This window comes from Phaseolus vulgaris, chromosome 2 (assembly GCF_000499845.2).
Source record: "Phaseolus vulgaris cultivar G19833 chromosome 2, P. vulgaris v2.0, whole genome shotgun sequence".
NCBI classification, from domain to species: domain Eukaryota; kingdom Viridiplantae; phylum Streptophyta; class Magnoliopsida; order Fabales; family Fabaceae; genus Phaseolus; species Phaseolus vulgaris.
Window position 1 is genome coordinate 43565737 of NC_023758.2, and position 286861 is coordinate 43852597.

Sequence of the window (286861 nt, forward strand, 5' to 3'; positions counted from 1 at the left end):
GAAAAAAAATACTCATTATCATTGTAATAAATCGATATAAGTATTCATAAAAATAAGTTAAAGTCAAATTTTACAACATAATACAAATCATTAAAAAGTAAAATATCAATCAACTTAATTCATCAACTTCAACAAATTCTCAATCAACATATTTTCCACACATAATGCATCAACAACTTTGTCTAGTCTTATATCAAACATTTATCACAAGAGATTTTATTTTAATGCTTCATGAGGAAAAGGTACCACCAAATGGAACATATTGAGAAGTTTTTGGATTTTATGAGTCCATCCATAGTGGAAAAGACATAGTTTCAAGGATGCCCCTACAAATGCATTATCCACATGACTTTCTTAAAGTTAATCATTCAAGTTCATCCCTAAAATTTTATAGTTAATGATTTGATGGATCTAACTTGTTCTTTCAACCATATGTCTAGTGGCACAATTGACACGGTAATTCTTCTAATTAATCATACTGTAAAATTGGATGAATCTAAAATTATTAATGATTTTGCCTCATAAAAAATATCACTAATACATAAATATCATATTCATGTTGTATCGTCAAAAAAGTGTTAGAAATAGTTGCAATATCTCTATTAACTCATTCCAAACTTTGTTTTCTCCTTCAATCCATTTTGTAATATCATTCTATGTAATTCCACTTAGGCCATGTAAACAATCATGCATTTCACAACCATAACACTCTTTACCAATTCTTTACATTATTTTTTTTTTTTTGTTACTATCTTAAGGTTTCAACAACTTTTGTGTATTGGTTTCTCATCCTTGCCTCATCAACAATTATATATAGTCAAAAGATGTAAATTTATATCATCAATCCATTTCACAAACTCATGGAATCCCTCCCTAGGATTTGATGTCATTTCTCTTATTTATTCTCAATCTATTGCAACAAGTCAATGATAACTACATAATATAAAATAACAAAATAATGAACTAAATGGAATGTGTTGATAGGTAATAAAAGTTTACTACAGAAAATAAAATATTTTAAAATCATAATAGTTTATAATATATGCAAAAACTAACTAAAAAAAATCAACTACTCTGATAATCTCTCTCAGGATAGTTTAGAACTCTATAAAAATAATAATTTTTTTACATAATTCGTTTAGTGAATCCACCAACTGCATAACAAATTTGAGATAGAAAGAAAGTGAATTTTATTATGAAAAATATGTTTCACATATCTCCCAACCAACAAATAAATTAGAGGTTAAGAGGAAGAGTGAGTTTTATTATAAAAAAAATTGCTTAGTAGATAAAAAGTTCATTCAGCAAAATTTTAATCTAAAGGTAAGTGAAGAAGAATCTTTTATTAAATGTACTCAATATATTTGCAAACACTAATAGATTATTATTTTTCTAAATTAATATTTAAAAAAAAATTTAGTGTTAAAGCAATAGTGCAAATGTTAAAATATACACTAATATTATAATTGATGAAGCCTAAACATTAGGCGATTTTTTCTTTATTTTTTAATTTACACATATAATAAACAATATTAATATCAAAAATATGATATAGTTTTATTGACATAAAATTAAATTGATACTTTTAAATAAATAAATTTATAAAAGTATTCGTAATATGGTATCGAGCCGGTTTTATGGGGTTGAGTTAGGCTTAAAGTCCACTCTTTGTAATATGGTATCAGAGCCATTTCGAGCCTATCCTAGCGAGTATTTGTTGGGCCTATCGTGCCACTCGCTATCGGGCCGCTATCGGACCACCCAAAATATATAGTCCCACGCACGAGTTGGCAGTCTCGGCGTGAGGGGGGTGTGTTGGAGATCCCACATCGACTAGAGATTAGAGCCTTTCATTGTATATAAGTGGGAGCCGGTTTTATGGGGTTGAATTAGGCCTAAAGTTCACTTCGTAACAGTATTTGTCTGAGTTATAAATTTTAAAATATGAACAAATTATATTATATTCATTACTTATTATTATTATAATTGATGGCTTATGGATATAAATAATTTGCTAATTTTTGAAATATGACTACCAAGTGTTTGTGAAAATGGTTGAGTGGGTTGTGAGTTGTCATGTTAATAGTTTTTATCTAAGTTTTATTCTGCTTGTTGCTTCAAAGAGAATCTGTTTGGATAAGTATTGAGTTTTCCTTGATCTTGAAAGTTTGCTCTTTAACTGGTTTTATACGATCTTAAAGTAAATGATAATAATATATTGAAAATTTACCATATATAATCACATTATAACTTTTAATATTTTTTATATTATTTAATTCTTATTTTATTTTTTAAGACTTGCCATATCATATTTTTCTTATGATATTGAATGTTGATTCACAAAGTTGTGATCTTTACTATTCTGTAAAATTTGCACAAAGTTCTGCTACAGATATCTACAGAAATATTTTTTCAAGCACAATGCAGTATTTTAAAATATAGTTAAATTTAAATAAATCTATATTTTACAAATAAATATTTTAAAATTGACAAATTTACTATAAGTACTTATACAAAATGTTTTTTTACTAAACGAGAAAGTTTTATTCTTAATATAAAACAATTAAAAAATATATTTTAATTATGTGAGTTTCTTTGTGCATTTTTTAATTGAGATAATTTTATCTGATTTATATGATAATTTTTTTAAAATATTTAATATAATTATATATTTAAAAAACAAATTGGAAACTAAAGTAAGATAATTAGCTATAAGCACTTTTGCAGAACACAGCAGTCCAATTGATGAAATCGAATAAGCACAGTTGTGAAGCATCTATTGCGTTGAAGATGCCATGAGAGAAAATTCGCGTAACATTTTTCCGTTTATTTAAATTTAATGGCATGCAAATTCCAATAATATGGTCTATTTTAATCTCACGTACAGTAACTAGGTTAAAATATATTTCAACAATTTTCTCTATAAATAATTTTAGAGAATAAAATTAAAAAAATAAAATTCATTTACATATAAACTATATATAAGCTAATATGTAGAAATATAGTCATATAATTTCTTTAAATGATGAATTTTATCTTCTAAATAATCATTTTTATTTTTTTATATAATTTAATAACAAAATTAATGAAAATACTTGTAGAGAAATATGTTAAAAAACACTTACTACATTGTGAGTTAGGACTAAAGCAATGTAGAAAGGCTAGAAGGTGCTACCTACCACCACCCCATAGGTGCAATTTTTCACTTTAGCATCACCCTTTAATTAGAAAAACAAAATATATTCAACTACATTGGTACAATTTATATACACCAATTGTTTTCACTTATTTTTCAAATGTATATGATTAAATTTTTAATATGTCAGTATAATATGCATGATCTGAATGATAAACATACTTTCTAAATTGTGTTATCTTCTAATCTCTTAATAATTTATATTTATTCAGTTATAGGAGATAATATCATAAATAACCTAATAAAATTTTATTTACCATTATGATTATATTTTTTTAATGAAACTCTTAGTAATACAATGGGCATGGTAAAAAAAAAAAAATAGCTACATTGAAATTATTAAGAAAAATAAAATAAATATAAATAACTTATAAAAAATATTTTTTACATAGTTTTATATTATCATCAAATCACGAACCAAGTATGTATAAATTTGTCAATTTTTACATTAAATTATTATAGTTAATCACTTAATTCGGAGATTGTCCATTTTAAAATTTGGAGCTTTGGATATTGTCTATAGAAAACACCTCAAATGATTAAAATATGTAATTAAATTACTTTTAACATCTACTCCTAAATTATGTAAAACTATTGAGTGTACGGGAACAAGTCCTCAATCCACAGTTAAGGAAATGAGGATTCTTCTTTGAAATCTCATTTTGATTCTCATGAACAACGTTAATATCTCAAATGTGGTGATTGATCTTAATGTTGTTATAACAAACTTGAGGTCAAACCAATTTTATATTTAATATATTTTACTCTTTTATAAAAATATTACAATTTATATACAAAATAAAGGTATATTTTTATCTTAATATAAAAAATATGTAATCACTCCCATATACTCTATGTGAGATCTTAAATATAATTTCTATTTTTTCTTTTAAATTCTTAATTTATTTTTATGCTTAATTATCAGTTTATTTTGAAATTAACAGTTACATATTCACTCATTCTTTGTATTGTTGAGTCATCAAAAAATAACTTTTCCTTCTGTTAAAATTATTATTGTATTATTAACATCATTAAGTACAAAAACCACTCAAATAATTTAATTTATAGGGTATTTGTCAAATTTATTTTATTTGTTGCATTACTAATTAAGACTAATCAATTTAATTAGTTTTATCGGTGTCAATGAATTAACTATTTGTCACTATGTATATAATATCCAATGTAATATATTTTAATCTTTTAGTTTCCTTATTATTATTGCAACACACACACAACACATAGGAAGAGAATCTTATGAGTATTATATATGGCCTGCTCTGAGTGCTCATCGATATTACGTATACACTTTTCTTCTGCTTTCTCCTTCTTCACATTTCTTATCTGACTTTCTACCACTCTCTCAAAGCCGGCAAATACTACAATATATATAACTAAAATATACCATTGGACCAATATCTTCAAATTGTTTTATTTAGTTGTCAATAATCCTCAAGCTATCAGCATAAACACAAGCCAAGACTATTCCCACATATAATATCAATCATGATGTAATCTCACTTCACGTATGTAACCATCACCAAAACCAAACAAATATTTTCAATCTTTATTAAGATTTGTAATGTGCACAATTGACCAAACTCACTACAACTACTATTACTTTCTCACCAACAATGCCATAAACAAAATTTTGTATCTAAAAATAGCCAAAGGTTTTGGAGCTATCATTTTAACTTACCTGCATGCAAGAGTATTCCTATTGCATAAGTGGCTATTGGGTGGATGATGCAGAGCACTATACAGCCAACTTTACTTGTTCTTAGTGGGAGAAAAGGATCGAAACAGAAGTACAGCTAGCATACAAGTTTACCCAAGGAAACCAACATCAGATATTTGAAAACCAAAGAATAAGAAACCAGAAATTGATGATTGGTGAACAGCTAGAATAGAATCTGAAAATGAACTGTTGCAGAAAATTGCCCCATGAAAACGTACACTGGCATACAGTTGTTGTAACTAAACAGGAATTTACAAGAAGGGTGCATGAAAAGTTTCTCTTAATCTACTTCAGTTGGAGATAGACCACATTTAAGATAGGTTCATTTCAAATTGTTTTTAAGTTGTGTATTCTTGTGAGAGGGATTTAATAATTCGGATATAGACAAATTTTCTCTTTTTATGTATGTACCATATTTTATGCGTTTGATCACGTATCATCGTACGTTGTTAATATAATCCAATGTCTGACTTAAAAAACTTTCAACTTTGTCAAATTAAAATAAGCATTATTGTGATAGAACATATAATAGTGCATATAATCATTTTTCATGCTCATCCAGCCATTGCCAGAGTATTAAGAAGTGGATTGTGGATTATATATATATATATGACAGAGTGACATCATAAATAGACTCTAAATAGACTAAAATCTTCAAATGATTCTGATACCATATTAAGAAATAGATATTAAGGTTAACTCAATCTTATAAAATCGACTTATAAATAAGATTTGCATCCATTTATATACTATGAAATGAAATGTTATTATCTCTAGTCGACATACGATGATGTACAACACAGAGTTAGTCCAACAGGGGAAGAGAATAAAGATTATATATTTACATGAGTTTGAATTTCACTATTGATGTGAAAACTTTATTCACAGTGATCTATAAATATTTCTGTAGACATTCATAGAGTATTGAAACCTGACATGATGAGAATATCTATCCAAGACCCAGTTGATCTAAAGTTTTATTCAGAAAAGAAAAATCCATGCAATAATTGAATTATGTATGTGCAGGTTGCAGCTACCTCTTTTAAACAAGAAATGAATATAAAAAAGAATACGTAAGAGCCGGTCCAATATATATATTTTGAGAGCATGGTTGGTGGATGTAGCTTCCATGTGTCAGAAGGTGGTTTGATAGCTTTAATGTGTGAGGTTGTGATATTTTTGTTTCCTGAGAATGATGGAGGTGAGACTTGACAGGTTGGAACTGATGAAAGAACGAAGCCAGTTTAAGACATATTCGTGAAGGGGAAATAGAAAAGCAAAAGGGTCTCTTTTTGTGTATGCATATTTTATATTTGCACATTTGCATTGTTTGAAGAAATAGTGAGGTGGAAAAGGAGAAAATTGGGGACTGAGGGCTGAGATGCCTTGAGATGATACTGTGTTGCAATATGTAGTATGTGATGGAAGAATCTCAGTGAGACAAAGCAACACAAAAGCATGGCAAAGTGAAAGCATATATCCCATTGCTTCATCTTTTTCAGCCCCTTTTTCAAAAGCCGTACAAAAATAACATATGCACTTGTACGAATAATTCACGTTATGGGGTCTGATTAAGAATTCCAAACTTATTAAAACCCAACATCAATTAGCCAAGTGCACTGTCTTCTGCCAAACAATTTTCCATAATCATTCTCTCATCATTTACCTTCCAATTACTTCGTCTATCTGGAAAGCACTTTCTCTTTTTCCCAAGTACCTCAACAAACATGGGATATATACGAAATAACCAATGTCACAACTTTGAACATAATCCACTGCACTATACTCATGAATAAGTTCCATGTTACACTTTGAACCTTCCTGTCCCTTCTCTTCTCTGCTGCCCCTCAAAACTCTTTTAATCTATATAATATTTACCTCTCACATGACCAATTAAACAATTCCAGAATGATATATGTTTATTTAATCAACATTGCCGACCCTATCTATTTGATATTTTATTTCCAAAAAACTGGTCTAATTAATCACCCTTTGTATTCAGATGCTTGATTTAAATTTGAAAGTTGTTCATGGTGATTGAACAAGTATTCATTTATTTTATATGAGACCAAGGGGTCATTCTAATTGATATAAAGACCACCCTTTGTGATCTTCTTCATCAATCACCCTTTACTTTCTTCCAATATTCCACATGAAAGCAGCACCTTTCCACTTTTCCATTTTATATCCCCCAACTTTTGTTCCCTTATTAAAGGCCGCATGCAGCACCTAAGCTAAGCATAAGTTGTGCACACATAGGGAGAGAAGGGAGAAAAAAGTGTGAAGGTGAGAATCTAAATTGTTTAGCTTATTAAGTGACTCTATTCCAGTCTCTAGCTCTTCAACATGACAGGGAAGAGAAACCAAACAATAATCAGTCCTGTGGGAAGTCCAACATCTGGTAACATCTCAGACAGCTCCTCAAAAGAACAAGACAGGTTCCTCCCCATAGCCAATGTTAGCCGCATCATGAAAAGGGCACTCCCAGCCAATGCCAAAATCTCTAAGGAAGCCAAAGAAACAGTTCAAGAGTGTGTGTCTGAGTTCATTAGCTTCATCACTGGTGAGGCCTCAGACAAGTGCCAGAGAGAAAAGAGGAAGACCATCAATGGTGATGATCTTCTTTGGGCCATGACAACCCTAGGATTTGAGAACTATGTTGGACCCTTGAAGCTCTACCTCCACAACTACAGGGAAACTGAGGGAGAAAAGAGTTCCATGGCCAAACAAGAAGAACACTCTCCAACTGATCAAACTCATCAAACCAATGATGGGGTGTCTGAACTCAACAAGTTGCCTCATTCTGTTACAACCAAAGCAGACTTCAACACTTTCAGTGGTGGCTTCTATTCTGTGGGGTCTCGAGTAACAGCTCCAAAGACCTTCACAGATATTGGAGGGATCAACGGTTATAGAGATAGCTCCATGAACAGTATCATTGCTCAAAGTGCGGTCAGTGGTGACCAAGATGCAAGTGGTAATAGACTGATGCCACCCAACCTACGTTATAGGGTTGAATGGTAGATGTGACAACCATATCAACAAGTTCCTGTCCCTTCTCCATTACATATATTATATTATATATAATATGAATAATATTCTTATTACCATATATCATATGATATGACATGTTCATCGTCTAATGCTACATTTCACACGCTTTCTTGGAGAGTATATATATATATATATATATATATATAACGAATATATGTAACGCAGTGTACTGTAGTTTGGTGTTAGTATGTATCTTCTTGTGCATTGAGTCTTCCATAGTGTTGAAGAGAATATCGCTCTAAGATCGTATCTCGTACGGTTGAAGAATGTGATGCAAAAAGATAATGAACTTCACCTTCTTCATGCAGTTGAAGAGGTGACTTACTCTTTTACTTTGGACCCTTTATCAATTCAAAAGTAATGCAACTTTACAAAGTACTGATGAACAAGGGTCACATTTCCATCAATGAATCTCAAACTAGTTCAAATGTTTCACAGCTATGTATCATCATTTAACTCACATTATGAACATGCCCATTACACATACCATTAAGGGGACCATGTAACAGCCAATTCAGAAAGTGAAGAATTGCAATCAAAATAAGAATTGTTCATTAGTGTTTATTATTCAAGCGTCAAAATCCTCTTTAGACAATAAGAAATGTCTTCATTCTATGGTTTATTATTTCCAGTAGTTACTACGAAATTATATATTAAGCGAAGATCTTGTTGATTACGGTTTATTCTTTCTTGCTACTCATCTCATTTTAAATATTTTCTAATCTTATTTATGTTCTAACACTACAAGAAAATCATGAAATAAAAATTAATTTTATATAAATAAAAAATAATTAGTTGTTGACTAAATTAAATATCATTTTAGAGATTAAATAAATTTTTGGTTTCTAAATTTGTTTATATTATTGTTAAATGGTTTCTAAATTGGTATTTAGTTAGCAACCAAGGTTTTTGCTACCAAATTTAGAATATAAATAATTGGTAGTTAAAATATTACGAATTTAGTCTAACAATGACAAAAAATAATTTAGAAATCAGTTTTTTTTTTTAGTTTTTAAAATGGTCTCTAATTTAGTTACTATTGCAACTAATTATTTTGGTAGCTAAAGATTGGTTTCTATTTCATAATTTTATTATAGTGTAAACTTTTACTTATTTTAACTTTTTAAAGTTTTTTTTTCAGTGATATGGATTTAAATATGATTGTAATGATAAATTAAAACACAATATAAATAAAAAAAATAACTTGGTGGATGATATTGAAAAGGTACGACAATTCTCATATTATTATATTTATATATAGTTATCATCAATTCTGACTTTTTATTGATTTTTTTAGAGTGGTTGAAAATATTTTCGAATTTGTAAAATAAATTATAATAACACTAATTGAAAAACAATAATATTTTGGTTTAAAGTTTATATCAAAATTTTCTTAATTACGATTAGAAATATTTTATGAAATAAAATAATAAAGGTGACACAAAAACGAGAGAAATTAAAATTTAAAAAAAAAATCATCCAATTTTGTGATTATATGAAGGACTTTAGAGCTATAGTTATTGTTAATTTCATATTTAAAGTGATATTTAACATTCTTGCTGACTTGTTGGCATTTGTAGTAGGATCATCTCCCATAATCAAAATGGCTTTATCAAAGGAAGGAGTATTAAAGATTATATGTGTATTGCTCCATTAAGTATTGTTATCTAAAAAGGTCAAGGAAGAGGTAATATTGTTATTAAAATTCATATTACCAAAATCAATCTATCTTAATGTATGTCAGGTTCCTTAAATATAAGTATTTGAAGGTTTCCTTCTTATTATTTTTCTTCAATCGGTGTATATAAGTGATCAAGTTAATTTTATTATCGAATTTATTGTCTTACTAGAATAATATGTTGTTGATTAAATTTATTGTCTTACAACAAACAAAACATGACTATCTCTTACACTTAGTTGGTTTCAACATAAACTTCACTTTTTCTAACAATTTTTTTTTTCAAATTTCAAATTTTAAATTTAAAAATTTAAATAATAATAATTATAATTATTATTAGTACTATATTATATTTAATTAGTAACTTAAAGATTCATAACTATTATTAAATTTTATCTCATATCACATATAGATTTTATCTCATATCACATATAGATGTTATTAAAAATTGTGTGTATTAACAACATATGTTAACAAAAAATTTACTAAAATATGCATAGGAACATATTTATTTGGAAATTGTTTTATTTGATATTTTTTGAACAAAATTTATTGGAGATATTTTTTTAAGGTATCAGTAGTTCATCTTTGATCAAATCATCGACTTAACTTGGAGTAAAATATAATGGACTTATATATGGTTGGGTCATCACCCATTCAGTCTAAAATAAATTATTAGAAACTCATAAACTTAGTCTCAACCAAGACATTGGTGACTCAACCTGAATTGGAGATAGTGAATTGAGTCTTGACTAAGATGTTGTCAACTCTAACTTGGTAGCCAATTTTTCACCTTAACCTCAACTACCACATTATCAATTCAACCTCAACTTCATCAACCTAATTGAAACGTCATTAGTTCCACTAAAACATTAGATTAAGATTTATGATCAAATTAAAAATAAATTAAACCAAATTTAACAGACTATTTTTGGTTAACATAATTTATTTATTTTATAGAATTTAATAAGCAATAAATTTTTAAATATGCAAGATCTCACTATCCAGACATTAATAAAAAATAAATGGGACTATTATAAAGGAGTTTTTTAAATTTAAAGAGTAAAATATATTATACAAATATGGACATTATTAAATAATATAGAAATCACGTATCTTAAGAGAAATACAATATTAGTCAAAAAAGAAAAAAGAAAATATAATAAAGATTTTTAATTAAATTTTATTTCATTAAATAAAAAACAAATTATTAAAAGTGTGTAATGTATGTATTTATTAAGTTAACGAAGTGTGAGAACTTAATTCTAAAAAGAGTACAATAGACTAAATTTAAGAAATAATACAAGAATAAAAAATAAAAACGTAATATAAAATGTCGCAAAGCTCAAAGAGAAAAAAACATTAAAAATCATTATAATGGTTTAATCAAAATAAATTGTGGAGTTAAATTTTTGCTGGACCAAATGGTAGTTGGTTATAACTCCTTAATTTCTCAGCTTTCATTCCATTGTAATTATGTTTAGCTATTTATTTTCTCCCACCAAAAATATAAAATATCTATTATAGGATAAATGACTTTAAAGCTTTTAGTAACAGTGATTCCATCTGTTCACCCAACGTTTACAACTAGATAAAGTAAACAACCATGATTGTTGTTTACATGTATTGTAGTTAATACTAGCCATTTACAAGATGAAGTCAACTATATTTTAATAATTTTATAACATTATTCGCAACTTAAGCATATGGTTAGAAATTGCAATAGGAACTAAACAATCTAAATATCAATAATCACAAACAGCAAAATTAGACCAAACAATAATGAATTAATTTCTTCATTTACCTTAGAATAAAAACTGTCGTACATCTAATTTTGAAGGGAAAAAGAATTATCCGAGAGCCACGCAAATGGCAGCACCAGAAGCTCAGGAATTCTCTTCAACATTGAAGCGAGAAACATGTCTATATTCCTCCCAACACCTAGTTCACTTCTCTAGGATCTCTGATCTACAGTTTTACATTGTATGTCGCTTTAGACAACTACACTGGCAAAGGAATTTCGATGTTCATTCATAATAAACAAAACATCTGTTGTGTCAGGCTAAATAAGCCACGAAAATTGCCACTATTGTTTTGCTGCCAATCACAGAACCTCATGAGCCTTTCCATAATACCTGTTAATGAATGGAGACTGCAAACAGAGATAATGATATTCCGTAAAAAAATAGTACAAGGAGAACAAATTTAATCAAGAAATTCAACAACGTGCAGTATATTCATTGTCAGCTCCTATCCTGCCCAGAATCGTCTTCTCTTATTGACCATGATGAATATATCCAGACGTAGTTTTGTTCTTCACTAGGGAATAGACAGATTTTCCGGTGAACCATATCAGATTAATAGGGATATTTATTCAGTGAAGAAAATGGTTACAGCAATAAATAAGTTGTCATTTTCAATTTATTTACCCGCCAATAAATTGTAAGTATCAAATTCAATGTGAAACCAAGCTGATGAGAAGAGGAGAAAAAAGGCAAAGAGGAACTAACGATCCACAGAAGCAAAGCACCTGATAGTTCAATGATTTAATAACTCTAATATGGAATAGCTAGCTGATTTTTCAAAACATAGTATAGCCAGTCTCCTCATCAACTCCTTCAGTTTAACAATCCATCAAAGTTGAAAATGAGAATTTGAATATCTATTTCCATCAGTGCTTTCTAGTAGATACACGCCTGTATATAGGCACCCCTAAAATGCCCGCCACTCCCCCTCAATGTTGCACCATAGGAATTACCAGTTTTCAGAGAATAAGCTTAATACTAATAAGACGTTTGCATCATTAAAAGAAGTAATAGTAGTCACGCTGGAGCAATAGCAGCTGTAAATTTAAAACACGAAACAGTGAAAATTGCCATTGTCCTACAGTGCCACTCAGAACCGCAATAGTAGCCACTACAAGCACTATCCTCAACCTAGAGAGGCCCTACTTCAAAAAAAACATTAGGCGTATTCCCAAACTAATATACACACAATTATGTAGGCACCCCAAAAATGCCCACCTTTCACCACCAATGTACGCATTATTATTCGTCTTAAGTGTTCCTCAGTATATAGGGGTGTTCATGGGTAGAGTAAGGTTGAATAGGGTTCCACTAAACTCGTTATCAAACCAATTAAAATAATCTGGGTTGGATCTATTAATTTTCTACCAAATAGAAAAGAATGTAACAGTAGAGCTGCTACTTTAAAAAAGAATTTGGCAATTGGCCACTCGTTTGGCGTAAAGCAGACTTTTAAAGGGGTTTCCGTAACTGATACAAACATGTGTGCAGGCACCCCTCCCCCTCAATGTATTAGAAGTCTTAAATGTTCCACTATAGGAATTACCCGTTTTCAGAGAACAAGCTAATACCATAAGATCAAATAAGACATTTGCAGCAAAAATAGAAATAATGTAAAAGTAGAGCAGATGCTATGAATTAAGATTAGGAAATGTGCTTCTACGTTGGTGTAAAGCACACGGTTTTTTAAAGGGGTTTCCCTAAATGATAAGTTGAAGATTGAGTACCCTTAATTCATCAATGTTATTTTTTACTGTTTGTATATTTTTTTTATTAAAAGGAAGATGTTTTATGCCCCTAACCATCAGAAATCTATTCTTGATGAATATATGCTTTTAAGAAAAAGAGAAAAAATAACCATAATAGAATGCCTAAAGACCAACCTTAACATTTGATACATCTGGTGCATCTGGAGATTGAACAGGGTAGAACTTGTAAAATCTCATAGTCTCAAATGCAGATTTAGTTTCCTCGCTCATTTCTTCAATGGCTTTTTTCCGAGCCTCCCTTGCCTAAAAAGGTAAAATATAAAATAGGTAAAAAAGAAGAAAGCATAAAATAAAAAACATTATGTCCAGAACCAACATTACCTCTCTATTTGCTCTCTTTGCTTCACGAACCTTTTCCTTGACAAACTCCTAAAAAAAGGAAAATGTATTAACCTAACTTATTACTTAAAAAATCAAGAAATTATGAATTAACTAAATGCCTTCTATTATTTGATACCTTGAATGCATCCTTTTGATCTTCTGATAACTCCTCGTCCTCCACAAGTTTATCAGTAAACTCCTGTAAAATATAGAACAAATAAGTGTTAAGAGGCATTTTTCCATTGTCCTTTGGTTTTCCAGTTGCCCTTTACTTTTACCCTCTCCTATATTAGGAGGGAAACACAATGAAGAAACAGTGAAACGCATACAAAAATAATGGCAAAGAAATACTTTTTATATCCTTATCTGTCTCACAGTCCCCATACACATACTCCAATCCAGAGTCAAGATTGTAGAATTCAATAACTTAGCAACATCCAAAAGTCTAGAGTTTAACTAGAAACTGTTAAATGACAAACAAAACAAAACAATAGGAGTAATTTAAATCTGAAAAAAAAATTATCTACTTCCATTTTTTGTTATCACTTTTAACAATAAAACTGCTGCCACCTTACTTTCACCTATTTCTTGTTTTCAAATATTTGTATGTGAAATGATTACTATTCCCTACTTTCAAAGATTTGCATGAGAAACAATGAGTTGTTTTCACAATTTCTTACACAAATATTTGAAAACATGAAGCCAAAAACACCACAGTAGCATTTTCATAATTAACATTAAGAAACATGAAAACAAAATATTTTCTCATGCCAAATGGTCCCTTAAATTTCCAGCATAATAATATCAGGCTCAGTGAAACTCGGCTATTATAGGATTGTCAGTGGTAAAAGAATAAATAACTACGAAATTGATTATAAAAGTGCAACTGCTTGCTGGGGCTTAATCTGACAAGTTCTAAACAGCACATAACAAGTGAATTCCTTACCTCAAGTTCATCTAATTCCCAATCAAATTCACAGAAGACCTGCATAAAAGCAATACATAAGTAAATGCGAAACAGAAAATTAAATATAGCAACAACCAGTCTATCTTTTACTAAAAAATTATTTAGAAAGGCATATCATACAAATAATATCCCAAACAATCCAAACACTCCTGATTCACTAGGAAAAATTGTTTTCAATAAGTAATTACCGGCTTTGGCTCAGCAGGAAATATTATTGGAACTTCAGTGCTCTGTTCAAGTTCATCTTCCTTGAATGGCTGATAGAAATCTGCAGAAAGAAAACCAGTCAATAAAAAACTATCCTAATAGGAACATTAACACTATCTGTTGAAGAATCATTATGCCTTGAACAAAATGAAGCATCAATATGTGATCAGCAGAAAAATAGAATTCTCACTAATTTAATGAAATTTCAGCATCTTCCTCCTATTAAATAGAAGTAGAATTGGTATACATAATATACTCAGAAAAACAATTTTAATATTCTAAATCCGGTAGACTTACAAGGCAAGCAGTATTCATATTTTTTTAATCTATCCAACTTCAGGTGTTTTAAAGCAGACCTGCACAGCAGATAACAACATGGTTAAGATGACTCGTTCATATCAATATAAGCTACATCAAGGTCAACTATAACAGATTATATGAGGAAAAATCATTAAATGAAAATGACAACCACAACAGTAGATCACTTCGTCAAGTTGCATTAGGAGATAAACTGTCAAATATTCAGTTTTCACCAATTAAGCTTTTACAGATCCACAACTCATTTATTTTGTAAGACACAAACGTTCCAGATGTCACCCAGCAAAGATTAAGTAAAGGAAGCAGAGTAAACATTAATAAATTTTGAGAGGACTGTGAACTGAAGGCCTGAAACCAAAGTAATTGAAGAGATTATCCAAAATTTAGACAGTAAGGAATACTTAAGCAAGTCACCAACAGGAGGGTAAAAGAAGAAAAACATGCAGAAAGTTGAAGACTTCTTCACACTACATGAAAAAACTATAGATTGTATTTTGCAGCATGCAGATGCAGGAACGATAGACTTATAGCTTAAAAAATCTACCTTGAGAAGTGAATGGTGACTATAAAAATAACTAGATAAAAGTCAAAGCACAATAACAATATTAATTAAGCTGGATACCTATAAAAGTCAAAATCTATATTTGTCCAGAATAATAGTATTTACAATATCTGAAACAAGCAGTAGAATATAAAATTTTAAACAAGATAAAAAGAATGGGATGTACCTTCTTTGGTTGCAGCTCAAGATAAATATTTGGGATTTTAGCTTATCAACTTGGCTATCTCTGTTTAAGACAAAATCGTATGAAGGAGTTTAGAGATGACAAAGAAGAAATGTTTCATAAACAGATTCCAAAGAAACCACCAAAAACAAACTAATTTAGATTAATACCGATCCTCCAAGGGAATATATGGAACCCAATCCATTTTCATCTGCTTCATGGGAATTATCTCCTCAGACTCTCTCTGGACTGAGTTTATCCCAATTTTATCAGATGGTGGGAAAGGTGACACAACCTGCAGAAGGACGTTGAAATATTTTCAAAATTAAAATCAAAATGTAAACATCCAAATCATCAAAATTAATACAAGGTTGCTTCATCACATAACAACATCAAGAGTGTTCATGCCGAGATACAAGTAGACAGTGCACTTTAACAACTTACAGCTACTACAACAGGTATGCAGACAACTTTGCTTTCCCCCTTGAACATAACGAGTTGAGCTGCAGCCAGAAAATCATCAAATAATTAAGGGTAAATAGCACACCAAGCAAATCAGTCGCCTTTAAATCAACAAAAGGAATAAATTCCGGAAGCCACTTACGCTCAGTACAACCAAAGAGGTAAACCTTCTTCTCATACAACACGCCATCCTCTTCGAACGCTTTCTGAAAACACATCCAAAAAATCATAACACCATCAGTAATTAATCAAATAAATCAGTTTAACTTAACTCAAAAACATATCACTAACGAAAAACGTAATCAGCCCAATCCAACCATACTTCTAGATTTGAGAAATCCCACTTGAATTGATACACGGAATCCAATTGGTCCCACTGCCATTACAACGCGAAACAGTCACAACAAGAAGCACGGCACGGTCATAAACGAAGAAAAATCTACAAATTAATTGAACAAACAAACCTCAGTTCCAACTGGGAATGTTTCCTTCCACAAATCTTCCTACACAATCCAAATTAACAAAAACCGTTTTCCATCAGTAAAACCAACACAACAAATACAACGCAAAAAAAAAAAGCTACACAACTAGCATAGCCACTTACAAGCTAAACAGTTAACATAGCTGACTAAAACTGAAACGAAAACAGAAGAAAAACAAAGCAGCGATAAATCGTTTATTCCGAACAAATAAAACGGTTCGTTTCATTCCATTCTTGAGAATGTTGAGTTAAAGAAACGGTCGGAATCGAAATGAAAGTATTGAAAGGGTGATGAAGATGAAGTTGTTGACTAACCAAGTTGCGCTTATCTTCGAAGTACTCAGGCTCGGATTGAGGCTTGGAGGTCTTGGCTCGTTTAGCTCGAGGCTGTGGTTTGGTATTGTTTTCTTCGGCTGCGTCTTGTTTGGCTTCTTGCTGCTGCTTCGCCTTCCTCTTAGTCCCTTTCCTCATTGTGCAATGCGGAATCTATCGGTGACGCCAAACAAGGAAGAAAGATAACCGAAGAAAGAGAGTGAGAAAGAAAAAGAAAAATAGGGTTTGGGTTTGGTTCCTTCGTGCGTGCGCAAATAGAGACTGTAGAAGGCGCTGGATCCAGATTCAAATGAAGAGACACGCACAAAAATAATTTAAATATAAATCATAAATAAATTAATAAATATGAGAGATTTTATAGGGAGGCTGTGAGGCGTGAAAACAACGCACACGGCTATTCTTCCTACACCTTTTAATTATCGCATCATTTTTAATTTCCTATTGTCTTTTTATTTTTATTTCCTATTTTTAAAAATAAAAATTAATGTCCTAACTGGTCCCGTCTTCTAATATTTTAATTATTATAAACTTAATATATTTCTAACATTTCAATTCTATTACAAAAATTACAACACTGTTTGTCTATTTTTTATTTTTTTTAAGTTGTCTCAAATTTAGACCTAATGCAAGTTATGTGATGGGTTTTGTCGAATGACCTAACCTAGTTTTACTCTTCATATTTCTTAAAGAATAAAACAATTAATTTGAATAATTTATTAATTAACATTACGTGTATTTAATAAGTGGTGGATTTTTTAAATATAAATACTCAATTTTGTATAAACATTTGTTCTTGGAACATGTTTGAGTTTTATGTCTTCTTTCTTTTTTAATACAAACATACAAACATGTAATGCTTATTTATATTTTAAAAAACATAATTATAAAACAAAAATAATGACATAACTTATTTAAAACCTTTTTTTGTTTAAAATTTTAAATGCGCTTAAACTTTCTCAAACACGTGGTTAAACATCATCACATACTTTTATGAAGAATTTTCAGAGATGTTAGTTATTTCTTCATGGTTTTGTTCGTGATTTTTGCCGAATTTGTGTCGGTGCAACTATTACTTTCATCCTTGAGACAAATAAAGAGAAAAAAAATGAAATAAGATCAAGAACAGTAGAAATAGAACAAAAAAAAAACAGAATAGAAAAATTAGATTTTAGATGGGTAGAAGCAAGAAAAAAATATTTTTTATTAAAAAATGAGAGTGGAAATAAATAAATAAGTTATAACAAAATAATAATAGTTAAAAACCTTTTTTTAAAAAATAGTTATTTTTAACACAAAATTATTTATCATTATTTATTAAATATTAAGTTATAATTTTTTTAAACTAAAAAAAGAGAAATAACTTCCGTTCATTTTTAAAATAATACATATTTTTAGTGGATGTATCTTTTTTCCTATTTTTTTCTTCTCAAATAAAAAATATAAAGATAATATTTTATCCTTCTATTTTCTTCCACTCTATACTGCAATTGGTGGAGAATGCAGGAGCCGAAAAAAGATAATAAAAAAAAAAGGATAGTGTTGAAAATGGTGAGAAGCTTTATCCTCTGTCATAAATAAATGAGAACAGAATTTTAATAATAATAACAATAATGATAATCAGCTTTCTTTAGTTTTGGTATGTTTTTGGGTTGAAGGATCATCAGATGAAGAATCATGGCCTAGACATTTGAGGAATGCATTTTTGGCCAAGTTGAAATAATAACAAGGGTGGAGAAAATATAGTGATGAAGTTGAAGCTTCTCCCTCTGCAATCTCTTCTCTCACTATTCTTCTGCTTCCATTGCTCACTATCTCACCTTTAATACTTGTATTTCCCTGCAAAAAAAAACATCACTTTGTCATGTCAATTCAATTGTATAGAATCCTTCAGGTCCTTTGGTAAGGCTCATAATCATAATCATCTCAGACCTGGTGTCTTTATGCTCCATGTTATTCTTAAAACATATAGAAAGTCTTTTTTTGAAAATTTCAAACTCTAGAGTGAGCTTTATTAGGAGACAAGTTAAGTTGCTATCATAAGGGTCATGTTTTCCAAGAGAAATCAATTAGAAAAATCAAATTTAGGATTTGGAAAGATGTAGTAACACTGACTACATACATGTTCTTCTATAACAGAAAACCAGCCAAGTTTGACTGGTACAGTTTCTGAAGTAATAATAAAGCTTTTCAACACCAACCAATAATGAAATGTACACATTGGTTGCGGTCAAATTTAAGAGAACTAAGTAAATATTGTCGGTGGAATGAAATGAATGAATAGAACTTAGAAAGGGCAATTTTGAATTGAAGTAGGTGTAGGGATACTTTGGTTGGTGGACTCAAGCAAATGGCAAGGGAACCTTGTTTTGAAGCCAACAATTTTTATCTGCTGGGTAAAATATTGCCTATTTTCACTTTAAAAATATATGGTATACCCAGTTTTGAATATTTATTCTGAGATGAAAAAGTTAATCAGACAAGAAAAACTTGGTACAGTTTGTACAAGTGTTTTTGACACCGTTTCCCAGACAAAATTAGAATTTAATTTGATTATTTACATTGGCATTTCATAAAAACTTTCATTAAGTGGACTGTTAAGGTAAAATTCCAATTTTAATAAGAGAACAACATTAAAAACACTCAGAAAAGTACATCTAAATATTGTCTAAAATCATTGCATATAGAAGAAAGATAATCAAATTCGGCATAAACTTAAGGGGGACCAAGGAGAGGGCTGAAAGTTCTCTCTGGGATTTTGGTTATCATAATTCGAAATATCAGAACATTTTAGTCAAATCAGTTTATTGTTTCCTTTCCCTAACCAGAAACGGATGCTGCATACCAACCTAGAACATTCTTATCCATGAAACCCAGAATCATATTTGCAGACATGTCACTGATCCACATCAGAGTCCTCCATTTCCAAATTCAAAGAACAGTCCAAAGACTAAATCTAATTAAAATCCAATTGAAACAATAATGGGAGGAGTGTTGAAACAATAAACCCCCAATACTCCCAAAAGATCAACAACCTAGATTTATCAGAAGAAAAGACCAATAACAGAATCCTAACTTGAACTTCAACAAACGAACATGCAATTGTCAGAGGACATTAAACAACCTAAGAAAATAAAAAGCAAACAAAGCAGAAATCTTAGATTTGTTTCTTTGAGAAGATCTCTCAAGTTTCACCCTTGGCTTTTTTCGAAAGATTAAAACATATAAAAAAAAAAAAGAAGAGGTTAGATGAGCAAAATGACATCTTTATTTGTTGGGAAACATAAGAATCCAAAAGGGTACAAGAAAAAACAAAGAAATGGAAATGGGTTTACCCGGGTGGTCTGAAGACGGTTGGTGACAGCAGTGGAGTGGTTGTTGGAGGGTTGTTGTTGCTGTTGTTGAGTGGTGGAGGCAGTAGAAGCAGTAGAGTGATGGTGGGAAGGATCTAAAGCAATGATGGAGAAGCAAAAGAGAAGGGCAAGAAGAAGAAGCAAGACCAAAAGTTGAATCCAAATGAGCCCTGGAATACTCAAACTCTCTAAAGTCAGCTCCTCTCCAAAATCCAACATAATAGATTAGATATAAAAGATTATGAGAGAGTGTCTTTTTAGAATCACCAAAATGTTTTCATTTGTTGTTGTTTAAAAGCATTGTGAGAATGGACAAAGATGCTACAAACCAGCAAAGGTAGGGGTTTCGTTCCTCTACGACGACAGTTTCGCTCTTGCAGTGTACTGCAAAACTAATAGCGCCAGGATTAACTCAACGATCACGATTCAAAATCAAGCAAATGACTCTCTTTGTACACACCCAAGACAATTCAACCAACGGTCAAGATTCTTTTTCCTTTCAGATTATATCATGTTATTCTACATACTATACATACTAATTTAAAATGATATGTCATCATCAAATAATAATAATAATAATAAATAGAAAATTATAGATATGAATTGGCGTAGATGAAAATAAATCAACATTTAAATAAACTTAAACTCGATTACTTTGAATTTTAAATACAATATTTTTAAAAAAAAATTGTATATATAGTAAACTATGTTCATTCGTTTGTTTAGTAATTCTAATATCTTGTTCTAAAATTTACTATCGTTCGTTTTCTTTTATTACACTATTATTTTCTTCTATAAAGAATGTTTGGTGAAAGGAAATTTTTTTATACCTAATCATAAATCTTAGACATTATGATAGCTATAAATGATTAAATTTTATTTGGTAGGTGAACAATATTCCTATTTCTTTTTTACCAAAATCATTATTTTTTTATCGTGTTCATTGATTTGACAAACGTGATACATTGTATTTTCTGTAAAAAAATATTTAAGTCAATATTCCTGAGTTATCACTTTTAACAGTCAGTATTTATAAGTTTCAATCATCATTATTATATATGATTTTATAATCAATGAAAGTAATGTCTTTTCTTTCTAATTTAATTTTTATAAGTGATATTGTTCTATAATTTATTGAGTTTTTTAATATTTTTTTTAAATCATATCTTTAGAGTTATTAAAATAAGTTAACAGGGCCACTCTGGCTTGCACGTGTGTGACATTTTATTGATATATTAAGAACAATATTTTTTTAAAATAATGACTTTCTATTAAATATTATTTAAATTAAATGTTTACGTGTAATTTGTATTTTATATTTATACATTTTTCATTTTATACCTATAGAATGATTAGTGACAAGATATATTAATACAACATTAAAATTACTATTTATGTTAGATACACATTATGCAAAGTTAAGGCAAAATAGTTGTTTTTCATATTGCACCCAATTTTAATATATCATAACTAGTAATTATAAATATATTAACCATATTTAATATTTTTTATCTTTAAAGATAAAATACTTACTGCGATAAATTGAAAAAAAAAAAGCCTTCAAAATTATAATATCAAAATTAAAATACAAAAAATAAATTACAAGTGTATAAGTAAATTATATACTTTTAATTAAAATAAATTATTAAATGAAGAAAATAATAATTACTTTTAAAATTAAATAATAAATAATTGTTTAATTAAATAACATATTTATTTTAACTTAAATTGTCTGTCTTGCCTTAATTATATTAATTAATATTTGCAATGTTAAACCAACTACGTGATTAATGATAAGAACTATAGCTGGTTAGAAAATATTAAAGATTTTAAATTAAAAAATATTTTTAAAGGAACTAGAAAAGGTAAATATAATCATAATTATAAAAACTAAAAACATAATTTTTTATTAAACATTTAAAAAAAATATTATATCATAAATAAAACTATTTAATATAGATTATTAATATTATTTATCAAGTATATTTATTGGTTAATAATATTTGTATTTATGGAGTTAGATATCATGGTGAGAAATTACAAAAGTTAGATATCTTTCACATCGCAACACTATTTTTTATTTTAAATAGCCTAATAACTATATAACCTGTATTTGATTTGTAATTTACAATTATATTTTTATGATATTATGGTATTTTGTTACAACTTTACATTTTTTAAATAAACAAATTATTAAGTATATTTTGTTAGAAATTAACACTTAACTTTTGATAATCTAGTATGAGTATAGTAGATTAAGACCATTCATGGTATTTACTCCATAAATTTCAATGCAAAAATTTAATTTTATCTTTAACCATTTAATGTTTTAATCTATGTTTTTAATGCGATTAGATTATCATGTTGTCATATTTTTAAGTGAGCTATTTTATTTAATACTTAATGATAAATTGGCCATGATATCATCCAAAACATGAATATTTTCTAAATCCAATTAATTTAACTAATTTAATACATATCATATCACTTCCAAAATTGCATATGCACGTATATATCTAATCACATAAAACACTTATCACACTTAAAAAATATGTAATTAAATAAGGGATATGAGTGATACATCATCATTTGATTGACTTATCTTTAAAACAAAATATTTCTTATCAATTGAGGGATGATTTAAATGAGAGATAATTTGTTCAACCTCTTTCTTACTTAAACATTTAAACATCTAACTTTCAATTGAAATAATTGATATTAATTTTTTTCTCATATTGATTTTTCCTCACACAATTGTTACTCCATTACTTGACTAATTTACATCAAACTACTAATTTATAAAGTCTACCTCGTATTACTAACACTTTAAAACTTGAAGTCACTACTTGTCTTTTGAAGCATGAGAATCCAATAGAATAAATTATGTTAGAAACTTTTACTTTACTACTATAAATTGAAAAAAAAATATTTTTAAATCATTCAAAATTATAATATAAATTTTAAATATAAAAAAGTAAAATACAAGTGTATGAGTAAATTATATAGTTTTAATGAAAATACAATATTAAAAGTAAATTATTAAATGAAGTAAATAATAATTAATTTTACATTCAATAATAAATAATTGTCTAATTAAATAACATATTTTTTTAATTCCAATAGTCTTATTTACCTTAATTATATTAATTAAATTTTTTAATGTTAAACTAACTACGATGATCAATGACAAGGACTATAACTAGTTAGAAAATATTAAAGATTTTAAAATAACATATATTTCTAAAGGAACTAAGTAAGGTAAATATAATTATATTTACATAAACTAAAAACATATTTTTTGTATTAAACATTTAAAAAAATGATTATGTAAAAAATATAACTATTCAATATAGATCATTAATATTATTTATCATGTGTATTTATTTGATAAAAATATTTTTAATTGTGGAGTAAGTCATTTTGAGAAATTGCAAAAGTTAATTCTTTTATATATATATATATATATATTATTCATAATTTACAATTATAACAGCTTATACTTTTATGATATCATGATAATTTGACATCTTTCGAATATCTTTTTTATTAAATATATGTTGTTAGAAACTAATACTTAACTCACTAGAAACATTTTTTATTATCAATGAATTTAGTGTATTAGGACGATTCATTCCATTTACATTTACTTCATAATTTTCAATGTAAAAATTTATTTATTTTTATTTTCACCAATGTAATGTTTTAATAAATGTGATTAGACTATTATTAAAGTTATAATATCTCGTTTTTTAATTTAGCTATATTAGTTACCTTAATGATATATTGGTCATGATATTCAAAGTATAAACATTTTCTAAATCCAATTAACTCCATTAATTTCAGTCATATCACTTAGAATTGCATATATGTGTGCATGTGTATATTTAATCACATAACACGCGTCACACTTAAAAATATGTAATTAAAATAAGGGATACATCTTCATTTAAGTGACTTATCTTTACAAAAATAGAAAGTCATCGACTCTCATTTGTCGAAGTTATCTATCGCTTAAGAGACACCTCTTATCAATTGAGGGATGATTCAAATGAGAGAAAATTGACTCGAGCTCTTTCTTACTTAAACATTTGAACACCTAACTTTCAATTAAAAATAATCAATATTGATCACTCAAGTGTTACACCATTAGTTGACTAGTTTGCATCAAACTGCTAATTTATAAAGTGTACCTCAAATTACTAACACTTTAATACTTGAGTGACTACTTGTATTTTAAACAATGAGAGTTCAGGAGAATAAATTATTTAGAAAGTTATAACTTGAATAATCAAAAATAACTTTTGAGAGACAATGATATGCTTTAGTAATATTTGTCATAGTTTAAGCATCATCCTGCATCTAATCTAGAGTTCAAGGAATTCATGTAAAAATTAGAAAATCATATATTACAAAACTAACACATAATCCAATATCAATCCTTTTTAAGAGATTTTTAACATTGAAAATATTTTTTTTGTAACTATTAGATATACTAACTCAAATTAATTATAACTCAAAACTAACGAAATGAATATCAACATTTAAAATTTAAAGAATATAGTAATATCGATTTCACTTATCAATACCGAACAATTCTTCATTTTATTTCAACACACTTGTAAGTTATTTCCTCTAACTTAAAAGATATTTTGCTTACAAAAAGCAACTCTAACACATAAAAGGTAAAACAGAAAAACTTTGGATATTCTTAAAGAACTTCCAATAATATTTCCAAAACTTCAACATCTTAAATAAATACATCGACTTATTCATGTTACGAATAAATTATAGGTCAATTAATTTGGACGGACAAAGTATAAAATCGTTTTATATAAATGAAAAGAGAAACAAAAAGAAAACAATGGCAAGAAAACATGAAACATACCTAAATAAAATTTTTGATAAACCTATCTTTTCTCAATTGTAGTCTCAAATATATAATATGTTCATGAGATTCACATAATTTCACAAGCTACAGTCAATATAAATGGTTTATAATTTTAAAAATATATATTTTTTGCTAATAAATTAAGAACAAAATGTTTTAAATTATTATTTCTAATTTAATTTTAATTTTATTCTCTAAATTTAAATAATTCAGGTCTTAAGGAACTCTTTATTCAAATATTTAATACAACTGGACACATTGACCTTCAATATTTTTTTTATCGATTTAAGTTGAAACAGTTTCCTAATCCAAATTCTCTATAATATAGACAATATAATTTACTAGTAATTTAATACAATATAGGCCATACAAGTCGTTAGTTAGTTTATTAATTTACTATACTTTTAATAATTGCAACATAAACTATAGTATTTATAATTTTAATTATAATTATATTTTATACTTGTATTTTTCAAAAATTATATAAGATTTTTAATAATTCAATTTTCTTATTTTAATGAACCAAGGTTAATATATACATATATAGTGTAGAGATCTAAATCCCACGTGGAGGGAGGAATGGCTACCCGTGAATGTGAGGGAATGATTCCAACGGCTAAATCCACTCTTTACAAAATTTGTTTCACCTTTTTTCATCAATAATGTTTGTATTTTAACACTATGTGACTTCAAGTTATGGAAAAACTTTGATAACACTTTTATATTATAATAAAAATTGTAAAATAAATGTGAGCAATGTTATTAGATAACATTAATTCAATATCTTTTTACTCATTTAATTATTTTCATATCTTTTTAAATTTTTATTGACTTGAATGTCGAAGAATTTTTTACAAATAGATATCACTCCGTTTTCATTATCATTCTTGACAATCCTTCCTAGAACGTTATTCAACTTGTACAATTTAGACATCCATCTCAAACAATCCTAACTTATCTCCAATAAAGTTATCTCCAATAAAGTTGACAAAACAATTCTTACGTAAGCAAAATTAAAGTACAAATCATTCCAAAAAAAATTATTATTTGTTTCACAAAAATACCATAAAACTAAGCATCCTTGTAGTTAGACAAGGATTCAAAATTATACCATCTACCAGCATATTCTCAATTAATTTAATATCATCCGAAATCATAACAACATACCTATTTTTTCAAATCATCACATCCACCTAACATTTATAACTCAAAAAATACTTTTAGCTTCAATGACAACTTTCATACAAAAGCTGAACCAAAACATTATGTCATAAACATTTTTATCTAACATCTATTTTTTTCAATTTCAACATTAAACCAACCAGAAAATTCATCATTTTCCATCTACTAAAAGAAATCAACCCAATTATATAACCATTCACCATAACTTCATTATTCAAAACTAAGGTAACACAATGTACAATTATTATAATATATCTTTATCCATTTTCATTTACAACCACCCCGTTTAATATCAATTCCTAAACTCATTCAAATTGTCATTAAAACTGTACTAAATAGACAAATTAGTTTTCCTTACCTTAAATTTATTCCACTCCAAACAAAATTGCAATAAATTATGATTTAACGCATGAGGCTCGAATATATTCATAAGAAACTTTGACCACTAGAGTGAAGGTGCCATTATAACCCTAAATTAATATAGATTCATATTTATTCATAAAACTACACATGTAATACACATTCCTAAGCATGCAATCAGTCCAAAAGAAAGGGACTAAACAAGACACCTACAGTATATAATGTTTGGAAAAATGTGTTATTGGTTTCTCTAATTTTTGTCAAATTTTTCTTTAGTTAATGTATTTTTAAAACAATAAATTAGTCTTCAAATTATTAAAAAAAACATTAATATTAGTGACAGATTTGTATCATTACAAAATTGCACACTAGGTGTTTGCTTAAAGTTTCATAGATTAAAAATGGTCTACAGAGTAGTGAACTGGGTTTGTGAGAAACTTTTTTGACTCCCAAAATGAAGGAAGAAGAATAGAAAATTATGGTTGTGAAATTATGTAGAGAAGAGGAGAAAAAAGAGCTTACCAAGAATTTGTCTGATTTTCCAAGCAGCTACGTATTCCAATTGATTCCGCAACCAATCATTCATTTTCACGACCCCACCCTAATGTCTTGGTCTCATATTTGAAAACCACGTTAACGAACCAGACCAATCAACCCACACGTAACCGTCTAAATTTTTCGTTCCTCATCTCTCAAATCCTTCTCCTGTACTTTTTTTCCTTTCACACTCTTTTAATTCTTCAACTCTGCAAAACCCCTCTCTCTATGGCATCTGCTGCTGCGCGTGTGACGCACTGTGAACTGCGGCCGGCTAGAACGGCGGTTCGGGGAAGAGAACTGGGCGGTCCGGTTCAGGTGACGATCCCGAAACCGAAAGCGGTGGAGACAGAAGGCGCGAACACGAACATCGTGTTGCAGCCGCGGTTGTGTACTCTGAGATCCTACGGTTCAGATCGATTTGGCGTCATCAAGACTCGCAGGGAGGGTGGCGATGAGGTGTTACCATTCTTCGCTGCACTTTCCGACTACATCGAGAGCTCTAAGAAGAGTCAAGATTTTGAGATCATCTCTGGTCGTCTAGCAATGGTATATAGCAATTTTCCATTTTTCATGCCTCTAACTATTCTTGTCAGAAGAATTGCTGATTTATATAATATATAGATAAAAAAAATAAAAAATTCAACATTTTGTTGAGAGTGGGATTTGAACCCACGCCCTTTCGGACCAGAACCTTAATCTGGCGCCTTAGACCAACTCGGCCATCTCAACTGATATTTACTTACGTTTTAACAAATTTATATGACCTATAAAATATTTAGGAAATTGTGTGCATGCAGTTGAAACTCATTCATTTGTTTTTTGATAACATATTACTTAGGTTAATGTGATGTGTTGGGTTTGGAGCAGATGGTGTTTGCAGGAACAGTGGCAATGGAAGTGGTGACAGGGAACTCTGTGTTCAGAAAGATGGATATTGAAGGAATCACTGAAGCGGGTGGGGTGTGTTTGGGTGCTGTAACTTGTGCAGCTCTCTTTGCATGGTTCTCCAGTGCCCGAAACAGAGTTGGTCGAATCTTCTCTGTCGGCTGCAACGCATTCATCGACTCCGTAATTGACCAAATCGTCGATGGTCTCTTCTATGAAGGGGACCCTACTGATTGGCCTGATCAACCTTGATCAAATATTATAATTCTTACAGTTTTACACATTTAATGTGTTTCAAAATCATAGACACAGTTAGAGGAAGATGTAATTCTAGTATTTAGAATTATTATATATATATATATATATATATATATATATATATATACAGAGAGAGAGAGAGAGATAACGTAAGATCTGAAAATAAATGATGCTGAAATATGTAAACTAATATTTCTTAAGCATAGATAGACGATGAAATGAAATGTGGTTTTATTAGCATGGGGTATATCATTCAAAACCTCAAACCTCGGATTGTGTCTGCCACTGTTTCAACTATGTTAGTATCTCATTCTTGCAATTTACTAATACCTAAGACTCCCACGCCTCTAATTACATGTATGAAAGGGAATGCTAAGAGGATTTGTATGTCAAAAAGTAATGGGAAGTTGAATGCACATTAATTTGAATCATGAGTGATTATGAACAAAGAAACAGCTTAAAATTGTAATTTGCAATTCACAAACTTTGTTTATACTATAATTTGATGTATCCGCTCAGAAACCGTTTAACGTCGAACTATGCTGCATTTTCGATTGTCTGAATGCACTCTAATACGCTTGCCTTCTTTGCCATTGCTTCCATTAAGGCTTCATGAAGCACCTTGTTGTTTTTTAAGAGAGAAGCAGCAAACAGAACCTGCAAACATGAGCTTTTAAGCATAAAAGTGCACGAATTTGGGGGTACATGTACTCTTAAAAATTACCAAACTGTAAATATACATATCAGAAAACATACAGCCCATCTTGTGAGATTTTGTTGCTGATCTTTGCTGAGTGGTGGCTTGGTTCTGTTAAGAAATCTCTGCAAGGAAAATATTTCTTTTGAGTACTATTATTTGAAATGGTAGGGAGTTGTATAATAATATCACATCTTACAAAATGATAGAGGATTTCTAACCTGCAGAGTGAAAAGATCAGCAGATTGTCCAATCACCTTGTCATATGTTAAACCTTCTGCTGCCAATCCAGCCATTGACACAACAGCTAATCTGATATGAACAAAGGGAAGTTACAACTCTCTCAATTTCTTCATGTTAAGTCTTGTGTGTTAGAGCAATTAAAGGTGGCTGATAAGTACCTATCTAGCTCTTTAGCATCAAGCTGACCGCTATAGATAAGCTTTTCAAGCCTGTCATCAATGAGATTGACATGCTCTTTCCCAATATCCAGTGAGTAGCCCAAAATGGGTAAGCCAAGGAGATAAGCAACTAAATGAAACATAATGAGTTAGAGCAAAGTCACATTCTTATGCTATGTGCATGCATATCAGCCAAAAAAAGAGAAGGGCAGTACTCAAAAAGTGAGCTGCTTCATGTCTGGCAATCCTCTCTTGATAATCAGGAAAAAGTGATGAGAAGCTGCTAATAGCAGCTTGGAGAAGCCTACACTAGCAACTTAGAGCATTAATGTAAAGCAAATTAACACTAAAGATTGTTACCTATTGCTACTTGGTAAGCACAATTCGTAATTTATTTCTTACCCTGGGGATATGCTACCCACAGCCAAAACCACTAAGGAAATACTCCCAATCAAGTATGGAACAAAAAAACCCCAGTCCTACAAGAGTCAGCATACATGATCAGAGATAGAAACAAAAGTCAAAATTCTTTTAAGGTCTGCTTGGTTGAGTGAATGGAAAGTAGTAAGATGAAAATGATCAGGAAAGTATTTTCAACCAAATTTATTTCTGTTTTCTATATATTTTTTTAGCTATGTCAAGCAAGTGTAAAAGGATTTTCATTCCCACGTCTCAACCAAACACCACCATTAGCTTTTCTTTAATACACAAGGTCACAAACTAAATACATGAGTATGTCAACTTACAACAATAAAACAATTCTTATTTGAAAACCACCAGCATAAATAGAGTCTTAAGAATCACTAATGAAGTAGAATATATTTTCTTTGTCCTTATTACAAAGCACATTTTCAAAGAAATTGTTGATCTTTTTATAAAACATTTTATAACTTCTGCCTAATCTTAGATTTTCTTTCCTTATTTACTCATATTTTAATATGAGTATTTGTATTTTGTTGTATTAATGAATAATGAGAATATAATTAGTGTGATTGCTATCAATAAAATATTTTTTAGATAGTTTAAGTATTTTTAAAAAAAACTCAACGAAATTAATTGCTTGTGCTACTAATCTTTTACTGATTATGACTACAGTGTGTAGGAAAGGAAATAGTTGCTTAATCTTTCACTATGGTTTCTATAGCTTTATTATACTATATCATTAAACAGACATACAGAGCAAAACAGAAGTGTGTTATTGATACCCCGGGAAGCTGCCCAGCTAGAACAGCAAAAAATCCTGTTGTTCCAACCACAGTAAAAAGAAAAGCTGCCTGCATCATGAGAGATTTTTGTTTGGTTAAGAATGCTACAACTAACATGAAACATATGTTATGTTTTCAAGATTGAAAGAGTTTCCACATTTTAAAGTATGAGATATTTGCACATTACATATTGAAAAAACACTGCTCGTTGCATTTGATACTAAAAAACAAAGGACTTCTGAAAAACTCACATCGTTTCTAACACTAGGAATTGCAAGGTTCTCTGCGTTTTTTATTCCTAGAGTTGTCAGCTCTCGCAGTGATGTCTGGTACACAAAATTGGAATGGTGAAAAGTTGTAAAAGTGATGAACTAGCTTACATATGAATGAGCAGTGGAAGCACTGGACAGGTATACATATGGATGCTATGTCTATGTCCAGAATGGTTGATGAGAGCTTAATGTTTAGTTGTTGTCACTTTGCCACATTTGTAATTGGAGACTGACCGTACGACGTGAAACATATGGCTGAGAACTCCATTTCTTGGCCCAACCAACTTCACCTAGCTGATCTAGTGCCTCTTTAACAGCATCACTGTCTTTCTGCACAAAACAAGCCACAGATATCTCTTTGACTACCTTATTACTCAGATATGAATAATATTTTCTTGTGGCTTAAGAATTTAATTTGATCTCAATTGTTCTTAACTTGAGCTTGTTGCAGTGCTCAATTACATTGTTGAGATGGTATCGAACAATTGACAAACATAGCAACTATTATGTTACTTGTTGTGACCCTTTGGAATGACAATCATTATAGATATTTGGTGATAAACTAAGACCTTGGAAATGGCAGATTGGAGTGTGTTGAGGTCGATCCCAGGGGCAGCAGAGGAAGCTCTTGTTGTCCATTTTGGGTTGAAACATCTTTGATGTTGATAATGGTAGTAATAGGGTTTGGGAAGAAGAGGTGAGTAAGCCATGGTTGTCACCCACATTATCCCTTTGCTATCTACTCTGTTTGTTTATTGGAGGGTGTAGTTTGGTGCAGATAAGCACTTGATACTTGTTAGTTGGTAGGACCAAGCTACATATAAAACAAAAGAAAAAAAAAGATTTCATGTTGAGAGTGGGATTTGAACCCACGCCCTTTCGGACCAGAACCTTAATCTGGCGCCTTAGACCAACTCGGCCATCTCAACTTGGATGCTTATAACTCAATTACAATATATAAATAAATGAAAAGGTGTATTTGATTTTAATATGTTAATGGCTTGATTGATGTAGCTAATCAATGTGTGCATTTTCATATTTTCGTATGAAGAGCTACTCTTGCATTCGATCAGGGTCCTATTTGACAGAATAACTGTGTCTGTAAGTCTGTATGTACGAGATATATGACAACAATATTATTAGTACTACCGAGTTTCAGTTAAGTTAAATATCAAAGGATTCAAATAAACTAATTTGAATAAAACCTTATTCCGGTCAAAAGATATATAAGATAGACTCTTGTATCTTATGAATGATAAGGTTCCAATTCTCATTCATCTCTGACGTAAGATAAGCATATATTTGGTTTTGCAGCATAGTAAATGAACTCAATTTTTCTTGTTCACACTACTGAATTTCTCACATTTGTACTCCGTTTTTACCTCTACATCACACAATTTAAACGAGTGTTAATTGTATATCATGTGTCTTTAGAGTCTGAAGATTCTTCTTAACTTGCTTACTCCTAAATAGGATTACTCAGATTAAGATCAGAACCTCATAACCGAGGTTGTAAACTTTATTAGATTTGATCTTGGACATTATGGAATTTTATTTCGACAGGAGATATTGTGAAGAGTTGGATTCCTCAAAACTTCTTTTTAACATGATATTAACCTAATGATATGAAATAAGATTTTCTTAACAGCACAAATTACAAATCTGATGCTTTCATCAGTGCAATGGAATACGTAAGTTAAATACTGTGTTACAATTTCAACTGTGCAATGACTGCTTGAATAAGAAATAAGTTTTTTAGAATTGAAAAACAGAAAAAATAATAACTGACAAGTGCTTTAGAGATCTTTCGCACAAGAACAAGCATAAAACACAAAAACGCCAGTTGCACGCATGGGAGATACATGTAAGATAAAAGTATAGGAAACCTTGTTTTCCAGAAAACCTCGTTAGAGGATGACATACATATATTGATCAACTCAACTCAGATTACAGTACCTTGTTTTCCAGAAAATATATACATCAACAATAAAGGAAACATATAAATTAAATACCGTTGCTATTGACAATCATATTATGCTAAATTGCTAACACAGATTACGTAAACAAGTGCCATGTTGTATTACTTCTCTTTTTTTCCAAAGAGATTTCCCACAACATGTACATTAAGGTCAACAACTTGACCTTAATTGCAATTGTAAATTGCATAGAAAAAAAATATGAACAATTGAATGAAGTTTGTGACCAAAGCTGGCATTAACATTCTGCATAACTGCCACCTTCACCCTTCAAAAAGTTGTCAATTTGTTCCAGCGCCTGAAATATACAAAGGGATAACAGTAGATAAGGATCAAAATACAAAAGTTAGATTCAACTGTAGCTCCCAGGAATTTTTCAGTTTGCCTGGAGCCAACCAAATAGAGTTAGAAATTGCTCAAGACCTCAATTGCAATATCAGTTGGAGACAATTCGGACACATCTCTTTTGCCGAGTTTTATTGCTATATCTGGCCACAAACAGAACATCAGATATTGCAGTGAAATGTTATCATCTAGGAAGAATAAACAAAACAATAAATACAAAGCATGTTTGTTCTTTCCCAGATATTCTGGACAATTCCACACTTCGTATTTCAAAACATTAAAGAAAGATCAATTGACAAACTTTTTAACGAGACCCTGGCATTGGCGTTGGCGTATGCTTCACCCCTCTCTTCAAAAATAGCAGACAATCGCATAAAGGCCTGCATGTGAATTCCATATGGAAAAGTTATTTGAAGACAAATTAATTTTGATGCAAGTTTGTACGACGAAAAGTTGGTCCAGTTTGAAAGCTTGAATACCTAAATTAATATGCTGGGTTTAGAAAAGACAAAAAAAGTCATACTATGGAACATTAGTAATTACCCGTGAATAAGGATCCCCTGCTTCATAGTGTAGAAGGGGGCGAGAATTAGTTCCTACAGCTGCAATTCTCTGTGCCAGGGCTTCCAATGGTACGTCCAACCAAACACTAACCCCTTTATGCATATATTTCCTGGAAAGCCATTCACATGCAACTCCATGTAAACATGAGAAAATATTTATTTGGAAAGATTAAAGTTTAAACTTTTCTCAGTAGTGACTTAATTCTTATACCAATTTATGGGCCTTATAACAGCTCCTCCACCAGTAGAAATAACAAGTTGATGCAACAGGGATAGCTTCCGCAATACCTCAGTCTGAAATGGTAAAGCAAGGAAAGGGAATGGCGAATGAAATAACAGGACCACAAAAATAATCCTGAACAATTCATGATAGCAAAGTGCCTACGGAATTTAGAGAGGGATGAAGAGAGGACTAATGATAGGATAATGTAGAGAGAAAGATCTGGACAAAAAGCTTTCTTGTTTAGTACTTCGATCATGCAAAAGTCAAAACATCCATATATAAACACTCTAAGGGAGCATGTGGTACGTACAATAGAAGTTTCTTTATACTAAAATCATGATTTCTAAGAATCATGGGAATTATGATTGCTAAGAATAACTAAAATCTATTTAGTTTGTCACAAATATTCTTTGAAATATTTATACAAGTTTTTTCGGAATAGAAGAGTAATGTGATATTTTTACAAGCAATCTTAATTATATACCACTTAAATGATTTAATACGAGCAACAAGTAAATTTTATCATAATAAAACAGTTTTAAACCCAGGAAAGTTATCCCACCTCCTCCCATGGAAACAATTGTGTGGGAGACTTAGCCAAAAAGCATTCACCGGAAACATAGTTTCCTGAAAAAGTTATTTTTTAAAACATAAACGAAAAATACAAAATAAGCACTCCCAACCCAACTTCTGATTCTCATAAAACTAAAAGCCATATATACCAAACACCCGTAAGAGTAAGCGAGTGCAATTTCCTAAATGATAATGTCTACTAATACTAAATTCCTTTTAACATGGAATACGTAAACAACACAATTCTAACACTGCAGCTCAGGCTAATGCTTTCAGCTTTAAGCTTTTTACAAAAAAAAAAATCCTTAAGTGAAAGAAAAGTATTCCACTGAGCATAGTTGAAAAGGCAACACGGGGCTTCTGGAGATGGAGAAGTGAGAATTGCTGGAAAGACAAAACAGCAAGCCCTTGGAACTTCTCCAAATTCATCAAGAACTAAAACCACATCCAATCAAGTGAAGTGTGAGATAAAATAAACCAAACACATGTCCAAACACCAAACCACAGATGGAGGATGGTGAAGCTTTGTTGAGGTGACAGGTATTTACTCAGATGAAAATTGACTCAACTGTAGGCTGACACTGAAAGAAATTGAGATGGCTGGAAAATTGCTAGAAGGTCACCAGCTGTTGCATATCACTGGACAAGATTGCCAGAAGGGCTTGACGGCATAGAAAAGGCAAATGGGAAAAAGGTGGATCATGAGAATGTCTGGTCAACTATGACTTTTTTTCATGATATGGTCATATACTAAATGTGGGCCCCTTTTCTTAGTAGGGATTTGAACGGTGATTCGCTGCTTTGTGGATTACTAACCCCTTCCACAATATCTGATCTCTATTGGATTAAAATTAAGTGCTTTTAGTCTCTAATGAAGGACTACAAACACATAGCTAAATGTGAGAATTAAAAAAGAAAAATAGGGAACAAAATGAGAACCCATATTTTCATTTTTCAAGGACTAAAAGCATATGTAAGCCTATTTTTTATTACTCCAATTAAAACAGTTCAACACCACGACCGCATATAATATGAAGATAAGAGACAATGCAGATGCTGGATGAGATTAAGAAATAGGAAAATCTAAAAGTTAAAACCACTAAACTGAAGTCTGGACACTGAAGAATGACAAGTGAAAAATGGTGTTTTCAAACTGACCTCCTTATTACGAAAGAAAGGCTCACCATGGTGCTTGAAAATATCAGCCACAGAGTCTCCTCCTACCTCCTCCTCCACCAATGTATCACTACAAATAACAAACCCATAGGTGCAAGAAATAGAGAAAATATTCAGCAAGACCTCTAATGTGGGTCATGAAACAGGGTAATTGTATCGTGATAGAACATGTACATTGGATCTAACAGAAACATTGTACACAAGAGTAATAAATCACACTCCCCAGCTTAACCATGACCCACCCTGATTTCATCTATTGAATTCAATCAAACATTTATACATCTTTTACATGTCCTAAGTTCCCTCAGATATTAATTGAATATTGAAACTCGTATCAGATACTGAAATAAAATGAAATAATTGCACAAATAAAAATAACAGAGCTGCTATACAGACAAAGATCATTCTTCCTGTATTCTATAGGTCCTTTGGTATTACAATTACACATGATTTACTTATTATTAAATGCAATTTCTCTCTGTGGAGAAAAGATGAGGAATTAACACACTAACCTGTCACAAAATGAATAACCAAGTACTTCCGACATTATCTTCCCCACAGTTGTTTTCCCAGAGCCCATCATTCCTGCATGTCAAATTCAAAGGTTAAGTGACAAAATAATTTTCAAAGCACACCATGTAAGAACAAGAAGTCAAGCAAGAAACTGACCAACAAGATATATACAGCGTCCATTCAAATATGGCTGGATCTCTTGCGATCTATTCTGCAATTTTATTGATTCAAGTCATATAACAGCAAATAGATACTGAAAGAAGCAACAAAATTGACCAAATACTAATTATTATGTTTTTTCCTTACCTTTAGAATCAGCTTTTCGTCAAGAGGAGAACGAACGCGTCCAGATTCCAATATTGAAGCTAAGAGAACAACATGACAGCATAAGATGTAAACAATTAAAACAGATAGCACTTGCTTTATTCAGAAACAAACAAGATTCAATGCAGGCATATTACATATCTGGATACAGGTTAGAAGTGCTTTTAAGATATTCTCTATTTGGTGAGTTATTTCCAGTAGAGAAACTCTCAAAAGCTCTTCTAGCTTTGTATCCAAACAGGCTCTGCATCTAAGAAGATGTGATTCGATAATTTTCTCAACCAACCAACAGAAAAGGAAATGTAATTCAATCAGCAGATAATAAAAGCTAGCTCAAAACTGGGCAGGCGTAGTTAACGATGGATTGAAAAATCTGGGAATGCTAGTATTATCTTTTCATATTAATCATATAAAGTTTTCAATATAGATATTGCTGGAAAAACAAAATAAAACCTTAGGAAAATCTATGTTTATGTACATAATTGGAACGAGAAAGAGAATGGACTGGACAAAACATCTAGAATTTAATCAGAACATAGTTTCAATCTAAAAGTTTTTTACACTAATGCTTAATCATACATTGACATAAAATTAAAAACTTTTTTATAGTAGTTATTTTAAAATCATATCTAAAATTATTCTAATAAGTTTATAGTATCAACTCTTTTCTCTAACAACAACAAAAACAAAAGCAAAAGCCTCACCAGGTTAAGTCAAATTACATGGATCACACCATACAACACTATTCAGCAAGGTGAAAGAACAAATTTTCACATATATTATTTATCACGAGATCTCTCTCACCAACCGCCCTCAAAATCAAATTAAACTCAAGCAACTAATGGGAAGCTACTTCGGAGGCAGATTCACAATATTCCACACAACAAGGACAGATCGTTGTTTCCAATCCATTGACAATTCACAATCACGGTTCATTATTTCGCTGTACCTTCTTAACGCAATCACTAATCCATCATTTCAACATTCCTTTAAGCAAAAAATAAATAAAAAATAAAAAAGAGAGAGAGAAACGGCCCTTCAGCTCAAGAACAAAGGCGGGTAGAATGCAGCAAGAGCGCAATCCAAGAGAATTAAAAAAGAAAAATGGTGAAGAGGTCATCGGTTTGATAGTCAACCTGAAATTTTGTCGTAAGAAGAAGAAACCTCCACAGCGGTTGTTCTGCGGCGCGTCATGGTTGAAGACAACCTGGTGGAAACAAAAAGCCGAAGCCTCTGCGGTTCCCGAGACATGTCGAAACGACCAGCTCTGGGTCTTCTCCCAATCTTTTCATGCTGAACCACCGCTGAAAGTTGTAACCCGTGTGCAACTTTCACGTCCATTGTTGAAACGGCGCAGTTTTCCCCTCAATTACGACGGCAGAGAACCGAAACGACAGAACCTGAATCCAGAGGAAGTGAAGGAGAAGAAGAAGAAGAAGGTGCTGAGAGAGAGAGAGAGGGAGAATGGCACAATGGAGTCTAATTGGAATGAACGGTGAATGTAATACTATTAATATTAATTTATTAAATATTAATATTAATTTATTAACTATTAATATATGAATAATCTATAATTTTAATAAAATGGAGTGGTTTGAGTCAGTGGGAAAATGGATGATTGTGCAGTGAAAAGCTTTACTTTCACATTCTTTTTCTTTCTACATAATTCCGTCACATTCTCCTTCTTATCGGTAATAACTAACAAATTAATAATTTTATCATAAGTTTTAATTAATGATTATATAATACGAATTTAAAGATAATAACGAATATATAGTTAACATGCATATATTGTGGGTGGATATATAATCGTGTAACCTTATTATATATATATATATATATATTATTTATTCATTATTACAAAGCTTAATAAATTATGCGTACTATGGTTGAATGATTCAGAAAACTTATTCATTAGGAATTGGTTTGAGTATGCCGTATTCGTACTGTGTTTTTCTTTTTTTTTTCCTTGACTTTGCTGTGATTGATTTGATTTTTTCTTCCAATTTTATATTATAAGCTTATTTATTTAATGGAAAAAATAATTTATATGGATGTTATTTATTTTTAACGATAACTTATACATGGAATAAAAAAAACTTCAAACATATTAAACAATTTTTACACGAGCTATTTTATTTTATTTTATTTTTACTTTTTCGTAACGACATATGGGTTGGTGGATTCGTGGTAGGTTTGGTGCATGAATACACGCGCACGTGTCTTTTTCAGAGTCACGTATGACAAAAAAACATTTCGTTTTTTTCCCTTGGTTTAATTTTTTATTTAGTAATAATAGTTTAACATACTTTATTTTGTAGTTATTATATTTTAAAAAATTAATAATATATTTAAATTTTAGTCTCCAAAAATTAAAATAGCAAGAATCAAAAAATAAAAAATAGAACTAATCCAAAAATTACAATAGCAAGAATTAAAAAATAAAAAATAGAACTAAGAACATTACAACAATATTAAACAAACTAAAAGTGACAAGTTTTAAGTAGGATTATAAAATAAAATTGATAAACGTGGTTGCTTGTTAAGAAAGCTTTTTTAAGTTAAATATTATTTGAGTTAAGTTTAAAACGGTTTTGAAAAAATTTATGAGTAGAACACATTCAGTAAAGATTTGTGATATTTTAACATCCTTACTCTATCCTACGTCTACAATAAATCTTAATATTTGTAATAAAAAAATTAAAAAAAAACATACTTCTTAAATGAAAATACAAACAAATGCAAAATGTTTTAAAATATTTTAAAATTATAAATTTCTATAAATAATTAAAATATTAATATTTATTAGGTGTTGGTGGATTAGGAGTTATAAATAAACCATTTTTTTCTGTAAAACTGATCTAGAAATGTGATTGTTTAAGAAAAATTATGTTAAAAAAATATTTTATTATTATGAAAAAAAATGTAAATATGATGTGAGAGTAAGATGTAGTACAGTGTCCACCTACCATGTCGAGGTAGTTGGTCCATGGGAGTACGAAATAGAGTGGTGTGCCGAATCTGCAAAATTCTATTCCTTTCTTTAAAACAAATAAATAAATAATCATAAACTTATGGTTTAAATTCAGTTTTTTCTTATTGCTCAAAATTTTCATATGGTATTTAGTTTTTTTTTTATCATTTTCTTTTGATTCTTATTCGTGCTCATAAAGGATATAGTGATAAGTTATTCTTTAAATCATATCAACGGTTGATTTACATGTTTTTTTTTAAAAAAGTCCTATATTTTAGTTTTAGTTTTTAATAAAAAAAATATTTAATTTTTTTAGAATTTTTTTATTTTTAATAAATATATGCAGCTTCTAAAAATAAAAAAAATGTATTACGATAGTGTTAATTTATAATTCAAATTTTGGTAATAGTACTTTGAAGAATAAGAAATAAAATTATGTCAAAATAAATGTTTAAATTTGGGAAAATCTTAACAATTATTTTTAATCATGGTTATGGACGATAATTATTACTAACACCGTGCTAAAATGGTTTCATAATTGTAAAATTAATTATAGTTTCACTAACATGAAAGCTTTTATTTAAAAAATAATAATAATTATTATAGTTTGACTATAAGATGTTGGTTTATTAGGCAACAATTGTGCAGGAATTACTTGTTTCAATTTTATTAAATTGTTGTGTTGCTGAGAAAATGCATTATGTTTCAACCGTGATAGAGAACAAACTCCATCAATTGCTAATTGCAATGCCCATCACTATGATAAAAAAAAACGTTGATATCAACATCTATGCCAACACCAATAAAACACAAATCAAATAACTACTAAAATGTTTAAATAATAAAAAACGGATCAATAAAAAAGGACCAAGAAAAAAAAAGTCTGAAATGTCTATGAAAATTAGTATTAAAATTAATTTTAATTAAAATTTTATTAAATCCAAAAAATAATATCATTAAAGTTAATCAACAAAGATATTTTTCGCTTTTGAATTAAATAAGTTAAGGAAAAAAAATCTATAAATTATCTTTAAATTTAATTTTTAAACGATTAAAACTTCATCACGATTTTATCACTAAAAAATATTTTAATATACAAATATATATATATATATGGACGCATTATATTATGTTATCCAAAGGGAATATCCACACGCACATGAGGAGGAGAATAAAAAATTGTTTGGAGTGGAAAGAGTGGGTAGGTTCAGGTCAAAAGTTAGTTTATTTGTGAAGACTATGGACTTTTAAATTAGTATTATTTTTTTAAGGTGTGGCTAATTAATCAGGTTTAAGAGATTAATAGTGGGTGAAATATTTTATCAGAGCAAACGTCTTACCTACCATTTATGAACCCAAACCTACCTACCACTTCTCAGTTATTATAAATTTCTTTTTTTATTTCCAAATTTGGTTTGCTAAATTTTTTCTCAGCTTTATTTTGTGTGTGAAGCATAAAAAAGTTATAATGAAGAGTTTAAGTCTTCAGTTTTGTTAGTTAATTGTCTACTTCCTCCACCACTTATCTCATTTTCAAATGTTTATTTATTATTCATTGTACTTATGTGTTTCTATATTTTTATTGATAAACTTATTCAAGTAAAGTATTTGATTTATAGACCACACTCACATGAAAAATTCATAATTTTTACGAAATTAAAGGATACTCAATTTAAAGCACATTCATTTTAAATTGTTTTATCGTAATTAATGTGGAAAAATAAAGTTTAATTATTCATATTTTTTTATCAATAATAAAAAAAAGTGAATCACTCTAAGGATAGTTCAACCTTTATACAAAGAGATAAAAATCTTGATCTCCCAAAAAAAAAAACTGAATCTCCAAAAGAAAACTCCATCTAACAATACAAGAGCCCCTAACAAACCTTAGAAACCACCCACATAGTTACCCAACAAGGGAATTTAATTAAACTATCCTTATGCAAAACAAATGGTCAAGACACCAATCAAAATAACAAAGTGTGATTTGGAAGTTAGCCAAAACCATACCTTTAACTGAGCACAACAAACGTTTCCACATTATCGACCGTTCCCCCTTTGAAAATAACATTGTTCATATGTTTCCAAACCTCGCTAACTACTACAATCCAAGTCGTTTCCCAAACTTCATTCATTGTGTCAGAAGCGTTACATGGCCTAAACTAAAGAAAGGGAATACGTGTGTGGGTAAGCTGACTAACTTATGATTTATTCATAGAGATTCAGTTTGGTATAATAAGTTTCCAATTAATTTATTCTTAAAGATTTTTATAAATAGGTATAATCTACCTATGTATCATTTTTGTTAACATATGAGTTTTGGTCTAATCCTTTATGTTTTTTTGTGTAGTTTCTTTTTTTTTAATAATATATTTTTCATGGGATGAAAGATAATTGTTGTTATTTGAAGTATCAACCTAACTAAGATGTCAAGTTGAATAGTGATGTCTAACATAAAAGTTTTATATAATTTTTTTAAAATATTTTATTTAAATAAAACAATATAATTTTGTTGAATTTTAATTATCTTATTTAGACTGAGTGCATTAATTACCACAAAATACAAAAATAAAATATTTAACAATTAAAAATATCAGTCCATTATATATTTCAATCAATGTTGGTTGAGGTTACTTTTAGTCAAGGTTTACAAGATTTTTTGAGCCAATATTAATAAATAATTTTTCTTTATTACACTAGTAGATATTATTTTTAGTTGATATGAATAATTAGTATTTTAGTTAATATTAATTAGGGTTATTTTTTTGACATAATAAATTTTTTTTTTGGTCACATTTTACGAATGGTGTTGTTAACAAAAATTTCCAACTAAATTTGGTCAAAATAATTTTAATTAAGATTTGCGGAAAGTTTTTCCATTTGAGCAATCTCTATTAACATTGATTAAAAAACAATAACAAATCAAACAAAGTTTAACTATCATCCACCAAACAATAGTTTTGCTGCCAAACAATAGTTTTGTTGACATTGATTGATTTATGTTGACCAATAAATAACCTTAGTTTGCTTCAATGGAAAAATATTTTTAACAAAGTAACAAAAAAAACTCCTAAATTAATTGAAAACCATAACTTATGTTGGTTCATAAATAGTATCCTTCTTATCGATAATAAATGCTACAAATATATTGGTGGTCTCAATATCGATGGAGATAATCCTAATTAATGTAAAATAAATAAAAAATGGATTCGAGTTAATAAAAAATAACTTGGTCAATGTTAAAAAAAACAATTTACATAAACTAAAAATAACTCCAATGTCAACAAGAAAAAAAATGTTTAACATTCGTTTAAAACACCACTAATGTAAAAAAAGACCAATCAAATATTGATAGTGATAATTAAAAAATAACCATGATCAACTATACTATAAAAGAAACTTCCACCACAGGAGTTTAACATGATTTAAGATCATAACTTTTCAACTTTGTTTGAGTCAATAACATCTCAACCGAGTAAAATATCATAAATAAAAAAAAAAAAAATCGAATTGAAAAGAAAATTATAAAAAAATACATATATAAAAGATAAAAGAATATAAAAGTTAATTTTTTAAATTTTAGACAAAAATTAAAATTATTTTAAATAATCAAATTTCTTTCGCATAATTTTACAATTTTAATTTCTTTTAAAATTCACTACTAAACAACATAATTTTTTAATTAAACGTGATCTGAGGCTTTGCCACGTGTAGCTACATCCCATGACTCAATTCAATTTACAAGATTCAACACAACACGTGACACTGCAAATATTTAGAAAGTAATTAATTTTATAAAGACGTAATATATTTCATAATAAAATACCTGATTAGATAAAGATTTTTTTTCTCAAAACTAAAATTTTAGAAATTTATAACAATATTTTTTATTACTTAAAAATATATCATTTTAATTTTACCTAAAAATACTTTGAAATTCTTTCAATTTTGTCGTCTACACATTTTGTGTTTTTTTTGGTGCTCTTTTCAATTTTTGTGTTTTTTTTTTCGCGAACTAGTTAAGATTAGGGCATTGTTGACTTAATTTTTATATAATTTTTTTATTAATATTAATTGTAATTTCTTTTTGGTCAAAAGTTGATTGTGATTTTTTTGTCGACATGAGCAAAGTTATTTTTTTTTATTAATTTAAATTAGTGTTACTTTTTAATGGATGATAATGAGGGTTTTCCGACTCAAGATCAGTAATGTTTTACAATTGATGTCAAATGGATTTTTTTTATATGAACTAAATTTATTTTCATTGAATGTTAGTTAAAGATATTTTTCAACTAACTCGATTGAAGTTATTTTTTTTTTACTAATGAAAGTTGAGATTATTTATTTATTAATGTTAGTTAAGGTTTATCTGTTGTTAACTGAAGTTTTCTTTTATCAACATTGATGCAACTAATTTTTAGTTTATATAAGTTAAGATTTTTGGGTTAATATTGATAACAATTATTTTTTAGTTTATATTATTAATTTTTTTAAAGATACAAATAAAGAGTTTCCTTGATCAATAATAACGAAATTATTTTTTAATGCACGTCAATTATATCATTTTAATTGGTACTTGTTGTGATTATTTTTTAATATTTATTATTATTATTTTAATTTACGTTATTAATCATGTTTTTGGTCAAGCATCTGTGATTTTTTTAGTATTGACCGAAAAATCTTTTTTTGTAACTAATATCGATTAAGAACTCTTTTAATAAAAATAAGTCAAAAATTCAGTCAAAATAATTTGAACGATTAATCAAAATAACAGTGTCTGACTTGAACTAAATATAAAATCAACCAATTTGAAACGAAACTTAACTCATATTTGCTCAAAAAATCTGAACAGATGAAAAATAACTTCAATTTCAACTAAAAGCGCCATGAACTAATATTTAAATATTATTTAATATTAAAACACATTTTTATTTGATAATAATTGTAATAATTTATTTTAAAAAAATTGTTGGGTCACAATAAAATGTTTAAAAACAAAATAAGTTGAAACAGTAAAAAAATATTTTGGCACTTTATCCGATTATAAAAGTAGTTTGTAAAAGTGGTTTGTTTCTTGGGCAATTAAAGTTATGGCCTTAAACTAAAGTAACAAAAGTAGGTCTAAAGCTGAGAAGTCTTTTCATAATCTAAATCATTGTCTCAAAATCTTTTATTTTATTTGGATTAGGATGGTTTAGACCACCCTTAACAAAATTATACTCCAAATTAACTTTTTCTTTAATAAAAATCATATAAGACGATCATTGGCATTACATTAAAAAAAATATAAAAAAAAGGAACTAAACCAAACTAATGAAGAAAACTTCTCGATACTAGCATAAACAATTATATTGAGAATTTTAAAAAATAAAATAATCAGTAATAAAATTTTAGTAATAAAATTTTATGATTGAATAAGGTAATAAAATCTTATAATATTAATGTATGTCATTATCATTATTCTTACTTTGATTGATCTATTTTAGAGTTCATCTTATTAGCTTCTACTTCAATTTTATAAGAACGTTTCGATTTTTTAGAAGTTTAAACTAGTCCATCGTATTTACTTACTAATTTTTTTTAGTATTTTTTCAACTCATAATCTAAATACTAAATTGATTTGTTGTAAAAAAATATCAATCAATAGATTCAATTATATTCACCATCAAAACAATCTAAATACCAAATTGATTTTGTTCCTGATAGGGAGATGGGACCTAGAGAACTATTGAAGTCTTATTCTCCTTCCTTCGGTCGGGCAGGTGACTGTGTGATGAACTGTGATTCTTCTCGTCTTCTGGCTTATCCTTCGGCACTCGGCGCTCGGTCGTCGGGCGAATCACCGGATGGTGGGGGTACATGCGAAGGCACTCCGACGCTCAAGTCAGTAAAGCGGGTGGTCAGCTCTCAGGTAGGTGAACAGTAATAAATGACATACCTTACTCCTTGGGATGCGCGCTATTTATATTATTCTAATGGACCTACCTTGTTGGGCCCGTTTATCGAGGTGGATACCGCTTAGGGTTGCATTACCTAATTCTTGATGATGGATTAGCTTCACTGATCTCGGTTTGAGCGTTAATTGTGATAGGGTTCGGCCATCGGCCAAGTTCCCTTGATGCGGGTCGGCCATCGGCCAAATCCTTGTGGTCTCGGTCGTCTTAGTTAAGTCTTCTAAGGTCTCGGCCTCTCGGCACAAGTCTCCAAAGGTCTCGGCCTCTTGGCCTCCTGGCGCAAGTCTCCCAAGGTCTCGGCCAAGTCTTCTAAGGCCTCAGCCTCTCGGCCTCTCGGCCAAGTCTGCTAAGGTCTCGGTCAGGTTCCCCTGATCTCGGTCAGGTTGACTGGGCATCACTAAAAATATTTTAATATACATATATATATATATATATATATATATATATATATATATATATATATATATATATATGGACGCATTATATTATGTTATCCAAATGGAATATCCAGACGCACATGAGGAGGAGAATAAAAAATTGTTTGGAGTGGAAAGAGTAGGTAGGTTCAGGTCAAAAGTTAGTTTATTTGTGAAGACTATGGACTTTTAAATTAGTATTATCTTTTTAAGGTGTGGCTAATTAATCAGGTTTAAGAGATTAATAGTGGATGAAATATTTTATTAGAACAAACGTCTTACCTACCATTTATGAACCCAAACCTACCTACCACTTCTCAGTTATTATAAACTTCTTCTTTTTATTTCCAAATTTGGTTTTCTAAATTTTTTCTTAGCTTTTTTTGTGTGAAGCATAAAAAAGTTATAATGAAGAGTTTAAGTCTTCAATTTTGTTAGTTAATTGTCTACTTCCTCCACCACTTATCTCATTTTCAAGTGTTTATTTATTCTTCATTGTAGTTATGTGTTTCTATATTTTTATTTATAGGAAACCACTCTCCAACCTTATACAAATAAAAGTATGTGAACCTTTATGGACCACACTCACCTGAAAAATTCATAATTTTTACAAATATTTTCTACCAAGTTATACCTTATAGATGTAAAAGAGAAAATAAATTAATGTTAAATAAAATACTTGCCCCTGTATCACTAATTTGTATTCCTGAAACGCTCCAACAATACATATTTATAAAGGTATTGATACAAAATAATTAAGATAGGCTAAGATTTTAACAAAAAGTAAGCATTATAATATGTCTGGTGGAGAATATTAGAAAGTAATTAATTTTATAAAGACGTAATATATTTTATAATAAAATAATTAATTAGAATAAAGTTGGGTTTTACTAATGTCTTATTAGAATGTGACTCTGTCTTGGTTTGTGTTGCCTGCTATGACAAATGTTCCTTAGATGCTTCGTAATCGATGAAATACTTGTCTTAAATACTGTGTAAAAATCAGGTTTAGGGTTACTCATATTTTTCGTGAAGGGAATGCGTCTGCTAATAAGTTAACTAATTTAAAATTTATTCATAGATAATCATTTATTAATAGGTATATTTTACCTATGTATCGTTTTTGTTAACATATGGGTTTTGGTCTAATCTTCCATATTTTTGTATTTTTTTTTAATAATATTTTTTCATGTGATAACAAATTATTGTTGTTATTTGAGATGTGAGCTGAGATGTCAAGTAACATAGGGATGTCTAACATAAAAGTTTTTTTATAAAAAAAAATAAAAAAAATACCTGATTACATAAAGGTTTTTTTCTCAAAACTAAAATTTTATAAATTTATAACAATATTTTGATTAGTTAAAAATAGATCATTTTAATTTTGCCCAAAACTAATACTTTGAAATTCTTTCAATTTTGTCGTCCACACATTTTTTTTCGTGCTCTTTTCAAATTTTGTGTTTTTTTTTTCGTGAACTAGTTAAGATTAGGGCATTGTTGACTTAATTTTTATATAATTTTTTATTAATATTAATGATAATTTCTTTTTTGTCCAAAGTTGATTATGATTTTCTTTGTCGATATGATCAAAGTTATTTTTTTATTAATTTAAATTAGTGTTACTTTTTAATAGATGATAGTGAGGGTTTTCTGACTCAACTTCAATAATGTTTTACAATTGATGTCAAATGGATTTTTTTTTTTATATCAACTAAATTTATTTTCATTTAATGTTACTTAAATATATTTTTCAACTAACTCGATTGAAGTTATTTTTTTGACTAATGAAAGTTGAGATTATTTATTTATTAATGCTAGTTAAGGTTTATCTGTTGTTAAGTGAAGTTTTCTTTTATCAGCATTGATGCAACTAATTTTTAGTTTATATAAGTTAAGATTTTTGGGTTAATATTGATAACAATTATTTTTTAGTTGATATTATTAATTTTTTTAAAGATACAAATAAAGAGTTTCCTTGATCAATAATAACGAAATTATTTTTTAATTCACGTCAATTATATCATTTTAATTGGTACTTGTTGTGATGATTTTTTGATATTTATTATGATTATTATTATTTTAATTTACGTTATTAATCTTGTTTTCAGTCAAGCATCTGTGATTTTTTTTAGTATTGACCGAAAAAACTTTTTTTTATAACTAATATCGATTAAGAACTCTTTTAATAAAAATAAGTCAAAAATTCAGTCAAAATAATTTGAACGATTAATCAAAATAATAGTGACTGACTTTAACTAAATATAAAATCAACCAATTTGAAACGAATCTTAACTCATATTTGCTCAAAAAATCTGAACAGATGAAAAATAACTTAAATTTCAATTAAAAGCGCCATGAACTAATATTTCAATATTATTAATATTATTTAATATTTAAACACATCTTTATTTGATAATAATTGTAATAATTTATTTTAAAAAAATTGTTTGAACACAATAAAATGTTTAAAAACAAAAATAAGTTAAAACAGTAAAAAAAATATTTTGGCACTTTGTCGGATTATAAAAGTAGTTTGTAAAAGTAGTTTGTTTCTTGGGGCAATTAAAGTTATGGCCTTAAACAAAAGTAGCAAAAGTAGGTCTAAAGGTGAGAAGTCTTTTCATAATCTAAATCATTGTCTCAAAATCTTTTATTTTATTTGGATTAGGATGGTTTAGACCACCCTTAATAACAAAATTATACTCCAAAATTAACTTTATAAAAACATTCCGATTTAGAAATTTGAACTAGTCCACCATCTTTACTTACTAATATTTTTTAGTATTTTTTCAACTCATAATCTAAATACTAAATTGATTTGTTGTAAAAAAATATCAAGATAAATTCAATTATTTTCACTATCAAAACTATTAGAAATGATTTCTTCTTCTTAAAATATATTCACAACAATAACTTTAGTTATGAATTTATTTTGAATCTAGTTACATTTCCACCATTTTCAAATCCCCACGTTTATTTACTTTTATTGATTGTATTGATTTTAATTAAAAATTGATAATTTTTTAATGTGATACTTTGAAACAATTATCTGCACAATTCATTTTTTTCGAATAGCATTATTAGTATAAATTAATTATAACTGAAATAAATTGAAGAGAAACAGTGTTTGTATTTTGAAAGTAAAAGGAAACCTTAAGTGACAGAGAAATTGTATTCTGTATCCATCAGAAACAGAGAAATTGTATTAAGCTAATTGTTACAGCAAAACAGAGGAAACCCCTTTTAAAAAGGGAAATAAACGGATGTGATTGTTTTTGGTAATCGACAACCGCTAAGGGAATAAAAGCAATTAAATAATAATTACAATACCCTCCCCTCAAGCTAGATAATGAATACTCATTATTCCAAGCTTGGAAATGATGTTCTGAAAATTAGAATGATTCAACGATTTGGTGAAGATATCAGCTGGTTGATCACAAGATTGAATGGAAAGAAGATGAAAAAGTCCAGCATTTAACTTCTCTCGGACAACGTGGCAGTCGATGTCAATATGCTTGGTTCTTTCATGAAAAGTTGGATTCAAAGCTATGTGACGGGCAACTTGATTGTCACAGTATAAAACTGTGGTAGCATTAGGCTTGATATTAAAATCATTGAGGAGATGAGTGAGCCACTGAACCTCACAAGTAGTAGTGGCAAAAGCACGGTATTCAGCTTCAGAGGAAGAACGAGATACGGTGGTTTGCTTTTTGGACTTCCAAGAAATAAGAGAAGTGCCAAGAAAAATACAAAGACCAGTCGTCGATCGCCTTGTATTTGGACATGCAACCCAATCAGAATCACTAAAGGCCTTCAATTGAATGTTATTGTCAGCAGCAAAAAAAATGCCTTGTGCAGGATTGGCTTTTATGTACCGGAGAATATGTTGAGCAGCTTGATGATGATGAATGGTTGACTGTTGAACAAACTGACTAAGTAGATGTACAACAAAGGTGATGTCAGGACGTGTGTTGGTTAAGTAGAGAAGTCGCCCAATTAATCTGCGATAGGAATTGGCATTGTGAAGAAGAGGCTTGTCTTCAAAAAGAACTTTGGTATCATGAATCAAAGGAGTAGAAGATGGCTTGCTGGCAAGCATTCCGCATTCGTGGAGAATGTCAAGGGCATACTTGCGTTGACATATATGTATGCCTTTTTTTGTTCTAGCAATTTCCAATCCGAGAAAATACTTGAGGTGACCCAGATCTTTGATTCTGAAACTGGAATGCAAGGAGTTCTTTATACTGTTGATCTCATCAATGGAATTTCCAGCAAGGATGATGTCATCTACATAAACAAGTAAAGCAGTGAAAGTGCATGCAGTCTTTTTAATGAATAAGGTATAATCTGAACTAGATTGTATAAACCCAACAGAGATAAGAAATGAGGATAATTTGGCAAACCATTGTCTACTTTCCTGTTTCAGCCCATACAAAGATTTGGTTAATCTGCAAACTTGGTTAGGTTTAGATGTTATAAGTTCTGGAGGAGGAGTCATATAGACTTCTTCATCAAGATCTCCATGAAGGGAGGCATTGTCCACATCCAATTGATGTAGGTGCCAGTTATGTGCAGATGCAAGAGCAAGCAATAAACGGATAGTGGTCAGCTTAGCAACTGGAGAAAAAGTATCTAAAAAATCTATACCTTCTAACTGATTATACCCTTTAGCTACTAAACGTGCTTTATACCTTTCTATGGAACCATCTGATTTGTACTTTATCTTGTAAATCCATCTGCATCCAATAGAAGTCTTGTTAGGAGGTAATTCAGTGATATACCATGTCTTATTGGCTTGAAGAGCACGAACTTCTCTGTTCATAGCTTCCACCCAATTAGAGTTTCTTATGGCTTCCTCATAAGTGTGGGGTTCAACATGTGAAGAAATAGCCAAAGTAAAATTCAAATGCTTGTCAGATAGGAAATCATATGTCAAAACAGAAGATATAGGATATTTGATTTTGAAATTAGAATTAGAACCTTTGTGCAGATTTGCAATTTGATGTTGATAATCAGCAAGATAGGAAGGAATTTTCTTTACTCTTTTAGATCGTCTCAGATCACTACCAAGGCCATCTTGAATAACAATGTCAGGATCTATATTATTGAAGCTGTTACTTTCTATCAAATTGTCAATACAGTTCGGAATCTCCAAAACAAAATCAACATTGTGAGCAATTTCTGGTGTGTTATAAGAATTTTGAATATGAACAATATTACCTGAATCAGCCATGGCACTTTCAGTACAACTATTAAGATCAAGTAAGAGATTAGTGATGAGCATATATTTATTCACACTCATTAGCCTAATTCATAGATTATTGGACTATAATAATAAATAAATCCATTGTTTTAATTAATATTCTTATAATTGGGTTTATTTGGGCCTTAACTATTATTATTGTTAATTTTGTGTTTTTAGAGTAAATTATCCGGAGGAAGCATCTACCTTTGTGAATGGGCCAAATATGCAAAAGTCCAAGTTGCTTCTTGAACCAAAACAGGAAACAAATTCTGAGGAGAAGAAAGAGAAAATAAAATCTACAATATCTCAGAAACAAAATTGGAAGCAAATCTTCTGCAAAATACAAGAATTATGGAAAGATAGAAACTTGGAAACGGTTAACACAATATACACTACAATATTCTCTCAAGATCCTTGGAGCAGAAAAGCCTATAAAAGGACACAAGCATCAAGGAGAAAAGAGAGAGCTTCATAGGGTTTTCTTAGTTTATTTTCTTCTTAGTAATTCTTTTGTTTTGCCTCCGCATGGAAGGCTAAACCTTTTTGGTTGATTCTTTTGTAATTCCCCATTGAGTTCTGAGGTTTTGTTCCAATAAAAGTTTCGATTTTTAAGTCTCTATAGCAGTTGTTTTTATTGTCTAATCTCCTGGAAAACTGGTTTTTGTGAGAGGTTGTACTTGAACGCATGATTGAGAGTCTTCCTTATCTTAAACTTTGGTTTCTTAGTTAGTTCGCATTGTTCTAATTAATTTCTTGGGCGCATGATTCAAGGGAGAGGAGGTAAGCATTCCCATGGAGTATACGCATGGAACAAAGTGGGTATTGATTAAACTAGTAGACGCATGCTTTATTAGTGAGTTTCAGTTGAATCAGATCGGCGCATGTTCAATCTGGTTTAGCTCTGTTGGAGGATTGAGAAAAGATTAATCTTTAGAGAACCTGTGAAGAATTCAATGGTGGAAGAACTTGGGATCAACCGCTTTTTATTTGCTATTTTAGTCTCTTTTATATTTTCTGCACAACTATCTCAAACCCCTTTTTTATCTTTATTGTTATTGCTAACTTTTATTGCTTGCAGATAGATTTTAAACCCTGATCAACTGATTTTACTATTGGATTCGTTGGGAGACGACTTGGGGACATTTGTCCACAATTATACTATCATATCTCTAGTGTTAGACAAGTCTACGCTAGAATCATATTAATTTGACAGCAAAACGACAGCTATCAATTAGCATCATCATGAATCAAACTATCATTATTTTTATCGTGGTTATTGGTTAGATTGTAAGGAAAAATGTTTTCGTAAAAGATAACATTTCTACTGATAAAAATTTCTCTACTTTTAACATCAAGCAGTACATACCCTTTAATGCCAGTTTTATATCCTATGAAAACACTTTTTCTAGATCTTGGTTCAAGCTTACTGTGATTGTTTTCCAAAGTGGAGGCAAAACATAAGCAACCAAAGGTTTTAAGATTTAAATATGTAGGGGGTTGGCAGTATAACATCTCATAAGGAGACTTACCTTTCAAAATTTTTGAAGGAAGTCTATTTATTAAATGAGTAGCATGACTAACAGCATAAGACCAGTAGATTTTAGACAAACCTGATTGAAAAAGAAGGCTACATGTGACATTCATGATATGCTGGTGTTTTCTTTCGGCAACAACATTTTGTTGGGGAGTTTCAACACAAGTTCTTTGATGCAGAATGCCATATTTCTCATACAATTCATTACAATCAAATTCTTTTCCATTATCAGTTCTAATAGTTTTGATGTTTCGATTAAACTGGTTTTTAACAAGAATGATAAAATTGTGTAACAAGTTTCTAGTTTCTCCTTTAGTTTTCATAAGAAAAATCCAAGAGTGCCTGGAACAATCATCAACAATAGTAAGAAAGTATTTATGACCGTGAATAGAGCTAACAGCAATAGGTCCCTGTATATCTATATGTATGAGATCAAAAGTGTTTAAAGAAACAATATTACTTATTTGAAAAGGGAGTTTATGTTGTTTAGCAAGGTGACATATATCACACAACTTATCAGAACTAGAATTAACATAAGGAAAAGTTTTGCAAACTTGTTCAACAACATGTTTGGAAGGATGGCCTAATCTAAAATGCCATAGGTCAATATCATTCTCTTTAGAATTAAGGACATTACAATTCATCAAATATTTTTCTTCGTGTATGTTAACAGGATCATGAAGACAATATAAACCTCCATGCAAATCAGCTTGACCAATCGTCTTGAATGTAGTATTGTCCTGTATCTGACAGCTCTTATGAGAAAATATTAGTTTACAATTAGAATCATCAATCAACTTAGGCACAAAAATCAATTTAAACACAAAATCTGGTATGTACAGAACATTATAAATGGTAAGATTATTATCAAATTGTATTGTTCCAGCATATTCAGCAGTGACAGTTGAATTATCAGGCAGTTTTATGAAAACAGGTTTAATTCTAAAAAAAAATTTAAACTGGTTTTTATCGTAAGTAACATGATCTGTAGCACCTGTATCGAGAATCCAATGAAAATTTGATTTACCTGGTTTGGTATGATGTGTGGCCGAGACATCTTTGTTGACACTATGTATTTGGTTTACACTGTGGTTTGGTGATTCTTGCAATAACTTCAAAAGTTGTTGAACTTGTTCAGCAGTGAAAGAAGGATTATTCTGTCTTATGTCTTGATCACTATTGTTCCTATAAATTTGACTATCATCACTTCTTTGAACAATACTGCAAGATTGGTCATTGCCTTTTTCCCTTTCAAAATTCTCATTTCTTTGCTTGTACCATGGAGGGTACCCGTGCTTGGCATAACATTCATCAACTGTGTGATTCAGTCTGTGACAATATGAGCATTGTTTCCCTTGAGTATAGCTTCTACCTCTACCTCTTCCTCCTTTCCAGTTGTTATTTCTCCCTTGCGGTTTCCAATTCTCTTGATCTTGCAATTTCCAGTTATTCTGTTTGTTAGTGCCATTCCAATTTTGTTGTTTCTCAGCCAGATTAATCATAGCTCTATTATCCAAATTTCCATTTCCATTAAGTTGACGTTCCAGCTGAATCAACAAGGCAAACACACGACTAATGTTGGGAAGGGGTTCCATCATCAAGACTTGGGTTTTCACAGTACTGTAAACCTCATTAAGCCCTTTCAGAAAACATATAACGTACTCTAAGTCTCTGTAATTGTGAGAGATTCTTGACAGATCACATTGACAGGTGCCACCACATGTGCATCTTGGTATAGGTCTCAAATATTCTAATTCTTCCCAAAGAATTTTCAGATCAGTATAAAATTGGGTAACATTTCTCTCACCTTGTTTGATGGAGTGAATCTCTTGGAGTAAATCGGAGATCCGAAAATGGTTGCCTCTTGAAAAACGTTCCTTCAAATCATCCCAGAGATTCTTTGCAATGTAGATGTAGACCATGCTTTCGGAAATTTGTGTTGACAGGGTGCGATTGATCCAAGACAAGACCATCACATTACACCTCTCCCAAGCTTCAAACAGAGGATCATGGTGTTCTGGCATGTCAATACTGCCATCGACGAATTTCAATTTGTTCTTCGACAAGAGTGCTCTTCTCATATTCCTACTCCAAGAATGGTAATTTTGCTCACTGAGTTGAGGATGAACAAGAACAGCTCCAGGGTTCTCACCGGGATGAAGGTAATAAGCACTAGAAGGATCTCCAGATGGATCCTTGAAAACCTTAACTTCAGAAATCTTGGGCTCGGGATCATCTTTTTTGACAGGCGAGGAAGCCATGGAAAAGCAAGAACGAACCAAGACACACAAAGAAGAAATAGAAGGATTGACGGTGACGAACGCAGCGGAATCATAACAGGGTTCTGCAACCCGCTCTTGATACCATGAAGAGAAACAGTGTTTGTATTTTGAAAGTAAAAGGAAACCTTAAGTGGCAGAGAAATTGTATTCTGTATTCATCAGAAACAGAGAAATTGTATTAAGCTAATTGTTAGAGCAAAACAAAGGAAGCGGAAGCCCCTTTTAAAAAAAGAAATAAACGGATGTGATTGTTTTTATAACCGACAACCGCTAAGGGAATAAAAGCAATTAAATAATAATTACAATATAAATAATTAATATCGTCATGATCTCAAATTTATATAAGGTGAATCATTCTTTCCACATAATTTAATTTATGTCTAAATTGATATTAATTGAAGTATGTCTTTGAAACTTCGGATTAATTCAAACCACTATCACTTAAATAAAAAAATGTTGGTAGTTTCATGCCATTGATAATTGATGAAAAAAGGTTGGTAGTTTCATTTTATTTTTGGTTTATAGATTATCTTTAAGATGCTTTTTCCATTATACATTTATTTCATTTAACATTTAATTAATCTGCACTTATACATTTATTGTAAAGTAAAAATGAAAACGAGTAAAATAAAAAGTATTATAACTCCTTTTTTGTAATGTAAAAAATCATCACATTTCTTAATTTTAACCTATAAATATTAAACCACTTATAAGAAATACATTTTTTAATCCATTGCTCTAAGTTCAATACAATTTAAAATTCACGAATTTTATATTTATTGAAATCTTAAATTCATTGTAAGAACAAAAAATTTAAGTTAAATTATGTTTTTAAAGTTGGCAACAATATTGGTTTATCTTGTGCATGAAATACCGTATTTGATAGCTGTAAATATTTTCTAAAACAAAGAAACTATTAGAAAAAGAAATAAAGAAAAAAAATGCTTTTGAAACTCTTGAATGAGCCATGCAAAATTTTGAATCTTCTTCATAAAATGAATGGTGATACTTATGTAAGAGAATGCACCGAATCTTTATGAGGATTCATCCACTATGCGAAGCCATCACAGACTAGGATCCCATTTAAATTTCCTTAACAAAATCAAAGTGAGCAAAACTTTGAATTTGTCCACTCTGTCACCTCATTTTCTTCAACCACAAGGTTCTGCAATCCTTAAACAACGGAAAATTGGTCGTGAATTGGCCAACTTGTTGCAGTTTCCGTTCCCAAATGTTCCTACTTCTCATTACTTTAAGAAAATCCATGCCCACATTGTGGTATTAGGTTTTCACCAACATGATGTCTTCCTTGTTAACACTCTCTTGCATGCATATTCAAAACTGAACAATCTAAGTGATGCACAGAAGCTGTTCGATACTATGCCTAATAGGAATCTGGTTAGTTGGTCCTCCATGGTTTCTATGTACACTCGACATGGTTACAGTGTAGAAGCATTGGTATTGTTCTGCCGGTTCAGGAGAAGTTGCAGTGAGGACCCAAATGAGTACATTTTAGCCAGTGTTATTAAAGCTTGTACACAATTGGGTAGTCTCAGTCAGGCTCTGCTGGTGCATGGTTTTATTGTTAAGGGTGGGTTTGTTCAGGATGTGTATGTGGGTACATCTTTGATTGATTTTTACGCCAAGCATGGTTGTGTTGATGATGCAAGGTTGATTTTTGATGGCCTAAAAGTTAAAACCACTGTCACGTGGACTGCAATTATAGCAGGGTATGCAAAATTTGGAAGAAGTGAAGTATCCTTGAAGCTATTCTACCAAATGAGGGAGGGTGATGTTTATCCAGACAGATATGTGATTTCCAGCGTTTTAAGTGCTTGTTCGATGCTCGAGTTTCTTGAAGGCGGGAGGCAAATTCATGGGTATGTGTTACGGAGGGGCTTTGACATTGATGTTTCAGTGGTTAATGGAATTATAGATTTGTATTTGAAATGTCACAAAGTGAAGACAGGTCGGAAGTTATTCGATCAACTGGTGGATAAAGATGTTGTTTCATGGACCACAATGATTGCCGGGTGCATGCAAAATTCATTCCATGGGTATGCCATGGACCTGTTTGTTGAAATGATTAGAGAGGGTTTGAAGCCTGATGCATTTGCTTGCACTAGTGTTCTCAATTCATGTGGTACACTCCAGGCCCAAGAAAAGGGAAGACAAGTGCATGCCTATGCTATCAAGGTCAATATTGATAATGATGATTTTGTGAAAAATGGTGTGATTGACATGTATGCCAAATGTGATTCCTTGACTAATGCTAGAAAAGTCTTCGACCTTGTGGCTGCTATAAATGTAGTATCCTACAATGCAATGATTGAAGGATACTCGAGACACAACATGCTAGTTGAAGCATTGGATCTTTTTCACGAAATGAGGCTAAGTTTATCACCACCAACTCTCTTAACGTTTGTTAGCCTTCTTGGGCTATCTGCATCCTTATTTCTCCTGGAACTCAGTAGCCAAATCCATTGCCTGATTACTAAATATGGGGCTTCTTTAGACAATTTTGCTGGCAGTGCTCTAATTGATGTTTATTCAAAATGCTCATGTGTTGGGGATGCAAGACTAGTTTTTGAGGAGGTATATGACAAAGACATTGTAGTATGGAATGCAATGTTTTCTGGATACAGCCAACAATCTGAAAATGAAGAGTCTCTCAAACTGTACAAAGATCTACAGATTTCAAGGCTAAAACCCAATGAATTCACTTTTGCTGCAGTAATCACAGCAGCAAGTAACATGGCGAGTCTTCGACACGGCCAGCAATTTCACAACCAAGTGATAAAAATGGGTCTTTATGATGACTCCTTTGTCACAAATTCCCTGGTTGATATGTATGCCAAGTGTGGAAGCATTGAAGAGTCTCACAAAACTTTCATTTCCACAAATCAAAGAGACATTGCCTGTTGGAATTCCATGATTTCAACATATGCCCACCATGGAGAGGCGGCAAAAGCTCTTGAAGTGTTCGAAGACTTGATCATGGAGGGAGCAAAGCCAAATTATGTCACCTATGTAGGTGTACTATCAGCATGTAGCCATGCTGGACTTCTAGACCTTGGATTTCACCACTTTGAATCAATGTCCCAGTTTGGAATTGAACCAGGGATTGATCATTATGCTTGCATGGTTTCTCTCTTGGGCCGGGCTGGTAAAATATATGAAGCCAAGGAATTTATTGAGAAAATGCCTATAAAACCAGCAGCAGTAGTGTGGAGGAGCTTGCTCAGTGCATGTAGAGTTTCAGGTTATGTGGAACTGGGAACATATGCTGCTGAGATGGCAATTTCGTGTGATCCAACTGATAGTGGATCATATATATTACTTTCAAATATTTTTGCATCGAAAGGTATGTGGACAAATGTCAGAAGGGTGAGAGAGAAAATGGACATGTGCAGGGTAGTGAAAGAACCAGGTTGGAGTTGGATTGAAGTGAATAATGAAGTTCACAGATTCATTGCCAGAGACACAGCCCATCGTGACTCTACACTTATATCTTTAGTTTTAGACAATTTGATTCTTCAGATCAAAGGCTTTGGTCATGTGCCTAACACTGCCACATTTTTTATTGATAATTGAGATTAATCAAGCTGATAAAATTACAACTAAGCTAAGCCTTTTAAGTTGTTCATAAATTGAAAGTGTGAACATTGCTTGCTACTTCGTTAGCCAAGCTGTTTTCACCCTGAAGACATTTTTTAACAAGGTTAATTTTTTGATCCGTGTAAATTGGAAAATAAGGTTTTGGTTAATTGTGAGAGATTTGAGTAAACCTTTAAACTAAGACATCATCAATATGGAATGTCTCCTGTTCTTGTATCTCTACAAAAAAAAAAATACAAAAGTGGCTGAATAAAAGGACAAAAAAGGAATGAAGATAGAAAGGGTAAATGAAGACAAAAATTTAGAGGAATTAACAAAAGATGAACGCCGAGATAGGCATGTGAAAATGGCAGCCAAAGAGGATCCAAGTTTGACAAAATATAAAATCTCCAAGTTAAATTTAATGTATTTTTCTGATGTTGTCATGTTAATTACAAAAGATTATCTTTACTGTAATACTGTTAATGTTTTTTTTTTTACTGGACCAGACTTGGACTTACTAGAACTAGCAAACATGAAATAAGAGTTTTTTTTTGCACCCATAAATAAATAAATACGAAAATTTCTATTTTGACCATCAAGTTTAAAGCTTTTTTTTTTCTCTCTAGATTTTTCACTCTTAGAAACTTTCTGAATTTTGCAATCTGAAAATCGAGAGTGTTTTTCAAATTGCATAATTTTCTGGATTTTGTCTTTTACACACCCCATGGAGAAGAAGGAATAAAACATGGGGTGCAGAAAGAAATATTATTTCTTTAATGTTTGGGTCCAGTGAAAGCCCATTAGATAGTTTCAAGGAGAATATAAATACTTGATCTCTTCTGCGACATGAGGCGAAGTTAGGGTTTGTGTTGGTCGAAGGTAACAGCAATGGCGCCGAAGCAGATAACGCGTAAGGTTAGCAGAAACCCTGAATTGATAAGGGGCATTGGAAAGTACTCGAGATCACAAATGTACCACAAGAGGGGTATTTGGGCTATCAAGGCTAAAAACGGCGGCGTTTTCCCTCGCCACGATCCTACTCCCAAACCTGAAACTCCCGCTCAAAAACCTCCCAAATTTTACCCTGCTGATGATGTCAAGAAACCCCTTCTCAACAAGCACAAACCCAAAATCACCAAGCTCAGGTACATTAGGAGTAATCATTCATATACACATACATTTTGTGTTTTTTCATTAATTTAGTTTAGTTTTTATTGATTTCAATTTATTTTTCATCATTTTGTAATTAAATTCCTCTGTTTTACTATTATTTTTATGTGGATCTTATGGCGTGGATTTGTGTTGGAATCGTTTCAGGGCTAGCGTTACCCCTGGGACAGTGTTGATTCTTCTTGCCGGTAGATTTAAGGGAAAGAGGGTAGTGTTTTTGAAGCAGCTTCCTTCCGGGTTGCTTCTTGTAACTGGTGAGTTTTGTTATCAAATATCTTTGCTGGCTTTTTCCATGTCCGCGCTTTCTCCATGTTTGTGAAGTTGCAATTGTTGCAAACATCAATTGAATTTGTATTTTAGTTCATGATAATTGATTTGTAAATGTTACCACTTCGTTATTGCGTGAGGTGCTTACTTTTTCAACCTGGAAAGCTGTCTTCTATGATGTTGCTTTAGCTTTTCCTTCGATTCTTGTGTGTGCGGTTGTTAGGTATATGGTGTAGTGCTTAGTTTGACATTGGCTTTTGGCATTGATCTGAAATTTGAATAGCAATTGACTCGGGCTTTTTGGAATGTATTCTGTTCTTCACCCATTTCTGCTCTGGCTTATGTTTGTTACTTGCGTTTAGGTCCTTTCAAGATCAACGGAGTTCCATTGAGGCGTGTCAACCAGTCATATGTTATTGCCACATCAACCAAAGTAGATGTTTCTGCTGTTAATGTGGACAAATTTGATGACAAATACTTTTCAAAGGAGTCCCAACAAAAGAAGAAGAAGGGAGAGGGCGAGTTTTTTGAGGCAGAGAAGGAGGTGGGACTGTTAATTTTCTTATTTTGTTGCTTCCTATGTTGTTCTTACTTGCCTCTGTGGATTGATCACTTTTTACACTAATGCAGGAAAAGAGTGTGTTGCCCCAGCAGAAGAAAGATGACCAGAAAACTGTGGACTCTGCATTGGTAAAGGCAATCGAGAGTGTTCCGGACTTGAAATCTTATCTGGGTGCTAGGTTTTCCCTAAAGGCTGGTGTGAAACCTCACGAGCTGGTCTTTTAGAGGAAGAGAGGGGATGTTTTGTTTTTCGTACCTTTTTTGCATTGATGCTAGCGTACTAATTTGCATTCAACATATTTTGGTCAACAGACAATTTTTATATGAATTTTAGATATTATATTGTGGTTCTTCCGTCTTAGAATGTCAGATGAAGAATACTGGAATCAGATATAACACGCAGATATGTGCTTATAGATTGAGAACGAAGACGACTAGAGTTAAAATATTCAACTTTAATCATAGTCCTCTTGAGGTGGGTAATAGTTGGTAAAAGAATTGGGATCACAAGTTCAATTTTATTTTGCATTTTAGATACAAATTTAATTCATTTAATAAAATTTAGTTTTAATGTGAGTACAAATTTTTCACGGGTGGATAATCCATCTAAAAGTAATATTTTGGAAATATTGCAAATAATTTTTGGCAAAACAAATTTTAAAAATATTTTTGAAGATTTAATTTAAGAATTAGATGCAAAAAAGTGCTTAAATTAATTTTAATCTATTTCATATTTACAATTTTGAAAAACAATGAATGAATCACTCGACATCAATAAAATTAAAGGGACGAATTTGATTATTATTTTTTTTATAATTTTGTAATGTTAAATAAATTTCCTTGTAGACGGATAATAGATAAATGAATTATTGTGACTCGATCTCAATAAAAAACTTTTAAATTCGTATCTAATCCCATGTTGGAAAAACTTAGTTCATAGGGAAATTCTAGGTTTTTTTAACATGATGAATGAAGTCCGTTTAAAAAAAATTACAAATTTAGGGAAAAAAAATTACAAATTTAGGGAAGTCATGCCTAATTAGGACGATTTCATATGTAGGAGTCGTCCCAATTAGGCACGGTTTCTGTCATGTCATACTAAAGTCGTGCTAACTTGGTACAACTTTTGTCCTGTCATATTAAAGTCGTGCCAACTTGGCACGACTTCTGCCACGTCATAATTTTTTTTTATTTTATTTTTAATTTTATTGTTTATATATTGGGTAGTAAGTTATGTAATGTTACAAATTAATTTCTTCTCATCATTACGTGTTCTGTACAATCATTACTTCTCAAACTATTTATTTTACAAATTCACAACAATAATTCTCTATTTATTTTTCAAATATAATAATTTTTCATTTATCTATTTATTTCCAAATTCAATAACAATTTTCTTCATTTTTTAATTAATCAAATAATCAAGTTATTGTATTACATTACGATTATCCAATTTTTTGTTCCTTAAAACTAACATTCTTAGAAAATTATGTATCAAATTAATTTTTAATATTACATAACTTACTATCCAATATATAAACAATAAAATTTTAAAAAAAATGACGTGGCAGAAGTCGTGTCAAGCTGGCACGACTTCAATATGACGGGGCAGAAGTCGTGCCAAGTTGACACTCAGTATGACAGGGCAGAAGTCGTGTCTAATTGGAACGATTTCTACGTATGAAGTTGTGCCGCCTAAATTTGTAATTTTTTTTAAACGGATCCATTTTGGTAAAAACCAAAAAAAATAACCTCATCATGGTCAAAAAACCGAAATTCTACTTAAGGGTTAACGTGATTTTTTTTTACATAAATATTATCAGTGCATGATTAAAACAAAACTAGAAGCTAATCCCATACCGAATTGTAGAAAGAATATTGAGATATTGGTCTACACTTGCTTAATAATTAAATATATGCAAGTGTGTGTTTTTGAGGATAACATTAATTTGGAAGGAGACCACATAAGTGACCTAATTTGTATTTAATCAGCTACAGAATGAATAAAATCATCAGAGCTAGCTTACTGTTTTTTTGGTAACGAGTGCCGTTTAATTAATCCTTCTCTTAGTTGGAATTAACCAAATTTTGATCTACTATAGCATCTAGCAGAGTGCATAATCACGACAGGAAGATTAAGAACTGAGAAAGAAAGATTTGTTTTCAAAACAAGAGATCATGAAATGAACAAAGCATAACTGTTCCTATCCAGAATCTTCATAAAACAATTGCTCTCAAATAAATATTAGGCTTTCACACAACAATTGAAGTAGCTGAGGAAGCTCTTTCTGGCCTGTAAGGGAAAATAGATAAAATAAATAATGTGTGGCATACATATATGACATTGTTACACAAATCTATCTAGAGAATGAATCTGATCTGCAGTAAAGTTCTATTTAAAACTTCACAATGGACATTCTTTTGTTTTCTTTTCTTTTTTACCATATTCTTTTATAGATTTTTAATAAGATAGGCAAAGTAATAAAATTTAAAAAGAGATTATGAAATTGTGATGTACGAAAAATGAGTTGGAATAATATTACTTAAAATATATATGTTCATCAAAAAACTCTTCAATTATATTTTGAGTTATATTTTTTGTAATTTTTTCATAACAGCATTCTTTCATAAATTGATTGATGCATGTGCTAAGAATGTTATAGAAAACATTGATAAAAAGAATAAATGACATAGCTTTTACTTTTATAAAAAATAGCGGAAAACTTTCACTTAACGAAATGGAGCAATACAACTGTTATTATATTTATAAAGCAATATTTTTCTTTCCTATATCATATTAATTTTCCCATGGGACTTATCTCCTTTTTTCTTGACTTTTTTTTATAGAGACCTCATATTCTCGAAAAACCAAATTCTGATCATTTAAGAAAAATAAACTTTGAAAAAATATTTTCAAAATAATTAATATAATAAATTTGGTAGAAAACATAAGGATAATTTAACAAATGTGATTATAAATAAGATTATTAAAATAAAATATTTATTTTTGAAGAGTTATAGTGTTTTGAAAAATATAAAATTTTATGTAAACAAAATATTTAACTGTGAAAGAATAATTGTGACTTTAAAATTAAAAGTACTAAAGTGGTTCAGGGCCGGCAAATCGCCATCATTACACCAAATGCTTATTCCTGCACTTCTATATATTTATAAAAATATATTTCTTTAATATTTTACATAATACTTTTCTGCACTTCTATCTTTCTTTAATATTTTACATAATACTTTTCTAGAATAATAATTAGTTTAAAAATGATGTAATTTTAAAATATTTTATGATTAACTTCTGAATTACATAAGTTATATAAGTTATATGATATTATTCTTGATATGATATTAACTTTTTTAGATTATATAATACGAAATGTTTTTACGAATTTATAAATATAAAGAACACTTATGAATAAAAAACATTTTCTAAATTATGTATGAAAGTGCATGAAGAAGAAATTATTTGATGGACTAGAACAAAAATAACATTCTTTAGAAATCGGCCCAATTTCAGCGTGGGCTAGATAAAAAACACAACAGAAATCTGGTTCAGGACGCACCCCATCAAATGAGTAAAAAGACCAAAAAGACCCCATCTAATTCCTATTCCAGAACGTATTACATGTTCCAAAAATTTTATTATAAAAAATTTGTTCTGAACTTTTTCCTTCCAAAATACACTTATAAATTTCGGAAAAGAATGTAGGGAGAGATTCCAAAAAACTAACCTGATTTCTCATTTCTACAGAAAATTAGTCCATTTTTAAAATAAAATTATTTAGGTAAAAAAACTCTTCAAATACTATATTTTAGATTTATTTTAACAATTAAATTGATCCTTTTAAAAAAATAAAACAAATAACAGGGAAACTTGTGGGTAATCTTACAGTTGGAGGAACGGATTGATGGTATTGAGGTTGGGAGTGGTCACTGCTGTGCCCAGTGTTTACGCTGCTCGAGGTTGAATCCACAAACTCTTCTTCGTTACCAAGACTTGCCCTAGAAATATTTGTCTTGTTCTGCTTCCTAGTTTCCCTGATCTTTGAGAAATCAAGAGAGTAGTCTGGCACTTGCCCCTTCTGGTCCCAATCCCCAAATTGTGGCACTGATAGCCAAGCACCATTTTTCTATGTTCACAACATTTACAACAAAGTCAGCTAATAAGAATAACAATAAACCGATCATATTTGTAACCAACTTAATGCTTAATACCATTAACCATACTCAAAAACTGATAAAAAAAACAGAGTTGGATATGAAGGTACGTTATCACATATTGTAGTGAAGAATTTGACTATTTCTCAGCTTTAGAAAGGGGTTTGTTGTGTTTACTTATACGACTGTGAGACTCTCAATCATCGTTTCAAAGCAATCAAGGATCCTATAGGCTAATAAAGACAAATTTCTTTAAAAAAATTAACCGTAGAGAATCTTCGTCCTTTTAAAAAGAAAAAAGTTCACATGAAACAATAAAAAAAAGAAAATGCAACAGTAAAACCCAAAAAAGCAACCTGTAACAAACTAACCACAGGTGATCCGGATCCATTAGGATTAAAAATAAAACCGAAACGATTCGTTAGGCTGAGCTGGAAAGGGAAGCGAATGAGTCACAGTAGTCGTGTTTCCGTTTAAAAAAATCAGAGAAAACAAGAAAGAATCAAAGCGAAGAAATACAACAACAATCTCTGCAGATGCATGTTGAGTAGGAGCTATAACTTAATCACGAAAATTAAATACAAAACGAGAAGACAAAGAAAACAAGGATTTCGGAAACGGCGAAAACATGCAGTTCTGAGATTAAAATCAGAATAATTCCAGCAGCAACAGGTAAACAGGTGTATCTGTATTCAAGATCTTCGTCCTCTGTATGTTAAGCAGCGAGTTATCTAATCAAATCCTATCTCTAAGCTATTTAACCAGACAACAGTAAGTTTTCATACAATCACAATCTCTCGGTTTCTGCTTCTTGTGGTTCAACTCAACAAGCAGCATGCAATTGAATAGCCAGATTCGTGATTCAGTGAATATGACATTGACGCAAACAATAGAGAGAAACAATCCATTCGACTGAAGAAGGATTAGGTTATTTTAATGAAGCAAATAAATTAATAATATGAAGAAGAAGAAGAAGAGTTTGGAGAAAGAGAGAAAAGAAAAACCTCTTTACGACGGTCCATGAGTGTTGTTGAGATCTGGAAATGGGGTTTGGAAGTAATAGGTGGTGGTGTGTTAAGTCTTTTGGTGCATTGCTAATTGGTTAGATTTTGGTGCAATCTGTTCTCTCTACGTGTCTGACTTGGTCTCAATAAATTACTTTTCTCTTTATCGTAATTAATGTCACTTCAAACTCTTTAATTTTAAAAGAACAACACATTTCAAGGTGTGCTATCTTGTAACTCTACATTCCATAAATAAGATTAATAATCATCTCATTCCTTCATTTATATACATTAATGTTTAAAAAACTTGGATTAACATATTTATTAACACCACACTCTTTCATACTTTACAATTTATACCCTTCCATCTCAGATTAACTAGAATATTAGTCATATAAAAAGATTTCAAACTCACTAGTGTTCTCACCACCTTAGAGTACTATCATCTTTGTAACCATCCCCAATAAATATAAAAATGTTGAATAAACTTAATTAAAATGGTCAAAATTTATGATAACCAACTTGAAATTAGTTAAAAATTACAAAATCCTTAAATAAAATTATTAAATAAATTTAATGCACATCTTATCACTTAACTATTATTATTTTGCAAATTTTACCTTGTGATTTTATCATTAAAGTTTTTAATTTTCAAAAAATTGACAGGATTTGTCAATTATTTGTTAAATAAATTCTTTTGTCATCATTTTTTAAAATATTTTCTTGACATATTTTGTTTTATTTTTTATTTTTATCACAATTTAATATACCAATAAATTTAAAAAAAATAAAACCTGATGGTCAAATGATAATATAAAATTGATGATAAAATTCTTAAAAAAATAATAATATTTAATAGGAAGTAGTAAAACAAAGTAGTAAAATAATAATAGTTAATAGGAAGTAGTAATAATGATATATGTGTAATTGAGTCTTAAATAAATAAATTTACAAAAAGAAGTACAATTTTAAATTATTAGGAAGTAGTAAAAAACGTATTAAAATAGTATACCACATCAATTTATTTTATGCATTTTACTCTTTCTAGGTATTTTTAGTTCTTTAGTTATTTATTATATTTGTCCTGGAGAATGAATTTCAATATTTCAATTTTTCAACAACAGTTGAATATGATATCTGTTACTAAAAAAAATAATAAACAAGTTATCGGCCCATGACTTTGATTCAAATAATCATATTTGACTATTAAATAGGATTTAATCCTTTTGTTGAATAATTTTATTTTTTTTGATTCATTCTTTTGTTGAACAGTTAATACATAGAAAAGTCTCTATCATCCAATAATCAAAACTGAGAAAATAAATAAAAAATAAGTCAGCCTTCTATCGGGCTTTTGACTCCACTTATTTAAAATTTGAGCTTGATGTTGATATTAAAACTTCAATGGATTATATATTTTGGTTGAAAATAAAATAAAAAAGGCTAATTATATATTTTAATTTTAATTTTATTTTAGTCTTCATATTTTAGATCATTCATAATTTTAATTTAATAATCAATCTTGCATTATTTATTTATTTATTTTAATATAATTTAACTTTAAACTAACGTATTAGTTACTCCATGAATTATAACAAATAATGTAATTAATTTAAATATAAATATAAAAAATAAACGTATGCAAACTTTAATATTGAACCAACTTGCGAATTGTTTAGAATAGAACTAAGATCATGGAAGAAATAAAAAGCTAAAATGAAAATTAAGAATTATATGAAACTAAAATTATAATGATGTGATGAGAACGTAATAAAAGTATATAATAAAACTATGGATGATAAAAGAAATTATTTTTTAATTTTATAATTATTCATGTAATCATAATAATATTAATGATATTTGAATATAATTTATAAAAAAATTATTAAAATAAAAATTTATAAAATATTTATATTGAAATAAAACTAGTAAAATAATATCATAATGACACACTACTTCTGTATTGGACATGGTCTAACGACTCAAATAATTTTTTTTAATATTATTTGTGAGTTATACGTGATGGTAACAAGATTACAAATGAAAAAAACTTAATTATTTTTCTTTCTTAGTTTTATCTCTTACAAGTGTTAATAAAAAAATATCGAATATAATAAATGTGGTATTGTTGGTCTGATGAACAATGTGACAATTATATATATATATATATATATATATATATATATATATATATATATATATATATTTTTTTTTTTTTATTTTTTTTTTTGATTTTTTGATTTTTGATTTTTTTTTTTTTTGATTTTTGTTTTTTTTTGTTTGGTCTTTGTTATTACTTAAATTTAAAAATACCCGCACATTAACATGATAACTTTTTGGTGTTACTTACTAAAAATATCTGGATGAATTTATTATTTGAAAGATATTATTTTTATTTTATTTTTCGGGGATTTTTATTTTAAAAAAAGGTTAAATGAACTTTGAAATATGTTAATTTATTGAATATATATTTAGTGAACCTAAAAATAAGCTTTTTCTTAACAAAAAGTAATTATAAAATTACTTTGATTGAGCTTTTTCCCTCTATCGAAGAAAACTATTATAAATAATGAAGTACAAAAATACTTAAGCAAATTATAATTAAGTGTTACTTTTTTTTTATTCACTTCAAAAGTTTCATTTTATTAATTAAATAAGAAATTTTAATGCATACACTAGAAATCTAAATAGTTGTACACTATATTTCAATTACATCAATTTATTATGTATATGATAAGTTAATTAGTTTTTACAATAATTATCGTAAACCTAAAATCAAATATAATTTATAAATTTGTCTTAAAGCAATAAAAGTGCCATGGGAATAGAGGAATGGACCTTGTATGAAATTACCATCTATTGTTCATTCAGCATTTGACATGCTTTGCAATTAGTTTTCTTCTTCTTTTCTCATTGGACCAAAATGGGGAATAGTGCAAACAAAGAACATAGATTTTTGCCATATCCTAAACCAACAGCAATACAATTTCAACCCATAAAAGAAAAAAAGATTAAAGTTCTGTTTTAGATTCATGTTCAGAGTCATAAGCTGTGTCCTTATGCATCTTATTTTCTGCTGTCTTGTGAATTTTTGTTTCAACTGCTTTTGCTGCTGTTTCAGCACTTTCCTCAAATGTTTCTTTGCTTCTTTCTAAACTCTTCTGAACTGCTGCTTTTAAAGTTCCTTTCATATCTTCTCTTACCTCTCCCCCACTCCTGAAACTGGGAAGATACACAACATGGAAATATGAATCATAAATTAATAAATAAATAAATATTTAAATACAATTTTTTTTGTTTTTGGTCTGTGAAAGTTTTATTCATATTTATTCAATCTATATAAATAAAAGGATGTGCTTTTATTCTCCCATTTGATGATAATCAAGAATGCAGGAACTGTAAGAAAAAGGTTTGTTGTAAGAGTAAGAAGATCTTAACTTACTCCAAATTTGGGGGAGAAAAGTGCATTTGCAGATCATTTATGGCAGTTTTGATTTTGTTCCAGGAGTTTTTGTGGGACTTTCTGAGGAGAGAAACAGTATCCATGAAGACCTTGGAAAGAAGTGGCTTTTGAGCATCATTTTGGGCAGCAACTTCATCAAGTGTTGCAGGTTGAAATTGAAAGAAGGCGCAGAAAAGAAGAAAGAATAGAATGGTTATGGTGAAATGAACCATGGTAATGGAGCAGTAAGAGATTGTTGGAGAAGAATGAAAGGTATATTTGGTAGTTAGAAGCTTCAGATCTCTCTACGTTGAACACGTTCTATTCTTCTACGTGGTGCTTCTATCTTGCATGTAGCAACTGCTCCACCTTCATACTTGAATCTTTCAAAATTCAAAAAATTCTTAATATCAACACAAATAATTGCGGACAACTTTTGATATTCAATAATATTTTATTATATTTACTGATATTTTTTTTAACAATTTTTATCTTCTAAAAATTACTTGGTAAAATTCTTCATTAAAATAAAAATAAAAAATCTAACGACTAAAACCACGAAAAAGATATTAGTTGAAGACAAATTTATTTAGCCTGTTTATGTTTATCAGTCTTTGTTATTTAGTTTTTTAAAATAACAAAAGCCTGGGACGAAGGATATCATTTCATGGACCATATTTCTTACCAATTTTTAAATTCAAATTACTAATAGAAAAGTTACTAATAAAAGAATTCCATAAACAGACCAAAACATGATTAATCTAGACTGATCAAATTTTAGCAAAGTAGTAAAATAAAAAACATAAAATGTTTTTGTAATAAAAACGAAAATAATCAAGACCTGCTGATGTATACAAAGTGAAAATATTTCAAATAAATAATTATCATTTCGCTTTAATTATGTACTAGGTTGTTAATGGTCCAGTCAACGGAATTGGTTAACACTTTAAAAAAAAATCTACAGTATGAAAACCATTCAATTTTTCTGCTATTGTACTGATATGAAAATTTGTCAAGAACATTTATACGACAAACATATTTTACCCCAGAATCTCAATTTGACAATTATTCAATTTTTTTAATTTGGAATAATTACAATAACTTCACTGGGTATTGTTGAAATATAGTGAAGACTATTACTATCTATCTTCAACCATTTAATAAATTTCCTTGAAAAGTGTTCGGCTTGACTTTACCCTCACTCAAACTGTATTTTACGTCATAAGATCATTCAACGGTTATATTGAAGTGGAATACGTGGAATTTGGAGAGGTAATACTGTTGATATGAAAGAATGGAGCATATATAATTTAAATTCTCCGCAAACTTTGGACAATGAGCTCCTCTGTGGACTGAGAAAGCCTCTTAAAAACGAATGAATCAATTGAGAAGTTACAATGGGAACAAAGAATTTAAACATGTATATAACTTCGTTCCATGCAAGAATACATCATGTATTAGCAATGACTAATTACCAAAAATACACAAATAAATCTTCAGACATTAATATCTGATCGCTTTGTTCTGGCCACAGCACTGATTTCTGAGGTGCCTGACAAGGAATATCTAGGGAAACTATAGTTTTCCGACACCGAAACTGGCTGTTGAGGATAGAGTGTGGGGGGCGGTGTTAGATTGCGTTGTGCTGGAAGTGGGGGAAGCGTGTTGTACTTGAAAGGATCATTGCTTAGACTGCAATCAAACAATGAAATTTGTAAGGAGTGGCCCTAAACAAGCTAGGAAATGGGCAAACACACACATGTGCCTGTACTCAGTTATTGCTAATGAATAAACGTGTATTTGTATTATATAATTCCATCACCAAAAAACTACCTAGGATCTGTGCATAGTTTTCAACACAATGATCCGCAAATTTTCACCCCGAGGCAAACCCAAAATTGCACTATTAGTCGTCTTTCCATAGATGAAAAATATGATCAAGAAGACATCTTTCAGCCAAAAAACCTGCCGTCATGGTGGTGATGATAAAAGCACATCAGCATACCTTTTATTATAGGACTGATCATCTTCTATGAAATTTTCATCTATACGCTGAGCTGGTCTCTGAACAGAAGGAATGGACCATGCTGGTGAAGGTATTTCATCTGAGAAATATCTTCTCCTGATCAACTGAAAGGAGATGTACCAGAAAACTTAGATGGCAACCCATAAATTAAAATTTATAAAGACAGAGATCGAAGTCCGTACTGACCATGCGGAAAAATTTCACCACAGCCTCCTTGTCATACCTTGCTTCTTTTGCAGCCTGTAGACATCCAACATAAAATCCACAACCATTACAAGAAGAATGAATTGGATAGCAACTATTCAACAGAATGCAAAATCTGGGCAAGTCTATGCATCAATTGTTAGCAGATATAGACAGTATTTCGGTTTAGAATATCAAAATGAGAAATAAAGATTCTCAGAAAACATAGCATCTCCAGTCTAACATTTTCCTAACCCGGCACAGTAGGCAATGGCTGAGCTAAATTCATTATTCTTAGTGAGTGGCTCAAAAAATATACATTGATAACCTTTAAGATTAGTTAAAAAGATAAAATGTTTAATGATTAGCCTCTCAATTTGAAAACGGATGGAAACAGAAAAATCTATTTTTAATCCAGATGGTGGCACCAAAGTGAAATGTGCAGTTTCAATGCATCCATAAAGGATCCAGATGTAATATAAACTTGTTCTGAATTTTGAAAAGGATCAGTGAGGAGAAGCTTTTTTTGTGGTTCTCATAAATCCCATCCCACTCAATGCATATGCAGTGATATTGTCACAAAAAACAAGTATAAATTATTCATGTTTAAAACACATGTAATATGTTCGAAAAACAGCAGTGGCTAGCTTTAAAATACAAAACAACTAAAATTTTAAATTGCTACTTGCTAGTAGTTGAAATTCCGTTGTAATTAGCATTAACGTCAGATTTATTAAAATCTATCTGAATACAACATACTAGTTAACATAAGGGTAACATACTATCTCAAACATTGAAAGTGGCGAAAACCAACTTGTAAAACCGATAAATATTTTAGTTGAGACACCTACAGCAACAAGGCCCCCACTACCAGGAAAACTCTCAGTCAAAGGAAGCTCCTCACTGGACGGAAGCAAACCCTGCTTCTCAACCCATTGGCGTGCAACATCAACAAGATTCCCACTGCTTCCTCTTGTACCCTCTTGTGCAGCAATATCAGCTTTGTTACCAATAATAATATATGGAACAGGAAGGCCACTAGGGCCACCTGATCCCAAAGGAGCTGAAAATGTCCCAGTTTCAGCAATCTCAGCTGCCCACTTCTGCAAGCTAGTCTTTGTTCTTCTCTGTGAAAGATCGTGAACAAAAATTACACCTGCAAATGAAGTCCAAACAAAGTTTCAAATTCTAAATTATCAGAGAGCCAACTTTCAAATATTCACTAACTGTTACTAATTTTATTTGTCAAGACTTCCAGAATACCCAATTGTCATCAAGAGACTCATGCCATTATCCAGATAGTGGTAATTGGGCTATTTTGCAAATCAATGAAGTTTGGACTTTAGACAGCTAAATCTGTAAGATTTCTTGTAGAAGATTTAGAACATTATTGCTATGTGTTCTATATCAAAATTCTTTTATTTTTCAGCATGCAAGGCTTTAAAAAGAGAAGCCAAGGATACTTAATGACTGAAATAAAAATGGAAGTCCTCTTCCTTATTTCCTTTCCCCCTTGGTCACAAATATTGACCTGTCATTTTGTAGATTGACACATAATAAGATTGAACCTATACAACTACCTCTGTGCAATGTAAGGTACTATATATTTTAGAAAACTAAAATAATGGATTTTTTTTAACTCACCATTAACCTGTGAATAAAAAAGAGACCGACAATCTTTGTAGCGCTCATGTCCTGATACATCCCACAGTTCAACGAAGAAATCTCTCTCAGAGTCACCTTTTAGGCTACTAGAAGAGCTGCCTGAATTTCCATAAGTAGTATGCTGGAAAAAGAAATAAAAATTTGGTAAAGACTTCCCTTTGTGTACAGAAATAATGTATTACTCGTCTAAACCATAGAAGGATAGGGGGTAATTACTTTCACATCAACTGCACAACCAATTGTTTGAGGAGGGCGAGCAATTGGAGAACCTTTTATAATCAGGTTTACTAACGAAGTCTTCCCAACACCTGCAAGGAGGATGAGAAAATATGACAAATGTGCAACTATAATATCGACGAAACAGTACAGTAGGGAACCATATCAGGGGTGACTAAAGAGAGATTTTGATGTGCTTGCTGCTGTAATATTAACTAATGCAACCCATAGGTTTTCCAAAAAGCTTCAGAAAGGCATCATATGCTTGGATACTTTCCAAAGTATATGGCTACTATATGACAACATAAACAACAGCTTAACAGTAGAAATGATTTTTGTCAACAATATCACCATTAAGAAAGTCTATGTTAGGCTTGCTAGGTATAGCAATTAGGCATAACTACCTAACTGATCTAGTTACAGGGAGGGGGAATTGAATAATAGAATGACGAGGAGAAGGTAGGGGGAGAGGGCACATTTTGGGGAAGTTAGTTGATTAAAAGGGGAAAATCTGGACTCTCCTTCCGATTGTTTTCCACCGTACAATATAATCTTCTCCTTCAATAAAAATTTCCATTTCTACCTCTAGATTCTAAGTCTGAACCAGATCTAACAGAATACTAAGCCAGAATTATTTCCTCGACCTATTAAGCAATATTAGATTTTTATTTCCTTTTGCCCAGAGTTGACGTTAAGAACCCAATTCTCTTAAAGCAGCCCTACCTAAATGAATTCTCTAAACCACATACCAAAACGAAATATCAATCATCCAGCCCATTTCAAATTGAACATCTACAACCTAGACACCTGACTTAACAAGGTTTCAGAAAACTGTCGACAACTGCAATTTCGGTTGAAGCTTCAAGGTATTCAGGGTCTCCATGACCACGATTGCAACTACAACATCAAAGATCCAATGAAACAAGAACCCACAGCCACAACTTAAAACCTTGAAGCTAAAATCATTAACATCACTCTTGAAGCTCCCATTGAGTGTTATAATAACTATGCCACCATCACCATGATAACATTTCTCACTCCTTGTTTCAATGTTTCCACAGAAATATCACAAAATCACAACGGATCCTAACAGTGTACCCTCCCACACCGAATCAACTAACCACACAATCACAAAACTCCCCATCATAATTGTTTTTTCAAAAAAAGCAGCACTGATCCTAAAATCTTAAATGCCAGTGCAATAAGATTACCACATACAATTGTAAATGAAATCAACAACAGTGAACACAGCCTAGTAGTGTACTTTAGAGTATAAACAAGTTTTATTCTACAAAATTAGAAGAAAACAAAACTGGTATCAGAAACACGAACCCGAATCACCAACAACGAGCACTCTGACCTGGCCACATAGGACCCCACCGTTCAACTCTTTGTTCTCCCTCTCACGGTCCCTCCAGAACATGATTCCCTCTTCACCGACGATTATCTCAAAACACGTCTTCACCACCACACGCACGTGCGCTCATCAAGTTCCAAAACCCATGTCACGTGAGAATCACGCCGGGATCGGAGCGAGAAGTTTTCGCTCCGGCGTCGCGTATCTCGGAGGAAACGAAAAGAAAAGCAAGAAACGCGAATCGACGATGGATCTAAGGATTTTGGGAGACAGTGAAAGGGAAAGGGATTGGGGTGAGGATGATGGATTTGCGGTGTGTGTCTGTGGTGTGCAGTGTCTTCAAAATGGCTCTGTTTTTTTGGGACGCGATGGTGGCGGAAAGGTGAAAGAGACGAACGATTCATTGTAATCATACAATCTCGCTACTCATTCGTGTAAACCACGCGATGCAAGAGCACGTCATCTCGGTAATTAAAATGTTCTTTAATTTCTTCAACCCAAATTTTTTATTAAACTGTTTTTTTTTTTTTAATTTATAAACTTTAGGAAAAATAATATTGTTAAACTTCGTTTCTTAAGCAAGTATACATAAAAATATGTGAGTGTAATTGAATGGAATTAAATTATGATTTTTTTAAATAAAATAATTATGGGGACAAATGTTATTTGCGGATGAAAAAAAAATATCGTCCCTAAATATATAAAGTAACTTTTTTAATAGATGTTGAAAATATTACTTTCAATTAATAAAATAGCGAAATATATATGATATTTTAGTATCATCATTACCATTAAAAAAAATTATTCATCTTAGTAATGAGGAAAAAAAATTAGACAAAACGATAGTGAATGGTAAATTGCCAAAAATAATAGTTATTTTAATTATGTCCGTGAATAAGGAAATAACACAAAGGAAAAATAAATAAAAAATGGTATTGGAGGAAAAAAAAAATGTTAAGTTCTGTTATATTTGGTATGTATTTCTTAAAGGAAAGTAATTTGAACAAAAATATCATACATGACATTACACGTGGCATTTTGTTTATCTAACCTCATTTTTATTATAGAGTACCTTCGGGTGACTTGATTGAGTATATTAGACTGTAATAAATTTATTCATTTTTTATTCACACTTATATAAATTAAAAATATATATAAACATGAAGTTAGAATAAATCCAATTGTTTTTATTTTTATTAAATTTTTTAAGTCTAGTTTAGTCAGATGATCAACTTTTTTTAATTGAATTTCTGTTAAGATTAAGAGATAATTACTTTGTTTTAGTTATACAAATATTTTAATCTACTTTTTTTTTACTAACTTACCCACCAAATATTTTAACTAATTTAACATGCACATATACATACTTGGTTTATCTAAATATTACTTTAGAATTAAATAATTATTAATATTTTAATTAATTTAATTATAAGTATTGTATTAATAAAAAAAATGCATTGTCTAAACATTAATACTATAAAAATTAGAAAAGGTGGTAATTTCTTTTTTGCACAAGGGATGACAACAGCAAGAAAAGATAATAAGGCCAAGGTAAGCCCAAAACATATTTAGGGAAGCCCTTTTAGACTATTGCTATTGGGACTCCCCAGACCTCTATTAAACTCCTTTCTTCACTTTTAAAAAAAAATTGTATTTTGACGAAAATATCTATTATGTTTCAGTCCTCTCACAAAATAATTAATGACACACATTTAAAAATACCCCTATTTTATTGAATAAATAGGAAAGAGGAAAAATCAACTTTTATATTTGAAAAAAATCTCAAATATTGTAAAACTTGGTTTTAATCAATTTATTTAGACTCTTACTTAATTATAAGAAATTATAAGAGTTCATAATTAGTTAGGGTAATAATAAGTAGTTTTACTAAAAACTAATAAATGCATTCATATTATTAAGGATGAAACTTTAAGTCTAATTTAAGTATACAAAACTATATAATAAGGTAAGTTTTGCACTCACTTATATATTATGAGATGTTTTTATCTTTAATCGATGTGAAATCTTCAAAACACTCACATCATGTTGAAACCCCCAACTTGAGGATGAGAATATATATATATATATATTTATGGGTGATCCGATAGTGGATGATCCGTTAAGTCAAACACACTATTGTTATGATAGATTTTAAATAACTTTAATACCAAATAAGAAATGAATTTTAATACTAACTCAACTTTAAAAATCAACTGTAAGACTTTCACTCACTTATATACTATAAAATGTTCTGATTTTTAATTGATGTGTGATCTTAAACACTAATAATAATAATAATAATAACTTGTGAATCACAAAAAAAAAATCTTAAATATAATAAGTTTTAAAATTTTACATAAAAACTTCTCCAAAACACTTGTATTGTCACATCTTTTGTTACATAGTAAAGTTATTAGAGTGATAAAAACATATAAACAAAATGCAAGTGTGTAGTTTGAAAAATATAAGATTGCAAGAATAGAGTTTTTATGATCCCAACAAGAAGTTTCTCTTGTGTTGTGTCAAAGTCAAACCAGCAAAGCCACCCCCATTAGCTTGTGTTGTTACATCGCATTCACCTTCAACGTGCACTTTTCGACTACCTTAAACAATTCTTAATTTATTAGCTGTAACGAAATAAAGTATGAACTTGATTCATAGTTTTCCCACTACTTTCTTCCTTACCTCTTTATTTAAAGTTAATATGTTACGAAAATCATTTTTTAATGTAGATATCACATTAATATAATTACATTAACTTTTAGTTCAAAAGACTACTTTTTTTTCTCAAGCCAGTTTAAAAAGGCTTCTCAATAACCCTGTTAATTTAATAGGTTCCTATATTTCTAAAATTGATGTCAATTTTGAAAATTTAAAATCTCTTAAAACATATAGAATTCATTTACACATTTTTTTTTCAATTTTAGAAGAATATAATCTACATTATAAGAAAATCATGAAATAGAAACCAATTTTTAGATACCAAAATAATTAGTTGCAGTAGTAACTAAATTAGAGATCATTTTAAAAACTAAAAAAAAAATTGATTTCTAAATTAGTTTATATTATTGTTAAATAGTTTCTAAATTGGTATGTAATTAGCAACCAATGTTTTAATTACCAATTATTTAGTTTCTAAATTTGGTAGAAAAAACTTGATTGTTAATTAGATATCAATTTAGAAACTATTTAACAATAATAGAAACTAATTTAGAAACCATTTTTTTTTTAGTTTTTAAAATGTTCTTTAATTTAGTTACTATTGCAACTAATTATTTTGATATCTAAAAATTGGTTTTTATTTCATGATTTTCTTGTAGTGATAAAACATATTGAATAATCTACAAATTTTCTTCAATTCTAAAATATGTAGAATCATCAGCTTCTTATTAAAATGCAATCATAATATGATTTAATCATACCAAATACTATAAGTAATATGAGATTTTACATAATTTATTAAAGACTAGGCATGTCATTCTCAAAAAAAATATATCAACAAACTATTTTTGTAATACTAATGTTAAATTTGACTTCACAAAACTAATTTGTCATATTTGGTTTTCTCTAATAATTTATCATACTCTACTACAACTTTCATCCAACAAACATTTATGAGAGATTTTTTTTAAACATTTTATTGAGTATGAGTGACTCCTCACCTCAATTTATTGTCGAAAACCTTTATTTCTTTTTCATCACACAATGTATTTATCTATTTAACCCACTGTACAAGATTAAGAGGGCAAACATCCAAAATTTATGTCGAACCGCGCATTGGTGAACAAAAATTTTGGACTTTTTATAAAAAAATACATTTGATTTTGGCCTCAAACCAAAACCTAAAATATATAAAATTCTCAATACAATATATAATATTTAACTAAAATTTCACTAAAAAAAAAGTCTAATCTAACCTAAAATTAGCTAAACAAGAAAATAACCTAAACTACAATATATTTTATGGAGGAAAAATGTTGCCCATGTTCATTGTTTTCTTGTCCTCCTGCACCAATGGAGATTGATAATTGAAGATATAAAACATTTCATTTATGTTATTACGTAGTAGTCATAAAAGTAAAATACATTCATCCATGTTAGAAGGTGTTACCTCTTTAGGTAATACTAATATCTGTCAAAATGATGACTCTCATCCAATATTTGATGTACACTACAAAAAATCATTAAATAAAAATTATTTGTAGAGACAAAAAATAATTAGTTGTTATAGTGACTAAATTAAAGTTTATTTTAAAAACTAAAAAAATTATTGATTTCTAAATTAGTTTCTATTATTGATTTAAAACATTGGTAACTAATTAGATATCAATTTAAAAACTATTTATCAATATTATAAAGTATTTAAATTTTTTTATAAGAGAACCTTTAGTTTAGTAGTAGGATAATTATCTTCTTTAAAATATAATTTCTATATATAAAAAAAAGAAAGGGATGAGAGTATTACTAGACAAATAAAATTTCTTTGACACTTTAACGGTAAAAAACAACCATTTTATAACGTCTTTAAAATTAAATATTATAGTATAATAAAATAATATTGTTTTAGGTGTTCAGTGGATAAAACTGGTATCATTGTCTAAATTTACAAGTGTTTTAAAACAAAAACATTATACTTTATATATTAATTGCATTCATATTTTTAGGGACATTTTGTTTTCCTCCTAACACTCTTAAATTTCAATTCATTCAATTGATCCGGGTAAAACCATTTAAAGCACAAACTATTTAGTTTCTCATTTACAGAAATGATTAAATAAAAATTAATTTTACGTACTAATTAATTGTTATATTGACTAAATTAAATACTATTTTAGAGAATAAAATTTGTATGTGTCTAAAATAGTTTATATTATTGATAAATAGTTTATAAATTAGTATCTAATTAGTTATCACGATTTTTGCTACCAATTTTAGAATCTAAATAACTGGTAGTTAAACTCTTGATAGCTAATTAGATAATAATTTAAAACTATTTATCAATAATAAAAACTAATTTAAAAATCAAAATAATAAAAACTAATTTAAAAATTAATTTTTTTTAGTATCTAAAATAATATTTAATTTAATTAATATAACAATTAATTAAATTTAGTCTCTAAAATTAGTTTTTATTTCATAATAATTTATAATTTTGTAGTAGTGTTACCTTTTACGATTTATTTGAATAAGCAAAAAACTTTGTTATGAAGCATAAGAGATATTTTAATCCTAATACAAGATACTTGCTTGCTTTTAAGATTTGAACAAAGTTACACATTAATGTTCCTTGTCATATGAACTAACAAAGGTTGACTTTGAACTAAGTGAGAAACCAAACTCCTCTGAAACAAAGTGCAAAAAAAGGTGTAGAATTCAGAACAAAGTTCCAAGATCTGAGTACAAACTCTCTCCAACCTATTACACCATGGTATGATACATAGCTTCCCCTGCATGAAGGGATCTTGAAACCTCTTCTGGGCACATAAGCTAGAGTTGGTGATGGAAAGGAGCAAAAGGGGTTGCAGTTGGTGTCATTTAGAACTTGTAGAATCATCAGAATGTAAGAAGGAGATGGGGCTGTAGTATGTGGTAAAAGGGCTCTCATGATTGTGCACACCTTCATAAGTTGTTATCACATAGCTGGAATCCTCTCTGTCCCTTTCCACCCTTTTCTTCACACTGCATCCTCCACTTGAACATTTGTAGTAGTTCCTGCCATCATTAATCAAAGCAATTCCTTAGTACAAAAATTGTGCAACTGTCTTACACTGTTCAGTCCCATTTGGCATAATACATGAAACTCATGATTTAAATGATGCTCAGTGCTATGAAACAGAATAATTGGTTTAGATTTCAAACTTTCATTGAATCTGAATTTCTAATTCTACCTAAACTTGTTCTTTGTAATGGTTTTTTGTTTTGTCTCTGCTTATAAAAAGTACAAAGTGCAAAGGAGTAATTTAGTTTATGACACTATAAGTATTTGTTTTTACCTTAGATTGGGATTGCTCTTCACGGACTTCTTACCATACTTCCTCCACTTGTATCCATCATCCATGATCTCAAGCTCAGATTTAGTTCTAAACGCGATTCTTGGACCCAACCTTGCTTTGCTTTCACTGATCTCGTTCTTGCACTTTCTGCATAACATTATTCAGCACAATTAGTGTTGTGTTATGTTATTCACATATCAACCATTCTTCTCTCTTTCAAATGGTCCAAAAAAATATATATAATATTCATTGCACTATACACACACATGCAACTCTCTATATATAATAAAATATATGAAAGAGAAAGAGAGAGAGAAGGCACTTGCATGTTGTTGTTGTTGTTCTTAGAGGTTGCACCAGTGGTGAATCCATGAGTGGCATCAGTGAAAGTGGTTTTTTCCGATGATTCAGTGCTTTGTGATGATGGAGAGTGTCCATGATGATGATCAAGGAAATCATCGAGAAGGAGGTAATCAGAGAGTGCGATCTCAGGGGAAGATGGTGGCATGTTGTGAAGATGATCATGAGAAGGGTGAGGGTTTCCAAAGTAGAAGAAATCCATTCCTAAAAGTGTAGTAGCAGCAGTAGTAGTAGTTGAATGAAAAGAAAGAGCATTTTATAAGAGTGAGAGTTAAAATATGGTGTTTTTATATGATTAAAAAATGATATCTAGAAGGATGTAATCATGGTTTTCCTTATTATGCTTTTCTAGGAACCAACTTTCCCAACTCTTTCCTAGATGATGCAATGAAGGTTCCTCTTTCATTCATGTTACACCACTCTCATCTCATTCCATGACGTCATTGCCAAAAACCCACTATGCTTTATTCAATCCTATTATTTAGTTTTTTTAAATATTATTTTGAAAACTGTAAATTCAAATACATCAACTTAAATTTTTAAAGTTGTAATATATTATATGATTATTAAAATATCAACCCTCTAAATTTTTATTTTTTTTATCGTGATGATAAATTAATAAATAAAAGCCACCAAGAGACATGATGGATTTTACCCTAATTATTAATTAATTAATTAGCAGTTTGGTCTTGCGGTTTCATGGTCTTATCATAAAATCCAACGTTATTAGCTTAACCACGACAGCATATATATAGAAAGTTGTGGGCTTGTGGCGGCTGGAGAAAGATTCTTTGATATGTTTAGGTTCGCTAAAGAGAACAAAAATGATGATCTTGGATTAACCAAAAAGAAACTACAGTTATGTCACCGTGAGTGATGCTTACTTTATTAGATGGGATAACTCGTGTGATGAGATTTAAACCTTGATTTTGTGTGTACCTAAGACCATGGCATCAGTCTTCTTTTATTTTTCTTCTTTCCTTTTGTTTTTACTTATATGAAAGTCTCTCTAACACCTCCTTCCAATTTTCTTTTCGAATTTTATTTCTCGTCTTTTCTCAAAATAAATTCTATCATTAAGAACATAATAATATTGCTATTTCTGGAGGTATTTTTTGGGAGTATGAGAAAATTTATTGGATTTTTCTCTACGTTTTTTTGAAGTTCAGACTCCTCTGGTTGCTGAGTTTTATAGGGTTATACATGCTAGAAAGGAAGCTCAAAAGATGGTGCTTAATAATGTCTGACTGAAATGTGATTCTGTTTTGGTTTGTATTGTGTGCTAGGACCAATGTTTCTTGGATTATTCGAAATCGATTAAATAATTGTCTTAATTACTGTGGGAAAATTAGATTTAGGGTTACTCATATTTTTCGTGAAGAGAATGCGTGTGCTAATAAGTTTGCTAATTTAAGATTTATTCATAGAGAATCTTTTTTAGTATAATAAGCTACCATCTAGTCTCTTATTATAATTCTTTATGAACATGTATAATTTACCTATGTATCGTTTTTGTTAATATATGAGTTTTGGTATAATCTTCTCATATTTTTGTATTTTCTTTATTATTTTTCTTTTTCAATAATATTTTTTTCATGCGATGTCAAGTATCAGTATAGATGAGATGTCAAGTTACATAATAATGCATAATTTATTTAAAAAGAACGTAAATAACTATGAATCATTTCTGTTTAATTATAATTAAATTAATATTTTTCGATTTTGTGAGGTTCGTTGAATTTATATTTTTCAATCAACCAAAAATCATGACAAAGAAAATATATGACTTTTGTTTAAATGAGAGGTTACTCGCTCAAGCCACATATAAATAAATCGTAATGTATATTTAAGTTCATTAAGTTAAAACTAGTGATTTTATCTCGGTGATTGTTTCATATTTTATATATCGTATTTAATTGATATTTAGATCCTTCTAAATTGTTTTGAACTTGTTTTATTACATATTTGTAATCACGGTGACAGTATACACATAATATACAATTATACATGACACTTATTACTTGCGTCATATATTGATTAGGTGAATAAGTTATTGGTTATTAATGTCATATGTGATTGTTGTAATATCCTTACAATAACAAAAATAATTATAGTGTATTTTTCTTAAGGAAAGATCATGTTTAAAATAATAGGCAGAATTAACAAATTTATCAAAATAACAATAATGATATAAACACCCATCACTCAACCTCATAAAACCAGCTCATAAGATTGAGGTTTGCACTCACTTATATAATGAAAGACTCTAATCTCTAGTTGATGTGGGATCTCTAACAAAAATTTTAAAATAATAATAATTATTCTTATCAAAACAATTGTGAGACTAAAGTTCCATGTGCATATTTTCTTTTTCTCTTCTTTTATTCTTATTTGTTTCAATTTTTTCTCTATTTATTATTTCCTCACAAGACGACACACCATTAAAAGAGAGTTTTAAATGTGTGTAATATAAATAAATATTTTATAACATTAATAAAATTTCAAATGATTCAGTTATGTATGTAGTCAAAGGAGGAATTAATGTGACGGTAGCACTGTTCAATACACTTTCACACTGTAAGGAGCTCGTGTGCAGAACATTACTCTCACATTTTTGTCAGGTGTTAAAAAATATCTGATAAAAAAAAGTATTTTATATTTTTCATGATACGAATTTTACTTCAAAAATGAATAATATAAAATTTTAAAATCTTTATCCATTAACACATATTTCAAGGAACTTTCCTTCTTCTTTTAAATGTTATTTTAATTTAAAATATTATCCACTTTTTTTGTTATTTAAAGTGATTATTGTATTGGTTTTAGATTAAAGGGAAGGGAAAGTAGAAGGAAATAGGTGAGATGATAAGAAGATTGACTTGACATAGGAATTTTGTGGTCAATGTGATTCCCACCCAACACAACCAAGCCGTCATCATATTTCTATTCAATTTTTAGTCATAAAAACATATTCTCATCTGCTTCAAAATCCAACGTGGTGATTTAGAAGAAGGAACACACTTAGCAACAAAGGAAGAAATTACCTCGAATGGACTACACTTAATAAATTAATTAATTAATTAAAGCAAGTTAGTCAACAATAAATAAATAAATAAATATTTTTTAGGAATGATTGGTTCATATATTTGGTTCAAATTGAAAAATAGCACTTTGTTGGTGGGCGATTGGTGGAAGGTGAATGGATAGATGTTGGTCACGAGAATGATTGCACTTACTTGCTATTTGATTAATGAAAATATCATTTTTAAGTATATAATATATTTTTTAATATATACTGCATTTATGAATACTTAATATCTTACTCTAATCATTTTATTAGTGTTATTTATTCATACTTTAGCAAAATCATAAATCATACATTCTTTTATGTCACTACTGTGTTAGGGTACATTTGGTAGTAAATATAACATTATATAATATAAGAATATAATAAAAAGTTATAACATAAAATTGAAATTTTAATTAAGTTATTTAAAACTATTTTTATTGATGTATTGGTCCGGAGTTGTTGGTGCACTCCCAGTCAAGTTGTCATCAACATGACCTCATACTCAATTTTGATCAAGACGTCGTTGTGACTAAGATTAAGATTGTATTGATAGGTTCCATATGATTGATCATGCTGACCAACACCACAAATTCAATTACGCTTAAGCAAAGTTAGTGAGACTAATCAGCGGTCAAGAGCTAAGTAATACACTTCTAAACATGACTCAACTCTCTAATATGGCCTAATAAGAAAGGTCCACCAAAATAATATAAATAACACAGATTCCAAGAACCAGCTACGTCATTATACAGTACTGAGCATACCGAGTGTCGAACACTAAATCTGATTTGAGCGTCGGAGTGCCTTCTGAAGGTACCATCCGAGTTTAGACTACGTGAAGATCGAGGAGTGAAGCGAGCAGAGGAAAGGAAGGAGATTGTTTGGAGAGGAATGTAAGTGCAAACCGACTTACTGACCAAAGAAGGGAACAATTTCAATCGTTCTCTAAGCCCCAACCCTGTTCGAGAACAAAAATGTTTTCTATCTATCCTTGATCAATACTCCATCAAGTTGATTAAGGTTGGAGGTCTTATCAACTAAACATATTTTATTGATTGATGTTGTTAGGTTCCTTTTAGACTAAAATATCAGTTGAGATTTTTTTAGACAACATCAACAGTATTTTTTTATCAAGGTCAAACATGACTTGTTGTTACAAACGCACACTACTAAAAATTTCTAATTTACTTACGGATTATTACACATAGATATAAATTTTATATCGTACATAAATTTTATATCGTACATAAATTCAACATTACATACATACTATTAGTCATGGATTTATATATATTGATAAAATATAATTATCTACAAAATTTTACCCACAAATAGTACAAATTGTGAATTTTATAATTTTTATTGTTATCCATTAATAAATTTTCACATGTGTTTATTTATTGATAAAATCCGTCAAAAATAATAATAATATTATTATTAATACCATTATTATTATAAAAATTAAAATTATTAGTATTAATATTATTAATAATAAAAACAATATTAATAATAGTCATCATCATAATCAATTATGATAATAAAATTTATTTAGTGTAATAAATATATATATATATATATATAATTAATGTTGACATATGAAACACAAGTTCAATTGTCTCTGGGAGATTGTTAATAACATTAACAATAAAAATAATAATCATAATACAAATATCACGATAGTTACTTACATATGGTAGGAGAAATTCCTTCAAAATTAAGAAACTCCTTAAAAAAAAATTTAGACTTTACAACTTCCTTTAAAAAATATATCTTATAACAAACATGAGTAAAGAAAAACAAAGAACAATTAATGGGAAAAACTTAAATCAAAGTTAAGAATTAAGTAAATGAATTAAAATGATAAATCTAACTTATTTTTAAAAAATAAACTTATAAAGTGATATTATTATTTTTATATAGAGTAAGTTAATCTTATCTCTAATCCATATGAATATGAAATAAACATTATCATCCTTTCACATCCAATAAACATCCAATAAGAAGATTTATTAGCTTATTTTTTTTTTTATACTTTGAGTTGGAATTTCTTATTATTAGTTTTAAAACGCTTTGGTTTTCACCCCTCATTTGTCGGTTGAATTAGTACAATTCTCTGTTCAGCTATGCTTTCTATAAGAATAAGTGGTAGTTTGGTGGGTTTTTTTCCTTGCAGTCGAGGGGTAAGACAAGGTGATCCATTGTCTCCTTTACTTTTCTGTCTTGCAGAGGAAGTTCTTAGTAGAGGTCTCTCTAAGCTTGTGAATGATAAGAAGATTTTAAATATGGTCAGTCCGCAAGGTTATCTCACTCCCTCTCATATTTTGTATGCTGATGATATATTTATTTTTTGTAGGGGGGATATTAAGTCTCTTATAAATTTGAGTTCTTTTCTTAAAACATATGGTGATTTTTCTGGTCAATATATTAATAACTCTAAAAGTAGTTTCTTCACCATGGATAATTCTCCAATATTTGTCACCAAAATTCAAAATATTCTTTCCTGTAGTCATGGTTGTTTGCCTTTCAATTATTTAGGAGTACCTATCTTTGTTGGTGCTCCAAAGTGTCGGTTTCTTCAACCTTTGGCTGATAAAGTTAAATTGAAGCTAGCATCTTGGAAAGGTAAATCTCTTAGCATGATGGGTCGAATTCAGCTGGTCAATACAATGATTACTGGATTTCTAGCTTATAGTTTTAATATGTATAAGTGGCATGTTTCACTTATTAAGCAAGTTGAGCAGTGGTGTCAAAATTTTATTTGGACTGGTGATATTCTGAAAAAAGGTATTGCTATCGTTAATTGAGAGAAAATTTGTTCGCCTCTTGAGGATGGAGGCTTGAATATTATTAATCTTCATCATGAAAAAAATGCATATCTTCTTAAGCTTGCTTGGAACTTTGCTTATAGCGACAAACCTTAGTCTTTACTCTTGAAAGCCAGGGTTCTTAAATCAAAATATGAATTTAGAACGGTTTATAGATCTTCCTCTCTCTGGCCTGGAATTAAGCAATTTTATTCTACCATACTTGACTATACTTCTTGGACTGTTGGTACAGGTTCTTTTATTAATTTCTGGAATGATAAATGGTGCTCTACTACTTCTTTAGCAAATATTGCAAGGTTATCTAATGGTGTTAGCATTCCAGATACAATCTTTCAATTTTGGACAAGTTGTGATTGGAATATTCCCTTATCTCTACAGCAAATGCCTCATTTTTTTAATCATATCATGGTTAGAGAGGAACAGGATATTCCTAATTGGATTCTAAATGAGTCTGGTCGTTTCACTCTTAAATCGGCTAGGACTTTTTTCTTGGAACCAGGAGTTCCAGGTGGTTGGGGTAAATTCATTTGGTCTTCATCTATTCCGCGTTCCAAAACTCTAGTACTCTGGAAAAATTTTCATGGACGACTTCCTACAGATCAACATATTCAGAATAAGGGTTTGCATATATGTTCTATGTGTTCGCTTTGTGAAAAGCAAGAGGAATCTATTTAACATCTATTTTTTGAATGTTCTAACGCATTGCATATTTGGAATTGGGTTTGAAAAAATTTTCTTACTTCTCATTTCTCTAATAAGGATGATCTACTTTCTTTTATTAAGAGTGATGGTAGTCCTTTGGTTAAATTGATTAAGCTTGCGGTGATAACCTTTTCTATATGGATGATATGACGTATGAGGAATTATGCTAGATTTCAGGATAAGATTGGGGTTTCTAAGGCTATTTCGATAATTAAAGATTTAACTTGTCTAGTGGGAAATTCATCTAAAGCTTCAATGAAGAATGATATGTTGGACTTCAACGTGATTAAGTTTTTCGGTATTAAGACTCGTAGTGATAAAGTTTTTCGTCCTCTTCCTATTAGATGGGAATTTCCTTCACCAGGCTGGGTCAAAATTAATACTGATGGGGCTGCTAGGGGGTATCCTGGTCTTGCTACTTGTGGAGGTATTTTTCGTGGGAGTATGGGAGAATTTATTGGTGCTTTTTCAGCGTTTCTTGAAGTTCAAACTGCTTTGGTTGCTGAGTTTTATGGAGTTATACATGCTATGGAGGAAGCTCAAAAAATGGGACTTACTAATGTCTGGTTTGAATGTGATTCTGCCTTGGTTTGTGTCGCGTTTACTGCTAGGACTAATGTTCCGTGGATGCTTCAGAATCGATGAAATACTTGTCTTAATTTTTGTGGGACAATCATGTTTAGGGTAACTCATATTTTTCGTGAAGGGAATGCGTGTGCTGATAAGTTGGCTAATTTAGGATTTATTCATAGAGAATCATTTCATTGGTATAATAGACTCCCAGCTAATCTGTTCTTAGAATTCTTTATGAATAGATATAATCTACCTATGTATCGTTTGTGTTAACATATGGGTTTTGGTCTAGTCCCCCCATATTTTTGTATTTTTTTTTTCTTTTTTTTAATAATATTTTTTTTTTCATGTGATAGCAGATGATTGTTGTTACTTGAGGTGTCAGCTTAGCTGAGATGTCAAGTTGCATAGTGATGCCTAACACGAAAACTTTATAAAAAAAAAAGAAAAAGCACAACATACTATTTGTCCTACAGTGAAGTGATGTATCACATGTTATCTTATATAATATTGTTGGTATGTAATAAACAAAATTGCTTTGGATGATAATGTATTAATATAAATATCAATTTTAAATAATAATAATAATAATAATAATTTTATTATTATTATTATACTAAAAAAAGTGTGTTAACATTTTTTTTTATAGTTATGATCCTTAAAATATCATTTTTTTATGATTCTAAAATGCTAAAAATAAAGAAAAGTGAATGTTAGTAATAAATTCTTAACATTTTTTAACACATAAAATTTGTTTAAAATCAGAAAGCATGTGAGTCCATTCTTTTGTTAACAAAACTTATTCTTAATTTTGTATTCCCATTTTAAAATTATTAACATTCTTGATATTATTATAAATATTATTATATATATTATTGAGACTATCAATATTAATATTAATATTATTATTATTATTATTATTAATATTAACCCTAAACCCTAAACCCTAAAAATAACATTAATAATAATATTAACATTAATAAAAGTAATATTTATAATAAAAATATTTATAAAATTTACCTACACATACACATTCATGAAATTCTATTTCATTGGATAAAATTTCATCACATATTTACCAACACCCTCATTATCTACATATCTTTGCTGTAGGTAATTTTTTTTTAGTCAACTGAAATTATTTTCAATTAATGCTAATAACATTTGATTGGATCAATATTCTTCATAATTTATTGTAGGTTACAGGTATTTTAGTTAAAGTTTTCTACTAGGCTATGTTGGTAGATATTTTTCAATTAATGCTAGCCAAAATATTTGTGAAAGTAATTGTTTATTAATAACTTTTATAAGAGTTTTTTAATTAATGTCTTCTATGTTATTGTTTTATCCAAAATAAATTATAATTTTTTTTCTCTAATGTTGACTAAAGTAACTTGTGGAGCCCAATAGGGTATAGAAGACAGATCTTTCATATGTCACACCTCTTGTACTATCCTTTAATTTAAGGTAATGTTTAGGTAAATCAACCTAAATAATAATCTTACCATAAGATCAAAACTATCTAAAAAGGAACCATGAATTTAAAAGAATAAAAATGTGAGAATTGAAAGACACTTTAATAAAAAAAAGAAAAAAAAAATCTAAAATTTCACTCAATTAAGTAGTGTCTAATAAATTAATTCACTTTTAAGTATTGTTGTAGTAGATTTTTTTTTTTCAAAATTAAGAAACTCTTACAAAATTTCAAAGTTTACAATTTCCTTTAAAATCATAAAAATGTTTTTTCAAGATAATAATCATAAAAAAATGTTAGCACACATTTCATACTATATTATTTATTATGTAAATTTGATATCTACATTGATACATTATTGTCCAATACAATTTTCTCCATTATATTTTGACAAGATTATATAAAACACATGTGTCGCATTGATATCACTTTAATATAGGAAAAAACATAATGTTATGTTATATTTTGGTAAGATAAATTAAATTTAAAATTTATTTCCAAATAATAAACGTATTGGTGAGAAGAATAATGTTTAACAGGAATAAATTTGAAATATGTTATTAAAAATTAAAAGGAAAATTTTCAATCAAAATATTTTCTTTTTAAAGTTAAAAAGATAATAAATCAATTTGAAATAGAAAAGGTCTCCTTTAAATAAATGATTCATTTAACCTTGAAAAAGGAAAGAATGGAAAAAATGAAAAAAAAAAAACTGATGTTCAATTAAACATTCTGAGGAAATAAACAATGATGATAGAAATACAGGAAAAAATAAGTTAAAAAAAAAGTGAATGTTTAATTGTTTGTTAAAAAGTTAAAGTTTAGTGATAATGCACATTTAAATAAAATATGAAAAGCAAATATAATTTTATAAAAAATAGGTATTATTTATTAAATTATAGGTGAATGAATATTTACTTCAAAATGAAAAAAGAATGTTAATATTATTTTATTAGAAATATAATGAGGTGGGAACGTTGAGTTCTCTCTTTTCTTTAATTTTTGCTGATGTTGTTTTTGTCACAAATATTTGAAGTGTATTATTATATCATAAATTGAATACATTGGTGTTAATATTAGTGGCATTATGAGAGGAGTTTTGATAGAGTCACGGAGACATTGGAACCTCTTAAATGGTAGTTTTCAGAAAAGACAATAGCAGTGCTGTGAATTAAATGCAAACATCATCGGTTTCTTCAAAGTGTGTGTCAGATGAGACTTTGCAACATAACCGAACTGTCTCAACTGTCCAACGGTGAATCAGAGTAACACCACCTTTTGGTGTTGGATCCAACAATTAGAGGCAACCACGTATGTTTCAAAGTCAACTGAGGAAAAAGGAAAAACATTGGTGATTTGTGACAGAACACCCTTTTTATATGTTAAAAAACAATCATGCTCCGCTGTCACTAGAACGTTGGTTTTGGTTTGCAAATCACATGATACTCTCCTGCCTCCTTCAAATGCAGAAATGAGAAAAAAAGAGAGAGGAAAAAAGCAATTCCCCACAAAGAAGGTTAGCACCAACAACCTTTAAGAGGAATCCAGAACTTCCCTTTTCTCTCATAACACCATTTGTTTCCTTCTTTTCTGTTTTCATTTCGCATTCTTGAGAAAAAGAGAAACTTGTTCTTTCTGCCAACACCCTTTTGAGTCTCCCACATGGATATTTCACAGAGAAAGAGAACTTTGCTTAAGGTCATTGTTCTTGGTGATAGTGGGTATGTATGGCACCTAGTTTCAGCTTTTAATTGTTTTTTTTTTCTGCATTCCAAGTTTTCATTTCTTGCTTTTCTTTGCTTTAATGAGATTGTTATTATTACTTTATGCAAGCTTCTTTATTGATGAATGTGAATACTGATTATTAATTCCATTTTCTTAATCTTCTTTTCAGGGTGGGAAAGACTTCTTTGATGAACCAGTATCCATTTGGCATTTGCATTTACAGTTTGAGAGCAAAAAGTAAATAAATAAGTGAAAATTTGGTAGTTTTTCTGATGTCAATGATTCGCTGTATGTGCATTATTCATTCCAAAATCATGAATGCTGTTGAGCTTTTCACTGTTTGCCTTTTGTTTTGTTTCGTTTTCCCAACGAGTCTCTGTAAAGTCTCGACCCAGTATTGGTGCATGAGTTGGCACTCGCTTTTTGTTGCACACTAGGTGCATGTTCTGCTGTCACTATATTATTGCCTGCATAACACCAAAATTAGTAAAAAGCTGAATACATTTTGCATATTCAAAATACTTTTTCTCAACAATTAGTACCTTGATCTGAACTGACTTAAAACAAAGGCTCAAATCGGGTCTTTGAGTCTTTTTATTACTGAATTTGTGTTTGATACAAAGAATGCAACCAGAAAGTAATCTATATTATAACATTGTGGAACATTAACTTTCAATTCAGATACGTTTATAGAAAATTTAGCCAGCAGTATAAAGCCACAATTGGTGCTGATTTTGTCACAAAGGAGATACAAGTTGATGACAAACTGGTAACATTGCAGGTGAGCAGTTTAAAATGTGATAAAAGTTTTACCCCTTTGGAATTCACACTTGCTTCGTGTCCTAGTACACTAGAAAGGTATCAAAGTTTTCGGTTGATACAATGAAAATGAAATATAATGGCAGATTTGGGATACAGCAGGGCAAGAAAGGTTCCATAGTCTTGGGGCTGCATTTTACAGAGGGGCAGATTGCTGTGTGCTGGTGTATGATGTAAATATACACAAAACATTTGATACACTAAACAATTGGCATGATGAGTTTCTGAAGCAGGTATGTTGTTACTTCATCATATCATCTTTCAGTTGTTCCTAATACTCTCACTCTTATATCTACTCTTAATATTATATTAAAAAGTAAAATTTAAGTATAATTCAATCTTATAAAACTGATTTAAGAAGAAGTTTACACCAACTGTGAAATTTCAACATTATTAGTGATTTTTATCTTTTGTTTGAATTACTTTGTCCTTGAGTTGAAGTCTAACCGAACCAAACCAAGTTAGATAAAAGTCTTTCTTGTTATCCAAACTGAGCAAGCTCGGTTCAAGTTGCTGTTAAACCATGTGAAACCCCTCTAATCTATTCTACATGTTGGTGTTTGACCTCAGGCTGATATGAACGATCCTGAAGCATTTCCCTTTGTGTTACTTGGGAACAAGATTGATGTAGACGGTGGAAACAGTAGAAGGGTATGGAATAATATACACCCTAAATCATTTTTGCAGCAATTATATTTTCATACAGTGTAATCATTGCCTATGATTTTCTATATAAAAATATTTGAATCTCTTCATCTGAGGTGTTTGAAATGGTCACTAGTAGTAGCCCTGCAATTTGTTACAGGTCACTGAAAAAAAAGCTAGAGACTGGTGTGCTTCCAGGGGAAACATACCATACTTTGAGACCTCTGCAAAAGAAGGCTACAATGTTGAGGAGGCTTTTCTATGCGTTGCCAAAATTGCACTAGAAAATGAACACGATCAAGACATGTGAGAATCTTGTATCTGTTCTTATACTACTTAGTGATCTATTTAAATTCAACATTCACACCTTTTTTCTCTTGTTAAGATTACTAGGTTGTAGTGATTCTTAATAAATGCCATACACTTATGCAATCTAATGTTGTTATGTTCATTGCAGCTATTTTCGAGGAATCTCTGATGCAGTTTCAGAAGCAGAACATCGAAGTAGTTGTGCATGCTGAAGTAATGTATTTTACTCATGAAAATATTACTTTTTGACAAGAGCCACCAATTTACAACTATAATTGTTAAATACAATTTTAAAATTATTTCATTTTCAGTAAAATATTATTTATGATATGTTTCTCTTTTAAATTATAATCTAATGTTGATTGTTAACATATCACTACTCTTTTAATTAACATGTTTAATTTTGCACTTTGAAAGAGGATCATTCAATTTATTAAGGTGTATTTATTTTAAAATTTTAAAATTAGTCTCTCAATATGTGTTGAAACCCTTCTTTGTTATCACTAGATCAAAATTTTATTTTTTATTATCCAACCAATCTAAACTTTTGTTATTTATTTAATTCGTAACTAGGTATATTTAAATGATTTCCTTATCATAATTCTTACAAAAAGAAAACATGAAAAAAATATTAAAATTGTTTGTTTTTTAAGTTAATTTTTAGAAACTCTCGTGTATAATTTATCTGATTTTATTTTTAACTTATATAAACTAACTTTTGTTTACGAAAAAGTTTATTTCGTTTTTTTATTTTATAGATTTAAAAAAAAAATATTGAGCAATTAACAATTATGTCATTTCTTTTATTATAGAAGTTAAAAATTTCGTTTGAATGAGTAATTCCTTAAAAGAAAATTAATTTAATATATAGGTTTAGGACATGTATCATGGAAGTAACATGTGACGTAGTTTAAGGTAAAAAATATATATTATTTCGTTTTTAAGCATAATTATTTAAATCTATGACAGAGAATTGGGTTTTCTTTAAAATATAGAATGAATGAATTTCATAAATTATATACAGGCCAAAAAATGGATTTATGGCTTTTATAAAAAGTTATTTTACTTTTTGTTATATATTAAAATCATTAAGTTTCCCAAGGCATATTAAAATAATGAGCAATTTAACTGTAATTCATAGCAATGAAAGTAAAATATAACGTTATTCAACTATTTTTTTTATGTCAAAAAATTCAAGTGGTGGTACTGTTGCTTTGATTAACTTTTCTTTTATTCTTGACAAGATTCAAAAGCAGGTTAGAAAAATAAGTTCTAAATAGAACATGGGGCACTACTCTTGCCAATTTTGTTCACTTACTTATTCAAAATATTTAATTTAAGGAAGGTTTTCAAGAATATTGACAAGATTGTTAAAAAGTTCATATGGAAATCATAGGATATGGACATTACTTTAACCAACCAATAAAGATGAGAATATTGGTTATAGACTTACAAGATAAATTAGTATAACACTAATCCCTTGTAGAATTAAGGACAAATATTTGAAAAACACTTTTTTTTTTCAAGTGACTATTCACAAATGTTAGTCTTTCTCATGATCTTCTATTTTGAAAGTTATGCATTTTTTTAAGTATCTTATTCTTTGAATTAGTGAAAGAGATTATCATATGTGTTGTGTTAGATGACTTTAATCAACTATTTAACTGTTCCTGTGAATTATGCTCATCATTTGGAACCTTTTATGAGAGATGTTTATGTTGATGGTGGTAGTTGAAATTTTCAATCCTTGATAATATTTTTATATGAATCTTTCAACTAATATTTTTTCTTTTATAAACATGTTTCTTTTAATTCAATTTGTTGGTGAAGTAAATAACTTTTAAGAGTCTAAAGTTTCATAACAAATATTTTTAATTTTTTATTTAATAAAAAATAAGATTAGTTTAAAAGTTTAAAACAGAAACGTAAATATCTCAATGGCTAAAACGGTAAACTTCTAGAAACAAATATTAACAAATAATTTAATCTTTTATTTAATAGAAAAGAATATTTTTAAATAAAAAAAAATAAGTTAACCAATCTCTTGACTCTCTACTTAGATGATAACAAATAAAATAAATTTTAAAATTAAAAAATTACTTTATTAACTTCTGAAATTATAAAAATTTTAAATAACTAAAATAAATTAATAAAATAAAATATTAAGTAAGGATAAAATAATTTTTTTTTATAATATAATCTTTTTATATATAGGTATAGATAAAATAATGTGAATATGCTCTATTCTATAAGTGATAAGTTATTTAATATTGATAATAAATACGACTTAATTACAATATATAATTGGATTATAGAAAATAAAATAAAAAAAATCCTGAACTTATTTTGGATTTTTTGAAAAAATTGATCGGCTGAAAATGAAAACATGAATTACGTCGAAATATCAAATTCGGAAATCCCAACCAAACACGTCACACACACACACGATGGTTGAAGTTTGAAGCAAAGCGCAGCACGTGTGTGTGCAATTTCTCTCTCTCTCTCTCTCTCTCTCTCTCTCTCTCTCTCTCTCTCTCTCTCTCTCTCTCTCTCTCTCTCTCTCCAAACTCCAATGGCTTTCTCTGCAATCTCTGCAATGAACTCTCCTCAATTTGTTCGTATTCCTATTTCCTTCCCTCAATCTTCTTTACCCTCTGTTCGATTTTCTCCGCCAAATCTAAAACGCCCTAAACCACTCTCCATTCGATCAGTTTCGGTCCCCGGTACGCCTTACATCCTTATATTTCCTTGTTTGTTAATTTCCTGTTAATTAGCAACATCAATGACAAATATCATAATTGAGATTATAATTTTGTGGCATAGAAAAATTATATATCTTTCTAGGTTATAGGAAGAGGGCACTTTCTTCAATTTGAAGATTTTGTTCGGAAACCTTTGCGAATGATTTCGTTTCCATTTAATAAGAGATCGGATGTTTGCTAGAGTTTGTTGGCTTTGAATTCATGGTTGGTATTGGTATGCATAAATTGGGTTCTGCTTACCCATATTTATCGGAAGGTGTATTGACCAGGGTAGAGGATGAATGTTTACCAGTGGATGCATGCACCGGAACTCTTCTGTTATAACTTTTGCTTCCTTAGACAACTTTCTTACCCTTTCATTTAGGGCTTGTTTGGGTAAATAACTTGGGGCTTATTAGAAAAACTTCTTGATAAACACCTTTAGGAAGGGAAAATAAGAAGGAAGTATGAAATTAGTTTCTCCATTAACTAAATTTCATTTTTGTAGAAGTTATTTTCTATTAGGTTCTCCAAAATCTTAAGCTAATTTTAACTTGGATAAATTAAATTCATTTTTTTTCCCTAAAAGTGTTTATGGAGATATTTCCTCCAAACAGACCTTTAATTATGCACTTATTGAATTAGTGTCCAGTATAAGTTGCTTTTATAATCTAAGATAAAATAAAGCTAAACTGTGTTTGTAGAAGTTGTTAACTGTTTTCATTAGTTATTATTATCCTGTATTGCTTATTGAAATAAGTTGAAAAGCGCTTTTTGGACAATAGAATCTCACAAGTATTTACAAAAGTGTTTGTGTCATCAGATAAATTAAATAAAGCTCTTCCTACTGCGCCCTTAATACCTTTTCCTTCTCTATCAGTTTGCTTTATACTGTAATGAAGGGGAAATAAGTAAATAGTCAAATTAGCTTATGGACGATATGATGGCAGACATGTTTGTCTCTATAAATTGATTACACGTAAGGTTCTTGAATGACTATTCTTGGTCAATAAGTCCTTGGTTCAGGAACCTCGAAGACTAATATGACCGACTAATTGCATATTCAATGACCATAACAGTGTTTCCCATTAGGGATTAATATGAGCAACAGTTGTTTAGAGATTAATTTGACAATTTACAGCATCAGTCAAGTATTGTTCCACTAGATGGGTTCAGCTACATTGGTCAAACGATGACATGACGTTTTATTGAAAATCATGCTAACTTTACTTTTAAAGGGAAATAATAGGAGTTTAAATCTGATAATATTTTTGTGATTTTTTTACACTTTCATGTGATGAATTGGCACATCATTAGAAGAACTCGACTTCCTAGGTAGCTGAGGGGATGGTAAAATTTCAGAATCTTCAAATGATTTGGCATTACACAGTTCTATGACGGTGTAAAGAAATTTCACATTAATGCTTGCCAATGGATCTCAATTAGGCATTATATTAATATATTGAAAATTTAAATGATGTATTGTGGTAAATAGCGGATTATTAGGATAAAAATATCCTCAATATCTCCATAGTGATTAAGAGAAGATATCTTTAGAATCTCCTATTCATTTCAACATATTTTTTTATTTCCTTTATTTAAAGAGTTTGATGGTTACAAGAGGTGGTGAAAATGTAATAGGTGTAATTGTTATTTGTAAAATAGTTATTTATTTCCTTACATATCTTAAGTTAGTATTAGAGCTCCCAATCTTGGGAGTCATGTTTTCGCTGCCACATAAACAACTATCACTGTTGCTATCGTCAGTGGTAGGCCAAAAAGTTGTGTCCCATGCCATCGATAACAATGCCAACAGTTGCATTGTCAACAGAGTTGTCACAAATTGTCACACACCACCATCACTATTGGTATGTGTAGCCCACACGCCTAGCTCTGGCGGAGCCCACTCGTCTCTGCCGAAATAGACAGGGTCGTTGGGACCTCTTGATGAAACTAACTTTGATACTTGTTTTCTTGTACGATTGGCTCATGATCCATTTCCTGAATATGTCCCCATTTGTGGTTCCTGCACATTCACAGCAAACTGCTATCTGAGTTTGTGGTTCATCTTGGTGACTGACTCAGACGAGTATGATATGAAGTGGGTGATGGATCCTAAGTTTGTGCATCCAATCACCAGTAAGGTAGTTGTGTGCTTTCATGGGAGGGGAAACATATACCAATGTGGAAAAGGCTCACACTTAACGAAGAGATTGTTGGAGTCCAGTGTGAGTTGGAATCACACATTGGATAAAAATGGACAAGATGAACAATATATAAGGATAAAAGACTCACAAACTGTTGCCTTAAGATTTTGGTTTGAGAGGAGTGTCAAATTCTCTTATATGATTGACTCAAGACATGATCCATTTGCTAAATATCTCCCTATTTGTGGTTCCCCTTCGAGCACAACAAAGTGTTAAATATCATATTTCTCAATATGTAAGAAACAAAAGGGCTATAGGGTGCGAATAGGTATTTACAGTGAAATATAAGACAAATAGGACAATAGACAAATATAAAGGTAGATTGGTTGCAAAGTGATACACTAAAATTTGTGGAATTGATTATGAGGAGACATTTGCTTCAATAGTGAAGATAAATACAGTTTGATTTGTTCTTGCTCTAACATTTTGTTTGGGACTTACACCAATTGGATGTCAAGAATGTCTTTCTTCATGGAGTTTTAGAAGAAATGTACCATGTAGATTCCTCGAGGATTTGAAACTCATTTTGGAAGGAATAAAATGTTTCCCCTCAAGATGACTTTACATGGTCTTAAGTAATCTCCAAGAACATTGTTTGGGAGATTTACGAAAACAATGGTTTCTTTAGGATACGAGTAATGTTCAGGAGATTATACTTTATTCTTAAAGCACTTTGTTACAGGTAAATTCACTATATTGTTAGTCTATATGGATGATATGATTATTGTAGGAGATGATGAAACAAAAAAAATAACTTAAAAGAAAAAAAATATAAGAAACATGCAAGCTGGGTTTGGAACCTCTGAAAGTTTCTATAGAAAAAATTATGAAATTGGAAGGGAAGAGAGTTCTCTTATAAAAAAAATCCAATATTGGATATTAGTAGGAAAACTTATGTATCTATCACACACAAAACCAAACACTGTTTATTCAGTTAGTGTAGTAAATCGGTTTATGCATGATCCAAAAGAGAAGACACATGCAAGTAGTGGACAAAAGTTTTCAGGACTTGAAGTCAAGCTTAGGAAAGGGACTACTATTTAGGTAGACTTTAATCCTAAAAATATATATTGATGCAAACTATTTAGGTTTTGTTCCTGATAGAAAATCTACCTTTGGATATTATATATTTCATGGAGAAAGTATGGTAACTTGGAGAAACAAAAGGCAAGGTGTGTGTGAAGGACTCTGGATAAAAATCATACTAGAAGATATTGAAATAAAGATTGACATCCTTATATAATTGTACTGTGATAACAAGTTAGCCATGAGCATTGCCGATAATGTAGTAAATCATGATAAGACCAAACATATTAAAATTAACAGGTACTTCATCAAAGATAAATTTAAGAAAGGTATTGTGATTACAACCCATGTCCTTAGAGGACTTCAAATAGCATACATTTTCACTAAGAGGTTTCTTTTAAAATAGATTCCAAGACTTTTGTAGGCAAGTTCAATATTTATTACCAATTTGAGGGAAGTGTTGTAAATAATGAATTATTAGGATAAAAATATGTTCAATATCTCCATAGTGGTTATGGGAAAATATTTTTAGAATCTTTCCATTTATTTCAGCATATTTTTATTCTCTTATTTTGAAGAGTTTGATTGTTATAAATAGAGGTAATGAGAATAATTGGTCTAGTTGTTATCAATAAAATAATTATTTAATCCTGGATAACTATCTTAGAAAGTTATTTAGATTAGTGCTCTAAGTAAATCCAAGGAAAAACTAGAGTCATCTGTTATCAACATTCACTCCAGTTTTTAATATTATTAACTACAGTGCAACCGTATACTTTTGAATTTTGTTATATACTAGTGTTTGCTATGCGAAATGCTTTTTCCGCCTTATTCAGCACTTATTTAATCTCTGTTTTCACTCTTCTCGCCTATCTTTCAGCTGCACCAGCTTCTGGGTCTCTGGCACCTGCAGTTTCTCTTACGGATAATGCACTGAAGCACTTGAATAAGATGAGGTCTGAACGAAATGAAAATTTATGTTTAAGAATAGGTGTCAGACAAGGTGGGTGCTCTGGTATGTCATACACAATGGATTTTGAAGACAGGGCTAATGCAAGGCCAGATGACTCCATCATCGAGTATGAAGGATTTGAAATTGGTATGATTCATATATTGTTTCTTTAATTCACAAGGAACCATTAATCTCGTGGTTTATACAAAGAAGGGGTGGTTAAAATATTTGACATGCTTTAGCAACATTCCTTACAGATTTATTTGTGAACGTGCCAATGCACTTATCTTTACAAACTGTAACACCACAACTTCTGTATAAAATTATTCTCCTAATTAAGCTATTTGACCAAGACAAAGTGTGTACTGGTTGGCACTTTACAAATATGTGGAGGATACTAAGTGCGTTGCAGTACTGATGTTAATCTTAATTACATTTTTATGGGGTAGGAGGATTTGTTTCAATGTTTATATATGTGATGATTTTAGCTTTCTATCATGTAAAATATCTTCGCACAGCAAAAACATTATTCTTGGAGGGATTCTATGAAATAGAAATGCTTTGAAATTCAAAAAGAGTATTATTTGTTTCCTTATTCAATGACAATAGTGTCTGATTTAGAACATAACATTTTTTTTCCTGTACGGATTTCCTAATCTTCCTGGATTCAACTTCCAACTATCATTACTTATCACATCTATCACTTTCTCTCTATCTTTTCTTCTTTCTTCCTATTTTTCTTCTTTCCACTTCTATCCACCCCAAAATTGGGTGGACATTTATCATTCCTATTCAGGAAATGCAAGTTAATCCCCTACTAGTTCTATGGCGTTTCAAATGGAAAACAAAACAATTCCAAACTAAGTTGAATTGAAAGCTTGGTCCCCTCAACATGAACTCTTGTACTTCTTTTTCAGCTTGGATTGTCAAAATTTTGCATGGAGCAACAGTTAAAAATGTTGCTGTTATTATTGTTGTTTCTAAGACTGCATTTGGAGTGCTTCCAGTACTGAGCATACTGTAATGGGTAATAAAAGAAAAAACAGTGAGCAAACTGTCTCCCACCTTACGCAATAGCAAAAATGAAGCATGTATATGGTGATTATGGTATTGGAGACTTTCCTGCATATTTTTCTTTCTTTGGTCCACAGTCCATTATAATTTTCTATGATCAATGTAACGATTGCATCACTCCATGTTTAAAATTTTTGCTTAGGTCTTTATACCATAAGCCACTGTATGATATATTTTGACTTCTCTATTTATTTGTGCAGTTTGTGATCCTAAAAGCCTACTCTTCATATTTGGCATGCAATTAGATTACAGTGATGCTCTGATTGGGGGAGGCTTCTCTTTCAAGAATCCTAACGCGACACAGACTTGTGGATGTGGTAAATCCTTTGCCGCAGAAATGTAAAATCATGTTTATAGACAGTAGTTGCAACATTAAGGTGATTGTTTCTAGCAACACTCTGGACAAAACATAGATTTTTATCTCTAACATAAATGAATAAATGAATATGTGCATTGTCAAAAAAGAAGTACTTTACATTTGTTGTTTGAATTGTTGTTTATATTTTTTGTGCTGCATCTTCTATCATTCATCTTATCAATTGTTTAGGGAAGTCTGTTTGTTGAGACAGAAATTAGATAAAAACTGCTGTATTTTATACAACTTGTTGCAGCTGATTCATTAAAAATTAATTATGTCATTTTAGTTTCGGGAACATAGAAGGAGAACGCTAACTAGTTGTTTTCAGGGTACTAGTTAAGAACAAAAAGTAATTGAAAAATATTAATACTATATTCCCATCAATTTTTGTTCAATATAATTTAATGGTGACTTCTAAAAAGTTATCTATTAATCTCTTAGCTAATAATTTTCATAAGGTGCATGTTTGTAGGATCTGTAAACATTGGATGTTTTCTTACAATTATCTGAAGGCATGATTAAAGACAATATTAACATTTTTTTTACCACAAATGCATCAGTTAAATGAATTTATTCGTAAATTCTTGTTAGGGGTATTGGGGCTTCCCTAATTCTTTTAATAATATAAAAATAAATTTCATAACATGATCTAAAAGGCACTGTTTTTAACCAATCAAATTCTGAGTTATACAATGTTATGACATATGTTTTCCATGTTACAACATTAAGGGAGAAAGTTAAACAAATCCAAACTTACAAAATGTACTAGTTAATTTTTATATTGCTTAACATTTTTTATATGGAAAATCACCTTTTTAATTGACGTTTATTCAAAATTTAGGGTTGTCATGTGTTTTAGATTTAGGGTTTAGAAAAAAATGAATATAAAAAATTATCCTTATGTTGATACCCTTTGTATGACAAACGTCTCATTTATCAAAGTATTACATTAGCATATAACACCAAGAAGTATCATTATGTTGGAGAGGCATATGAAGCATAACTATCAGTATAACAAATGATAATGATAATGTATTCGCACACACATATCTAACAAAAAAGTTTACACAATTAAAGTATTTAAAAATATAGGTAAATGCAGAATTAATACACATTACGAAAAAGTTGTCTATGTCTATGGAGAGTGCCTTGACCTGCAATATTAACTATCTATAAAGGTAAGTTATCAAAGATTGTCATCAATAGATATATAAGTTAATTATGATTCTAAAAACATCAAACCAATCTAACAATTTTTATTTTAAGATATATTAGTCAATAAATTTGACTTTCAATATATTCAAGATAAAATTTTAACATTTTTAAAATTTTTGTATTAAACAATAAATACTTGTGGTAAGTACTTTAGTTACTTATAATGATATTATCTTCATAATTGAAAGTAAATGCATTGCTCAAATAATTATACAATAGAATAAATGTAAATTTGATATTGAGACGGTTATTCGATTTTTCATCATCTAATATTTTAATTATAAATCATCACTAAAACAATCATATCTTCTTTTAATAATAAGTTCATATATATAACATTATGAATTACATGATGATTAAGTATATATTATATAAGATATGATATGAATTAATTCAATCCAATCCAACATACCTTAATAATACATGCTTACCTAATTATTCTTAAGTTAAGATTTCTCGCTGAAGAAGATTAATGCATTTGTTGAAAAAAAAGAATTTCTTTATTCACTAAAAGAGATTTTGCTAAGTAAAACTTTATCCCGTGAGAGATCATGCAAAACTAACCATTATGCAAAATCTTACAAAATAGGTAATCTAAAATTGTCAATTCTGACCATAATATTCATTTTTAATAACCAAAATAATAATATTTTTCAATTCAACTTGTGCTTATACTTTCTTATTAAGAAAAATATGACTATTTAATACCCAAAGTCAAACAATGTATTCACCATATGAATGCATAATCCATGTTACTTTAAAAAAAATAACAATTTTGTACAATTTTTTAGTACATTTTCTTATTACTTGGACACAATTTATATATTTGAGCCAATATAACTAAACTTGAATATTTCAAACATATTTCCATAATTTATATATTAGAGTCAATATAACTAAAATTGACCATTTCAAACACAATTCCATATTTTTAGTCCACAAGAATATAATTGCCACTCATTCCAATTCAAGCACTTCAAAGGAGTTTAAAATAAGTCTAAAATCACTCAAGACTCGAAGATGAGTTCAATCTATTTAATAAGTGACATCAAATTTAAGATACTAAAAAAAATTGAGTTGAAAACATTTAACGTGTAAGATTGAGTTACAAATACTTAAACTCCAGTATTGAGCTATTTACCCTCGAGATATGTTCATGTATTTTTTCGAAAAATAATCTTATATCCTCTCTTTTTTTCTGATAAAACAATATGAAAAAAATATAAAAAGTATTGTTCAACTCTTACATTTCTAGATCAAAAGAGTTCGTACTTTAACTTAAAATATTTTTTCTATTCAATCCAACAATTAGATTATGGTATGTATATAAAAGTATTTAAAGAAACTTTTATGATATTCTAGAGATCATACATTTGTACTAATTTAATTGGAAATGTTTACATTAAAAAAATTTGAATATAAATCATCATGTATAATAAAATTAATGATTATAATAATAAGTTTAAAATTTGTTTCAAATAATAGTTTGTAGTCTTGTAAATATATATTCCTAGTCTTATTTTAATTTCATCCCCTTCAAATATATTGCCTTTTAATTATGTAAATATGTTAATTTTATTTTAGTGTCTACGAATATTATTCTTCATTTTAGTATTGAAGATAATAAATTTTGTCAAAACACTTATTATTATTATTAAATCAATAATAATAATAATAATAATGTTAATATTTTTTATTACATATTTTGTTAATTTAACATGTGATGATATTGTAATGATATCGTCAATGTTAAATTTAAGAAAAAAAAACATTCATAGGTGTTAGAAAATAGTAGGATAAAACTATAAGATCCGCGTTTTAAGCCTTACAAATAAAATTGAGTAAATTATAATAATATTTTTTTTTTCTCTCTACGAAATATAAGTGTAATATTTTAAAACTTATGTAAGGTAAAAAAAAGTGTATAAAATATTAAAAAATGTAATTTATTCAGGTGAAGAGCGAAGGCCAGGGGATTTTCCACGTGGCAGAGTATCCAACGGCTGAGAGTTAAGGAGATTCCCTGCATCGTAGATGAGACGTAGGGTGTAGTGTACCCTAGCAGTGTGATTCGCGGTTTCATTAGAAGAGAAAGAGAGGCATCGAAGTGAAGAAGAAAGAAAAGCCCTAACTAACGCATTTCAGAGAAAGCTGAACGAATAACATTCCTCACTCATGGCACTCTCTTCTCGTCTCTTTTCCAAATCCAAATTGGTATCTCTCATTTCCTCTCTGCAATTCCTTCTCCATCTATTATCCAATCAATTTTCTTCACCTTCTCATTTCTCGTTCAATCTCGGGATCTGCATTACTTTCAATTCATCTTGCGCTATCTGATTCTCTATCTCCATAATTTTAAATTCATGTTTCGCGGAAAAAGGGACAATTCACGCTATATTTCGAGGGTTAACATGTTGTTTATCCATTTCTTTTGGTCGATTAGGTTTTTCTTTCGTCGCTGATTCTATTGATTGGGGAAATAGCTTTCTTGCGCCCTAGGAGTTGTCGATGCATTGGGATTTTTTTTGTTTATCTGTCATATTGAGTTGCGTAATAGTGTGTGGAAATGAACGATATGAAACTCGTGTTTGAATGATGGTTAATACGCGTAAAGTCTGTTGGTTAATCTAAAAGTGACTGTGCTGGTGATTTATCTCATTGAGTTTCGGAATTGTAGGCCGGAAATGAATTGTATGAAACTGGTTTGCTTCCTGGATGTTTAATATGCATTAATTTTGTTTATTGATTTAAGAGGGATGATGTTTGTGAGTTATCTACTGATTTTTTTCAATTTGCCCATTTTTCACCGTTTCTTTTAGATCTATGGCAGTCAAATGCTTCTGCAAAAGGAGTATGCTTTTCCAGTTCGCCACTATGCTAAAGAATCTTCTCCTCCTGCCCTGAAGGGAGATCGTGAGTTCTCTTGTCAGTTGTATATTTTTTAATGTATATATTGATTTGATCTTTAAAAGAAATTTTATTCTTTTTACTAGTGAAAAAGAGGCACCATTTGGCTCTATATTAAAAATAAGTGATAATGGTGATTACATAATAAATAGTTTGTGATTGTGTTGTGCTGTTGGAGGATGTGTGTGATTTAGAAAGTATAAATAAGGTTGTGAGAGATAAATAATATTGATAGTTACAGGGGTAAAATAGGACATACAAAATGTGTGTAAGATAACTTGTCCCCTTCTTATATAGTTATAGATTATAGATGTTGCTTGCTAATAACATACTGTTTGCTTGAATGGAAACAGAAATGTTGAAGAACATTTTTGTGGATGTGAAGAGCAAATTTGAGACCGCCATTGGAATATTAAAGAATGAGAAGATCACCATTGATCCCGAAGATCCAGCTGCTGTTACTCATTATGCAAATGTCATGAAAACAGTTAGAGAGAAGTGAGCTTCTGCTTTTCCTTTGTTGTTCTTGTCATACTATTCTGCTCAATATTTGTTTGGTTTGTAACTTGTAATCTTTCAAGCATTCTATTATTTAAATGTTTTGATTATGTTATGCCTACAATCTCTTTTGCATTCTGCAGGGCAAACTTGTTGTCAGAGTCCCAGGATATCCTCTCCACCATTGAAACTGACACACAGGATATTCCAGATGCTCGGACCTATCTTTTGACTTTGAAGGATATAAGAATCAAGTGTGTGGTGATATCTATTTTACTCTCTTCATTTCTTCAGTAGATATGATCAGTGTATATATAGTGTGCCCTTCAACTTTTTTATTCATACTATTTATTTTTTTATATGTAAAGTGATTCTTTGAATTCCATGTACCTTTTTGAATTCATTATGAAATAGTTCTTTTTGTTTTCAGCATCTAGTTCTAAAAATTGCCTGTTGGCTTTATTTTTTTCTTCTGCAAATTAGGACGAGCCTAAATTATTATCCGGATTTACCTAATTATAAAATTGAAAATGAAAGCCAACTTATTGCACAAACATCACTTGCTTCAGGAAGCATTAGGTTATTGTTACAGAAGCTCATATTTACGCGTTCAATTTTTTTTACAGGAGAGGTCTCACAGATGATCTTGGTGCAGAGGCTCTGATGATAGATGCACTGGACAAAATTGAAAAGGAGTTAAAGAAACCTTTACTGAGAAATGATAAGAAAGGAATGGACCTTCTATTGGCGGAGTTTGATAAGATTAATAAGAAGTAAGTTCATAACGCAAGATATCTTTTTGATATGTTAAGGTTGGGTTCATATTAAGTGACATCTAAGTTCAAGCTTTGAAGTTTTCATCTGTGTTTATTTTATTTCACTTACTTTGCCATGGAATTGTTAACGATTTTATAAATATTTTTAGTTTGGTATTGTTGAGTGGGCATATGCACCCTCATTATGGGAAAATTCTCATTACATTAGATGGCAGAGGACAGGGATTTTTGCAATAAAATAGAGAGAGCAAGAAATTTTACTGAGTAGAAGCAAGATACCGGTTAACACATTCAATTTTCAAAGTTTTACATGTTTTTGTCCTTTTCGTAGACATTGGAACTTGCATCGCATTGTTTACTTGTAGGGAATTGTATAGTCCATTCTTTGTCAGTTGTCTATTGACCTACTTTTATTGGTTGGGCATTTCATTTCGTTGTTTAAATTCCTCATTTTATGGTGAGGATTCTTCGGCGTTTTGTTCCCTTCAGTTGAGTACCATAAATTAATGGGCTGTAACTGCTTTCTCTCTTTCTTTTCCGTTCCTCCTTTGATGGTGCCACCTTAGACTTGGAGTTCGACGGGAAGATCTACCAAAGTACGAAGCTGAGCTTGAACTTAAATTAGCCAAAGCACAGCTGGAGGAGCTGAAGAAGGATGCTCTTGAGGCAATGGACACCCAAAAGAAGAGGTATTTCTTAACGACTTCATTTCTTGCCCTTATATTTCCCCCCTTCTCCCTAGTTATCTTTAATTCTTTTGAACAAGGAACACGATTAATAAGTACATGATAATTACCTTTTATTTTCTGCTTAATTTTAACTCCCAAGTCCAGATAGCCACATGGAATGATGATGATTGGCCTTTCCCTAGTCTTGGTGTTTTATGGTTCACAACTTTGAACTTAAGAATATAGCACGATGAAAAGAATTGATGCGTTGGAAATTTGACTTTGTTTTCTCCTCCACTCTTAGAAATACTTTTTACTCATGTCTCTAGGTGCAGTAGGATGTTAGAAGTTGTAAACCATATGATTTATTTTGCTTTGTTTGTTTTCCATTTCAGGGAGGAGTTCAAGGATGAGCCTGAATCGGTCGATGTGAAAACTTTGGACATCAGAAACTTCCTTTAAAATGTCTTAAAGATGTTTGCATACATTAGAAATTATTGCATTTGGATAATGATGAAGCTGTGTTTCTTCAATAAGTAGACACCTCTGGTTTTGAAGTGCAACGTTGATGCCAGTTTGAAGATTTCGTTTCTTCAAGGTCTTTGTATTTAAATTCTATGTTAAACTGGAAGTTGAGGCGATCAATTTTTTCCTTGAATTTTGTTGTCACGTTTCGAGACTCTTTATTCTTATTGATATTATGCCTGTTCCCAATTTGGATTCCATCGGTTTCATTAATTGAAATTCCGTGACTAAGGAAGGCAACAATCTTGGAATATTTAAAATGAAGTGTTGCGCCATCAATTGTCAGATTTTGTTGCATGATATTTTATAGATAGAACATACAAATTGTGATTCTTAAAGCGAGTGCTGTGCTAAGTAAATTGTGATTCTTGGCGGAGTAATGTTGAAGGATACGTAAATTTAGAATTGCGTGTGCAGTGTCACAACTTACAAGAGATCACCTGTAGAATATAACATAAAATTACTGTTAAAACTTTATACATTTGTATTGTTTCATTGGAGAGATTACAAATACAGAATTGAATGTGATTTTTTACAACATTCTAAATACGAAATTGATAAAGATCTTCTGTTATTAGTATGGTGGGAGGCGTTGTACAATAACATTATGGAGATTAGTCAAAATGTAATATTTTGAAAGACAATCAGTAATATTTTGTCTTATAAAGTTTTCGCTCATAAATAAATTACTTATAAATTTTAATATTAACTTTAGTAATTAAAATTGTTTTATACATTTTCCTATTTATCCATTTTGTACTACTGTTCACTGTAGCTTCTTCAAAGCGAAAATCCATTAATATTCCTTACTTAATTCATATTTCAAAAGATATGACATTCGTTGAGGCCAACACGAGAGGAGAAAGAGGATTATGGACTAGAGGGCTTTATAGTAAAATTCACATTTTAAAAGAAAAAGAAAAATATTTATAAAGAAGAGTCTGAAATGATAATTTTCAGTGTTTTCGCAGGACAGAGAGAGAATCCCTTTCGTTAGTTTAAATGTCTCTGAATTTGCAACTAAAATTTGTTGAAGCATTCGGTTTTAAGTTTCTTCATAATGCTTTATCTATTAATGCTTTCACTTTTCCTTTTCACCTTCATACCCATTCCTCTCTCCCTTTCCCTTCACCGGCACGTACTCACACTGGCCCTCGCTTTCGCCCTCTCACAACCGTCTTCTCCGCCGTGAAGGCGGAGCAGTCATCCGCGCCGCCGGTGAGGGTGGTAGCTGTCGTTGGCCACGGAGCCGCCAGCCCTCTTCAGTCCGCATCATGGGAACAAGTCATGCTTCACACTGTTACGTACCTTCTCTCTCCCTCTTTCATTGATTTTGGATTGTTGAAAAGTGATTTTTAATGAATAATTCTAAATCCTCTTAGGTTCTATATTTTCAAGACTTTAAAAATATATTTATTTTTTATATTGCACTTTCTCTACAAAGAAAGAGTAGGATATCACATTATTCATTATTTATTGTACCTGCAATGCAACATCCTATATTGAAAAATGTTAGGTTACTCTTTTCTCTTGTTTTCTATTTTACATTTTAGTTTTTATAATTATGCACATAGCTATACTTAAAAGTAATATTGAAAAAAATGTATATTCTAAAGGGGTAATTCCTATTATATAGTGGTGTGTGTATATATCACTTAATCTCTTTTAGTTCTTATTGTTTAAACTTATTGAAAGAAAACAAAATTAAAATAATATCTCAGGGTTCAATGTTTTGGAGATTTGTTTGAGAGAATTGAGTAAGATATAGCTCTTTAAGTATTTAGCAAATGTGAGCCTATGCGGGGGACTATTTGTGGAAAAGGGGAGAAATTCTGTGCACTGAGTGAACATGTGGAGCAGAAATGACAATTTCTGAAATTTCAGAGTAATTTACTTTGGCCTCTCGTGGATCTTTTTGAATTGCATGGTTCTTTAGTAAAGAAAAGTAGCAAAGGACAAAGAATATGAATGAAGAAGCAAATCTGAGTGATCCCTCAACATATCTGTCAGGGAAATCCCTTTCAAGTACACGCCAAAATGAAGATAATGTCATTGTTGTCTGTTAAGTAAAGTCACTTGCTTTTGTTCTAATTTAAAATAAAGGTGTTTTAATTTAAGAAAAAACTAACGTTAATTGGGGGATTTTTAGATTGCGTAATATTTTGCTAGCTTTAGTAATGGGTTTAGGTACAGTGTATTTATTTAGAAATAAAAAGTGTGTTTTTGTGCTTGTTATATTATTCTTGAAGCTTGCTGCTTTAAAATTTGGCCGGATAACAAGCAGCTTTCGCCTTTAGTTAGAATGTTTTCAGATCAATGACAGAAATCTTTAATATTTTCAAGTGATGTGTTTTATTATACGTGTGGTATGTTTCTTTGTCATAATATTCTGGTATGAATAGTGTGGTTAATTTTTTGATTGGGTCCAGTACCATTAATATTCCCTTTTACCAGGCAAAGAGATTGAAATGGGTTGATGAAGGGTATGAGCTTCTTGTCTTTACTGATGAATGTATTGTATCTAGCGGACAAATGTCCGTGAGACTTCAGAAAGAATTACGGGATGCGGATATGTTGGTGATTATTGCTGTTACAAACGAGAAATCAGTCGGGTGGATTAATAACAACAGCAAAACTATTGAAAATGTAATATGCCTTGACTCTTCATCGGATTTGAAGAACAAATTAGGAGGCTATGATGTTCCCAGTGAAGTGAGAGGTAGTATATTTGGAAGTTTTTTTGGAACCTCTCAATCCGATAAAGCTAAAGAATCGTATGAAGTAGTGCAGACAGTATCTGAAGCATGGGATCGACATAATTCTGATGATATAAGGTTCTGTTTGCTGGTACTAATCAATGCATATATAAGGCCCGTTCCAGTATTGAATAATTTGAGAGCTAAAGGTTTTTCTACCCTAAACTGTATGTTGAGGAACTGTGGTCGTCAGGTACTTAATTGCTTATTGGATCCCAATTGTAGAAAAGCTCTTCAATGCTTGAATCAGTGTAGCCCTGTTGATCAAGTATGCAACTACCGATGTATTGCTTCATATGAAAGTGCAAATCTAGAAGCCTTTTCACTATGTGTATTACAAAAAAACAACTGTCTTGAGTTGGAAGCAGAAGTCCCTGACAAGCCTTGTGTGCCTCCAATGATCAAGTTTCGGGGGCAGAACTTAAGTTATGAAATGGCAGAAGATCTGTTTGTTGGATGGTTGGGGAGTTTGCAGTGGAGCTGGCGTGTGGTAGCAGGGCAGAATCCAGCATATGATCAATTTCCATGTCAATACCAACTATTCTATAGGGGAAAGGCAAAAGGGTCATTCTGGTATGAACCAGTATTCCAGGTAAAAACATTCGAAGGTCAAATGGTCTGGAGGAGGAGAAAATATAGGGTGAGAAGGGGCAAGGTACCTGGCACATTTTATTTCAGTGTATTAGACAATGGAGTTGTTTCAAATGAGTTTTGGACAATTGTGGATGTAGCTGAAAATCTTAGTTGGGGTTTGTTCCATTATCATGGGGCTGCTAGAGTTGCAGGGCAGTCTTATACTGGAGCGGTACTTGTTAGTCCAGATGGAGCATTTCCATCTGAAAGAGAGAGGACAGAGATTGTTGGTGCACTAGACAAATGTGAAATTAAAGAGTGGGAGCTATTTAATGTTGACAATTGTTCATGCATTGATCCTCCCCTGGGAATTCCAGAGGGTTCTAGTTTACACAGTATAGTCCAAATTGAAGATCCAAAGCAGAGGCCTGTCTGATTGATGTGTCAAATCAAGTCAATTGGTTCTGTTGTTTGTCAATATCATATCGAGTTACAGTATATGTATGCTTAAACAAATTTTATCTGGAAAAACGTTAAAAAGTAAAAGAAAAAAGGCCAGGTTAGTGGATCAATTGAATCCTCTTTACATTCCTGAAATGTCATTCGTCTTAACACTCCATACTATGCAATCTCAAGTGACCTCACCGTAGTTACGCATCATTTTGAACACAAGACCGTCATACCGTTGTGATCAATCCTCTTCAGCTACAAAAAAGGCTGGTAAAATTGTATCATAAATATATTTCTCTGTAGCCGTCGCATTTATAATAATGCAGTAGTACTACCCACTAATTACCATGAAAATATTTGAAAAAATAAATAAATTTAAGTGTAGCACCATAGATCTCCACAGCCAGCCATGCGCAGGCATTACATGAAATGAGCTTGTTGTCAGTGGATTCTCATCCCCTTGATTTGGAACCCTAAACTTTGACCTTGTATGCCGTTCTGACTCGAGAACCAACAATCCCTGAAATCATCAGTTTTTTCTTGGACGGTTCTTATCATCATCAGACTCAATTCATGATCTTCTCTTTTTGCTTGATTTATGGTTGTGATTATCTTTACTGCGCTTTTTGTCACTCTTGCCACTGTCCTTTACCTTTTCAGGTTTCCCTGCACTCCTACTGGATTTCACGCTGATAAGACCACCGGTGGGCATTTTTCCATCATTATTTTGTAAAACAGTCTGAAAGCCAGATTCTCCATCATCAATGGCATACTGCTGCAACAATTCAGGAGTAAAGAGCGACTCTGCTTTTGATTTCATGTCATCCTATCCAGTGACAAACACGTAACATGATTTGAGCCATGAAAACTGGAGTTGAAAAAGCAAAGATGGGATTTGGGGTAGGGATCTACAACAAAAGATGAACGCACATACCTCAACTTGTTTAGCTGCATTGTTGAGATCTTCGTCCACTGAGACACTATGAGGTTCCATGACAATCTATGGACAAAACAGAACATAACCCATAAAAGAAGTGGTGCAAGATTAGTGAATGTGAAAAGGGAGGCATCAACTACAATTTGTTTTCCTAAACACCACAACAGAATAGTAAATTCAGTAACCAAAATTTTCTGTGGATTCTAGAGGAAGCACATTGCCGAGGAATACAGAAGATAAATTGTCATCAAGAAACTTACTTCTTTCAGTCTTGGCAAGGTTGATTCAATCTCCTTGGATGCACGGCCATCTAGATATTTGTAGAACTTCTTCATAACCTTTATAAATAGAGACAATATTGTTTGCCGTTCCAAATTTGTTTGTCCCTGTTAAACGAAAGGGATATAAGAGAATGTGATTCCATCTTATTGAGAAGCGCACCAGTGAGGGTAGACATCAAACAGGAAAACTCAAACCTCAACAAAATCAAACAAAAAAATTTAGACTGACTCGTTGATTTGATAGAGAATGTGTATCATGATAAACTGACCAGTGACCAATATATGCTAAATTTCAAAAGATGGCTTAGCATACTTTAGAAAAATTCAACACAATGATCCATGTCCCTGACCTTTACCCGGTGAGATAAGGTTTTTGTTGTGTAAATCTCGTAATAGGATTTGAATTTAATTTATATGCACAATCATTGTTAAACTTTTTTGCATAGACATTCCTTAAGAATTCATCCAATTCATTTATATAATGTGACAGCAAAAGAAATCGTATTTGATGTCTATTAAAAAAATTCACATTAACACTGCATATAAATTAACTAAATAGGATTCAGCTTTATGTTTCCCTTTATTGCTTTGACGTACAAGACATCAAGTGCAAACTAGTCATTCGAGTATCTAATGTTTCAACTAAACAAATTAATAGAATGATAAACAGACCTCAATATAAGAAATGTTCTGATTCTGCAGACCGATGCAGAGTAATACAGAAGCTTGAGCATAGGACACAGTAACTGGGAGCTTTTGTTGGAAGTACAGACGTGTAAGGGTTGGAACCAAATCTAGGATCTGTCAAAGAGAAAAGGGGTCGAGATCAAACTTAAAAACGCTCCAAATTTATTTAACAGATATTCAAAGTATGTTATTTCAATATACTAGGTTTGGAATAGTTACATCACAACTTCAGCAGTGACAATGCAAGAAGTTTGGGGTTACATCAGTCACCACACTGAACCACATTTGAAATGCCATTTAATTTGGTCATCACAATTCTCACATATTGATGATCTCACATACCATGCTGTTTATCCAATATTGATTACCAACGCAGTTTATCCAATAAAAAAACTATACTCACTTCATTCAACAACCATGTCACATTAAACCACCACAATTTCCGGTAAAAAAATAATACTAAACCACAATTATAATTGGTAAAAATATACTTATTTGTATTTAACATTTTAATTGAACCTTTATGCAGGCAAAATAATAATCAGGGCATTGTTTTGGTGAAGGTGGGTAGAGCAAGATGGACCTCAACTTTGAAAAAAGGAATTAATCACCGTTTAGGATTTTAACAAATGAAGAACAACAATTTTCGATAACCAGAAAGGCATTAGACAAGTCATCATCAAGAAACCATCCAGAAAACCGATCAGTATCGTTATCTATCACTTGAGCTCTTACCAGATGAAAGTCAGCAAGGTTGTCAACATACGCCTCCAAACGCTTCATATCATGTGGTGATAAATATTCTCCGATTGACTGCAGATATTTATCAGATGCGATTTCCTTAGGGTCTTGGTCCTTGAAATTGATTTTTGGATCTATTATGCTGGATAAATTATCATTATAATAAGTATTTAGAAAAATAGAGATATAAATGAGGGATGAACATACTACAGAATTCAAGAAAGTGTAAAGGCCGAGAGTCTTAAAATTGGCCAGCTACCACTTACTAGCAAGTTTGGAATAATTGATATTTATTTACCAACTCGGTAGGAAGTGCAGTGAAAATAAAAAAAGTTGCTGTAACTTTGACATAGTTTTCCATTTCCTTTACATGTTTATTTTCCTTAATACCCTTTTCCGCTTAACCTTCATAAAGGTTATCAGAGTTTGTGTTCAAAAGACATTGAAATATCAAGTTCTTTTTTCTGTGAAGTCTTTTGTTTGTCTCAAATACTTTTTTTGCTTTGCATTTACCCTTCTTTTATCAAAATGAACAAATAAAGCTGTGAAAAATCTGATTCGTCAATATAATCTAATTAATTATCAGTAATACATAGCCTTAGTTCATTAGAATTAAATGAACTCCAAAACATCAACTTACATCTAAGAATTTAGAAAAGTGAACCACTAAACTCTTAATACTAACCTCAAAGCAAGCTTGTATTCCATGCCACGAAAGGTCGAAGCAAGAAGTTTAGCAAATCTTTGTCTAAAATCTACAAGTAGCAAACTAAATCATCAACCATTAAGAAAATGGATTATAGTATCAAAGACAAATCATAACAGCAAAGGAAGAGAATCCACCTTGGTAAAATGGACCGAAAAAACCCAACGGATTTGATCCATCAGCTTCAATTTCATCATTGTTCAAGGGTTTTAGGATCATGCACGAATGCTCACCAGTAACAGTATTCTATGAAGTTGAAGAAACGCGTTAATCACTAGTAAATATAAATTCGGTCTTATTTACAAATTCTGAAAAAAGCTTAACTGGAATCTGGCCGATGTAGAAAGGAGCAAATTTATGTTTCCTCCAAAAGCGAAAAAGGTCCAAAGTTAGCCCAAAGGAGACACCAATGTAATGAAGCTTCTCTGGCTTTCTTTCCCGCAGATGTACAAGCAAATGAGGAAGATCTGTTCTAGGTTTTATATTTTCTTCTAGTAGTGAAACCTGAATCCATATTCCATAGTAGTATCATGAAAAAGCTAAAGCGTATTTGAAAATGATAAACATACAAATGATGGAGTTAAAAGGCACATAAAATAACAAATCAAATATAGCCTGCTATTCTTGCTCAAACTGCACTATGCACGGTATTTGAATTCGGTCATTAGCTAAAAGAAACCAGTTAATAAAGTGCTTACATTTGACGGTAAGGAACTGCCCAAAAATAATGTGTCTTTATCTATGAAATCAAAACGTAGCAAGGGAAAGAAGCAAGAAAATATTACGTCTTTCTTTGGAAAATAAAACAATAGCACATACAATTGAAAGATACATTCCAAGTGAGACATCATAAATGCTAGAAACAGGACATCATAAGTTTATAGAGACTGGACGGAATGACAACAGTCATCAAGCCACTCACTTAATTATGAAGTGAAAGAGAATAAAAGAAACCATGATAAAGATTGCCAATACAACAGGGTTAGTAGGTACATGTTGGTTGAAACTAGTTACAATACCTAGCCAGTATATGGAAAGGCTGGTTGAAATCCCGAATAAAGCAGCATAAAAAAACTGACAACCTAAACAAATTCCATGCTACCATATTACTGAATGATGAAAACCACAAGTTTTAGTTGTTGTATCGAGACTTGACCACAAGGTTTGGCTGCAAAAGCAGCCTCTCCACTCACTACCCTAAAACATCAAATTGGTGGTTGCACCTGGTAGGTTGCCTTGTGAACAGGGAATTCTGATTCCATGCTGGATCTAATTGAGATTGTGCAACCATAACAAGGAAATCACATAAAAGCATCATCTGTTTATCCATAAATTTAATGTTAAAAATTCAATCTGTAGGGAATTTCTATTTTTGTCATAGCCCAGATGATAGGTAATCCTCCCAACTGAGAAGCAACAAATGTATCTTAGAAATGAACGCGGGTTCATGCCCTAAGTCCTCCAGCCCAGTTAAAGGTTTTCGATCTCCTCATCCTTCTGATGAAATTTCATGAAAATCTTACAACTCCTAACACATTTGCTAAATTGGAGAATCATGCCTCCTCTAAGATTATCTTCTTTTGGACAATTTCTTAATTTATAATATAACAAATAGGTATCCTCATTTGGCGTACACATTATATTTACTGTTTTACCCTTCAATATGTATTTGTTCTCCAATAATATTGCAAATATTTTATCTTTCCGCCACCAAGAGGAACTGTCACACACACCCACAAACCAAGTCACTATATTAAGTTTCTATCTCATTTTGCACAAAAAAAAATCACACTGTTTTCTTTATCTAAGTCAGAGAAGGGTTTTCACCAAACTCAATGCCCCTCATACATTCAGGTTCATCTCCTCTTTCTCATTATTTTTTAGTAATATAATAAATATATGGTCACACAGGTGCGACAACACTTGTATTTCTACTAGTATAATTAGTACCCGTGACATTTTTCTAAAATTTCCGTCTTTGCTAGACAATAAAAGGAATCCTAGATAGTTCCAATACCACCGGCATACTTAACTTTCAAAGACTTCAATGAACACAACTAATTCAAACCTATTCAATAAGGGATTTTTAGTGGTAACATACTTTCTCTGCAGCTTCAGTAACTCTAACACGTGGAGTCTTTCCTTCATCTTCAACATCAATCTCAGAAATAGAAGTGAGTTGTCCTTCATAGTAGCTGCAGACAGTGACAAATTACAATATATCTTGAAGCATAGTTTTAATTTTGATACCATCTTAAAACTACAAATGGAAAATACAAGATGCATTGAGAAAATATGCTGAATCAGTATTATTATTATAAAATCTGTTTATACTAGTGTTTGTACAGATCATTAACTGACCAAGTGCGCCACCTAACTCACAGCTGTTGTAACAGAGTGAACAGCTGTCATAACTAACTAGAGTGTAGGTAAAGGTCTATTTTTTTTTTATCAGCTATAAATGAATAAAATTAAGGGGATACTTAAGGGGTATCCCAACCCTTGTACCACAGCCACAAAGTTACACTTCCACAAAAGAAAGTATAACCAAAACCCTAAGCCTACAAAAGGGAATGCCAAACCCAAACCAGCACCCAATAAAATAAAATAAAATAACAGCACCCAACACCCAACTGCACTCCAAAGAACAGCACGGCAACACCTAAAAAATCCTAACACACTTCACCAGTTTTCCAAGCTGCTCCCCACGGCACCCTTCAAATCACACCCTCTCCAATTGAAACCTTCATACCTGCACCGACCCCCCCTACACATACGAATTATAGCAGTCCAACCAGCCAACCAGTCCACCTTGACACCAAACAGCAATTACGTAACCCGACATAACGCCTTGGTTACTCATTGCCACAACTTCACATTCCTCAACCAAGCTATCTCCACCCCCCGAAAAGCGTGGCTCAAACCCAACCTTAGCTCCCCTCCAAAGCATCCAGCCTTGATCTAATCACGCCCCATGACTCCAGAAAATGCAGGAAGACCACCCTACCACCACAAAACAGTTGTTCCCATGTTATGACTCCTTTAAAAAGATGCTACGTGTTCCTGCAAAAGATGATTGAAGACCAACCCCAATACAGGTAACAGCAGCTAACCCCTAAGGGATTCACTCCATCGCCATCACAGGTTCCAACCGAACCATAACCTTCACATGATACCAACCAGAAAAACCAGCTTCTTCAGGAGACCCAAAACAAGGAAACATTAGCAGCTTTTAATGCATATAATTGGGTTGAAAACCCAATCTGTAAAAGAATAAGAGAACGAATGGGCTTTATGCTTTAGCCACAGCCAAGACTTAAGTTGGGCCCTCTGGAATATTTCCTCTGCATCTACTACCCCTTGCTGAAAGGTAATCAGATTCCTCTGGTCCCATATACTTCTAATAACATTAACCCAGACCCCTTTCCAGATCTTATTCTGCTTGTTACTAACTTGAAACAAGTGAAAACTTAGGAAATGCCGCTTAAGATCATGATGCTCAACAAAAGAAATGCCTACCCACTGAAGGCATTGAGACCATACCTGTTGAGCATATTTACAATCCATGAAGAGATGTTGACAAGTCTCGCAGACACAAGGGACACACTGTTGAGTTCAACATCATTCCTCTCCGGCTCAAACTCACTCTAGTGGGGATTCTCCCCTTAAACACCCTTCAGGCAGTTACCAATACATTTGGAAAGGTCTTCACCTTCCACAGAAGCTTGAACACTTCGTCATTGTTCCCTTTACCATGCTTAGATAGACACTCATACGCCGAGCTCACCGAAAATAGCCCGGTATCTCCTTCCCCCAAACCTGGATATCCTGGACATTCTTTCTCATAATGACCCTTGATAGAAGCAGAATAAGGTCCCTCTCCAGAGAGGATTCCCATACAAATCTGTCACGCCTCCACCTCAAGTCCCACCTCCACTCCGTATCAACCCAAACACCCATCTCCCCCACTGCTTTACCTTGGTTTAAAGATAAAAAGTATAAGCGCGGGAACAAGGACTTAAGATCGACACTACCAATCCATACATCCTCCCAGAACTTTGCTTTGTCACCACAACCTACTTCCCAACCTAGCTCTTCCTGAAACCACCCTCTTCCTCCACCAACCTTGCATACTTTAGTGAGGTCTCTCCACCACCAAGATTGATATTTGACAGGTGTTTGACTGTTTTCATCCCCCAGGTTGTATTTAGAATCCAACAGCATCTTCCAACTTCCATTCTCCTCCGAAAGAAACCTCCATCTCCACTTGGCTAGTAGAGCTTGATTAAACAAGCGTATATCTCTACACCCCAACCCTCCCCTCCTCTTTTGGTTTGCAAACATCATTCCAGCTAACCCAAGCAATTGGCTTGGTTAGTTTCCCCCAGCCCCATAAGAATCTTGTTTGAATACTAATAATCCTTTTACACACCGAAGCCGGTACTTTGAAGAGAGAGAGATAATACAAAGGAATTGCGGTTAGAACAGAATTGATTAGGCATATCCTTCCTGCCATGGATAAAAATCTCCCCTTCCAAACACTGAGTTTTGCTTTCAACTTGTTTATAACTGGTTCCCATAATTGCTTCTTTCTTGGGTTCCCTCCCACCTCCAGACCCAAATATTTGAACGGTACTTCCATCTAAATGCAATTCAACGTCTTAGTGAAACACCCTATCTTACTGCTTTGTACATTAATGCCTGCTAACCTTGACTTGTGGAAGTTGATCTTCAGACCTGAGGCTAACTCAAAGCCCCTCAGAATGGCCTTCAAGGTTAACACATTTCCAAAGGTGTCTTCACACAAAAAAAGAGTGTCGTCCGCAAATAGTAACATACACATCTTAAGGCCCGTAAGCAAATTAACCTTCAAAGCTCGTCTTACTAACCCTGCAAGTCCTTCAGCTACCACTATAAACAAGAAGTGTGCCAGGGGGTCAACCTGTCGCAAACCTCTAGAAGGTTTAAACTCCTCCGTAGGACTCCCATTCACTAAGACTGACACAATAGCAGATTCCAGACACCCTCTGATCCACGAAATCCAAACATTGTGGAACCCCAATTTGTGTAACATATCATAAAGGAAATCCCATCTAACCGAGTCGTAGGCCTTCTCAAAGTCCACTTTTAGGCAAATACCGCTTCTCCCCTTCTTCCTGAGGTCTTCCACCACTTCATTAGCCATCAGGACACTATCCAACATCCCTCTACCCTTAGCGGGGTCCCTCACCTTCGGGATAAGCGCAATGAATGAGGCATTGCATCTCTTCGGGATGTTCCCTGTCGCTTGAAAAGAGGCCATTGCTACCATTAACTCCTCTTTCACAAAGTCCCAACTTTTCCGAATAAAATTAAAATTGAACCCATCTGGGCCTGGGCTCTTAGATCCTTCACACTGCCACACAGCATCCTTAATCTCTTTCTCAGTGAAACCAGCCACCAGCCCCTCATTATCCGTTAAGGTTAGAGTCTTGAAATCAACCTCATCCAACCTCACCCCTAGATCTTTCGTAGCATTGAACCTGGCTTCAAACAACTTTTTCGCCTCCAGCCGGACTGTACCCGGTTCCTCGCACCATCGGTCCCCCACCTGGACACCCTTCACTTCATTCCTAAGTCTTCTCCACCTCAAAGATGAGTGAAAAAACCTAATGCACGAATCTCCACTCTTAAACCAATTTGCTCTAGCCTTTTGGCACATAAGAGACTCAAGTTTTTTATCATTCTCTACCAAATGGCTTGTCAACTCCATTCTTTTTATTCTATCGCTTTCCTCTAGACCCCCATTACAGTCTCTGTCGTCTAAAACCTCCAACTCCTGTAGGATCCTACTCTTCGTAGTATGAAGATTCCCAAAAACCTCCCTGTTCCACACTTTCAGATCAGACTTAAGCAATTTCATTTTCTCTTTGAATCTTGATATCCCATTCCCCTGAACTGTGAAGGATTCCCATTTCTCCTTTACGAATGTGTTGAACCCCTTCTCCAGAAACCACGCGTCAATCGATCTAAAGGGTTTAGGACCCCAATCCTTCTCCACAAATTTTATCACCAGAGCACAATGGTCAGAAACTTCCCTTCGTTGTACATACTGTTTGCTCTTGGGCCACTTCAATAGCCATTCTTCCGTGACGAGCCCTCTGTCTATTCTACTTTTAGCTGTTCCGTCTGGTCTAAACCACGTGTACTTCTTGCCAACCAAAGGCAAGTCTAACAAAGACATGGATTCAATAAAGCTGTTAAAACCAGATATCTTTCTTGCCTTGTCGCTCCTACTTCTAACTCCTCTCCTTTCAGATCTACTTCTCACTGCATTGAAGTCACCACAACAACACCAGATTGGTTCTTGTGTCGCCTCTTTAACATTGGAGAGCTCCTTCCATAGAGTCTTCTTTGCATTCAAGTCACAAGGGGAATAAATGTTGGCCACAACACACCTAACAGACGATTTCACATGTTGACCAACCACCACAATAAACCCTTTTCCCATCAAATGGTAGTCATAAATAAACTCATATTTGTGCCACAGTGACAAAAGACTTCCACTCCCCTCCTCCCCTTTATTGTGTATCCAACCTACATTATTCCCTCCCCACAATGCAAAGCATCTCACCTCCGAGATTTCCTTAGCTTTTGTTTCTTGTATACATACAAAATCCGCCTCCTCCCTACCTATCAAATGCGTCATATACCTTGCCTTCGTGCCACCCCCCAGACCTCTTATATTCAAGTTGACAATAATCATAAGAGACCTCCCTTCTTCCCTTCCTCTGCACTTCTCATGGTCTTCACATCCCTTTCTTCCAAGAACAAAAACTCCTGAAGAACCTCTTGTTCATCCTTCCGGCACCTTATACCTACTATTCTACTAATCTCCCACAACTTAACGGGTTCCTCTGACGAGTCCGACTCACGCAACCTCAGATTACAGTTATCTATATCACCATCAGAGAGAGAGACTGCAGGCAGACCTTGTCTAGAATGGGTTGAGAATGCACTCTGTGGGCATTTGTTTCTAATTCTAACCGATCGTCGTGGGTGTGACATGGAGCAATCTAAATCGACAAGTCCCTTGGTTTTTCTCCGCCTTTGATAGGTTTTAACACCTCTCCCCACACACCCACCATCTTCATCACCCCCCCAGCAACTGCTCACTTCTGCTACGATGATTCCCGAGCCCAAATGTCGCGTCGGAAGTGACGTTACCAACTTCCGCCCCTTCTAGCTCCAAGGGCTTCTTCTTCAACTCATTCCCCAACACCACATGTGTAAAGTTGTTAGCCTCCTTCTCAACTTTTGAATCGATCCTCTGTTCCTGTACAGAACACATGTCCTCTCGTCGTGCTCCCCCCCTTCTTCCTTCCTTTCCAGCTCCATACTCCGACAAGGGAAAATCAGGCCCTAACCCAGAGAGGCCCACTCCCGAGCCCGTCTGCGCCACTTCTTCTTGGGCTACCTTCTTACTCTGGCCCAATACTGATCCGTGTGTGTTCTGGGTGTGCATACTTTCCACGTCCACTACTAATCTCGCCAGCTCAGCATGTGCAAAATAGCTACCGTGTGGGCGCTCACTGGCCTGGACAACAGCGTTGTCAGAAACAGGTTCCTCAAGCGTCTTCTGCTTTTGACTATCCTCATTTGTGAAACAAAAAACACCTTTCCTCTTACACATACTGATCTCTGCAGAGAGCTCCCCTAAACGGTCATTCAATCCCTGCGCTTGACCTCCTTCCTCCTCACCACCTCCGACCACCTTCGGCCTCGGCTGGCTCTCTTCCATGGCCCGTCTACCTCCCTCCACCTCGTCACTTTTCACCGAAAACGTTGATTCCTCGACATATGTTTTGGTTGAAGTGACACTGTCCGACGAATCAAAGCTGCAACGTGGGCCTTTACATGAACCAACTGCTGTCACTGGGAATTCCTCTTCAAGAGAAACCTTTATATTTTGATTATTGATCCTAATCGTCCTTGCCTCCCTTATGATTCGATTATTCTCAACTCTCACTTTCAGACGTGCGAACTCAAGGTTTTCCCACGTCAGCGTGGCCTCATCAATATCAATCAGTGTAGCTACCTCTCCAACCACTCTAGCGAAACACTCTCTGTTCCATATGGATATTGGCAAGCCAATACACCTTACCCAAACCACTCTATGGCTCACCGTGAACGATGCTGTCCATGGTTGAATCCTGACAAAGATACTATCAAACCAATCTCTGTTTAAACTTATCATCTCCTCCATCTTCTCACCTCCTCTTGACGTTAAGAGAGCAAGATTGTCCCCCATCGCTCTTACTTTGACCATGCTCATTCCCCCTCTAACAAATTTTTCTCCCAAGTGTTCAAAGTCTATTTCATCACTATACCTCCCTATCATGCTTCCCTCCATCCACGGCAGGGACAGTTGCTGTGTAGTAAAGCCAGATCCCTTCCATTCCCACCTTTCCTGTCCTCTAACTACATCCGCAAAGGATCTGTTCCCTCCCTTCACCCATACCTCCTTTCCTTTGTATGCCTTTCTTTCCTCCATATCGACCTTGTCTTTCACCCCCTGCTCGCGCCACCCCGTGCCCACCAACCCTCTGTTCCTTCTCTCCTCCTTTGTTATCTCCGCTCTATGGTACTTCGGTAGGTTCACAAAAAGTTTCCGACTCCCGATGTATATTTGGTCGAGTTCTCGCTCCAGTTTTCCCACGTTCTTCACATCATACATCCTCACAAACCCAAATCTTTTGCCCCACTTGTTAAGCCTTCGAGAGATAAAAACGTCTTGCACCCTTGCCCACCTTTGGAAGATTTTGAGCATATCTTTCTCTTCGAACCTGCTGAGGAAATTTGAAAAGAAAAATGTTGTGGAGTTGCCATAGTTACTAGGTTGGAGAGGTGGTTTCCTCCGCAAATTCTGACGACCCTGCCTCCCTTCCGCCCCCCACTCTCTACTGCTCCCCGCTCCCTCCATTTCCTGCCTTACAAGGTGCCTCTAAACCCGTTCTTATTCAGTGACCTCTTCGTTTCCGTCGTCTCAGCGCTCGGCCTCGTCGGCGCGTTGTGTCGTGTCAACGTCGCCCTCTATCTCCACCTTCTCGTCGTACTCTTCGTCGTCTCACCTGCTTCACTCTCGTCGCGCTCTTCGTCGTCTCGCTTACCTATGGATTATATGAAAAGCTCAACGACCAAGGGCTCAACATAAGCTTAAGTCCTTTTTGAGTTTCCCTTCTATTATTTTTTTTTTATGGTTCCTACAGGTCTATGATACGTGTACACTATCAAACAGCACCATTCACATACAAGCCAAAATATTGTTTTGCCAACCCTCTGCATGATGCTCCCACCACCTTCGTGGGGTCTCAGAGGGTAAGAAATGCGTAGACTTTCCCCATAAACATAAACACTGTTTCTCAGCTTAGAACCTAAGGTCACCAGGTTCCAAGGCATCAATCTTAGACTAGTAAACAGAGAGTAAGATGGAATTCTTGAGTAATCAGATCAGACCACATGAATATATTTATACCGATACCTTATCAATTACAAAAATTAAAATTCTAATAAACAGATGAAGCAACTCCTATATTAGCACCTTGATTAGAGAAATAATTGACTATATACATAAATATCAGAGATATTTTCTATCAAACTGTTGAACCATGACTCCACTCAAACAAAATAAGATATTAAAGTAAAAACTTCTGAAAAACATTGAATGCTCATGGAACCTTGTGTAAAACAAAATCATAAAATGAACATTACTTCAATTGAAACAAGAACAGCCATGCACTCACCGAACTAAGAGTTCTACTGCTTGTGAACCATATCCAAGCTGAAATTAAAGAAAGATGTTACAACTTTGGAGGAATCTGGTCAAACCATATCCCAGAACAGAGTATAAAATTTACCCTCATGGCACTTGGGTGTGTCGCTATGCGTACAATACGAGCACCTGAAAGTGCGGGGAAAACTGTGTCTCTGAATTGCTCACAGAATTTCCATGGTATTTGATCTCCAAAAGGTTGATGACCATCACTCAAACTTCGGATAGCTGACTCACGAGAAATTTGTCCCTCAAGGGAAACCTGTAAATAAAAGTTATGGAAAATTGAAGTTGCAGAAAAGACAAGCAGAAGAGGGATAATAAGTGTAACCATCTATAGTATAATCATAATCAATAACAAATTTAAAGCAAACAAAGTGATACCATATATAAAGTGAAGAAATCTCGCAAACAACATAAAATTAAAATACTCAATCATTGGCCCAATATTTTGAGTGTAATGATAAAGCATGAAGGCATAAAGGAAAAAACAGAACTAATGCATATACAGAAGCTACAAATATCTGATTAAAAAAAACATCAATATTTAAACAAAGAGAACCCCAGGCTTCAACCACCCAATACAAGATAGTGTCCGAAAGATAATATCAGTATCAAATAACAGTTTCCACAATATGATATATACTTGTATCTTCATAATTGGACATATCACAAGAAACAAATAAAAAATTTCACTCATCATGACCAAGCAGTGGGAAAAGATAACTTATGGTTAACTTGTATCAGCACACATTACAATGGTCAAGTGATGAGAAAATTGGAAATAACAGGTTTTGTCAAAACAGAGAAGGCAGGACAAGCCATGTTAGCCAATGAGGTCGGCCACATGCAAAATAGAGCAGAAAAATTGGTTGATCAAGTATGCAAACCTGAATAACACACAGAATATCAGGAAGTTGATTCTTTGATTCATCAACAGGCCCTGTCATACAAATACAATTATAAGACTAATTCAAGTGATGTTAATTTAAAATGAGGAACAAAAGATAAATAACAAAGAAACCAAGTATACCAAGTAGTACAAATAAGTGGTGTGCTGGAGCATCTGCCATCAGTTGCAAATCATTGGGAGAATTCTTGTAATGAGACGCCACATATAAGGCCATCATTCGCTGCAATAATACAATATATTTTTAGAACAGAATTTAAACACGTGAAAATATGAATCACAAGCCACCCTACAAAACCAGATAAATCTGATTTTACCTGCAAAAATAATTCACTATCTCGGTGATAGGAGAAGAGGGTATCCCGATTAACATAGTATAAATCACACTCACTGGGTGGAGGTAACCTGTTTTCAGGAGAAAAACAGTAATTGGAGATAGACAAAAGAGACTAACTTTGGAAGGAAATGTGAAATACGCTTAGATCTAACCTGCTCAGATTAGGGATGGCATTTGAAACATCTAAGCAAAGTAGATTGTTAAGCCAGCTTTCAATGGGATCCCCAGAAGCATATCTGATGGATTCACTCAATTCTATTTTCTTAAACAGACGACCTGAAACATCAAGTCAACATGCACACATACGATGAGAAAGATATTAATCATTTGATGAATAATTGAAACCCAATTATCTCTATTCCATAATCAACTTAGACTGTGTTTTCGTTCAGAACAGCTCATAACATGCACAATATTTATTTATATTTAAACTGAATTCTAAAAGCCAGAAGTGTAAATAGTACCAGTGTCCTTTGTGCCCTTAGTAGACATATGACTTCGCTCTTCCAATTGCTGCAGAAGTTTTAGTGATAAAGAGCGTCCAGTACCTTCATAACTTTCAATGAGTTACCAGGAAGAGTCAGTAATTAAGCCACATTAGAAGTTAAGCGTGATTAACTGAGGACAAAAAAATTTCACCACATTGATGATTGTTTACAAAAATTGCATTTGATGGAATATTTCACCAAAAACAAACAGTAGTCATACCCATTAACAGTAGAAGACATAAAGACCAGATAAGGGCCTAACAAAGACTTCACCACTGGAAGTGGAATAGCAGCTGCTTCATCAACAACCAACAATTCAACTTGTGAAAGCTTTTCATGCTCATTTGGCAGTATATACTGAATGAAAAATATAATTAAGATGAAAAATAAGTCCAAAGTTACATTTACTTATAACTTCACGGCATCAGAAAGTTCCCTTAACAGTATTAATGCAGAAGGATCAATGGACTTACCTGAATTGTCTGTCTGTGGTGCTTGTAAATATTGATCCTTACAGTAGCTTTCTTGAATTCGGGATTCACACTTTTCACCACATCAAAATCCATGTGTTCCTAGTCATTGAAAATAGTAGCCCTCTTATATTTTGGAAAAAATTAAATTCCGATAAAATAAAACTTTATTTAAGGATAAAAGCTGGTATGTTTGGTATGGCAACTTTAGTGTACTTCACTTTCTAGCCTCATGTACTGGCTCACCCTTTTTAACATCAATTTTGTGCAGATAAATTAATCCAAAGATGCACTACATGTAATGATTTGGAAGGGCAATGAACCACAGAGAAACCAAAGAATAAATGCTAGTGATCACTTAATTATCAGAGCTAACAGCCCAGTTGCCATCCTTGGAACTTATGCATACTTAATGACCCAGTTGCCATCTTTAGAACTTTTGCACATAAAATCCATACTGATTAACCAATAATGGTTGTAGCTGTCAACAAGGGAGAGAACCAGTACCTTGTACTCAAGAGCATCTAAACCTTTGCATACAAAATCAAACAATGTTTTCAAATTCTCAGGGCTGGGTGCAGTCACAAAGATATTTGAATACCTACACAGATAATTTTATTGTAAGTTACTAAAAAAGTTGTTATCACTATACAATATAAATATATCTATGTCCAGATGGAACAGTACCCCACAGCTATAGCTCCAGCAATTGATAAACCAAGAGCAGCTGATTTACCACGGCCACGACCAGCCAATAAAGCAACCGTACTACGAAGTGTCTTGTCCAAAATTGCATCCAGAAATGTCACAACAGCCTTTCCCTATTAACAAAAATCATATAAAACTTGCTCACATTCATTAACCAAAAACTAATTTGGTTGGAAAAGAAGAAAATGTAGCTAAGGTAAACCTGGTCCATTGTGCAACACTTCCTAATCAATGGACCAACAGGGAAATCTTCGTTAAGCTGTTCTTTAAGGTTTTTCAGCTCCAGTTCCGCTTCTGAGAGTTCGTCAGAGTCCTACAGCATCAAATAAGAAACTTACTATTAGTGATAGAAACCCACCAAAATTTAAAGAAACAACCATCAAGCTTGGTTGCCAAGAAAGATAGAAGAAAAAAAATCCCACTGTTTGGTAATATTATTTAAAAAATTGAATCCATACACAACAATTAGAAAAAATTAGGATACTTCAGATATTAAGACAACAAGACAAAACTTTAGTAAATGTCTAAAAATATGCAAAACTACACCACAAAATAGAAAATAAGAATGTTATAGCATCCCCATGCAAAATTTACTATAAATAATTTCCATGGTATTTGATATCCAAAAGGTTGTCAATAACAAAAAATGTACTCCAAAAATTATAATGATAATGTTTTAAGAATAACAAGAACCAAAAAAATTTACTAAATGTCTAACTATATGCAAAACTACACACCACCACTAAGAATGAGGAAATAATGCATCCCGATGGAAGGTCAATAATAAAAATTAATCAGTATTGTTGAGTATGTGGGGCCAAGATGTACTTAATACAGTATTGTACTGCATCCTTAACCTAGAACAGAGGGAGGTTGTGCTATACAGATCACCCCATTATATAATTACTCTCCCCAGTCTCTTCCATGTTCCATCTTCTATCATGTATTATCACTCTCCACCATCTTTACAAGTACAAATATCTTTAACATTCACAATTTTATCAAATGCTTTAAAACTATCATCAAGATTCTGAAGCATCTGTATCATATTTTAAAACATGTGAAAAATTTTAAAAGAAAAAAATAATTATTTGTTTTGCACTTATGCTAACATTAAAAGTGGGTTTTTCATGCATTATGTTGGAGATTACAAATCGACTAGATATATGGTTGAATTATAATATATAAGTAGGTGAATACCTTACCTTACAAACCAATTTTGTAAGGTTGATTTAGGGTTAAAGTCTACTTTCTAAGATGGTATTAGAATTTATCAAGCACCTATCCCTAACGAGGTTTGTTGGACCAATCATATTATCTAGTCCCACACTCGAGATGTCTGATCTTCAGCGTGAGGGAAGGTGTTGGAGATCTCACATAGACTAGAGATATGGATCTCCAACACAATAAAATCCAAAACAATCCAGAAACCCCAAAGAAAAAAAAGTGCAAAAGAAATATTTTGTTTAATACATAATAATGGATGTACCTCTTTAGCAGGAACTGGGGTAATAGACCTTATGTGAGATGAAATTGGTAATACATTCAGTTCATCATCCATGACTACACATGCCTTGCAAGAAGCTAGTGACAATAAGAACCGTTCATTGAAGCGCCCAGTAGCCTCAGAGTGGGATTCGGTTCGAAATCTATCATGGACATCCTGCAAGCAGTGATCCACACGAGAATTGAATTTAATGAGACTTCTAAAAGAAAAGCAGAGCATGATAAGTAATGGCCTCACCTCCTTAACATTCAATACAGAAGCCCCAATCAAATATATAGGGCTATGCCATATTTTTTTATCAGCAATTATTAGTTGTAAATATAGAAGTTTTTGTTAACAAGCACATAAAACCCACGACCTAAAATTGATTGATGTATTTTGGTTTGTTGCTGCCATAAAATATTTCCATGCCAATTGAGAAGGTTGCAGATATATCAAGAAAACTATTTACTTATATGATAAAAGAATTACCTCAAATAATGACCCATATCCTTTTTTTAATAAAAGGATACATGTAAAGGAAATGTTTCATAAAAGTCTATGAACTACAACAAATTAAAATGAAGACAAGAAAAAACAAAATAAATATCTCAAAATCAAAGTCCTAGACAAAGTTCTCAAATATCAGCCAAAAAAGGGAGTGCAACTATAGCTTAAAAGAACTTACAATCAACCAGATGAATTAGAAATTTAAAAAGAAAACCTAGAATATCTATCAATTCTCATGAATCTATGTTCATACCATCACCATGGTGTACAGACTTGTCAGCGAGGATAGAGAACGTAGCAGCAGAACAATCAACCCTCCTCCCTCCACTGTCTCCATCGTTCTTGCTAGGAGATTAGGTGTCAAAGCCTCAAAATCCTAAAGGGAAAGATGGTGGAAAAAATGTTTTATCTTAAAGAAAGGAAAGAGAAAGACAGCCCAGAATGCACAACAGCAAAAGACAACGAGCTTGAAGGAAATGTATGATACCTGAAGTACACACATTCCAAAGGTATTACCAAGAACTCTTTCCGACTCCTTATATAAACAATAAGTTAATCCCCCACTTGCCACAAACAATTCAAATGAATCACCTTTATCCGGATCGTAAAGACCCCTCTGCATCAATTTTTTAATCTGCTTGCCACGCTTTTTCTTGTGACTGCATTAGAACATTTATAACCATCTTAATCAAGACCAAACATACCTCATCCAAAAAACAACTCTAACAAACCAAGACAGCAGTGTATCAAAGTTTATTCACACAAGATAGTTTCACCGATTGTATCCACCACCTGCTCAGTTCAAGCTTGTCCTTGTAACACCACAACACAGTTGGCCTGGACTTAATCTGCGCCTTGCTAAGCATGTAATGAAGATTAACAATCTGCAAGAAGGAGAGACACTGCACTTAGCAATCAAATTGTACTATTCTTTAATTCTTTGACATTGGAGTTTCCAAAATTGTTCCAATCCAAGAAGTCTTTCACTATAAGGATAGAATAAAAAAGACCTGATCACGAGACTTGTCACCGATGATGACAAAGATGGACCTATGCCTTGTTCTAACGCCATTCTCAATTAGAGTTCTGATTCTTTCGTCCACTTTCTTCCTCATTTCTCTGCTACGAAATTTAAGTGCTCACAAGTCACCACTTCGCATCAAGAACAACAAAAACGTCAGAAATAATAACAAACAATCCGTCAAATTAAAAAATTTCCAATTCTGGAACTTCAAATTCCTTGTTTTATAATTGAAATTCGCGTTCCGTCAGTGATAACACAATTGCAAAAGCTTCAACACACATAAAGGCCTAGGGTGTAAAAGAAAACAAACTATTATGGTGCCAAATAGTGAACAAGAATTGGGGAAAGTGGAACCTGGAGTTAAACGACGACGGCTGCAAAGTGGGGGATTTTGAATTTGAATAAACGAAAACAAATGGAGGAAAAAAAACAACTAGCAGTTATATATACTAGGGTTTAGGAAGGGCTTAAGCACGTACTGCTGAAACTAGTCTTATGTATGTAAGAATTTATAATAAATATAATCAAAATTACTCATAATCTATAATAATATATAAAAAAATAATATTTATGATCTATAACAATATATAATATAAACAAGATATACATTTTACCTTTTAAATAATTAATTTTTAAAATCTAAATAATCACAATAAAAACTACTTATACAATAAAAAAAATAGCTACAACAGAATTAAAAAACATATTTATTTCTAAAATTAATTTTAATAAAAAATATATTTCATAATTTAGTAATATACTTTTATTTCAATTGTTATTATAATAATAATAATTTTTTTGTCAAAAGAAAAAAAGGGTACACTGTTTAGATTATTATCTTTTAATAAATAAATAAAATAATTTATTTAATTATTTAATAAAATAATTAATTAAATAACTTCTATTTATTTCAAAACAACTAAATAATTTCTCTTTCTAGAAGTAAACAGTATACATAATTTATCCTTTAATAAATAAAATATAGATATTTAAGTTAGTGTGGTATATTTATTTTCTATTGAAAATATTTTTTTAAATATTTTATACATTTACTAGAAAAAAAACATCATTATTTTTTAACAAAATAAATAATTGAATAAGGATTTCAAAATAAATAAGTAACTTATTTTTAAAAAAATAACATCTACATACTTTTTTTAATAATATTGTAACAAAATTATATATGTCACAACATTTGTCACACATTCATAACTAATACAATTATTATAAGTAAAATACTGTAAATTAATTTTGGTGATAAAAGTGTATTATTTGCATATATTTATTATGAGAATAATTATTTGAGATGAAACAATTGAGACTAACAAAGTTTTGGAGATATTAGATGGACATTCTACTTTGTGATGATTTATATGGGAAAAGTGATGGTATAAATAAACAAAAGATTTCGTGTGAAGTTTATGTAGCATTGTATTTATACCAAAATATGTTATTATTTCAAATCTTGATGACATGGTAAAAACAAATTTTATGGGAAGAGGATGTTTAATGCAAAAACGTATATAATTTTATACATGTGATGCATCTTATATGGTTTAAAGAACCATGTTAAGTCCAAAAAATAAGATGTTTAAAAATTTAATAACATGATTATTGATTAATTTTCATTTAAACAACATAGTTTATTGACATTTGATAAGGTTGAGGAGACACATAATTCTTATACCAACAAGAGTAGTTGCACTTATGAACATGTTTGATGTTGAAATTTTGAGAGGTCATAATGCTAAAAAAATATTTTTCATGTCAAGAGTTAAACATATGTCAATCTCTCTTTTGTGTTTTTTAAGAAACAATTCTCATGAAATTACATTTTGAAATTCCTACAAATAAATCAAAAGGAAAAACGAAAAACTATACCCAACATTAAAATTTATATCCCACTTCATGTCTTTAGTCATAATCAACTTAATGTTTAGGGTTTAGGGTTTAGGGTTTAATGTTGTTTTGTGAATAAGTGTTTCTCAAACTTTCACAAAAATCCTTACTAAAAAAATACACATTACAAAATATGATTTTTTTTACCAAAAATGTTGTTTATAAATAAATTGTGTTATCCCAAAAACACATCTATATATTAATATTGTACTTAATAAGATATCATTTTATAAAATACTAACTAAATCTTATCATACTTATTTTTTATATTGAAAAAAACAATTCCTTCACTAATATTATAGATTATGAATATTATATATAAACGAATAGAATTGATTAAGTATATACGAATAAAAAAATATAAATATGTAAGAAAACAGTTATAAATTGCAATATGTTATTATCTATTATATAATTTATATATTTTTTAAAATGTAAATATATTTATATAAGATATTATTTTATATTAATGTTTATATATATCTTTTGTTTCTTATTGATACACTATCCATTTTGATAATATTCACGAAAAATTGTATTACTTTAGTAAAAATTTCCAAATTTACAAAACTTAATTTACATTTTAACCTAATCACAAATTTTATTAATTTCATATTTTTAATATATGTTATTGTCATAATTGTTAATTTTTAAAAAATCAAATACCACGCCTTACTTTGGCTAAAATTATTTTCTTTATTAAATCACTTCATATTTTATTAATAATAAAATAATATTTTTTTTAATTCTCTTAAAATATATTTTTATACAACACGACATGAAGTAAGGTATCTTGATAACGCGATGTTTTATTTATCATATCATCATTGAACGCTAAGAGACTAAAATAACCTAAAAAAGTAGCAACCAAAACAATAAAATACATATTTAAGTTTTTCTTAAAGTTATTTGAGATAAAATTAATTGATAATGTAAAAATTATAACATACATAAAAATTAACATCATATTTTAAAATATATCACTTTTGTCCTCTATTTTCTATTTTGTTGAATTCATAATTTTGATATTTTTATTTTTAAATAAACACATTTAATATTTCTGTTCTAAAAATTGGAAATGTAGTTGATTTTTTTTGGTGAGAAAAGCAAACTTCTATAAGAAAATATCCCTAAGAACTTGTGTTGTGGGGCAGTAGAATGTGGTTGTCATTGAAAAGAAAGAATGAGGACCAATATAAGAATTTTGTATACAATATAATGCAAATTGTAGACAGCACATTGATTCTTGTATCAGATTTAGTGAACAGACAACAGAATTTTATTTGTTCTATTTTACCTACAAAATTTAGTGAGGAATAAGTTCCTACTTCAGAAAAAAATTTATGGTAGATCACTATGGCATCTACAAATAGAAAGTTAGTTACAGAAGTAGCTTAAGAGCCAGTACTTTCTGAATGCTTTATTTAGACATTGTAGCTAATTAAACACACAAGAACACTCAACAAAATTTCTTTGGTGTTAAGTATTCAACCCTAACAATCGTTTGTGCCTTCTAATGAACTTTTTTACTGACTAATACCTACTTATCCTTTATGTGGGCGTTTTGTATGATTCTGGCTATGGCTCTTTGCCACCTGCAAGGTGGCCAAGGGCAAGGTGGCCAAGGACAAGGGCAAGGTGGCCAAGGACAAGGTGGCCAAGGACAAGGAGGCCAAGGACAAGGGCAAGGTGGCCAAGGACAAGAGCAAGGTGGCCAAAGAGAAGCTCTACCAGATATTGGTGTCAATTGGGGTGAAATATCATCTCATCCTTTGGATCCTCCTATTGTGGTGAATTTGTTGAAAGAGAATGGAATTAGTAGAATAAAGCTTTTTGATGCAGATCCTTGGGTTGTTAGTGCTTTTTCTGGCTCAGACATTGAAGTCATGGTTGGAATTCCTAATGAAATGTTGAAGAAACTATCTAAACATAAAGATAAGGCAGAAGATTGGGTTAAACATAATGTTACCAAACAAGTTAATGGAGGGGTCAACATCAGGTGTGTATATATATATATAATTCCTTCACATAAAACTCTCATTGTTCTTTATTTTCCAAAGTTAATTAGCTTTCATCAATCATTGCAATCTTTACACTTTCATGAAATTTTTGTTTTAGTCCTTACAACAACTACTCATATATATCAACAATGCAGATATGTATCTGTTGGAAATGAACCATTCTTGAAAAGTTACAACAACTCGTTTGTGGGGACAACACTTCCAGCGATGAGAAATATTCAAAGGGCTTTAAGCAAGGCTGGTTTTGGAGACCAAATCAAGGTGACAACAGCTTTAAATGCTGATGTGTATGAGTCTGCTACAGATAAACCCTCAGATGGAAGTTTTCGCAAGGACATTGCAGATCTTATGAAAGATATAGTGACATTTCTTGAGGAAAATAAGTCACCATTTCTTGTTAACATATATCCATTCCTTAGTCTGTATCAGAATGAAGGTTTTCCAAAGGATTATGCATTCTTCGATGGTAATGCAAAAGGAACTGATGACAAAAATACACATTATAGCAACATGTTTGATGCAAATTTAGATACCCTTGTTTGGTCTCTAAAAAAAGTTGGTCACCCTAATGTGACAATCGTTATAGGTGAAGTTGGATGGCCCACAGATGGTGATAAAAGTGCCACTAATGAAAATGCAAAAAGGTTCTACCAAGGGTATCTCAAGAAAATGGCAAACAAGAAAGGTAGTCCACTTCATCCACAAACTGTGGTTACTTATCTGTTTTCTCTCACTGATGAGGATCAAAAAAGTGTTGCACCAGGTGATTTTGAACGACATTGGGGTATTTTTACTTATGATGGGAAACCAAAGTTTTCTGTTGATTTTTCTGGCAAAGGACAAGATCAAATGCCTGTAGCAGCAAAAGGGGTTATTTACCAACAGCAACAATGGTGTGTCCTTAAAAGAAATAGCAGTAAGAAGAATTTGCAACCTTCATTCACTTATGCTTGTCTGCATGGTGATTGCACAAGCTTAGGTGCTGGTCGTTCTTGTGCAAGTTTGGATGAAGCTGGAAATGCTTCATATGCTTTCAATCAGTTCTTTCAAATAAATGATCAAAGTGTTGAGGCATGTGATTTCAATGGATTAGCACAAATTGTAACAGAGGACCCATCTACACCAGCTTGCAACTTTCCCTTAGCAATTTTGAGCACTGGAAACATTCTTAATGCAATGCCACATGTGAGGGGCTTTTTAATTGTATTCACTTTTATTTTCACATTTTTTCTGTAGAAACCTCTTGGCCAGTGGGACTAGTGATCATAGATCTAAATTGCTTAGTTCTTACCGTAATTTTTTATGTATGCATAGTGTTGTCATAATTGAGAAAATGTAGTGAATGTTTGAATAATGTTTGTAGATTGTTTTTATTTTATTCCAATCATAACAAAAATATGGTGCTTAGTATATCATATCTAAATATCAAAGAGTGCATTTGCTTCAACAAATTAAGAGTATAACATAAAGCAAATAAGAAATTTATTAATTGAATAAACATTGCAAATTAAAAAAAAACTTTACCGAATATTTTTTAAGTATTGAAAAAATACCTTCTAACTTATCGGACAGTGACACTTATACAACACTTGTAGGATACATATGAGTGAAATGTATAATTCAAAAAATATATTTTGTTGAGTCATGACAATTCTAGCACCGTTTCAACACAATTTTAAAAATGACAAATACATTAATTTTATAAAAACTCAAATTTATTGTATAATTTTTTATTATAATTTTAAAAATAAGAAACAAATATTTATGAACCAACCATGAAAAATATATTTTTTTCACAAAATAAAATTAAGACATACTTATACATTGTCAAATATAGATTGGTGTCCCCGTATCCTCATTTTCGACATTTTAGAGATTATATATATTTAAATGTCCGTATCAGTGTTTGTGATAAATAACATCTCGACTTAAACTTTACCAAGACTATTTCAAATCTTTCTATAAATTCACAATAATAATTAATTAAATTTGTGCATAAATTAAATTTATGAAAAATACAATAATAAATAAATAAATTTATTTATATGGGTATCCTAAAGATAAATTCATTTATAAAAAATTTCTTATTTACTGTATTTATTTATTTTATTTTAAATTTGTGTATAAGTTAAATTTTATTTGATTTTTTTAATGTTAAGTAAAGTTTGTCAAAATAATAATTGTTTATAATTTGTTTTTTTGTGATTGATAATTTCAGTATGCATAAAAATTGACTCTCTTGAGTTTATAATACAACCTTCATCAAGAAATAACGGATAGTGTAATTAATATGGCAAGATAAAAAAGAAGATAACTTGTATCTGCATATTCCTTTTTCTTCTATCCGTGACTGTTATCTCTTCACTTTCCTTGTATTAGTTTCATCACTCTTCTCACTTTTGCGGTAAACATTTGCTTTTGCTTCACATTATATTGAAACCAACTTCAATGGTTGCGTTTTTTTTTTTGTTTCAAAATTTGATGCTTTCTGTGTTAAATGATATTAATTCAGTTAGATTGTTATTTGATTATTGGTGCAGTTGTTGGGCCTTAATGGGTCACTTTACACTGTCCGTTATGGTTAATGACTCTGCCATTTCATTACCAGGTAGCTAACCCTTTTGCATTTTCCGTGTGTATGTGTGAATTTGAGACATCTGGGTTCATTTTTTTTTAATATTGAGTGATTATTTATATGAAAAATTATAAATGTAAGGTTTATCACTCCTTACTATCTAGGTTAGGGCATTTGTGGAGGTTCAACTTGTGCATGCCAATTACCTGTGATTGGTGTAAGAGGTGATTGTGCTTCTTTCATTTTTTGTTTTAGTTAGGATTGTTGTTCTCTTGGTGTGAATACTGGGAACTCATTGATATCACGATTATAGGATATACAAGTTTATGTGCACACAGGGAGAAATTGTATTTTAGTAATTTTGACTGAGTTGATTTTTGCTGCCGATAATTGGTACAAGGATTTATGATATATTGATTCAAGCAGCACCATAGGAAACACGAGGTTTTCTTAGTTAAGCATATGAAAGTTAGGACTTAGAATTATATCCGGAGAGAAAAATAAATTACAGATTTTACTATATTATTGCTGGTATGGTCAGTGAAAAGGGAATATCAATTTTACATGTGAACTAAACTTGTCAATGGGTAGCATATTTTCCATTTTAGTGAATGATTTAGCGAATGATCTATATTAGGGTGAGAATCTCGTGTTCCTGTGTTATTTTAGCACTCTATTTGTTGCTGGTTTGTGCTATCTGCTTCTCATTTTAGCAGGATATATGGTTTCACAGATACTTGTTCGAAGAGAAAACAGAACTTTCTTGTGCAAAATTCTTTTGCATCAGTTAGCATGGGAGATGAAAAGCCTTTTGACTTCTTACGCACTTTATTTGGTACGCATAAGATCTTCTTCTTTGGTGTTGTTCACATTGAAGAAATTTTGTCAGTGTTGGTGTTCCACTTCAGCAAAATATGATTTTAGTAGGTGTTTTACTGTCTTTTTGTTTAATTTACCAAGTTTTGAAATCTCAACACAACACAAAATATTCACTTCTACATAAGAGATTTAGCAATTAGGCACTTCTACAGAAGGCTGACTAGCACGAAATCCGGAGTTCTTCATATATGATGAACTGAAGAACTGAATTTTCGCTCCTCTTAAATAGTATTTTACTTTCTTAATTAGTTGGTAGATGATACAGTATTATTGATGGGTTTATTGCATTTCAATCTTTCTTTTGCAGAGGGCGTTATTGCAGGAGGTACAGCTGGAGTTGTTGTTGAAACAGCTTTATACCCAATCGACACTATTAAAACACGTTTGCAGGCAGGTTCTTATGACAAATATTAGATTAAAAGTTGTGCTTTGCTGTGTATTGTACTGATTACTGTTTGATGCCTAAATCTTTAATATGATGCCAAGTGTTAAGGCTCTGCATCAATGCCATCTAGGCATGATTCTTGATAGATAGTATTTTATTTTGGAAAGACTCAAGTGTTAAGATGTCCCACGTTGACGTTCCGACATCTCTTATAAGCCCAATTTATTTGTAAGACATTAGCTCATTTTTGTTGCTAGAGATATTTGGACGGAATTTCCACCGCATCTATAGTTTCAATTGTATCGCCTGGTCCAATAAGTATTTGTCTGTGTGAGGTGGAGAGGGGGACTGGAAAGTTCTACATCACCTGAGTACTTATATGAATTTGGCAATTTCATTCCTTCTGGAAATGGGTTCACCCAATCTGTTTATAAATGGTACAAATAGATCAAGCTCGTGTCTGTCAATTACAAGTTTGTGGAGAGGATCTTCATTGTTTATGTATTGTATGGCCTAATCCAACAAATATCTATGGAGGCGGGTAGTTTCCACACATATTTCCTCAATTGTTGGGTGTGATTTATATACTTATTAGTGAACTTCACTTAATGAAAATTGGTTTTGAGATAAAATCTACTATTAGAAAATAAGAAAGCTATAAAATTTTGTCTAGCGTTTAATATGTATAGAATGCTTAGTTAGTTGATTTGCATTATAAGATGCTAAATAACTTTTTCATTATGCTAAATTTCGGTTAAGGATTTTGTTTGTGCTCTTCCACAACATTTTTTTGGTGTACTTTCGTTAATGGCTACTGACTACACAATTATATGCCCCTTTTATGCCTGTTTTTGTCTGTTTATGTATTTATGCTGAGTTGACAGACATTGAATGTGCTGATGATATTTTCTTTCCCTAGGCTGCTCGCGGAGGAGAAAAACTAATATTGAAAGGCCTTTATTCCGGATTGGCAGGGAACCTTGCTGGTGTCTTACCGTGAGAATCTCGGATAGCATGATGTTTCAAACATTTAAGGGTTTTAAATTAATTAGAAATTTTTGAAAACCAATCATTTTTTAAAAAAGTGCAAATTTTTTTGGCATGCTTAATAAATTTATTTCCAGGGTGGTGATTCGTTGAATTTCTGATCAGTGAGCTAACTCAAGAGACTTACATTTTTGTGTGAAGGATCAATATTTAGAAGAAAAAGGAAACATTCAAACATGTGAATTTCTAAATGCTAACTGCAAAATTACACTGTCATTGGTTTCTATATCTCATTTTGCAGATTCAGTGGCAAAAAACATTTGAAAAATAACATAGTAGTACATATGACAACGAAAGTAGATTTGTTTGGCTAGTTTGAGTGAATATTGCATAACCTGAAGAGAGGTGATTTAGGCAGTGTAATTCTTTGGCTGGCATTCAGCACCACCCCTTTTTGTCGGTGGTTCTTGAAGTATGTCTTGAACAGGGAGACTTTGTAGAGAGACATGGAGTCAAATAATTAGAGTATGTTTGGACAAATTTTTCCATAATCACTTATAAATGAGAAAAATAAGAAGAAAAAAATTAAATGAATTCTCCATAAGCTAAAGTTAACTTATGCACAAGTTAAAAATAAAAATTTTAAGAAGCGAGGTGGAGAACTTCTATAAATTAACTTATGGAGAAACTAATTTTAATTTTTCATTCTTATTTTTCTCTTGTAAAAGATCTGTGGAGAAACTCGTCCAAACAGACCGTATGGGATAGTAAAATGTGAGTTCACTCCATTTTCCCAACTTTTTTAAATGAAAAGAGATTTGTAGATCCTTCCAAGACTGGATATTGAGTTTGCAAATCAAGATGTTGTTTTACTATTAAATTAAATAGGCTATAAAACTATGTATAGTATTATTAGCTCGGGTATGCATGTGCTGAAACTGCCTTTAGTGTAATTATTTGTTGTCTGACAATGGACATAGGCAAAGGACAAACCACAGTATTTCGTGTGTGCCTTGTTTACTTATGTATTTTGTTGCATCCTGCTTTCTGCATGTATCCATAAAATGCCAAAGCACTCGATGCTACTTCCACAGCAGATTTTTTGCTAGTTTCTTTTGTGAAAATGTTACGATTGATTGCATCCATGAAAGTAAGACTGTCTTAACCAGGTTCTGGGAGTTTCTTTGATAGAGAAGTTTGGGATCACAACTACATTATTGCTGCCAAGAATTGAGATACCATAAATATAGTAGTGAGCTTGTATATTCACATAAATCATAAATCATAAGAATTTAGCAGAGCTATTTAATAATTCTTTAATTTATTCTCCGAACTCAACAGATTATGAATTTTGATTTACTTAAATCTTGTTTATGGTTGGAAACTGTCATGCAGATTAACAGGTATTGTCATTTATTTGTTGAAATAGCTAGATTTCGGGATCCTTAAAACTCCATGTTGGGGATTTATGTATTCTTAGGTGCCATTGTTTTACTCTACTTTAATAATGTGCTCCCCCAATATAGTTTCTTTTCTAGTTTCCACTTGTGAATTCTTGGAGCTCGTTCGGTATTGTGCAAGATCTTAACCCTATTATGGTATTGGGTTCTTGCATTAGGATGTGCAGCAGACAAGCAATCTTTGCATTTATACCTCTAGTTGGATAAAGTTTGATTGTTATTGTTGATTTGTGGATGTCATATTTTTACATCCTATTTGTTTACATAAATTATGCCTACTTGGCTTTTAATGGAAAATTGTGCAGTAAGAAGACTAAAGTATTCCCAAAACTGAATTAGTTTCTGCTCTGGTTGTACTACTTGGACCCTGTGCATAGCAAAAGCTTTACAACATCAGGCTCCCCCGATCCTTTTTTGTTTCTAGTTCACCTATAAAAAGTAATGTATTGTAAAATTTCTGGACAAATTGTGATCTGAAACAATTCAGTTGGTGCACCCACGAGTATTCTTACTTAACATCATCTATTTTTTTTGCCATGTCCTTATCTAGGAATAAAGTAACTATTTATTTGTTTTTATGCATATTGAAAGCCAAAAAGAGTTTTTTTCCCCTCAAATTTGTTAGTTATTTTCACAAGTTTTTATTTCATGCTTATGAAGGGATGAAATCATGAATAAATCTAGCTTCTTTCCTTCACACCTTTTTGTTGCTTTTAAATGTGCAGGGCATCTGCTTTATTTGTGGGAGTTTATGAACCTATAAAGCAGAAATTGTTGAGGATATTTCCTGAAAATCTGAGTGCTTTTAGTCATTTGGTAAGATACTTCTTATATTAGCATTGATATGTAGATATTGGTGTAAAGGCTCTTTAGGAATTGAAAGTTAGGAAGATAAGTTAGAATTATTACAAGATCTAAACTATCCAATTCAGATCAGAATTAGGTATCAGTTTTTCATCCCCTATATTTTTCTCTTGCTTTCTCTTAAATTATTGCAGAGTTGTTGATATTTCCAAATCAAACTCCCACTTCATATTCTAGCATTGTATGACTCCATATATGAATAGGAGAAAAAAAAGTATCTGTCTTTTCTCCAAATATTCCAAAGGACATACTGAAATTTAAGTAAATTAAAGACCCGTCTGTTACTGCTTTAAAAAATCTGAATTTTGGCCAAATGGTCTTCTGAAGTCTGGCATTTATTTGGCTTGCATTGGAGTTTATGCTTTGTCTATTTTATCATTCTTTTGTTGCTTGGCACCCACTCCTCTTTATGTAAAACTTTATCTATTTTTATGGGGTAAAAATCTCTGTTTTTCAATCTCATTAGACTGCAGGTGCCATAGGGGGCTTGGCTGCTTCATTGATTCGTGTTCCAACAGAGGTAAGTAAATTCTCTTATTTGTAAAAAAGACAATTCCATAGTTGAAAACCATTTCACTGGATAATTTCATATGTTTACATGCTCTTCAGGTTATCAAGCAACGAATGCAAACTGGGCAGTTTACTTCAGCTTCTGGTGCTGTTCGCTTTATTGCTTCTAAGGAACGCTTTAAAGGATTTTATGCTGTATGAAGTTCACCATCTCTTCCTTCCAAACATTTTTGATAAATTATATTCACCAATTTTGCAACCATATGTTAAAATGTTTCCCTAATATTGATCTTTGAAATCACAGGGGTATGGATCTTTTTTGTTGCGAGATTTACCCTTTGATGCTATTCAATTTTGCATCTACGAGCAGATTCGAATAGGTTATATGCTCGCGGTAAATTCCTCAAGTTCTATCTTCATGTGTTTTAGAAGCATCCATTTTGTTTTTTCTATTTTTGTTTCTCTGACACAAATTTCATGTTCTAATTCCTGTTCTCTTGTTATAGTCTTGAGCCAGAAAATATTTCCTTCCAAGACGGTGTTGAGTTTTTCTTTGATGAAATTTTTTGTATTTTATACTCTGATGTACAATGGATTCACTGCTATTATGAGAAGCAGTGTGTTTGTCAAACTTTGCCGGGTAGTTTTGTATGATAGTAAGGGAGGGAGAGAGGATGGAAGGGAAGAGAAGGGAGGGGAAGAGGATGGTTGATTGAGAAGAAAATAGTAGAAAGTTTTAAAAGAAAGTGAGACTGTGCTTTTGCTTTCCGCCCTGATTTATTTGTAAAGAAAAGTGCGAAAGTTATAAATTATAATATATTAATTGTATAAATAAATAATAAAATTTATTATTACGATATAATAACAAAAATTAACTTCAATTTTTTATTTATCCTTTACTTCTCTTTAATTAAATAATCTCTTTTGTTTTCCTTCTTTTCAACTTAGCAATCTTTATTTCTACTCATTTTCAACCTATTTCTCTTCAAACATGTTTGCTCCTATATTTCATTTCGTGATTGATGTAATTATAATAAATAGCAGATTATTAGGATATAAATATTCTCAATGTCAGCTTATTCTTGTTTTCATATGTTTAATTGTTACACTTAAATAAGTGAGAGAAAATAAAAATTTTATTGAGTACAAATCATGACAATTACATTCACACTCTTTTAAAAGAGGAAATAAAAATCAGCTGAAATGAATGTGATTCAAAAGATATTTTTCCTGGTAACTATAGAGATATTAGGATATTTTTATTCCAGTAATCCCTTGTTTGCAGCACTCTCCCTCAAGTTGGTAAATGAATATTGATCCTTCCCAACTTGCCTATCTTAGAATCTGCTAAAGAAGTCCCTTAGTGAAGATGTTTGCTAACTAAAGTCGTATAATGACATGGGTTGGAACCACCAAACTTCTTCAAGATTATCTTTGATGAAGTGTGTATCAATTTCAATATGTTTGGTCATGTAATGTTGTCCTGGATTATGAACAATGCTCATGATTGACTTATTATCACAGTACAATTGCAGAGGGATGTCAACTTTTATTTTAAGGTCATCTAATATGATCTTCATTCCTCCGCACGCACATTGAACAACATACACTGCACAATTTTTGTTTTTTTGGGCTTAATTTAACACTTTGTTCGCAATAAATTAGTATCATAGTTTTATTTCTTTTTACATTTGTTGATTACATTCTTGCAAAAAGATAGGTATCACTTCCAAAATCGAAAAAATTAATGAAAATAACAATTTCAACTTGAGGGGGACACACTCTCAATGAATATGCTGCTCATAGGGAGACATGTTTTGGAGATGCAAGAGGAAAATACACACAAATACACATTTGATGATTCTTTATTCTCTATTAGAAGATGTTCTTTATGTGGTTCTTGAGGAGAAGACTTTGGCAACGTTTTGGCTAAAGCTGGAGAAGCTCTTGATGGAAGAATTCGTCTGTAACAAGTTGTTGAAGACACAAGATTACCTGTGAAAGACTCAATTCAATTTTGATGGAGCTATGACATACTACGTAAAGTAGAGAAGATGAAAATGCAATAATGATTCTACTAGCCTCTCTTCCATCATCATCCTATGAGAGCATAATGAGTTCTTTAAGTATAAGAGAGGATTGCATGACACTTGAAGAGGGTTAAGTCAAACTTCTATACAAGGGGCTACTGTTGAAAACTTTTTAACTATGAAGATTTATACTGATGCAGACTATGTTGGTTCTGTTATTGATAGAAAATCTATATTTGGGTACTTTTTTCTTCTGGTAACCCAGAGAAGCAAAAAGTAGGATAGAGTATCTTGTTTTACTGGAGAAGCTGGACTTTTAGTCTTTGCTTATGGTATGTGTGAAGAAAGACTCTGGACCTTAAAATAAAGGTTGACAGTCTTATGCAATTGTACTATGTGATAACAAGTTAGCCATGAACATTGCCTATAATCTTGACAGAGGTCTTGTGGTTACAACTCAGATCTCTACAGGATTTTAGATAGTGGACATTTCCACTAACGGGCTCCCTTAAGACATTCCAAGATCTTGTAGGTAAGTTGAGAATGATTGATTTTCATTTACCTACTTGAGAGAGAGTGTTGTAAGTATCAGAAGATTATTAGGATAAAAATATCTACACATGTTGATTAGGAGAAATATTCTTAGAATATTCCTATTCATTTCAATATACTTTATTTTCTTATTTTAGAGTTTGGTTATGAGAATGTAATTTATATGGTTATTATCAATAAAATAATTCTTATTTCTTACGTAGTTTAAGTTTTATATTCCTTTTTGTTAGGCACGAAGAAATCTGAATGATCCAGAAAATGCAGTTATTGGTGCTTTTGCAGGTAAATGCATGCCATTATAGGCATATCTTTATATAGGCATTATAGAGTAATATGTGGATATAGGTACATGCTACGTTTCATTTCTAATAGCTTATGAGGGGTTTATGTTCTAGGTTGAGATTTTTTGCACGAGGGATTTAAAAGTTTCTAGTTTTTTATCCTCACTATTGAATTAATCTTGTAAGTTGTATGGTTGTTTAACACAAATAGCCTTTACTGTTTAAAATGTATCTTGTTAATTTTCTTTGCAAGGTGACAAGTTACATTCCTTCCCCCATTTGATGCTTTGGTTATCAGTAAAAAATGAAAGAAGATAGAGGATTAGGGAGAGAACCTGAATCTTTTTTCTTTTGGTTTCCTGATCTACATACATTATGCTTTCATAGCAAAGTATTGTATTGTATCACTTATTCATGATCCCATTGCATGCTATAAAGAACAAGTTAAGATAACAAGTATAAATGATGTTAATATATGTTCGGAATCCCACATGGATTAGGATAAGTTATTTGATGTGGTACACAAGTCTTGAGGTTTTTTCAGTTAATGAACTAGTCTTTTGGGTTGGACCCTCCTCTTGTCTCTTGTGTTGAAGTCATAATATTTAGTATTTTTCATTAAGAGTTTGACAAAAAGGGCTACTTATAGGTTGAATTAAGGTACACACAAAATGCTGATGGCGAGTGAAGCCGTCAATAAATTGAATGTTGTTGTGTGCGTTTTTTGTTAAAGGAGGTGACAATGTTGGTATTTAAGCCTTTCTCACCCGATGGACTGGTATTTTGGATTGGATTCTTCTTTTGTGATTTAACTTCTAACAATGTATGTTATACATGACTTTGTTAAAAAACATTTTGATCTCATTGTTTCCATGCATTTTGCGAACTTTTCTTTTGTATACTAGCCTTTAGGGAATCAAAATGACCACAAACTTGTTTTAATAAACTTCTCCTAAAGTTGTTATAAGAATAAAAAGTGGAAAAAAATCTCCATAACGCGCAAGTTAATAAATTAACTTTTGGAGAAACTAATATGAGAGAGTTTACACAAAAAATATAGAATATATTATACAGACATAAAATACTGATAAAGGAGTCATTTTCATAACTATGATGATTAAAAATTTACAAAATATAGTTTATATCATTTATAGTAAAATATACGCAGTTTATATCATGACTAGTCTTGATTAACTATATCAATGTAAACATCTTTTGGTAGAACTCAAAAGAAGTATTGACTCTACAATATCCTACACTTTATAAGCATTGGTAAATTATTGTGCAATGCTAATTATATCATTGCCTGTATTTGGTTACACAATTTCTAAATTTGGTTCATCAAGAGACCTTTGCCAATTCAAAAAGTCCGACTCCATCATGTGGATATATCTCCACAAGTGTCCCACAATGTTGGCTCTCCTTTTTCATACAATTATATTCTTCATATCTTCTAGACTAAAGTCAAAAGTTGGAATGCACATAAGCCAAAAGAAGGATTATGTACTTTAATTCCTCTCATAGCAGGAGGAAGAATATGATTGCTAAAGAAACCTGAAGCCAACCTGAAGTCACATGCAAGATAAAATTCAAAATCAAATGAAAAAAGATTGATTACTTTTCGGATAGGAATCTGAAAGAATTCTAAAAGTATCTGAAAAGCTCAAGAGACAAAAGAAAAAATTGAAAGTTTGATATCTTTTGAATACGAATTTGGAAGTTTCTAAGGAGTATCAATATCCGACAAGGGTATGCTGACACTGATATTTTTCCATTTTTGAAGTATTACTATACGAAACTTGCACCTTCAAAATTTCTGACAGGGCACCTATAACCTTTCACATGCTTGTATCTAAACATTTGTATCTTGTATTGTTTTCCATTTTTACTGAAAAAAATTTGGGGGAGGGGAAACGGGATTTAAGGGTAATAAGGATTTCGTAAAATATAAATTGCTGTGTTTTGGTTTTTTTCATGTTTGATGTGTTAAGCCTTACTGTAAGTCCAACTAAACCCCTTGTTTGTGTTGGGATGTGACTAACTGCATTGTTTCTTGTAGGTGCACTAACTGGAGCTATAACTACCCCCCTTGATGTTATCAAGACAAGGTTAATGGTTCAAGTAAGCTATGATCCTGTTCCTTTTTTATAATATTTTTTTACAAGATAGCCATCTACATCCACTCACAAATGATACCTTGTGTGTGTGTGCATGAGTAATCTAGAACTAAATCAATGAGAATATTCAGTGTGATTTATCAAGCCATTCACAAGTTCCTATTTTCTTCCTCAAGGGATCTGCAAACCAGTATAAAGGAATTGTTGACTGTGTTCAAACCATTATTAAGGAAGAAGGACCTAGTGCCTTTTTGAAGGTAAGGATTTTGTGATTTTTCATCCATACATTGTATAACTTGAGTGGTAAAATAGCATGATCCAAACGTAGGGTGCAGCTTCATGGCAAGAAATCTATTTTGGTGCTTAAAAACTATAATTTTATATTTACTGCAGGGTATTGGTCCCAGAGTACTATGGATAGGCATCGGTGGTTCAATATTCTTTGGTGTCCTTGAGAGTACAAAACGTTTTCTTGCTGAGAGGCGTCCTACTGTATCTCAGCACACACACTCAGACAAAAGTAAAGATAAATAGTTTTTTTTCCTACCCTCATGCATTTTTCCAAGAGAAATATTTTCTTAAGATACTGTAGTCTCTCTTTAAGTTTTTTGTTTTCCAATTTTAGACGTTGAGAGAAAAATAGTATTCGATTATTTCCCTTCCTGCTTATAACATTGTTCAATTGCTAAAATGATTTTGTGTTGAATTTTGAGAAGCATGATATTAATAAGAATTGAGATTAGGATTCCTTGATTCTTTGAAGAATTATAATTAAAAAAATGTCCAGTTCTTCTCTCCGGGTATTTCGAATTATTTTATAATCTTCGAGACGTGAAGAGATTGGATATTTTGTTGTAGATTTTTAAGCGAAGCCGGTTGCATTTTTTTTTCGTCAAAGATTCAAGAATACTGTTAGAGTTTATCTTTTGTGCTATGAAGTTTTCTTTATATTTTTACCAATTAAAAATTTCCTTAAAAATAACAATTATATTACTAAAAATAACTTTTAACACAATCGGTGCATTTTAATTAGATTCTGCCAATTATTGCAATCTTTCACTACTCAAGGAAAAAGAACAGACACTCGTTTATTCCCTTTGTAATGTGAGATCAAATATGGTTCTTAAAAATATGTTGACATTAATTTGGTTTGTCAATTATGTAGAGTAGTATTAATTTAATATTTTTATAAATACTTACAAAAAAATATTTCTCGTTAAAAAAATCTAAGAAAAATTGTCAGTTAAACTTAATTGTATATTTTTTCAATAACTATATCTAATTGATAATCACCCTACAATTTAACAACTACAAAAAATGGACAACATAATTTTAATGTGAAATTAAATCGTTAACAATATTCTCATAAGTTGAATGGAAACTATTTCAAAGGAAAGATTAAACTTCATTCACGTAGTTAGAGATGAACATGCGGTTTTATCATAAAAAAATACTGAAATGAGGGAAGAATTGTTGAGTCTGTGATGTCAAACTGTAACGAAATGACATCACTCAGTAACATGTTCTGAATCAAAGCTATTTAGGCAGTCCATAGTTTCTTAATATAGTTCACAATACTTTTATTATTTTCATAATGTATCAACATAATAAAATGTGTAACCAGAAGCACTAGGCGAATCCACCAAGCACAAATATTTTGTTTAAAGAATTGGAGGATGTAAAACATGATAAATGGAATTTTATATTTGATGTACAGGAACTATACATTTTGGAGGCAAAAAAAGAAAGAAATGGAACATTCTATTCTACTAGCCTCAAAAGCGACAAGAAACTACTCTCTCCTCCCTGCAAAAAAAATGGAGAAAACAAAACTAGAATAGTGTTTTACAAGAATGAGCTACAGATACAGTTGGCATAGTATACAAGCATCAAGCATTTAGTCAACCAAAAAATATACATGGCACTTCTATCAACTAACCATCCGATTTCATTTTATCAACACTTCAGGTCTCTCTGCTCCCCATCTTTAATGTTTGCAGCAATAATCCCCAACTGTTTTTGAATCCATCAATGGTTAAAGGTCAAGAACCAACTTGCTATCCATGGTGAACGTCAGATCATTCTGATGATCTGAAGTAGAAAGTTTCACATTAAAGGGAGGTAAGCTCCACCATGACCCTTCCTCAGCACTAGAGGCGCTGCATTGTCAGGGACCTTATCCATTTCTTCTGCGCATGCATCAATGACATCCCCAAATCCAGTTGCCACTGTAGCCAACTGCATCCGCAACTTCAAATCCCTTGTTCGCTTCAATAAGCATCTGAATGATCTTCCTAAATATTTAGCCCATTCTGCAGGCAATCCTCCCCCTGTGAGCCAGACAGAGAAATGGGATTGGTCCCCTCTGGCCGCAACTTCAGCTCTATAGAATCTAGCTAAATCAATCAGCATTGAAGGCTGAAGAAGCAAAACTGCAACAAATTCAGCTACAAACTCCTCCATTACCTCCGGTTTAAGCATCTGGTTCCAGAGTACTAAAGCCCATTCACTTGGCTGGTTCAGGTTATAAGCTTCGGCTACAATCAGGGCTTCTTGAAATCGAGACTGATCAACTAACGCTCGTCTGGCATTGGTTTCTGATCTATAAAGCCATTGGAAATCTGGCATTCGTATTTGAAGGGACAGAAGGGAAGCCTGAGCACAATCTTTACGTGTTTTATTGCCAGCATCGATAGAAGAGTGAACTTGAGCAGCTTCAATGTAGTAGCGCATAGAATCCAGTAAGTCTTCATTTTGGTCCTTGTTGTAGCGGCGGAACCACTGCTCACATGATTGCTCTGCACGTGACTCTAAAAGAGCCGCTGTCTCGTGCTTCATATCAAAATGATTGTAGACCTGTACAGAACACAATTACAATCAATAAATTATCACATTTTAATGTAGTTTCTTTGCTTTAGCTTGAAAGAAATTAAACTTCATTTATTTGGAGAAATGAAAAGAAAAATTTTCTGAGCAGGCAAAATAGAACAATTTGTGCACTTTTAAAGTCGTTGCTTGAAGAAGTTATTAACATATCAGATAATATGTAGTGCCATACTATTGACATAACATATTATGTAGTGGGTGAACAGGACACTATTTCAATAATCCCCGAGTCATTTAAAAATAAAATGTGACTGAATGGGTCAAAATGAAGCATACACTTGGACTAAATTATAATTGAACGGTACTGACTAACTCAATATATTTACATAAATAAATTGTATGTTAGCAGCATACAATCATTAATCTATATATTCATTTATTGCAGTACTAAAAAAACACAAACCATGGCAAATGCATCAAGGTCATTAGGGTTGAAATGCTTCAAGGATGTAAGAACAGCCATTCGAAATCCCCTGACAGCCTCAGCAGTTCCAGTGTTTGTGTCTGCAGCAGCAGAGTACTTCTGAAGAAGAAGATCCAATTGACCGTTTTCTATAAGAATGCCAAGAATGAAATTTAGAGCATGAAAATTTCCAACTCCAGTTATCAGGCGCGCCAAACATGGAAAATCACCCTCCAAGACATAAGCATCAACCCTAGTTGCAGCAAGGGCCACAAGAACATCAACTCCATCAAGGCAAGAAGATGATTTGTAGAAGTGGTGAGATAAAATGAGAAGCTCAACCTGAAAATGCCAAATTTACAGGAAAGAATAGTGTCAGCTTCAGGAAAAGTAAAGACTCAGCCAGAGTCATTTAGATACTTTATTATCCAGATTACTACAGCTTTCAATAATACAAAGGAAGAGGGATATTGTAAACAATACCATCAGCTGTCAAGTTGTCATTGGATAAAGAGAAATGTTTAGGGCCCTAAAAGTGTGTAAGTGGTCATTTAATCCTTACAATTCCGATTCACTTATCTCACTCTTGTAGTAAACTAGTTCCATAACTTGTTATGCCTTGTCTGTTTCTTTCTCTACACAAATACAAGTTTATTATTTCTACAGCTAAAATTCTGCCACATGATGATTCAATTATTGGCTATTGTATGACTTGGTTAATGGAATGACAACCGTTTTTGGTTAGAAAATGTGTGAATATTGTACCGAGATAGTTTTCAGTTAGTTCGCCCAGCTAGCTGTAGCTGGCATGTGACAGCTTACTGTAACTGTAATTGCTTGTACTGTTTTTGTTCCTTGCAGGGAAGCAACTTATACCTAAAAACTTTGTTGTAATAGAAAATGTGATGAGAAATAAAATTTTCTTGCTTCAATTATCTTCCTCTAAATTGGAGGTTCTTTTAAGTCAACTCGTTTCTGTTTCTTCTCCAGTACTAGTAAATGAATAGAGAAACATTCCACCAAAATAGACCCCTTAAGTCAAAAGCTCTCTCAAAGACTATTATTTGAACAACTGTGGTTGATAGAATTAATGCCAATGACATGTTTCAACTTTCAAGTGTGTAGACACAAGGTAATATATCTTAAAGTATTATAATCTGAGACTCGCCTGCTCTTATATTGTTCTGTTCTGCTACCACTGTTATATGGATTTCTTTGTTTGTTTGGGTTTTTTACATTTTTTGCAGCAGAGAAAAAAAAAGTTTGGTAAATTGCAATGTTTGCTACATTTTGTCACGAGGGTGGTTTTGGTAAAGTTCTCAAGCACATAGGGAATCCACCCTCAAAAGCTAGCTATTCAGGGAGGAGACTTAGACACTTAAATGAGTATCCCGCTCTACTTGATGAGGGACATACACAACCCATAAATAAACCCAAGTCCCTATCACAGCACCAACCCTAAGAGCCAACACCAGTGACACTTCACTCAACTACCTTGTTGGCCAAAACCTTCCACCAATCAAAACCCTCCATAGGTAGGCCTTTCTGAGACATCAACAGCCAACTTTGATTCAATTGATAAGTACCCAAGCACTTAAGGAACCTAACCTTAAGTTATTAAATGGGGAGAACTAAACACTTAAATATTCCACTGAGTATCCAATACTACTTAATTGGGACTTAGGCACCCCATGATACCCAGGTCCCTATCAAGTTTTAAGGATATCCGTTTACAAGAGCAACGTCTTTGGGATAAGATTAGGAGCTTGGCTTCCACATGGGTAAAGTACATGGTCTTTTAAAAGGGTGTCCCTCACAGACATGTTGAGGGATTAATTAGCTTTTTTACATTCATGACATTCTTTTCTTAATCTTAATGAATTTCCTCCATAATCAAACAAAACAAAGAATAAGGGGTGTCACATCACAAAGGACTCCATCTATCATCCAGAAATCAATATGAATTAGAATTTTCCCACCAGCAACCTAATCTTAATTCACCATTTACTCATTTTCTGAACATAGTAGTGAAAGAAATTGATAGACTGACTGACAACTATCAGCACGGTACCTCACAAGCATGTGGTATTTCTTGCCCAGTAATCACCAAACGCATTAAAGAATGGCCAATTTCTGGTTCAGAGGGACAAAGCTCTGCCCACTTCAAGAAGTCTGAAAATCTCCACAGCAAAGGAGCAGGCCCTTCCTCCTTTTGTGAATCCATATATCCTCCACGATGTGCAGCCAACACACCCTGGCAAAACATAGAAATATAGTTATATGGACCTAATTAATGTCGCAAAAATTGTATCTAACTAGTGGTTTAACAGACACCTTCTTAACTACATGTTAAATAAAAAAATGAGTCAAAATGACACCAGTTCACATATCCTGGTTAGTATGGGACTATATTCAAATATATGCAACATGCCCACAAAAAAATTATGTATGACCAGGAGTGTTGTCTAACACATTTACCAATTACAACACACCATGCCATGCAAAATCATCATGAAATAGAAATTGAAACAAAATGATGAACTAACCTTTAGAAAAGATTCTGCGAGTATTTGAGCAATACTTGCTGCTGGCATTGGATGAGTCTGCACCAGAAAGTTGGCCTCCTCGAAGGAATCCTGTGCTTTAAGAGAAAGGAGATGTAGCAGTTCAATTGGTTGTTTGTTGAATGCCTCAGAAAATGAGAGGCCCAAGGTGTTTGCAGCTTTTATAACTGCTATTATTCTCTTACATAGCCCACGCCCACTGCCATCAGTAAAAATTGTCACCAAACTCTCCAAAACCTAGCATTGCATGACCACAATATTATATTTATACACATCTTATTGTCAGTAGAGAAAAAAAAACAGCATGAAGTAGGGTTTGGTTGGACACCTGCAGTGGGTCAACATGGTGCTTTTTATTCAGTATACCGTATGACTGCATAACTGAACGCACTTCCTCATCAAGGATTGACACTGATACATTGCTAGGAGGAGTTGAATTACCAGCAAGCTTCAAGGCTGCATCAACAAGTCTAAACTCAGATGGTATTTGTCCAGGATAGAATTTGTATTGCAGTTGCTTGGCGGCAGCAATTTGCCCAAATTCTAATAAAGAAAGTACAGCCCTTTCCAGCTCTGCTGTTCCAACCCTTTCCTCCCATCTAGAAAAGGACATTTCAACTTTAATGTTTTCATCTTGCAACTGCAGCTCATTTTTTAAATTAATAGTACTAGAGACATCATCAGTATCAGCACTTTTATCTGCTGATTCAAGAGGTGGGCGCCTTGATGCCATGTATCCTTTGCTCCTTCTTTTAATCTTTGAATTCCCACCAACAGTAGTTGAAAGACCAGCATCTATCACAAAATTCTTGTGAGGGATTTGGTTATTTTCCCTGGACTCATATTTTTCTACAGTTCTACTCTTAAATGTATTTATATGGTTGTCCATCTTTGATATTATGCTTGCAGTTCGGTCAATAATACTGGAGTCGTTCTTGATACCACTCTCCCTCGTAGAAAAGGTAAAATTGAAATCACCTTCACTCTTCACCTGAGTCTCAGACTCAACGGCTAAGAGCCATACTTTGGTTTCAATTTCACGCAGAAGTTGCAATGGACAGACACTGAAAAATTCAATAATATTATAAGTAATGACAACTAAAATTGAAACAGAAAGTAGTTCACTAATTCTTGAATATGTTACATACGGGTTGGAAAGACTTATCATCCCACTCAGCCATTGCAGAGAAAGTAACAAAAGTTCATGAAGCTCCTTTGCAGGAAGATCCTTCTCAACAGCTTCAGCATGTTTAAGAAAAAATAAACCAGCCTGAAATAATTACAACAGAGATAAAATTTCCGCATAAAGCAATATAGAAAATATTTTTAGCTGAACATTGACTGTAGCATTGTACTAGAAACCAAACACACTTGTCGAGAAGGGAAGGAATATCTGATGAAGAGTGTATGGCAGTGGTTCCATAATGCAACCCTCTCTTCTGGCACATCCCAAAGAAACTCCTTCCATTCAGCTACCATAGATTCAGCCTACAATTTATAAAAGGGGCAGAAAAATACGAGGGAAAAGTCTTATGAGAAATCTATCAACTAAAGTTGATAAAAGGCATCAAAGAAAATTCTCAGAAAAATGGCAACTAAATTGGAAGTTATACCAGAACTCAGATTTTCTAAAAATTTGAGATAATTCAGTAGTCAAGTGATTTTATAATTTCAGTAATGTCCAATGTTTAAAATATAAAATTTGTCCATAAAAACTCATTTTCAACACAATATTTTGCTAAAGTTCTTCTATAATATTTTCTGTAAGTTGATTGGCTAATTGTCACATCAACATAGTTTTTTAGAATCCTTGTAAGCTGATAGGCTTGCTGGAAAATCAACATAATCAGTAGGATCCTAACAAACTATGCTGATGTGACATTCATCCAATCAGCTTACAGAAAACATTAGAGAAGAACTCTATTACTCTAATAGCCATCCATATGATCATCTAAAGCAGAATTTTTAAAAACAGATAATTAGAGTATGAGTCAAACCAACATGATAAATCAATTGCACAAGTAACAGAACATAATTGCGTATAAAAGATGTACTGATTTAAACAAAAAGATGTTTTATATGACAAAACATTACCCATGTTCAAAATACAAAATTTACAATTGCCAACATAGTGCCTATATTAAAAGAAGTTTATAATGCCAATATAATTACAAAGAGCAGTCACTTAAAAAATGTGTAATAATATCAATATGAGGGAACCTTGAATTAGCCTTAATGGGCTTCCTCATAAACCATTCAATTGATTAAGGTTCTAATATAGGCTCAAGAATTCCCCTCAATTGAGACTAAGGTCACAAACAGGTTGGCAACCAATAAGTATTACCTGAGATTCAGTAACATGATGCGTAGCAGTTTTCCAGGGTGCACCAATGGCCTCCAACTGCTTGGCCCAGTTCCTTGCCTGCTCCCAGTGCCTATTGTTCTCTAGTGCAGATAAAAGTGAAGCATCATCTAAAATTTCATCATCACCCAAATGCAACTCATTATCTTTACGAAGTAAAGGCTCGGCTAAATTAATTTTCCAATAAACCCTTCGATAGTAAGCCGCAGTATATCCACCATCACCAAAGTCAGTAGCAGCAAGAAGTTGCAGTAGGCATCTTTTTTCATAAGGAGATGGGCAGGTTGAAAGCACAGCATCAGCAGCTGTTGAAGCAGTAGAACTAATCCACGATGCCCCAATCTGTGTCTCTCTTCCTACATTTGGCTGTAAGTACATTGGTTCCTCCTTAATTCGTGCAGAAAAAGAACCCAAATGGGCAGAAGCTTCTGAAAGGCGCATTTGTGAAAATGCCTGAAGAAACAAAAAAAATCTACATTAACAGACTACAAGGGGATAAAGTGCAATTTAACTTAAAAAAATACCCAGTGAAAGAAAGTCAAGAAACATATGTAAGAAATAACCAACAGAGACTTGAACATAGTATCCACTTTTCAGAAGTCTACACTACATGAACAAATTTTGAATGAGTTGGCTTACTTGAAGAGCACGGATGAATGGGAGCAAGGGGCACGATGGAAGGAACATCTCAAATGCCCTGAGCAGAGGCAAAAACAATTGTTGTTCACAAAGCACTGCAACCATCTTTGAAAGGGAAGCAGGTCCTTCATCGGAATCACTTGGAACATTAATGCATCCAATATTTTCTACTTTTCTATCATTCTCCACAGCTTTACCAAGGGAATCAAATATTTTTCCACTTGTAGAAGTGCGAGAGATATCAGATATTGCAGAAGCAGAGGATTCAAGCGAAACAGGAGTTATCAACCGTCGTCGTTTCGGACTCTGCCTGTTGTAATGAAATGTAAGTACTCTGTCACCTACAGGCAGGGCATTAGTAGCATTTACAGCAGCTCCAACATTATCTGCGATCTGGGAAGCAATATCATTCACCTTAATGGATGAAGTTTCTCTGTCCAGAAAAAAAGTACCAAGTTTCAATCACTGAAGTGTATGTACATGTTTGGATCCGTGTCTCAATGCTTAGAGCTTTAAAAATTCATCATGTAATCTGAATTTTCAGCCCAATTGTTGAATTAAAAACAAGCCTTATTCTACTAGTGGAGTTGGATAGAATATGTTGCTCGTCTTACAAATTCTCTTAAAAAATATTCGACACCAATAAACATGGAACTAGATATATTGAATTTGAATGATAGTTTAACATGTGATGATGAAATGTAAAAGATTTTTTATGAATGTAATATTTATGATGGAAATTTGAATTCAGTAGTGTATTTTGCAGTAAACCAGTCCCAAAAAGATTAATGCCTTCTGTGTGTAAGATTTTCAATATCATTTAAGCAGTTACTTTATCCTAAAATATAGATAGAAAGACAGACAGATTTCTGCCTACTGTAACAGACTACTTATACACTCGAGCTCAATACAAATTAAATCACACAAAAACTGCAAGCTCTTCACATTAGAAATGGATAAATCTATTTAAAAAACAGAACATAATTATGAAATTATCCTTTTACTTATAAACAGTCCCAGTCACCTTGCTGCAGTAATTTCCAACCAAACTGTGAGGCATGACAATGGAGAGACATCAAGGAAACATGAAGCGACCATAGCCAATATCGACCAGGACAACTCTTTTGCTTTCCTCAAGAGAGCCTCTCCAGGAGATTTTTGCTTTTCACATTCTGCTAATATTTGGAAGAGTTCAACTGGAACACACATGTTTTCATCAGGAAAGGTTGTTTCACTGTCTTTCTCTAGAGTATCCAAGAACAATGCAGAGCTTGCCTTTTTCTTTGACTGCATTCCCCTCAAAACTGTTAACATATGAAGTCGGAGACGTGGATCACTAAACTCCTTTGATGCCTACCATTCACAATCACAGATAGATTCAAATTGGAACAATATGACTTTAACATCGTATACATGGTTTAAACATGATGTTGAGTAAAGGTAGGGAACAAGACTCACCACTTGGACTACTGTATCAAATGAATATCCTCCAATCTGGGCTTCAGACAAAAATTCAATCTGACAGGAACCAAAAAAACATAAGATCATAGTTTGAGTAGTCAATAAAAGAAACAAAATGTAGAAACATACCCAATCATTGTCTCTGGCTAATACAGCAAGGTATTTGGTACTTAATGGAAGCCCGTGAAATCTACAAAAATTTGTTACCAAAGTCCAGTGCTGACTAGCAATCTTTTGCTGAGATCTTAATTCACTTCCATCACCGTTTCCACTTAATAGCCATGACCCATAACTTTTTCCATCAACCAAACGTGGAAGGCTAGCCTTTTCCAGATGGTGCAAGACAAGAATAAGTGCTCGTGAAGGTTGTTTACCTACAGCTCTTGTCTCAGTAGCAGTTACAGGAGAATCCTTTTGCAAATATTCCTCAGCTAAAGCTCTAGCAAGAGATTCTGTTAAATCACCTTCATGGGATATTGCATGAAACACAGAACCCTTAGGGGATAACTGCCTGAGATTTTCATTATTTTCAATTGATTTGTAAAATGAAGATATCCGTTTTAGCACAGCAATATCAACGTGCATTTTGTTGGCAGATAGACCACATAACTCCAAAAGAAAAGCACATGAAGCAACAAGCATGGAATCCTCAAAATGCATAATAGCAGTTGGCAAAACCTGAAAATTTAGGAACAGTTTTCAATATACCTTTCAAAATTTCAATGAGATCCATATTTTTTTTGTATTTTTCATGAATGTAAAATTACAAAATTAGGAAAGAATATGGGAGAATGTCCAGCATCAAAATCAAAAGGAATCTTAAGATGTATCTATAGGAAATCCAGCTACATCTAAAGATATAACCAAATTAAAGTATATAAGTAGGGAGCAACTCTCACTTACAAATTGGTTTTATAATGTTGAGTTATACCTAAACCATAAATTCTAAGATGGTATCAAAATCTAGCATAACAAATATTGTTGGGCCTATTAAAACACCCTTTGTTGAGTCATCTTTGAATCACCCATAGATGTTATTCTTACAAACTTCATGCTTCAGGATGTCTAATCCTCAATGTGAGGGTGTCTAAGAGATCTCACATCAACTGGAGATATAATCAAATTAAATTATACGAGTATGAGTAACCCCTATTTATAAGAAAGTTTTATAGAATTGATTTAGGTTCAGTATTAGGTATAACAGTAGTAACTGTTATTAGGTATAACAGTATCAACTGTATATAACAGTCTTAACTGTTTACATTTACTTTGTATTACTACTGCACTGGGTACTATTAATACCCAACCTTCCCTGTACATCATGCACTGAATCGTATAATAAAGATTACTCATTCTCTATCTTTCTTCTCTCAATCTCTCCTTCTCTCTATACTCTTATATGGTATCCAAAGCCAAAAATGGCCTCATCATCTACCACTGAACCCAATTCTGAAATTTTTTCCTCCAAGCCCGAGGTTCTTCTCCCTCATATCTTTCATACCCCAATCCCTCTGAAACTGGATCCAGACAATTTCCTTGTCTGGCGGCAGCAGGTTAATGCTACCCTTCGCAGCCTTGACCTTCTTTATTTTCTGGATGGTTCTTGCACTCCTCCGCGCTTCATCTCTGCCGAAGAAGACTCTTCCCCAATTGTTAATACAAAATACATCCAGTATGATCGTCAAGATCAGGCAATCTTGGCCTGGTTATTGGCATCCATGACTGCAGGTATCCTAACTCAGATGGTTGGACTGGAAACTTCAAACCAAGTCTGGGAAAAACTCCAGACCCATTATGCATCTCAAACTCGTGCTCAAATAAAGAAGCACAAACAGCAACTGCGTACACCCAAGAAGGATCGCTCCATCTCTGCCTACCTTCTTGATATCAAGAAAACCGTGGACCAATTGGCTGTTGTGGGTTGTCCAATTTCTCCAGAAGATAACATTGAAGCTGTTCTTGATGGGCTATCTGACGAATATGACCCTTTTATCACCTCTGTCACATCTCGCCTTGACCCATACACAGTAACAGACATTGAAGCGCTGCTTCTTGCCCAAGAAAATCGTATTGAAAGGAATAAACAATCGGTTGATCACATTTTGCAGGCCAATATTGGTTCTGTCCCACATTCTTTCTCTCATTACAACTCCAGTTCTACAAATTATCCCTCCTCCTTCCGCCCCACTGCTCCTGCTAAACAACGGTTTTATTCAAAACCTCGTTTTACACCATCCAAGAACTTCCCCAAAACACCATCTAATTCTTCTTCAACCCGGGTGCAATGCCAAATTTGTGGAAAATATGGCCACACTGCTCTTCACTGCTGGCATAGATTTGATTCTTCTACCCAATCTCAAGTTACTGCTAATACTGCCCATTTTTCTAGATCTCTTGGTGATGATGAACCTTCGATACTCGGAACTCCCAATACTCTCCATGACCCGCTTTGGTATCCTGATAGTGGTGCCTCCCACCATCTCACTGCCAACAGCAACAATCTCTCCACAACCACTCCTTACACAGGTTCGGAAAAGGTGGTTGTAGGTAATGGTTTCCAGCTTCCTATTACTTCTATTGGATCTGCCAGTTTTACAGATCTTAATACCCATAATACCTTCTCCTTACAACATCTTCTGCATGTGCCTACTATTTCTAAAAATTTGTTAAGTGTTTCTAGGTTTGCAAGTGATAATCACGTTTACTTTGAGTTTCATGCTGATGTTTGCCTTGTTAAACGTCAGGGAACCAACGAAATCCTGCTCCAAGGCAAGCTTAAAGATGGTCTTTATATGTTTCCAAACCTTGTTCAAACTGCACTCTATTCTGCTCACAATACTGCTATTACTACTGGCTCTTCTGCTTATCATTTGTGACACTTCCGGTTTGGTCATGCCCAACCAAGAGTGATTCACCAAATTATGAAGATTTGTAATATACCTTTTACTGCTAAACGTGCATTCTGTGAATCCTGTGTTGTTGGCAAGTCCCATCAGCTTCCTTTTAATGCTTCTCAAACTATATACTCTAAACCTTTACAGCTTGTTTTCATTGACATTTGGGGGCCGTCTGCTACCCCTGCAACTAATGGTGCTACTTACTACATCTCTTTTGTGGATGCCTATACTAGATATGTTTGGTTCTACTTAATTCATGCTAAATCTCAAGCCCTTACTGTTTTCAAATCTTTCAAATTATATGTTGAAAAACAAACTGGTTTTCCTCTATTAAGCATTCAAATTGACAATGCAAAAGAATTTCTCTGTTTTAAATCTTTCTTGTTATCTAATGGCATATCTCATCGTCTAACCTGCCCTCACACTCATGAACAAAATGGTTCTGTTGAACGTAAGCATAGGCATATTGTTGATATAGGATTGACTTTACTTGCTTGTTCAAAATTACCCATGCATTTTTGGGGCTATGCTTTCACTACTGCTGTTTCCGTTATTAATGTTTTACCCACATCTGTTTTAAACAATCAAAGTCCATATTATCTGTTGTTTAACTCACACCCTGATTATTCTTTTTACAAAACCTTTGGATGTGCGTGTTATCCTCTTCTTCGCCCATATAATAAACATAAAATGAGTTTTCGTTCATCTTTGTGTGTGTTTCTTGGCTATGCCTCCAATCACAAAGGTTACATGTGCCTCTCTCCAACTGGGCGTATGTATATTACTCGTCATGTTACTTTTAATGAATCTGTTTTTCCCTATGCTGTTTCATCTAACCCTTTCTCTTCTGTTTCTTCACCCACTAATAGCCCCCACTCCGATTCTTCCCCCTCTTTAACTGTTTTTCAGCAACCGCCTGTTTCTGTATCTCAACCAGCACCTCCTGACTCACAACCAACCACCTCAGATTCTTCCCATGAACATCTAGATCCCACTGCTTCTATGTCATCTCACTCTGACTTGTCTTCCACTACTTTCACTCCCCTCAATCCTGCTCCTCAAAACACTCACCCCATGCTTACACGCGCGAAAACTGCTCTACTTGGTCCAAGTGCTTTTACTGCTGCACCTGTTTTGCCTCTTCCCAAATCCACCAAAGAAGCCTTACATCTTCCCCAATGGCTTTCTGCCATGCAGGAAGAGCTTGCTGCTCTAACCACGAACAACACCTGGATTCTCACCACTCTTCCTCCTGGGGTTCAACCCATTGGTTGCAAATGGATTTTCAAAATAAAATACAATGCTGATGGCTCTTTTCAGCGAAATAAAGCTCGCCTCGTCGCCAAAGGTTTTCATCAGCAACAAGGTTTTGACTATTTTGAAACATTCAGTCCTGTGATAAAACCTGTCACCATACGTATTATCCTTACTCTAGCTCTTCAATTAAACTGGTCTGTCAATCAAATTGATATTAATAACGCCTTTTTGTATGGTGATCTTGAGGAATCTGTATACATGGTTCAACCTCCTGGCTTTGAAACTGGTGACTCCAACACTGTTTGCAAACTTAACAAAGCTCTCTATGGGTTGAAACAAGCACCTAGATCCTGGTTTCACAAGCTAAGTACCACTTTAATCTCTCTTGGTTTTCATCCCACTAAAAGTGACACCTCCCTCTTTCTTCACTTCCACAATAACGTTACTCTTTTTGTCCTAATTTATGTTGATGATATTCTAATTACAGGGAATTCTAACACTGCCATTCAGCGTCTGATTTACTCCCTCAGTCAACATTTTGCTCTAAAAGATCTTGGCACTCTCCACTATTTTCTCGGTGTTGAAGCCACTTGGACATTGGATGGAGGCTTACATCTCTCTCAAACCAAATATATTCAAGATCTCCTCCATAAAACCAACATGCTTTCCTCCAAGCCTCAACCAACACCCATGCTCTCCACAACTCGTCTCACAAAAGACGCTACCACTGCTGTAGACGATCCTTCCCTCTATCGCTCAGTGGTAGGCTCGCTTCAATATATACTCATCACTCGTCCAGAACTCGCCTATAGCGTCAACAGAGCGTGTCAGTTCATGAACAACCCTCAACATCACCACTGGAATGCTGTTAAACGTATTCTCCGCTACCTTGCTGGCAGTACCACTCATGGGCTTCATCTTCGGCGCCCATCCCAACTCACACTAAATGCCTTTGCTGATGCTGATTGGGGTTCTGACCCTGATGACAGGAAATCCACCTCAGGCCTTGTTGTTTATCTTGGATCGAATCCTGTTGCTTGGCTTTCAAAGAAACAAAAGGTTGTTTCTCGCAGCTCCACTGAAGCTGAATATCGCAGCATTGCTGCCACGCTTGCTGAACTCAAGTGGATACAAAATCTGCTCACTGAACTTCGTCTTCCTCCTACTCTTCCCACCATTCGATCTGATAATCTGGGCGCTGTTCTCCTTGCATCCAATCCCATTATGCACTCCAAGACCAAGCACTTTGAACTTGACCTTCATTTTGTTCGTGATGCTATCCAACAAAAGCAGTTACAACTTCTACATGTCCCTGCTACACTACAGATCGCTGATGTCTTTACGAAACCTTTAAGTGTTGGCCCGTTTTCAGCCTTCTCGCATAAATTAATGGTGTATCCTAAACCATCAATTTAAGGGGGGGATATTAGGTATAACAGTAGTAACTGTTATTAGGTATAACAGTATCAACTGTATATAACAGTCTTAACTGTTTACATTTACTTTGTATTACTACTGCACTGGGTACTATTAATACCCAGCCTTCCCTGTACATCATGCACTGAATCGTATAATAAAGATTACTCATTCTCTATCTTTCTTCTCTCAATCTCTCCTTCTCTCTATACTCTTATATTCAGATCCAAATTCCGAGAGTAACATAAAACTGATAGAATACCAAATGAAGGGTTAAATAAAGCATCATTCATTAATGCCCTTAACCAAACAGCTTAAACATTTAGGTTCATCGGTTCTTCATGAGGTCCCAAAGCCCCATGACCAAATGTGAAAAGCCAATTCTTGCCACCCATTTTTCTCATAATTACATTAAGCCATAGCATAAAATAAAATAGGCTAGGGTCTTTTTCATGCTTAAAGCTCAAAATAATCATATAAGGCATGTCAGAGACATAACCATTTTTAAATTTTTAGGTTGAAATTATTCTTGACAAACAGATTCCATGTCATTGCCAATTGTGAAATTTATCATCAGCGCAAAGCATTTTATCTAGTGAAAAGGCACATTTTTTAGCATTGCAGAATGCATCAATTTGTTTTAACTATAACTCTCATCTCATGTCCATAATCAGAAAATCTAATAAAAAATAAATAACTCACACATGAGAGTAGAGTCTCTTCACTTTGTCCTAGTGGAGAAAGAAGTGAATGAACATCTGATTGAATGTTCGTTTGTCCATGAGCTGAAGTACTAGATTCCTCTTCTGACTTCAAATTTTGAACTCTGTGGCCAAGAATTTGGTTAAAAGCTGCCAGTGCTCGTCCACGATGCAAAAGATGCTCAACCCCAAATCCATTTTCCTGAAAATTCAATTCAAATTACCAATATACAATATCAAAATATAATTGGAATGGGACACAACAAATTGCATACTTGCACTTGGAACAACAGAAGAACAATACCATATGTCAAGCTTCAAAAATGGAAAAAAAAAATAGAAAGCCAGAATATTATGTTGGAACAGAACAGTTATTGAATTTTGGATAGATGGGTGGTCCCTGACACTTTTGACTTATCCAACAACTACAGAAATATGAGAAATTCATGCAGATTTTGTGTTATGATTGTTTACTGCATAACATTGCTTTCCTAAAATAACATTTGATTAGGGAAAAAACCCTTTGACCCTCAAGAAAATTCTCACATAATTATTAAGTCTTACAGCACACCAGAAACTGCATAGAATTCAGTCACAATGATACTCGTTTAGTTTGTAGCCAGAAAATAAAGCAATTTGAAAGAAATGTAATTAGCTATTGAGCTCAAACATATGAAGCATGAGAAATGTTTGGTGGAAAATACACAAGATAAAAGCTACAGAATAGTCCCTGATTGATAATTGCCAGTTCTTCACAGTATAACAAACATAATGCATGACATGTGCTTTTAAGACATCTTCACACAACACAAGGGAGAAACAAATATTGAATCCCATGCAATGATGGAAAATACACAGGATCAGAGGTACAGAATACCAGTCCACATAGTACTTGTGATTTGAAATCATTCTGATATAAGAGGAAAAATTGTATATCGGTTAGAAGAACTGGACCAGAACCAAAATCAAAATAACAAGGGGAGAAAGTAATTGGGTGTGCTAGTCCAACAGTTAAACGAGTTACTATTTTATAAATATGGGAAGAAATAAATATAAGATGGTGATCCATAGCAGTGAGATAGTAAGACTCAACATTATTTTTTTCTCAATTAACTTCTGGTTTGTAAAGAACACATTTTATCTTGTGATAAGAAGGGAATAGGAGGGACAGATCCATCTATCAGTATTGTGAAGACCAATAATAATAATAAAACATGAACGAAATTCTCAAGTTTAGAAGGAATAATATTTTCTTCTATTTCAATTATGAGGTCATTAGACCTATATATACATGAGTTTGCTAGTTATTTTAGGAAATATGGACAACTAATTCTAGAGAAACAAATCCCTATGATTGTGGGATTGTTTCTAAATACATAATCCTAATATTAATAGTAAGATACAGCTGTGATACAAAATAAAAATATAATAAGGATAAAATATAAAACTTCCTAAACAGTTTTGACACTCCCCCTCAAGCTGGTGAATAGATGTTCTCCATTCCCAGCTTGGATATAATTCTTTCAAAGTTACTGCAGTTCAGTCCTTTGGTGAGTATGTCTGCAAGTTGACTCTGAGTGGACACATATGGGGTGCAAATCAAGCCACTGTCGAACTTTTCCTTGATAAAATGTCTGTCCACCTCGATATGTTTAGTTCTATCATGCTGTACTGGGTTGTGGGCTATGCTAATTGCAGATTTATTGTCACAATATAACCTCATAGGTTCATCCCACCTTATCTTCAAGTCTTCCAATATAATCTTCAGCCATAGAAGTTCACATATTCCTTGGGCCATTGCTCGAAATTCTGCTTCAGCACTTGATCTAGCTACTACACTTTGTTTTTTACTCTTCCAAGTCACTAGATTTCCACCAAGGAAGGTGCAGTATCCAGTAGTTGATCTCCTATCCACAACTGACTCTGCATAATCTGCATCCGTGTATGCTTCAAGACAAACACTTTTGTTTCGTTTGAACAAAATCCCTCTTCCTAGAGTCCCTTTTAAATACTGCACAATTCTAAGGGCAGCTTGCAAATGTGCCTCCTTTGGTTGGTGCATAAATTGGCTGACTAGACTCACAGCAAAAGCAATGTCTGGCCTAGTGTGAGATAAGTAAATAAGCCTGCCCACGAGTCTTTGGTACATTTCCTTGTCCACGGCATTATCCTCCTCCGCACTTCCCAACTTTATATTTGGATCAACTGGAGTACTTGCTGGTTTGCAGGCTGTCTTTCCTGTTTCTCTAAGCAAGTCAGTAATATATTTTTGTTGAGATATGAAGATTCCTTTCTTGGAATGGGTCACTTCAATTCCCAAAAAATATTTAAGTCTCCCTAATGTCTTAATTTCAAATTCCGTGGCAAGACGTTGACTTAACGTTTGCTGCTCCTCTTTGTCATCTCCAGTTATTATAATATCATCTACATACACCAATAATATTGTTACTCCTCCTGAAACTAAATGTTTGATAAATAAAGTGTGATCTCCTTGGCTCTGTTTGTAGCCCAAACTTGTCAAAACTTTGGTGAATCTTCCAAACCATGCTCTTGGGGATTGTTTCAGCCCATATAGAGCCTTTTTTAGCTTACAAACGGTTCCAGCAGCAACCTGTCCATCATAGCCAGGGGGCAACTCCATGTATATTTCTTCTTCAAGGTCTCCATGTAGGAATGCATTCTTCACATCGAACTGCTGCATATCCCAATCATGATTTGCTGCTAATGACAATATTACTCTGACCGTGTTCATCTTAGCAACCGGAGCAAATGTCTCCAAGTAATCCACTCCATAGGTTTGAGTGAATCCTTTGGCTACTAACCTTGCCTTGTAACGCTCAATAGTCCCATCAGCCCGATACTTTACAGCGTATACCCACTTACACCCTACTGGTTTTTTTCCAGTTGGTAAGGTGACAAGCTCCCAGGTCCTGTTCTTGTTTAGTGCCTCCATTTCCACATCCATGGCTTGTTTCCATTTCCTGTCAGATAATGCTTCAGATACAGAGGAAGGTGTGGGTGTAGAGTTTAAGTTTGTGAGAAAGGTTTTATGGGTAGGAGAAAATTTTTCAAAGGATAGGAAATTTGATAGAGGGTAAAGTGGTTGTTGGGTGCAGGTTCTGGTTCCCTTTCTAAGGGCAATAGGAAGATCCAGGTTTTGATCCTCCTGTGCTTCTGAATTTTCCAAAATAAACTCATTAGAATTATTGGAATTTCTAGGATTAGAAACTGTTACCTCATGTAAAGATGGTAGGTTGGATTCTTGGACATGGATAGATTCTGGAATGACCTTTCCTCTTCTTGAATATACCAGATTTTTTCCGAATTTCCCACCACCATTAGGTGCAGATTCAACTGCTGATTCAGGTGCTTGTTCAGGAGCTGATTCAGGTCTTGCTGCTGGTTCAGGTGCTTGTTTTGTTCTTGTCTCAGTTTCAGGGACAGCAATGCTATTTGTCCCAATTTCAGGTCCAAATGCCATATTTGGAAGCATGAGAGGCTCATCTTCCTCTCTTACATTCTCCCCCTGAAGATGAGGCTGGAAGTAGCTCTCTTGTTCGTTGAATGTGACATCCCTTGACACAAAGAATCTCTTTGACGGGGGGTGAAAACACTTGTATCCTTTTTGTGTGGTTGAGTACCCTAAGAATACACATTTGACAGCCCTAGGGTCCAACTTTCCCCTTTCAATACTATGAACATGCACAAAGGATACACACCCAAATATTCTAGGTTGGAGTTTATTTGTAGGGTTTAGGTGTGGGTAGAAGGAGGATAGGACTTCCATGGGGCTTTTTGATGCTAAGATTTTAGAGGGTAACCTATTGATTAGGTAGGTGGCAGTAAGAAGGGCTTCCCCCCAAAATTTCTTAGGGACATGATTTTGAAAAAGTAGAGCTCTAGTTTGGTCTAATAAGTGCCCATTTTTTCTTTCTGCAATCCCATTCTGTTGGGGTGTGTTAACACATGAAGACTCATGAATTATCCCTTCCTTTTGGCAAAAAGAGTTTAGCACTAGGTTAAAGTAGTCCTTGGCATTATCAGACCTAATTCTCTTGATATTAACTCCAAATTGATTTTTAATCATAGACACAAACTGAACAAAAATGGAGCTAACCTCAGATTTATGTTTCAATAGGAAAACCCAAGTCACCCGTGTACAATCATCTATGAAGGTTAAAAACCACTTAGCACCTGAGATATTAGGAATATTAGCAGGACCCCAGACATCAGTATGGATAAGGAAAAAAGAGAAATGACTCATTTTATTACTAATGGGAAAAGGTACACGCTTGTGTTTCGCAAGCTCACACACCTCACAATGGAGACTCTCCACATTTAAATTCTGAAACAAGGAAGGGAAGAGTACTTTTACAACTTGAAATGAAGGGTGTCCTAGCCGACAATGATATAGTTGAGCTTTCTCTTTACTGGTCATGGTGGATTCAAATATGAGAGAGTGACTATTGATACCAAGATTAGGATCCGCCATGTAGTATAGGCCATTCCATTCTCTAGCATGTTCAATCGTCCTCCCTGAGTTCTTGTCCTAAAATACACAATAGTTGTTATGAAAAACAACGTTACAAGAGAGATCTTTTGTGAGTTTCTGTACAAAAATCAGATTGGTGGACAATTTAGGGACATGAAGGACATGTTTTAATGTTATAGATGGGCTTATTTGGACTTCTCCTTGACCTGCGGCAGTTATACATGTTCCATCTGTTGTGGAAATTTTCTTGTTGCTAGGACATGGGATATATGTGGAGAAGTATTTAGGTAGAGGGGTCATATGGTCAGTAGCACCTGAATGTAGTATCCAGAAATTGGTAAAGGGTGTATCTGAAGCAGTAAGTCCAAAAGAAAATGGAAACTTACCAGAATATGTTAAGGTGCACATACCTGAGGGCTTCTCCAATTTACTAAGGAAGGACCTTACCCTTTCTATCTCTTCATGATTCAGCTGGACAGATTCTTCTCCTTGTCCATTAAGGATGTGTGCTTGTCTTTGTCCTTCCCTTTTTGGAGGGCCTCCTTTCTGGCCCCATTCTCTGCTTGGGGGTTTTCCATGTAATTTCCAGCACTTTTCCCTTGTGTGGCGCGGCTTGTTGCAGTAGGTACACCAGACTTCCTCCTTTTTCTCTATATTGGAAAACCCGCTTTTCTTCTGGTTAGTTATCATGGTTGTTCCTCCTTCAGCTTTCATTGCTGAGCTTTCAGTAGTTGGGGTCTCCAACATCAGTCCTCTCCTGCTTTCTTCACTTCGAATAATGGCTACCACTTCATTAAGCCCTGGGACTTTCTCTTTTCCCAAGATTTGGATTCGAACCTGATCATATTCAGGATTCAGGCCTACCAAGAAATCATAGACTCTATCTTGTTCAATATACTCCTTAAGGATTGCTGAGTCTTCTGAACATTTTGCTTTTATAACTCGGTACTGATCCAATTCCATCCATAGGGACTTGAGTTGATTGGCATATTCTGTAACAGATTTGTTTCCCTGCTTGGCAGCCACAGTTTTCACTTTTACATCATATATTTGAGCAGCATCCTTGGCCTTAGAATAGGTTTGTTCTACTGCCTCCCAAATTTCCTTTGCTGATTTAAGGAACATGCAGGTATCACTGATTTCTGGGACCATTGAATTCCACAGCCATGCCATGATCATGGAGTCTTCTTCATCCCATGATTTGAACTTGGCATCCTGTTCATCAGGGGCAATATCAGTCAGGTGACTGACCTTTCCTTTTCCTTTCAAGATGGTTCTAATGAGTTGAGACCATTTGAGATAATTTTTTTCATTTAATCTATAAGCAGAATGAACATTCTGCAATTCTCCAGCAGTTTGGGATCTGTCCCCAATAGGATTCACGATCTCAGTGATCTCAGCCATCACAGTGATGAACAGTAGCGGCGGTGAACAGTAACCGTGATGAACAGTGTCGTGGTGAACAGTAACTGCGGTGAACAGTAGCCGCGGTGAAGGCTACACAGCAATGAAGGCTGCGATTAGGCCAAGGTTGTGCAGCAATGAAGGCTGCAGCAAGGCTCAATGTTGTGCAGCAATGATGGCTGCAACTTAGGGTTTTCAGGCACGGTCAGAGACTCCTAAAGATCAGGAGCTCTGATACCATCTCAAGTTTAGAAGGAATAATATTTTCTTCTATTTCAATTATGAGGTCATTAGACCTATATATACATGAGTTTGCTAGTTATTTTAGGAAATATGGACAACTAATTCTAGAGAAACAAATCCCTATGATTGTGGGATTGTTTCTAAATACATAATCCTAATATTAATAGTAAGATACAGCTGTGATACAAAATAAAAATATAATAAGGATAAAATATAAAACTTCCTAAACAGTTTTGACAGAAATAATAATAATAATAATAATAATTTAAAAATACCATATCCAATTCTTTACCCAACCTTTTGTGCTTGCAAACAGTGAAAACCCTAATCAACTTATCTTTCATCCACCATCAATTAGCTTATCTCATTATTTACTCACATGTCAAAAGTTATTAGACTATATTTCAAAATTGTCATGCAAACAAAACTGCATCACACCATGCTAGAATCTTGAGCTAAACATAAGTTGTTAGGAACAATGTTCCTTTACAAGTTGCACATAATCAGACCGGCTAGGTGGCTGGCTGAACCGAGTCAATTGAGTTCCTCATATTATGTTGCAATTGGAGTCTGTGGTACCAATAAAACTGCAAATACTATATAGCTAAACAAGATTTAGGCAGTGGAGCATTTCTTAGCAGTTTTCAAGAAAGAAAAAATTATGAAAAAAAAAAATTGAGTACAAAAATGGCGAGGCACACAATAAATCCTTGTAACAGAGACAGGGAGGATAAGAGAGAACCAAACAATCAAATTAAAAGCCCAGACCTCAAGTAAAGGACCATATAGTTCTTCAATGTGTCTTTGGATAGTGGCCTCCCAAGAGATTGCACTTATCTCAGCATGTACATCAGCGTTTATGAATAAATCGATGTCTCTGCGTAGCAAAGTTTCCCCAATAGGAAACTCAGAAAATGATTGGCATCCAAGAGGACCCTGTAATGTAATGAAAAACTAAATAACTTGAATTGCATAAATATACATGAATTGTGTCTGCAACAGCATGCAAACTACACAACTGCATACGGTACTTATAAACAAACAGAAGAGAACAAGAGATTGGAGATAAAGCTGTCCTAACAAGGCACAAAAAGCAGAGTATTTTCAAAGTAATACAGACATGTGTTATTTGAATTTAAATAAGATAAAATCACATTGAAAAGAATAATAAAAAAAACCTGGACATAAAGCTGTATCAATCTTCGTATAGGCTTAGGAAACCAGCAAGGAAGCATTTGTAAAAGTGAAGTATCACGTACGGTAGAGAAGAAGATCTCATCACGCCAATTAAGATAGTCTGATAAAGCTGCATTGCAAAATTGCGAAAGACAAAAATTGAGACAAAAAAAAAAGGTTAGTTTAAGTGCCCAAATAACTTAGGAGAATAGGGTGTGCAGGTTACCAAAAAATGAGTTTAATAGCTAACCAGTTTTTGCTTTAGGGACCAGCAAGGCCATTGTATCTTGTCCAAGACATGCCCCAACAAGTGTGCGCCACAATGTGGGGAACTTTTGCAAAGTTGGCCTAAGGTTCTCCAATGTGCACTGGGCAGAGGAATTACTATGCCGATTTACACCACCACTGTTTAAGCAGTTTTGAATTGGGACAGCAGCATGCATTAGGGTTGCCAAGGCTGCCATTTCTCCCCCTCCTTCAGCAATGTCATCGACAGTTCGAATTATTTCATCTAACTCCAGAACACTGAGATCACTTCTAGGAACTAAATCACGTGACATTATCGATCGAGAATTGGCAAGTGAGGCTTCATATTCACACCCCTTAACTCTCGATAAGAGTAGCCATCTTGCCCATTCACAATCAACCTATTAAGATGCAATATGTATCAATGCCCAATGCTAAAACCTCTTAAAAGCAAAGATCATGTTCACATGAAGGTTTTAAAGAATAGAGGTTGAATAAAATAATGAATGGGAAATAAGGAATTTTGAGCTTCTTATGTTCACAGGGATTGTGCAGCTTTGCACTAATGATAATTTTTCTCTACTTTGTTTTCCTTTTCCCCTCTATCGAGGATCCATCGTCCATATTCCAGTTACGTTTTTTCATTTCATCTAATGGAATTTCTTCTTTTATCAAAGAAAGAGGTAACCTGAATTAGTAACTAAAATTGTATTATAATACCACAGATTTAATGAAGTTTGAAAACCACCAAAAAATATGAAACACAATCTACAAATTTCAGTGCATCAGCCTCTTATGGAAGCATCCAAGCATCATAATTTGAAATAATAAACACCAAAAATAATAATCAGAATAGATCAATATAGAAACAATTACAAATAATGAACATAAAGAAACTTACTGTAGTTTCCTGTAATGCATAAAGTGAATCGTTGTCGAGGACCAGATTGTGCTGGTCAAGGTAAAGCTCCAAAAGATTTGGCAAGTTATATTGTGCACAATGGTGTACAAATATTTTATGCAAAGCTTGTACAGCTCCATCTCTAACAGATGAAGTCTTATTAAGATCATCCTCTTCGCATAACTTATCTTTGCAAGATATGAAACCTGAACGAGCTAAGAGAGCTGTTATCTCCAATGTCCCTTCCCAATATTCTTTCAGAAATATAAATCTTTTTGCAAGGTTTTCCTCCATAAGCATCCTCATCCACCCGAAACATATGTCTGGTGAAAACCTAAACATTTGGACATCTGGAACTTGCATGCATACAGAATCCAATTCTTCAAAAGAGCACAAGAAACTTCCATAATTAGAAGACTTCATATTTATATTGCCTCCATAAGATGAGGCAGGCTGTAAAACATCCAAATTGAGTTGAAGGCTTCCAGCTGATAGGACGTATGCAGGTATCAAGTTCAACAGTCTAAAGACTTCCTTCCAGTTGTTACGGCAAACATGGTATTCAAGTTGTGAATCCCACAGTATAGAATTGCTTGAATGAAAAGGTTGATCCAATATCATCTATACAAACAGATATGAATGAATAATGAAAAATAATGTTACTATAGCTAAAGATTTATGTCCTTGAAGTTAAACAAATGTGACTAAGAGCAGTGCAATGATTGGATACACAAATAGGGGTGAGTAAATTTTCATTTATAATCCTAAGAATAGAAATCTTTGGTGCTAGTAAATAGATCTTATAAAGGTGCTAGTTGAAGTTGGTAAACTAGGCACATGCATATCAAATCCAAATCACAAAGAAAACAAAAGAACATTTGCTTCCAACCTGATCCAAAAGAAATGTTGCATCAAAATACACCCAAATTTCAAGTGTTCTTACTGAAACCTCTTTTGGTCTTTAATATCATTGAGTAAATGACAACTATAAAATTGGTTTAAAATTCACATCAATACAAACATGCAGGCATGGAACAGAGAAGCAACTTACACGATCAACTGTTCTTTGATCCCAGGCATCAAACCAGACAGCAGCAGAAGCCCAATATCCAACAGGAGCATCATCCTCATCAACTTCAATGGCAGATGAGCTTTCACTAATATTAATCCATGTGTCGAACACAATTCCATCTATCTCACCACATTCAATGACATGACTATCAAATGAATGGTTATGCAAGAGCCTCAATTGATTTTCCACTGGTAAAACAGAGCCTGATGGATTGCTGGTATCTTTCAATCGGTGATTATATGTTTTCCAGAAGCTACTGCTAGGATAGAGACTCTTCTCATATACATGCACAGACAAATAAGATTACAAGCCTCAGCTCATAGAAATTTCTCTTCCCACTATTTCAACTGCACAACATTGACCACAAAATTAAGAAAAATAAATTCCACTTACCTCAATTAGTGACATATCATCCAATATCTTCCACTCATATGGTCCTAGATAACCATATCTCTTCATTTCCTCAGCAATCTGTGTGCGCAGGGATCTTCTTACCGTGCCAAACAGCAGTTGTTTAAGACAGGATTCAATGTTCTCTCCAAGTCTTTGAAGTGTAGCAACAGCAAGTTCAGTTTCACCCTATATAATTGCATTGGGTTTGTTATTTTCATTGTAATTTGTAACAGCTAATGATAATCTTACATACATTACCTTCAGAAATAATTCATAAGCAACAGCTCTGCCAATGTCACGAATTTCAGTAAATGTGTCGTGAGGCTCTCCGTCAGCAACAAAATCATTCAATTGATGAAAAAGATGCAGTTGCAGAACTGCCAAAGGAAGACGACCAGAGAGCAAAGCATCTTTAACCACAGTTTTAAGGTCTAGGTTATCGACCTTCCAGCGTGCCATCATCTCTCTAGGATTTTCCACAGGCAACACTTTCTTGTGTAAAATTCCTTCTAATGAGGTTAAATCAGATATGTTGCCAAATTCATCTGTAACCAAATGAGAATCAGAATCAACAGGCACCAGGGCAAGATGTTCATTATTGTCACTGCCTGGTAGAGGAAACGACATTTCATGTTGGTTCAACACATCCAATGACTCTAAATCTGATGGAAGAATTGAAAGATGGGAATCTTCCTGTATCATATTTGTACTTGTTAAAGATGACTCTTTTCCACTGTCGGCCTGTATATAAGAAATAAGGTACCACTTAATTTTCTGGAAAAACAATCCAACCAATTTAAGCAGAACGTAAGTAGCATAGCAATGGAGCACCATACCAATCCTTGACTGGCCCTTTGAAATATTGATCTATGCCTACATTGCAGATTTCGGATTATCTCCAAGAAATGAGATATCTCACGAAGTTTCTGAGTAAAATCCACTTCAGTTTGTAGTTTAATTGGTTCAATTGGTGGTAGAGGAAGTAATTTGGTCTTGTTACAGCTCTCTGCTATGCATGTATCTTTTTTATGTTGTAACATCCCATATTTATGAAGCATCTTTGTTGCAAAGCAAGTGGCCAGAGCAAGAAGCCTAAAGATGTTGAACAAAAAACATAATATCACAAGTCAGAATTAAAAAAATACTAGCTTGTTGCCAAATGTATACTTCAGTAGTGTTTTTTTCTCCTTAAGAATGTAAAGCCACAGACATAAATAAAAGGCACAACAAATCAAACAGAATATTGACAACCTGAGCAGTGAGATAATAGATAAATTGATATAGCCTTTGATAATACCAACCCACCCATGTGATCTAATAGCACAAAGGATCACATTACTGAATTTTTTCCCTTTTAATAAAGGGTGTGTTACATAAAAATGAATTATGCAAACACAAACTATTTCAATCATTTGCTCCAGCTAATATACCAGGTAAAACAATAAACTTGCGCTGTTTAGAAATGAAAGTAGTCAAATAGCTGAAATAAACATGAAAACAGTAAAAAATTCCCAAAAACAAATGAAAGTTGATCAAACTTTGAGAGCAAAATCCAGTATTCAAGCAGGAACAACACATGCCTACCATGCTCTATTCAATTTAAATTTGTACATGTAATAACAACAAATTACACAGGTTGCAAGTGGTAACTTCGTATAGGCCCTCAGCAGAGTCAGGCATACAGGAAAGAGGTTGGTTAATCACTAGATGGACATACAGACATTTTAATATTACCTAATTTCAGTTTCCTCGTCCAGAGTAGACACAAGGAAATTTCAGTAGTTAAAAAAGTGGAAATACTTTTACTAACAGTTCAATTCTTTTCTATGTCAGAGTATAGTCTTCACAGCTGTTATTGTTCAGTAATTCTCGGTCATTCTGTAAGCCAGTGAACTGTATTCTTTTACTGTTTAGTAATCCAACTGTATTTTGTTAGTCAATTAGCGACTGGTCCGCTATTTAGTTAGATCTATAACAGATCCTATCACTTTTTATATTGCTCCATACATTATATAGAGCTGCTTCGTATTCTTTATAGAATAATACAATAGTTTTCTTTTTCTCAGTTTCTCACTTTATGCTATCTGATGCATTTTAGTCCATTATTTTAGTATTGTTTGAGCTAGGATTACTTGCATAATAAATTGTTTAAACCTTTCTCCTGCATGATTTGTTTTTTCTCTTTTATCAAACATATTACATTTTTGGGTTTTTTATGTATCAGAATTGTTCAACTCAAGTGAAGGGGTTAACTTGCTAGAATAGGTTAACTCATTTTGAATTACCTATCTGACACCTGTGTAGATCATCATACGATTTTGTATTTTACTAATGTAAGAATCCATATAGAGGAATGAATAAGCTTAAGAGATTATTGAGATCTCTTAGACATTTTCTCATATTTTCAATCTTAAAATGGTATCAAAATCCATCATAGCAAAGTTTGTTTAGCCCATTGTGACACCAACCTTAATATTTAGTCTCATCACGTTTGACATGTCCAATTCTCAACATGAGTAAGTGTGTTGAAAATTTCACATTGACAAAAGTTATTATGACCAAATTATAATATATATATATATATGTGTGTGTATGTGTGTGTGGGTGTGTGTGGGTGTATGTATATATATAAGTGGTACAAACCATATCTTGAAACTGGTTTTGTAGGGTTAAGTTAAGCCTAAAAGCGTGAGCACAGACATTTTCGGATGGAATTAGAGCATAATTGGTTAATGCCAAAATATGCACGTTTCTAGCAATATTTTATTGTTTTATTATATTTTCTTTTAGTGTGGACCTAATGTTGTTGAGCCCATGCTTTAAATAGGCACTTTGCTGTGCTAGGTTAAGTATTCTAAACTCTAAGCAAGAGTGAAGGACTTCCTTATCATCTTATCTATTTGGACTTTCTAATTTGCTCTTTGTTTTCTTTAGGATGACTAGTAGTTCTTTTTATTTTGGTTTGGGGCTTAGCCCTTGATGACTATTGATTTTAATTGATTTCTCTTTTTATCTTTTGATTTCTCTTCTCTTGTTTTCATTTATGTGAAATGTTTAACAATTGTTTTACATCTTCACAAATGCTTAGGAAAGGACTCAGAGGTGAACTTAAATGTTGAACCTACAGGAGAGAGACTTAGGTTTTAAATCACGATATTAGACTTGATCTTTCAAGAATCTAGGAATTAACAAAGAACTTAATGGGTTTAAATGGAAATTGCTACCACAAGAGTAAGGGTCAATTCAAATAGATACATCTTCGTATCCTAAGAGGGAATGTAGGTTACCTTAGGTTAATTCACCTTCAAAGAAACTCAAAAGAGCATAGAAATAAAGAGATTAAGTCAAAAAGGAAATCTTGGTGTGAAACCCATTCCTGGAAGTTTTCTTGCATAAATTTTATCTCAATTATATTGCACCCTTGTTTCAATTCTTGATTTTCTCCTTGAATTCATATTTCACAATCAGTTTTCAACACCATTTTTACCATAAAACAGTTTAGTCAACCGGACCATTTATTGGGTATTGAAGTAAAACACCTTCTTTGTTACTTTCTCAAGGGGAATATATTCATGATTTACTAAATCAGGCCACAATGAGTACGATGCTACTCATCTACCTGGAGGACTCAAACTTACTATTGGTCCATTGTCGGTGTTCTGCAGTCATCGTCATCACTCATCCAGAAATCAACTATAGTGTCAAGGTAGTTTGCCGATTTATGAGACAACCTTTGAATTCTCATAGGCAAGTTGTAAAGCAAATTATAAGATACCGACAAATAAATTCTGACCATGGTCTTCTTCTCCTTCAAACAAGACTGCAGAAGCACCAATTTCCCCTCTATGCCTATTGTGATGTTGATTGGGGATCTGATGTGGATTATTGCAGATCCACCTTTGGTGCCTACTCATAGTCTTGACAGCTGTAACTATTCATAATCCATTTTTCATTCTGTTTTTCATTGAACTGAATTCTGTTACTGTTTAGTAATCCAGCTGTATTCTATTAGTGACTAATCTGTTAATCAGTTAACAGCTGTAACTATTCATAATCCAGTTGTTATTCTTTTATTCATTGAACTGAATTCTGTTACTGTTTAGTAATCCAGCTGTATTCCATTAGTGACTAATCTGTTAATCAGTTAACAGCTGTAACTATTCATAATCCAGTTGTCATTCTGTTATTCGTTGAACTGAATTCTATTAGTGACTAATCTATTATTCAGTTAGATCTATAACTGATCTTATAACTCTGTACATTGTTTTATTCGTAGAGCCACTCCGTATTATTTATAAAATCATACAATAGTTTTCTTTTTCTCAATTTCTCTCTATATATACTATTCTAACATTCTAAAATTAATGAATAATTGATATAGATATCCTAAAGAAACAAGCCTTTATAGGGCCAATGCGATGTCATGTTACATCTTTGGAGGAGGACTAAAATGGACATTGGCTCCATATTACTCAGATGACATGCCTATCAAGTAGCAAACTGGTGAGAATGATAAAGGACAAAATATACGTATGTTAGCAATGACAAATAAATTTACCTTGAAGCAGCAGAAGTCTCATTATCATTACCGCTTTTATTAAGTATAAGACACACTGCAGCAAAAAGCAATCTCAGAATCCCCTCTTCTGCTAGATCAACATCCACAAGCATTTCCAAAGATCTGTTCATCAATAAAACTGGAAAGTGAATTTCATTAGATAATATTTGCCATAGAAAAACCTAAAGAGTGCCAGAAATACACTTTCTATCACTTTTCTGACACATTCTCTAGTATTGCTGAAATATATTCGAAATTGACTCAAAAAATGAGAACATTTTCAGCCAATAATCAAGAATGTTGAAAAGAATGTCTTACAGAGAGTATATGCTGTTAACATGTCTCAAAACCTACAGAAAAAACACAATATAATACATCTCTTTTACAACTTCACTTACTCTTAACCATCGTAAAAGACATGACAACTTAATTTGTCTAGTCTAAACTATATCAAAATGTAAAATTAAGAATGGATATCTGTTGATAAAGGAGTGCCAGATCTAGGGTGGCTTGTCACACATCCTAAAAGTTCCTTGAAAGAATAATAATCAAACATTTGGTGAATATGCTTGATAAATATGAAAATTAGTAGAACAAAAAAGGAATCTCTCACAACCATTTAATCAAAAATAAGATTACAATAGTAAAATGAGTCATGCATCCCCTTTTCCCAAGCCTAAACATTTTCTCCGAGCAATCCTATCTACTGTGCCATCTATATTTCGAATTCAATCTAGACTGATTTGACTCACTTTGCTTGGCCTTCATTTCATGACAAACTTGTGCAAACAATCTCCAAGAGTCACCAAGCTGCCCACAATTCAACATACACAATCCAAGTATTGGCAATGAACCCATTGGAGTCAAACCATATGATGACAGTCATCATCATTGAACCTTCTTCCCCACATCTTCAAATTATTCTTGATTGTGCATTTCTCAGGGAAAAGCAGGAAGACAAATTTATTGAGTTGAACATTCAACAAGCATATCTCATTAAATGCTAAAGAACTTCCTCCCCCAAGCAGCCAAACCCATTTGCAACTATTGGAGTCCCCACAATGACTAGGGATATGCTAATCTTTATCAACTTAGAGTTCCTTAGCCTTGTTATTTTTATTTTTGGTTAAGTACATTGTAAGCTAGTTTTGTAAGGTTGAGTTGTGCTTAAAGTCCACTTTCTATGATGGTACCACATTCTATCCTAGCAAGGCTTGTTAGACCATTGTGTCACCCTTATCGTGCTATCCACTAATAACAAGTCTCACGCTTGAGATGTCCACTCCTTAGCATGAGATGTATGTTGGAAGTCTTATACTGACTAGAGATATGGTCAAATTATAATATTAAGTGGGAGCAAACTTCCTCTTATAAGACGGTTTATGAAATTTAGTTAAGCTTAAAGTCTACTTTCTAAGAGCCATATACCCAAATATTAAGGTAGATCGAGAAAAAATACAATTCAGCCCAAATTCAAACAACTTGCAGTAAAATGCCAAAAGTTGGAATATGGTGATAGCCAATTATTCAAAAGAGTTGACAGAAGTCATATGACCGAATAATTGGATGGTCTAATCCCACCTGTTAATTTTGATCTAAGGCCTATGAGACTCCTCTCATTAAAAACTAGCCCTCATGAAACATATTTGTGTATGCATAAACAAATGAGTATGGCGAACTGACATCAAGTTTTGGCACCAACTTCTTACAATTGATCTCACCTTCATCCAATGGTCTTAATTAATATGGAAAATCTTCTCACATCTCCTTTAATTTAATTTCTCTTTCTATTGACTTTTTTTATTCTCCTTTAGTAACACTTACTATCTCTTTTCATCTCGCCTGCATTCTCCACTTAATGATAGTTTCATTTTCACACAAGTTTTTCAAATATATTCCTCCATTCTTATTCTTGTTCATATCACATCCTACTCCTCTCCATTCTTTTCCAAATAAAAGAAAAGTACTGCTGCAAGTTGCTGAATCAGTTGAACTGCTTTATCCGGTATTATCCAAAGCTAGGCACAAAGTATTCACCAAAGCCAATAATTGCTCAGGAAGTCAGAACATACCCCAAGTTTCCTCATTGTTAATGCTGGCAATGATGACAACTACTACAGTCTCAGAGTGGTCAGTTCAATTGTAATTTATAATATAACGTAAACAGTTTAAACCTTTAAATCTCGTTCTAACAACATCCATCTAAAATTGCTTAATTAGAAAAACTTTTATGAGAATCCAATAGTCTACAAAAAGGAGAGAGGTTTCTCAAATTGTGGCAGCAGCGAAATCAATTCTAGAGATGTTAAAATCCCTCAGACAAAATGGGTAAAGGAAATGAAAGATTTTATTCAATTGACAGAACAAGCTCAATCTACAACTGCTACAATCTTAATGCCTACTTCCTTCTTTATTTATTTGCCTTACAAACCCTCTCTAACTAACTAATCAACCCCTTCAACTAACTACAATAACTTTCCCAAAGTAACTTCCTAATTCTTTGGAAGTGATCTGCAACAATTCAGGTTGAAGCAATTTCATAACTACCCCATGTGGTGCTCACTTTTTGGCCAGAATATATGTGTTTCTGGAGTTAGAGGAAAATAGGTTTTAGATAAATGATAGGGGTCCTCATGAAGGAGACAGAATACAGTTCACACTATGTAGGAGAAAGAAAAAAATGGACATTGCTAAAAGAGAAGAAAATTAGAAAATGGCACATGATAAGATTTTAAAATAAGTTGGATCATTTAGAAGCAGCTATATAAGCAAAGTTAGCACGAACACAAAAATTGTGCATTGATCCTCTCCCTTTCTCTCCTATTCTATCTATACACACAAACGTGTGTGCATGCATTACATAGTTCAATGATCAAACTGTGGACCAGCAACTTTTACAAGTTTGAATGACCAGTCTGGTAGAATTAGAACCTTGTACATGCACAATAAATATACTAGCTAACAAGAAGGTCCCTGTTCCTATCTCCCACTCCAAACCAAAAGGAATACCTAGTGATTATCTGCCATCATAGTTAATATAACAACAACAAAAGCCTTCTTTCACTAGGTAGGAATTAATACAATCAAGTCATCTGATCATGTCAACAGCCACCAGAGATAAGATATTATATTTCAATACTGAACAAACTGCATTGAATGGGGATAAATCAACTAAAAAAATGCTGATAACCGCCCAATATTTCCACTTAACATTGTGAATATTCTCTTTGCAAACTCTACAGTTTCTGCCACATGCCTCCTAGGTTGTTTGCTAGATGGAGAACTAACACTCATGGTTTTCCTGGTTCTTATCAGTAATATTAATGTTATAAAACCCAAATAAGACAGCAAGTTTGACCAGTGAGTGGTGAGCACATAATGTGAGACTTAACACAATCCCTCACACCCAGCATAATGAAGAAGCTCCAAAGATGCTACAATAAGGCAGGCTAGGGGTGATCACTTAAGACAGCTTTTCAACACAGCTAATCCTAATACCACTGCCTGACAAGTCATAGTTTTGCTAGCTATTCAAGCCCAAACAACTGCAAAACCACTGATTTTACTAGAGATATTAATAACTATATATTTTATTCAAATAATAATTTGGTGCCTCTGTCCAAAGCTGTATGGGACTTGTCTCTTCAAATTTGTTTAATATTATATTTTGAATAGTGTAAAGGATACATTATAGAACTAGTGATTTCATGTCTTGGAAGAAACCAAAAATATAAATATATTACACAGAATAACGTTGAATAAAATTACGAGCAATTGCATTAAATTTATATTTTTAAGTCTATCCTGTGACTCAATAGTTGGATTACTGAGCCACTAATCCAACTCCTCGATCATGTTGATACACTGTCTAAGGATAATATCCAACTTCCCTTCTTCCTCAAATAACACACTATGAGCATGACCACAGATTATGGCACAAAATCGACACTTCAAAGCAAATGGAGTATAAATCAAGCCTGCATTGAGTAAATTTTGGTTTACCTTTCTATTTCATAAAATTTCAAGTGGTCCAATGCTATTTGTAACTGACGAATACGAGATACTTTGATGTCCCATCCTGACAAAGAATAAATAAATAAATAACCACGCACCTAAAATAGTTGCACTGAATTCTAAAGCAGGGTGTCACCATATTATACAAACACCTAAAATTCTAAAACCAAAAAATTAAATTAATAGACAATTTTCTGGTTTCTATAACAACAACAATAATTATTATTATTATTATCTTGAAATAGAGGTAATTTCTGCCAACAAAAGGCAAGAAAAAAATACCAAAAACAGCAAATCAGGACAAGTGGATTGGTAATGGTCCACATGAGGATGTTAACAAATATAACGCCAAAAATCACCCTAATTCACCTAACTAGCTAGCGTTCAAATCCTTAACACTTTAAAATATCAAAAGGTATTTTATGTACAGAAGTTGGACTAGAACAATTATCTTTTAAAAAAAATCATTTAATGAGGTGTAAATTTTATTCAAAAGAAATAATCACTGCAATGAAACAAAGTCCTTTATAGAAAAAAGGAACCATCACTTTGAATAGGAGAAACGTAAATTATGATATCCCCATTCCAGAAACTTGTGAAAAAAATTGATTACATACCCTTCTGGTGAATGAATATTATAAATAAATGCAAAATGAAAATTACATACCATTTTTCAAACATAACTGCTCTGCCACTTCAGTGCCTTCATACAGAAGTACTCTGTCCAAAACTTCAACTTTCCAAGGAGAAAACCTTTTCGTTTGTTCTTTTATTTCTAGATTGTCTTTTAGCAGAACTGAAATCCCTATATCCTTACTTGATTGGCAATAACCAATGTACTCAACAGGAAAAAAATTTGGAGAAATTGAAATGGACGGAATATATACAGATAGACCACCTTCTCTCACAATATAAAAACATCCTTGGAATGTGCAACCAATTGCTTCTCCAGCAACATCTTTTCCATCAAAGTGGTATACTTCATCATATACACTGTCTAAGAAGTTGTCATCATGGACTTCTAACTTCATTTGCAGATTAAAATGAATAAGTTGAGAACCATTTTGATCCTTTAAACACTTCGTCCTAGAGAAAATAGTAATTCCCAAAGGAGAAAAACAAATAGAATCATCCTCACATACTCTAAAATTGGGAATGAGTATCTTTCTCATAACAGGTGATTTGACATCATATCCATGAAATTTGTGACCATTATTTACTTTAGAAGTAGCAGAAAAACCACTTGAATGGAAGCTATACAAATCCCCCTTTTCTTTTAATGCACAGCCATTAATATTCTGAAGTGCATTACCTGCCACAGCTTTGTCTGAGGAAGCAACACTTCCATATTTTATGTTCAAATCACTTGATTGAAAATATCCAGATAAATTAGAGTATAGATCAAGATCAGAACCACCAACTCCCCAGCCAACTAACATTCCCAACCCAAATTGCTGACAATGTGGAAGCAACTTCTCGGATGAGTACTTTTTGTCAAGAATATATTCCCCCAAAGATATCACATAGATCACACCATATTCATCAACCACAGCTAAAAGGGAGGTATGAGAAGCTACAACTAACCTCTTGAATGATCTCCTAAATGAATCACTCTTCCGATCAGACATGTTATCCTCAATGCCACACTCCTTTCTAGCATATATATCATCATTTGAATACAGATTTTCTAACCCTTGCAAATCAAAATGAGGATTAAGTCCACATGCCTGTGAAACATTTAAGTGTGTCACATATTCACCGGACATTGCAGAATAGAGAACAATCAATCCAGAGGAATTAAGACAAACAAGAAGATTATCAGAAAATTGGAAATCCATCCACTCAACTGCCTGAGCAATGTTTATTCTTTCATCAAGCTTCACCGTTGAAACCCACTGAATACCCCAACTATGTACTTGGGCAACAAGAAGTAAATTTCTGTTCCTGCAGCTTTGATTTGCATCACTAATATTGACAGAATCGTCATGGATTAATGTAAAATAAAATCCTACCAAGCAATATGAAGCACTTGAGAACACTTTGGGGCATTCATAGAACCCATTAGCCACAATGCCAAATACACTGGAAAAAATATCAAACTTAGTATCTGAATCAACTGGTTCCTGCCCATTTCCCTTGCTTTGGACTGATTTTTCTCCAAGGAGATGGTCCAAAGATAGTCTTCCACGAAATATGCTAAAAGAAACCACTTTTGTGGAGCAAGGAAATCCATTATTCTCAGGGAATTTGGTGCATAGAATACCATCAGATACAATAGTTTCAACTTTTGTGAAAAATGACTCCAAGTATCTCTTAGTAGCAGAGCCACTTAATGGTTCAACTCCGTCATCTCCACCCATCAAATTTACATTCTCACCTCCAGAGACTCCATGACTAATGTTAGAAGATAATGTAGCAATGGGCCCCCATTCCACCCACCTGCCTTTCCTAAAGTTACCCTCTAACGAGGCTTGATCCATTCCATTGGTTTTAGTTAGTTTGGGGAAGGCATGGACTGTTACCCCACATCTTCCAGAAACAAATAGAACTTCTGTAAATGAAGCATCATTGTGCTGATCATAGCCGTCCTCACATCGTGCCCAGGTCAATGAGTTCACATCACTAATGAATGGGTAACTATTGGACCTTGAACATTTAGTTCCAGTAAGATCAGTAACAATATCCGATCCTGAAGTGCAAGGTGAATCATTTATCAAAACTGAACAACTAGGCCTAGAGGATGCCTCCAAGGAAACATTAGATGACCCTGGATTGTGTATATCGTAACCATCACCCCCTTCAGCACCACCAGAAAGAAACTCTCCTGCGAGTAAAAAAACAAATGCAACATATTAGAACATGTAATCAACTAATCCAAAACACGGACAATTGAAAATAAAATAAAAATAAACTTAAGAATAAAGAAAAACAGTAATCACCTTTACCCAAAGGAAGCAAAAGAGCCTCCCTTCCATGAGAATGTAAAAGCAGTATCTCTCTTGTAGGAGAAATAAAAGCTTCACGAAAGTCCGAAAGCCCAATCCGGGTCTCAGACGGGTCCCAATTGTGCAATTGAAGTATAGCTGGATCCTCACTGCCCAAGGGAAAATCCATCCTGCCCCTGATTCAACCAAGGGCATATTCAGCAAAACAAAATATCATTAAAATAAATAATAAAAAAATTCCAGTCATCCAAATTCCAAAAACCTATTCATCGCCAACTTCAACATTCAAAAGATCAACCTAAACGATCTAACAAGGCTCGCAACACATGAAACTTAACTATCATATACTCTATAATAAACAAAAACTAGCAATAACCGACTAAGTCTGTTTTCTATTTCATTTCCACAATTCTTATTCTCTTAATTTTTAAAACAACCGTGAATCGGTGGTGGTGAAATCTAATGTTCCAATCGAAAACACGTCCAACCTCCAATCCGGATTCAACAGAATATTCCAAAAGATAATCGGCGAGTCCAAATACCATCAGAAAACGAAGAGAACTCAAAATTGGAATCCAGAAAAAATTGAAAAGTATAAAAGATGTGGAACCTGGAGTGAAGCAATTAGAAAGGGGAATCGTTCCTTTGCATGGATATATGTAGAGAGAGAAGAGAAGAAACGAGTGTGAGTGAGATAAACGAAGAGAGGTTTTGGTTTGGGGTTGAGATGAGAATCGAGCGAATTTTAGCGCATTGTGAATAGAACTAACACGAAGATGGTTTCCTTTGTCACTGTGCGCTTCTCTTCTCTTCCGATCCAACTCCGTTTTCTTCTTATTTTTTTTCTTTTTTTACTCTAAATAAAGCTCAAATTATTATTTATTTATTTAAAAATATTTATGGGGAGGAAAGAAAAATTTCTATAACCAACTAATTTTTTTAACCCATCCCTCAAAAAGCACACATTAAAAAATAAAAAAAATTATATATGTAATTCGAGGAATATATATTTTATTTATTACTAAAACTTATAACAAATAAATGTTAAATATATTGAAATTTATAATAATGAATGCCTTTTGACAAATAAATTATATTTCAGATTATGATAAATATATTATATTATTCAGTATATACCCTAAACAATATATTCGGTATATTCATTAATATAGTACTCATAAATTGATATTCAATTGTTAAAGTCACTTAACCTTTTACGGAAAAAAATATATACAATATTTAATAACTTAAGATTATTTTAGTCATAGCTATTTCACTGATAAATCCTTCTAAATCACTATTTTGCATTTAAGGAGACTTTATTTATAAAATATTTAATTATTTATTTCTAAATTTTATTATTTTTAAAATTTGTCTCGATTAAAATGTTTTAAAATATTTAATTATTTATTTATAAATTTTATTATTTTTTAAAATTTGACTCGATTAAAATGTTTTAATAAGATAGTGGTGAAGTGAAAAGATGAATCAGAATTTCAATAAGATATGATTTATTTATTATTTTTAAGTTTTTGGAACAATTTATTGAATAACAAAAAAAAAATAAGGTAAAGAAAGTTATTTCATATTTTAATTGACCTTCTTAACTTTGTGTGGCACTATAATGGTTACTAAATTGATGATTTGTGTATTGGAATTAATTTTGATAAATGTTGAAAATTACATAGGTTTTAAACCTCACTTTAAATGGATGAAATAAGTATTATTAGCTATTTTTAAGTAAATTATTACTTTTGTTGGGTCTAAACTTATAGTTTAAACTTTTTAGTACAATTGATTTGATTAATATTGAATATGGACTGTGTTTTTATGAATGGAGAATATTTGTTTTGGGTAATGATGTAATATGATCTTTTGTGTTAGTTTGTTACATTGAGAATATTAACACATCATAACTAGTTTGAATAATATATAATTTTTAGTTTGAGTGAAAAATTAGTTATTTCTTGTGTTTAAAACATGTCTAAAGAATTATAAATAATATAATTTGGTTCATGCCTCAATTTTAAATCTATTATATTTTTATTAATACTGCTATGTATGTAGGTTTTGTGATTTTAAAAATAATTAAATAGAAATTAATTTTAAAAATTAAAATAATGAATTTTTGTATTTTTTTTTTAATAATACTTTTTTCATGTGATGGCAGATGATTGTTGTTACTTGAGGTGTCAGCCTTACTGAGATGTCAAGTTGCATTGTGATACCTAACATGAGAAATTTTATAAAAAAAATAGAGACCATTTTATAAACTTAAAAAAATTATTGGTATCTAAAATATTTTTATTATTAATAAAGATGTAAAATTTAAAATATTTATTTAAAATATTGTAATTTAAGATATAAATAAAAATTATATTTATATAATTTATAATAAAAAAGATGTATTTTAAATTGTATATTCCATAATTCAAAATATGTATTAATATGTATTTTGGATTATATATTTCAAAATATATATTTTTATTTTTGGAATACATTATTTAAAATATATATATTTTTAAAAATTCAAAATTTAATTTTTATGGAGGTGTAGATAGAAATAGCCCTCACACCCATTAATGAAGTGTGATCCACTTTGAAAAGTTGAAAACATTTTTTATTTCCATTAACAAAGGACACCACATTTAAAGGGAGGACTTCCATATGTATGGGTATATTTCTTTAACATTTGATTGTAGTATTTTTTGTTTCTCTATATATGAAATTTTTTGGAAGAATATTAGGATCCGAATAAAATTTAATATGATAAACTAACTTGTTTACTCTTTTTAAATTCAGTTTTTTGCTTATGTATAATTCTCCTTTAGTTGGGGTAGGGTTCTAATAACCTAATGTTCAATATCAAAAGAAGAAGATCGATTAATAGAAAAAGTTATACAATTGTTTTTCATTTCTACATAGCATGGAAGGATTACTAGGGAAACATAGAAAAGTAATAAAAAAAATATTGTTTTGATGACAAAAATACTTCTGATATCTAAAAAAAAAATGAAAACTATATTTAGTTATAAAAAATAAGGCAATAGAATTTGTTAATTTAATGAAAATAACTTCAAAAATATTTTGCTAATTAAATATTACTGAGTGACTGTGTTTCATATTAATAGATATAAAATAATTTTATAATTCATTAAGAATGAAGGCATAGATTTATGTAAAATTTGATTTGGACGAAAATTTGGTTTTAATGTTAATAGTTTTTTTTAAAAAAAATTGTTTGAGTTGTCGTAGTTGATTGACTGTTATGAATTTTAGTTTGGTCTTTTCATTTATTAATTATTTATATAGTTTTTATAATATTTTAACACATGACAAAAGGATTAGTGAACTTTAACTAAATTAATTATTTTTATAAAAAAATAAGGATACCGAATATGTTAGGTTTTTTTATGAGAAAGAAGCGTGACATTGATATTTTAACTAAGTTAATTATTTTTATTAATCCTTGAAATTATGTTATATTAAGTAAAGACAAAAAGAATATAATTGTTGGTTGTTTAAATATTTTCCAAATAGTAAGATTGGAAATATGGAAAAGAGGGTGATGAATAAAGTTCTGTTTGGCAAGAGAATCGTAGCCAAATGAGTTAATTGTGGCATCCCACGTGGGTCGGTGGTAGCATATTATATTTGTTCCAAAAATAGGGTGCAAAATTTGAAAACCCTACCACTTCATTATAATGACACATAAAAAGCAAATGAATTATTTGGTCATTAAATAAGTGAGTACTGTAAATTTAATATTTTAACTTTTTTAATAAATATATACAAAATTAATTTAGTATTTAATATAATAATTTAATGAAAAGTATTCTTTAATTTATTTTAAATTAATCCTTACAAATATATTTAATAATAAAATAGTCTTGCCAACTTAACTTTAAGTATATTTATAAGATTTGTACGTATTCAAAAGCTAAAATAAATATTGTGGTTTTTCAATTAAGATAATAACATTTCACACAGTTTATAAATTATCATCTTTTAATACTTTTTATAATTAGTGTATAAATTTATGTCATCGATCTACAAGGAATGCATGGTGATATTTTTATTATAGTTAGGTGATTTTTTTTTGTTGGTTAGTACTACCATAAAGTTGGAAGGTCTTTTATTGCTTAGTATTCTCACTGGAAGGTTGTAGGTTTTGTTTTATTTGTAATTTAGCATTAATTCGTCTAGATTTAAAATTTTAAAAGTTGATTTTTGTAAGATATAGCCATTAACAAAAATTTAGAAATTAAATTTAGGTCTTTTATTTGTATGAGATAACTAAATTGTATCTTATTGTATGGCTGGATTATTTTAGTGAATAATAGTTATAGGAAAAGTCCAACACCAAAATATTTTTATTAGTGTTTCAAAACAATTAAGTGTAAAAACAATTAAGTGTAAACGCGTGATCACACTTCGTATCTAGGTGATAAAATGTAACTCTGTTACATAAAATTATTAACTCTTAACCAATTTTTTGCCAAACAGAATGCACATCAATCATAAAATTGTGCAAAATGTTATACTACATAGAAAGACAAACGTTGTTATTCATTAAAAATGTTATGAAGAAAAATGAGCAAAGATTGATGTTACATTAAGTGCAACAATGATAATAAAAAGCTCGTCAGATACGTAATAAACAATACCTGTAAACAATCACCTAACATTTTATTATTCATAAATAGTTTTTAAATTAATATCCATTTAACTATCAATTTAAAAATTATTTATCAATAAAAACTATTATAAATATCAATAATTTGTTGTTTTTAAAATAATATCAAATTTAATTCATATAATTATTTTTGTCCCTAAAATTAGTTTTATTTAATAATTTTATTGTAATATTAATTGTACCTGAGTGGAGAGATGGGGCCCAGGCACGGTCGGTTGACGTGGTGTAATTGCTGACGTGTTGATCTTCTTCTCCTCTGGTCGATTGTCCTTTCTTGCTGTCTCCTTTGGTCGGTCGTCCCTTCGTGCTATCAACTTCGGTCGGGCGGGGGAGGGTACCTGCGAAGGCACTCCGACGCTCAAGTAAGTATGAGATTCTAAGCGCAGTTTCGTAAGTGAATGAAAACGTACCTTTCTCTGGCTTGAGCACAGTATTTATAGGATTGCCTAATGGGCTTTCTATCCCTTGGGCTCAGGGTGGTTATGGATATGTCTTGTCAGTCGTGCTCCGGAATACCCGGGGAACATATCTTCTCTAAACGCATATTCCTTATTCTTCGGAGGTGTATCTTAACCACCTTAGCTTGTCACATAAATGCCCTTACATTTAGTGTGTATACGGCCGGTCGGCCACGTGCGTTCGTTTCCATTTAGTGTATAAGGCCGGTCGGCCACGCGCGTTCGTCCGGTGCCTACCAGTACACTTGCCCCCCAGGCTTGAGGTGAATAAAAGCCGAAGAGTCGTAATAATTGTTGTGCCTTTCGAGTTGTCAGACATTAAATTTAACGAAATGACGGGACGTGCGCATTAGCGAAGAATATTTTCGGTTAGGCATCGGACAAGCGGCCTGCCTGCATGGAGCACCCCTGGAGGACGACCATTACGACAGAAAAAATAATAGTTGATGGAAAGCTGGTGCCGATCAACCCCGATGATAATTTAAATGAGGAGGCCGAGGGGGAGACCCCTGGCCCACAGCCTGACGCCTCTTTTGAAGAGTTAATGAACAATGTGGCATAGAAAATTGCTGGACCCGACATGTGGGTAATGCACACTTGCATAAATAATTCTGATTACATTAAAGTAATAAGATAATTCTGATGCCGGACGAGGCATAAATAATTCTGATTACATTAGTAATAAGATAATTCTGATGCCGAACGAGGCATAAATAAGTGAATAATTCTGATGCCGAACGAGGCATAAATAAGTGAATAATTCTGATGCCGAACGTGGCATAAAAAAGTATGATTACGTTAAGGTAATAATTCAGATGCCGAACGAGGCATAAGATTGAGTAAATAATTCGGATGCTGAACGTGGCATAATAATTATGATTACGTTGAGGTAATAATATAATTCTGATGCCGAACGAGGCATAAATAACTGAATAATTCTGATGCCGAACGAGGCATAAATGAGTGAATAATTCTGATGCCGAACGTGGCAGAAAAAAGTCTGATTACGTTAAGGTAATAATTCAGATGCCGAATGAGGCATAAGATTGAGTAAATAATTCGGATGCCGAACGTGGCATAATAATTCTGATTACGTTAAGGTAATAATTCAGATGTCGAACGAGGCATAAGATTGAGTAAATAATTCTGATGCCGAACGTGGCATAAATAATTCTGATTACGTTGAGGTAATAATTCAGATGCCGAACGAGGCATCAGATTGAGTAAATAATTCTGATGCCGAACGTGACATAAATAATTCTGATTACGTTGTAATAATTCAGATGCCGAACGAGGCATATATAAATCCGATAAATTCTGATGCCGAACGAGGCATAAATAATTATTATTACGTTAAAGTAATAATTCTGATGCCGAACGAGGCATATAAAATTTTGACTACGTAAAAAGTAATAATTCTGATGCCGAGCGAGGTATATATAAATCCGATAACGTCTGATGCCGAACGAGATATGAATTGAGTAAAGGACTAGGAGATTTGGATTTTAATTTAGTGCCTCGTTAAAACCTTCCCGGTCGTAAACCCTCCTTAGGGAAAAACCGACTGAGCGAGGAAAGAGTGCACTTTTATTATTAAAGTTCAACTGTAATAAAATTTGAGATGTGTGGCATTCCACGTTCTCGGTATTTCCTTCCCAGATAAATATTCTAAATAATAGGCTCCACCGGCTGCCGTATCAGCTATGCGGAAAGGTCCTTCCCAATTGTTGGAGAACTTGCCTCCTTCCTTCCGTGCGCTGCTCCGCATTCGCCATACTAAGTCGCCTTTGTGGAACAATCTTGGTTTAACTTTGGAGTTGTATCGTCTGGCCGCCCGAATTTTGCATGCTTCTTCTCTAATTCTACACTTGTTCCGGAGTTCGTTGATGAGATCGAGACCGACCGAGAGGCTTTCCTTGTTTAGATCAAGATCAAGGGTTTGCCGGCGGAGAGAGGGTTCGCCAATCTCGACGGGGATCATAGCTTCGGTGCCATACGTTAGGCTGTACGGCGTTTCTTGTGTAGTCGTCTGAGGAGTACAGCGATATGCCCATAATACTTCTAAGAGTTCTTCAGTCCAGTTGCCCTTTGCTGGGCCGAGACGTTTCTTCAGTTCGTTCAAAATAACTTTGTTTCCAGCTTCTGCCTGTCCGTTTGTTTGCGGATGTTCGACTGAACTAGCGATGTGTTTGATGTGGAGCTTCTCGTAAAATTCAGCTAACGTTTGGTCGGTGAATTGCCGACCGTTATCGGTGATGATGATTTGTGGAAGCCCGAAGCGGCAAACGATATTTTTCCATACGAAATTTTGAACATTGCGGGCGGTGATTGCAGTCAGGGGCTCGGCTTCGATCCACTTGGTGAAGTAATCAATGCCGACTAGTAAGAATTTACACTGGCCTTTACCGGGGGCGAAAGGACCAATGATGTCCATACCCCATTGGACGAACGGCCAAGGTGATAACATAAAATGGAGTTCCTCAGGCTTTTGATGGGACAAAGTGCCAAACTCTTGGCATTTAAGACATTTTTGTACGAAATTGGTGCAGTCACCCTGGACGGTCGGCCAGTAGTATCCAGCCCGGAATACTTTGGCAGCCATTGTCCGTGCGCCGGAGTGAGTTCCGCAAATTCCTTCGTGCAACTCTTGGATGACATAGGAAGCTTGGTCTGGTGTCAAACATTTAAGGAGTGGTTGGGTATAACCTCGGCGATAAAGGTCGTCGCCGATTAAGACAAAACGGGCGGCCTGCAGCTTCATGGTTTTTTCGCCGAGAGGACTACATGTGCCGTCGAGTAAATATTGCTTGATTGGGGTAATCCAAGTAGATTCCGTGTCGGTCGTCAGGCATTCCTGTAGGTCGATGCTTGGGCGTGGAAGCGTAACATGGATGACCGACCGATGCATTCCTTTACACTTCGTGGTTGCTAACCGGGACAAGGCGTCCGCGCGGGTATTGTGATCGAGTCGAACGTGCTGCATAGAAATTTCAGAAAAGGTGCTCATCGACTGTTTGACTAAGTGATAGTATCGCTGTAAAAAGCTTTCTCGGACTTCATATTCGTCGTTAAGCTGACCGATGACAAGCCGGGAATCACTTTTGCAAATTAACTTAGTGATTTCTAATTCTTGAGCGAGACGTAGACCGGCTAATATGGCTTCATATTCGGCCTGATTGTTTGAAGCTTTGAAGTCGAATTTGAGGGCTTGCTCGATGACAATCTCGCCGGGGCCTTCCAAAACAACTCCAGCGCCGCACGACCTCTCGTTCGAGGAGCCATCAACATATAAGATCCATGATGAATGTTCGGTCTCGGCTGAAGAAGTAGTGAGTTCAGTTGCGAAGTCGGCGAGAGCTTGCGACTTGATCGCTCCGCGTGGTTGGTACTGAATATGGAATTCGGATAGTTCGATCGTCCAACCGATCATTCGTCCGGCTAAATCTGGCTTAGTGAGGATCTTTACAATAGGGTAATTTGTCCGAACAATAATCCGATGATTCTGAAAATACATACGCATTCGTCGGGCGGTAATGATGAGGGCCATGGCTACCTTTTCGATCGTCTGGTATCGGATTTCGGCGCCATGAAGGGCGCGGCTGACGAAGTAAACCGGCCGTTCTTCAAAATTAATTTCTTGCACTAAGACTGAGCTGACGGCTTCGTGTGAAACGGCGAGGTAGACTATGATGGGTTCTCGTGCGTCCGGTTTCTGGATGACCGACGGGGTTGATAAAAAGGTTTTCAAATCGAGGAAAATTTCCTCACATTTGGTCGACCACTCGAAGCGGAATGCTTTTTTCAGTAGTCGGACGATTGGCCTCGTTCGTTCGGCGAGTTTAGGAACAAATCTGGATAGTGCGGTGAGTCGGCCGATAAGTCTCTGAATTTCCTGAATGGAGTTGGGACTTCGCATTTCGGAGATAGCTTTGCACTTCTCGGGGTTAGCTTCTATGCCTCTATGAGTTAGCATAAAACCTAAGAACTTCCCCCCTTCGACGCCGAACGCACAGTTGTCCGGATTGAGTCGCATCTGGTGTTGGCGGAGGGCCTGAAAAACTTCTTTTAGGTCGGCAATATGTTGTTTGCATGAGTCGGACTTGACGACGATGTCATCGACATAGACTTCAACATTCCTACCAATCATGTCGTGGAATACGTGGTCCATTAGTCTTTGATAAGTGGCTCCGGCATTTTTGAGTCCGAAGGGCATTACTTCATAGTAGAAATTGCCGGAATCAGTCATGAAGGCCGTCTTCTTCCGGTCGGCCGGGTGCATTTGGATTTGATTATAGCCAGAGTAGGCATCAAGGAAGCTGAGGATGTGATGCCCGGCTGCACCGTCGACGAGACGATCAATGGTAGGCAGAGGATACGAGTCTTTTGGGCAAGCTTTATTGAGGTCTGTGTAGTCAACACACATACGCCATTTTCCGTTCGCTTTCTTCACCATAACCACGTTGGCTAGCCATGTGGTGTAATGGGCCTTCCGAATGAATCCAGCCTGTAACAATTTGTCGGCTTCCTCACGTGCGGCTTGACGTCGTTCCTCGCCTATATGTCTTTTCTTTTGAGCTATTGGTTTAGCTTCTCTATACAGTGATAATCGGTGACTGATAACCTGTGGGTCTACGCCAGGCATATCAGCGGCCGTCCAGGCGAAAAGATCGGAATTTTTAACAAGTGTCGTCCCGATGGCCATTCGGTCGTCCGGTTTCAGCGAAGTACCGATGTGCGTAGTGTGGCGATCATCGCGAAGCGGGAATGGATGCAAGTCTTCTCCTGCTTCCATACGGGGATCGTCCATGCGAGGGTCGAGGTCAACAAGGGCTATCATTTGACGACGGGACATGTGTCGTCCGGAACGCCGTGTGGGGGAACGTTCTTGTTTTTGCGGGACTCGGTCGTCCGTATTGGTTGTATAGAGTCGTCGAGTTGGCTCACTTTTCAAACTTGCTACATAGCATTCCCTAGCGGTTTTTTGATCGACATGGATGGTTGCAATGTCGTTGTTAGTCGAGGGGAATTTCATGGCTAAGTGTGGAGTGGACACAATGGCTTTTAATCTGTTAATGGACGGACGACCGAGCAGGATGTTGTAGGAAGTTTGTGCGTTAACCAGGAGGTATCGTACGTTTATTGTTTTATGGAGGCCGTCTTCCTCACCAAAGGTTGTGTACAAGTCTATGTACCCCTTAGTGTCGACCCGTTCACCTGAGAACCCTACAATTTGTTCGTTATAGGGCTGAATATGTGCTTCTGGGATGCGCATTTTCTTGAAAATGTCCCAATACAGTATGTCGACCGAGCTACCCTGATCTACCAAAGTCTTGGCAATTGCGAACTTGTCAATTTCTACAGTGATGACCATGGGGTCGTCCTGGGCTGGATCTATGGCTGTAAAGTCTTCTTCAGTGAAAGTAATTGGAGGTATATGTGGACGCCTCCTCGTGGTAGCATGAGCGGACTGGATGTCACGAAGATGTTTCTTTCGGGCGGAATTTGAGCACCCGCCACCGGCAAATCCTCCAGCTATATAATTTGTTTCGTGGTTCGGTTCGCCCAAGTTAACGGGTCCAGCAATCATGTTGATGACTTCGCGGACTCGTTGGCGAGGTCGGGCGTTTCGGTCGGGACTTGTGCTACGGGGGCGTATACGCCGAACGGGGCTTTCGCTGCGTTTTCGCGAAGTCTGGCTACGGTCAGTGTGGCGTTTGTAATCGTTACGGTACGACCGGTCGACACCACGGGAAGGACGGTCAGTATTCCGTGGTGGGGATCTTGAACTCCTTGTCCTCTTGACGAACTGCCGTAAATGGCCAGCTTGGATGAGTTCTTCAATTTTATCCTTCAAAGCTTGACATCCTTCGGTCGTGTGACCGAAATTCTGATGGTATTGACAACGCTTAGCAGTATCTGCATTCGGTGGTGTTTGATACTGCTTCAATGTCGGGATTAGGTCCGTTTGTAGTGCTTCATCTAGGGCTCGTCCCCTCGGCACAGTTAAAGGGGTGTAACTGTTAAACCTGGGGATTCGGCCTCCCCTATTCCGGTCGGACCTCAGAGTGGTTCGGACGGTTCGTTCGGTTTCGACTTCTCTTTCTTTACTTTGGGTTTGGTCTTTAAGGGCTCCGAATCCGACAGCTTTGAACCGTTGATGGTAATCAATGTGTTCTTCGATTTGCATGAATTTGGTTGCTCGAGTTCGAAGGTCCTCCATGTCTTGAGGTGGTTTCTTGATGAGACTTTCAGTGAAACGGCTCGGTCGGATGGCCGAGACCAAATGGTGCAATGCAACCTCTTGTTTGAGCCCTCGGATGTTCATGCATGCTTTGTTGAACCTATCTAGAAAGGTTCTAAGAGATTCACCTTTTTCTTGTTGTACCGCTAGGAGAGACATGGAGGACATGTGATGCGGTCGGCTAGTGGCATATTGAGTGGAGAATTTTGCGGCTAGGGTGTCAAAATCGTTAATGGAGTTTGGAGGCAGCTCTGTGAACCAGGTAAGAGGTTCTCCCTGGAGCGACGTGGGAAATACTTTACACCACACATTGTTATCTGTGGTATACAAAGTCATTTGCGTCTTGTAGACATTTAAGTGTTCGTCCGGGTCGGTCGAGCCGTCATAGAGTTTAATGACGAGGCCTCTCCATTTGTCAGGAAGTGGAGTGGTGATAATTTCGTCTGTAAAAGGATGACCCCTTTTCCTTGACTTTCTTTCGACTGTTTCAGCTCTGGAAGCAGGATTGGTATTGGCAGGTGTAGGTATGCGAGAGGCGGTTCGGTCGGCCATATGGGATTGGCCTTCTCGTTCGGGATTATCGACCTGTTGTTGGAGTCGTGCATTCTGCGCTCTTAATAAGGCGATTTCTTCTTCTTGGTGGCGTCTATCTTCTTCATGTTGACGATGGTCTTTCATCCCCTTTTGTCGCAGTTCCTCCATCTGAGCTTGGAGGATTTGAATCATAGTCATCTGTTCTGCCATAGCGTTGTTGTTGTTTCTTGTCGCAACCATTATAGCTTCAAAAATTGAAGATTTGCCTCGGCCCCACGGTGGGCGCCAATTGTACCTGAGTGGAGAGATGGGGCCCAGGCACGGTCGGTTGACGTGGTGTAATTGCTGACGTGTTGATCTTCTTCTCCTCTGGTCGATTGTCCTTTCTTGCTGTCTCCTTTGGTCGGTCGTCCCTTCGTGCTATCAACTTCGGTCGGGCGGGGGAGGGTACCTGCGAAGGCACTCCGACGCTCAAGTAAGTATGAGATTCTAAGCGCAGTTTCGTAAGTGAATGAAAACGTACCTTTCTCTGGCTTGAGCACAGTATTTATAGGATTGCCTAATGGGCTTTCTATCCCTTGGGCTCAGGGTGGTTATGGATATGTCTTGTCAGTCGTGCTCCGGAATACCCGGGGAACATATCTTTTCTAAACGCATATTCCTTATTCTTCGGAGGTGTATCTTAACCACCTTAGCTTGTCACATAAATGCCCTTACATTTAGTGTGTATACGGCCGGTCGGCCACGTGCGTTCGTTTCCATTTAGTGTATAAGGCCGGTCGGCCACGCGCGTTCGTCCGGTGCCTACCAGTACATTAATTAACATGTATAAATTTAAATTAAAAAAAGACAGGAAATAAAGTGAAAAATTAAATTGAATTTAAAGCTCATGCTAGGAACTCAAAATGTGTTATTTCTTGCTGCACCTCCTTTGGCTTCTTATGGCACCCATACTTCTTAAAATAACAAAATACCATTTATTCTAATGATTTTTTCATTTCATAATGGATGATCCAGAAAAACTCTTGATTCTATAATTGATAATGAGTTTCTTTAAAAAAAATACTTTTCGAATTATGGAATTTGAAAGGTATTTTTAAATTTGGGAATACATTTCACATTTTGTAATTTGGAATGTATTTTTAAAGGAAAAATAATTATAGATCGTAAATTCCAGACTCTACAACCTGAGAGTGTAAATAGAAAAAAAAAAGACACTTTTAAATTATAAAATCTTTATGTATTTTTTAAAGACAAAATGGTTTTTTTTTTTTTTTCTGAGTGAGGTGTCACTAGAACGTATGAAGATGTAGGAAAAAACCATTATCAAAATGTAAGTTAAAAAATAAATAATTTTTTTAATATTTGAAGTTATTATTGTTTATGTTAAACAATTATACATAATGGGTAAAATATATTTTTTATTAAAAATTTGTAAAAAAGTTAATAATGTATCACCTTTTTTCATATTTGTCTATTGTATGTAAATAAAAAATTTAAGTTTTAATTTGAAACTAAATATATATATATATATATATATATATATATATATATTCACAAATATAAGTTAATGTTATGAAATTTATTATTTATTAAATTTAATAAATTATTATTAGTTTAATTTATTACATTCTACATATATTAATTATTAGATGGTATTGTATTCATAAATATTAATTAAGAAAAACATAAGTTATTAATTATTTAATTAGTAATTAATATATATTGATAAAGAAATTACAAGTATACAAACAGTTAAGTAATAATTTTAAAAAATTAAAATATATTATTGGTTTTTAATATATTATAAATGAATTACGAGTATGTATTGAAAGATTATTTTAATATTTAAATCGATTATTTTAATATTTAAATCGATTATTATTTATATTGAATAATTTAATTTTTTATTTATATAAAAAGTAAAATCATTTATTTATTTAAAAACCTAGAAAAAAAATGAACCTACTTACGTAAATTAATATTATTAGATCTATTATTTGTTAAATTTAATATAATATTACTACTAATATTATATAACCAGTGGAACAGAGATATTACATATGTGCTTCTATATTTTTATGAAAAAATAATATTAATAATGATTCAATAAAAAATATTATGTAGTTATGTAAAGATATGAGTAATTTTTATTATTGGTCTCCCTCAACATCCCAAATCCTCATATTCATTCAACTATATATATATGGAGAATTTAATTGAGATAGAATATTAAAATGTGAATCTTTATTTATATTATATATAAGTGTGGTGATTGATATCAGATAAAATGAGATAAGAAATAATGACAAGAGTGGTTTTGTTCACGCTGGCGCTAATAACACGGCAACATACACCTCTTTCCAAGGCTTCAACAATCACTTTCAGACACTTGATTCGCTTCACTGCATTAATTCTTTTGCTTCAGGGATTCTGCACTTTTCTGATGCGTTGAACAAGAAACACAACCACGTAGCAAGCTATTCGAAAAATGGATACTTATTCTTTATTGTTCTTGATCCAACTGAGATCAGAGCGCGTGGGGAGAAAATCAGTGCATTCTTGACGAGGGACGTGGTATCAAAAGCTGCTTTTCACAGTTGCCATTCATGCAGGTTCATGCCCCGAAAATTTCGAGGAACACGAGACTTGTTCTTTCCAACTTTTCAAAGTTTTCCCCAATCTTTCAACAACTCTTCAAGACATTATTTTGTCTCAGACCACATCTTCATCGTTTTTTGTCTTCACATGCAACGATTAGTCTTCATATAAAGAAACAAGAGTGACATGTTTTGCAGACACTTCTTTTGGAGTATATACTGAGTAGAGAGAAGAGATGAATGTTTGATATGATTATAAATGTAATAGCAGAAATAAATGTTTTAATTATCAGCACTCAAATACTCAGTTTTCTCTATTTTTGAAGAGACACTATTTTATTCTACATCTTACCTCTGAAATGAATCCATTGGAGTATAACAGTCATTAAATATAAACATTGGAAATTCAAATATAATTGAAGTTTCATATTAAATATGAATTAATATTTGGTGCAGTGAGTTTGCAACTGATATCTGAAGTAGGGTTATGAAGAATGGGTGAGAGACAGAGAGAGCAGTGTCTTGTCACATGAACTTTTGTTACTGTAAGGCATGGGGTGTCTGTGTCTGACAAACGGGAAGATGTTAATTAGAGTGAGAAAAAAGACAGGAAGTGGACAAAAATGGCACACCCACATATAGCAGGAGAGGGGCATGGCCTAATCATTCCATGCTACACTTTCAGATCATTCACATTTTTATTTCCATTTTTGTTTTTTCAACATACTATAAATCATTGTTCCTTAATTTTTGCACTTCACCAAAGATACACCTTGCATGGTGAATAACCACACCCACCAAGTGCTGTTTGGTGTGTGTGTTTACTAGTTTACACTTAAAATGCTTTGTTTCCTAAACATTATTTATTATTTGTCGGGTTTCACAAGATTAACTTAAGATGATTTCTGAAAATTGTCTCTATTTGGATTGGATTTGTGGATAATCCCGTTCCTGAAATTTGAAAGTAAAACTGAAGTGTGAGAGGAGTAAAAAGTAATGAATTTGTGAGAATTGTTAGATAAATTATTAATTTTTTTATATTTAAAGTATTCGATTTTTTATAACTATTATTAACAATTAATAAATAGCATCTTTAAATAATTAAAAATTTTAAGATTTTTTTTTTAATTTTCTCTATTATTTTTTTAATAAAAAATATTTATATTTTAAAATGCATCTAGGGTAATTTTGATATTACACTAAAAACAACATATAAATATTCCTTAATTCAATAAAATCAACCACGTACAACAAATAATATATTGAACATGGAATAGGTAAGATGTTATAATCCATATAAAAAATTACTAAAAGAAAAAAAAAACAACAACAAAAGTCATGGGGAGTAATTTAAAACTATATTTAGATGTAATGAATAATCTTTGATAATTTGGGACTGTTTCGTGTTTTTATGATTTAATAAACAATTTAATATTTTGTTGATGTGATAAATAGTTAACTCAATGTTGTTTTGTATTTTTACGATTTTACTATAGTTATATTTTTAACACGTGAACAAATATTTCTTCAAAATAAATATGAAAGGGGTGTGTTGATTTTACGATAACTACTTTATATATGTTTATAATTTTTTGGTTTTGCCTTGACGATATGATAATTATATATATTTAATATGACCGTGAGATGAAAACTATATACAATATATATGTTATTTAAATTTTTATAATTTAGGTATTACAAAACTTAATTATAGAATTTTATTTTATTTAATTTTAAATTTTAAAAATTATATTTTTTTATTTGTTCTTTTCCGATGTGAGTACATCTATTTTAATATATACAATATTTAATTTGAAACTTTAATACTATATATATATATATATTTATAACGACGAGCCCTGACAAATATATTGGACCTAAAGACAATAAAGTGATAAATTATATAGGGTACTGCTTTCCTAGGATTAATATAAACTATTAACTACTTTATATTAATTATCATTTGAATCAACAATGATATTTCAAAAAGTAAACATTATATATAAATGATCCCAATGTAATATATTACTAATATTAAGTAAGGATAATCTACAGATAAAAAGTGAGTAAGTTCAAATTACTGTAATCATTTTAGTAATCTCAATCACACATTAACTTTTGCCTTTTAATTAGGAGTCCATTAATTAAGCATAAAATAAATATTTATGTGTAGGTATGGTAAAATAAAAATGTAGATATTAATAAATATATTAAGTGAATATGGGGTTAAAGAGAAAAAGAAAAAAGTGAGGGAAGGTATAATAGATTAATAGGGGTAATTTGAAGGACATAATTGCAACCTATAAGCAGAGACAAAAAGAAATGATGTATGTTTGCCACCCCTATGCCTTTTTTCTACCTTACTTAGGGCTCAAACAAAAACAAAATAAATAAATAAAAAGCATCTTCATTTAAATCAATAATAAACCAAGGGACCTTGCTGTAGCTGATGCAATACTACGTATTCACTCTCACATCATCACTACGTTAGCCTAACGCCAGCAAAACCATTTCACATTTTCTTTTCATTTTTTTTCTAATTTTTTTATTAGCAATAAAAAATAAATAAATGGAAATCACTTTAGGATGGTCCAACCCTTATACATAAAGAGTTAGCGTCTTACCAACTTCCAACCAAGGACTTAAATAAGGAACAACCAAACCAAACTCAAGAAAACATTAAACAACCAGTCTCATACAATTCACTTGGTTCAAAACCGTTGGGGTACGTAAATGAATTATAATAGGACTTTGCAAAAATCCAAGACCAAACATTTACCTGTATCAGTGCAAATACCTCAAGTGCATCTACCACAAGCGCATCTACCACCGCGCCATCGAAGGTCACCGAGTTACCAAACATTTTTTTTCTAATTATATCACAACAATTAATTAAATGCTCACAGATCAAGCATTTATAGAGTAGATTAATTCAATTGTAAAATAAGAATGGTAAACTTGATCATTTTTCTAATTAAATTAATTTTTAGACTATTTCAATGTTATTTGGATTTAAATTACAATACAGAAGCATGCATCGTTTCTCAGCCGAACTGACATCATTGTAAAATATTTTTCTACATCAACTTATATTATTTCTTATGTTGATAAAGATATCACTGATGACTGAATGCACTTTTTATGTCTTTCGGCATTTAGCTATAGGTATGTAATAATGCCAAAAGAAGAGTGTAGGTGTCAATTCTACATTTCATTCTGAATGCAAAGTTTAATAACAACTAATTTAAAAATAAAAGTATTTTTTTAAAATTAATTGTTATTAAATAATTTTTAACACGATTTTGGTGGTGAAGAATGGTTTCTCATACTTTAGCCGTACCAAGTTGCATTTCATTACATCAAATAATCCTTTGTCTTACTAAAGACATTCATTCTTATCCAGAAATTACTATTTATTGCATAGTAAATAGTTATTTTTCTAGATGCGCTCGAGGTATTTGTAGTGGTACATGTAAATGTTTGGTCTTGAATTTTTGCAAAGTCCTGTTGTAATTTCTTTACGTACCTCAATTAGGTTTTGAACCCAGTGAAAGTTGGTTATTTAAAGCTTTTTTAAGTTGTTTTGATTATTCCTTATTTAAGTTAAAAAATTTCCTTGGTTGGAGGTTGATAAGGCGTTAGCTCTTTATATATAAGGGTTGGATCATCCTTAAAGTGATTCTCATTTATTTATTTTTTATTGTCGATAAAAAAAATAGTTACTTTTGGTTTGAAAAATGATTCTGAACAACAAAAAACAATCCCTAGATGATTATTCTGTGATAGGTTAAATAGGTATATGAAGTACAAAGAAAAGATAATTATTGAATTATTTGTGAAGAGGGTAGATGAATGTGGAGATAGGTCCACAGATTTTTAGGCATGGGAAAATATAAAGTTAATAATGATTGTTACACTAAATTAATCATATTATAAGTTTGGTTTGGAATTTGAGAAAAAAGTTTGGTGTTGTGGGGTTAGTTGGAGTTTTAGAAAGTTAAAAGAGCAAAAGGGATATGAGAAAGGCAAGAGGCTTTTTTGGCCACATAAAGTCAAAGAAGCAATCACCATTCATAATGATACTTCACCACAGTTGCAGAGATGGGTGTGATAGATAATGCATACAATAATCATCATCACTTCCTCCCATTTTTTTTCTTTCTTTTTTATGCACACAAAAAAAAATGATCCAACACAAACTCTCTTTTTACCCCTTTTCTTAGATACTTTATGGAGAATTGATGAATATAATGATCGATAATTTTCACTTACATTTGATTATGGCTAGGTATCTATTTCTATTATTGTGCACTCAACAGGTTTTGCTTTTGCCCATATTATAATTATTATCTACAACAAGGGGGTGTTGCATGGAAGTTTCATAGACATTTTTTAGGGCAAAGATATGAATAAACTTGTGTGTTGAGGCATTTGTCGTGTAATGTTGACCTCCATGGCACAGTAAAATCCCACTAACCATGAAGGACATGGAAATTCCAAGCTTTTTAGGCAAAATAGTACATCACTGTTTTCATCAAACTGCCAACTCTGTTCAATTCTTACTAAAACTATCTCTCACCTTAAACTTTTACCATGTTTCTCGCATCCTTTTTCTACACCTTTTCAACATATCTATCATAAAATCCATCTATGTCCATTTTTTATGCTAATATGTTTAAATATCAAATATTTAATAACTTTTTGTTGATGGTCAGTGTCTCTAAAGAATCTAACCCATCAGTTTGAGTTTTTTTTTTTCATATATATTACAAGAAAATCCTTAAAAAAATTATTTAAAAAATTATTATATTAATTAAATTAATACTATTTTATAGATTAAAACATTATTAGCATCTAAAATAATTTATATTATTAACAAAAATTTATAAATTAATTTTTAAGGTGCTATTTAATTAGTTATCAAGATTTTAATTATTAATTAACTTAAATTCTAAAATTGGTTGTTAAAACTTTGATACATATTTAATTAGATATTAATTTAGAAACTAATTAGTTTATAAATTCTTATTAACCATAGAATCTAGATAACAATAATTTTTTAGTGTATAAAATAATATATAATTTAAGATTATTTTTTATTTAATAATTTTTTTAGTGAATATATTACTTTTACTACTTAATTGTCATATTTGTGAGTTTTATAACCTATTTTTTACATGGTTTTCTGTCAAAATTTTGGCTTATTTATTTATCTATGGATTTTTTTAAAAGAGGATGTAAAATAAAATTTGACAAAAAATAAAAAATAAACTAGTTCAAAATGACGTTATCTTTGAAAAAATTAACAATAAAACAATGTTTTGGATTTTTTTCAAAACTTTTTTAGTGTCACATTAGAAATTCAACATATAGGTGAAAACTTTTCATGGTAAAATATGAAAAGAAATTTGAATGAGAAAATTTATAAAAATGATGATAGTTACATTTTATTTATTTATTAGACTTATTAAACTCCAATTTCTGCATATTCCACCTGTACTGAATGTGGATCCATATAGTTAGTTATTTGACCTGTTGGAATACATAGAATAGATGAGACATTTTAGAAATTAGAAAATCATGGAAGAAAAGAAAGAAAGAGAGAAAGCGAAAAAGGGAAAGTTGTTTGCAACGTTATAAGTTTATGCGTTCCATTAGAGTGTAATTCTCACCTCCAAAGTTCGAGAGAAACCATCTTCAAGCCTTACCAAACCTCTTCCTCTAGAAACATCACCAATATCTGTATAGAGATTATTGGAACTGTGTGGTGAAAGAAACCAGAGAGAAGGAGAAGAAAGATCATAAGAAGTTATGTCAACAACTTCCCACACCATTGCTCACCACAGCTTATTTGAGGAGCAGGATCAGATTCCCACACAGATGGGGTTCTTTCCCTTTCCAACAAACCTCACCTTGCCTCCTTTGGGTTGCCACCAATCCTCTTTGAAAGCCTTCAGCTCCATAACACCTTCTTCACTTGCTATATCTCAACAAGATTCTACATCAAATCTAACAGAAACCCTATTTCAGAAGTCTAGAGAAGACCTCACTTCTGGCTTTGGAGGAGCTCAATTCCTCTCCTTGCATAGATCCAGTGTAAATCCATGGTAAGAGAAATAACTCACTCTATTTAACCTTATTCTTTATCATGTAATTAAATTACTTAACCATCAACATATAGAGACATATCCATATACCCTTACAAGTTTTTTCCAGTATTAAAAGATGTACTGCAACTGTTAATTAAATGAACGAGTTTTCTGATATAAGTAAAGAGAGTTAATTGGTGTTTCGTCATGATTGAATTTAGGGCATTGGGAGAAGTGACTGATTGCTTCAGCAGTAAAAGAAGTGGATTTGATGATCATCATCTGGGAATTTCAGCCATGAAGATGAAGAAAATGAAGGCAAGAAGGAAGGTTAGAGAGCCTAGGTTTTGCTTCAAGACTATGAGCGATGTGGATGTATTGGACGATGGCTACAAGTGGAGAAAGTACGGACAGAAAGTTGTGAAGAACACGCAGCACCCCAGGTATTCATCACTTCAAAGCCCCTCTCTTTTTTGCTTTTGCTTTCATTTAAAAGTTGATTCAAGAATATTCAAATTCATCAAACCTTTCACTATGCAAACATATATCTATTCTCTCTCCAATCTCGCCACCCCTCTCTCATTATTATCTTCATTGTTTTGATCATAATTACATGTATCCAGCTTTTCTACTGGTTTCGGCAAGATCTTAATTTCTTTCTGCATAATGTGGTGGTGCCTACAATAGTTAAAGATATATATATAAAAGCAGAAGTTCACTTTATATGTCAAGTTCAAAATGCATATAAAATAACTTTGTTCTAAGGATAGGAAATAAAATTTGACAAGGTTAAAGAACAAGTAATTATGACCCCTGAGATGTTAATTATAGTATATGAAAATGTACATGTGTACAAGAACTTTTTCCAAACACTCGAGCAGATCATGGCACTCATGCTAAGTAGGTCTCAGCAAAGACTTTTCCTCACAAACCCATTATAGCACTTTCCTGTCTTATGGATATAAATGGTCCTTATAGTGCCTTTATGTTGGTGTATTGATGGCTCTTACATGTAGATTCCAATTATAACAGGAGGATATTTTGTTATTAAACTGTCATTAATGTGCACTTCAACAAAATTACTCTCTTACAATGTGATCATGATTCATGACAACCTCAAGAAAAAAAGGTTTCTTATAGTGTGCTTGGTCTGCATTGCATGTAGAAGCTATTACCGTTGCACACAAGATAATTGTCGAGTAAAGAAACGTGTGGAACGGTTGGCGGAGGATCCGAGGATGGTGATAACCACATATGAAGGGAGACATGTTCACTCTCCATCGAATGATCTGGAAGATTCTTCATCAGCATCTCAACTTGGCAACTTCTTATGGTAGATTAAGTGAACATAATTAATATTGTACTTGCTTGAGGGTGTGCTTTGCTGAGATGAGAATTGAATAAGTATATATAGATATACAGAAGATGGAGAAAATGTATTCGTAAAATGCATGATCTTCTGAATCCACTAATCCAGCGTTTTCATCACTTCCAAGCACACCATATATAAGAGTGTTATTGTTGATTTTTCTAGTTCCATATACCACGCATTTTGCTTCTCTCGATGTACTAATTAAAAACTAATTAAGATACTCATGACATTTGTGTACGTTGCCTTACTTTTTGCCTCTTTACTCTTCATCTCTCTCTATTCACTTTAGTGCAAACACTTTCTAATGGAAATTGCTACTATTATCTAAAAAAGGTTATTTTGTTTCAATAAAGAATGATCAAATCGGTATAAAAAAAAGTTTTAAACTTGGAGTAATGTGGCAAAAATGTCTTCGAAACAAAACACCAAAAAGTTACGGAAAGCATATTACAAAAAGACAATGTAAAGCTAGCATCAAAAGATAAAGTTCTATGCTTTTATCTTGCAACATCCCAAACTCCTCCTCACCCAAAATATCACTTTTAGACATTTGTGATAGACATTGTATGAGAGCTATATAACAAGATAAATATTTTTCTCCATCTGCAATTCAAGTTCCTGAGAAATCAACAGTTCTGGCATAACTATTATGCAGAAATGCAAAACCAAATCATATTGTATTCCTTGTTTTAAACACCAATGTATGTCCTAAGAGACTAATTCCTTTGAGCTACACAAAAAATATGAGCTTGGAAAGGAAACAAGAGCAGCAAGGAACTCCAACTTTAATTGGTATCTTCATATGCATCTCCAAACCTTGGTTGCATCTTACATAGCCCCCTTTACTACTCCTTCTCCTATATCTCTTATAGAGAAAGAGACATTTGCATCATAACCTTGTCATAAATAGAGACATATCTACATCAGAACAAATGGTGATCCAGGCCTTAACTGTGCAATATTTTATCTTTGTACCAAAACCCATCTTGTTGTAAAATTTCCCAATAAAGCACCTCATACAAACCAACTGAACAAATAGATAATTAAGGACACAAATAGATAATTAAGGACACAAGAGACTTTTCACAACTAGGTCAGTTATCTCAATAAATACAAGGTCCCACCAAGTCTTAGAAGAGTCTCAACAATGAGAACGGCACATTAAAATGTCAATTTATAATTTCACAATACAAGAAAATCATAAAATAAAAACTAAGTTTAGAGACAAAAAAATAATTAGTTGTTAAAGTGACTAAATTAAATACCATTTTAGAGACTAAAAAAAATTTGGTTTCTAAATTAGTTTATAAGTTTCTAAATTGTTATTTAATTAGCAACCAAGGTTTTTCTATCAAATTTTTAGAAACTATTTTTTTTAGTTTCTAAAATAGTACCTAATTTAGTCCTTATAGCAACTAATTAATTTTTGTCTCTAGTTTCTATTTCATTATTTTTTTTCTCTGATTTCTATTTCATGAATTTTTTTTTGTAGTGTGAGTATTCAATTATTATCTTTTGTATACAGAAATGATTGATAACCTTGTAAGCGGACAGAATTTTCAAATGTTATTGCTTGCCTGACTTATTCTCCTATATCAAACAAATTAATTGTATTTAATCTTAATTTATAAAAATAAAAATGTTAATTTATAATCTGTTTTTTATTGGACGATGGAAATAATTGTCATTTATTAATTTTCAATTTGATAGTTTTCAGTTATATAAGTGTTTTTACCAAACTAGTTTAATTATAATTAAAAGAATTCAAATTAAACTAAATTAAATAATTTTGATATATTTTTCTTAGAAATAAATAGTTTTAACTTTATACGTGAATATTAAAAAATATATAATTTAAAACTTAAAATAACTTCAATATAAAATTTGGCACAGATTTGGTTAATGTTAATATTTTAAATTATATTATAACATTTTAAGTATATTTTTACTTCCTAGGTAATTTGTTAAAATATTTAATATCCTAAATTAATATATACTAAATTTACGTGAAATCAGTATTTTTAAATTTTGTAATTATTAATTGTTAAATGTTTTATTGTTTTTTTAAAAAAATTGTGTTAATTAATTAATTAATTAATTGAATGCATATTTAAGAAATAACTTTTGGGGGGCATTTTTTTATTCCACAAACTTTTTTTTTTATAATATAAGATACAAAATTGATAAATTTTTTGAATATGTAATTTAGAATGTTAATAACTTTATTATTCATAAATCAACTCTGAAAATTTAGATATCTAAATTACAAATTTATGATTTGAGTTGTCAAATTTTACCGTATCATTTGAATGTATAAAGTAAGTAATATTCATTTAAGAAGTGACTAATTTTATTTATAAATGAAAAAAATTAATAGTTAATATTCTATCGCATCTATATGGTGAAATGCAAAACATATTAATTATTGTTTTTATCACCATGCACAACATATTAATAATTTAGAATTAACTAAATTCAGCCACTCTTATGTCTATTATATCTAAGGAGAAGAAACACTAGATAAAGACATTATCTTTTTCTTATTCCAATATTCATCACTTTACTACCCCAACTTTACAAATTCTAAATAATTGTATTATCTGTCAGATGTGAGTTTCACAGTCATGTGTGTTCTTGAATATGAGGGTTTCAAAAATTGCAAGAGGAGAAATTAATTTTATTACTTTTCAATTTTACAGTGAATTAATTATTGGATGCACTTTAAAATAAATACCTTAATTTAAAATATTTCAAAATTATGAGAATTAAATTTTAACAATTATAATTAAAACTAAAATTGCACACAAAATATACATGCATCAAAAGCTAAAACAACATAAGTAAGATTTTTTCAAGTATGAGCTTGTAACAAAAAAAATTAGGAATTATATAAATCAACTAGCATTAATCATAAGAAATATGCAAATACTATTGAAATACTTATGATCCAAGATTAGTTGTTGAAATACATATTATCCAAGGTTATTTTACTTTTAAAATAAATTTTTGAAACTTTAGAAAACTTATTTGTAATGTTAAGTTACACTTTCAAAATTTTAGAGAATTCAATTATAAAATATATTAAAACTATATAATTTTTAATTATTTATTTATTGAAGTTTGAAAAAAAAAACTAGAGTGTTTTTTTGAGATTCTACACTAAATCTTTGAAATTTAATGAAGGTTGAAAAAACCTTCATTATTTTGCTGAGATTTTAGAATAAACCTTTGAAATATAACGGAGGTTAAAAAACCACTATTATATTGTTGAAATTTTAGAATAACCTTTTGAACTTAACGAACGAAGGTTAAAAAAATCTCCGTTAATTAAATCAATTTCTAAGATTATATTAATATCCGATAAATAATATCTGTTAAAACTTTTTTTTTCTTGTTCTTTATTTTCATTTGAAGTATATCATTTTAAACTTCAACTTTTCTATACTCTTTGTAGATATAAATGTAATTAATATAACCCACAAACCATTCACCATTCACATTATGTACTTAATTAAATGTTAAATAATAAAAGAAAAATAATTGTCCTAATGATCTTGGTAGGAAAACTAGCATATAAAAGTATTAACTAAAAATATATATTTATTAATAAGTGTTGATTTTATAGAAAAATAATATTTTTAATAGAAAATGCTAAATACTATATCCTTAGGTAGTAATTTTAGCATATTTTAAGTAGCATATTTATATAATTATAATTAGTATTAATGCATAAAAAATTATCAAATATATAAAAATTCGTTTGAATAAAATATTTAACACAATTATTTAAATTTAGGTGGTATTCCATTCCAATTAGTCTTTCCAACTCCAATGACTTTTACTACTGGAAACAAAATTGTGTCTCCATATATTTATTATGTTTTTTTAGTTAAAAATTAATTGTTATTATATTTTACATATTAATATATATTAATTTTAATTTTAATACGTATTTATTTATTTATTTTTACGTGACTTTGCTTAAATTTGAGAGTTTTGTATTGAAAATTAAAGGGGCTTAAATATAGAGAAAAATGAATTGTACAATATAAAGAAAATTGAAGCATGAGAAATGTGAAAAAAATAAGCGTTATATTGTGGTTATTTGGAAGGGAGGATTTGACACACAAAAGAAATATTAAATATAAAAATAGATATATTAGGAAGTAAGATGCCTTAAAAAAAGAAAGAATATATTACTAAATTTCCAAAGCATCTTCAATTAATTGAATAATTAAGATGAATTAATTTCTACCAAATAAGTGAAATAATTTATTGAATGAATAAATAGAAATAATTTTTTTTGAATTAAAAAACTAACATGTTTTTTTACTAAAAAGTGTATAATTGCATGTTTCAAGGATAAAATTAATATTTTTTATGTATGCATTAAAATTGAATATTGAGATTTTGTAACTTTGATTGTAATAACACACCTTAACATAAAATTTGACTAATGAGACCAAATTCAACATAATATAAATAAAAGAGATTAAAGTCAAACATAGCCCTAATTACTAAAGCAATTAGGCATAAAACCGATATAGATGTTTTAAACTAAACGCAATATCCTTGCAAGAAAGAACAAAACTCAAAACCAATAACTTGATTTTCACACACTTCCTCCCTTAGCAGAGAGAACAAGTCTTCTTTCAAGCTGCATTCAGAAAACAAGTTTTCACACTACATAAGAACATCATAAAGATCAAAGAACAAAGAACAAAGAACAAATATTTGCATATTATTGATGAGTTACCTTTAGCTGAGAAAACTCGATAAGAATAAAGTACCTGAAGGCAAGCATGAAGTTTTTCTTGTAGAGCATTAAATTCACGCTGAGTTTGTTTCAGTGCTTGCAGACACCTTCACAGAGATTTTTGTTAATTGAAGATGTTAGATGTTAAATATAAGGTTTAAGTTCATAATTTGGATTAGGATTAGGTTCATTACTCTTCTTTAGAGGTAGAATCAATCGCGCGTTCAAAGCCTGTAAGTGCTGCTGCCATTTTACATGCTCCAAAACTGAGATAAACACAAAATCAATAACAGATAGGAATCATAATTTTTTTGCATCTCATGCTTTTTTATTCATCAAGAACATGTGCAGTTTTTCTTGGTCATCAGAGTATATTGAAATTGTGTTATGATTATAATGCCTCAAAAGAAGATTAATCAACATTCAAAAAGTTAACAGACTAGTTTTGATTAGGTTTGATTTCTTTTTATACTAAGGTTGAGAGTTAATCAAGCCCATTCTCAACCCTTTGTTATGAAAAAAACAATTTTATACATTAAAATGTGGAATGGATATTATTTTCTTATTTCATCTTTTATAACTAACAAAAAATACCAATTAATTGTTTATACTATAATAAAAATAATAGTTAAATAAAAAAATTGAAATAATGTATTTTCTAAAATTATTTTCATAATATTTTGGTGTTAAATAATACAAAAAAATCCAAAGATTCTTCCATCTATTAATTTTATATTATTTGAGTTAATATATAAATAATAATATATAGTTTTATGTCAATAATTTAGTTAATAAATTTAAATGATTGTTTTCCTATTCAGGAAATGGAAATTAATTTATTTTTTCTTCATTTCCAATTGTGTGTGCGTTATAATTTTAAATCTTTTGAATTTTATTGAATAAAATCAGTTAAGTAGATATTTCGATGAATATAAGGATCTATTTAAACTTGGATATATGATAATTACTTTTATATATATATATATATATATATATATATATATACACTTTTTTTCATATTTTGTGATGACATGAAATTTTATGTGGAAAAAAAGTATGAATAAAAAATATTACAATCTTAATATACTATACCATTTTATTAATTCTAAGACTATATAAGAGATAGTATGATAGCAATTTAATAGAGAGTAAAATATTCTTATTTTTAATCTAATCGATGTATATTTATGTAAATATTAAAACATATTACCTTGAAGAACTGCCTTTAACTTTATAAACGTACTCTTTCATGAGATTGTAGTTCCAAACCTGATCATTCCTACATAGAATAGGACAGAACTTCGTATATACTGTTTAATATACAACTACATTTTGTATTGTTTTTCAATAAAAACACAAACAAACCTATGCATTAATATGTAATTGTGTTTTAACAGAAAAATACAATAAAAAGTACTTATTTTTTCACAAAAATATCATAATGTATGAAGAAAGAATAGTGAGTACATTATCTGTGTTAAAAGTCTCAAGTCTTCTCGGGCAGAAGTGCAAAATTCTGATATAATTTCGATGAAGAAATGATCTTCTATATTCGTTTTCAAGGAGTAGACTAAAGAGAATTGATCATCTACCAGACCCTAACAGAAAAGAGTGAAAGCAAAATGAGACAACTTCACTGCACCAAAACTCAGTTTCAACATAAAATAGTTTAGAGAAACACCTCTTGCTTCATGGATTTGAAAGTGTCAGAGAGCTGCAACTTGAAGAAGTTGATCATATGAACTGCTTTTCAACCCTTTTCAAAACTGAGAATAACACACCCCACACACACACACACACACATATATATATATATATATATAAATTGGTGAATGTATTCGTTATAATATTAAAATTTAGAAGATGCAAAAGATGAATGATTCTCATTATTCTTTATCAGGCACTATTTTTTATTTGGTAAGTGCTGTTCATATTACTTAATATATTCTGAATTTAATAATTTTTTAAAACCTAATAATTAATAATTAATTCCATACATATATAAACCAGTTGTCCTCGTAAGGTGAATGAATCTTGTGTAAGGAACACATACATAAATAAATATATATATATAGAGAGAGATTTTTGTATATTTAAGGAGAAATTAATTTAAACTTAAATACAGACATAAAAAAACTCACAAGTAATGGACATTTAAAATGCTTATATTTGGAAGACAACAATTACCAAATTCTTCTGAACCAAAATAAGAAAACTAGTTACAATAAGTTTGATTATTTGTACTGATTCCAAGATTTCACGATTTTTGGAACTATAACTTCACCCAAAAAAACTATATTTATTATATATACATTATTAATAAGTATTTTTTTTATACAGACATTTACTCGGATTAACTTACTATAACACATTGGCTATGTTCTTGGGTATCGAGTTATGTGAATATTTTTCTTTGATGAGATTATTATTTCCTAGGTAATAAGAATATATAATTATTCATTTTCAGTTTCATTGTTCTCGTCCTTCTAATTGAGTTATCTTGTAATTTCATGGGTCTTTAAGAGTATGATTCTTCTAAAAGTTTTGTTCAATTAGTTTATACCTTTAATCATTGTGAGCAAAGCTTAATAGTGTGTCCATTAATTTGAATGATAAAAAAATCAATTTTGACCATGGTTTGTCAAGTTGATTATCACACTTGTATACTATAGAATAAAAGGTATAAAACTCAACTTCGCTGATAAATATTTAGATGAAGCCTACCTACTCTATGTATGTATACATGTTTACACCTTACATATGCCCTAATTAAGTAGTGTTGTTTCTTTATGCACTTCATACCTTCTTCAGACGTCCTATAATTTCAAAAATACTTTTATATAAAACAATTAAATTTTATGGAGTTTTCTTTGAGGAGGTGAGTGGGGTAAATAAGTGAAGAGTTTGTAAAGGACACGAAGATGGTTGCTTTCGTCGTGAGTTGCAAGGTGATCTGTGGTTGTTGTTTGTCATGGTGATAATAGTCGGAGGTGCATATTTCTCGTGAGTTTTTTTCATTTATAGTATAGGTTCTGGTGTGATTTTGCTTATATTTTGGATTTTGAATTTTGTTTATACTTTATGGATCGGGCAATTCAGAATCCAGAAACATAAACAATCCATAATGTAATGTTGTATTTCAGATTGGGTAATTCATAATGTTTATCTAAATCCAGGAACAAGTTCTAGATTGCCTAATCAGAAAGATATAAACACATTTCAAATAATTATTTCAAATAATTATGGATTGTGTAATCCATAACATGTTTCCAAATATGGGAAAATGTTTTGGATTGGCCAATCCAAAATATAATGTTATAATCATGAAAGTTCAATCTGAAATGTGTTCTTGAATTGGAGCATTTAGCGTTTGACTTTCAGATTGATCAATCTGAAAGCCAAACTCTTGGCAGAAACTCTTTTCTAAATTTGAAAATACCTTCTAGATCCTCCAATCTAGAATGTATTATTTAAAAAAAAAATTCCAAATTTAAAAATAACATCCAAATTTTGTAATTCAAAATGTGTTTATAAAACGAAAAATATGATAGGAGGTTCAAATCAATAAAAAACTAGTCAAATACCAGTGAAAAAAACCAATGTTTTCCACCACAAAACCAACACAAATCTTCAATACAGGATGACTATATCACAAATGGCTTGCAAAACGCTAGAAAACATTGTAAAGAACCACCACACAACTTGAAGGAGCGCAAATGGGTTGCAGCGAGGGTGAAAGCTATGAAAAAGTTGAAGTGTTGTGGGATGTAGGAATTTTTTTACTTGAGAAAAGAAAAACGTCTTTTCACTTAACCTATGGAAGTGTCAGAAGAAAGAATGAAGGTGCATGAAGAAGCAACCATAACCATTAAGTAGCAGTGATTGTGTAATGTTAAAATTTTGTAATATTTTAATAACATCACTCAATAAATCAAGTCAAGCACATTTAAACAGGTATGCATGGATGCATGTAGTAAGTTATGGACGAGTATATGAAGTAATAAATAATTGAGTTCAGGAACAATATAATTTCCTAAGACATGATAAAAGCAATGTCCTTGAGGATTTATCTGTTATATTTTATACAAACCTTAAGTTACAACATGAACCTGTAGAATAATATACAGAGATTACAAAACTGACAAAAGTACAAATCACTATTTATACATCACGAAGAGAATACATCGTAGATTTTCCAAGAAAGAGAGGTAAGTTGTGGAATGGTATAAAAGAACCATGGGAGATAAGTATCCTACGTTTTCAGGAAATGGAATATCATCCTAAACGGTAATATTAAAAAAACACCGACATGCGAAAGGGGAAAATTGACAGATTTTTAACTACGTTGAATCTGAGGTCCAATACATTAGGCTCATGTGTGAAAACCCACACCTTTAGTTAGCCACTTTGTACATTTTAGGTACAAGTTGGTAAATAAACCCTTTGAAAAATTATGTCTCTAGATTACGTGAGACTCTTGCCACGTGTAAAACACGACAATGGATATATAGAGAAGTCAAATTGAGAACTCAGGGAAGTTTCAATTTTAGTTTTTTCACGACATGAACATTATACCAGAACAAAATGACCAACTTACTTTCAGATTTTCCGCAAGAAATGATAATGCAGTAAAAATGACAATTGCAGTAAAATCAAAATTATCACAGATGAAAGCTAAAGTATGTATAATGCAAGCCTAAAGCTTTCATTAAAAATTTTATGACATGTTCTACAGTCGATCAAGGAGAGATAGGGAAACTGGTAGTATACAAGCAGATCACACTCATTCTTCTCATAAGGCATCACGAGCAGCTATTCGGCAAACTATTGCATCAGCAAGTGATGATACTCCAAGTTCCGGTGCAGATATCTTGTAATGCTGAATGATAACAAATTACTGAATATGCTATACATGCACAAAAAGATACAAAGTCATTTGGATCAGAGCTATTACAAACCTTCTGTATCTGGGATTGGTTTGCTCTCCCTTCTAGCTCCTCCAGGTCAATCTCTTTGCCATTTACGAGATTCTCTATAGCTTGTATCTAGTAAAGATACAGAGATCACTTTAGTTATGTGGGTGAAAGAAATAAATGTGTGCTATGTTTTAATGTAGAATTATCTCACCTCATCAGGAGAAGCCGCAAATCGAGCAGCAAGGATATAAATTGTGCTGTCAGAGATGCCACATCTTTTCAAAGATTCAGTAATCTAGTCACAAGAAATGCCAAAGTAAGTACTCTAATTGAAAATATGAACAATAACAGGTTAAATGGCAATGCATAATTACATGCTTGGACCCTGAGTAGTTGTAAACGAGCTCTGAATGAGGAGTGCGTGTGGTCAATGAGTCTCGTGCTTGGCTACTAGAGTCTTGTATGCAGCCGCTAGAACAGGGAAAATATTTGGATTCTGGTTCAGTTGATAACAATGGTAACATGAGAAAGAAGTAAAAGTGTTGATAATTGTTATTGCTAAAAGTTTAAGCACCAGCATAATTAGGACCTTCAAGTGTTACATACTCACATGAGATGGTAGTCACAGATTGAAAGAGAAAGAAACGAGTAAAACTATTAAATCCTCTTTAGAAATTGGTGGATCCAACCATAAATACTTCTGCATACTTTTCTCTAATAACATCACCTTCTTGTGTTAGTAAATGACATAAAAATGGTTTTGACATAAAATACAAATAATAAGAAATCATACAAGTAAAGCATTGAGGAATGCAACTTCTGGCTTCAGAGTCCCGGTTTGCATACTTTCCAAGAGTTCTCTGTGAGAATATCAATTTCATAACACACTTTAGCTATGAGCAGGTTCACAATCTTTTGAATCAACTACAGATAAATAGATAAAGTCTTTTACAGTGTGTGCTGTATATTTACTTTTATAGATTGGCATATGACCATAAATAGAAAAACTTTTGCAATTAGCCAAACTACAGTAACTGCACTACTAGTGCATAATGTAAGAGAACCTGGCTCATCAATTATCACAGATTAACTACTGTAACTGCACTACTAGTGCATAATGTTCTTACTTGTTATAACAAGCAAATGCAAATCAAACTCTAACTACGTTTAAACCGAATTTTGAGGTGAAGTGATCCCTTCTGTTGTGTCTTATATAGAAAGCAATATTTCAAAGTTATCCAAAAAAAGCATTCCCCTTATATCCATGCCCAATGGCAGAATAAAGAAATTTGACTTCAACATAATTCAGTTAATAACAAATACCTTTTATATAGCTTCCATGATAAAAGAAAATCTTAAATTTAATTCTAAATCACAAGCAAGCTGATCACTATCTTGGCTTATACTTAATGGTAACAACCCCATGAGAGAGAGAACGACTAACTTTGAATTGGTGACATCAGCGTAGAGTGCAAGAGACAGAGTAGTTCCATTTATATCGAACGACTTCATAGCTTCTTCTGGCTTAAATCTGCAACAAGAGCATTGGCCCGTTAAAGAAAAGGAAAGAAACACGAAAATGAGATTTCTTGAACCTATCAATTCCCTTATCCACTTCACTTTAAATTTGTCTTATTTTCTTAACAAAGAAAATTATTTTCACTGTCCCATTTATTTATTTCCCTCCACATTTCTTTCTTTCCCATTTTTTCCCAGCATTTGACCAAACTCTACGTAGTTAGTACATATATATTCAATTTTGAGAGCAAGAAATTGTAGTTAATGTCATGAAGAATAAAATAGAATTTGCATAAATGAGGATGAACCAAAACTTTGAGGACCCAACCATCATCAAACACACTGGGAGAGAGAGTCGCAGAAAAACTTACAGGTGTAGAGAAGTTATGGAAACCTTATGGATTAGGGTTTTGCAACTACTCCACAATACTGAGAAAAAACAGTGAGAATAAACAATTTTGAGGAAGGAGAATGTAATAAAAATAAATAAAGACTAAATTATATGTTTATTTTTATATTTGTTAATTTATAATCAGTTTACTATCTATAAACTATAAGGTTACGCCACCTTTAAACACCGTTTCGACTTCTATTCTATGGCACCTTGTAGAAGACTAAAACATTAAATTAAAAATTGAATCAAAATTTATTCCGTATATATAATTAAGTTATTTAAAGTAAACAACTAAAACATTAACATTGGATTAAAGTATTCAATATATATAATAAAGTTGTTCAAAATAAAATGTTAAAATATCTTATAAAAATTATTTGATACATATAATTAAGTCATCAAAATAAATTATTAAAATAATAATTAAAGTTATTTAGTGTATATAGTGAAGTCATTCAAATTAAATAATTAAAATATCACACAAAGATATTGATAAAATTAACTTAATCATTCAAAATAAATGACTAAAGATTGGATTAAAAAGATATTCGATGTACAATTAAAATCGTTCAAAACAAATAATTAAACATTGAATGTAGAAATAAATTCATTCAAGTGTTATTAATTCAAGTAAACTAATGAACACGATAGATAAATAAAATTGATCAAAAATCATAAACTACAATTGGTCAATATAATAAAACTTATTTATCTAATAATTTATAGATTTTGAGGGACTTATGACCGCCAATATAATCACTCTATTATAATCAATTATATATATATATATATATATATATAACGGATAAATATTGTGTTATGTATGATTATAAATATTTCTTGCATTTCTCAAAATCGGGTAAGTACAGATACATTAAAAAAATCAGGGTTTAAATTTTTTTAGATTTAATTACTCTTTACTACTAAATTATAATCATTTTGCAAATTTTACTATTCAATTTACACCTTTGTCAACATATTTTTCAGCTTTAATACATTTTACTTATATGTTAAATGTGTTATACAAGATATTTTTTAAAAAAAAAAAATTCAAAATACATAGAAGAAAAAAGGGAGGTGCATATAAGAGACTGGGTGGCACAATTTGCATAACCACAATAGACTCCCAAAGTCAGCTCCAATTTCTTCGTGTTTTTCTTAGTGATAGTTGCCATATCCATTTGATCTCTTATTAGAGTAGGGCAATTTATGGTCCAATACTGAGTGGCTAACCATGAATTCTAATCGTACCACTGCACTTTTCCTTCCATTACAAATTCATTCACTATAGTATTCTATGATGTGCAAAGAGGAGCAAAACTAGGCTTTTTCTCTAAAAAATTAACACCATGAAGTCTCCTCGTAATCTATGGTTAATGGTATCTTGTGTGTGCTACTTACAATCCTGCACCTGAATTATTGACATCATTTTTCAGTAATACATTCATATACACTTGTACTAGTATTTTGTAATTTCATCACAACCAACCAAGTACAACAATTTTCGCATATTCCTGGCGTATCTAGCTAGCTAGAATAACATCTGCTGAAGTGCTAACAATCAGAAGAAAAATGAATTGACATGAGTTGCAATTAAACACTCATACAATGTAAGTTTGCTTCAAATTTTTGCGCCCACGCTTTCCTCTGGGATTGGCACTAATCAAAGCATTCACAAGCTCAGAATCCTCTTCAGTGATCAGTATGTTTGCTTTACTTGGATCTGCAAGAAGCAGCTTAGCCACAAGGTATCCAGCAATTGACCAAGTCTGATATAGTCGAGATTGCTTTCCAATGAGTCGAGATCTCTTGGTGTCATAATATTCTGGCCACCTGTCTCTTGATATGCGTCTCTCAGCAATCTCAACAGCCTTTGCAGCAATATGTGTTCGCTTCATCTTTATGCATGCAACTGTGAGCTGCAATAGGCATGTTTCATGTTAAAGGCTTGAACCTCATATTTCCAACTTGCGATTCTTGTATAAACAAGCCAAGTACACTAAGAAAAGGATTTTATACGTAAATAAAATAAATGGGACATTAGTGGCTAAACAAAGACAACTAAACTGGTTCAGTCACACGTCTAGCTAATAAGAGCTAAGGAGAAAAAAGAAATAGAAACTTTAAACCAGAACAGCTTCAACTAGAGAGATTCATTCAAGTGTCAAACTTTGCCACTGTAACAACCTGCCAGAGCAGTGTCGGCCAGGAGCCTGCATTATGGTAGGACCAAGGCCTGCCAAAAAATAAAAATATAAAAATCATTTGATGAAAAATAAAATAGAATAACAAGAAGGCACAAACACAGAAAATTAGATGCAATACGTGTTCTTAGGATCACTGCCGGTGATTATCTGCCACTCCTGACCATCAAGAGCAGGATAACAAATCTTGAATGGCATATCTGCCACTAAATCTGACCATTTGGCCTCAATAAGATCCAATATGGCATGCGATTGCTCCACTGTGGCCAAACTGTTTACAACAGACCACAAGTTTCCCAGTGAAAAAAATCGGAAATCCATGTGAGCTGGTTGTAGGTTCCCAATTAAATAGCCTCCTTTGTTTGGCATCCATTCCACTAACCAGGAAGAAATCTGGTCTGGGTATATGTTGAACTTGTTAACTGCATCATAGGAGTACTCCTCTGTCGTGTAACGGTAGATCTCATTTAATTTTTTCATATCAATCCAATAGTATTCTCTAATATGAAATGAAAGAGCTACCAGACGGTTGTTCAGTGCCCGTATAAGATCAGCTGATCCATCCTCTGGAGTAAGCATCTCACGTGCACAGAGTAAGGCAGAATAAAACAGTGCCTAGAAACAGAAAAATAAAACAAGAAGAAAAATATAATAAACATTAGAAAAGATACATGAATACTAACTTCATCTCTAATTATAAGTATCTCAGACATACAATTTTTTCTTAAAAAAATAGAAAGTTATTAGACGAGAATATAAACAAAATTTAAAAACAGAACAGGTAAACTGTAATAGTGAGTTTGGTAAAATTGTATCAAAGATCCGTTTTTACCTTCTCCGTGCGTAATTCCTTCATTTTCCAAAAGGGAAAAATATTTATTAAGATATTGTTATATTTACAAAATGGAACGGAGCAACAAAATCAATTAATTCATGTTGTTGTGACTTAAACAAGGCATTTTATAAAGACATAGGTAATTGTATATGATGAGAGCTAGGGCGGTAATTGTATATGATGAGAGCTAGGGCGGTAATTGTATATGATGAGAGCTAGGGGTATGATGTCTTAACTTATGTCAGTCAATTAATTGTTAGAAAGGAGAAATTACACAACTTTATTACAAGAATTCACTTCTTAACTAACATAAGGGCAGGCAAAATAACGAAAGAAAGAATGTGTCTAAGCATTACAAAAATAGGTATCAAGTAGTATCAATACATGTTACTAAAGTGCAAGCCCAAAATAATAAAAGCTATGGAGCCTTCTGTTGCCTTCTTAATCTAGGAAAGAGATGTCTCATGTTTGTAATTTCAATAATTTATTGGTTTAATTTTTAAGCCCAATAGCATTTGAATATATAATATCACTTCATATTGATTAACTTTAATATTTTTTTAGTTTATTTAACACCACTCCTTTCCAAAAAGGATAAATTTATGAACTCTAATGTATCTAAGATAGTTTTACTGCTGCTGCTGCCTACAAATATGAATTTAGCCAGCACTCCAACCTTGTTCTTCAATTATTAGAACACCATCAGATAAAATTAATGAAAGATAATTGTTGAAGAGAAGGAATAGTAGGCACAGAGATGCTGAAAAAACAAGTGTGCCAATACAGACATATACTGGTTTACATAGGCTTTATTATATTAATTTCACATGATTAGAGGACATTTCGTTTGCTCTAAATCAGATATTAGTTTCTCATAAACTGCTATACAATAAATGCATAATATTTCGTTGAGTTTCAATAATAATATTTAACAGTGAAATCACACACAATATTGCAATACAATATTTAACACTGAAATCAAACACAATATTGCAATACACTTGCTGTCCCAGAAAAATAACTTGATACACCTGATGACACAACCTACTGTCAAAAACTCCTAATACATAACTACCGCCAGTTATTTTCTACACAAAACTTTCATCCTTCAGTTTCTAATACAAAACTAACTATAAGCTGTTATTTTCTACATATAACTGCCATCTAGGGGCTTCTAATGCAGAATTGATTCCTAAAACACTTATTTTCTACACATAAATGCCTTCACTGTCATTGACTATCAATTCCTATCACCAATCAATTCAAACTCTTATACCATAATCCCTTTATTCACGAGAATATAACTAATTTTTTCATACCTGTTAAAACTAAGGTGAAGTTGAATCTTTCAAGCATAAAAATATGTAAAATCAACTACTTTCAAATGCATACACACCTAATATCACCACCCTCTTAAAAGTAAAATAAGAGAAAGCTCAATCATTAATAAGAATAAGGCATAGGAATGATGCAGGTCCTCAATCTATAACATCAAAATTTCTTCTTGCTTCTTGTCAAAATGGTACACATAAGTGCAAATTTTCTCCTAATCTAAGCAAATGTATAATCATAAATAAGCAGCATTTTTTCAATCCTGACCTTACAAAATACAAATATACAAATGTCTAACAATTGAAGAAAGACAATCTTATTTACCTGAATCTCCAAAGGATGCCCATGAATTCCCATCCTCCGATCTATCATGCAAGAACCATCTGTTACTAATAAGGTCGGGAACATATCAAAGCCATCAGCAAGACACAACCTCAAAATCATCTTAATTCCTGTTTGCACATCAACTCTCTCTTGAACTGATAGATCACCAGAGCACTTTCCATATGCTCGTAACAAAATAATCCACCACAATCCTAAGATCACATGTGAAATACGTTCAGCAGACCAAGAAGAATTATAGAAAGCTTGATCTGCAATTTAAAAAAATAATCTATTTTTTTTATTATTTATTTTACCAGAATCAACAGGAGCAACACGCCCAATGGCTGCCTCTCCAAAGTCAGGATCCAAAACTTCTTCTGTTGCAGAATCATCACCATCTAGAGGAACTGTCCGAACTTTAAAACTTGCAGGCATCAAACCTTGTCCTGGACTATGACAATCCATTGTTTTCTCCCAGCTCTGAAATATGGATGTGTTGGTTTAAAACGTATCAGAAACAACAAAGTACTTCTTGATAAGAATTTGAGGACTTCCCCCCTCCCCCAAATGGTTGTTTTTTCACAAGTTAAGACAGATGAAGTGCTAACAAAAAAATATTACTAATGAAAAGTATTATTTAATGTCCTTTTCATTAATTATGTGCAGCAGATGAGACCGGTGGTGTTCTATCCGTGGCCAATTCACATCAATACTAATTGCCAAACACAAGCCTTTTTCAGCATGTTTCTTAAAAGAAAACCAGTATTTTACTTTATTCACCAAAAAAGTTACGAGCCAATGGAGAAACAACGATAGTTAGATTTGTAGAAAGGAATAACACAAATAGCAATTGCATGACTCTGGAATGATCAATTAAAAATGAAAATACATATCTAAGGAGTGTAAATGACCAAGTTGAATCAAATTTAGCTGTTACCAGCACACATTATGTCATTCGACTAAGATTCCAAGACATTACCTGCAACTGAAGTGTATAAAGGATAAAATTCCGAACAATATCATACTCCCCCTTCAATAGGAAGGCAACTCCTGAAGGAATGAAATCACGAATAAAGACCTGGTCATAATTCAAAGTATTTGAACTGGTTGGGTCCTTTGCAGCAATAGTTCCGATGGGATTGTTACAATAGTAAACTACAGACTCCCTTAGTAAATCCCATGCTTCTTCCTCAATGGAGATGTCAAAGCTGTCTTTAATAGTTCCATTTGAAACATTAGATGCCAAAACCTCTTTCTGTTTCAACTGATGGACTTGGACATCTTCAAACTCTAAGATATGCTTTGTATTCATCACATTGCTTGCTGAATTTGATGTTTCAACATCATTCAAAAGTCTCGATCCATTTCCATCTCCTCCGGCTACGCCACTGGCACTTTCAGCCCGTTGGCATTTGCATGTCTTTAACCATGGGCGACTGTAGGTTTTATTATGGTCATGCAAACTGACACCCATCCACTGAAATTGATGAGTTCTTAACCGACTTTGGAGCATGCTATAACACACTGTTAAATCCCTTTTCCTTGAGGATCTTTTCTTCATACATTTTACTCCAAACTCGGAATGTAAAGAGTTCACACGAGGCTCATTATACCCAGTTTGAGGCACAGCCCTGGACAGAACCTGAAAAACTGCTTTGGAAGTACCCAGGGACATGCTGTTTTACAAAAAGGAAACTGTACCAACTTAAATTTGCTTCCTGTTAAGTTCCTTTGATTAGATTACACCTGCGAGAAGAGAAAACTACATAAATCAGCATAATTGAATGACATAAACATAGCAATTTCAACTAAATAAAGATTGCAAGATACTATCAGCAGCTTGCAATTTAGAAGAGGTGAAGAAATAGTTTATTATGAAACCATATCTGAAATTTAACTCATTTGCTTTACCAAACCCAGAAACTCTAGAACAAAATAAAAAAATCAAGGATAACAAAACGAATGCTCAATTTGGCATCAGAACAACCAACTTCTGGAGAGCACAAAATTTGAGATTAACATTCACTTAACCGAAACTAACCTAAAATCACACCAATATATTCATATATACACGTAATAATTCAATAACTGAAAAACCAATAAAATTATATTCTACGTAATTATTTAACCATTGTTCAGAGCTCAGAAAATTTACCAGGAAAAAACAAATAAAGCATAGCAAACCAAACCTTAGTTTAATTATCAAGAAACAGGCACAGATGTAAATGACAAACATACATAAATACATAGCAAAATTCACAAAAAACAAAGTATGTCAGAGAACAAACCTATGACCGGAGAAGTACTGAGAGTGCCGCGGATCTTGTGATTAGTCGAACAGAGAACAACGAATTATGATGTTAATTGCTCACTTTGCAATTTTTATTTTATTTTTTATTTTCTTTGTTCTGGTCTCAATGATATTTCAGTTTCTTCTTCTTATCTTATACTGTTCTTCTTTTGCGCAATTGCAATTATGAGATTTTTTTTTGCATTCGCTTTTTTATCGATGACACGTGATATTCGAACATGACCTCTGCGCCTCCTCGCAAAGCAAATATGAGAAAAACGGAGATTGTGTGTCCATAAAAAAAAACAATTTTTTGGGTGTCTTTTTTATTTTCCGTCACCAATAGAAGAAACGATTTTGTAAGAAATTAAAAAGAAAAAGGTTTTGTTATATTATACAAAATGAATTCTTTTGTCATTTTTCATAACATATATTCTTGCATAATTTTTAATACAAAAAAATTCTTTTAATCTATTAATCGGTAATCTAAAAATATTATTTAATAAAGTTCTTTATTTTCTACTTTTCCCAATTTTCAATATGGTTGAATATAAATTTTGATATACTTTATAATGTTTTCTCTGAACATTTTTAGGAGATAAATATATAAACACTTTTATATATATATATATAATTATGAAAAAATATGTTTATTTTATTTTTTGATAAGTATTTATGAAAAAATTGATTCAAACATCTCATTAGAGAAATTGGCATAATGATGTTATAAATGATGTTAATATTAATTGTATTTTTTTTATTTTTTAATTATTTTTCTTTATAGAGTTGAATAACATTTATTTTGTCTTTATCTGTTATGATTCTAATATTTATTGATTGGTTATTTCTCTCATTTGTTAGATCCCGAGTGTAATACTTATATATATTCAGACTATTTGTTTTGATTTCAATATATAATAGAAGAGATATTCATTCTCATATTTTTTTTTACTTCCTTTTACTCTTTTGTTCATCTTTATTCTATTTTATAATATGGTATCATATTCATTTTAAATCTATCTTGACTTTGGTGGGTTTATCAGACCACCTACTATTGGACCGTTATCGAACTATCCATAATATGTTGTTCCACGCACAAATTGTTACTCTCGGCATGAGGGATGTGTTGGAGATCACACAACGACTAGATATTAGAGCATTTCATAATATATAAGTGATTGCAAACCTCATCTTATAAACGATGACATTGAGTTAGGCTCAAATACACTTCTTAATATCAAATGAGAAATTGGCAATACTTTTTTTTGTTTTATCTATTTGTATAAGCCTGATTTTTACAAGATATTTACAAATTTAAATAAAATAAAAATATATAAGGATACAAGTATAGTTATTGTTAAATAACGATGATGAAATTACATCTTTTACGAAAAATAAAATTTAAATAAATTATATTTTATTTTATTAGATAGGGTTATATTAAATGAATATGACATTTAAAGAGAAGAATATAAAATAAAATTCAAGCATTCTTCTAATTATTTTTTTTTCCTCACCATAGATGATGAATATGTAGTACATATTAAAGGTAATTTATTAATGATTAAATATTTGAAAAAATCTAAATAGATTTTAATAACCTCTAAAAAAATAATTTTCATTTTAAATGTCTAAGCAATAATAATAAGTTATACACATTAGTCATTGATAGATGAAATTGTACAAACATTATAAGTAAAATAATGGTAGATAAACTTGATGAGTAACTATTATCACTCATAATCTTACTAACTCTAATGATTAAATAAAGGGAGTAAATAATTTCTTTATGAAAAAGTCTTCAGTTTTTATTTTTCTTTTTACTTTGCAAATATCAAAACAAAAACAAAGTTATATTTCACCGTACAACAATGTTTAGGTTTTATTTTTATTTTTTAAGAGTTTATAATTTGTTGACTAATTCTCTTAAAGAAGGGGAAGATAATATGCTCACAGATAAAAAAAAATACTTCGAAAAGATCATATGTGCTATATTTAGTTTTTGTAACAAACCTTTATTTAGATACAAGAATAATATGTGGTATATTTAGTTATTCATTTAGTAGTTTAATCTTTAGTTTTAGGATGGGAAAGATTAATGTTTATTCCCTTTACTTTTAAGTGACTTTGGTATGTTTACTATTCATTTTCATATTCCATTCTTGAAAATAAAGATGTCAATTAAATCAATGTGAAGAAGACATTCTTTCATTTCAACAATTATTAAAGAAATTTATTTTTTTTATTAATTAAATTGAGAAAGCTTTATAATTTTAAACATTAAAATAAGGATTTTTTTTGTGACACTTGTAAGTTAAGTGCTAACAAGGCTCTTAACGTGTCACATTACTGTAGTCGACGTTATTAATTTTAATTGATTGATTAATTTTAAATTTGAGGATTATTTTTAAATTTTAATTAAATTAAATTACATTAAATTTTAGAGACTTAAATTAGCAGTGTCTTACTATAATATTAGAAACCAAGACAATAATTTAACAACGGTCTTAACATCCATCAGGTTTTTCTGACAACATTATCTATTTTAACTGAATAGACCTCTGGCGAGATAATTTATTTAATTTAAATTTAACATAAATTATAACAAAAGTGATGGAAAGATTCAGATAATAAAGTTCCCTCCAGATAATAAAGTTCCAAAAAGAAAAAAAAAATCAAGTGACCAAGTTGATTCAAGTTGAAAGCGATAATTTGGCAACATATGATTCAATTATAATTTAATTCGTTTAAATTTAAAATAAAATGAACCTACAGACCAAATTTTTTAAACTGAATAAGTTTGAATTATCATATTCTTTAAATCAATTCAATCCAATGCACACCAATTCTGAGCTATTTAAGTGTGATTGGAATTTCATGCTATGGAATGCTAACTTGACAAGGCCACAAATGTGGCACCGAATTTTTAATTTAAACATTTAAAGAGCAGAAGGAGCACTAGCATTAAGCATACGCTAAACCTTGTTCAACTCAGTCTTGTGTTTGTCTAACTGGTCTTTCAACCCTTTTTTCCATTCCTGAATTAAATTTTCTTGTTTTTTTATCAGCTCATCTTTTATGTTAAGTTCCTCTTCCATCAGAGCAATCTCCTGCGTAGAAGATAAGTCATACAGCAGAAGTTTAGATGGCAAATCACAGTCTCCATGTTTGATGGCAAATCATTTTATAGTGTATGTCATACCTTTCTGAGCATTTCAACTTTTGTTGGTTTATCCTCACGTTGCAGGCTAATAAAATAAAGCTGAAGCTTCTTGGCAGCCTCCATAAAGTCTCTTGCATACCTGTCCACATCAACTGAAAAAAAAATTCCAAAAACCAGGAAAGTTCAGTTGGATGATTGATTAAACTTACTAAGAATTGCAAGAGAAAAACATTTTGCAAATATAGTTTCCAACACGGGACTATGACAAAGACAAGACTTCTCCTCTCCCTGTAAGTCCAAGGACATAAGTGAACCTAATTAGTCTTGCAACTGATGTTAAACTTTATACATGTCGCGGTTACATGACCATTTTCTACTAACTTCAATAGCTTTGTTTAGCATACGCTAGTGACAGTGTGATACATGTTATACATGAAAAAGTTCTAACTTTGCATTCAAACCAGAAGAGTGTCATAATCCATATGAACCTTACTTAAGGCTAAAGGTCTAAATAGTGCAAAACTTAACCTATGCCCCATATGGAATTAAGAAAAATGACATGCGTAAAAAAACTGAAGTTCATGTTCATACAAAGATCAGACATCAGTTTATGGCATTGGCACTCATTTCTAAGGGTTATATACTTAGATTGCACAAAGTCAATGGTTTTGATGAAACATGGTTCTTTACAAATTTAGTAAGCTACAAAATCATCCATGTGAACTTTTTTACCACCCTTCTTCACTCCCTGCTCTACCTTCCTGACCTGGATAATCAATGTGTGCATTATTGCACATTGAACCCTCTATAATTGTAGATGAGAGAATTATTAAAAGGATGTTTATTCAGCTTTAAATGTCGGGCAAATTACTTTGACAGGTTAACCTAATAGCCCAAATTGACAAAAATATCCATCCCATCATCACATAATACGTTTCGAGTTGATAGCATGTCAAGACTACACATAAATAGAAATTATGCTTCCTCTCAGTTTGAAGGTGTATGTATCATCGTATCAGATACATGGTGCTTTAAGGTTTATTGTAACTGAAACTCAATAATTACTTCACAGTAAAATGACTCAAAAACTTTTGATAAAACAATAAACATACAGCGGACAACATTTTAAAATATCCTTTTAATATAAAGAGTACATAATTTTGAAAAGAAAAAAAAAACTAGACACAATAAATTCAATTGAAAAAGGGGAAAAATGATATATTGACCTTCTAAAACTTCTAGCATCTATTAGAGATTACTGGTAATATTCAACCAAGCAATCATTTCAACTTAGCAACACGTCACCAAAGTACAGTCTTTCAGTGTAGAAAGGATGTGGTACAGTCGAAATTTCTTCTGTTACTTCTGCAGGCTCAATACATCTTTCTTTTACATAAATATTTCAAAAAGAACATGTTTTTCCCCTTGTTTAAACTCCTCAAATCTTAAGAGAAAGTAGTAGACATATATTTCCTTGATCTCCTAATTCATTTTATTGTTAATTTAAGCATTGTGCATGTATATAGAAAAATGACTAACAGCAATCCCTAAATAAAGTTTCAAAGGCCTTTTGATGCTGATGGTTGATGCATAGTTATCCATCACGGTTAGCATGAGTTTTTAAACCACAGTAAAAAATTTGAAAGACTTGCAGCTACTCACTTTGATGTGAAGGGTGGGGAGAACGGTCTATTGCTTGAAGTTCCCTGGCTGGTAAACAGGGAAGCAAAGCAGCTTCCAAAGCCATAACACACGAAACCATATCATCCTTTGAGGGAGGAGAAGATGGCAGCTGTGGATCACCTATGTGCTGTTGCTCAATTACTTGCCGATCACCCATATTCCTTTTCAGCCTGCCAAGGGAGAAAGATAGGAATAACAAAAGTTCTCCCCAAGCCTTACTACGTATAAATTTCATGTAATAACATAAAATATTAAGAGTGCTTGACAAGCTCCATTTCCATGCCACAAAATATAAAAGACAAAAATACTATAATTTAAAAAGAAAACAAAAAAGTTTCATCGAGAAAAACAGTGTTTTTCACATTAAAAATTTTCTTCTGTTTTTGTGTAAAAAAAAAATTCCTGGGTTATATACATAAAACAAACGAGATTAACACATAGTTGGTAAATGAATATTTTTCTGGGTAAAGTTCAGTTTTGAATAACATTATTTTCCAATTTCAATCCAGTTTTTAACAAAGAGAATAAGCATGTTTCTGAGAAACCCCACATCGAATGAAAAACAAGAAAAATGCTACCGTCGACAAGCATCATTGATGAAAAGAGTCCAATCCACCAATTCAGTGTCAAAAGGCGAAGGAAATAAAAGTCGTGAAACTAGATAAACCCAAGTTAGATAAATAGCAACGAAACCTATTAAAATTTGAAAATGCAATTTAAGCAAAACTAAGAGTAACAATTGCAACACTACATGGAGAGGAAGTGAAACTAGGAAACTCACGTGGTAGCGACTGAGAAGATGACGCGCGTGAGTGAAGACTGGAGATGAAGAAGAATGAAGATGCATTTGGGTTTTCTTATTAGATTGAAAAACCTAATTTGGCTCCGGGGAAAACCTAATCGTTAAATTACTTCCTGAAAAAAAATATATTTACTTCTTATAAAAAAATCTATCTATTGCAATTCCCTATGTAAAGATTAAAATTTATGCTATAAATAAATGTATTTTCAATTAATAAATTGATTTTTTTTTCATTCGTGAGTAATTTTGTAAGAAAATAGTTTACGTACACCCAAAATTGTCTTGAAAATTAATTAAAATCCAACCTTCTTCCAAATTTAATTGTTGAGAAAATTAGTATTTTAGTTCTGTAAATCTTTTAACTTTTTCTTTCATCTAGTTTGATCTTCGATTAGTTAATTTAATTTAATCTTATACGTGGATCATAAAAAAGTCTTAAGGTAGTTTAGGTAACCAATTTTTTAAAATGAATTTTGTAAAACTGTTAGTTTTTAAAATTTAGTGTTTCAAGACTAAATTTATATTTTAATAAACTTCACATACTAAAATGAGTTTTTTTTAATTTAATGAATTAAAAAATTGTCCTGGGTTTGGAAAAATAAAAACATAATTAACCAAAAATTTAGAAATAAAAGAGTTACAAGTTAATTTTTGCTAAATCTTTTCATTTGTTATCATAATAAATTATTTAATATAAGAGAGTAAAAGATCATCACCCTAAAGTAAACCCTAATCCTAAATATTAAAAAAAACATATTTTTCCAACTTTTAGAAGAAAAAATATCACTTTTTTTTATATCAATAAGTCGTTTTTTCAATGAGCAGGGAACACAGAGACAAAGGGTGCGAAATAAATCCAAATTCTTCTCTTTCTGTGAAACCATTCTGTGTCCTCCCCCAACATGCTAACACAAAGCAAGCATAGACTTTGAATCTGTAACTAAATGGGAAATATTTTGCTTCTAGGTATTAAACCAGAACATGAATCATCTGACCCAAAAGGGAACCTGATTTTGCTATAAAATGGTGACACCACTTTATTTACATGAACTTGTGTTTATGTTTAATGATCCGTTTCAGAAGATACTGATAGTACATTATACTCTTGTGTTTTTGGGGTAGAAGTAACGGGTAAGCTGACATACTCCTTCCCTTCTGGCTTAGAAGATGCATTGCCATACCATATCATTCCCGCTATTGCAATGAGCATGCCCAGAATCACTTGCAAATTCAGACCTTCTTTTCCAAAGAAAACGAATCCTAGGGACAATACCAGAATTGTCTTCATGTGACCAAGCACTTGGAAGGTTACGGCTGTGAACCTGCCAATGCAGATGAACTGGCTCAGGTTTGTACCTACTGCGATGGTGCAAGAGATAATGATCAAAACCTGCACAAACATGGAGAAGATGTAGGTTAGTTTAATACTACTTCGGTTTCAACATAATTGCAAACAAGCAACAACTATGTTACTTGTTGAAATAATTTTAATGAAATAACATTATTCTTGGAATAAACATGACATACTAATTTATCTGGAACAAATTAGTCAATCATGTCATTGTCTTTAGGCACTAATGAGTTGGTGTATTGTATTCAGGATCTTGATTTTTCAACTTGTTTGTATAGCATATCTTTCAACTTTAAACAACATTCTAGAAGAGAGTTGAAATCGATATGTGGACATGATTTTTATATGGTGATACTACTAAGTACTGGAAAATTATGGTTGAACTAAACATATGCTACAGGGAATAAAAAACATTCACGTATTTGGCACTGGAATTTCGCACATTCAGGTAAAAACACGACAACATAGTAATTAACACTAGTTACGTGTCAAGAATCAATAAAGCATGTAATTAAGTAGCATATAGAAAGAGAAGCTTACAGTGGATGTCAAACCATAGTTGTAGTGATCAACTCGTTTGTTTGTCAACCAGTAGTCCACAAAGGGACCTACTAGCAGTAAACTTGCGGCCTGTACTGGTGCAGTGTGACCTAACAAGTTAAACGATCGAAGAGAATACTTCCGCTGAAGAAAATGCACATACTACAAAAAAGTAGAAGTGCAGGATCAGCTCAAAAAATTATAGATCATGAATGCCAAACAAATTAGTAAGAGTTAGAATTGGAATGATCTGATATAAAGTTACATAATTCTGTCCAAGTTTACAAAGAAAATTTGCTGTGTCAGTTTTAGATATACAATTCTTTATCTGTGACCATTTATAATTGAAATATTCCATTTGGTGTACCTATTTTATTTTCAATAGATATTAATATTACAAATATTATCATTCAACTGTGGTTCCCTCCAAATTTAACACACTCCAAATTTATCAGTCCCTCTCTAGTATGCATGAACACCTGAAAGTGCAAATTCACCAATTCTATAACCATATGAAAAAGAATTCAATTTTGATCTACTGCAATGCCTCAATTCAAACTCAGGGTTGATAGTGTTAGTAGTATGTTACTTACATACTGCTGCAGTGAGGTGCTCCAAACTGCAACTGCAGCAGCTATGAAACCCTTAACATTGATGCTCACATCAGTGACAGTACATACAGCTACACCAAGGAGAACCAGAGAAATGCTAAGCTTTGTGTCCCTTGAATATCGTACGTTGTCCAAGATGACTTCCAGGAAACAAGATACCGGAATCATACTCAGCTTAGCAATCTGAAATTTTCATTTCAAAGGGAAGAAACACTGTAAATACCAATATTTTTCACTGGCAGTGTTAAATTTTGATACTTAAAATAAATTCCAGATGTTACCTGATAGAAACCGACAGAGTTCCACATCAAACTCACATTCATTCCGACGATAGAGAAATTTGCAAATAAGACAAATTTGATAAGATCGGGTAAGGGAAGATGAGAGGTTTGGATATATCCCAGCCACTTAAGAAAGAGTGTCAGCAAGGTAGTTGTGGCAAAATGCAAACCAGTTAACGTTGTTGCTGCATAATAGTATATCATATACAATGTCAAAACTCAATGTTAGTAGGGAACTTCAAAAGTTACCTGGCATAAGAAGAAACCATAAATTACATTCTTCTTTCTTTGGTCAAATAGTTATACAATAAATTTTAAATCATTCATCGAGTGTTTTTCTCAGAACTTGGTTATTGTAACTCTAATTCATCTACCACCTTTATTCTCTCAATGTATTAAATACTTTCATATCTACTGCACATGATCATTAAAAGACAGACTCAACGAATGCATTGTAACTCAAAGCAATGAACTACAGAGAAAGTAAAATGAAAGTGGAGAATAAAGTATCTGGGATTAGAGAAAGGTATAGAAACGCTATACCAAAGCTGAAACCATATGTAGCCATGAGGGCTTTATTCACAAGGATTATCCCCACAGATGTGACTATATTGAACATCCACGATGCTACATCAATTGCAGTCTTCCTATCACCCTTGGTTGCAGAAGACATACTCGCTGTATCACAAATTTTGAAATCCAATGACTTTGTCTGCATGAGAAGACATGTCATCAGAAGTGGCACAGATTCCGACGAAACAAGTTAAACTCACTTTACACCATTCTTTACCATTTTTAAATACAGTTTAATCTGTTACATGTGTTTTCTACAAATATGTTCCACAAACACTTAAACAGAACATTTAAAGAAGAGAACGACAAAGTATTTTAAGTTTCTAAGACACTTATTTCAAAAACAATCTTCGAAATTTGATAGAATTTGTACCCTGATTGCTGAAAAGTGTCAAACCAAGTGTGTGAACAAACACAACTGGTTCTTGGTGTCGTAGCATGTAAAACCAGCAAAGAGAGAGAGAAAGAATGAAAAAGCTTATGAAGATTGCTTTGTTCACTCACCAGAATTGCAGGTACCTGACCACTACAAAGAGTGAGCTCTTCCTCGCGATCAACAAAGCTATATAAGAAAAAAAAGAATAATCAAGCATGAATGTGAATCAAATCCGATATCCCTTTTTATACAATTTTATCTTTTTAGAAGAGTCCTGTGAAAATTTGGTCTCAGATTTTTCAAGATAGGAAAGATGTGATATTTTCAAGACGGCAAACAAGACCCTCATTCCAGAAAATAGAGTTCAGTTCAGAGGAACAGAATCATGAAAGAGCAATAATTTCAAAACACAGAACTAATGAATAACAGTGATAATACTAATAACTTGAACAAAAAGTTAGTCTAAACGGAATTCAAAAAGACGCGATCAGTTATGAAGAAGTGAACCATAGGAACAGTGGCAAGAACGTTGGTTGTTCTTGAATTGAAAGAAGAGGCCAAAACGACAACGTAGGTGGTGAGAGGAGGTTGTGGGAGAAGAAAAGTTATATATAGAGAAAGTTTCGGTTCGGTTGTGTTCGGTGTTTTTGTACTTTGTTGTTTGTGTTTTCTCTTTGTACTCTGTTTTGGTTCTTAAAACATGATTCTGGCGCGTGTGCTTTTTTGTAACGTTCTGCTTCAGTGAGGTTGGGGAGGGAAACAGCAACAGCGTAAACGCAATGTCATCAAAGAACAACGGTCTATTTTGTACACAACACAAAATTAATGTATTAGTTAATCATTTGTGTATTTGCATGTTACATGTCCATTGTTGATAGTTTTTTTTTACCTTAAATTTAAGGTTAGTTTGAGCCCAAAATTCGATGGCCTGTCACACAAATAATTGTGGTTCTTCTTCCTGCCTTCGCTCACAAATAATGATTAAGGTAAAAATTGGTAGGAACTATGCAGATTAAAGCTCAATTGTTTGAAATTATACTTTTTAAAAGCATATATATAATGTTATAAAACAATACAAAACATTCCTAAGTTTCTACCATATCTAATAAAATTTTGAAAAAATAATAATAAAATGAAGTTTGTATTAAGAAGCATCGTTTCATCATATGAAAAAAAATATTATTAAAAAAAACACAAAAATATGGGGTACTAGACCAAAACACATATGTTAACAAAAACAATACAGAAGTAAACTATATCTATTTATAAAGAATTTTGAGAACAAATTAGATGGTAGTCTATTATACCAATGAAAAAGATTCTCTATGAACAAATCTTAAATTAACCAACTTATCAGCACACGCATTTCCTTCACGAAAAATAAGACTAACCCTATACCTGATTTTTCCACAATATTTAAGACAAGTATTTAATCGATTACGAAACATCCAAGAAACATTAGTCTTAGTAGTAAACGCAACACAAATCAAAGCAGAATTGCTTTAAGTCTAATTCAACTCTATAAAATTAACTCGTAACTCATAAAATTTACATTTACTTATATATTATTAAATATTCTTATTTCTAGTTAATGTGAGATTTTCAATACATGTCCTCACATCATAAATTGTGTATGGACTATATATGTTTGGGTGGTCTAATAACGATAACCTGATATGTCCAACACATTCTCACTATGATAATTTCTAAATGATATCATATTAAGAATTGGACTTTAAGTCTAACTTTACCTTATAAAATCGGTTTATTAAACAAGATTAACACTCACTTATATATTATAAAAATACTTTTATCTCCAACTATTTGTATTTATTCATCCTTTGAGGAAATCATTCCGTAAACAATATCATTTTTTTATTGTTTTGCATGCTTTGGTAGAGACATCACTTGTGAGTAGTAGTGGCGTGGAGATAGATAGAGAGAGAAAGAAGGAAGAAAGGAAATAAATGGTTGATCAAAACTTTTCTTTTCTATTTTGGGTTTTGTCTGGTTATCTGTGTTTAAATTTGTACGTGGTGTTAATGTTGATAGTAAAAGCAAAGAATATTAATGGTGATGGAAACGCAAAGAAAAAAATGTAATTAAGCAGTTTAAATTGAAAACTTCTTTTTCTGATTTTGGTGTGAGGTTGGGGCGTTGGGCAGTGCCATAAAGGGAGTAATGACAGGTTTGGGGTCATTTTCTTTGCATGCCTTTTGAATTTGTCCAAGAAGTGTTCATTAGCCACCATCAATTGTTCTGTCCTTTTATTTCCTTTTTCTCCAATCAAACTGGATTTTCTGATGGTTGCAAAGAAATTTTCAGACAGTTCAAAAATAAAGTTAGAATGTATCAATCATGTCATCATCTTGCTCATCGGTGGATTGCATTCACTTGATCATAACATTGGAAATGTATTTTGCTAATTCATCAAAGATTTCATCAACTACTTCACTTAGTTTAGGTGATTTTAAAAAAATATTATATTATTTTCTGATTAACTTTCTCTAGTTTTTTTTATTAATAAGTCGCATTTTTTAATTTTATCATAAACATGTGTATCTATATTTTTTAAATACTATTATAAATTTATATGATAATATTTTAATCTGTGTAGAAAAAACACGTAAAGAAGAAGGAAGAATTAGAATAAAATAAAATAAAAATGAATTAAAATACCATAGGAAGAAAAAAAAAATTAGAATGAAAATGTATATACAGATAAAAGAGAAAAAGAAAAGGTGAAAATGGAAGTGAAAGAAGTTATTAAATTAATAAGAGAAAATATTGAATTAATAATGGTTATTTTTTAAAATTAATTGGAAAAAAATTGTGTATGCAAAAAAAAAGCTTATGAGGAGAATCCTAAGTTATATATGGTTATAGATAATTTCATTTTGAATATTAATACAAAGATTTTGAAATTTGAATTACTAAAATTATATCATCACGAACTATATTTTTTATTTTATATATTAATGTTTTAATATGATGAAAATATTAAATGTTGGCTAAACATATCAAATTGTGTTAGCTATATAATATATATTTTTTGTGTTTTCAGTATATATAAATATGTATTGGGTGAATCAAATTTATGCCAACCGACATTGTTGGATAAAATCCACAACAAATATAAAATAAGTATTTTTAATGGATATATATATATATATATATATATATATATATATATAAGTAAGAGTATAAGTATTTTAATGGTTCACTTACTAATATGTGGGTATAATTATTAATGTATCCATACTAATTAATACCTACTATCCGATGTTAATAATTTTTATTTTGATAATTTTTTAAACGAAATAATCAAAATAAAATTATTGATAAGAAAAAAATGTTAAAAATAGAAAAATAATTATAATTTAATTTAATATTTTTTTATATTTTCTATTTAAACTTATGAAATTAAAATAATTTTTAGATAGCTTAATTTTATTTAAACATATATTTTATAGTGTAAAATTGTTTGACATGGTAAGTAAATCTTCACACTTATGTACATACTCACAAAAATATTAAAACACCTCCAGCCATCTCATTATACAAAATTACTTCAATCTTTATTTAATAATTAATAGATCAATTTTTATTATATTTTTTCACTACTGGAAAGAAATCTATGGAATAGTGAATAAAAGTTCATTTGATTTATGAAAACAATTTATCATTTTCATTATTTTTTAAACAAATTGTTAACATAACTCAGTAAATGAAAACTGTTTTGTATGTCATAATGATTTGGAAATAATAAAAAAATAGGCGTAGCCAAGTTTTACTAATTAAAACATGTTAAAAACTACGCAAAATGCAAAACATTATAAAACTACAACAACATTAATTTTGGTTGTTTTCGTGTCTAAAACATTCTTAAACGTGTTTCATTAAGTGTACGTAAATTGACAATGAAATTTTCCTATGACAAGAATTATTCTACAAGCAAAGTGAACCTCTCCTTTATAGGAATATACGTTGAAAATTGAGATGAAAGTAAACAGAAAATTCCTTCTAGGATGGGAAATGGTAGAAACTACACACTACTTGTACCTATATTACAAAACCCCATACAAATGTGAAATTTGTGTATATGAGTAGAAAAATAAATTGAAATTTTTCAATGATTGAGATATATACTTTTTTGAAATTAGAAACATGAAACCCATTTTAGTTTCCACAACCTTGATACAAACATTATCAACACTAACTAAAATATGTGTTGTATGTTTTTTTACCAAAATAAAATAACAGTTATCAAAACATTTTATATAAAAGAAGTTCACAAAATATTGTGAAAGTAAAAAACAAAAATTGTACAGAGAAAGTATATATACGAATCTATATTCACTTTGTATATTGGTAGACATTAAATGAGCTGAAATAACCCTTATAAAAGTTAATTTTCTTTTAAAATGAAATTAACTAAGTTCAAACTAAAAATTAGAGTCGCTTTTCCATCAAACAAACAAAGCCAACACAAATTGTCAGCTGAAATCAACAAAAATTCAGCTTGCTCCATATTAAATTAGAGTCCTTTTTCCATCAAACAAATCCAACACAAATTGTCAGCTGAAATCAACAAAAATTATCATTTCCAAGCTTGCTCATATTATCAACCAGTTGCTTTTTATTTTTTGTTCTAAACGGTGTTTTTTCAAAAACATTTACAAAACTATTGTTGAAAACAAAACAAAATTCTCCGCAGCTTCTAACAAATCATAATTTATCACTAACATTTCGAAACAAGCTTTGAAAGTTTTCAAGTCAAACTGCCCCTATGTTGTGTAACTGATACCATTTTGTAACATGTTAAACTCTTTTGAAAGTTGTTCAATACACCTTTTACAAATCTCTTCTACTAGCCAAATAGTACATAGTACCAGACATAAAACACTGCAGCTAATGAGAACAAGATTAATCCATAAGAGTAATCCGTGAACTCGAAAGACAATTTCTGTTCGAATCTCTCTCAACTTCTACAAAAGAATCTAAATATCATGTTCAAAACACAGGGAGGATACAGACTATATGAATGGCGATCACCTCCTCACTGGTGGTACACCCCTTCCAGGTGCAGCTCCACGACCAGCAGCTTGAGCCTGCACAAACAATGAGTTACATGTGTCGCATGGTATGTCCTTAACTAGCAGGATACCAAATAAGCATTTAAGGCAACCAATAAACTAGTAATGAATAAATAAAAGAAGAATATAAGAACCTTTGCTCGCATTGCAACTGCTCTGCCCCTACCAACACCGAGTGATGCACCCTTGCCCTTCAAGAGATTCAGAAAGCATAAGACACTAAAGCAAACATAAAACAACCACAGAGTACTTTATAACTTGGAAATATGATACCTTGATTCTTGCATCCAAACGCTTAAACATAGGAGCATTCTTCAGCATGTCTGGTATGACCATAAACCTGCAAAACTTATCCTGTCAAAACGCTATCCTTACAGAAAATGCAATCTACAAATTCAACCTTATTAATATATAAATTTTACTTAGTAGCATATAAAATTATGAAGTTACTGAGCAACATATGATCCATACCTGACTTTGCTTCCTCGAATAAACACGTGCTCAAGTTGCGATGTTTTTCCATCCTGAAAAAAGATTTAGCTAATATTAACAACTAATGTAAATTAATGTGTTTTAACAACTATACTTGAAACTAGATATATCAGACATCCCAAAGACATTGAAAAATGCAATTCCACAAGCTCCTCCTGTATCCAGAATCATTATACCCCACAAAATACATAGTTGAAAATGAAACGGTATAAAGTACAGTGATACAAGGTTAATACTCAAAAAATTTCCTAATTAATCACACCAAAGCTTAAATTCAAGTGAAGTTCATAATAGAGACCCACAGACAGACATAGCACAACATGTATAGAGCAGATGTTATCTCCATAGGTCACCTGGATGCTTGCATACACAAGTGATATAAACCCTCCATAAACCTATTATTATTCATTCCCAACATACATACCCCAATCTGCATTTGTCCATACTGCATGGTCCTCTTTCAACATCAAAGAAATTCGACAGCCAATACATAACACTCTCAGTAGTACATTGTTATGACTGGGTAGTGCTAGATAACATGCTTACAATTTCAAGCATCGGTTACAGCAAATAGCAGTTCAATCCAGCCCAAATCAAACTAAAGGGACCAGAGTCAATTATCCTTCTTCCTAAGGAGTTATGTCTCCCTTCCTCAAGGGTTATGAACTTCGAAATGGTTTACTACACCCAAAATCTCCAAAGTACCGTCATAAATGTCCCTAAAATGTTCATTGCAAAATACCTTCTCTTTTTTTTTTGCTCCCACTCTTAACACATTTCCAACACTCACACACAATAGCACAAAAACAACTAAATACCCTATTCAAATTATGATCTCCCAACCTCGAATGACAGTCAAAAAAACCCTAAATTGAACCATATTTGGCATAAAAGCAAAATAAGAGATAAATAACCTTGGCAGTGTAGGTAATGCTCTCGAGTTGACAGTTCCAATTGTCTTCGCACTCGATCATGCTCCCTCTGTAGAGTTCACCGCTCTTGAGCTCCACCGTCACCACGTGTCCCGAAGCCTCGTGGAGAAGCTTCACCGGAATTCCCAAACTTCTGCTCATGATGATTCTTCGCTTTCTCTCTCAGACTAATAAACGCAAAAACCCTACCTCACTGAAGCACCAGATTTGTGATTGTATTGCATTCACTATACCCTAATTTTTCCTTTACCCTCCACACTATTTTTTTTATACTAATTTATTTTGATCCAATATCAAAATGGGTATTATTGGTACCCGCTACCCGAACCCGTTCATTATTGCTTTTTTACTTTCTAAATTTGCTAATTTGACCCCTGATCTGATTACATTATTCAATTTAAAATTTAAAAATACGATTATGTTCTTAATTTTATGAATTTTTTTTTTTGCCATTTTTTTCTTCTAGTTATTTAAATTGAGAGTTACTTTATGATTTTTTATGATTCAATTAAATTATTATTATTAAATAAATTTTTTAATTTTTTTCTTGTGGTACTTATAAATTATTATAATGATAAGAAAATCCTTTTATAAATTTAAGTTATTCACTTTTAAAAATAAATTTAATTCTTTTTTTAACTAAAAGTACATTTCTACCTGACTCCTGGTTTGTAAATTTATATTAAATTAATATTTTATATGACTTTAACTTTTTAAAATTAAAATTTCAAACTCTTGCTATCTATTTGTGAAATTTTTATAATAAAAATCTTTTATCAACTAAATGTTAAAATGGTTTGATTTACAATATTTCATAAGTATTTATAAAAGTGTATAATACATGTATACTTAATTTATTTTACTCATTTTGTAGAAGATGTTAAGATGTTCTTATTAAGTTTTAAAAAAAAAATTAAGAAAATAATAACTACTAGGGTGTATAATAGGTCACTAAAGCATGGGATGATCATGTCAACAATCATTATTTTTTTTTGTTATAATTCATTGAAATCATTATGTATGTTGTAATGTTGTATCATTCTTTATACAAACTTCATAATGATAATTTATTACAAGAAAATATAATTCATTAAAATAAATAAATCTCTATTTTTTTTTATGACATGAATAAATCTCAGAAATTAAAAGTTAACATACAATTACATACTTTTAATTAATATCATTATGTTAAGTAACAAAAATTATACAAAAAAGTTTTTTTTATATATCATTATCATGTGACTATGTTTTGTTTACCTTATTTTGTAAAAAGTATATATACCTCATTCCTCACATTTGTGAGAAAGGGTGGTTAGGTAACCCATTTTGTGACATGAAAGGAAAGACTGTAAAAAAAGAAAGTGTGAATGTTTAAAAAAATATTTTTTTTAAATTGAATTTTACATTATATATATAATGTAAAATAAAATAAAAGATAATTACATTTTATAATTATTGTATTTTTTTACCATTTTTATCTTAATAAATATAACTAAATTTATTATTTATTGTATGAAAAATTTAAGATTTTACAAATATTAATAAAATATAATTATTTTTGTTTGTATACTTTTTATAATTTCAATATAAATTTTATCATAATAATTTATTATAATAGTTAACTTTTTTAAGTAAATATATTTTTATTATAACAAAAATATATACACTTATCCGCACGCGCACACACAATATATATATATATATAAATTAAAATAAATAAATAAATTGTTTATTAAATTTTAAAAAAAAAAATTACATAGTTTTGTTTGATAGACACAAATAAACAAAGTTTATATTTTATAAGACATTGTTAAAAAAAATTAAAATTAGACACAACTTTTGATAAATGCATTATAAAAATATATTTTTCAGGACTTTTCATCTCAAAATCTTCCTCCTTTGGATTAGATGCAAGTTAGTAACATGCAACATAAAAAGATAAATATATAAAGATTCATACACATTATTTCTATATTATTTTATATAATCATCAAAATTATATAAGTTCGTGGTCAATACAAGCAAGGTTCCACTAAAGTTGACGAGCACTACAAGTTACAAAGTATTGTTTGGACTTAACTAGTTTTTTGGACTACGTCACTCATGATATGATTAAACATGAGTATTATTTGGAATGAAAAAATCACTTGTGAATAAGAATCAATGTTTTTTGGGATGTAATTTGCTTAGACTAAGTATTATGTATTATTTATAATATAATCACTCCTACCTAAAACATTTTTTTATTAAAAAGGAGGTTATTATCAAAATAATATCGGGTTTCAGTCATTAAAGGAAAGTTAATGTCATGAGACAAATTACACTCCTTCAAATATTTATGAACACAACCAATGTTTTTCCTCACAAAAAGCTCAGTGAATCTTTCTTCTTCACAAATACATTCTCCTATAGAGAGTTGAGAATTAAATAGTTGTTACAAATCTCTTTAGAGTCATCACTAGGTTTACAAGTATTTTTTTTTTTGTTTATTTTCTTATGATCATGCTCGAGCACATCAAATATTTTTTACTTAACATTTACTATTTATTTCACAACTTATCCAATACATGACACGACTTATCCAACCTAGACATGTAACTTATTTTTTCTTTAATGCAACACGAAAGACTTTATATAGTTGGTTGACTCGGCAACACTAACTCATTTTGTATGGTATGTGTCTCACCCACCTAACTCAAAATGAGTTGTTGATACTAAAAAGAGTTATCATTATTTATTTTAGTTTGTCTTGCCACCATTACATCCAAAACAATTAAGGTGAACTAAAAAATTTATCTGAGTGAGTTGATTGATGAGCAATACAGAAATGGAAACAAGAAAAAAAAAACAAAAATTCTTATTTAATAAAAGTAATCAAATTGAAAAAAATAAAACAAGAACTTGAAGTATATATATATATATATATATATTAACTTAATTTGAATTTGAATTATTTGTAAACTTTTTCTATTAATATTAGAAAAATAAAGGTTATGTAATAAAATAAATCTTAAACCAAAGATAAGTATAGACAATTAATTTTAATACTAACAAATAACAAATATATTTATGGAAATGATTTATTTATACAATTGGTGTTTCATTTAGGAGTGTCTTCGTCATCTATATAGTTTAAAACAAAAATTTTCATAAGTTGAATATTGTCTGCTTTGGAAGTTAGTGTTATGTTATAATTTTATCTTTAAAAGGTGTCTCAAAAGAGGAAAGAGTATATAAATTGTCATTGACTTTAACTGTTGAACGATATGAGACTATATTGATGATACCGAATGTATTCATTATATTATTAAAAAATATACCCTACCCATAAAAATGAAAATATTACACAATGTAGAAGTTATAATTACTTTTTGCAAGTTTGATTATGTTATTACTTTATTTTTAAATTTCATGTTTATTTTTCTACAATGCAAAATTTTTATACTTCATCGTATTTTTTTTATTGATCATTTTGAATTATTCTTTCCTATTTATAGTTGGGTAACGTTTTTTCTGCATAAGAGTGTTTTTTAATAAAAAAAACTCTACCCCTATATTTTAAATTTAATATTTTTAAACATAACCAGTGCACTAGACATATTATATAGATAACATAAAATAAGTAATATATTTTATCTGATCAAAATATAAAGTTGGTAAAATATATTTAATAATTTAATAACATTTAATACATCATATTAATGTTATCTATATATGTGAATTTCTAGAAAAAGCCATGGAAAGTCACAATATATCTCCAAACTCTCTCCAAGCACATGTATTCTTCAATAGCCTATATACACAAGAATGTAAGTCTTCATATACACATAGAAAAATTACTGAGGATGTTAAAAATGAAACTCTATTAAATTTCTCTCACACCATATAAACTTATTTAACTTCAAGTTTAACCACTAATTAGGCTTAACATAAAACAAGTGCTCTTCAATATGTGATATTCAGACTGAATTCTAAAAATTCATAAAATATAACAATTAATATGAATGGAAAATTACAGTTTTTAAACTTTTTAATCTTAATGATAGAGACAAATAATAATATGATATATTTTTGCTTTCTCTTTTTTTAGTTTCAAAATTTACGAAAGCTTTGTAGCTACAAAAAGTTTTTAAAAGTCTCAACTCTACTCCTTTTCTATGTTGCTTTTCCGCTAACATTACTATTTTTTTAAGTCTATTTTTCTTAGTGAGAACATTAACAGGTTCTCAAACTTTATTAAATCAATTAAATGATTTTTTTTTCAAGTTGTTCAACTTTTTCTCTATAAGAATTCACCTTTCAGTCTTTTTGGTGTCTTGATTTTTTTATATTTTTGATCTCTTGGAGGTGAGTACCTGACGCTTAAGTCAGCGCTGAATATATCTAGATTATAGGTATTATAGTCATAATACTTGTACTATAATTTGTCTCACCAAAGTTTTTTAATTAAATTTTATATTTTTCTGTTTGTAATATGTTAGTTTTATAATTATTAGTTAACCATAAGAGATTTACAACAATAAAAAAATTAAAAAATTATTTATTATTTATTATTTTCATTAATAGTATAATAATTTAGTTACACATACTTTTTTTTTTATATTAAATGTTTGATTTAATTAACTTTTTTTTCCAACATTTAAGGTCAATATTCAATTTAGTGTCGTGGTTTAAAAAAAAAAACAATTTGGTTCATATGTTTTTTAAAATGTATAAAAAATGGTCCTTCCCGTTGAGTTGCACGAAACGACATTAAATGGTGCTTATGGGGCAGAGAGACGTGTCAAGTGACATGGATGATTATATTAGTTTACTTAAGAATGAATTGGGGATTAGAGTTACACTAATTTGAATTGGGGATTACGAATTTTGAATTGAAATCACAATTAGGGTTTCTGGAATACAAGGTGCGATTGTGAACAAGGATCTTGAGGTGTGATCCCGTTGTGCGATCGTGATGTTCGATTGTATGGTTCGATTGTGTAGTGCGTTCCCGTGGTGCGACTCCGAGTCCATTCTAAGGTGTTGCTGCTGCACTTTTATTCGATTACAACTGCATGATGATACAGATGCAGACCTATAGGCACACATTTCCACCACAAACGGACCTACACCCACGAACGAATCAAAAACGCTGATTAATCCTCTCCAACCAACGAATCCTCAAAAACCAGACTCCACCACAAACGGCGACCCTCCTATATGTAAACTCACTCGTTTATGTGAACAAGATAGCAACCAAAAATGTTTACGCACGCAAACCTTAACTACCACAATTTATGAATCTCTCTATCCAATCTCATTTCCAAAACCCTAACGACCCAGAATGACGTGTCACTGACTTGGCAGTCCACATAACACCTTATCTCTGCCACATAAGCACCACTTAACATCGTTTCGTGCGACTTAACAGAAAAAACTATTTTGGATACATTTTAAAAAATATAAAGACCAAATTGATTTTTTTTAAAAAACTACCGTACTAAATTAAATATTGAACCTAAATGTAAGGACAGATAAGATAATTAAATCTAAATATTTTTACCTTACGTGTTTTCAATCAATGCATTATTATTGACTTAAGAATAAAATAGTGTGTGAAGATATGTCTTATGGGAATCAATGCACTATTTTATTTATTTTTAAGTATGAATTTTCTCCAAAATCAATGCTCTACATTAATAAATATTTAATTTTAATTAATGCATAAAATATGTTTTTATACTTCTGCTAATTTTCAGGAAATAATTTCAAAGGGATTTGAACCTAATTTCAATTTTTTTATCATAACAATATATTTACTTTAAAAGTTGGAATGAAAGTTTCAGCATATTAATATAAAATAACTTTTTAAATTTAAAATGTTTTAAGTTGCTGCAAGTGGCTGTAATTTAACTTAGACATTGACATTTTTCGTAGGGTTAACTTTTAATCCTTTCTATTACTTATAGTTATTTTAATTTTAAAAATTAAATATTTAATATAATAAAAAATAGTTAAATAAAAAATCAGATTATTTTTGGGTGCATATTTTAATGAAACAATATATTATTATTTCGTATAAATAAGTTAATAGTATATAATCTAACTCCTAATATATTATCAATAGTGATTGATATTCATCATTTATAATTTTGTTCTATTTTTCATAGAGTGATCGACTTTTAATATTGCATTTAATATATATGTATATATATACATGATTTACTTTAAATATAATATAAATATAGTTTTAAACGAGTATAATATAGTTTGTCTTAATACATGGCAATCTTTATTAAAAAAACATGCATAGTATAAAATGTAGCATAAATATAATTTTATTAATAATATATTAATTTGATTTTGTTATTATTATCTTTTACGTATAAAATAACAAAAAATGATCTATTATATTCGTAATCACCTTATTTATATATATATAATATATCTTGGTTTCACATTTTACACGAGTAAAATATTGTGACGTAACAGAAAGGGAACCCAAACGTTCCAATTTTTTGACGGTGCAGCTGCTGCAAGGGTAGTTTCGATTTTCACCTTAAAAAGAGAAAAACGGCACACGCGCCACGTGTACGCCACTTGTACCGTGTCGTCTACACCGTATTTTTCTTTTTCTCGTTCGTTCATATATCATATCATATCGCGTTCTCTACCCTTTTTTCTTTTTTTCTTTCTCTCTGTTTCTCTCTCTCTCTCTCTCAACACACACAGCACCAAATAAAACACACCACCAACTTCGCAGTGCTCCTTCGATGGCGAAGAAGCGCAAGTCGGTGGCCACGCGCCTCGACGAAGTGGATCGCACCATGTACTCCACTTTCTGCAGCACCGCCAACTCCCTCTCTCATCTCTACACGCACGCCATGAACCAACAGAAACTCTCCTTCCAGGCCGGTGAACGACACGGTCTCGTGAGAACCCTTCTCTCCTACTCGGACGTTTCGTGCCCCTAATTTTTTAATACTTTTCTCTGACGATTAAATGGGATTTGCGCACGCGCGCACCATCCACGAAAGCTGCCTCCTTTTGTTTTAATTCATGTTTACCGTGTTAGGGTTACTGTGAAAGATTTTGATTTAATTCGTGGTTTCTGTCTGAAGTTGTTCGAGCACTGCTCCGATTTCCAATTTGTTTGTTATTCGGTGAAACTAGAGATTGCTGTTTGTGTGTTTGGACTTTGGATGCGTCGATGGGAATTTGGTTCTGTTTCGTTTCTTGTGTGATTAAAGTTGCTTCCGTTTCGTCTTGACAGGAGAAATTGTACCAGTGGATTCTCAGGCAGCAGCAAGAAGGGTCTAGGGTGGCCACGATTGATATCGTTACCTATTTGCAGGTTTGATTTTTATGTGTATGCATGTTTTCTGATTTTTGTGTGTTGCTTGCCTTGTGTTATTTTTTCAATAGAAATACTCTTTTTGTTGGCTTTTCCACCATCCAACAGGTTTTAAGGATATTTCATGTACTCTATTTGTTCATATAGCTTTTGGATCCCTTGTCAATTGCCTTTAATGTGAAATTTTCCATGCACTACATGTATGGAGTCACATTCAACTATTGACGGATTGACTTGATATTAGTAGGTATAAATGTTCACATGTTTAGTTCTACATTCAAGAATTGATTCTTGCTCCCCAGGTTATGGACAGCAGAGTATGGCGAAAGGCCAACATTCCACCATATAAACACACCATTACTGCCTATGACCCTCCCCTATGGTGGAGGGGTTTATGCCACATTATGCTTTAACTTTTGTTTAACAACATTGTTTGCCCCAACATTGTTTTTGAGTTCAAGTAACTTCTTAAGTGGCTATTGCACTTGATCAAGAATATTATAGGGAGTTTTACTAGTAGTCATTTCACCAAAACAATTCTTTAACTCTAAATTAATTTTGTAAAGCTTATTTCATTTAAGTTAATTTGCAAATGTTCACCTTAAAACTATTTTAAGGGACATGATCCCTAAACCCTTGGTTTTAGAATCTTAAAGCGCTATTGATACTGGTCTCCAAGTAGAAATAGAGTTTTACCTCAATAATCTACGGTAATCTTTAATGCAAAACACTTAGAAATTAACATACAAAACTTAGAAACTGCATCTTACAAAGACAATGGACTCATGGATGTATCAGAAAACTTGTTAACTTATGATTTATCTGGGCAAGGAATACAATGGCTGTCTGCCCTTTATACTGTCCCAATGTTTTACTCGTGTAAGAGTTAGGTCTTTTGATGTGTGTCAGTCAGATCTTGCTTGTTGGATACAGCCAGAGCGTGAAAAGTAAATTCTTTTTCTTTTTCGGTTCTCTTTAACTGCAAATTCCTTCATGTATTTTACAATGGTGTTCATGATATCCATCAAAATAAGTAAATCCTTTTTTTTGATTTATCTGAATTACTGATTATAGATATAATGATGTGCTATTCGTGTGTTGTAGAATGAGCTTGAATATGGAGGAGAGGAGGCACCAGTGTCCCCAAGGCAGCCAGTGCATCAACAGAACTCCCAGACTGCAATGCACACTAACTTTGGTTCGAACATACCCTCTAATGCATTTGGAGCAACTGTGGCAGGGCAGGGGATACGAGCTGGGCAACCTGATCAACAAGCAAAGAACTCAGTGTTCTCAAATGCACTCTCTAGCCCAATTCGTCGCAGCCTTCAGCCATATCATCTGGCTCAGGGGAGCTATCCTTCAGGTAATATCATGCCATCAGGAAATGGGAATGGAAATGGAACCCGGAACAGTGAGATGACTTATCCTAATGGCCAGAACAGGGACTCAAATTCTTCCAACTCCAGTGATTGCATGGACATGCATTCAGATAGTCCTGGTCATGATTTTTCATACTAGTGCTGTCATAGTTAGAATAGGGAGAGAAAAAGCGCTCATTTAAGAAATCGATGGTCGTAAATGTGTGGTGAAAAATGTCAAATTTATTGTGGATACTCTTCAATTTATTTGTGTAGTAGCATTGTCGTCCAGGTTGGAGCTTGAACATCAGCTTTTACATGTTAAAACAGATCGTCTTAAAAAATGTTGGTCATTTCCCAAGCAATATATAGTCATACCAGTGTGTGATGTTTGCATGAGATTTTTGCCAAGTTTATTGATATATGTATGTATAATGATTATGTTATCTAAACTATACTGTAAGATCTTGTAGGGTTCGTTTGTTGCTTATGATAAATTAGATGTAATAATAAGATAATATCATGATGGGATAAAATAATGTTTGCTGCACAAACTATCATAAGAACTAGATAATAACAAATTCAGGTAATTTTGATGGTAGTAATGGTCACCTTGCCACGAAACCATAGGAACAAGATTGTAAATGGTAATCAAGAAAAAATGAGAGTGGGATCAATCATGATGACGAATATGTTTATGCTAAAATGGTAATATAAAAGCAATGAAGATAATAGTAGTTATGATGAAAATGATGATGATGACATAACTTTTTTAGTATGGAATGGTATGGTTGTAATGGAAGAGAAAGTGATGACGATCATCACGATAATTAAAGGTATTATATTTGGTCAACTTGTCAAATGATTTATTTCACAAAACAATCATTATATTTTATTACATTTTGGTGATCAAATGGAGTTTGTAAGCTAACCAAGCATGCATAAAAATATATGATTAAGTTTAATTTTTAGAGGTTAGAAGATGAATGATAGATGTGTCTCTTGTAGATTTTTTTCTTAATTTTTTTTTAAAAGGAATAATAGGTAAGGTCATATTTTTTTAAGATGCACATTTATTATAATTTGATTTTATTAAGTTTTCTTTTCTTTCAAAAAAGTTTAGATTTAAGAGTAAAACAGAAAATAATTACACCAATATACCGCTTTGAATTAAGTAAAAGAGCTATCAACGTTGAAAGGTATGTAAAAAGTATTTAACCGTTCAAATTTGGAGATAATAATTTATAGTATGATGATTAATTTCAAATCAAAATTTAATTTTACATATGTAAATTTTTTTCATCAAAACTTATAGTTTATACTAGTTTTCACAAAACAAAAATAAATGAAAAAACCCACAATTCTTAACTATTAGAATTTATAAAATCAACTAGAAAAAAATAACATTTGATTAGTCTTTGGACTTATACGGTTATGAACAAAAATCTTAATATTATTTCACTCATTCAAATATAAATAAAATATCTATTATATCATAAATTTTATAGTGTGCACCAAATTCTTATGTAATACAATACTTTATCTTACTCTATTATTATCGCCAAGCAAACTCCAACATTAAAATTTGGAAATGTCAAATTTTATCCTATTTTATTCATATCCTTAAACAAATTCCCAACATTAAAATTTAGAAATATGATAGGTATGATGAGTGTGATTATTTTTCTAATCTGATAATTGATGTACATTCTTTCGTTCCATATCATTTAGTGGAAATAAATTGTTTTTAAAGAAAGAGATATTTTTTATTTAGCATTAAAGAGGGTTTTAAAAAGCGTGCTATTAATGGTTTTTTAAAAATAAAATATATTCTTTAGTTATCCTCCTTTATTCTCGGTCTTCGTGTGTGAAGGACAGTATCAGTGGTCCCACTTAAACCCAAAATCGAAAGAACTTAAAATACTAATAATATATTATCTGTGGGCATTTGCATTTTTTATAGTTTTTATTCTTATTATTATTATATATAAACGTTTTTATTTTTACTATTATTATATATATATATTTTGAATAATATAAATTCATGTGTATTTATATGTTCGAGAGGTATATTATTGGATTTCAAGAGATTTGAGGAAAGAGAGATAAAATAAGAGAAAACAAATTAAAAAATTACTCTACACTCAAAATTGTTTTTGATAACTATTTTAAATAGGAGAATCTCTCTACTTTCCTCTCAGTGATCACAAATAAAACAAAATTAACGTACCAATATCTCAACTTTTCTGTCATTTAAGTAAGAATCAATAAAATAAAATAAAATTAAAAAATTAAAAAAATGTTTATTTAATAAAGAAGAATATCAATTTAAAACTGAAAAGTAACTAATTTCTCCACTCTCCTTCCAGTGACAACAAAATAGAATTAACGTACAAATCCTGTGAGAATAAATAAAATAAAAATTAAAAAATTATTTTATTAACTTCTAAAATTTTAAAATGTTGAAATAACCAAAATAGTTTCAATGGTCATTATGTAGAATGCCAAAGTCACAAATGAATTGTATGTTCCTTCTTTAGTCTTTGTTAGATACATAAAGAATGTCTTGATCTAGCAATTGTTAGGTTGTGTGGCAAATTTCTTCTCCTTATTTTGTCTTTTCACATCTTTGATTTTTCCCCAAGTTAAATCAAAGTTTTCTGAAGCAATGTAGAACCCTGCTATAGCCATTTACAGGCTTTTCTTCTTACTACCCTTTTCTTCTTTTATGACTTAAAATGAATTCATCATCATCATCACTCTCAACAATTCTTTTCTTAGCTTTTATGTCACCATTCTTGGATGCCTGTTGTTGCTTCTGGGAAGTTTCAGTTTTAGTTCCTGGCTTTGATGGCTTAACCGGAATTGCTGCCCGTAGCTCCTTTTGTTTCCTTTGCTTCTTCTCAAATGCTTTCTTAGCACTTTCTGGAGACAGCAACCCATGTTCCATTAACCTGCACATTCAAGGATATATGCCTTAGTTTGTAATTTCTGAGAAGTTTTACTCTACATATTGAAATAAGTTATAATGCATAAATATTTAATTGTAAGTGAACAATTAAAGAAAATATTGTTTCTGGGAAATATTTGATCAAAGATTGAAACAGAACATTTATTGTGGATGTTTCTGGGAAGAGTGGTATTATTGAACCTAGCATAAGATGAACTGAAGCTCTATCATACTTTAGAGTCCAGTATTGTGTACTGTGTTAGAACAAAGGCTAAACTTTTTCGTACGTAAATCCAAATGCTATCAACATTTCGTACATTCGGTCAATTCCCCCCCATATGTGAATATGGAGTGCTCAACATTGCCTCAATGTTTGAATGTAAAGGTTTAACCAAGTTGCTTCGATTTTCAATGTTGAAAAATACTCAACTCTAGATTAGTTGTAGTTGAATTCCAAAATTCCTATAGAATAAGAGAAAAAGAAAACAGAAAGGGAGTATTTAAGCAAAGGAAAATGTATCTAACATACGTGACTGTTGGAACAAAAAGAACTGTGACATGACAAGTACTGGAAGCAAATATGCTTATGTTGTACAATGAAAGGCTATCAAATCAAACTTGATGGTCTATGTAAACTTATGAAACTCTCTTAGAATTTCCCTCAACTCAACTTGTGAATTTATAAAATTGTAAGAGTTTATTAGATAACTCTTAAGTTTGACAACCTTGATCAAATGGGACGAACCAAATCCAATTGTTAATCCTAAATTACAAATTTATTCATTTTCCTCGTGAGCCATGACTAATTCGGTAAAAAGTGGGATTTATACTTGTATAGAGTATGGTTACCCAATCTATATGAAATGAAAGAAAAAGAAAAAAATAAAATAAAATTGAGGGTGCAAAATTTTGGAGAAGCAGGTATAAAGATAATGAAATGTATTGGAAAAATCATGGAAATATTCTTCCAACAGAATGCTTTGCAGTAACCAACAACAGAAGCTGCAAATTCCAAGAACAAAAGATCTAGGCAATTGATGAAAGAATCTTGGGAGAACCACATCATATAAGCTAGTTGTTGCAGTTGGAGAGGCCAAGGCCCTATAAACCCCAAACTATAATCTTGGGACTCAACTCCGGTTTTCCAGGATGCAATGAGAAGTCTAGAACCAATTGAATAACAGTTGAGCAGGACTGTCCATTGGTTGGATCATAAAGGATACTCAAAAAATGGTTTATGCAATAATTTCAGATCATGAAAACAAACAAAGTAGGAGAGGGAGTATCGGAAGGTGCTCTAGGATGTTTCATCATCCTACACTAGTAACTAATGTTAGAGAGGAAGAATAGGAAAGGAAGGAGACATTCTCTAATGAAACAAATGCAGTCAAAAGAAGAATTCACAATTGGTAACAGTATAAGTTTGTCAGTAAAATTTAGGACTTACTATCAATGATGTTAAACACTAATTTGTTTCAGAGTGATGCTAAATCTTTCTAACATCCACTTAATACTCTAAAGAAGGTATGAACTGAGAAGTAAAGGTGTCTAATGCCTTAAAAAGTCAAAGAGCGTTTAATTCATTCTTCTTTAAGTAATTAGAAAGCTTATCAGGAGGATATAATATAATTAATGTCTATTTAATTATAACAGAACAGTTGTAGACTTGTAGTTACACAGCTATTATGATAAGTTGGGTTTATATTATTTGAAACATTATTAATCTATTTCTTGAATTTGTATTTAAAGCATGTACGGTACCAAGCATTGACTGGAGAATCTGACAAATTAAGAAATAGATAATATCCAGCTACAAGGAATGTAGCTGAGGCAATACAAATCTCTGACAAACCAGAGAACAGGACAATATTCAGCTATAAGAAATGTAGCTGAATGAATTTAAAGCATATTTCAGGTTTTAAATTGGCAATGTCATGCATCCAATGCTCCTTCATGGAAATGAAAATGTAAGGTAAACAACTGTAAGATTGAAAGAATACTCACCAAAATTCAGCCATTTCACTTGTTGGAATTTGCTTTGACAATGATTCGTAGAAAACCCTCAGCGGTTCTTTCTGTCAACAAAGGCAATAACAAATCACAAAGATGAGCTAGAGTTGATAACGATATTTGGACATTAGTTTTGTAATTCTAGGAAATTCAATGCTCTGGGTTCAAACCTGTTCTGGAGGATCATGTTTCTGCCCGAGCAGAATGTAGACTTTCTTCTGTCTCACTTTTGTAGTTGTCTTCGTTATTGTCTCTGAAGACGACGAAGTCGATTTGGATTTAACCTTCAAACATTTTCGAGAAAAAATACAACTTAGACACACAATCATCCTAATCAAAATGAAAGCAGTCGAGATATTAAATATATGTTCAAATTAGGGAAAACAAAAAACAGATTCATATTGCAAATATGTGCAAGGAGAATCAAATGCAAAACAATGCAAGTTCTTGTAATAAATCACGATTTTATTATTTGAAAAAGCCACAAAATTCTTAACCAACTTTCTCAATTGAGCATTCAAGTGATGAAAACCCACCTAAGAAATTCAGAATTCCACACATATTGAAAGCATTTATCAATCCAATGCAACAACATGACACGTACCCAAAATCGTTCTTAAACCATAAAGCTCCAACTTTCAAATTCTCAAAGTTGAAGAGTGATTGGTACCTCAGATTTTGTTGAAGCAGATTCTACTTTCTTCTTGACGGCTGAAGAATAATTTTTTCCCTTGGAAGAACCATCTGGGGCACCCGATTTGAGCTTCGCAGTGCTGTTTTTGGTTTCTGTGGCCATAAACAATTATCTAAATTTAGATTTGATCTGATTGACGCTTCCTTTGTTCTGGTTACCCTTCTCAATTTCATTCACAGTTACACCATTTCATCGCCATTTTGTCTTTCTTGGTGAATATCTCTCTTCTCTTGTCTGGAAAGATACGATGAAGATAAAGAAAACCGTTCAGATTATTTGTTTAACTGTCTTGTTCCTACTGAGAGATAACTCCCCTGTTTTGGTTTTGCTAACGTGAACCTCGAAGCATGTGATTGTATCCCTACTTGGAAAGACGTTTATACCCTTTCAATCAGGTATTGGGAGTTTTGTAATCAAAATGGTGAAGGGATGCATGTGTTAATAGCTTAACTCTAGAATACATGGCAAAGGAAAATTTTAATAATTTCAATTTTTTTGAAAAAAATTTACCGGGATTTTTTTTTATAACATTACACTAGCTAGATTTAGAATAGTTTCTACTTATGATTCAAACAACATTTGTTTATCCCTATACATCATTCAATACTTATTCAAAAAGAGTTTTTCTAAAATAATGAGAATATTAGAATTGTCTTCCTTATCTAACACTACATAGTTATCAGAAAAATAAAGCTTGTTCGGTTTAACTAGTATATCCTTCATAAGATCTTAAAAGTATGTTGTGAACTTTTTCATATAAGCACAAAATACAATGAAAAACTATATCAAGAAAACAAAATCAGCCCAGAGGACACAAAAGCACTATCTTGTATTACTAAGTAGAGACAAAAGAATACACAAGTATTGCTAAGCGTAATAATTCAGTAATATTTCATATAAAATGATTGACACTTATATATTTTAATTGATAAAATAGTTATAATTCAATCCTTAATTTATGAATTTTAATCTTTATACAATTTTTTTGATTATAAAATGAATGAAAATGATTTATTATCAAATTTGTGTTAATTTCAATAATTTAGGGAGAAATTTAGATAAAAAAAAGAGGCTAAAGGATAATGGACAAGTTAAAGACAAGACAAAAAGACAAAGTTGGAACATTGAAAACTCGTCCAAACAAGACCACTCAAAAGGAACTTGTCCAAGACTCGCTTAAGCGAGTTCACTCTAATGAGGCTGAGTTTTTTCTCGTAAAACTCATTTAAGCAAGTAATATCTCGCTTAAGCAATATGTCACTTAACCCAAGCCCAATTAGGTTAAATAAAAGGTGTGAGACATAACCCTATACATCAATTGAGAGGAAGTAAAGGAAGGAAACCCTAAAGGAGACATTCATAAAGGAGAAATACTTTGAATCTTATTTTCTTACTATCCATGCTTGTAATAGCCACCACAAGTGACTAATTATTTTCTTTGAGATTGAGAGTATTATATTCAAACTCTTATGTATTAAGGTGATATTTATCTATAATATTCAATTATTGATTGATTTTGGTGTTATTGATTGATGTTTGGTGTTATCATTTTATTCACAAAGCTTGAAACTATTTATGATTTTGATCCTTGAATTTGTCTGGAAAGTACTTTTAAGTATCTAATCTAAATGGTAATTCTTAACATATTTGAATGATATGAATATATTTGAAATGTTAATTACTTTACAACATCTATTTGTAATGATAAGGAGTTTTTATAACACATGCGTGAAATCGATATTTAAGAAAATCTCTTAATAATTTTGTATGCAAGGAATTGATATGAATAATTTTTATATGTGTACCAATGTTAATCAAGATGAAGTGTTATATGTTTAAAATTACAGACGAGTGAAAGGATCAACCTCGTCTCCAAATTTCTTAATTGATTGCTTTTATTTATTTTCCATGCAAACTTATGTCAATATTTTTCAAATCAATTTATTGTACATATTCTTATACTCAGTGAATGCTACTATTAGGATTTTAAATAACTATTTATTGTGGGTTCGATATCCGTCCTTAGGGACAAATTATTACTTTTGACTCGGTACATTTACCATAACAAAATCATAAAGTTACTGTCAACCTAACATCGTTAGGGTCGCCTTGGAATTTACACAATGGATAAGATGGTACATATTTAGTTAGAATAGAAAAACAAAATCTGACTAACTAACAAAACAATTATTACATACACCGAAAAGTTTACTACTCCACCAAATTGTTTACTATTAAATGTTTTATGAGAAAAATTCCACAAGAGTTTAGTGCACAAGCTATTAATTGCACCTTATACTACAACTTATTTAATCTATAATCACTTCCAACAATAAACATGGAACAAATCCAAATAATGCATGGATTTGCTTCTAGTAATTGACTTTGTGAACATATATATCGGGTTTTCCTTCATGTTGATATTTTTCTACTTTAGTCCTCTTCTCAAAACGAGTGAAGTGATATTTGATGTCAATGTGTCTGGTTATACCTTGTTGAAATTGGTTATTTGCAAAAAAAAATAAAAATCATGCTTTAACTATTACAAGAGATTTCACATTTTGTAGAAATACAAGGTCATTTAGTTTAGTGGAACCTTCAACTTCACACTTTCCTTAGCTCCTTCAACTAGAATCACAAACACTCTCTTATTGGATTTAACTTAAATTTTATCTTCATCAATATGGTAATGAGTTTACTTAAACACCTTAAAGAGTGAGTAGTGAATTAGTTTTTCAAATCATAATACCTTATTAAGAGTTTTGAAATCAATGATTCTCGATAAAGAACAATTAATTGAGAAACATGTTGTGTTAACCACTTTAATCCAATACCTTTTATCTAATATAGAATATGACAATATATACCTTGTTCTCTTTAACAATGTCTTCTTCATCATTTCAACAAGACCAATATTTAAGATTTGACTTTTAAACATTCTGAATTACTCGTTATAAAATACCTTTCCTAATGAAAATAAACATTTGATAAATCCAGAATAATTAATTTAAATTAATTATTTTAAAGAAAAACATGTATTTCACAATGAATTTTTGCACAAGTATTTTTAAGAAAAAAAAAGAAAGTTTGTTAAATGAATTTATGCACAAGTATTTTTAAGAAAAAGATAAAGTTTCTTAAAAGTTAAAATAAATTAATTGATATAAAAAAATATATAGAAATTATTTTATACTATTTATAATTAATATATAAACTAATTTGTAATTTATAACTACTTTCTTAATGCCTTTACTTACACACCGGTGTCACAGACAAAAGAAAGGTGTAATGATGAATATATCGAAATTTTGGGAATTACGGGATGCAACTAGCAAATCCTGACTTTATTTATTCCAGGCCCATCTTTTAGGCCCAGAAGAGAAAACGTGAACGGAAAGTAACTATTGGTGGTCCTTTTCTTTTTGGTTCCCTCGTTTTACAATGTTTCAACATTGATTCATTCCCGCGCACACTGTTTCAGTTCCTGTTCCTTCCTTCCCCTGCGATTCCGTTCAGTTATTCCTCGTTCCGTTGGTTGCTTCTTCTCGAAGGTTCTAAAACCAAACCCTTCTTAGACTATTGAATCTGACTTCGCTACACCGAATTCATTCCCACCGATTAAACGTGTTTTCGGTGTTCATCGCTGCATATTTGCATGTATCCCTATCCTTCGTCTTGTTTTTTTTTTCCCACTCAATTACTTCACGTGGTGACCTTCGTTTTCTGTAACAGTCTTGTAATATGGTTTTGTTGCATGTTGCGTTGGAATGTTTGTTCTTTTTGTAATCTGTATAAGCGTAATAGTCGAATTAGGGTTTTTTGTTAGTATGTAGTTACGATGATAGTCTGAGGGTTCTTAGGGTGTATCTTTATATTGATCCAAGGCACAATTAGGACTGTGTGATTGACTCTTGGGTCTTGCTTGTCTTGAAATTCAGTCTTCATTGGCTTTTCTTAAGTTTGGCATGTATGATGATTGTGTGAATAAGCACGAAAAGTGTAAAGATGTAGATAGTTGTAGTGAAATATGGAAAAATGGTTGGTTATGATGAATTTCGTTTGCAATTGAGGTTTTAGTGTTGGCCTGAATTTTGAATCTGTACTAATTTGAAGCTTATACAGTGTCTGCATAAGTATACTTGTATGTTATCGGTAGCTTTTGATGTGCAATCTGATAACATGTCAGGACTCAGTATCCTTTGACTTCAATTTAATGTTATCTGTTTGGTTTTGTGATGTCAGAACAGTGGGTACTGAAAGCAAGCCTGGATGATTTCTGTTTGATGAATTTTCTGGTAATACTTAATCTTCATTATTTCTTTAGTCATTGAATCTCTTCATCTAAATTGTTGTTTAGTGCCTTCTCTTTCCATTATTTGCTGTTTTTCCAGCAAGGATTATTTTTATTAACATAAATTTTTGGAGGGTTCAGCTATAATGAAAAAGAATAGATCACTAGAAAGAAAAGTTGTGAAGGCTTCTGCAAAGTGCAATCTAAAGACAGGATCCATTGGAGTGAGAAATTCTCCCAAGAGAACAAATAAGTTGGAGCTCAAGGCAAGAGGTGATGTATTTTTGTTTTGGTTTCATATTTTCATCCCTTTTAATGCACTTTGTTTGCTGCCCTAGAAGAAATGAATCTTTTATTTTCTTTGATGTGGGGACACTATTTTCAATTTTACAGAAATGTTCAGTTGCCACTACCTTGTTCATTTTGTTTAACAGTTTAATATTTTACTGTTTAGGATGCAGTGAAGAGGTGTTGAATGATAAAGAGAATCAATATTTTCTGTTTAAGGAACATATGGGTACGTGCCCAGAAATTGTGAACAAAAATAATTTTAAAACAGAAAATAGAGGGGCTATTGAACTTCATCCTGGAGAAATTCTCACTTCCTCAAAAATCAAGTTACAACTTTTCCCACTTAACGAAGGAACTCGGATAGGACTTGAAAAGGTTAGGCTGATTTGTGTAGTATTTTGGCAAAATTGGATGTACTTTATGTTTCTCCTAGTCTACATGCAGTAGGTCTTGATTCTTAGACTATATCTCCTTTCAGGATGGGCATAATCCTTATTTGGAGCTCACACTTCGAGGTCGAAAGAAAATATCTTCAATATTAAAACACCTTGGTAAGAAGTGGGGAACTTCAAGTATAGCCAAAGGGGAGCTTATACTTTTCCCTTATAATATAGTGGAAAATCTATCTGACTGCAAAAGATGGACTATTAATGACAGTGACACAACAGCCTCTGCCGTTTATGCTGCTGTAGGAAGCCCTGCAATTTTCCGCTTGAAGTATTATATGATCATCTTCTATCTCATATCTCCTATTTTTATGTGAAAATTAGGTTGTTAATAGTTATATTGTAACTTGTTCTCTCTTTTAAGGTATGGATGGTTCTACATACATGAACCCAGATCTTCTGGTATACCTTCCACACCAACTCCCTATAAGCCTGTTGTAGATGGAGGTACCACTGCCAATGCTAATTTGGAGGAGACTTTATGTGGTGAACAGCACATGGTTCAGGTAGGCAAAGAATACTGAGAAACTGATGTGGGCATTGCAATAAGTGGAGCCATGGCTCAGAAAGTAGAAAATGCAGCTGTTGATCCTATGAAAAGCTGATAGTCCGATATTTTGTTGTGTAATAACTTGCAGATAATTGTATAGGTTGTACATCAATTTTGTTGCAGGAGATGTGGGTCTTACTGGTTGATCTGGTTTACAAATTTTAGTTTTGTGATTCAAAGAACATCAAAATGATTTTTATGATGGTTTTGCTTTATTTTGATTCAGAAGTATGGAAAAGTTTTGGAACGGGGTATAAAAATTTATTAGTTGAAGATCTAACATGAGGATAAAATCACTTGGGCATTTTTGTACATATATAATTCATAGTTTTGGAACTTTATAGGATGTTTTAGAAATCCATTGTTGGTTGGTCCTGAATTTAAAGTGAATTTTGAATGCCAATCCTCTGACAGTTTAAATATGTTCTTTATGTTTTAATAAAAGCCTATTTTCCAATGCATTCCATCATAAATATTTGTTTTCTAAGATATTCATGTTTGTTCTAACTAGGATAATGAGCCAAGAGTAAGTAGTGGTCTTCAACAGTCATCATCTCCATGGATTGATAGTCTAAGCAATATAAGCATTGGGGCCTTCCTGTCTGAAGCATCATTGTTTGGTGGGCTTGATCCAAAATCATTTGCTGGCATACAGCCTTGTGATGTAACTTCTGATTCATTGGATGCTTTTATTGCCGCCCAAATTAGTAATCGTCCAGTTTCAAGACTATCTGCCGAAGACTTGCGCCCATCCATATTGGATGCTGAAGAAACATGTCATGCATTTCCTCTTCAGAAGTTGTCTTCACCAACAGATGTGCTGACAAGTCGTAGAAAGGATTATTCTGTGGCATGCAGTCAGGATACTTCTTCAAACTTGTTAAAGTTTTCGAATACAGAAAAGGTCAGTTCTTCTCAGTCTTCAACGAGTATCCGTTACTGAAATGTGAAATAGGTTCATGTAGCTGGCTTGTCTGATGCAAAAGCTACATTGTTCTTTTCATAAGATAACTCACAAAACAAGTTCTTTAATTCTCTAAAATCTTTTTTTGGGAGATAGTTCACAAGATTGGTAATAGTTTTTTTTGGATCTTTTGACTAATTTAAATAATTGACTTCAAAATAAAGAAATTTATAAAATAGACCCTGGTTTTGATTTGAGTAACTTTGAAATAAAAAATGCTTTTGAGAAGGCAATGTATAACTTGTTATAATTTATCGCAGCTTTATAAATACATAGTATTAACAAGGCTTATATAAACATAATTTGCAGTTTCAGATGAACTTAAGGCTTCACAAAAAATGTTTTGCTAATAAAGTAACTTTTAATGTTGCATTGGGTCTGGGACGGATATTGGGCTTCAAATTGACGTGGGAATGAGATCATGTTTCTATAGGAGACTATATAGTCGTAAGGATGCTTCGTTATCCATCATTACTTATTGTATCTCGTGGTTTTGTTAAGGTCAATGATCAAGATGGACCTTCACCAAATCCTCCATTTGGGAAGACTCAGACAGACTTGTTACTCTCTTCACGGCCATATGACGATGAAAGAAGTCTTGGGTTAACAGACATCAAATGGGTATTTAATTTCCTCATTGAAGCATTACATTGTTTATTATGTTTTAGTATATTGATTTCTGATTTAAGTAATGTTCTATCTGAACACAGAATGAATCTATGGGACCTTTTGATCTTGGCATGCCGGCACAGAAGGTTATTGGTGGAGACAGTGTTAGCATTGGCGGATTAGTTAAATAACCAGCGTATATGCAGAATTTGTTGACGAAATTATTCTAGTTCGAGGACACGTTCTTAGGAAAAGAAGAAAAAAGAGATTTTGTGTACATAATAGAAACACTTGCTGAAGAGACAAGGGTTGAAAAAGGAAAGAAAGATACGAGCCTGACAGATTATTGATTACTGAGTTGTCAGGTTTAAAAAATCATAGCCATTGGAGGAACTAATGTTTAGCTCTTTTGCAGTGACTTCGCCAAGGTCCTATAATTTGAAATAGTTCATCAACGATTTGGTTCTGCTGTATTTCAACTATCTTCAAGTGCGCTAATGTGCTGAAATGTAACTAAAATGGTCATGCTATACTTTTGAACCTTTCATCTTACTCTTGAATAAACTATACCTTATTTGGTGCGAATTGAAAAGATCTTAGTGGGAAGAACATGATTGCTTTTCAAAAGTAGATTTGGTTGCCTGCGTTTGCAAATCCAAACAATAATTGAAGTCCTTATATTTTAGAGTAGCTTGCATTCCAGGTACATGCATAAGATAGCCAGTATGGTTTCTTGTATTGTGTTTATTCTAAACATCTGCCAACACAATACTTTATGTATTATTTTTTGTTTAATTTCTTTATTTCAAGATTTGGTATGTGTTTCTGATCTCATTAGAAAGATTAACACTTTAACTTTTGACCTTATTATAAGTCCATGATGTATTTATATCAGACTAAATTAAATTTTGTCTAATATGAACTATGTATCTAACATTAGAGAAAAAAAACTAATAATGAAGAGGATAATACTTTTTAATTTCATTTTAATTCAGATATAAAAAAGAGACGGGTCCGATTTCAATTCAATTATGAAATCTACATAAGACGGAATAGAGAAGAGTTTGTTGTGCATTTGTTGAGGCTATCTCTGGGTTTTATTTGCGGTGGCTCTTCTAGACAGTGCTAAAGAGGAAGTGAAATGAAAAAGAGAAAAAATATATTTTATCTTAATTATTTATTTTGTTGTAATATAAAAACATATTAATAATGTAACTATAAAAAGAATTCTAGTACAATATATAAATGCTAAGAACATAATTGATCACGACTTAAACATAATTAATTGTGTTGAAAAATGCATACAGTTCCTTCACAAATTCACTTTTCCAAACGAACACAGGGTAAATGATAAAATTGTAATAATTTTATTCATATTTCAAACAAGCTATAGTTTTTAAGTTTGACTTTATTATATACGTTGGAGTAACGATTCATTTTATCTTACTTTAAATTTTTTAAAAGTAATTAAAAATATATATTTATAGACTTTATGTGACATGAATGAATTATAGATTTTAATATATAATTATTTTATACATGAATTATAATATATGTATACAATTTAATAAATAATACACTTTTAATTTTAAAAAAATATTATTGTTTTAAAAATATGTTAACATGACTTTTTTTTTCCATTACTTTAACTGCCTTATCACATATGAATAACAATAAAAGAAATAAAGTAAATTGAGAAAAAAACACAGGTGTGTGAGCATTTTTTTATAATTTTTTGGAATTGCATTGCGTAGATAGCTAATACGATTTTTTTCATTAAAATAACTGACACAAGGTTCTCAATTAAAATAAAATGGTGAACTAATTTATACATGGAATAAATGATGGATAAAATTACAAACCAAAAGACATATCACTTCATACATAAATAATTTATTGTGGTGTTAATGATTTTTTTCTTATTCATGATTTTTTTTTTCATTTATTGTACATATTCCAAGGTGGGTGATTTTTTAAAATAAAGAAATAGTTCACATCATAAAAGACAGAAAATAATGTAATAATTAGTTTGTAGCTTTGGTGATGAAGAATTGTTTTTTAACTAATCATCGTTTACGGAGAAAACTAGATCACCAACGTAGTTACTTCCTATATCTCAATTCTCACTCTTGTGCCCGCCGGCTATTCACAATCGTTTTTTTTTAATTCTTTAACGCTATGTTTCTTATATTTTATATCATCCACTTATGTTTTCTCAAATTCTTTATTAAGATAAGATTAAAGGTAAATTTTATAATTAAAAAATAAATGGTGATGGAACTTAAAATTCTCATATAACTGAGTGTAATAGAGTCTAGTGACATTATGTTACTATACTTGAAATCAGAACATTTATCTTTTTAAATTTACTGTTTATAGATTAAAATATTTAGCTATTATAAAACCATAAATATTCGTAATCGATGAAATACTTATCTTAATTACTATGAAAAATCAGGTTTAGGGTTATTCATATTGTTCGTGAAAGAAATACGTATGCTGATAAGTTGACTAATTTAAGATTTATTCATAGATAATCCTTTTATTGGTATAATAGGCTTCCATCTAGTTTGTTATTAGAATTATTTATTAATAGGTATAGTCTACTTAACATATAGATTTTGGTCTAGTCCCCATATTTTTGTATTTTTTTAATAATACTTTTTTATGTGATAACAAATGATTGTTGTTACTTGATATGTCAGATGTCAAGTAGCATAGTAATACTTAACATGAAACCTTTTTAATAAAAAAAAACCCATAAATATTTCATACCAATTAAAAAAACAAAAAATGTACTATTTCAAATTAAAAGACTATTTTTTTTCATTAAATTTAAGGGATAAAATCATATTTACCTAATTAAGCCTTAATTAAATATCCACGGTGATTACTAATTTGGTTATCATTTATTATTATTATTATTATTATTATTATTATTATTATTATTATTATTATTGTGTTTAGTTAAAAATTTGTTGTTATATACTAGTACATAGTATATGCAGAGGGAAAGAAAGATACTGCAGTTTGAGTTGGTGGCATGATATGGGATGCCTTAACTCCAAATATTCTCCTCATAGGAACGCTGAGAGAAGATTGAAAGGAGAGAAAGAAGATGCAACAAAATCATTGACGCAGAACCACAACAAGGACCATTCATATAACAGGTTCAAAGAAAAGATAGAAAGAGTAGTATCCAATGAAAAAGAAAGGGATAATAGTAATAGTGAGATAAAGGGTGTTGCTAGAAACGATAACAAGAGTGATGAGGTTGGTGAGAATGTTCCTCAGAGATCTCAGGAAAAGAAGATTATTGTTGCAAACTCTGAGTTTGTGGAGGGTTGGCCAAAATGGCTAGTTGATAATATCCCACCAAACGTGTTGGATAGCTTGGTTCCCAAGAGTGCTGATTCCTATGAAAAACTTGGAAAGGTAGATAATATCATGCACTTCTAAATTAGCATTGATTAGTTATTTGACAATATGAACAAATTCATACTATTGGACATAGTTATGTTTTATTCTAGTATTTATCCTAAAATTTCTCTAAGGCATGTGATTTCTTTGTTTTATAGCTTGTTCAAAGAGTAAATTCGCGTGTGTGGTTGAATTGAACGTCTGTGTGATGGTTTTGAATGGAAATTCAAACACATGATAACTGTTTTGAGGTTGTTTGTGATGAGTTGTAGTTGTGATTTGGAGTTGCAGGTGGGGCATGGAACATATAGCAATGTATACAAAGCCCGAGATAAGGAGAGTGGAAAGATTGTGGCTTTGAAGAAGGTAAGGTTTGACACATCAGATCCTGAAAGCATAAAGTTTATGGCGAGAGAGATAATGATACTGCAGAAGCTGGATCATCCCAATGTCATCAAACTACAAGGACTTGCAACATCACGGATGCAGTATAGTCTTTATCTTGTTTTTGATTACATGCATTCTGACCTTACAACAATTATCTCTCGCCCTAGGGACAAACTCACTCAACCAAAGGTTCCATTTCCATCCTAAGTTTAACTTTTATGCACCTGCTGCAAACTTTTTATATCACAGTCTATCAATGATTGGAAAAGCGCACACACATATAAAGTACATTCTAATTAAATTCTTTCTTCCTAAGATTCATGTTGAGATGTTAGTTAATTGTGATTTGTTTGCTGCTAGATGCAAATGTTATTTTAGCTGCTCTTGATTTTGTCTTGGTGGTAATAACTAGGATTTGTACTAGTTCAAACTTACAAATTTATAGTCACTTTCTATGCTGTTGATGTTGTTGATTTTGTAATTTATGCAGATCAAGTGTTATATGCAGCAACTGCTTCTGGGGCTCCAGCATTGTCATGAGAGAGGAGTTATGCATAGAGATATTAAACCTTCCAACTTGTTAGTAGACAAAAAAGGGGTGCTGAAAATTGCAGATTTCGGGCTAGCAAATTCTTTTGCTATCAAACCTGAAGGGCCTTTCACAAATCGAGTGGTGACACTTTGGTATAGAGCTCCTGAACTTCTTTTAGGTTCAACAGATTATGGGTATGAAATTGATCTCTGGAGTGCAGGATGCTTATTGGCTGAGATGTTCCTTGGAAGGCCACTTATGCCTGGAAGAACAGAGGTAAAACTTCACTTGCATTGTAAGAAAATGGTGATTTTTTTTAGCTTAGACACCCTACACAATGATCATATCATTTTGGACACTGTTGGATGAAGATTGGATGGTTCAAATATGATGCGTATTCTAAGTCTGATTCATGGAATATGAATTGTTTGAGTGCATGAATTCATTTGGTAGATTCTCTATTAATTGAAGCTTTGTAGGTTGAACAACTTCACATGATCTTCAAACTTTGTGGTTCACCTTCTGCGGATTATTGGATGAGAATGAAGCTAGTGACAAGCTTATTTCCACCACTTCATTACAAAGCTAATTATGATGAAAACTTTAAGGATTTTCCTCCCTCTGCTTCTGCTCTCTTGACTACACTTCTTCATCTAGATTCTCATGAACGTGCCACAGCTGCTTCTGCACTTCAAAGCCAAGTCAGTTACTTTTCTCCACCTTGCTGCTTCTATGAGCAGTTTCATCAATTCCAAGTGTTCTAAAATAGTATTATCTCAAATTGCAATATGATAATTGTTTATTACTTGTATTTAGTTTTTCAAGTCAAGTCCATTAGCATGCGACGTTTCAGCTTTAGCAGTAACATACAAAGATGAAGATGAATACTCACAAACAAAAAGACGCAAACGGTACGCTATTAAGATGTAATCACAACTTGTTTTAACAAGATTTCTTGAACTTATCTCTTGCATTATGAAATTTTTTCTTTCTATGACAGAGAGGTTGAATTTTCAGTAGATAAAGTTTGAAATCAAACATTAGATTTCTGGTTAAATAAAGTATCTAATTAACTTTTGAATGAAGGGTATAATGGAAGTGAAGAAAAAATGAAATAAAACATTATGGTAATCATGCATGAGATATTTGTAGATAACAGTGTAGAACTATAATTCTGTTCCCTTTGAAGTTGATAACTTGTTTTTTCATGACAAATTAAGGCGAAAGGGTCTGAAAAACAAAGGGCATTTATTTCAAACAAGTACATGCAATATGAACCAATCAGGAAAGAACAATGTTTCTGAACAAAGCAGGAGAGATTCAGAATCATCCAAAGAGGTAAACTTCACTAAATATATCCAACCAAACACTCTTGATCAAGTTGCTGAAAATTGTTTCATATATTTTTTAACATTTTCAACTAAACACTCTGCCTTTTTTTGTATATGGATTTTTTTAGAGATAAATATAAGTTAATCTTTTATAGGTTTGTGTAGTAGATTCTTTGTTGATGAGTTTTATTTAGTTACCAATCCTAGATTTGTTTCGTTCTTTTGTTTGATAATATTCAAGTATGGTGCAGATGATTAATGATGTATGAGCTACCAATATAACTAAGGTTGCAGATAGCATAATGATAACTGTGCATACTTAGTTTTATAAGAGAATAAAAAAGATGAGTTTATAGATATTGAGAAAGTGTTTGTTTGAGAAATGATAATAAGTTGTGTGGTTTTGGTTGTGAGAACAGAAGAGTGTGGCAGAAGACATGGAAGGTGAAGAAATTGGAAAAAGTGAAAGCAAGAGAAGGCCAGTTTTTATGAGCATGAATGAATGTATATCCCCAGTTTTTGTGTCTGGTGTGAGAAAATCCCCTAGAACAGAGGGCCATCCGAATGCTCTTAAGAACATAAAAAACTATGCCCTCTTACAAGCCTCAATAATTGATATGATCAATCGCAATGAAGGAAATGAAATTGGTCCATTGCGAAAGTCCTTTTCTGCCTTGGATTTTGGCATCTACGCCCAGTTAAGAAATTGAGCCACCAGATGTGATTTTCTCATTCCTTTTATAATTCTTGTAGACTCAACTCTCAATGTTTTCTTTCTTGTGTATTTATAATGATTTAAATCATGTAGTGAGAATCATGAGAATTCAAATCTTCTTTCAAGATACTTATCCATAAATGAATTGTTTTATAGTTTGAATCGTGAATCACATTAATCATATTCGAATTCTGTGATTTGCAGTGCAATGTCTGTCACGATTCAAGGTCAGAAGTGTCACATCTGTTTGAGATTATACTAAAAACATGTTTTTACAGTTGTTAGAAGATAAAAGAAAAAAAAAAAAAATCAAAGAAACAAATTGTCTAAACTCTTTTGAATGAAGAAGTGAATATACAATATACTGATAAAAAGAGGAACATTGGAGTCATTTGCTAAAAAATGGGAAATTAGGAGTTATAACAGAAAAAAATCATGAAGGAGACATATGGTTGGTTATTTTAAACATTTGCAAGTTCATATAAGATTTTAGTATTTAATTTGGTAAGAAGTTTTTTTTTTTCAAATATTAAAACTTGTTGCTATGAAAAAGTTAAAACTTCTTATTTATCACAAAATTAAGATATTGTAAAAGGCACTTGATAATATCTAAGTCGATTTAGATAAATATAAAGTTGAAAAAGATGAATGAGATTGTACTTTAATGTCCGTAATGATTGGATACATTGAGATGAGATGTCTAGTACTAACTTTTTGATGAATATTTCAAGTGAAACAATTTTGTTTTAAAATCTATCGATACTGATTAAGAATGTCAAACAAATGTTTAAACTATTAGATTCTGTGATAAAAAAAAAATTGTGAAGATATCGTGCAAATTGTGACCGATGATACTTCTAATGTTAGGATAATGAGAAAAATCTTAAAAAGTTGCTCATTAATTGTTCATTTTTAATGATTAACTTTTTTTTATCACTAATAGTATTCATAATAGTGACCCGTGATAATAAGCACCATAACTTCATTGACAGTGATGAAAAAATGTCACATAATTTATCACTAATATAAAATATTAATATATTTAAATTTCTTATTCACATGCAGACACCCTTTCTTTAGACACAGTTAACATACAAGGGAAAGCTCTTCATGAGTGACGTTCAAAGAAATCGGCACCATTCTCGACATCATCTGTTCTAATGCATCCACTTTGCGCCATTAGAATTCTATATACTCTCTTTGAACAAACCTCACCTAGCCTTCTGTCACCACCAAGCAAACCTTCTGTCATCAAGTCTTTAAGTAAAAATTCCTTCTCATGTTCCTGTGGCAATAAAACCAGAATCTTATTTTTCATTCTCATAACTTGTCATCCTTTTATCAGCAATTATTTGTAAATAACGCAACTAAAAGATGTCAAACAGATGACATTTCTTAGTGGCCAAATTTACTGCAACCAAATCAGGAAGGTCAAACCAAACAAAATAAATCTTAACACATACCGATTTACAAGGATCCATGTAAACACTCAACAGGGACTTCATGGTTGGGTATTTCTTCCAGATAGCAATAGCAAATCGTGGCTGAACCTTGGGAATAGAAACCAAACCTTTTAACCTGCTCATGGAAGTCAAGGTGAGGAATACAAGGATTGGAAAGCAGAGCTGAGTGAGATATTTATTGCCCAAGCCCCATTTACTACACAGTCAAAGAGACTAATTTATAAGTATCAATACTACATAAATGTTTTAGAATATTGTTGACTGAGTACACTGAACAAAAGAAGTCCAAATATTTCAGGTCAACTGGAAAATATATCAAAACATTTCTTCTACGAAAGATTAACACAGGCCAGGCCACCAAGAAGTAATTTCCTTTGTTTTTAGTCTTTTTTTTCTACTTTGTAGATTTGGAAACAATAGTTTGATAGAAAAGAGAAATGGATCCCAAAAACGAGGAACATTTATACTTGATCTTGAATGAATACGAAAGAAGCTGCAGAATCTCACTATCTAAGAAGGGTCTTCAGATTAAATTTAATTTAAGTAATAAACCCCAACCTAAAATGCCCAAGGATGACGGCAATACAGTAAAAAAAACTACGAAAAAGAGTAATCCAAACAATGCACAAGGTAGAAGGGTGAGGCCATGAGGGTAGATGTACGCAACTTTACCTCCAATAACCTAACTAACTGTTGCACCAAGGCTCATCCGCAAAGTAATAAAAGAACTCTTTTTCCCCAAATTAAAATTAAAAAACAAGCTAGTTCTTATTCTCCTCTAACCAAACACATCAAGCCACTAAAATATTAATACGTTAAAAGAACGCTCGTTTCTAACTACTTCATTAATCCTTCAATTAGATTCCTCCACATGGTTAGAATAAAACCAATTTCATCAAACACTCAGCCTATCTACATACATATACCTTGTTAAATAGATTTTAAGTAACAAAAGATGCCAAGTGTTCCTTATAAAAAATTGTGAACAAAAAATAATTAAAAAATTCCTTCAATTTGCCTTCACCATTTATCTGCAAGATTATTAAGCTAAACAATTACTTGCCTTTAATGTGACAGCAGTGAGTCTAATTGTGAAGTCTGTCATGAAGTCATTTCTATTCAAACAAAATACGCCGTAGCACAAACTACATTGCTTAAATTATTAGAAACTTGGAAGACAGCACTTATTACCATTTTCAATCTATGTCAATGTTGTAAATAGATTAAAAAAATAAAAAGAACAGTGGCCATTAATTTGGGTATTTAGATAATCCAACTCTTAAACATACAAGTCGACAAGATAAAACAGATATTAAGTACATGAGTGGATAAAAACAAAATAAATAAAATAAAACAAACAAGGTAAAAACTACAGGTAATGAGTATTGAGTAATAGAAATAGTCTGGTTTCGAAGAATATATGCAATAGAAAAACATTACAAATCCTTTAAATGATTCAGCCTAATAATTCTCCTAATTACTAAAAGAAAGAAGTATTAAATGCCTTTTGTGTTGGTAACAACTTAAATGCTCGATTTTTCATTTCACACTTGTTTGTTTTAAGTACTTAAATGCTAGCCTTTTTCTATGCAATATAACAATGTCAAAATCACTCACCACAAAGATTTCTTTATCAAATTACGGTCAACGCAGTCCTTTGGAATAAGGGCTCCATTTGCATGTACAGATAATCGGGTCAACTTCTTTCTGCAGTTTAAATAAACAAAAATGGTGTAACAGGAAAAAGAGATAAATTATACGAGCATGCAACATATTTTCAGTCTTAAATGAAACGCAGGCAGGTATTATGTCTTCCAGACACCACCAGTTCTTGTACAATTAAGTTGTTCTTGAAAACTGGAAAAGTAAATGCTAAAATGCAAATATAAAGAAAACAATAAATTTTTTAATAAGATAGATATAGCAAATAATCAGTGGACATATCAAATCTTATCCTTTAATGAATTCTGCATAATTAGTTTTACATGTAGAAGTGTTGCATATAAAACTGTTCTCCTTCCAAGATTGACAGGACACCAATTCAATACCAAAAATACAGGCATCAAGTACCTGAACTGACATGATGCCAAACTGCAAGTCAAACCAACAACATGTTCAGCCAGTTCGGCCTCATCTACACACTGCCTGGAATGTACTTTGTTGAAATTAGTCGTTAGTTTTGCCAGAACCTACAAGACAATTTAAAATAAAAATGATAGACATGTTTAAAGAAGGTAAAGATTTTAAACACGAAATATTCCTTGTAATCTAAGGGCCAATTATTTAACCTCCTCGATAGGTGGACGTCTCCAACAACTATTGTTTTCAGGGTTCTTATATTTTTCCTGTTCCCTGGCGAATCATAGAAAACAAGTTTCAACAAAATATGGTGAAATAAAAAATGTTTTATTGCAAGCAACTCAAGTAAATCTTGAATTTAAAATAAATGTTCAGAATAGAAAATGAGATATATGTTCAAGCTTCTCAGTTCTCATGCAGGAAAGGCCAGTAAAACAAGTTTCAAAATTCCAACTACACTATTTTATTGATAAAATTTCAATAGATATGTAATGGTTTACATTAATGTTATTTACTTATTAGAAAAGTTCACAGGGGTGTAAATGATGGGTACCTGACCATTTTCTTAATTAGGGCCCGTATCATATGAGTGATGACTGATGAGTCAGAAGAATTACGGGTAATAAATGAGTATGAATTAGGCAAAATTAAAGTTAATCCAAATGAATGTATTGTAAAAAAGGAATTGATTAAAACCCAATATTAGTTTCGGGGGTTTGATTAAAACCCAATATTAAGTTATCTGGTGCTGGAGATGAATTAGCATATATATGCCCACACTATATCAACATAGCACAAAAAGCTAAAACATAAATGTGACCTATTGGTGGTAAAATTGAAGTATTAAGAAAATTGTAATATATCACTCACCTTTTATTAATGTAAGATAATAACCTATTGGTGAGGTAACAAACTGTATAAGATGGATAAAGACTTCGAATGCTAGAGATTTGATTAAAAAGGGAATCATTCGTGACAAGATTACAAAATTTGTCAGCCTCATAAATGAGCAGGACATATGGAATCTCAATTCTTTCAGTAGAAAGCTGCAAATGATAAATGAAATTGATATCAGTAGAAAAGAAGAATCCTCACAAATATATTCATCTAATTTGGATTTTGAAATGAAAAGAAAAAAGTTTTAATCAGATAATAAATATAATTTCTTATTAGACAGGATTAAAAGTTTATATATTGAATACTGTAAGGAGGTTTACCAACAATGCAGGGTTGGTTAGATATGGACTTGCCACAACCTTTCTCGCATTACAAAGGTAACATATTCAAAAAAAGACCTTAGAAAAGTGTTTACTTATGAGTAATTAAAGTAAAAATAAAAACTAAAGGTAAAAGAGCAACCAACATGGTGCTCATTCCTACCTTTTGAACCGAGTGATTTACTGATTTATGGTTATGGGAACTCTTGTTTCAGTTCTTAGGTTGGTTGATAATGAGAAAAATACCTCCAAGGGAGGAAGAGATTTACAAGAGAGGTGAAATTGACGAAGATAAGGAAGAAATGCCCAAAATTTCAGCTGAAGAAGGTGATTTTTTAGCCTTTGAGGCCTATACTTGTTTGATTTAATTTCCTTTATTGTAGTTGTCAAATAAGAAAGTGTTTTTTCCTTTATTTTTAAGCATATACATATTATATATTGTTGCAGATCCCGCTAGACTATAATATATAAGTGGAATACAACTCTCACTTTACAAACTGGCTGGTTTTGTAAGGTTGAATTAGGCAAAAACACACCTACTAAAATATATATTGTGTAAATAGGGGTAAAAAAGTGGTCATTCCACTATCCACTATAGTTGGGAGCAGCTCCACGGCACTATCCACTATTAACTACTACGATAACAGGTATCTAGAACTTCAACAAAAAAATAGTGAAATGAACACTTTATACAGCAAGCAACTGACAAGGATATACAATAGATAAAAAAAAATGGTACAGATTAAGGGTAGAGAAATGCTTAATAATACTGAGGGCGTTTTTACCTGTGAAATTTGTTCTGGAACTTTCATAGACCACAAAATGGACCCTGAGATTGGATTTGACGTAATATGGTATGTAAGCCCTTTTTCAGCAAACCTAGTAAGCAAATGTCCTGAAGCAAGGGAATAGTAATTTTGTATGAAAACAGTCATAGCTAAGAAATTGCATTAAGATTTGTCTTATGGTTATGAATTCGGATACGGAAGAGAATATTAGTTTTAAGAGAAAATCATAATAAAGAAACTACGTCGAAATGTTATCATGTACTTTTGTATTCAGATATTAATAACCCACCTCCAATCGAACCTGCTTCAACTACCTTTGCATCAATTTCTGCCACAATGGATTTTATTGCAAACTTCCCCTTTTCCCATTTTTGCTTTTCTTTTTCAATTTTTTTCAGCTCTGCAGCTTCAGCCTTTAGAGCAGCTTTTTGTAACTTCTCTTGCTGAAGAATAAATATTCATGAACTATCATATTCTGAATAATATAATGCATAAAAGTTAATCAGAACTATAAACCGAAACACACTTCTTTCTGTAGTTTCTTTTCCTCCATCAGGCGACTTCTTTCTTCTTTTGTCATTTTGGTTTTCCCCACTGCCTTGGTTGTGTTCTTTGAAGGAACTTTGGACTTTTTCATATTTTTGGCGTTCTCCTCCTTCTCCATGTCCATATTTTCCTGATTACAACAACCATAAAACTCATAAAATAGCATGACATTCTCTAAGATGCATGGAACAAAATGGAAGCACATGAAATCAACAGAACACATTTTTTCATTTGAAGCAAATACAAATACAATAAACCAACTTCATATTATTGATGAAAATCAAATAAAAATAAAGAATCAAATACATGTGCAAAAACACAACACAGAAAATAATGATAAAATAACTAAACTAACCACTCGTAAAGAGGTAGGATTTGAAAGGTTGTTCTCAAGCATTTCAGTTTGAGTAGCATTTCCACGCAAAATGTGCCTCTCTGTAATTTTCAATTACATAAACAAATAAACAAAGCATTTCAGGTAGTGAAGAACAAGTGTAACTGGTCAACAAGCATATACCAGGAGAATTTCCAGACCCCATTGAATTTGAAATCCATCTTGAATCCCTTGCTTCATTCTCATCTCGTTTGCCTACTCCAAAACTTTCTAACTCATCATCCGATTCCAAACATATACGAGGAGAACTTCCGGGTCCTATCGAATTTGAAGTCCATCTCGATTCTTTTGGTTCATTTTCATCCCATTCACCTGTTCGACTATTTTCTAACTCGTTATCTGATTCCAAACATACATGAGGACAGCTTCCAGATCCTACTGAATTTGAAGTCCATGTTGAATCTCTTGGCTCATTTTCATCCCGTTTGTCCATTCCACAATTTCCCAACGTGTTATTTGATTCCAAGAATACACCAGGAGAACTTCCAGAACCCATTGAATTCGAAACACATCTAGAATCTCTTGGCTCAATCTCATCCCTTTTGCCCATTCCACAATATTCGGACTCATTATCCGACTCTAAACATATCATTTGACTAATCCCTGAACACCAAAACATAATGCAAGCTGTTCAGCTTTAAAGGTTCGTTCTCACAGAACAATGAACATCTCAAAGCGGGAAAAAACACTTACAATCGATGAAAACAATCAACAAAAAAAACTGTGCAAAGAACATACAGCAATCATAAAGCACAGAAAGTTAAACTCCACTAGAAATCCCCACGGAAAAAACAAATACCCTACCAATGCAAGTCCAAATTATGATTAAATAGTTAGTTAATTAGCCATAAAAAATGTAACTGCAGTGCTATATTTTTACAACCACATATAATGAGTATCGCTAGAGTTTCAGCAGAAAACAAATGAAAACGAATAAGGGGAAATGCATCTTGAAAAGTAAGAATGAGGATGATTAGAAAAGCAAGAGATAACAGTGAGAGAAAGCGAATTGACCGGGGAATTTGTTAGGCGAAACCCTAACGGTATGATTGGAAGGCATGGTGCATTTGACGATTGCGATATCGGAACCGAATAGCGCGGACATTGGAGTCTCGGGAACGACAGAAGGTGTGGCGGATTTGTGAGGGGTTGGGTCATCCTCGATGACCAAAACGGTGCGGCTTGGGTCCGGTTCGGTTCGGCGTTTTTTGGAACGGAAGGCGAACGGCGTTGAGGGGTCTTCTTCTTCGTCAGAAAGGATGATGGGGTCCATTGTTGGGCTCGCCTCTGCTACCGTGTTTGGTTGTTTCCGTCTTCGAATAAGCGCGGGATCAGAGTCTCCACGGGTGTGTTTGGTTACCTCAATATCATATCCTTACTACGTAATAATACCAACCTAAACAATTTTTTCACAATGTTATTTGATGACTGATAAATTATTTGTAATTAGTCATAAAATTAATTTATTTTTAACAATTTTATTCTAAATTTCAATATAATAATTGGTTAGGAATAAATAAAAATAGGAAAACTGATTATTATATATATATATATAATTATGGAATATAAAGCTATAGAAAATTAATAATTATTTACAATTATATATAATTATTTGGAATAATATTTAGTAATTAGTTTTTTGAGAGAAAAATCATTTAATAAAAAGAAATAACTTATAAATCTTCAATTGTAATTAATGTTTAGTTATTTAAGGACTGATGGAGTTGAAGCTTTAAGATAAGTCATAATAATTATTAAGTCATAATTAGATGTTTAAAAAAAAGTTAAATTAAAAAAAATGAAAGTGTGACATTAAGTGAAGTACATGATAATCTAATTTAATTTAAATAACTTACGTAATTATTTTAATCTAAAGATGAATTAATTCTCTAAGAGACTTTATTTTACATGGGAATTTTTTTTATTATTTCTCGATTGACTTCTCGACGGAAGTGGTTATCGTTGTCATTGTTTTTCCTTTGTTGTCGTCACATGGAATATCGAACTCCAATGAAGATATTGTGAATTAATAACAATGCATGGTAGGAACAAAACGAAACACGCAGAGTGGTGACATTGTTGAAGTGCCAAACATTTGTGATGAACAAAAAAAAATAAAAATTCTTTGCGATGAAAAATTGTTGTAAGTTGATGGTACTTACTAGTAGGTAAATTGGTGTAAGTTTTGTGATTTATTTAAATGTCTTAAATTTAGATTTTTAATACCATTATTATTTTTCCTACATTATTTCTAATCAAAATAATACAACTAAATTTGTCTTCAATTATTCTATCATTTTTAAAAAACAACAAGTTTTCTTAAAAAAAAATCACTTAAATTGAAGTTTTACATATCAAATAATACGATTTTAGTGTAATTATGAGTTTAATTATCTCCTAATTAAAATCACATTTCTCAACTACGATTTCTTCAAAAATTGTTGGCAATTGCACTTTACACGGAATTCGTATTTACTACACACGAACTATTTAAAAATCTACAAAATCGTTACACAAGTGACAATTTCTTTGAAAATAATGATGATCTGTGAATAATTTATCCAATTTTAAAAATAAAAACCAAATCTATCTATTTGCAGAAATTTAAATTAAATTGCACTACTTTGAAAAAACAAAACCCATAATTTAGTGAATTTTCTCTCATCCAACTTTCTTTTTGTGTGTTTTTTTTTTGCATCTGTTAGTATATCAGTTTATCTAAATGGGTCAACCACTCTCAAATTCTCGTGTGCATCAACAAAAGGCAATTTCTACCTCCATCATATAAATTCCAACCTACACCCTATCATCTTTAAAAATTTCTAAAATTATTTTATTCTAGATTTAAAATCCAAAATAGTAAAAATAATTCAAAAAAAAAATACATGATGGATAAAATAATTCGGAACACAAAATCAAAAATCATTTTGAATAAAAATATTTAGAATTCAAAAATGTGTTCTGAATATCTAAATCCAAAATATTTTTAGATAAAAAATTCTGAAAGTAATTTTTATTTACACCTTTTTTTTTAAGGTTATCTTCATCATTTTGAATGGTCATTTTTTTCATTTTCAATCCTAGGTTGAGTGCATGTTGGAATTCATATGGTATAGGGAGCATTTGCCTCAACAAAACTCATCCTCAAACAAAGAGGGTAGAACGGTGTAAAAATATATCTTATTTAAATTAATTAAATTTACCAATCCTTACTTTTTAATTAATTTACGTGAACGAAATAGTTAGAGTAAAATTAAATTTATAGAATGAAAAAAATGTTTGAAATGATATTATAAATAGGCCAACAAATAAGAATTGCATCACATGTGGACACAAATTGAAATGTAGCACCTTCCTTTGTTATAATCGACCATGACAATGACAAATTGTACCAAACAAAGATGTAAAAAGGAGTTAATAAACATTTTGTTTGTGAATATAATTAATAATTAGATGAGTATTTTGTTTGTTAATGATGTGAATGTGATGGTTGAAATGTTATGTTGATGTATATGACGTTGAGGTGGCGTAGGTGATGAGTGGAGGAGGAACAAAACATGTGAGTTTTTACCCTAATTTGGATTTCATGAAACAATGCATGACCCACTCTTATTGGCCCCTACCCAAAACCCGGACACATACATACATGCATGCTATCATAATCTACAAGTTGTTCGACTATCACCTTAAATATATTTGTTATTGTAAGAAAATTATTCTGTTAATCATTGTCAAAAATATTATTGCTATAAATTGATAAAGTTTCTTAGAAAAAACATTACAAGGGTTAAAGTTTAAATCTGAAGATATACATTGATAAAAAAAAAATTTAAGTCATAAAAGTATTATATATTTAATTAATTTATTTTTTGAAGTGATTGTTGCGTGAAAATCATTTAGTTAATGAGGTTTTGAAGCACATAAATAGGGTAATTTTTAAAGGAGGAGTAGTAAACCTATTATAAGCTTTTGCGTTGGTCCAGTTAAAGAATTGGTCTTGGATTACATCTAAGTCACCGTCTGCGTTTTTCTCATTTTTTGATTGGTGCTTAGATCCGATGGTTTGTATGAGTGTGATCACATGATGTATTTATCTAAGACGTTTGTCTCGGATGACTTTTTCTGATTTAAGTTATGAGTGTTTTATAGACATACACAAGAATATGTCTACTGAAAAAGGTTAATGTTGTGATTATTTATAAGGGTTGGATCACCCTAAAGTGATTCATATTTTTTATTTTTTATTGTTGATAAAAAAAACTTAATTAGTGATTTTTACATGAAAATCACTTATATTTTTAATTAATTATTGTGGTTATTCATAATGTCTTTTCTCCATAGAATCTTTCTTAATTAAGCGGAAAATTGGGAAATATTTAGTTTATGCATGGGAAATAAAGGGACAATGCAACCCCAGACTTAGATTGATGTGATGATTTTTCATCAGACAACAGTGTTCAATAGCTGATCTAAAAATGATTGGAGCAGCATCAATATGAGTCACATCTATTTTCTTTTTTTAATCATTAATGCATCTTTTTCTCTCATCTTTAACTTCATTAGAAGTAGGCATTAATAATTAATGATAAGATGATAGAAAAGTTAATTAATGTTAGATCTGGTTAAATCAACTTTTCTTGATTTACACTGGTTAAATAGTTTTAAAGAGAAAATAAGTTATGCCTTCAATTTTTCGAAGTGCTTAATTTTTATTTTTTGTTGAAGAACTATAAAGTGAATTGTTGATGTCAATTAGTAAACAGATTACACATTTTAATGAGATTTTTTTAGTGAATATTTTTTGTTACATAGTAAATAAATTTTTGGCAATCTTGCAAGGCTTCTTTTTGGCAAAGCTAGTGTGGAGGTTGTAGGTAGGAATTGAAATAACTAGTGATTGAGTTTGGGGTAAATATTAGTTAGGATTGACTCTCTAATACCATATTACAAAGTGAACTTTAAGCCTAACTCAACCCTATAAAACCAACTCATGAGATTCAGGTTTGCACACACTTATATACAATAAAAAACTTTAATCTCTACTTATGTGAGATTTCTAACAGAAAGAGTGATTATATCTCTTACTTACATTTATTTAGTAGAGAATGATGTAGAAAGACTTAAGGTGTCATTGTAGAAATTAAATGAAAGAAATAGATGTTTCATGGATTGCATGTGTTAGCATTCATGTCTGTCAGATTATATATGTTTAATTCACCCTATATCATGTGAGATATGATACGGGCCAAAGCCAAATGTTTTTGCTTCAGTCCTTGTTTCATAACCATACAATACGCTTAAATCATGGTGAAATAGTGTATTCCCCAAAGGAGAAGAATGGGGTCCCTCCCCTTCCCCAAAACGTTTCTTTGTCTTTTATGGAGTTTTTGTTTTGGATAAAGGGTTATTTTTTGTTGCAGATCATGCACCCTTGGTTAATTTCACAGTGCCAAGAGTAGAGGGACACAAAATGCCAACCAAGTAGCATTGAAGGAATGGAGCCATGTTTGCTCTTAACTTAGATCCTGTTTTCCAAGCAAAGTGTTGTCCCTTTCAGGGAAGACAAACCAGGAGACATGGATTAGAACCACAATGGCAACAATATTTTTCCTTGTCGTCAATGGTTGTACCCTCTTAAGGGTAACTACTTATTCCCCCACTCCTATAAAAAGAGGGCAACTAGGCCATGTCTTGTGCAAGTGCCAAATCATTATTATACACACTTTCATACCAAAAGCACTCCTAAAGTTAATGGCTACCTCACCAAATTGCAGGCACTTACTTCTTCTTTGTCTGTTGCTTTGCTTCATCACCATGACAGCCAGAGGTATGTTTAGTTTTATGTTTGCAGCTCTTTTGCTTTCTCCAAAATGTTACCAAATCATGATGTTTAAAATAGTTTTGGTTGATTTGTTGCAGCCAGAAGTTTGAGGGAGATTAAGCATGATGATGCAGTTAAGAAGGCTCAAACTGGTTTGTTTAAGCCACAACATGAAGCTGCACAACAAAGCAATGATGAATTGGACACAATGGATTACACACCTGCAAAAAGGAACCCTCCAATTCATAATTGAAGTTTTCCTCTTTTTTTTCTTCATTTTTTTAGAAAGAGCATCAATATCTCACAGTGCTTAGTTAATTAATCTGCAGTCCTGTATTCTAGGACCTTCAATGTATAGATATTGTTTGGACTTGGAAGCTAGGAAATCCACACTTCAATTATGGACTTAGTGTGTTTCTCTACCCTAAGTCACCAAGAAGAAAAAAAAAAAGAACTTGTATAACAGAGTTAACAAAAAAGTGAAAATTTGGATCCTCCTTCATTTTAATGAAGAACAATTATTTAATATATGTATTAAAGAATCCTTGTTTCTGTGATGTTTAGAGAAGAATTAAATGAGGATGAGACTTAAAGGTTTGATTATCACATGTTCATGCAGCATCTGGAAACATTTGAAGTTAATTAGTAGCATATTTTAAGAATAGAAGGTGTGAAAATGCATTATGGTAAATGAAATAGAGTTATTTTGATATTTGTAGGTACAATATTGGATTTACTCTTCAATCTTCAGCCATAATAAGATCAAATTGTGCTAAAGGAGATGTGAGGACAAGAAATTAAATGTCAAAAAGTTCAGAAGTATGTCTGAATATGAATAATTTTTTTTACTCCATGGCATTTAATATGTTAAATATTTTCTGCTATTTTAATCAAAGCTAGATACCTGATCTTGCAGAGGAGCAAAGAACAACCATTCATTAAGAAATCAGCTGCAGTGCAACTACTGGTGCAAGGTGACCCCAACATGAATCTCAAATTTTATTTCTATTAAGTGTAATAATTAATAATAATAAAAGTTAAATCTTACATATTTAAAACAATTTTACAATATCATTTAATTACTCACAAATTGTTATTGACATATTTTAAAAATAATTATTATAAAAATTAATAAACTCATTTCCTTGGAGTTCTAAAAGATAAAACATAAGATTGTCATTAATTATGTCATTTTAGAATGAGTTGGGTAAAAGTTTTTAAAATGTTAATTTAATTAAAAAATGATTTTCTGAGTCTATCTAAACTTTTATTTATTCTTTTTATGATAATCATTTATTGGTCTAAAATATTTACTTATTTCTCTGATGAATAATATTTTTGTTATAAAATCTTCACTAGTGACCTAGAAATTTTCCTTTCTAATAATAATTTTGGCCCCACCATATAATGGTGGCTATATGAAATGTAGTTCTCTTATAGGCTTTTGCTTACTTAACTATAACATTATACAACCTATACTATATTACAGAGTTAAAATGATAGAAATACCCTCATAACCTTTTAAAAAAAATTTCCGAATATCCAAATTCGTAAGTCAAAATTTATCTTCTGAAATTCATAATTAATACTCTAGATATTGTCATTGGAAATAAGTTTTTCATTTTAAAGTCACTTCTACATTTCCATTTTTAAAGCAAAAATACTTAAAGTAAACTTTAAACCTAATTCAATTTCATAAAACTAACTTATGAGATGAGATTTGTACATACTTAGATATAATGAATTACTCTTATTATCTCTAGTCAATGTGAGATCTCCTACACTTATTTTAAAAGGTATTTTTGGAACTCGATTTCCACGACCTAGCTTCACATTCTTATGTTTGAAATCAAAATTCCAAAGGATAAATTGGGCGTTTGTATAGTGCAGGAATCAAAAGCCTCTCTTGAATGGCTTTGGCTAATGGGTTGGTTTTGGTTATAGTTTCATTTTCTGTATGAATTGAAGAGTGTCTGTTTCATAGGTTTAATAGCCCCAAATGAGGTTGGTTGATGAGCAATAGAGAGGGGACAAAAGAGGCCAACCAATGGACTCTTCCCATGTGATCCATACAAACATTGTCCATTATCCTAATCCTCTCCAAAAACCAAAAACCAAAAACATTGTCCATTGTCTTGTCTGAAAATGATGGAGGTCTCACCAATGTCTGCTATTTTCCCTCCCTTTGTTAAATACTGTCATCACCATCATTGAGTAATCAAATCTCTTATGCATGCAGTCTAACCCTAAAGAATAATACAATCAACCACCTTGGCATCATCTCCATGGCCAAGGCAATTGAATCATTGCTACCACCTTAGCTACCTATCAAATAATCTTGATTCAAAGGTTTTATTTTTTATTTCGGTACTATTAATATATTTTCATATTAAATTATGCAGAGTCGAGGTGAAATAAGTTTATATATTTTCTTGTTTCTCAATCCGTCGAAACATTTTTTAAAAACAAAATCGTGATAAAGTTTTTTTTTTATCAGAAAAAAAAAATCACTTTAGGAGTGATCCAACCATTTTACATAACAACTCCTAACAAAAGAGAAACCTCATAACTTACCAAAAGCTATGAACTCAAAACACAAAACCAACAAAGGTAACTAAAAAAACACCTACTCAAATGTTCTTGATCATAAACAAACAAGTCAACGGATCAAGATACTAATCAGACAAAAAAACCAAGCAGAATCACATTTAGATGTTAGTCAAGACCAAACCTTTAATTGAATCAAGAAAAAAAAATCTCAAAATGATCGAATACTCTCAAAATGGTGTCAGAGTACCAAATTTCAAAATAGATAATACCTCGAATGCGGTAATTTACCATAATACCACCGTTTCACAAAAGTTATGAAATGAATATCAAATACTTATCAATTTATTAGATAGTTATTTTTTATTAAAAATCTTATTGGTATTTTGTAATTTAAAATTGTAATCAAAGGTTACTATAATCAAAACATGGTTGAAGTGTGGGGCTGTATTAGCATGATACGGAAAAATCATTAATTAGTATTTGTAGTCATATAATAACTAACCTCTATCATTAACTAGTATTTGTAGTTATGTAATAAATCATCTCTATCATTATATATATATAAATTATAGAATTAGAATTAGAATTAAAAATATTTTAATATATTGTAAATTCTAAAATACTAAACTTCATTACATAGTATGTTTGGGATATAATATATATACTAAAATTCAGTTATTATTTGTTATATTTTCAACATATTATTGTTTACTACAAATCTATAAAAAGAATACTATATAAATCAAGGCTTCTACCCCGTTATATAGGAAAATTCAAATTTCGATAAAAGAACACAATTAAAATTCTCTTGTTTAAAAATTATGACAATTTGTACAATAATATATTCTCATGTTGAAAATATTATTAAAATTCTGTAAACGATATCAAAAGAAGCACTATAAATAAGTTATATTTATTTTATATTATGATCTCGTTTCTCAACTAATTATATCACATCATAAAGAATGAATAAAAATGAATATCCAAAACAAAGTAAGAACAAATCACCAGAATTTCGATTATATATATCATGCAAGTCCTTCTAGTTTTATAGCAGAGAGCTAACTTTATAAAATCCAAATACTGCTGAAATTCTCTTTTTGAGCAATTTCATTAAAGGATTTAATTATAATATATACGAATAAAAGAATATCATGAATAGTAATATCTTTGCAAAAATTAAATAAGAACTAGTAATTTAATGTGTGTGTATTTTCTATAAACCAAAGTATTTGTGAAGTTAATCACAAAGAATAATATTAAGAAGTATGAGTAATATAAGATAGCTAGTGGAGTGTGGACCAGGGACTAATTATAGTTTATTTTTATTGTTTGTTGGCTTCATATAAATTTTAGTGAATGAAAAAGATAGAACAATAGTATTTGAATTATTTGTCAATGTTACTTGTTATTTCCACAAATAAATAGAGGTTGATGTGTAGTGGAGAAGATGTAAATAAAGAAAATATTTGAGGGGAGTTTTTTTGATATATGAAGTCCAAAAACAATGTATATGGTTGGTGGATGTATATGTGAAAGAATTGACAAGGTGATGTAGGAAAATGTTTTATTATTATTATCAAAATTAAGTTATAAAAAATGTTTTTCAAGTTAGAAAAAAAGTTACATTACTTCTTCTTAAAGATATCACATCGACCAGTCATAACAACATTTTATAATATATAAGTGAGTGCAAATCTCATATTATAAGTGAGTTTTATAAGATTGATTTAGACTTAAAAATTCACTTTTTAATATGGTAATAAAGTCAAAAGTCATTTAAAGTTTATCCTAACGAGAGTTTATTGACCTTACCAGTTCTTGCTTGTTGTTTGGTTACTTGCTTTTGTAACCATACCAATTCTTACAAAAATGTAGGTCTTCATTCTTCTTTTTAGATTT

General features: G+C 31.8%; 29 protein-coding genes, 1 long non-coding RNA gene, 2 other non-coding genes and 1 pseudogene across 41 annotated transcripts; 15 read left to right on the forward strand and 18 right to left on the reverse strand.

The window, feature by feature from the left end:
* Nucleotides 1-6976: 6976 nt before the first annotated feature.
* LOC137812406 (nuclear transcription factor Y subunit B-1-like) lies at nucleotides 6977-8074 on the forward strand. The gene has a single exon (XM_068614363.1). It carries the CDS (start codon nucleotides 7278-7280, stop codon nucleotides 7953-7955), a length of 678 nt encoding a protein of 225 aa, XP_068470464.1. The 5' UTR covers nucleotides 6977-7277; the 3' UTR covers nucleotides 7956-8074.
* Nucleotides 8075-11430: 3356 nt separating this feature from the next.
* LOC137812408 (protein HEAT INTOLERANT 4-like) lies at nucleotides 11431-17380 on the reverse strand. The gene is made up of 14 exons (XM_068614364.1): nucleotides 17034-17380; nucleotides 16702-16740; nucleotides 16560-16613; nucleotides 16380-16443; nucleotides 16220-16278; nucleotides 15946-16070; nucleotides 15779-15838; nucleotides 15030-15088; nucleotides 14714-14793; nucleotides 14505-14543; nucleotides 13695-13757; nucleotides 13559-13606; nucleotides 13352-13480; nucleotides 11431-11815 (listed from the first exon to the last, which is right to left on the reverse strand). Exons 1-14 carry the CDS (start codon nucleotides 17187-17189, stop codon nucleotides 11768-11770), a joined length of 1023 nt encoding a protein of 340 aa, XP_068470465.1. The 5' UTR covers nucleotides 17190-17380; the 3' UTR covers nucleotides 11431-11767.
* A 1208-nt stretch (nucleotides 17381-18588) lies between these two features.
* On the reverse strand, nucleotides 18589-20680 carry LOC137812411 (uncharacterized). The gene is made up of 2 exons (XM_068614377.1): nucleotides 20384-20680; nucleotides 18589-18887 (listed from the first exon to the last, which is right to left on the reverse strand). The coding sequence occupies exons 1-2, from the start codon at nucleotides 20618-20620 to the stop codon at nucleotides 18669-18671; spliced, it is 456 nt and encodes a 151-aa protein (XP_068470478.1). The 5' UTR covers nucleotides 20621-20680; the 3' UTR covers nucleotides 18589-18668.
* A 6794-nt stretch (nucleotides 20681-27474) lies between these two features.
* On the forward strand, nucleotides 27475-28751 carry LOC137812413 (stress enhanced protein 2, chloroplastic). The gene is made up of 2 exons (XM_068614379.1): nucleotides 27475-27917; nucleotides 28239-28751. The coding sequence occupies exons 1-2, from the start codon at nucleotides 27597-27599 to the stop codon at nucleotides 28506-28508; spliced, it is 591 nt and encodes a 196-aa protein (XP_068470480.1). The 5' UTR covers nucleotides 27475-27596; the 3' UTR covers nucleotides 28509-28751.
* TRNAL-AAG (transfer RNA leucine (anticodon AAG)) lies at nucleotides 28020-28100 on the reverse strand. Its single transcript has one exon. It is a non-coding gene; the product is annotated as a tRNA-Leu (tRNA).
* Nucleotides 28724-31842, reverse strand: LOC137812412 (uncharacterized). The gene is made up of 10 exons (XM_068614378.1): nucleotides 31659-31842; nucleotides 31324-31419; nucleotides 31069-31143; nucleotides 30818-30886; nucleotides 30015-30091; nucleotides 29828-29916; nucleotides 29613-29742; nucleotides 29433-29523; nucleotides 29271-29336; nucleotides 28724-29171 (listed from the first exon to the last, which is right to left on the reverse strand). Exons 1-10 carry the CDS (start codon nucleotides 31812-31814, stop codon nucleotides 29052-29054), a joined length of 969 nt encoding a protein of 322 aa, XP_068470479.1. The 5' UTR covers nucleotides 31815-31842; the 3' UTR covers nucleotides 28724-29051.
* A 95-nt stretch (nucleotides 31843-31937) lies between these two features.
* Nucleotides 31938-32018, reverse strand: TRNAL-AAG (transfer RNA leucine (anticodon AAG)). Its single transcript has one exon. It is a non-coding gene; the product is annotated as a tRNA-Leu (tRNA).
* A 961-nt stretch (nucleotides 32019-32979) lies between these two features.
* On the reverse strand, nucleotides 32980-38442 carry LOC137812414 (shikimate kinase 1, chloroplastic). The gene is made up of 10 exons (XM_068614380.1): nucleotides 37919-38442; nucleotides 36765-36823; nucleotides 36615-36669; nucleotides 36458-36530; nucleotides 35928-36015; nucleotides 34185-34267; nucleotides 33954-34083; nucleotides 33712-33790; nucleotides 33489-33553; nucleotides 32980-33363 (listed from the first exon to the last, which is right to left on the reverse strand). The coding sequence occupies exons 1-10, from the start codon at nucleotides 38121-38123 to the stop codon at nucleotides 33304-33306; spliced, it is 897 nt and encodes a 298-aa protein (XP_068470481.1). The 5' UTR covers nucleotides 38124-38442; the 3' UTR covers nucleotides 32980-33303.
* A 17698-nt stretch (nucleotides 38443-56140) lies between these two features.
* On the forward strand, nucleotides 56141-58840 carry LOC137812416 (pentatricopeptide repeat-containing protein At4g39530). Its single transcript, XM_068614381.1, has one exon. The coding sequence runs from the start codon at nucleotides 56244-56246 to the stop codon at nucleotides 58782-58784; it is 2541 nt and encodes an 846-aa protein (XP_068470482.1). The 5' UTR covers nucleotides 56141-56243; the 3' UTR covers nucleotides 58785-58840.
* A 786-nt stretch (nucleotides 58841-59626) lies between these two features.
* On the forward strand, nucleotides 59627-61138 carry LOC137812417 (large ribosomal subunit protein eL6-like). The gene is made up of 4 exons (XM_068614382.1): nucleotides 59627-59935; nucleotides 60108-60214; nucleotides 60590-60771; nucleotides 60858-61138. Exons 1-4 carry the CDS (start codon nucleotides 59679-59681, stop codon nucleotides 61011-61013), a joined length of 702 nt encoding a protein of 233 aa, XP_068470483.1. The 5' UTR covers nucleotides 59627-59678; the 3' UTR covers nucleotides 61014-61138.
* A 1785-nt stretch (nucleotides 61139-62923) lies between these two features.
* LOC137812418 (uncharacterized) lies at nucleotides 62924-66133 on the reverse strand. The gene is made up of 3 exons (XM_068614383.1): nucleotides 65960-66133; nucleotides 64688-64927; nucleotides 62924-63081 (listed from the first exon to the last, which is right to left on the reverse strand). The coding sequence occupies exons 1-3, from the start codon at nucleotides 65975-65977 to the stop codon at nucleotides 63034-63036; spliced, it is 306 nt and encodes a 101-aa protein (XP_068470484.1). The 5' UTR covers nucleotides 65978-66133; the 3' UTR covers nucleotides 62924-63033.
* Nucleotides 66134-70688: 4555 nt separating this feature from the next.
* Nucleotides 70689-75304, reverse strand: LOC137812419 (small GTPase LIP1). The gene is made up of 7 exons (XM_068614385.1): nucleotides 74824-75304; nucleotides 73492-73583; nucleotides 73255-73396; nucleotides 72462-72766; nucleotides 71614-71667; nucleotides 71407-71531; nucleotides 70689-71093 (listed from the first exon to the last, which is right to left on the reverse strand). The coding sequence occupies exons 1-7, from the start codon at nucleotides 74912-74914 to the stop codon at nucleotides 70898-70900; spliced, it is 1005 nt and encodes a 334-aa protein (XP_068470486.1). The 5' UTR covers nucleotides 74915-75304; the 3' UTR covers nucleotides 70689-70897.
* Nucleotides 75305-80069: 4765 nt separating this feature from the next.
* On the reverse strand, nucleotides 80070-81512 carry LOC137812420 (probable WRKY transcription factor 51). The gene is made up of 3 exons (XM_068614386.1): nucleotides 81168-81512; nucleotides 80842-80988; nucleotides 80070-80560 (listed from the first exon to the last, which is right to left on the reverse strand). Exons 1-3 carry the CDS (start codon nucleotides 81401-81403, stop codon nucleotides 80380-80382), a joined length of 564 nt encoding a protein of 187 aa, XP_068470487.1. The 5' UTR covers nucleotides 81404-81512; the 3' UTR covers nucleotides 80070-80379.
* Nucleotides 81513-91250: 9738 nt separating this feature from the next.
* On the forward strand, nucleotides 91251-93688 carry LOC137812421 (ras-related protein Rab7). The gene is made up of 7 exons (XM_068614387.1): nucleotides 91251-91566; nucleotides 91740-91766; nucleotides 92252-92351; nucleotides 92476-92622; nucleotides 92960-93040; nucleotides 93195-93340; nucleotides 93492-93688. Exons 1-7 carry the CDS (start codon nucleotides 91508-91510, stop codon nucleotides 93553-93555), a joined length of 624 nt encoding a protein of 207 aa, XP_068470488.1. The 5' UTR covers nucleotides 91251-91507; the 3' UTR covers nucleotides 93556-93688.
* A 2095-nt stretch (nucleotides 93689-95783) lies between these two features.
* LOC137812422 (iron-sulfur assembly protein IscA, chloroplastic) lies at nucleotides 95784-101833 on the forward strand. Its single transcript, XM_068614388.1, has 3 exons — nucleotides 95784-96066; nucleotides 100198-100416; nucleotides 101544-101833. Exons 1-3 carry the CDS (start codon nucleotides 95916-95918, stop codon nucleotides 101684-101686), a joined length of 513 nt encoding a protein of 170 aa, XP_068470489.1. The 5' UTR covers nucleotides 95784-95915; the 3' UTR covers nucleotides 101687-101833.
* Nucleotides 101834-104954: 3121 nt separating this feature from the next.
* LOC137812424 (probable ATP synthase 24 kDa subunit, mitochondrial) lies at nucleotides 104955-108479 on the forward strand. Its single transcript, XM_068614389.1, has 7 exons — nucleotides 104955-105130; nucleotides 105736-105829; nucleotides 106177-106321; nucleotides 106465-106575; nucleotides 106948-107094; nucleotides 107664-107786; nucleotides 108161-108479. Exons 1-7 carry the CDS (start codon nucleotides 105092-105094, stop codon nucleotides 108225-108227), a joined length of 726 nt encoding a protein of 241 aa, XP_068470490.1. The 5' UTR covers nucleotides 104955-105091; the 3' UTR covers nucleotides 108228-108479.
* Nucleotides 108480-109226: 747 nt separating this feature from the next.
* LOC137812426 (uncharacterized) lies at nucleotides 109227-113434 on the forward strand. The gene is made up of 2 exons (XM_068614391.1): nucleotides 109227-109589; nucleotides 110745-113434. Exons 1-2 carry the CDS (start codon nucleotides 109293-109295, stop codon nucleotides 112053-112055), a joined length of 1608 nt encoding a protein of 535 aa, XP_068470492.1. The 5' UTR covers nucleotides 109227-109292; the 3' UTR covers nucleotides 112056-113434.
* LOC137812425 (RNA cytidine acetyltransferase 1) lies at nucleotides 112338-131657 on the reverse strand. The gene is made up of 27 exons (XM_068614390.1): nucleotides 131520-131657; nucleotides 131152-131293; nucleotides 130934-131025; nucleotides 130629-130800; nucleotides 130395-130517; nucleotides 129635-129808; nucleotides 128348-128458; nucleotides 128125-128258; nucleotides 127945-128038; nucleotides 127441-127539; nucleotides 127188-127324; nucleotides 126944-127035; nucleotides 126632-126755; nucleotides 126460-126547; nucleotides 126266-126365; nucleotides 126123-126175; nucleotides 125318-125494; nucleotides 125204-125241; nucleotides 117523-117616; nucleotides 115746-115925; nucleotides 115559-115667; nucleotides 115401-115470; nucleotides 114710-114857; nucleotides 113960-114088; nucleotides 113267-113392; nucleotides 113004-113069; nucleotides 112338-112895 (listed from the first exon to the last, which is right to left on the reverse strand). Exons 2-27 carry the CDS (start codon nucleotides 131254-131256, stop codon nucleotides 112641-112643), a joined length of 3090 nt encoding a protein of 1029 aa, XP_068470491.1. The 5' UTR covers nucleotides 131257-131293; nucleotides 131520-131657; the 3' UTR covers nucleotides 112338-112640.
* A 2821-nt stretch (nucleotides 131658-134478) lies between these two features.
* LOC137809797 (glucan endo-1,3-beta-glucosidase 6-like) lies at nucleotides 134479-136488 on the forward strand. Its single transcript, XM_068610874.1, has 2 exons — nucleotides 134479-135063; nucleotides 135220-136488. Exons 1-2 carry the CDS (start codon nucleotides 134618-134620, stop codon nucleotides 136319-136321), a joined length of 1548 nt encoding a protein of 515 aa, XP_068466975.1. The 5' UTR covers nucleotides 134479-134617; the 3' UTR covers nucleotides 136322-136488.
* Nucleotides 136489-137351: 863 nt separating this feature from the next.
* Nucleotides 137352-148473, forward strand: LOC137812427 (S-adenosylmethionine carrier 1, chloroplastic/mitochondrial). 2 transcript variants are annotated; one of them, XM_068614394.1, is made up of 14 exons: nucleotides 137418-137489; nucleotides 137626-137693; nucleotides 137825-137884; nucleotides 138394-138495; nucleotides 138847-138929; nucleotides 139844-139920; nucleotides 142097-142187; nucleotides 142702-142755; nucleotides 142845-142940; nucleotides 143050-143139; nucleotides 145558-145609; nucleotides 147668-147729; nucleotides 147902-147982; nucleotides 148119-148473. In XM_068614394.1, the coding sequence occupies exons 4-14, from the start codon at nucleotides 138453-138455 to the stop codon at nucleotides 148257-148259; spliced, it is 870 nt and encodes a 289-aa protein (XP_068470495.1). In that variant the 5' UTR covers nucleotides 137418-137489; nucleotides 137626-137693; nucleotides 137825-137884; nucleotides 138394-138452; the 3' UTR covers nucleotides 148260-148473. The 2 variants fall into 2 exon arrangements, with proteins under 2 accessions (XP_068470494.1, XP_068470495.1); XM_068614393.1 differs by lacking the exon at nucleotides 137825-137884 and having other exon boundaries at nucleotides 137352-137489.
* Nucleotides 148474-149404: 931 nt separating this feature from the next.
* Nucleotides 149405-186590, reverse strand: LOC137812428 (uncharacterized). 3 transcript variants are annotated; one of them, XR_011081253.1, is made up of 26 exons: nucleotides 186366-186589; nucleotides 185750-185931; nucleotides 183478-185634; nucleotides 182799-182874; nucleotides 178797-178919; nucleotides 175075-175330; nucleotides 174497-174979; nucleotides 174239-174424; nucleotides 173825-174118; nucleotides 172774-173394; nucleotides 171877-172273; nucleotides 171629-171756; nucleotides 171219-171386; nucleotides 164313-164513; nucleotides 158170-158718; nucleotides 158038-158097; nucleotides 157604-157932; nucleotides 156580-157012; nucleotides 155923-156393; nucleotides 154950-155066; nucleotides 154727-154848; nucleotides 153907-154642; nucleotides 153561-153777; nucleotides 153086-153268; nucleotides 151015-151356; nucleotides 149405-150581 (listed from the first exon to the last, which is right to left on the reverse strand). XR_011081253.1 is itself a non-coding variant. In XM_068614396.1 (26 exons), the coding sequence occupies exons 5-26, from the start codon at nucleotides 178925-178927 to the stop codon at nucleotides 149832-149834; spliced, it is 7212 nt and encodes a 2403-aa protein (XP_068470497.1). In that variant the 5' UTR covers nucleotides 178928-178935; nucleotides 182799-182874; nucleotides 183478-185634; nucleotides 185750-185931; nucleotides 186366-186590; the 3' UTR covers nucleotides 149405-149831. The 3 variants fall into 3 exon arrangements, 2 of the variants coding, with proteins under 2 accessions (XP_068470497.1, XP_068470496.1); XM_068614396.1 differs by having other exon boundaries at nucleotides 153561-153815; nucleotides 178797-178935; nucleotides 186366-186590; XM_068614395.1 differs by having other exon boundaries at nucleotides 153561-153815.
* A 19245-nt stretch (nucleotides 186591-205835) lies between these two features.
* Nucleotides 205836-207992, forward strand: LOC137812429 (probable WRKY transcription factor 13). 2 transcript variants are annotated; one of them, XM_068614397.1, is made up of 3 exons: nucleotides 205836-206391; nucleotides 206595-206816; nucleotides 207539-207992. In XM_068614397.1, the coding sequence occupies exons 1-3, from the start codon at nucleotides 206096-206098 to the stop codon at nucleotides 207708-207710; spliced, it is 690 nt and encodes a 229-aa protein (XP_068470498.1). In that variant the 5' UTR covers nucleotides 205836-206095; the 3' UTR covers nucleotides 207711-207992. The 2 variants fall into 2 exon arrangements, with proteins under 2 accessions (XP_068470498.1, XP_068470499.1); XM_068614398.1 differs by having other exon boundaries at nucleotides 205846-206391; nucleotides 207542-207992.
* A 9030-nt stretch (nucleotides 207993-217022) lies between these two features.
* On the reverse strand, nucleotides 217023-219447 carry LOC137812430 (uncharacterized; annotated as a pseudogene). The gene is made up of 7 exons (XR_011081254.1): nucleotides 219307-219447; nucleotides 218862-218948; nucleotides 218211-218277; nucleotides 217792-217913; nucleotides 217629-217712; nucleotides 217460-217546; nucleotides 217023-217380 (listed from the first exon to the last, which is right to left on the reverse strand). The product of XR_011081254.1 is annotated as an uncharacterized protein (transcript).
* Nucleotides 219448-220778: 1331 nt separating this feature from the next.
* On the reverse strand, nucleotides 220779-226636 carry LOC137812431 (neutral/alkaline invertase 3, chloroplastic-like). Its single transcript, XM_068614400.1, has 7 exons — nucleotides 226313-226636; nucleotides 225004-225770; nucleotides 224339-224504; nucleotides 224025-224236; nucleotides 221655-222148; nucleotides 221517-221565; nucleotides 220779-221248 (listed from the first exon to the last, which is right to left on the reverse strand). The coding sequence occupies exons 2-7, from the start codon at nucleotides 225697-225699 to the stop codon at nucleotides 220931-220933; spliced, it is 1935 nt and encodes a 644-aa protein (XP_068470501.1). The 5' UTR covers nucleotides 225700-225770; nucleotides 226313-226636; the 3' UTR covers nucleotides 220779-220930.
* Nucleotides 226637-229040: 2404 nt separating this feature from the next.
* LOC137812432 (mediator of RNA polymerase II transcription subunit 28) lies at nucleotides 229041-232083 on the reverse strand. Its single transcript, XM_068614401.1, has 4 exons — nucleotides 231942-232083; nucleotides 231140-231330; nucleotides 229517-229629; nucleotides 229041-229424 (listed from the first exon to the last, which is right to left on the reverse strand). Exons 2-4 carry the CDS (start codon nucleotides 231315-231317, stop codon nucleotides 229290-229292), a joined length of 426 nt encoding a protein of 141 aa, XP_068470502.1. The 5' UTR covers nucleotides 231318-231330; nucleotides 231942-232083; the 3' UTR covers nucleotides 229041-229289.
* A 723-nt stretch (nucleotides 232084-232806) lies between these two features.
* LOC137812433 (UDP-rhamnose/UDP-galactose transporter 4) lies at nucleotides 232807-236472 on the reverse strand. Its single transcript, XM_068614402.1, has 7 exons — nucleotides 236202-236472; nucleotides 235823-235880; nucleotides 235289-235457; nucleotides 234746-234930; nucleotides 234447-234647; nucleotides 233854-234015; nucleotides 232807-233352 (listed from the first exon to the last, which is right to left on the reverse strand). The coding sequence occupies exons 3-7, from the start codon at nucleotides 235416-235418 to the stop codon at nucleotides 233026-233028; spliced, it is 1005 nt and encodes a 334-aa protein (XP_068470503.1). The 5' UTR covers nucleotides 235419-235457; nucleotides 235823-235880; nucleotides 236202-236472; the 3' UTR covers nucleotides 232807-233025.
* Nucleotides 236473-240462: 3990 nt separating this feature from the next.
* LOC137812434 (small nuclear ribonucleoprotein SmD3b-like) lies at nucleotides 240463-242466 on the reverse strand. Its single transcript, XM_068614403.1, has 5 exons — nucleotides 242197-242466; nucleotides 241262-241314; nucleotides 241064-241130; nucleotides 240925-240981; nucleotides 240463-240805 (listed from the first exon to the last, which is right to left on the reverse strand). Exons 1-5 carry the CDS (start codon nucleotides 242353-242355, stop codon nucleotides 240746-240748), a joined length of 396 nt encoding a protein of 131 aa, XP_068470504.1. The 5' UTR covers nucleotides 242356-242466; the 3' UTR covers nucleotides 240463-240745.
* Nucleotides 242467-248843: 6377 nt separating this feature from the next.
* Nucleotides 248844-251310, forward strand: LOC137812435 (uncharacterized). The gene is made up of 3 exons (XM_068614404.1): nucleotides 248844-249128; nucleotides 249470-249550; nucleotides 250655-251310. The coding sequence occupies exons 1-3, from the start codon at nucleotides 248970-248972 to the stop codon at nucleotides 251069-251071; spliced, it is 657 nt and encodes a 218-aa protein (XP_068470505.1). The 5' UTR covers nucleotides 248844-248969; the 3' UTR covers nucleotides 251072-251310.
* Nucleotides 251311-253323: 2013 nt separating this feature from the next.
* Nucleotides 253324-256856, reverse strand: LOC137812436 (uncharacterized). The gene is made up of 4 exons (XM_068614405.1): nucleotides 256542-256856; nucleotides 256042-256155; nucleotides 255866-255936; nucleotides 253324-253865 (listed from the first exon to the last, which is right to left on the reverse strand). The coding sequence occupies exons 1-4, from the start codon at nucleotides 256665-256667 to the stop codon at nucleotides 253622-253624; spliced, it is 555 nt and encodes a 184-aa protein (XP_068470506.1). The 5' UTR covers nucleotides 256668-256856; the 3' UTR covers nucleotides 253324-253621.
* Nucleotides 256857-259942: 3086 nt separating this feature from the next.
* Nucleotides 259943-264545, forward strand: LOC137812437 (TSL-kinase interacting protein 1). 5 transcript variants are annotated; one of them, XM_068614410.1, is made up of 9 exons: nucleotides 259943-260116; nucleotides 260813-260860; nucleotides 260998-261129; nucleotides 261318-261522; nucleotides 261626-261864; nucleotides 261958-262099; nucleotides 262655-263047; nucleotides 263609-263728; nucleotides 263818-264545. In XM_068614410.1, the coding sequence occupies exons 4-9, from the start codon at nucleotides 261370-261372 to the stop codon at nucleotides 263905-263907; spliced, it is 1137 nt and encodes a 378-aa protein (XP_068470511.1). In that variant the 5' UTR covers nucleotides 259943-260116; nucleotides 260813-260860; nucleotides 260998-261129; nucleotides 261318-261369; the 3' UTR covers nucleotides 263908-264545. The 5 variants fall into 5 exon arrangements, with proteins under 5 accessions (XP_068470511.1, XP_068470509.1, XP_068470512.1 ...); XM_068614408.1 differs by having other exon boundaries at nucleotides 259970-260116; nucleotides 260808-260860; nucleotides 261311-261522; XM_068614411.1 differs by having other exon boundaries at nucleotides 259979-260116; nucleotides 260808-260860.
* A 2981-nt stretch (nucleotides 264546-267526) lies between these two features.
* Nucleotides 267527-270234, forward strand: LOC137809798 (probable serine/threonine-protein kinase At1g54610). Its single transcript, XM_068610875.1, has 6 exons — nucleotides 267527-267712; nucleotides 268014-268331; nucleotides 268535-268756; nucleotides 268872-268966; nucleotides 269276-269393; nucleotides 269806-270234. Exons 1-6 carry the CDS (start codon nucleotides 267542-267544, stop codon nucleotides 270094-270096), a joined length of 1215 nt encoding a protein of 404 aa, XP_068466976.1. The 5' UTR covers nucleotides 267527-267541; the 3' UTR covers nucleotides 270097-270234.
* An 829-nt stretch (nucleotides 270235-271063) lies between these two features.
* Nucleotides 271064-277997, reverse strand: LOC137812438 (crossover junction endonuclease EME1B). Its single transcript, XM_068614412.1, has 12 exons — nucleotides 277603-277997; nucleotides 276712-277191; nucleotides 276550-276629; nucleotides 276175-276324; nucleotides 275938-276091; nucleotides 275646-275755; nucleotides 274514-274689; nucleotides 273853-273916; nucleotides 273635-273753; nucleotides 273182-273271; nucleotides 271565-271679; nucleotides 271064-271386 (listed from the first exon to the last, which is right to left on the reverse strand). Exons 1-12 carry the CDS (start codon nucleotides 277859-277861, stop codon nucleotides 271210-271212), a joined length of 1974 nt encoding a protein of 657 aa, XP_068470513.1. The 5' UTR covers nucleotides 277862-277997; the 3' UTR covers nucleotides 271064-271209.
* Nucleotides 277998-281884: 3887 nt separating this feature from the next.
* Nucleotides 281885-284756, forward strand: LOC137812439 (uncharacterized). Its single transcript, XR_011081255.1, has 4 exons — nucleotides 281885-282415; nucleotides 282508-283228; nucleotides 283326-283383; nucleotides 284394-284756. It is a non-coding gene; the product is annotated as an uncharacterized lncRNA (long non-coding RNA).
* The last annotated feature ends 2105 nt before the right edge of the window (nucleotides 284757-286861 follow it).

Excerpts from the sequence above, each read along its gene's own strand:
- LOC137812406 (XM_068614363.1), top strand. The coding sequence starts at position 7,278 with ATGACAGGGAAGAGAAACCAAACAATAATCAGTCCTGTGGGAAGTCCA.
- LOC137812408 (XM_068614364.1), bottom strand. The coding sequence starts at position 17,189 with ATGAGGAAAGGGACTAAGAGGAAGGCGAAGCAGCAGCAAGAAGCCAAA. Across the intron at positions 16,614-16,701 it reads CATTCCCAGTTGGAACTGAG|TGGGACCAATTGGATTCCGT; the intron begins GTTTGTTTGTTC and ends TTGTAATGGCAG. Across the intron at positions 15,089-15,778 it reads TTGAGCTGCAACCAAAGAAG|GTCTGCTTTAAAACACCTGA; the intron begins GTACATCCCATT and ends TCTGCTGTGCAG.
- LOC137812411 (XM_068614377.1), bottom strand. The coding sequence starts at position 20,620 with ATGTTGGATTTTGGAGAGGAGCTGACTTTAGAGAGTTTGAGTATTCCA. Across the intron at positions 18,888-20,383 it reads ACCGTCTTCAGACCACCCGG|GGAAATACAAGTATTAAAGG; the intron begins GTAAACCCATTT and ends TTTTTTTTGCAG.
- LOC137812413 (XM_068614379.1), top strand. The coding sequence starts at position 27,597 with ATGGCATCTGCTGCTGCGCGTGTGACGCACTGTGAACTGCGGCCGGCT. Across the intron at positions 27,918-28,238 it reads TCTCTGGTCGTCTAGCAATG|ATGGTGTTTGCAGGAACAGT; the intron begins GTATATAGCAAT and ends GGTTTGGAGCAG.
- LOC137812412 (XM_068614378.1), bottom strand. The coding sequence starts at position 31,814 with ATGTGGGTGACAACCATGGCTTACTCACCTCTTCTTCCCAAACCCTAT. Across the intron at positions 30,887-31,068 it reads TTCCTAGTGTTAGAAACGAT|GCAGCTTTTCTTTTTACTGT; the intron begins GTGAGTTTTTCA and ends CTCATGATGCAG. Across the intron at positions 29,743-29,827 it reads TGAAGCAGCTCACTTTTTGA|TTGCTTATCTCCTTGGCTTA; the intron begins GTACTGCCCTTC and ends TGTTTCATTTAG.
- LOC137812414 (XM_068614380.1), bottom strand. The coding sequence starts at position 38,123 with ATGGACGTGAAAGTTGCACACGGGTTACAACTTTCAGCGGTGGTTCAG. Across the intron at positions 36,016-36,457 it reads GGTTATTCATTTTGTGACAG|TGATACATTGGTGGAGGAGG; the intron begins GTTAGTGTGTTA and ends TGTTATTTGTAG. Across the intron at positions 33,791-33,953 it reads CAGGGGATCCTTATTCACGG|GCCTTTATGCGATTGTCTGC; the intron begins GTAATTACTAAT and ends ATTCACATGCAG.
- LOC137812416 (XM_068614381.1), top strand. The coding sequence starts at position 56,244 with ATGCGAAGCCATCACAGACTAGGATCCCATTTAAATTTCCTTAACAAA.
- LOC137812417 (XM_068614382.1), top strand. The coding sequence starts at position 59,679 with ATGGCGCCGAAGCAGATAACGCGTAAGGTTAGCAGAAACCCTGAATTG. Across the intron at positions 59,936-60,107 it reads CCCAAAATCACCAAGCTCAG|GGCTAGCGTTACCCCTGGGA; the intron begins GTACATTAGGAG and ends GAATCGTTTCAG. Across the intron at positions 60,215-60,589 it reads CGGGTTGCTTCTTGTAACTG|GTCCTTTCAAGATCAACGGA; the intron begins GTGAGTTTTGTT and ends ACTTGCGTTTAG.
- LOC137812418 (XM_068614383.1), bottom strand. Across the intron at positions 63,082-64,687 it reads ATCAATCCGTTCCTCCAACT|GCCAGAAAGAGCTTCCTCAG; the intron begins GTAAGATTACCC and ends TTTCCCTTACAG.
- LOC137812419 (XM_068614385.1), bottom strand. The coding sequence starts at position 74,914 with ATGTTCTGGAGGGACCGTGAGAGGGAGAACAAAGAGTTGAACGGTGGG. Across the intron at positions 73,584-74,823 it reads GCTCGTTGTTGGTGATTCGG|GTGTTGGGAAGACTTCGTTA; the intron begins GTTCGTGTTTCT and ends TCCTCCTTGCAG. Across the intron at positions 71,532-71,613 it reads TGGTGAAATTTTTCCGCATG|TTGATCAGGAGAAGATATTT; the intron begins GTCAGTACGGAC and ends ATCTCCTTTCAG.
- LOC137812420 (XM_068614386.1), bottom strand. The coding sequence starts at position 81,403 with ATGGATTTCTTCTACTTTGGAAACCCTCACCCTTCTCATGATCATCTT. Across the intron at positions 80,989-81,167 it reads AAGAACAACAACAACAACAT|AAAGTGCAAGAACGAGATCA; the intron begins GCAAGTGCCTTC and ends AATGTTATGCAG. Across the intron at positions 80,561-80,841 it reads AAGAGCAATCCCAATCTAAG|GAACTACTACAAATGTTCAA; the intron begins GTAAAAACAAAT and ends TAATGATGGCAG.
- LOC137812421 (XM_068614387.1), top strand. The coding sequence starts at position 91,508 with ATGGATATTTCACAGAGAAAGAGAACTTTGCTTAAGGTCATTGTTCTT. Across the intron at positions 91,567-91,739 it reads ATTGTTCTTGGTGATAGTGG|GGTGGGAAAGACTTCTTTGA; the intron begins GTATGTATGGCA and ends TCTTCTTTTCAG. Across the intron at positions 93,341-93,491 it reads AATGAACACGATCAAGACAT|CTATTTTCGAGGAATCTCTG; the intron begins GTGAGAATCTTG and ends TGTTCATTGCAG.
- LOC137812422 (XM_068614388.1), top strand. The coding sequence starts at position 95,916 with ATGGCTTTCTCTGCAATCTCTGCAATGAACTCTCCTCAATTTGTTCGT. Across the intron at positions 96,067-100,197 it reads TCGATCAGTTTCGGTCCCCG|CTGCACCAGCTTCTGGGTCT; the intron begins GTACGCCTTACA and ends CCTATCTTTCAG. Across the intron at positions 100,417-101,543 it reads GTATGAAGGATTTGAAATTG|TTTGTGATCCTAAAAGCCTA; the intron begins GTATGATTCATA and ends TTATTTGTGCAG.
- LOC137812424 (XM_068614389.1), top strand. The coding sequence starts at position 105,092 with ATGGCACTCTCTTCTCGTCTCTTTTCCAAATCCAAATTG. Across the intron at positions 106,322-106,464 it reads ATGAAAACAGTTAGAGAGAA|GGCAAACTTGTTGTCAGAGT; the intron begins GTGAGCTTCTGC and ends TGCATTCTGCAG. Across the intron at positions 107,787-108,160 it reads ATGGACACCCAAAAGAAGAG|GGAGGAGTTCAAGGATGAGC; the intron begins GTATTTCTTAAC and ends TTTCCATTTCAG.
- LOC137812426 (XM_068614391.1), top strand. The coding sequence starts at position 109,293 with ATGTCTCTGAATTTGCAACTAAAATTTGTTGAAGCATTCGGTTTTAAG. Across the intron at positions 109,590-110,744 it reads AACAAGTCATGCTTCACACT|GCAAAGAGATTGAAATGGGT; the intron begins GTTACGTACCTT and ends CCCTTTTACCAG.
- LOC137812425 (XM_068614390.1), bottom strand. The coding sequence starts at position 131,256 with ATGAGGAAGAAAGTGGACGAAAGAATCAGAACTCTAATTGAGAATGGC. Across the intron at positions 127,325-127,440 it reads ACCACAGACAGACAATTCAG|TATATACTGCCAAATGAGCA; the intron begins GTAAGTCCATTG and ends TTTTTCATTCAG. Across the intron at positions 114,089-114,709 it reads ACCTTGCTGACTTTCATCTG|ATCCTAGATTTGGTTCCAAC; the intron begins GTAAGAGCTCAA and ends TCTCTTTGACAG.
- LOC137809797 (XM_068610874.1), top strand. The coding sequence starts at position 134,618 with ATGTGGGCGTTTTGTATGATTCTGGCTATGGCTCTTTGCCACCTGCAA. Across the intron at positions 135,064-135,219 it reads AATGGAGGGGTCAACATCAG|ATATGTATCTGTTGGAAATG; the intron begins GTGTGTATATAT and ends TCAACAATGCAG.
- LOC137812427 (XM_068614393.1), top strand. The coding sequence starts at position 137,639 with ATGGGTCACTTTACACTGTCCGTTATGGTTAATGACTCTGCCATTTCA. Across the intron at positions 147,730-147,901 it reads AGACAAGGTTAATGGTTCAA|GGATCTGCAAACCAGTATAA; the intron begins GTAAGCTATGAT and ends TTCTTCCTCAAG. Across the intron at positions 147,983-148,118 it reads GACCTAGTGCCTTTTTGAAG|GGTATTGGTCCCAGAGTACT; the intron begins GTAAGGATTTTG and ends TATTTACTGCAG.
- LOC137812428 (XM_068614395.1), bottom strand. The coding sequence starts at position 185,924 with ATGGATTTTCCCTTGGGCAGTGAGGATCCAGCTATACTTCAATTGCAC. Across the intron at positions 174,119-174,238 it reads ATGATATGTCACTAATTGAG|AGTCTCTATCCTAGCAGTAG; the intron begins GTAAGTGGAATT and ends GTATATGAGAAG. Across the intron at positions 158,098-158,169 it reads TAGCCAGAGACAATGATTGG|ATTGAATTTTTGTCTGAAGC; the intron begins GTATGTTTCTAC and ends GGTTCCTGTCAG.
- LOC137812429 (XM_068614397.1), top strand. The coding sequence starts at position 206,096 with ATGTCAACAACTTCCCACACCATTGCTCACCACAGCTTATTTGAGGAG. Across the intron at positions 206,392-206,594 it reads AGATCCAGTGTAAATCCATG|GGCATTGGGAGAAGTGACTG; the intron begins GTAAGAGAAATA and ends GATTGAATTTAG. Across the intron at positions 206,817-207,538 it reads AAGAACACGCAGCACCCCAG|AAGCTATTACCGTTGCACAC; the intron begins GTATTCATCACT and ends CATTGCATGTAG.
- LOC137812431 (XM_068614400.1), bottom strand. The coding sequence starts at position 225,699 with ATGTCCCTGGGTACTTCCAAAGCAGTTTTTCAGGTTCTGTCCAGGGCT. Across the intron at positions 224,505-225,003 it reads TTTATACACTTCAGTTGCAG|AGCTGGGAGAAAACAATGGA; the intron begins GTAATGTCTTGG and ends TCCATATTTCAG. Across the intron at positions 221,249-221,516 it reads GGCCGACACTGCTCTGGCAG|CTCACAGTTGCATGCATAAA; the intron begins GTTGTTACAGTG and ends TGCCTATTGCAG.
- LOC137812432 (XM_068614401.1), bottom strand. The coding sequence starts at position 231,317 with ATGGGTGATCGGCAAGTAATTGAGCAACAGCACATAGGTGATCCACAG. Across the intron at positions 229,630-231,139 it reads TCCCCACCCTTCACATCAAA|TTGATGTGGACAGGTATGCA; the intron begins GTGAGTAGCTGC and ends TTTTTTTTTCAG. Across the intron at positions 229,425-229,516 it reads AAGTTGAAATGCTCAGAAAG|GAGATTGCTCTGATGGAAGA; the intron begins GTATGACATACA and ends TCTTCTACGCAG.
- LOC137812433 (XM_068614402.1), bottom strand. The coding sequence starts at position 235,418 with ATGTCTTCTGCAACCAAGGGTGATAGGAAGACTGCAATTGATGTAGCA. Across the intron at positions 234,931-235,288 it reads TACATATGGTTTCAGCTTTG|CAACAACGTTAACTGGTTTG; the intron begins GTATAGCGTTTC and ends ACTATTATGCAG. Across the intron at positions 234,016-234,446 it reads GCACCTCACTGCAGCAGTAT|TATGTGCATTTTCTTCAGCG; the intron begins GTAAGTAACATA and ends ACTTTTTTGTAG.
- LOC137812434 (XM_068614403.1), bottom strand. The coding sequence starts at position 242,355 with ATGAGCAGAAGTTTGGGAATTCCGGTGAAGCTTCTCCACGAGGCTTCG. Across the intron at positions 241,315-242,196 it reads GCATTACCTACACTGCCAAG|GATGGAAAAACATCGCAACT; the intron begins GTTATTTATCTC and ends ATCTTTTTTCAG. Across the intron at positions 240,806-240,924 it reads CAGTTGCAATGCGAGCAAAG|GCTCAAGCTGCTGGTCGTGG; the intron begins GTTCTTATATTC and ends TTGTTTGTGCAG.
- LOC137812435 (XM_068614404.1), top strand. The coding sequence starts at position 248,970 with ATGGCGAAGAAGCGCAAGTCGGTGGCCACGCGCCTCGACGAAGTGGAT. Across the intron at positions 249,129-249,469 it reads CCGGTGAACGACACGGTCTC|GAGAAATTGTACCAGTGGAT; the intron begins GTGAGAACCCTT and ends TCGTCTTGACAG. Across the intron at positions 249,551-250,654 it reads ATATCGTTACCTATTTGCAG|AATGAGCTTGAATATGGAGG; the intron begins GTTTGATTTTTA and ends CGTGTGTTGTAG.
- LOC137812436 (XM_068614405.1), bottom strand. The coding sequence starts at position 256,667 with ATGGCCACAGAAACCAAAAACAGCACTGCGAAGCTCAAATCGGGTGCC. Across the intron at positions 255,937-256,041 it reads AACATGATCCTCCAGAACAG|AAAGAACCGCTGAGGGTTTT; the intron begins GTTTGAACCCAG and ends CTTTGTTGACAG. Across the intron at positions 253,866-255,865 it reads AGTGAAATGGCTGAATTTTG|GTTAATGGAACATGGGTTGC; the intron begins GTGAGTATTCTT and ends TTGAATGTGCAG.
- LOC137812437 (XM_068614408.1), top strand. The coding sequence starts at position 261,003 with ATGAAAAAGAATAGATCACTAGAAAGAAAAGTTGTGAAGGCTTCTGCA. Across the intron at positions 261,130-261,310 it reads GTTGGAGCTCAAGGCAAGAG|GATGCAGTGAAGAGGTGTTG; the intron begins GTGATGTATTTT and ends TTTACTGTTTAG. Across the intron at positions 263,048-263,608 it reads AGTTTTCGAATACAGAAAAG|GTCAATGATCAAGATGGACC; the intron begins GTCAGTTCTTCT and ends GGTTTTGTTAAG.
- LOC137809798 (XM_068610875.1), top strand. The coding sequence starts at position 267,542 with ATGGCGAGAGAGATAATGATACTGCAGAAGCTGGATCATCCCAATGTC. Across the intron at positions 267,713-268,013 it reads ACAAACTCACTCAACCAAAG|ATCAAGTGTTATATGCAGCA; the intron begins GTTCCATTTCCA and ends TAATTTATGCAG. Across the intron at positions 268,332-268,534 it reads TTATGCCTGGAAGAACAGAG|GTTGAACAACTTCACATGAT; the intron begins GTAAAACTTCAC and ends GAAGCTTTGTAG.
- LOC137812438 (XM_068614412.1), bottom strand. The coding sequence starts at position 277,861 with ATGGACCCCATCATCCTTTCTGACGAAGAAGAAGACCCCTCAACGCCG. Across the intron at positions 276,630-276,711 it reads GGGGTCTGGAAATTCTCCTG|AGAGGCACATTTTGCGTGGA; the intron begins GTATATGCTTGT and ends TGAAAATTACAG. Across the intron at positions 276,092-276,174 it reads AAAAGAAACTACAGAAAGAA|CAAGAGAAGTTACAAAAAGC; the intron begins GTGTGTTTCGGT and ends TTTATTCTTCAG.